Source organism: Lissotriton vulgaris, chromosome 1_1 (genome assembly GCF_964263255.1).
Source record: "Lissotriton vulgaris chromosome 1_1, aLisVul1.2, whole genome shotgun sequence".
Classification (NCBI taxonomy): Eukaryota; Metazoa; Chordata; class Amphibia; order Caudata; family Salamandridae; genus Lissotriton; species Lissotriton vulgaris.
This window is the reverse complement of record NC_141685.1, coordinates 1,380,165,340-1,380,453,697: the sequence shown is the minus strand read 5'-3', so window position 1 is coordinate 1,380,453,697 and position 288,358 is coordinate 1,380,165,340. Positions and strand designations below refer to the sequence as shown.

General features: G+C 43.2%; 1 protein-coding gene across 1 annotated transcript; it reads left to right on the top strand.

Annotated features, from left to right (window-relative positions):
• The first annotated feature begins 51,565 nt into the window (after positions 1 to 51,565).
• LOC147750541 (hyaluronidase-like) lies at positions 51,566 to 286,378 on the top strand. The gene is made up of 3 exons (XM_086936554.1): positions 51,566 to 52,516; positions 236,487 to 236,576; positions 286,001 to 286,378. The coding sequence occupies exons 1-3, from the start codon at positions 51,566 to 51,568 to the stop codon at positions 286,376 to 286,378; spliced, it is 1,419 nt and encodes a 472-aa protein (XP_086792680.1).
• The last annotated feature ends 1,980 nt before the right edge of the window (positions 286,379 to 288,358 follow it).

Sequence of the window (288,358 nt, the reverse complement as noted above, 5' to 3'; positions counted from 1 at the left end):
TCATGTATTGACTACAACTCCCATGGTGCAACACAGTGGTGAGGGTATGTGTTTAGGGCAACGCTACATGTGCACTGGGTCTGGCATGGGGGATTGGGCAGGGACTTAGTACACGCTGCATTGTTACGCTGCCATGCTTCTTACCTTGTCCTCCTTCCGCAGCACCAGAGGTGTCCAGACGTGTGACCCCCACAACAGCTTCCGGTTCTATTGTGGACTCCACTAGATCCTCCAGGGCTGTGTTAGGCGTCACATTGGCTGTGCCCCCTCCTGTGCCAGCAGAATTCTTGACCCTCTGCACAATCTTCTCCTTGGCCCTCTTACGCAGGTCATACCAGCGTTTTTTTAAGTCGTCGCTGCTGCGGTGGGTGACTCCGCAGGCATTTACCTTGTCCTTGATGCGCAGCCACAACTTTCGTTTTTCTGCCTCTGGCACCTTCAGCGAAAACTTCCCAAACAGTCGGTCATTGTTGCTGCTCACTCTCTCTATTAGGATTTCCAGCTCCTTATCAGAAAACTTGCGTTTTCGCTTTCGGTGTGTGTACTTTCCCTGCTGGGGGGCCTCCTTCTCCATCTTGTCCTGCTTGCCTAGTCCTGGTTGCTACTGGTTTGTCTGGGTCCTCAGATCCTGTGCTCTGCCTCCTCCTCTGTGCTACTCCGACCACTGAATGCAGTGTGGCTGTCCTACTTCCTGGTTGTGATGTCATCGGCCTGCTTCCGAAGCATCGCGTAATTTTCTCGTTTTCGCTAATACCGAAATCGCAAATACCAGATTCACTAATACCGAATCGGTATTTGCTAACTCGGTATTTGCTACTCTCGCTGATGTACTTTCGCTATTTAATAGCGATTTTTACCGATTCGGTAATGTTTACCGAATAGTTTGATGCATCGCGGTTTGCATGTCCTTAATAGCGATTCCGTATTTTTCGCTATTACCGACATGTATTACCGATTGTTGATGCATATGCCCCATTGATTTTTAATGATTACAATTTTGTTATTACCTTTCGACCAGGGAAAAAAAACAATAAAGCTGATGCTTTGTCACGTATAGGGATAGACGCAAATGTTACCAAACATCAAGAGGAATTTAAACCTATTTTACCTACACAATGCCTTCAAGCCGTCATTACCAATTCAGATGTTATGTTACAAATACAAGAAGAACTAAAAATAAAAACATTTTGGAATGGCAACAATTGTACCCATTGCTACAATGGAAAGATGAAGTATTATTTTTGAATGATGAAATATTTGTACCATCTACTACTTCCCAAAAACAAGTAATACAGTTACATCATGACACCTCTTTATCTGCTCATCCTGGGATTACCAAGACTTATCATTTAATAAAAAGAAGGTTTTGGTGGCCTTCCATGTTTGAGGATATTAAAGAGTATGTCGAAACATGTGCCATTTGCCATATGTATTCAAAATAAATGAGAGCATCATACCTCAAGTGGTTTGTTACAACCTTTACCAATACCTCCTCAACCGTGGCATACAGTTTTCGTTGACTTTATAGTTGAACTCCCTCCTACAAAAACTGGTTTCACTACTATTTTAACAGTGATCGATCACTTCACACGTACGGCTCATTTGATACCATTGAAAAAAATCCTTCCACAGTTGATTTGGCTCATGTCTTTTTACAAGACATAGTACGTCTTCATGGACTACCATCCATGATAATCTCAGACAGAGACCCTAGATTTATTTCTCATTACTGGCACGATTTAAGTAAATCGTTAAATATGGAAGTGCTTAATTCTTCAAGTTATCATCCTCAAACAGATGGATTAACAGAACACACCAATCAGACTATAGAACAATATTTACATGTATGTTAGGGAATTGTGATCTAGAATGGTCCGAAATTATATGGGTTCTAAAATTTGCTCACAATAACGCAGAACATTCCTCTATTGACATGTCACCATTCTTTTGTGCATATGGGTTTCATGCCAAGGATATTCCTGGAAAATTACCATCTCCTTTACCTGTTCCATGTATTCATGAATATGTAGCTAATTTAGTATCTGTTCAACAAAAAGCCCTGTTTACTTTAGCAAAGGCAAAAGAAAGTCAAAAAGAAAGAGCAGATACACATTGCTGTACGCAGCCTTTATATTCTATTGATGCCCTTGGGCTAAGTTAGCGCTCTATAAATCTTATATTCATTTATTCATTCATTCTATTGGAGACAAAACTTGGTTGTCTACCAAACATCTGCGTATAAAAATTAATAGAACGTTTTTCCCTTGGTTCATTGGTCCATTCCCAGTAGAAAATATTATTAACCCAGTTAGACTCAAAATAACACTTCCACCAAAGTACAGTTTTCATCCTGTCTTTCACGTATCCCTTCTTAAACCATACAATCCCATGACTCGCAAAAAGATACCACCTCTTCCTATAGATAGTGAAGGTGTTCCAGAATTTGAAGTTAAAGCAGTACTCGATTCAAAAAGAGTAAGAGGAACATTTTATTATTTAGTAAATTGGAAAGGATATGGTCCTGATGAACGGTCTTGGCAACATCTTGAATATTTGAAAAATGCTCCGCGTCTAGTCAAGGCTTTTCATCTTCGATATCCTGATGAATCAAAACCAATCCCTATGGTTTTAGGGGGGATTTTGAGGGGGGAGTACTGTCATGATTCCTCTGTCTCTCTGACAGGCAGAATCCATCTTCTGTAAAAGAAATACACCCCTTTCCTGTGCATTCCAGCACCACTGTTATGTAGGGAATGAGTGTGGTAATGATAAATGAAAGTATGTAATAATGATTATACTGTGGAATTGCATTAATATTATTAGTCTGTGGCTTTAATGATGAAAGGTATAGCTCCAGACTGTACTGTGGGGTTGAACTAAGTAAACATGAGGACACTGTGATTTTAAACTGAAGAAAATCACTCATTTGAACTTTTGTGCTCAACTGTTCTTTGCCTCTGTTCCATCTGTGCTCAAGCGCTCTCAGGAAACCTGAAACCTGAACGCGCAGAAAACATGGTGGCCATTTTGAGTGTGGCAATCCTATTTAAGGCCACACCCAAATTCTAGAATTTGCTTAGCCTTCCTCCTGTCGCTATGAAAGGTTGATCACAGCGCTCCTTACCTGTAATGCGACGAGACATGCCTTCAGTCCTTAATCTTCCCGAGCAACATCTTTACGGCATCAGGAGAATTTTCCACGTGTTCTACGCAGCTTTAAATCTGAAATAACAAAGGAAAAGCTAAGTTATTTTTTAATTTTTTATTTAAGGCGCCCATCGCAAGACAGTTTCTTGAATAGATGGGAATTCTGAAGAACAATTTATGGACAGTTTTTTCCTCTGGAGGAAACGTTTTGAACATTGGAGAAGATTATTAGAGACAATGGCAACAAAACATTATGAACTAAACCTCATTGTTAAAAGACTTTAGGGAAAGCTCTGTGATAGTAGTTTGTTTGTTTTGTGTTTTTTATTTTCTTCTATTGATGGAACAGAGTGGGGAAAATACTGAAATGTAAGTAGAAAAGACCTCCTTCAAAACGTTATAGTATTGTTTTTTAAAATGTATAACCAAGAGGTAACCAAGAACTTATTTAATACAATATTCTTTTCTTAAAGACCAGAAGAGTTTCTGACAAGAAAAGCAAGAAGCCTTTTCTACAGAGTAAGCATGTTTTGCCTTCCCCAACAAAGAATCCTTCTGGTGAACAACTCATTCATCACACGAACAACTAGGATGCTTGTCCCGTTACTTGAGTTCGCAGGTAGAAAAGTTAAGGACATTTATATTCCCAAACAAGTGAAAATGACGATATGTTTATTATCCTACATGACTATAGTTATTAAGTACGTTTCATATTGGTGCCTCGCTGGTCTACAACAAGAGCACATCAGCGTCCAGAATCCGGCCCTCCTTCCTAAGCCCTATTGAATAACTTAAGTGATCGTATAACCACTGGTTATCAGGTAGGGTTAAGGAAAGTTGGTCCATAGCATCCCTGTGAAAACCTACTGTGCACATAAAGGTAAGAGTGCATGGTTACCTTGACAGAGGAGGTCCTACGAGCCATCAGGGACTGTCGACCGGGACAGTCCCAGGTGAGAATGGCTTTCCGGCTGACTTCTATAAAGTCTTTGCTTCAGATCTTGCCCACCTTGCCTGTGTAACTCCTTTAGCACGACTGGGAGGGTAGCCCCATTGACGCCAATGGCCGAGGTGGTAGTTATCGCCAAGCCAGGGAAGGACCCCCAAGAATGTGCATCATACTGCCCTATATCTCTGCTCATTGTCGACCTGAAGATATTTACAAGCATCTTAAGATCGAGGCCCGCCCCCGATATGCAGGGCCTGGTTGATCCAGATCAGTCGGGCTTTATCCCGCAGCATAATTGCAGTGACGGGACCCGGCGATTATGTCACCTCTTGGATAAGACGCAATGCACCCAGACCCCAGCTATACTTCTGTCGGTGGATGCCGAGAATGCATCTGACCGGGTCCACTGGCCCTACCTATGCCAGGTCTTATGCAGGTTTGGTACAGGGGAGAGAATCATGAAGTGGGTGAATTGTATATACCATAGCCAGCAAGCTTGCATCAGAGTGAATAGTGTTGCCTCTCGTCCCTTTCATATCGTGTAGGTAACGAGGCAGGGGTACCCACTTTCCCCTCTCCTATTCACGCTTTATAAGGAGCCTCTCACTGAACGAGTTCGACAACTCCCCACTGTCACCGGGATCCGGATGGGAGATAGAGAGCTCAAGATCTTGATCTACGCTTATCACATGGTGCTCTTTTTGACTCGTCCGTTACTCTCTCTCCCACCCTGCTTGCAGAGATCGGTGCATTTAGCGTGTCGTCTGGATTTAACATCAACCTGAGAAAGACTCAGGCCCTTAGCCTTACATTGCCTAATACAGATAAACAACAGAGAGTGGTGCAATTCCCGTTCTCATGGGCCTCTAGCGACATCACTTATCTGGGGCAGCGGTTGTTTCCGACAACTGTGAAGATTTCCCAGGTGAATTACTCGGAGATCTTGGCCAAGGTTCTACAAGAGCTGCACAGTTAGAAGAAACACTTACTCTCATGGCTGGGCAAAGTGGCTGCAATCAAGATGACGATTTTGCCCCGTCTTCTTTACATAATGTCAGCCTAAAATATTGGTCCAACTACATCAGCTAGTCAATGGCTTCACATGGGGTGGGAAGAAGGCTCACATTGCTCGCCACCTAACGTATTTGAGGCAAGACGATGGGGGACTCAGGGTCCCGCATTTGGGGTGTTATTATGAGGCAGTGCAATTACGCAGTATGTTAGAGTGGTACCAACTGAAATCTGAAAAACATTGGTGTTTCATAGACCAAGGGGTAGCTGATATCCACATCCAGAAGGTCCCCCGGCTTCCCAACGACACTGTCCACCTGGTGTGCCCATCTCCCTGGTTTTGAGATACACCATGAAGGTATGGGACAGGGTGCAGGAGAGATGTAAGCTGTTGACTGCTGTGTCTCCCTTAACCCCCTTTGTAGCGAACCAGGACTTCCTTCCTGCTCATGTAGGGAACGCATATTTGAAATCGCAGGAAGCAAACTGTAAACGCATAGGTAACCTTTTTGATACTCAGGGAGTTATGGACTTCCCTCAACTAGTGAAGGGCTATGGGATTCCCAAGGAGGTGTACTGGCAGTACCTGGCGCTACGTCACTGAGTCACACAACCACAGGTGCATGCACATGCTGGTCGCCCTCTTACCAAATTCGAGCTTTGCTTTCCCACCCACAGCTCAAACAAACGTCTCTTATCAGATATCTATAACTTTCTCAACAAGGCCAAGAACCCAGTTAAGTCTCCGGCACTGCGCAGGTGGGAATTGAAACTGGAACGGGAATTCTCCCTGAAGGAGTGTGCAGACATTATTCGCAGGGCCCGGGCTTCCTCATGCAGTACCTAGGGTAAGGCAATGCTACTTAAAATGTTGCATTTTTGGTACTATACCCCAGCACGCATTGCCCAGCGTAGATCCCGTAGCGATGACCTCTGCTGGTGCAGATGCGAGCAGGTAGGCACACTGTCCCACATACTATGGCAATGTCCAAAAATACAAGCCTTCTGGAACACTATCTTATCTGTTGTTGACCATATATTCCAGACGTAGCTTCCTAGATTCCCAAGCTACATTTTGTTGGGACTTCCCAACCCTCTTACATATCCTCTTAAGTCCTGAGGGGGAGAGCGACTAACTTGGCACTTTGGGGGCTAAACAGTTGCTACTAGCAAGGTGGGGCACAGACGACATCCCAACAAAATCTAGATTGACTTCATGGAGTTTGGGAGGTAGTGGGAATGGAAAGGATTGCAACGAGCTACCCTCCTGAGACGAGGCAATGCCACACGATGACTAGAACTGTACTATGTCGAGCCACTGGTAATGGGTAGGCCCTTGTATTTATTCTCCCTCTCTATCCTTGAGTTTGACTCCCTATCTTTCTCTTTTCTATCCCTCTCTTTAACAATCTGAGTATAAGGCATGCTATTCCCCACCGGCCAGTGGTTGTAGGTGGGTGTTGTGTTTACTGTTTGCTACCAAAAATACAATAAAATGATTTAAACCATAAATCCTAATCAAACAGTTTGTATGCCTCAGTATCTAATGAAAGTGAGGAAGATGGTTGTGGCATTTTAATGTTTACCTAGGAGAAAGGAGCGCATGTTGGACTGGCCGCATGTGAGCAAAAATGTCAAAGCATTAAAGTCATACAAACATTTTCCGAAAATAACATTAAAAAGAAATTACTGCTCGATACCTTTCATCATTGGCATTGGTGCATCAATAAATATAATGCCTGAAGAGAAATATCATGAATTGTCTCCATTACCTCAACTTACACAATCGAAAACCAAAGTGTGCACGTGGGCAACACAAGGCGTTCTAGCCATTTTGAAGTCTAATAATGGCCAGTGGTGCAACACTAAAAAATTCAAGGATTTTATGAAGAATATGAACGTAAAGCATCAGAAAAGTGCACCTTCGTGGCCGCAAGCCAACAGTCTTGCTGTGCGTTTAATGAGTATGCTATTGAAAAAAGTACAGCGTGCAAGTCTTGAGAGACTCAAATTGCAAACCATGTTGAGTTCTACCTATTGTTCTTACCTCACATGATCACGGGCAAAAGTCTTGTAACTTTGATGTTTGTGAGAGCAATGACTACCAAGTTATCTCGATGGACCAACCAAAGAGAAGGAAGTGATAATTAGACCAGGGCGGAGAACTCAGCTCCATCCGTGATTTGGAGCATACAGAGTTCAAAAAGCTCTGCTCCGTGTAGAGTCAAGTTGGCAAGCAAGGACAATCAACCTCCAAGCAAGATTTCTCAACGCGGGCCGTCATGGATGGTCACGACTGCTCACATTGAGAAACCTTCCATTTGCATTGAGAAAGCTGTAGGTCAAGTAGAAAATCGACTTGAGTGGCAGAAAAGAAGTAGCACCCTCTTGCGCTGAACATGATGCTGTTTATGCTGAGTTTACAGCATGGGACAAATACCTGGTGATGAAAATTAACACAAACAGCTTGACCAAATGCACTTCACCGTTAACTGACCTCTGCATAGCGGGGCAGAGCGTTTTGGTCACCTGGTGGAGTTCTGCATAGCAGAACTCCGCCCCCCTACAACTTGAATTACGTTCTTGCTTAAACAAGAAAAGATGAAAGCTTGTGCTGAAAAAAGGTGACATGCAAAGGATATTGAATTCAAGACAGAAGATCTGGTTATTGCACTCCAACTGCGAAGGAGAAAATCTGATTCTAAATATGATGCTGCACCTTTCCACATTGTGTCCACAAGAGACATATGGCAATTGCCCAACGTCCTGGGAAGTCTGTTACAGAGACTCTTCTCACTTTTGTCATTTAACTGATTGGCTTTCTGATCCAGATGGTGAAAGAGAGACTGAACCTGGGAACCTAGCGATTGCTGTTACTACTTCACTGTCCTTTGATGATATCTGACAGTGAAGATGACAGCTTCTAGTTTCCAGTAACCAGATCAGCCCAAGTGATTAGAGCGCTAAAAAGGTTGATCGAAGAAATGTGAGTGTATATTTGATGATTTTTTGTAAATGGTAATTTTTTTTTTACCACAGGGGGTGATGTAGTAACTTGGGATATTTTATAACAGAACCGTTTTGGCTCGTAGAGAACTCCGGAGAGCTGTGAATTAGGTGTCGGAGCACAATGCCATGACTGTTGAGTTTGCTAGAATAAAGATGTGGAATACTAAGCTCCATGTGTGGCGTTGTTATTGGCAGGTACCATCACTGGGAAGACGCTACAGGAGGGATAATAAGAGCACTTTTGCAATGCATTAACACTCCCCTTCTCTGTACTTCACAAAACAACAGACAAGACACCAAATGGTGGACCGCTCATATCCTCCTGCCCACCTCTCCATAACGGCAAGTTTATTTTGACATCAAAATATGCTATAGAAAAACATAAACAAATGTAAACTTCTAATACCCTTTCTAAACATTGTTTTGATGGGTCATTACACAGCCTCTATGCCTCAATGTGGGATAACAACCACTTTTATTACCCTTCCCTAAGGAGCTTGTGGTGGAAGAGGAGGAACAGCTCTAAACAAACACTTCAAGGTTTCGTGGGTGTGGAGGTACACTAATAAGAAAGCACCCATGTTGACTACCAAGTGGAGAAGAAATTTAGGTGTGATGCCGCATAGTACTTCCCTGCCTTCACATATTTCTCTACTTTTACTCATTTTTTTTAATATTCCTCTATCACCAGAAGCGTCTGCAACTTTCAGAAGACCACCCAATATATCTGTCCAACCTGCGGTCACTGCATTCACCCGGAGTTCTGACAGCAAGCAGTACCTTCATCTCTGTCGGTGCCTTGGTGTAATCATTGGAATGTGTGACCAATTCCCAAGGATCTGCAACAAATTGAAAAGTCAGTCCATATAACAGGTGGGTGGCTCGTTTCTGAGCCCAGATCTGACCTCTATACTCAAACAGCAGCCCTTGCCCAAACTTCTACTTTCCAGGGTAAGGGGTCTCTCCACATCTTGCAGATTTTGATTCTTGCAATTAGCATCAGATAGAAAAGCAGCCCTCTCTGTTGCTGCCTCAGAAGGTTGCTTGTTACCTCATCCACTCCAAAGAGAACAAGCGTAGCATTCATACCAATCTCCACACCAAACATATCTTTCAAAGAAAGTTCTATCCCTCCCCAGTAGTTGCATGACATGGGAAATTGAAAAAAGATCTGTATGACTTTGGTTTCCATGCAGCCACACCTTTTACACTTGGAAGGATTTTGAGTGGTGTCCAGTAAAGCAGGTTGATGGTAAAAAAGTAATTTCTTTTCAAGTTGGCTAGTTTGACGGTAGCGTACAGGAGCGTCAGGGAGTTATCCCAAACAAGTTGGAGATCTGACTCCTGAAATGCTCCTCGCCAGACTTAGGGGTCTATTACATTGGCAGGCAGGCAAAGTGCCCCCCCTACCGCAACAGCAAAAGGGACCGCCCGCCATTAAAATTTGGATGCGCCCACCACACTGCGGGGCGCATCCCGCATCTTTTACATTGCGGCGGGTGGTGCTGTAAGCAGCACCCGCCGCAATGTAAAAAATGCATGTCGATGAGTCGACCGGCGAAAAAGATGGCAGACGGTCTTTCTGTCCACCGCGGACCCCCAAGCCATACTGGTGGTCAATCAGGCATTGATGGCGGGAGGATTGCCCCTGCTGGGATGGCGGCGGCTACTGCCGGGCTGGCGGGGGCGATCCTTCCGCCATCATAATAGACCCCTTAGTGAGGAGGTGATAGTTTTTTCGCTTCAGCCTCCCAAAATTTTCCATACAATCTTGCCACCTCCCTACTCTTAGCTCTTGTGTCCTGGAGGAGAAGCTCTAGCTCCCAGTTGCCCCCTACCTCCTATTTTGAGGCCACAGACCAAGAGGACAAATAGATCAATTTGAACCTAGACAGGTTATTTCCAGATTCAATACATAAATACAATATCCAAGGGTGCATGCAAGCAGGTGGAATGACAATGAGACCTCTAAAACCATAAACAATAATCTATACAGCCCTTGCAGATTATAATAGGAAATATCCTATATTAGGACGGATTCCCATCACTCACCAGTGGTGACATGCTTCATCATCTGGGTCTCCTCTTAATGTCACACTAGTGGCACTAAGGACTACAACCCTTTCAAAAGGAAAGGGGAACTTGCAGATGTTTTTATACGGATTTGTTTTGCTATATGCATATAGCTATACTATTTATAGCAATACTTTGTGCTATTTATAGACCTACAGATGTGTATAATAGATTCAAGTGGGAATACTAAGGGCAGTGCAAAATGTGAATTAAAATTGACCAATGAGAGGATTTTTTATTTATATCTTTCAGAGATCAAAACTAAAAACAGTGCAAACGACTGTTTTCAACTAATGACTGTCTAGATATAAAGGGTCAACATGTTTCAGCAAGATCGAACTTTTTTTCCTATGCCTTCTTCAGGACCACAATATTATTGCTACTGCAAAAACATGAAATGTGTATTAAACAAAAAGAAATATAGAGTATAAAAGGTTGGAACAAATACAACCTCTTCACCTGTATTGAAGAGTGAAAGAACAATTCCTCTGTAAATGACGGACGGTTGGTAAATTCTGCAAGAGAGTAAAATACAACTGTCTAAAATGTAAGAGTTGGTATAATCTCTGTGAAAGGACTCAAGGGTCCACAACATAAACTATATTTTGATTCCATGACCAACCGTATCAATTAATTGTGCCATTACTTCATTGAGTATAATGCATGCTTACCCGTCTGTTATGAGGATAAGACCTCACCTCACCTGGCAGCAGCTCATGAGAAAAGAGGTACCACTCTGTGAGAAAAATGTAGGGAAATAACAACAATTGTCCATGATACCTACTTTCCTTTTAATCTCTATTAAGCTCAAGTACAGTGAGAACAACATGTACACAGATTAACAATGGAACAACGATCTAACCGGCTAATGGGAGGTATGTATTTAAAAGTATGTATTAAAATTAGAAAGTATAACCGAAATATCTGGTTAAAAGCAACATCAGTACTACACCCATAAAGTCCATGGTTATACCTTATTCTAAACCAGAGATTCAGCAAACCTTCATCCCAGCCTGAGTGATATTCTAGCTTGAGATGGCAACTAAAAGCATTTTCTAATCCTTCCCTGCTAGTGGTGTCATGTATAGGGATTATCAATATATTACTCAGAGTTAACCGGCGTTTAACTTAACGCCTTCTGTACGCAGAGGGTACTTAGAGTTTGATTACCTACTGTCTCGTATAATCTGAATGTGTCGTATATAGCATTTATTTAAGTGGTGCTTCCAATAACTCTTGGTTGCATCCCCCTATGGGCACTCTCCATCTGACCTCCGATGGGGTTCTTAAGTAAATGATCACATTAAATTTGATTATTTTTCAGCTTCATTGGTTTTATTGAAATTCACTCCATTTCAATTTTCCTCTTTCTGCATTATAAATCATTTCATGTATTCATGATAGTCCAATGCATTTTGAGTCAGATCGCTCTTCATCAGGGAGGAGGTCCATAATAGAATCATTACACACTGTTTGTATACACAATCATATTTGTCAATAAAGTTATTCACATTTTGATTAATGCTCTAAGCATGCATTAATTTGTGCTGTTTATATTTATTGGTGATATGTATGTAAGCATGGGCGAATTTTGCGAATCTGGGGTTCGTGAATTTTGCGAATTTGCGAACTCGCAATCCGCAAAATCCGCAAATTCTCTTGAATTTGCGGATTTTTTTTTTTGTGTTCGCAAGGATTTCTGCCAGTTCGCAAGGATTTCTGCCAGTTCGCGAGGGTTTTGTACCAGTTCGCAATTGCGAACTTACATGTCGGCTCCCAACGGTCGCGATTATGTTGTTTCTACGTCTGGTTCATCATCACAGGTTCCCAGCACCCTCTGTTTCACCCCTGTCACCCTCTGTTTCACCCATGCCACCCTCTGGTACATCAATGCCACCCTCTGGTTCATCATCACTGTAGATTATGGGGGGAAAAAGCAAGCACACCCGCCTGCTTCAACTGACATGAATTAATTTGGGGTTGATTTATTAATGTGTCACTGTTTTAAAATTCCAGTCTGGCACCTGCTTCCTTATCTGTAATTTGCTTTCTGTTGCAGTGCAAGTTTTTTTTCCAGGACCTTTGTGCCCTACTTGTAGCTATTCTATGAGCCTGCTGTGAGGGTCAGAGCAGGGTCATACAATTGTTGCAACTAGCAACTGAACTCTGGAGGGGCCCTTGTCAGGAAGCACTACAGGGAATGGTTACTAATGATGAGTTTGAACTTTTGAACCTGCTGAATGCTTTCACTTTTGCAAAACTCGTTTTTCTGCAGAACAGCATTACAGCAACTGTAATGCCCCAAACAAGCTTATATTAGAAAGTTGATTTCTAATCCAAAAGTTATCCAAAGAAAATCAAAAGGCCTCAAATCCAAAAAAGTGCAGGCAAATGTCAACCTGAGGAGTTATTCTGATAAAAATCATCATTTTCAGAAGGTCTATGCTGCTTGCTAGTAGATTTCTTGTGCAGAATTGCAATTTTTGTAATTTCGCGAGTGCGAGATTGTTGCTGCCCGCCGCACCTACATGTTCGCAATTGCAAACTTACACCGCGCGCCGCAAAATTGTATCACCAAGAAAAAAAAATCCGCTGTGTGCGAATTTGCGGATTTTCGGTAAATTCACGAGCGTTCGCGGATTGCGAATTTACCGAAAATCCGCAAAATCCGCGAGCGGAACGGATTTTCCGCCCATGCTTATATGTATGGTGATGCTCTCTATCGGTAAGTGATTAACACGGTTTTTGAGACAGGTGATGTGACTCCTTGTGTGACTATGTTTAACACAACGTGGGTTGGTTTGTGTTGAATGTGTTCGAACTTTAACGTTTTACTCACAAGTATGACGACCTCGAATCTTTCAAACGCTAAAAAAGTAACCGGGAAACGCTAATGTTTAACAACTGCCATTAAATTTGCGTTGTTTCAAAAAGCATGTTATTAAATTCTATCACCCGCGCTTGCGCACGCTTGGAAACACTTACTTGAATTTAGTCTTCAGTGTTTACGAGTGAGTTTTCTTCCGGCTGCGTCACGGTATGACACGCTTACGGCCTAAAATGTAACTGTTACTCGAGTGGTATTACTAGAAAAAGGACTACAGATGTGTGGTAAACGGCAGCCATATAGGGTGTAGGTGCTCGCTCCGATATAATACCGGCATATAATCAAACTTTCATAATACTACTCCTTGTGCAGTTTGTGAATATAAGGGAATAAATAACTTGTAAACAACACATATAAAAAATGTGAAACATAACAATATAATTCTTTTCCGCAACTATACAGTTCCTTGGAACAGAACAGTCCCATTGTTACTCATAGGTAACATGCATATTACAAGCGTTCATTAAGACCATTGGGTCTGCATGACTGCATTCTGATCATCCAGTAGTTTTCTCTTCTTAAAAGATGTTTAATATTGTGTCTTCCTTCAATCTTTTTCTTTTCGATTACCTCTAGTACTAGAAATCTTAACTGGGATATGTTGTGTTTTGCCTCCATGAAGTGGGTTGCAATAGTAGATTTAGCGTTTTTGGTTCTAATATTAGATTTGTGTTCATTGATTCTTATTTTAAATTTTCTTTCTGTTTTTCCCACGTATACTTTGCCGCATGGGCACTTTAATAGATAAATTAAATTTTCTGTATAACACATGGCTGTCACATAAAGCTTGATATTGTTTCCTTTCATTGGATGATTTATTTTGGTTCCTCATATGATACCATTGCAGTTCATACACGGTATTGTGCCTTTAGGATTTTTTTCCTCTCTAGGTTGCTGTTTGAGTATTTCACCTATATTTCTGTTTCTGGTGTATGCAAAAATCGGTGGCTGTGCAAATGAATTCTTAAAATCAGGTTCCATGGTTAACATGGGCCAATGTTTGATGATGATCTTTTTGAAGGTTTTACTCGATGTTGTAAATCTTGAAATTATCACTGTTCTGGTGTTTTCCGGTTTTTCTCTGGTTATCAAAAGTTCATTCCGAGTCATTGATTCACATCTCTTTTTGGCATTCTCTAAGATTGTCGGAGGGTACCCTCTTTGTTTGAATCTTTCTGCCATTTCAATGATTCTCTGTCTGAAGTGAATTTCAATAAAAACCAATGAAGTAGAAAAATAATCACATTTAATGTGATCATTTACTTAAGAACCCCATTGAAGGTCAGATGGAGATTGCCCATAGGGGGATGCAACCAAGAGTTATTGGAAGCACCACTTAAATAGTTACATTAGACATGTTCTCAGGATGGAAAAGTCAACCCAGGAGCACCCTGAAAATTAAAAAAAAAAGTTACTCAAAAAGCATCTAACGTACTAGGTTGTGCGCAAGCTATCATTTAGTATGTATCATTTACCAATGTGTTGCTCAAAATCATACAGCATCTATTGTGCTGCCTTCAGCCTGAGTTGCCTGCCACTCTCTGGGACCTTATGTCCGCCTGAGTTGCCTGCCAATCGCTGGGACCATATGTATGAACAGTACCAACGTACTCGTTCTCCATGAAAAATATGTCAGCCGCCCCAGACTTGTGTTTAAACGGTGCATATCTTACTCATTCTCCGCTAACAAAAACATACATAGCAATTCCTCTAGGGGCAATCAGTCACTGACCAGTAATCTGGTTGTCGGGATTTATGTTAAAATACTACCCCTCTCCCAATAGCTTATTGCTCTGCGAGGAGTGTGGGTCGGTATTTGTAAGGGTACGTACGACTACGCGTGCCAACCAAACTCATTTCTCTTAAATATGAAAAAGCCGGCAACAACACCTATTGGAAAGGGATACTAAGGAGAGAAACCCGCACAGCTTTTACTCACGCTTACCTATCCGTCAGTACCTCTTGACGGTACATAGAGACGTCTGGGGAGGTAAAGACCAATGTGAAGCACCATGTTTAAACGAGGAATTATGTGGCACGCATTGTTCACCAGGACGCCCTCCCACGTGTTCCATTTCATGTGAGGAGCATGGGAACTGTAGTTTATAGAGCGAATTTTTTTTTTGTATGCCTTCAAATGGTGACGATATTAGAACAGAAACAAAAATTTGACCGAGGCATGGAGTATGATTGTCTATTGCCTTGTGTAAAGATACAAGGACTCGTAGGAAGTGGCATAATTTCAACAACCAAAAAACCCACGTATTATGTGCCATAAGGGATCATGGGGATTGTAGTTTCTCGGACAGTCAATGTGTCTCAAAGCGACGATGGAAACAAGCAAAAGACTATGCTTAGCCATAACCATGTCTAACCTATTTACAAGCCACAACCCACTATATCTATTATTTATACAAGAGTATTACAAATTCTCAAATCTCAAGACCACATATTTCGATCAAATGATAATAAGGCTCTTGGACATTTCAAATATTTTCGTGTTCCTCAAACACCAAAATTAAATAAAGAATATGATTTGTGAACTGCATGTGTCTCTAGAGGTGCTGATACCCAATCTATGTCTCATCCTATGTATATCTTCAAATGGCCGAGCCTCGAGTATCTCCCTACTCTCCATCGCCAAGCTTGGCAATTGTACCTTGCTTCACCAGGCTTAGGGGAGCTCTTATTGGGATGAATCTCCTCCTTATATAATTCAGAGAATAAGGATAGGAGACAGGCTTGCATTTCTTCTGTTTTGTCTGAAACATCTCCCCAAGAATTTACTACCAATTGTCTAATGACGTTCCTTGATCTGTCTGCTCTAGCTTTCCATGCTAGTAATGCACCTGCCTTCTCCCCATATTCAAAGTTCTGCATACAGCTTGCTTGCCTCTGCGCTCTACACTTTGGTCCATTTTAATCCTGCCTTGCCTCTTCTAAGAGTCTCTGTGTCTTCTCCCTTGCAGCATCTGACCAAGAGCCAATCCGAAGGAGGTCAGCCTCCAGTGATCCCACTCTATATACAATTTTCTTTAGACTTGCTCTCAGCGTTTCTTTTAAGATATGTTAGGTTTCGCGGCACCCCTCTAATATGTGCCTTAAAGGCACCCCACACAACATCTAACGAGGTGAACCCTATATTGACGTTAAAATAAGCCACACGTGCTTGCTTTAGTGCCTCGCAAATCTCTGGGTCAGTAAAAATGGGCCTTTTTAATGTCCATCTTGGCCTAGACACTCTACCAAGTCCCACTAGGGACAAGCTAATGGCAGCATGATCCGAGATATGACCAGGGAGAATGCTCGTTGTTGTATTGCATCTACAATAGCCCTGTCCGCAAAGAGGTAGTCTAACCTGGAGAAACAGCTGTACTTTTTACTATGGAACGTGAAGCCTTGTCTGGCTCCTATTCTATGCCTCCACACACCTAATAGGGCCAAATCATCCAACATATTTTTCAGGGCCTGATGCACACAGGGCATAATTATGGTGCCTTATGTTAGACCAATCCTGTGTTGGATCCAATAGAACATTAAAATCCCCCCGATTACTATTGGAGATGTTACCTCCATTAGATTCCATTCTAGATTAGATAATAGGGATGGATCATCATTGTTAGGCCCATAGAAAACGGTGCTTACTAGTTCAGCCCCTCCACAGCCCAGGGTTGCAATTATCCACCTCCCGGACTTAACAGTTTTGATGAGACAGCCAGCCACCCTGTCTAATTACAATAGCAATACCCTTGAGGTGCTCAGTCTGCTCTGAGACGAAAAAACTAACCGCGGGCAGAGAACTCCGCTCCGCCCGCGGAGTATGCAGAGATTTGCCTTCTCCATGTTCCGCGGAGAACGCGGGGTAGGCAAATCTCCCCACACTACGTGGTGGAGCGGAGTTGACCAGCCCCCGCCTCCCACCCCCCAAGTAAGAATTAAATAAATATACATTATAAGTACAATAATAAACACTGCCGTCCTCCTCTTCCTTGGCGTTTCACGTGATCTGTGCATGTGCATATGCCCGCGCACTCCTTGTGAGAAATGTGCGGGCGTGCGCGCATTTTCAGATCACTGTGAAATGCTGAGGAAGAGGAGGACGGCAGCCCGGGGATGCCACAGGCAAGGTAAGTGTTTATTATTTTATTTATAAAGCATATTTGTTTATTTCTTACTGGAGGGGGTGGAGGCGGGCCGCGGATCGGAGACGAGTTGGTCCCCAACTCTGTGAACCTCCACGAAGTGCCGCTCCACCAGCAACACCCGGGTTAGAAAAACTCTTAAAACCAGTGGTGTATTAAAAGTAAGGCTCCGCTTTCATTAGCTTTTAACTAAGTGGGTTTCCTGGAGTAAACTTACATGTGCTTTACTCCCCTCAATATTTCATTACCAGCCTCTGCCTACGCGTACACTGTAGCCCATTGACATTTCAAGACAGGAATGTTAACTCATTAGCTCCCCTCAGCTTAATGGTTCAATGTTGACACTACACAGAGGTGGCACTGTGGTGCCATAGATTCCGGTGATATAGAGGATTTTTTTCCCCACTGCTCTCCACCTTGTGCCCTGTTACCCTTCCACCCCCAACCCTGAACTCATGCCCTCCACTCCCCCCACCCCTAGGGAATCCTCCCTGACTTTATAGTTTAAAACCCAGTGGTCTTCTCTCATTGGTAGAATGCAATACGTGATATTTTGGACCTACCCTCACCCCCTCACACTTTTTAAAGGCCTTCTCCTTTCCGAATTTCATCAATCAAGGCGTCCACTTCCTCCACTGAATGATGATTATACATGTGATTATTCTACATTATTCGGAGCGAGGCCGAAATTTTAACTGAGCTTTGGTTCTGAGCTTATTCAGCTACTCCATGCTCTTTCCCAGTTCCCAGTCATTCTGAACAGTAGCATGGCAGACATCCAATCTTATGGAGAACGAGTAAGCATCACAGGAGTACGGGCCTTCCTTTAATGCCATGGTCAGAATTGCCTCCTTGGTTGTATATGTAAGGAAGTTGATTAATATCTCCCTTGGTTTCTGCCTTCCGGGGTTTCTCTTAAAGGGATCTCGATGTACCCATTGGATCTCGGATGTAAGGTTGATATCTGGTCTATTTTTCAAAACCGTTTCCTGCAACAGCGAGACAACAAAGGCCTTGATATCCAAAACTTCTGAAAACTCAGGGACATTAAGAAGCCCAAGATTGTTCCTACATGAGTGGTTTAACGTCTTTCTAGATCTTCTTTCATCTCCTTATTTTGTCTGGTTAGCCGACTCACAACTGCAGTATTTATATCAATGGCCTGCTTCATTTTTGGGATCTCCTGCTTCAAGATTTCAGAGGCTTATTCGAGCTTCTGTGCAAAGGCTGCATAGGAAGCTTGTATAAACGCCTGATTCTGCTCGGATATCCTAAACCTACTCGTCATCTCTTCCTTAACCTCTTCGCCGCTAATGACAAGGGTAACTCGTCATGGACTTTCCATTGATTTCAATGGAAATTACATTAAAGCAGTGAAATAGCCTTAGCAGTAAAGGGGTTAAAGGTCTAAAAGAATAGAAGCCAAAGAAACCACTGGGACTGTCTGGGGGGAGCGCCCAATAGTCGGCTCCAGTTGTGGAGGCTTCTCCTGCTTACCCTACTTATCCACTTCGTGAGTCTCCAAAACTTCAAACCTATTTGAGGTTAGAAGTGTCACTCAAGGGCTGCTTCCATCAACTGATGGGAATTCTTGTCCACCGTAGGGGGGCATCATGTTGACCTCTAAAGCTGAGCTAGCATTTTGCTCATATTAGTAGGGTTGATAGCCCCCCTTGCGTTGCCTTCTGTAGCTGGGGCTGGGGTTGTATTATGACTTCAATGACGGGGTAACTTTCACTTTGAGCTGTGGTAGCTTCCTCCCCCTACCCCTGCTCCGGGGGCTCTTCCCTGTGCCTGCCAGCCTAGCTTCCTCCATTTTTCCACCAGACCCCCCTCACGCCACCTATCCGTCCATTCTATTTACTCTAAGTCTTGGCAGTGTTAGCCGTGATATTTTCAGGTGACAGCCCAGTAGGTGGTTGAGTCGGTGCTAGCCCTATGAAACCTAATGCTGGCATGATTAGGACCCCCCTATCAACAGACTTTCCCTGCAGGGATGGTGCATCTAGTCTGGGAGCTTAAGTCCTTCTCCATAAAGAGAGGAGCCTCCCACTCCGGTACTTTCCTGGAGCAATCCTCAGGTACCCCACTGTCCTTCTTGTAGAAAAGCTTGCCCACTACTACCTCTTGGGGAAAAGGACTTGTCTGCCCCCTACAGTGGTTCGCAGCTGGAAAAATCACCATTGTTTCGATATGGCTGGAGGTCACGGCGGCATCTCAACCTATGCTGGCTCTGCCTCTGCTGACCCGGAACAACACCGTGGTCCCAAGGCAGTGATGCAGCTCCTTCACCACACCTTCCCAGCACTGAGTCCACAATGGGGAAAAGCTGCCATTCGACTCAGGCTCGGAGTGGCAAGGCGAAATCAGCTCGAGATCCGGTAAGTTTAAGCGGGGGGAGATGCCCCTCTCTGCTCAAGTTTATCACTGACAGATGGGAGCACCTGCAGCCGGTTAGCTGGCAGCCGCCATGTTCCCTCCCTCTCTTGGAGATTTTTTCTCATTTAAATTATTTTCACACCAACTTGAGCAAATCATTAGTTGGCCAGCACATTTGTCAGTTTGGTAGAACTATCTTGTCCAGTATATTTCAAAAAGTGAATTGTAGAACAATGTAGACGATGCTTGAATTTGGCACAGTTCCTTCATTGAGAGTGGTCGGTTGTTAGACCTGGCACCATTGGCATGGGTCTCCCATCCATTTTTGCTGTTGCTTCATGTATTTTTGCTGTTGTTAGATTCTTTGGGCACTGTGGCACTGCTGTCCAGTGCCACAGTGCAAGTGCTCCCTATTGTAAATTGATGTATTAATCAGTGGTTCCATGTTTGGCTATTTGGTTTACTTGTCAGACCCTAATCTAGTGCACTGAGTGTGCCCAGGGCAGGTAAAGTCAAATGCTGCTGGTGGGTCTGCTGCACTGGTTGTACCACCTACAGAAGCAGCCTTGTCAAATGTTTCTAAGGTCTGCCATTGCAGAGCCTGTGTGCAGTCTGGTACTGTTGTGCTGACTGGGCAAGTGCACCCACTTGCCAGTCCATAAACCTTTCCTTTTCTTCATATCAGTCACCCCTATAGACAGCCCATGGGCAGGGTGCATTTTAACGATAAGGTAGGACAAGCCATGGTATGTGTGGCATGTCCTAATAGTGAATTACAACCATTTTCGTTTTTCACTATTGCAAGGCTACCTGTTCTCCATAGGCCAGAATGGGCTGTTAGAATTGTTACTTTTTATAATCCTAACAGGCTCAGAGAACATGGTAGAAATTCAAGTTTAGTAGGCCTGAACTCAGAATAATAAAATACATCTTTTAGCGAAGTTGGTTTTTAATATTCTGTGTTTGCAAATACCACTTTTAGAAAGTAGGTATTTGATTGTCTAACCATTCAAACCTGCCTCTGCTAGGATGTGTATTCCTATGTCTGGTTTCATGAAGTGACAGGGCTGGGGAATTCCAAGAGACAGGCTGAGTCACCCCGTTTTGAATAGAGAGATCTGCATCTAGATGGGAGGGTGGAGTTGCACCTGAACTCTGAATAGGGCTGTGCCTGCCTTCCACAATGCTGGCTCTACATCCTGGGGAGCGGCTGATATCTCTGCACTGCACACTGAAAGAAGAGAAGGAGTCCTGTCAACAAGGTGCTCCAGGACTGTACTTGCCTTCCACAATGCTGGCTCCACCTCCTGTGGGGCATCTGATTTTTCTTCCCTGCACTGTGAAAGGAAAGGAAAAGTCTGGTAAACAAAGTGCTCAGGATCTGGTTTGGACTAGGCACCGGCCCCTCTCCCCTCAGAGAACAAAGGATTTTGGAGTATAAATATTGGGACCCTGATCCCAAGAAATTAGATCACTTAGGACTACAAGAAGAAACCTTTACTGAGGAGAGGAACCTGAAGAGACTGAGGAGAGACTATTCCCAAGCTGAAGTGCTGCTTGGGGGATTGGCCTGCATCTGTTGCCTTACTGCCAAAGGAAGGAGAAAGGAACATTGTGTACTTTGCTTTCAACTTTTGAAGGATCTCCTAAGGATTGGAAAAGAGCTTGCCTCCTGCTGAAGTCTCAGGGATATCAGACTTCACCCCCCCTCCACCCCAGAGTTCTTGTGGAAGTGCCTGCGGCTGTTTTGGGCCTTCTGAGGAACTGCGTGTCGCAAGGAGCTGGAAGCGCGACTCAACGAGAAGAAGCGTGTCGCTGTGTCTGCCGTCGCAACTCCGAAGGAGGGTGTCGCCACTGGAACTGTCACACTGCACCGCATTGGAGAGAAGCGTGCCACAATGAAGAGGAAGCGTGTCGCCATCACTGCTGCTGCCGTCGCAAATCCGAAGGGGGGTGTCGCCGCTGTAGATGTCGCACTGAACCGCATCAGGAGAAGACTCTCACAACGAGGTCGGAGCGTGTCACCGTCGCTTTGCCTGCTGTCGCAACTCCGAAGGAGGGTGTCGCCGCTGGAACTGTCGCATTGCACCGCATCAACCAAGAGCACCTCGCATCCCCGAGAGAAGCGCGCCACCGTCGGAGCTGCTGCCGTCGCATCTTGGATGTCGCCGCTGTAGTTGTCGCATCAAGTGGAAGCTTCACGCATCGTGGGAGAAGAACGTTGCCGCTGGAGCTGCTGCCGTCGCATCATGGATGTCGCTGCTGTAGTCCACGCATCAGACCGAGAACTTCTCTCATCCCCGAGAAGTGTGCCACATCTGGAAGATCTTCACATCTTTTTTTCTTTGCACCTGAACTTTGCCGCATTCCCATCGCTGCGACATTGCTTGTTGGGGAACCGCAACACAACCTAAGGTACATTGACGCATCTAAGAACTGAACTGAACTGAACTAAGCTTAAATCTAAAAAAGAGGTTTGGGGAAACCCCAAGCCTACGTGATGCACAGCTTGTGACCCTCTGGTCTAGTGTACACTTATCCAATCTTAGTCAACAATTACTTACTCTATGTAATTTGATACCAACTCAATGTTTCAACTATATGTATTTTATAACTTTGTATGTTCATAATGATACATCCATCAACATATGCATTTTGCCATATACACATTCCTTTATGGCAACGTCATTTCAATTTTTAATAAGCATCATGCTATTTACAATTTCAACAGAACATATTTAACTTAAAACACAATAAATTTCATAAATCCCAATGCATTTCGGGTTTTATAAACCCTTCCTCAGGCGTGTCCTATGGAGTGCATTTTGAAACTTGAAACTTATGTCTTTGTAGCTTCGTGGAGATCCTCCGTGTGGAGCTACAACAAGAATGTAAAGAGTATGTATTTTTTTGACAACCGAAAAACATTACTAATAAATAAAAATAGGAGGATTTGCACTCCAAATGTTACGCGTAAGGTCTTTAGTGTCACATGCAATAAGCAGACCTATGACAGATGTTAAAACGTCAGGTCTACTAGTTTCTGAAAACAACAGAATTTACATGCAAAGTCAACAGGTTTCATTAATATTTAAAATTGAAAAACTGAAAGCAACATTCTAAAGTGCTGAGAAAGGCAAACCGAGAACCTGTCACCAACGTCGCCCAATCCATGTGTTTCAGAGAAAGTGCTCTAGAATTGCAAACTCACCGACGTGTTCCAAAATGTTTGTACAACCTCAATCTGTTCCAGTAGCAGTCATAAGAACCCATAGCTGAAATACATTTAGCCAAGTGTTTATTCGAAGGGCTCACCTATGAGTGTCAAATTCTTTCCGCAGTAAAAGTAGCACTTGTCTATCTCCAATAGTTGCCACTGCTAAAAAATATCAACCAAATGCTTTAACCAAGTGTCCTCAGCAATATCTGAGCCATTCCTCCTCTTCAAAACTAGCCTCTACTGGTCTCACCTAAGTTCCTCTTGTATAAATGAAGTTGGGGTTTCCTGTCTAACTGGTATCTTCGTGTGTGTGTTTGTAGTGAGTTCATTAGACCACGTTCGATGTCTGTAACTTTTCCCTACGAATACATAAAGCATACGATGCGCATTGGTTATGCGAAAATAGTTACTGTTACCCTGTTTGAAATTCTTAGTTCGCGCCATCTAAAACGCTGTGACTCACCCAGACGTGTGTCTTTTGGCTCCAACAATTCTGGACTCCCGACTCCTCGAAGTCTTGCGAGTGTGAGCTTCGTTACCCGATATCCCTCTTAAAGGGGCTGTTTTAAAATAGTGTTGTCACTCAACTTTATTGTACTCTCCGGCAGACTACCATGATTTGTTAGTGAAACCCGATTGAGACGCAACAATAGTTTTAATGATATAATGATATTGACTCCAAAGACTCCTCAACATTCAAATGTATGTAATTTCCCATGTGAGTGTTAAAACGGCAAAAAATGAAAGAATCGAATAGAAAAAAGAATGTTTTTCTGTGTGAGATGTGCATGTTGTAACGTATAGTAAATGAGTGCAAATCCTGTACATTAGATTATTTACAAAGTTATGCTTCCTCAACTGTTAGGGACATGTCAACTAGTTCAACAGTACTGTGTGGAATAATATTTACATTTGTTACAAATTGAGAGAACATGTATACTGTGTATATACCATACATCTCAATTTCATAAATAACAAAGTAATTCATAATGATCATTCAACCTTCCCGGAACAACTGTACCAAGCAATTTAATCCAAGCAGTTTCTCTTCTGGATTATGTTGTCTGAAGGTTAATGCCCTTTATCAATTTTACCTTTTCCAATATGGTGAATCTCAAATGTGGGATGGTGTGTGCTGCATTAACCCAATGGGTGGCCAAACTGGAATGTACATTTTTATTTCTGATGGTGCTTTTATGTTCTATCATCCGTGTTTTAACCTTCCTCATTGTTCGACCTACATAAACTAATCCGCATGGGCATCTAATTGCATAGATTACCCCTTCTGTGTTACAGTCGGAGGTGTGATTTAAAGATATCTGTTTGCCCGTATGGGGATGTGAAAATGTTTGTCCCAGTATTACATTGCTGCATTGTCCACAATTCCAACATTTTTGCATCCCTTTAAATTGTTGTCTAATTGGTGTGAAACGTGGTTTTAAAAGTTCTCTGAGATTCTTAGTCCTGTTGTGTGTGAACAGAGGTTTGTTTGGAAATATATTGGTAAAGTCCACTTATTGATCAATCACTTCCCATCTTTTGGTGATTATAGTTTCGATTTGTGTTGATTGTACTGACTGTTTTAATACAAATGCTTCTCGTTTTGAAGATGTTTTTTTAGTCTGGATCAACAAGTCTTCACGCTTTTTGTTGGTTACTATGTGCACTGCTTCTGCAAGTATGTTATCCGGGTAACCTATCTCTTTGTATCGCTGGCATTGTTCTTCAATTAATCTTGTGTTTTGTTCAGAATTGGAAGTTATTCTCTTAATCCTAATTAGTTGCGATACTGGTAGGTGTTTTTTAAGAGAATATAGATGTGCACTCGTGAAGGGGAGTGCATTATTCAGATCCCTAGGCTTCTTGTACACAGAAGTTTCCAATCCTGTGTTATTTTTCTTGATCTCTATATCCAAGAAGTGAATCCGAGCTGCATCAATTTCATGTGTGAATTTGATCCTTGGGTTACAATGGTTTAATTGTGGATGCTATCCTGGCTGAAGACGGCCAATAGCCAGAAACCGGTCCTAGGATGCTTGATTCCAGTCCAGGGAAGTCATGGCTTGGCAGTTCAGTCTGGACTGTTCCCATGAGGCACAGGGTCAAGACTGATTTGCATATGGCCATGTCTGAACTGGGGTGGCTTGGTGAGCAAAATACCAATGGATTAAACCCAGATTTGTGACTGGGGGTGAATGTTTTGCCATTGTGCAACATTCCGTGCATCATCTTGTGTGTTTTGCTGTTCGCCCTATGTGGGAAGGGTATGTCCAAACGTAGGTCCCGTGCTCACTACGCCACTGGAGTCAAGCTATCCTGGCTGAAGACAGCTGATAGACAGAAACCGGTCCTAGGATGCTTGATTCCAGTCCAGGGAAGACATCGCTTGGCAGTTCGGTCTGGACTGTTCCCATGAGGCACAGGGTCAAGACTGATTTGCATATGGCCATGTCTGAACTGGGGTGTCTTGGTGAGCAAAATAACAATGGATTAAACACAGATCTGTGACTGGGGGTGAACGTTTTGCCATTGTGCAACATTCCGTCCATCATCTTGTGTGTTTTGCTGTTCGCCCTATGTGGGAAGGGTATGCCCAGATGTGGGTCCCGTGCTCACTACGCCACTGGAGTCAAGCTATCCTGGCTGAAGATGGCTGATAGCCAGAAACTGGTCCTAGGACGCTTGCTTCCAGTCCAGGGAAGACATGGCTTGGCAGTTCAGTCTGGACTGTTCCCATGAGGCACATAGTAAAGCCTGATTTGCATATGGCCATGTCTGAAATGGGGTGGCTTGGTGAGCAAAATAATTAAACCCAGATCTGTGACTGGGGGTATACCCAGACATGGGTCCCGTGCTCACTACGCCACTGGAGTCAAGCTATCCTGGCTGAAGACGGCTGATAGCCAGAAACCGGTCCTAGGATGCTTGATTCCGGTCCAGGGAAGACATGGCTTGGCAGTTCGGGCTGGACTGTTCCCAAGAGGCACAGGGTCAAGACTGATTTGCATATGGCCATGTCTGAACTGGGGTGGCCTGGTGAGCAAAATAACGATGGATTAAACCCAGATCTGTGACTGGGGTGAATGTTTTGCCATTGTGCAACATTCCGTCCATCATCTTGTGTGTTTTGCTGTTCGCCCTATGTGGGAAGGGTATGCCCAGACGTGGGTACCGTACTCACTACGCCACTGGAGTCAAGCTATCCTGGCTGAAGACGGCTGATAGCCAGAAACCGGTCCTAGGATGCTTGATTCCGGTCCAGGGAAGACATGGCTTGGTAGTTCGGGCTGGACTGTTCCCAAGAGGCACAGGATCAAGACTGATTTGCATATGGCCATGTCTGAACTGGGGTGGCTTGGTGAGCAAAATAACGATGGATTAAACACAGATCTGTGACTGGGGGTGAATGTTTTGCCATTGTGCAACATTCCGTCCATCATCTTGTGTGTTTTGCTGTTCGCCCTATGTGGGAAGGATATGCCCAGACGTGGGTCCCGTACTCACTACGCCACTGGAGTCAAGCTATCCTGGCTGAAGACGGCTGATAGCCAGAAACCGGTCCTAGGATGCTTGATTCCGGTCCAGGGAAGACATGGCTTGGCAGTTCGGGCTGGACTGTTGCCATGAAGCACAGGGTCAAGACTGATTTGCATATGGCCATATCTGAACTGGGGTGGCTTGGTGAGCAAAATACGATGGATTAAACCCAGATCTGTGACTGGGGCTGAATGTTTTGCCATTGTGTAACATTCTGTCCATCATCTTGTGTGTTTTGCTGTTCACCCTATGTGGGAAGGGTATGCCCAGACGTGGGACCCGTGCTCACTATGCCACTGGAGTAAAGCTATCCTGGCTGAAGACGGCTGATAGCCAGGAACCGGTCCTAGGATGCTTGATTCCGGTCCAGGGAAGACATGGCTTGGTAGTTCGGGCTGGACTGTTCCCATAAGGCACAGGGTCAAGACTGATTTGCATATGGCCATGTCTGAACTGGGGGGCTTGGTGAGCAAAATATCAATGGATTAAACCCAGATCTGTGACTGGGGGTGAATGTTTTGCCATTGTGCAACATTCCGTCCATCATCTTGTGTCTTTTGCTGGTTTTAACATCTCTCACACATCTGCTTATTGCATGTCACACTAAAGACCTTACACATAACACTTGGAGTGCAAATCCTCCGATTTTTATTTATTAGTAATGTTTTTTGGTTGTCAAAAAAATATATACTCTTTACATTCTTGTTGTAGCTCCACAGGGAGGATCTCCACAAAGCGGCAAAGACATAAGTTTCAAGTTTCAAAATGCACTCCATTGGACACCCCTGAGGAAGGGTTTATAAAACCCAAAATGTATAAGGATTCATGAAATTTATTGTGTTTTAAGTTAAATATGTTCTGTTGAAATTGTAAATAGCACGATGCTTATCAAAAATTGAAATGACATTGCCATAAAGGAATGTGTATATGGCAAAATGCATATGTTGATGGATGTAAAATTATGAACACACAAAGTTATAAAATACATATAGTTGAAACATTGAGTGTATTTCAAATTACATAGAGTAAGTAATTGTTGACTAAGATTGGATAAGTGTACACTAGACCAGAGGGTCACAAGCTGTTTCATCACGTAGGCTTGGGTTTCCCCAAACCTCTTTTTTGGATTATTACAAGCATAGAGGTTAGGGCTTAACCTCTTAACGCAACAGCATGCACATATAGAAGCTGATACTTCTACACTTTTGGATTTACAAGATTTAAATAAGTATTTAGCCAGATGTGCAGGTCTACTCATTTTTCAGTTCTTCCAAGCTTAAATCTACCATCTTAAAGCAATCATTGTGTGTATTTTTGTCGTTTATGGTCTTGTGGTAACTATATGTAGTCTACTTATTTTTTTATGTAAAACCTGTGTGGTGTCCATTTGTAGTGTTGTCACTGGGTTACTGTATGTGGTCACAACTGCTTAACTTACAATGCCTCTGACCTAAGCCTTGACTGCTCTCGCCACGCTATCTAGAGGGTGAGCAGGGGATGTTTTAGGAGTGTAATCCCCCTTATCCTGACTAGAGGAGAGGGTCCCTATTAGTCAAAAGTACCTACCTGTGCCAACTAGAGACCCCCAAATCTAACATTGGCAGTCAGCGGTGAGGATTCTGGATTTGCATTTGTGACTCATGTACAGTGACTGGTGAACACTACTTAGTGAGTGCAGACCATAACGATACCACATACTTTTTGGTAGAATCCTTTTTGAATTTTTGGATTGCCTATTTTTGAAAGATGCCTTATCCAGTTGTAGTAAAGAGACCAGAATCTGTAGCCTCCCTTAATTGTGAATGGGAAGAAGATAGGCTGGAATGCTACACAGTAAAGCATCGGAAGTACTTTTGCAAGAAATTTAAGGTTTCCACTGTTGGGTGCAGCAAGAAAGAAGAATTCTACAAGGCGCTGAGGGCCTGGGTAGAAGCAAGGAAAACACCTGAGATTGAGGAGGATGACCTTGCAATTGTGCAACAGGAAGGGCCAGTGGGCCCAGGAGGAAGGAAGTCACCTTCCCCTGCAGGTAGCATTGCTTCTAATAAAGGTCTGTCTCCAGAGGAGTTGGAGGACAGAGAGAGATCAAGAAGGCATGGAATGGAGATGACCAATGTCAATAGGCAACTGGAATTAGAAAATAGAAGGTTAGATCTTGAGGAAAAGAAAATACAGTTTGAGCATAAAAAAGTTTTGAGGGAGTTGGAGTTTAAAACCAAAAGTTTAGAAGCTACTCTCTCTGGAAGTAGCATACCGTCAGTACATACAGAAAGTAGAGTGTATATTCCCAAGGATGTGGTGAAAGAGTTTTACTAAAATGATACTATTGGTCAGTGGTTCAGAGCCTATGAGGTAGCCATGTCTTCCCACCGGGTCCCTGAGAGAGATTGGGGGGTGGGGTTGTGGGGAAGGTTCCTTAGTGAGGGGCGGGATACATTGTTAGACCTGCCTTCTGATGTCCACAATTCATACAGCCACAAGAAAGAAGCATTGATGTTTTGATATGGTTTGACACCTGAGCTCTATATGCAGAGGTTCAGGAAATGCAAAATGTTAGAAAACAGTACTTGGGTTGAATATGTCCCTTTCTTATGCAGAGCATTGGATGGTTGCGTAAAGGGCAACAAGATTAATGATTTTCAAGGTCTCTTTGATTTGATTGTGTGGGAGCACTTGTCTGATAATTGTTTCCAGAGCTGCGCCAGCATCTTATAGATAGCAAGCTGACTAACCTAGGAAGCTTGCTAAGGAAGCAGACCGCTGGGTGAGCCCCCGGGTCCTCAAGAGTCACATGGGAGACTCAGGCAAAGGTGGGCAGGGTCCCCATCAGAAGAGTGGGGGGACAAGTGTAAACAGAAGGAGTTCCGCAAAGGTCCCCAAAGTAGTCCCCAAGGGAACCCCGTGAAAGGTTCCCAACCTCACCCTGAGAGAAAGCAAGGGGCCCGACAGGTAGTCCTGTTCCCCAGGGGCCCCTGAAATGTTACAAGTGTGGTGATCTGGGTCACAAGGCAAGTGATCCCAGGTGCCGCCTGTTTGGTAAACAAGCACCCACTGGTGCTCCGCTCCGGCAGATGGCTAGTGTAGCCTTGGGGGAGGAAATTGATGTCTAAGGTGGGTGGGGTCTAGCACAGATGACCCTTGTCTCTTTAGGAGACTGTGAGACAGTCTCAGAAGCTCAGCTACCCAGGAACACTAAGAAATATGGGCAGCGAGTGACCAAAAGGTGGAGGCTCTTAGAGACATAGGAGCCAGTGTGACAGCTGTCAGGTGTCACCTGGTGTCTCAAGAGCAGATTGTCCCTCATGCATTTTGCCGAGTTGTTAACGCCGACAACACAGAGAGTCATTGTCCAATGGCTCAAGTTCCCTTTGAGTGGGGAGGGGGGTCTCTGGTACTCTTCAGGTAGCTGTGAGGCCCGCCATGCCTGTTGACTGTTTGTTGGGAAATGATTTGGAGAGCTCCCCTTGGGAAAAGGTGGAGAAAACAACTCACTTGAAGATGGTTTGACTGCCTGACTGGGCGTGCATGACCACCCGGTCAATCTCAGCCAGTAGAGGTTCTCAAGAGGACCTGGAGCCTGAGAGGGAGGCCCAGGAACCTGCCGAAGAGAGAAGTGGCGGGGGCGCGGGAAACCAGTCCCCGAAGTTCCCACTGCACAGGAGGAGGTAGACCCTGAGGGGGATGCCCTGGAGCCTACCGGGGAACAGATAGCTGAACTGGGGGACCTGCCTGAGCTGACCCATTGGCAGCAAGAAGGAGGCCCCTCCAGGGAGGGATTTTGCAAGGAGAAGAAAGAGTGCCCTGCTCTTGTGGGCGTGCAGCAACAGGCTGCAAGCCAGGCAGCAGGGTCACACTTGATTTACTGGGAGAATGGTCTTTTGTATAGTGAGCCTAAGGTTGCTGAACCTGGGTCAGCCTGTGTGCTGGTGGTACCCCAGAAGTTCAGAGCCTTCCTACTGGGGCTGGCACATGATGTGCCTTTTGCTGGACATTTGGGGCAGGACAAGACCTTTGAGAGGCTTGTCACCCACTTTCATTGGCCCTGAATGTGCAAGAGTTCAGATACTCATTGCAGGCCTTGTCATACTTGCCAGGCAAGTGGAAAGAGTGGGAGGAAGCACAAGGCTCCTCTCCAGCCATTCCCTGTGGTCAGTACCCCCTTTGAGCGGGTGGGGATTGACATTGTGGGGCCACTGGACCCCAAGACAGCCTTGGGCAACAGATTCATCCTGATCTTGGTGGACCATGCTACCCGGTACTCAGAAGCCATACCTCTGAGGACAGTGACGGCCCCGTGGTGGGACGAGCACTGATGGGAATTTTCTCCCGAGTGGGATTCCCTCACGAGGTAGTGTCTGACCTGGGGACCAACTTCATTTCTAAGTATATGAAGTCTCTGTGGCAGGAGTGCGGTGTAACTTACAAGTTCACCACTCCTTACCACCCCCAAGGAAATGGGTTGGTTGAAAGGTTCAACCGGACCCTGAAGGGCATGATAATGGGTGTTAAGGAACCTGTCGTAATTTGACGATGGCTGAGTTAGCGCTTAGCTTTGCTACACGTTATTACCCTTATCTTGGCCTTACTTGAAAACGCCATTTTGAATGTTACGGCGGCCATTTTAGAGAATGAGCGGCCTCGTGGTCAGCGTGCCCTTTAGTCCTTTGTCCGTGCCACTGACCACTCGAGTTTGCCCAGCAACAGGCTATTTTTAGTAACGGTCAAGCTCGCACATGCGCAGTTCCGACTGACCAGTCACCCCTTAGGAATGTTCCGCCAAACTGACCAGTGGTGTTGTAACCCCTCCCATGAGTTGGCTGTGTTCCAAAAATGACCATATATGTACCTAAAACTCTGTAACCATGTACCGCCTACCTTTCTTATGTTTGAAAACTGTATAAAAGAAGGACTCGCACCGATGTTCGGTGTGATACTTCTTGCATTACTGAAGGGTGCTGTAGGAATGTACCACCACCCCATGGGGTCTTAATAAACTTGTCTTTTGCATTTTCTAGGGTATACACCTGTTACAACGCATTCGTTACTCCGCACTACCATTACAACGCGACTTTTACAACGCATACCATTACAACGCATTGCGCTGGGGGGCGCTCTAGGATAGGGAATAAGTATAATTTACTATCCAACACCTTCCCTAGGGTCCACGGGGACTGGAGTTAGAATAGTAAATTATACTTACCACTATCCAGCACCTCAAAGCGCTATGCGTTGTAATGGTATGCGTTGTAATGGTCGCGTTGTAACGGTAGGTAGTTGTAACGGTATGCGTTGTAACATGATACATCCATTTTCTAGTTTCCGTGCCAACAGTTCTTACGGTGTAGTGGGTATTCTGCGGAGTATGTAGGCCTGGAGAACCCATTACCACAAATTGGCGACCACGAAGGGACTCATCGGCGACTCGGATGCCCGAAGGAGAGGTCGTGACGAAGGATTGGAAACTCGCCATGGACGCGTACGCTGCCACTGAGTGACCCGAGTCTTGGCAACCACGGTGTTTTCTTCCCTTCCTTCTGATCTGACCTTCCAGGTGGCGCCGGTCTCCGACTGAGATCCTGCTCGTCTGCGTTGCTGTACAGTGCCTGTTTGGCTGATTCGATCAAAGACCTTGGCAGTTGGAACCTGGATATTTGAGATTTGGGTAAGAATTGTGATCGGTAAGGTAGTCTGCGGACGCTTACTGAAGTTCTATGAATGTGACTATGATTTGAGTTAGCTAACATTTGAGTTTGTGAATTTGAATACATATGTGCAGTGCACTTCACATAGGCAGGCATGTAGAGATGTTTCTCTAACTTTGTTTGTATTCTGAGCGGCACATTTGTGTGAAGTATCGTAAGTGCCATTTTTACAGTATCACGTTTTCGTGGTACTTTTTGAACATGCCTGTTTTAAGCACACTCCGAGGGATGTGCTGTCTTGGAAATGGTACTACCTATAGGTTAAATGAATCTTAGGGGTCCCCAGAGGGGACCCCTAATCGCGAAATGTATGTGAAATTTGGCCTTCCACCTATACTGTACAGTAAATTATGGAACAAATATACCAAATCTGATCCCGAGTTGCAATGGCCACTACATGGGTCGTTCGATTTACGAAAGGTTCAGTTTGTGGAGCAATGTTTGTTTCAGCGCAGGTCTAGACAGGACATGTTTGACTGTGTGCGAATGTGGGAGAAAGTAGTGACTGAACGTATGAACCGTGAGATTGCTTTTGCGGACAAAGAGCAGCGCAAGGCTGCTCGAGATAAAGCTTTACAGCTGGAGGAGAAGGAGTCGCAGGAGAAGAAAGAGAGGGAGGCACGGGAACATAATTTGCAAACGACCGGTCAATTTCCTATTCGACGTCCGCTTTATCCTGTCCTTACTAATGAAATTGATGATTTTTAATTACTAGATCGATCTCCGCCTCCGTATGTTCAGCCTACGGCCCCGTCCGAGGATTCCGGTGATGGCAGTCAGGATAATACGAGTACGAGGTTAACTGCTGAGAGAGCTTCGGAATTACGACGGTTTGCTAGAAAATTGAATTTGAATAGAATTACTATGTCAGAACTTAATGCTGAAAGGAAAAAGTGGTCGGAACGAGAACAGATGTGTTTTTTAAATACCTTTGCGGATGAAGTTATTGAGCGATTTCGTAAGAATTCGGAGGACTTAGAACCTAAGGATGTATCTGTCCACCATGAGCATATGCGTAAAGGTTTATTTGCTATTTCAGATGCGGATGCTTTTTTCCTACGATTGGTCCAGCTACGGGATGAGGCGTCCAGATTGCGGGAAGCACGAAAGGCAGCAGAGAAGCCCGCGCCGGGGTCGACGGAGTTCACCAAAGAGTGTTCTATCTTTGGAGCAGATAAGAGTTCTAAAGTGCATGTTATGCCTATGCGTGAAGCTGCACCTTTATATGTTCCCCCTAAAGGGCAAGGTACAGACGAGGATAAAACGTCCGTAAATGCAAAAGGGTATTTTATATATAATTGGGTGTATACGCCTTGGAATAGGGCGGATGTTATGGCATTGAAAAATGCTTTACCCGATTCACGTAAAAATCCGGCAGCTTTTTATGAAGGGGTGGAAGGGGCTATTTCTTCTTGTGTCATGACTCTCGTTGATATAGATCTTTTCTTTGGACTAATTCTACCCCCTGATATGTGGAGAGCGATTCGTAAGTTTGATGATCAAACAATGTTTGGGGCAACTTGGAGAGATATAGGCCAGGCCGATTTAGACAGGGAGCCTGCATGCAAACCATGTCAGTTAATTTTAGATCTTCCAACAGCTATTTTGAATAAATTAAAAACGCTTGTTCCCCCTAAAAAGATTGATTGGACTATGCTAGCTTCGTGTAAACAGAAGCAAGATGAGTCGGTATCTGATTTCTTCACACGTTTCGAAGAAGCGTTCCATGATTACAGTGGGCAATCGTTAACAGATGATACGGGTAGGGATCTGTTTGTAGATAAGTACGTGTCTAATCTCCTACCGGAGATTGCAAAAAGATTGAAAACAAGTGAAAGTTCCTGGACCACAGCGACCCCTGCGTCTTTGTTAACTATGGCTCAGTATTATGAGCGGCAGGAAATAGAGGCTAAAGAAAGTGTTGATAAGAAAGCGAAGGAATTGAAAACGAAGGTGATGTTGGCACAGGTTTGCGGCGCGCAATCCAGAGGGAATGATAGAGGCAGGCGAGGAGGGGGTAATGCGTTGTATGGTCGTACTGATATAGCTGAGGACCAATGTGCATATTGTAAAGAGTTTGGGCATTGGGCTGACGATTGTCCGGTACTTTGTGAGCAGCATAGTCAGCGTGGTTGAGGAGGTGGAAGGTCGCGGAATAGTTAATTGGGAGCGAGAGGTGGCGGAGGTGATCGTGGTAGGTTTGAAGCGAGGGGTCGTGGTCAGGATGAATGAAACGCCTTTGATCGGCGGAATCAGTATCAGATATCGGAGGGTGAGAACGTGGAGAATCAGGATTATGTGCATGCATAGGATTGCGTAGGATGGGGTGTGGAATCGGTTGAAGTGCCAGTCGATCAAAGAGGTCCATATGTATCAGCAGGCATTTTGGGTTCTACTGATCAGTTCTTAGTTGACACAGGAGCTACTCGTAGTGCTTTGTCTAAAAACTTGGTTCCAAGGGCTCCCCTGTCTGACGAAACGATAACATGTATAGGGTTCGATGGCACACCCTCTCCAAGCCCATTATCACAACCTCTTGCATTTTGCATTGACAAATTTTTTAGTTTTTGCCCATTTTTGTTGTCGCCCCACACTCCAGACAACGTTATGGGCATTGATTTGCTCAAATATTTTCGAGCAACTATACGCTGCGCTCCTGAAGGAGTGCGGGTTATTTTGAATGACAATTACCCAGACTCAGGCAGATTTTGTACCATGAAGGAAATTGAAGCATTAGCCTCTCTCCCACACACGTTATGGGCGACCTCAGATACGGATGTGGGACAGATGCTTATCCCGCCTATTCGAATTACTGTCAAGGTGGGAGTCTCTTTGCCACGTGTACCGCAGTACAAGATATCTAGGGAAGGTGAAATTGCTCTGACGCACATCGTTCAGGATTTGATTATTGCAGGAGTAGTGGAGGAAGTTCCTTACAATGTCTGTAACAGCCCTATTCTTCCGATCCTTAAAAAAGACACTGACGACAAAGTCTATCGATTTATTATTGATTTGAGAGAAATTAACAAAATTGTCATTCCCCTGTACCCGGTGGTGTCTGATATCACGACATTGCTTACCCTGGTCCCCCCAACTGCAACGACCTTCTCTGTTATCGACCTTAAAAACGCGTTCTTTTCCATTCCCATTCATCCTGATAGCAGATACCTATTTGGCTTCACGTTAAATAATAAATTGTAAAGATTTTGTCGTGTTCCTCAAGGTTATACAGAGAGTCCTAGCATTTATAGCCAGGCTTTAAAAAGACAGCTCGACGCCTTTGAATTGCAATCTGGAGTGGCACTTATCCAATATGTTGATGACCTCCTGTTGGCTGCAGATACCTATGCACAATGTGAGGAAAGTACACTTGCCTTGCTCTCCTTTTTGGCTCAGAATAATCATAAAGTTTCTAAGAAAAAGCTACAATACTGTAGACCAAAGGTGACCTACCTCGGTCATCTTTTGTCTAAGGAGGGACGTGCATTAACATCTGATCGAATTCAAGCGATTTTAGATACACCAGTCCCCCGCACTCAGAGAGATGTACGCGCCTTCATAGGATTAACGTCCTTTTGTAGACAGTGGATCATGGGGTTTTCGCACATTATCAAACCTTTGTTAGCGTGAGGGAATAGTTTTGTCGCACAAACTATTGGTGCTAGTTCCCCATGCAGTAGATGCCCTGTTAAATCAAACGAAAACACAGTATCTTACGAGCGCACGTTTAACAGGATATGAGCTCACACTTCTGGCGCCACATATCACACTGAAAAGATGCGCTACCCTGAACCCTGCCACTTTATTGCCATATCCGGTTGCTGAGGGCCAGGAGGAAGAACACCATGATTGTGTTTTCCTGACTGAAGAACAAACAAAGGGTTGTGTCGACTTACAGGATATAATGCCACTTCCAGATGTGGATGGGGAACTGTGGGTTGATGGATCGTGTTTGAGGCTGCCAGATGGCACAACTTCTGCAGCATATGCGATCACGACACTTAAGACGGTGGTAGAAACAGCACGAATACCACAGAAATCGGCCCAAGCAGCGGAGCTGATAGCTTTGACAAGAGCCTGCGAACTGAGTGCTGGCTTATGTGTGAACATCTACACAGACAGCCGGTACGTCTTGGGAGTAGCGCATGACTTTGGCCTACTCTGGAGAGAGCGTGGGTTTTTGACTTCGCATGGAGTACACATTATGCACGGAGAGCTAGTGCGTGACCTCCTAAACGCGTTACTTTGTCCAAAGAAAGTGGCGATATTTAAATGCAGTGCACATAAGAAGGTCACTGACAAAGTGGGACAAGGTAATGCCTTTGCAGACAGTATAGCAAGACAAACAGCTATGTCACGAAATGACTCCCCCATGTATGTAGTGAAGTCGCAGGCTGAGCGATGGCATGATGCTAGAGCGGAGATACTAGACATCCAGAAATCAGCGACTGAAGCAGAACTTGGAACATGGGCAGCAGAGGGAGTGCTGGATGATGAGGGTTGTTGGAGAAGCAAGGACATGGAACGATGGAAATTGCCTGCAGCTTACTTGCAAGCGATGGTCCAGATGACACATGGGTTGGCACATGTTGGAGCTCTTGCAATTACTCGATTGCTAACACGAGTTTGGGAGCATCCTGAGATTGCCAACACGGCCAAGAGTGTAGTGCAGACCTGTTTGATATGTTTACAGCACAATCCTGCAAAAGGGACGCATACTCCGAAAGGAGGGTTTGTTCCACCTTCTGCACCATTCGAGGTACTACAAATGGATTACATCCAGCTTGAGCGTTGCAATAACCTTAAGTATGTCTTAGTGGTGGTATGCGCTTTTAGCAAATGGGTTGAGGCCTTCCCCACGAAGGATAATACAGCTTTGACAACGGCTAAGGTTTTGCTCAAAGAGTACTTCCCTCGATATGGCGTTTGCAAATTTTTGTGGAGCGATAATGGTCCTCATTTTGTTGGGAAAATTGTGGAATATGTGTTGAAGGGATTGGGGATTCAGCAAAAGTTTCATGCTGTGTTCCACCCTCAGTCAGCAGGTCTTGTCGAACGGTACAATGCCACTTTGAAATTAAAGTTGGCTAAGATTGTGGCATCTACGTCTTTGAAGTGGCCGGATGCTTTGCCGTTAGCGTTACTCTCTATTAGATCAGTGCCCCATTCCCGAACTGGCCTCACACCTTATGAAGTGGTGTTTGGAAGGCCGATGAACATATGGGGAGTTCCTAAGCCGCGATTGTTGCATGATGTGCCTTGTATAATGATGAACGATTATTTGGCACGATTAACAAATGATTTACTTTCTATTCACCAACAGGTTCGAGAAGCGCTCCCTGACAATTCCATTGGAGAGGCTCATAATCTTCGTCCTGGTGATTTTGTAATGGTTAAATCCTTCGAGAGGACAAACAGCTTGGAACCGAGGTGGCGTGGCCCCGAGCAAGTCCTGCTTGCAACTCGAACGGCTGTGCGAGTAACCAACAGGAAGTGGTGGGTGCATTCAACTCACTGCCGCCGTGTCTCTCCGGACCTGGTGAATCCTACTGTGCTATCTGACTACAGAGATATCTTGGACGAGGAAAAGAGCCCAGCTGTGACGTCGGCCGAATCGGAGGGAGCCTTCCCAGACCACACTGTTTCTGGACGACAACGGTACAATCTGCGGCCACGATAGGAGGAGGTTTTTTTTTTGGTGCGAGACTGGTTGAGTTACCGCTCTGGGGTTTGTGAAACAGAAGCCAGGAATCTCAAGGGGGGGGGATCAGTTCTGCCAAGAGTAGCGACACCCGTCTTGACCCCGGAGAAGAAAACAGCGGCTACCTCGGAGCTCAGCACTCACATTTTTTTTGTTTTTTTTGTTGTATATTTGAGACATTGTGAACTCTTTTGAACTATGGCGTCTTCAGCATCACGAGACAAAAGAATTCTTGGTGCTATATTGTTTGTATTGACAATTGTGGTGATAGCTGTGATAGCCTGGGTAGTAGAACTTGTGGTACCTGCACGAGAACATTTGCTGCCGACTACCCCGGCTCCATCTGAACATTTTCATTTCACCTTACCCTATCATGAAGAACGACACCGACAGACTTACTTGAACAATAGCTTCATTCAAATCTTGCATCATACTCACAATATGACGAACACTTCTAACTGTTCGGTATGTGGGATGTTGCCTGGACATCAGAAGAAAGGAGGCACACCGCTTATCCCGCTCCCTTTTTCCCACAATGGTTCTTGCAATGCCTGGTATACTCTTCTGTTCACTTTGCGCTAGCCAACAAAAGGGGGGGTGCTTTTCCGTTTGAATGCGATATGCTACCATGATCGGGATGGCTATCCACAAGCTGAGGGTACTCGGTTCGAATGGGAGGAGTACCGCCCTGATAACGTGTCTGCACCTCGAATTTACAGTAACCAACGGAACATTAACATGTCTAACTCTCATGTTATTAATGTCATAGATACTAAGGCTGATCTCTGTATACGTAATAAAGGTACAATCCCAGTTGGCAAAAGTGAATGTAACACCACACTTACCTTTGACAGTCCGAATGGCATCTCGTTTGTAGCATCCCGAAATACATACTTCATATGTGGCAACAAAGGTTATCATCGTCTCCCATTAGGATGGTTAGGCACATGTTATATCTCTTTTGTATTGCCCCCTGTATTCATTGCCCCACCAATGTACCATAATGATTATGTTTTATATCACGACTTTGTGCTAAACAGAGTCAAAAGAGCCGTAGTCCTTGAAGATATTGACCAAACTGATACTGCACTGCAACAATATGTAGATTTTAACTTGGGTTTGTTTTCATTTGTGGGAGCTGCTCTAAACAGTCGGAAAATACGACGATTAACTCGTGTTGTTGAAGCTGTTGCTAATGATACTGCTTTTGCATTGGGGAATATAACTGAAGAACTTCAAATATCTAGAATTGTAACGCTCCAGAACCGGATGGTTCTAGATGTAGTTCTAGCCGATCGAGGGGGGGCATGCCGAATTATCGGAAGTAGCTGCTGCGTTTACGTGCCAGACAATTCACCATCTGTATATGATGCCATATCCAAATTACATAAAATTGCTGCTGAGATACATCCGGACAATGGTACATGGACCTTTTCGGGGTGGTTCTGGCCAATGCTTAGTACATGGGGCTGGAAGCTACTGACAATCTTATGTATCATAGTTGGGATATTATTCTTCTTATGTTTATGTATACAATGTGGCCCTGCATTATGTTCTATGTGTTTATCAGCTTGTATTCCATCTAGGCGAGCTTTTGCCCAAAATGAATTAATGCTTCATAAAGAAGTGGCCCAGATTATGTCGATTGATACAGAAGATGAGTATCCTGACTATGTTCACTATGAGGTAGCTTCAGCTAAACGCTAAAAGGGTCGTCTGTCGTAATTTGACGATGGCTGAGTTAGCGCTTAGCTTTGCTACACGTTATTACCCTTATCTTGGCCTTACTTGAAAACGCCATTTTGAATGTTACGGCGGCCATTTTAGAGAATGAGCGGCCTCGTGGTCAGCGTGCCCTTTAGTCCTTTGTCCGTGCCACTGACCACTCGAGTTTGCCCAGCAACAGGCTATTTTTAGTAACGGTCAAGCTCGCACATGCGCAGTTCCGACTGACCAGTCACCCCTTAGGAATGTTCCGCCAAACTGACCAGTGGTGTTGTAACCCCTCCCATGAGTTGGCTGTGTTCCAAAAATGACCATATATGTACCTAAAACTCTGTAACCATGTACCGCCTACCTTTCTTATGTTTGAAAACTGTATAAAAGAAGGACTCGCACCGATGTTCGGTGTGATACTTCTTGCATTACCGAAGGGTGCTGTAGGAATGTACCACCACCCCATGGGGTCTTAATAAACTTGTCTTTTGCATTTTCTAGTTTCCGTGCCAACAGTTCTTACGGTGTAGTGGGTATTCTGCGGAGTATGTAGGCCTGGAGAACCCAATACCACAAATCCATGAGGCGTAAGTGGGACGTCCTCTTACCATGCCTACTCTTTGCATACCGGGAGGTGCCACCAAAATCTCTATGGTTCAGTCCCTTTGAGCTTCTCTATGGGCACCTGGTCAGAGGACCTCTGAGTCTGGTTAAAGAAGGCTGGGAGCAATCTCCCAGAAAACCTCCAGAGGATGTATATAGCTACTACTGGCCTTCAGGAATCAGACCAGGCGCTTTAGTCAACTTGCTCAGACGAATCTGGAGGTCAGCCAGGAGGAGATGAAGCGCTGGTATGACTAGTATGCCACTCTGGTAGAGCTTCAACCTGGACAGAAGGTGTGGGTCATGGCCCAAGTGGAGCCTCGTGCGCTCCAAGATAAGTGGACCAGACCTTTTGAGGTTGTGGAGCGCAAGAGTCCAGTTACCTACTTGGTGGACTTGCGGTCTCCTAGGCCTTCAGGGTCCTACATGTCAACCGCCTTAAGCCCCACTTAGAGAGGCTCGAAGTGAGCATGCTCTTGGTAGCAGATGCTGGAATGGAGGAGGAGACTGAGCCTGACTTCCTGTCAGCCAGTGGATGGTGTTAACCTCTCTTCCACCCTGACCCCTGAGCAACACAATGACTGCTGCCAGTTGCTGTGACAGTTCTCTGATCTGTTCTACCTGGTTCCTAGTGTCACAGATAGGTGCGTCCATGATGTGGACACAGGAGACAGCTTACCTGTGAAGCACAAGTCTTACAGGGTAACTGACAGGGTGAAGGCTTGCATCAAAGAGGAGGTCTCAAAGATGCTTGTGCTAGGGGTGATTGAGTCCTCCAGCAGTCCTTGGGCCAGCCCAGTGGTCTTGGTCCCGAAGGATGCAGCGCCGGGTGCCATAACCGAACTCCGGTTCTGTGTGGACTATAGAGGGCTCAATTCTGTCACGAAGACTGGCACGCACCCCATCCCCAGAGCTGATGAGCTCATTGATAAGCTATGGGCTGCTAGTACCTCAGCACGTTTGATTTTATGTCTGGGTACTGGCAGATCGCCTTGACTGATGGGGCAAAGGAAAGGTCAGCATTCTCCACACCAGATGGGCATTTCCAGTTCCGGGTTATGCCCTTTGGGATGAAGAATGCCCCTACCACCTTTCAGAGGTTAGTCAACCAGGTGTTGGTTGGACTGGATGAGTTCAGTGCCGCCTATCTGGATGGCATCACAGTGTTCAGTGCCAGTTGGGAGGAACATCTCCGCCACTCTGGCAAGTGTTGTTGGCACTGCGGAGGGCAGCCTCACGAGCAAGGTAAGTAAGTGACAGATTGGGCAGGGTTCTGTGGTGTACTTGGGACACCAAGTTGGGAGCTGCCAAGTGGCGCCCCTACAACCCAAGATTGAACCCATCCTGGCTTGGGAGCAACCCAAAACCCAGACACAGGTGAGAGCCTTCCTAGGTCTCACAGGGTATTACAGGAGGTTTGTCAAGGGATATGGCAACATTGTTGCACCCTTGACAGAGCTGACTTCAAGGAAGCAGCCCAAGAAGGTGATCTGGACTGACACCTGTCAGAAAGCTTTTGAGGCCCTGAAAGCTGCCATATGCACGGCGCCCGTGCTCCTGGCACCCGACTTCTCAAGAGAGTTCATCGTCCAGACAGATGCTTCAGAGCATGGTGTGGGGGCTGTTTTGTCACAGATGAATGAGGAGGGCCTAGATCAACCTGTAGCCTTTATTATTATTATGTTTCTTATATAGCGCCTGAGTCGACCCCCGAAGGGGTATCTCCGCACTTGCCTTGGGAACCTGTCCTGGCTTTTCCCTGTGAGATAGCCCCTACAGGGCATCCCCAAGGTGAAAGCCAGGCATCCCGCCGTGGGGGGTGGGCCGTTGTGGAGATTAAGCAAGCTTAATGCCCAGAGTTGCAGAATGTGAACCCATGATTAGGTCAGGCACCGAAGCGAGAGTTATCGAGTCCATGGACATTTGAGCTCAAGACCCTGCCGCGTCGGGAATTGAACCCTGGTCCCGGGTCTGACCTCTGCTTCAGGGGCTGCCTGCTCTAACCAGTGAGCCACGCTTCTCCACGGGAACAGAGGTGGAGTGCTATTGAGCGTGAGGCATTTGCTGTGGTCTGGGCACTGAAGAAGCTGAGACCATACCTGTTTGGGACTCACTTCCGGGTTCAGACAGACCACAGGTCCCTCCGATGGTTGATGCAGATGAGGGGTGAGAATCCAAAGCTGTTGAGGTGGTCCATTTCCCTACAGGGTATGGACTTTACAGTGGAACACCGCACTGGTACAGAACACGCCAACTCTGATGGTCTGTCCAGATTTTTCCGCCTTAGTGAAGAGAACTCCCAGGAGTTAGGGTAGTTCTCCCCACTTTTCAGCTGGAGGGGACACGTTTTAGACCTGGCACCATTGGCATGGGTCTCCCTTCCGTTTTTGCTGTTGCCTCGTGTATTTTTGCTGGTGTTACATGCTTTGGGCACTGTGCCACTGCTGTCCAGTGCCACAGTGCAAGTGCTCCCTATTGTAAATTGATGTATTAATCAGTGGTTCCATGTTTGGCTATTTGGTTTTCTTGTCAGACCCTAGTCTAGTGCACTGAGTGTGCCCAGGACATGTAAAGTCAAATGCTACTGGTGGGCCTGCAGCACTGGTTGTGCCACCCACAGAAGCAGCCTTGTAAAATGTGTCTAAGGTCTGCAATTGCAGAGCATGTGCACAGTCTGGTACTGTCATGCTGACTGGGCAAGAGCACCCACTTGCCAGTCCCTAAACCTTCCCTTTTCTTCATATCAGTCACCCCTATTGTAGGCCCATGGGCAGGGTGCATTGTAAGGATAAGGTAGGACAAGCCCTGGTGTGTGTGGCATGTCCTAATAGTGAATTACAGGCATTTTCGTTTTTCACTTTTGCAAGGCTACCTGTTCTCCATAGGCCAGAATAGGCTGTTAGAATTGTTACTTTTTATAATCCTAACAGGCTCAGAGAACATGGTAGAAATTCGAGTTTAGTAGGCCTGAACTCAGAATAATAAAATACATCTTTTAGCGAAGTTGGTTTTTAATATTCTGTGTTTGCAAATACCACTTTTAGAAAGTAGGTATTTGATTGTCTAACCATTCAAACCTGCCTCTGCTAGGATGTGTATTCCTATGTCTGGTTTCATGAAGTGACAGGGCTGGGGAATTCCAAGAGACAGGCTGAGTCACCCCGTTTTGAATAGAGAGATCTGCATCTAGATGGGAGGGAGGAGTTGCACCTGAACTCTGAAAAGGGCTGTGCCTGCCTTCCACAAGGAGCAGGAAGAGTGACTCAATGAGACGAAGTGTGTTGAAGTCGCTGTGCCTGCCGTCACAACTCCGAAGGAGGGTGTCGCTGCTGGAACTGCTCGCACTGCACCGCATGGGAGAGAAGCGTGCCGCAACGAAGAGGAAGCGTGTCTCCGTCACTGCTGCTGCCGTCGCAACTCCGAAGTAGGGTGTCGCCACTGTAGTTGTCGCACTGCACCGCATCAGGTGAAGACTCTTGCAATGAGGTCGAAGCGAGTCGCCGTCGCTGTGCCTGCCGTCGCAACTCCGAAGCAGGGTGTCGCCGCTGGAACTGTCGCATTGCACCGCATCGACCAAGAGCACCTTGCATCACTTAGAAGCGCGCCGTTGGAGCTGCTGCAGTCGCATCTTGGATGTCGCTGCTGTAGTTGCCGCATCGAGCGGAAGCTTCACGCATCATGGGAGAAGAGCGTCGCCGCTGGAGCTACTGCCGTCGCATCTGGGATGTCCACGCATCAAACCGAGAACTTCTTGCCTCCCCGAGAAGCGTGCCGCATCTGGAAGATCTTCACGTCTTTATTTCTTTGCACCTGAACTTTGCCGTATTCCCATTGCTGCGACATTGCTTGTCGTGAAAGCGCAATGCAACCTAAGGTACATTGACGCAGAGTGTCACATCTAAGAACTGAACTGAACTAAGCTTAAATCTACCATCTTAAAGTAATCATAGTGTGTATTTTTGTTGTTTTTGGTCTTGTGGTAACTCTATATAAAGTCTACTTATTTTTTATATAAAACCTGTGCGGTGTCCATTTGTAGTGTTGTCACTGGGTTACTGTATGTGGTCACAACTACTTAACTTACAACGCCTCTGAATTAAGCCTTGACTGCTCTCACCACGCTACCTAGGGGGTGAGCAGGTGTTGTTTTAGGAGTGTAATACCCCTTATCCTGACTAGAGGAGAGGGTCCCTATTTGTCACAAGTACCTACCTGTGCCAACTAGAGACCCCCAAATCTAACATCGGGCTTTTGCTTTAGAAATTCCTGCAATCTTCCTGTAAGGTTAGCAAGGTTGGACCTCATATCAACTACAATGGGATTCTGGCCAAACCTTTTTCTACTAAATAAAAAGGGCATTACATTCTGTAATGATACGTGAATCTCAGCAAAGGAGAAAGAGAAAGTTTTGAAACCTCTAAATGTACAAAGGGAGCTCCGGGGAGTAGCATTTCAATTTGTGACCACAACAGCTATAAATTTGGTTCTCATCCCAGCATCAAAACGTAAGCAATAAATTGTGTCATGTCATGTCAAGTACCCTAACTCCACTGTACTGTGAAACTGTAACTAAGTGGTATATTTACTAATGTTTGCATGGGTGCTCTTACAGTGTAACACAATTTTGCGCTGGACCTTTTTTGGGGGTGGGAATACTTTTATTGATTTTTGGTTTCATGAAAACACAGCAGTTGTTTCACATACAATGGACAGTAACATTCAAGACCTCATGGTACGTTGATTTATACACAAGTATGATATGCATTGTAATATACCACATCTGTACACAGCTATTACCCAATTTAATGACCCCACTCCCATCCACATATTTAAAGTGTCATTGTAGCCCCTGATTAGCAGGGGGAGGGGAGTCCTATCGATTTTCCTCAACTAGCGATCTGCCTAACTGTGTCCAGCAGGACCAGCCCAAAGTGTTTCATCCAACTGCTCCATAACTCACGAAACTTTCCAGGGCAGCCTCTGCTCTTGTACATAACACTTTCTGCTGCCATGCATTTGTCCATTTCTCTCTTCCATTTGTGTAGTGTCGGTGAAGCCGGAGCACTCCAGTGTTGTGCTATATCCTTCTTTGCGAACACTAGACCCAGGGCACTGAATATTAACTGCGGTCTGGGGCTATCCACTTCGCTCAGGTTCCCTTATAGAATATATTAACTATGGGCGGAGAACTTCGCTCCGCCTGGGGAGTATGCAGAGATTTGTCTACTCTGCGGTCCGTGGAGAACATGGAGTAGGCAAATCTCTGCACACTCCGTGGTGGAGATCAGTTGACAAGCCCCGCCTCCAGCCCCCAAATAAGAATTAAATAAATATACATTATATGTAAAATATTAAAAAAATTCCTTGCCTGCGGCGTCTCTGGGCTGCCGTCCTTGAGAGAAATGCGCATGCGCAGGCGGATGGCATGTGTAGATCACCGTGAAACGCAGAGGAAGAGGAGGATGGCAGCCCGGGGCACCGCAGGCAAGATAAGTATTTATTATTTTACTTATAATGCATATTTATTTAATTCCTACTAGCGGGGGTGGAGTCGGGCGGCGGAGCTGAGTTGGTCCCCAACTCTGTGGACCACCACGTAGTGCCGCTCAGCTAGCTCCGCCCAGGGTTAGAATACATTTTGGGTCCAGGGGAGGGAGATCTGTAACATTGCATTTAGTTCCCAGACAATCTCTTCCCAGTAAGCCTGTATGATGGGGCAGCCCCAAATTCATGTCTACATCTCAGCCAGCTTGGATTTTCAGCCGGCCCAATTTTGTATAGTCTTTGCCGGGTCATAACACACCTGATGTAGGATCTTGAATTGAATAAGGCGCAGGAGTGCCTTGATTGCCACCTCCCTGGCATCAGAGCAGCCTCCTAATCAATGTCCTTCATCTCTCTCAAGTCACCATCCCACGTTACCAGGAGCTTGCCAAGGTTATCAGGCACATCATTATTCAAAGTTTTGTATGTAAGTGATACTGCTTTAAGTGTGAGTTGTTCCTGCAATAGTCTCCCCTCTAATGTTGCGTATTCAGGCAGGTCTTTCCCACTCAGGCCCTCCACTAGCCATCGGGCTTTTGCTTTAGAAATTCCTGCAATCTTCCTGTAAGGTTAGCAAGGTTGGACCTCATATCAACTACAATGGGATTCTGGCCAAACCTTTTTCTACTAAATAAAAAGGGCATTACATTCTGTAATGATAAGTGAATCTCAGCAAAGGAGAAAGAGAAAGTTTTGAAACCTCTAAATGTACAAAGGGAGCTCCGGGGAGTAGCATTTCAATTTGTGACCACAACAGCTATAAATTTGGTTCTCATCCCAGCATCAAAACGTAAGCAATAAATTGTGTCATGTCATGTCAAGTACCCTAACTCCACTGTACTGTGAAACTGTAACTAAGTGGTATATTTACTAATGTTTGCATGGGTGCTCTTACAGTGTAACACAATTTTGCGCTGGACCTTTTTTGGGGGTGGGAATACTTTTATTGATTTTTGGTTTCATGAAAACACAGCAGTTGTTTCACATACAATGGACAGTAACATTCAAGACCTCATGGTACGTTGATTTATACACAAGTATGATATGCATTGTAATATACCACATCTGTACACAGCTATTACCCAATTTAATGACCCCACTCCCATCCACATATTTAAAGTGTCATTGTAGCCCCTGATTAGCAGGGGGAGGGGAGTCCTATCGATTTTCCTCAACTAGCGATCTGCCTAACTGTGTCCAGCAGGACCAGCCCAAATGCCCCATGCCTAGTGGCGTGGGCGGGCATATTTGAGAAATTGGGATGCATGAAGCGTAAAATCAGCACATAGGCAGAAAAGGATTTAAGAGTGCTCTTGTCTATAATATCTCCAATGGTCGAGATCCCAGGTGTGTCCCACCATCCAAATCCATGCAGTTCACCCAGTTCCCTGAGTCAATTCCCTTTCCACAATTCCCTTTCCATAACACCCCAGTGTTCTAGACACACTCTCCCATGCCTCAATAGTGATCTGTGCGGCTGGATGCAGCCCACGGAACCCCTTGTCCCCATAGAGATAACGGAGAAATGTGCAAGGTGCAACATTTTCCACTCCAGCCTGTAAGTGGGGTGGCCCCCTCTATGTGTAGCCAGTCATTGACGGAGGTTAAATGCTCTGCCTAGTAGAGGCTTCTACATCCAGCAATGCTTACCATCCATTATATGGATTATGCTGCAGTGTGCGCAGCTCAATCCGTGGGTGTCTCCAGAGCCACAACAGCGAACACAGCTCGGCCTCTATCTCTCGAAATATTGTTCATGCAAGAGGGTGGTAGGTGTTCCTTTGGTGTGTATAGGAACTGGGGGAAGGTAATCATTTTGAACATGGCTGCACAGCCCATTATCGTAAGCGGCCTCCATCTCTCAGCATCGTCTTTCAATTTATTCAATATTCGTTGGATATTGTGTCAGTGACACAGTCTCTTATGTTTCGTGAGGAATATGCCCAAGTACATAAATCCATTTACCACCACTCTCAGGTCTCTAGCTTCGAACCGAGGCTGTACATCATCAATTAGTGCCAATTAACCTTGTATCCTGAGTGTCGTCCATATGTATCGATCTTATGGAAAAGAGTGGGGATTGTGGTGTTGGGTATCGTTACAAACAGGAGAATGTCATTTGCATAGAGGGATATTTTCTCCTCAAAAGTGTCCCCTGTGGTGACCCTGAAGGCCTGTATTTAAGGATGTTGTCCGATCTGGCAGGCCAAGGTCTCCAAAGTCAGCACAAGGAGCAGTGGGGACAGGGGGCATCCTGTCTAGTCCCACAACCAATAGGAAATTCTCTGGAGGTTCTTCCATTCACTCGCACAGTCCCCCAAGGTAAGTGGATAGCAATGCCACCCATCTTCTGTACTTTGATGCAAGACCAAATTTGATCAAAGTGGAGTCCAGGAAGGGCCAATGTACTCCATCAAATGCTTTCTCTGCGTCTAGGGATAGAAATACATGTGGAGTTTCTTGGTCTTTGACCACCATCATCCAGTTATGGCTTCTGTGAAGATTGCATTGGGTCGTCTATCCGGGCATGAATCCTAATTGGCTGCATTGTTATGATGCGCCAAAGTCTTGTGGCCAGGATGGTCGCCAGGATATTCACTTCCATATTCAGGAGGGAGATCAGGTGGTAGGATTCACACCTGTCCCTTGGCTTACCCCCTTTATGTATTGTTACTATCGTGGCCAGGTGTAGATCTAACAGGCACTCTTCTTTGTAGGCATCCTGGAAAAGATTCAGCGAGTGGGGGGGTCTGTATATCAGTGCACCATTTATGGAACTCGTCTGGTAGTTACTAAGGGGTCTGGCCTCTTAGAACTCCTTGTAGTATGTGGCTATCTGCTCGTTGATGGAGTGTGTCAGACCCTGAGCATCTGTTATGATTGTCAGACCCTGAGCATCTTTTATGGATTGTACCTATCTAGCTCCTATATTTTTTTTGCTCAGACAAGCTAACAGCTTCCCAGCTTGTCGTCGACTTCATATAGCCGGCGAAGAGTGGCTAGGGTTTGAGCATTTGCGGTATCTAGCACCAGGTTTTTATTATATTCCTGTTATATTGCATCCATCTTTTGGGAGAGTAGGGGATCAGGATTCAAAGCGGCCTGTTCCTTGACCGTCAGTATTCAGTATTCCAATTGCTCCAGGCTTCTTTTTCTCTCATGCTAGAGGGTTTTGGACCATATATCTCAGCACTGTTTTATATGCCCACTTCAGCATGAGCCCTGATGCAACCATACCCTCATTCTCTTTGAAAATACCTTGGTGTTTGTACTGATGCCTCATATAATGGCTCCCGTTTGCAGGTCCCAATCGTTGAGTCTCCATTGTGGCTGAGATTCTGGTGTCCTACAACCCACCTGTATCCATAATGGTGAGTGGTCAGACAATGTCCTGGCGTGGCACTCGGCCCTGCCAACCTCTCCCAACTCCCCCACTAGGACAAAAATATAATTCAGTGCAGATGTGTTTCCTGAAACATCACTACATCCTGGTATAAGCGTTTGATGTGGCATGAGACCAACTCTTCTTTAATCCTGTCACCGAGACCGTTCACATTCCATGTCAGGAACATAAGGGCCTGATTAGCTATGAGAGCCAACATGGGTGAGGATTGTAAATGTTGTGTGTATTGCTGCTCTGAGACCCTTCTACAATCTCCATGTCAACTGTCTATCAAGACTTGTGCGATGGGCCTGAACCTGCAAAACCACAATCCCATTTCCTTCACAACCAACCCCTCACAACCTTCTCAAAACACTTAACCTTAGAGCTGTTTAACTACTGTGTGTAAGAGGGGAAGGAGAGGTCTGTCAGCCCCCCCCAGTTTTTAAATGTAATTCTATGAGTTCAAACTCTCACAACATGGACACAGTTCAGAAGAATCAACTTACCCCCTCAAGGGACCTGTCACCTTCGTAGTCCAATCAGGGAACAGAAGACATCCGGGGCGCAGCTTGCGTGTTCATCGCTCTTGTGGGCAGAGCATTGATGACAGGTCAGATGTTCATATGGATTGAGTCAGTGACTTCCTCCTGTGGCGGTGACTGGTCTGGCTCCATAGGGTGTTCAAGAGACAGTATTTCGGCAACTAGTTGGTTTTGAGCTTCATTCCATGAGAACATCCCGACTCTCTGATTCTGTATGAGGATAAACCATCGGCTTGAGTCATCCGTGGCTCTGGATTTCCTCAAAGTGAACGGCACGTGGGTCCAAGGTATTTCCTCCATTTCACCCAGTCCCTTGCAGCGCATATGGTGTTCCCTCAGCAGTGCGTCTTCGACTGTGCTCCTCCCTCATCCTTCCACATGGCAAGGCCCTGGACCTGGTCTCCGTTCTGCCTGTCGAGCATGTCTCCGTGCATGTCAGGAGACTGGAAAAAGTGTATTTTGCCCATAAAGATGACTTTGAGCTTTGCCAGGAACAGAGCATCTATTGAATTTAATAAGTCCTGCGCCTTGCCTTTACAGACTCAAAAGTTAATCTCTGGCTCTAGTCCAGGAAGATTATAGTTTTAGAGCTGGGGTGTCTAGTCTCATGGGCCGATGAGGTGCGCCCAGTGGAGGCCTGGGGCCTCATTTATGAAGGCTTTGCGCCACTGGTGCGTCACTTTTTCCCATTTTAAAAGTTACGCACCAGCGGCGCAAGACCTTCATAAATAAGGCCCTTGGTGTTTAGCGCCCGATGTGCCCGTTCAATCACAAGCGGGAGGAGAATTTGTCTGGTAAGATGATTATTTTCAGACATGAGGTCACGAAACCTGGGCCTGTCTCCTCAACTCCTTCTGGAAAATCCACAAAGCGCTGATTGTTTCTGCACACCCTGTTTTCGGCATCTTAAATATGCCAAAGGACATTCCTGCTGGTGGTCAGCAGCTACGAGACCCCAGTTTGAAGTTCTTTGATTACCTCCTCAACTTCCTAGACACAAGTTTCAGTTCCTGTCACCCTTTCGGAGATGTTCCACAGGTCCTGGCGGAGCAATGTGACTTCGGAGCGAACTTTCCAGATCCTGTCTTATGATGTCACCCTGGAGGATTGTATCGCCTGCAGCAAAATTGCTGTGTTCAGCAGTGGGGTTCTACAGTCTCATGGGGGGGGTGACCACCTTGGTGTAGAGATCCACTTTCCCTTGTTTGGGGGGTTTGGGGTCTTTGTCCTTCACCAACATACTGGGTGTTTACAAGTCCCAGGAGGGCCAATCTCAGGCTCCAGAGGTGCTCCTGTTCCCCCTCCGGATACCGCTCCCCATTTCACTGAGCCCCGGAACTCAAAGTACCACCTCACTCCTCATCCAGTAGGCAGTTATCCTCCTTGCTACCCTCTAGAATCAGGACAGCAGGGGCTTGATGTCACTCCCCTGCGGTGAGGGCAGGGCTTGAGGTCCTCTTTCCAGGTAAGGCCTTAAACGTTGCAAAAGTCTCCCCCTCTGGATCATCAGCTTCCTCTACCGCAGTGGGTGGTGGGGGGGGGGGGGTCCTCAGGCTCTTTGCGCGTGGGTCTCATCTCCTCAGGTGAGCAATCAGGGCGTGGCACAGAGAAGACCACTTATGGACCTTTCTAACATATATTAAATAGACACTACACTTTGAGCTGCGTGATGCGATCACATCACAAAACATTTGTAAATTTTTTAATATAAAAGCTTGCAATAAAAAAATTCAAATGCATACACTGCAGGTGTCAGAGTTGAAGACCACATTGAACCGTTCACTATAAATGCACCCACCCTAAAACATTATTACTGGAGGGATGGATATTCAATGATTGGCTAGAATGGGAGCACAATGACAGATCTTTGAGACATTATGATTATTTATACTGTAAGCGGACTCAGATTGTACCTGCCCCATTTCCATAACTGTATCAATTTTATTGTTCTTCACCAGGTGAAACAGCATATTTCCCTTGATGTGACGAGAAGTATTTATTCTACAGAGAAGTCCACCATGAAACTCTTCGCCATTATGCCAAATGACATCTTACACAGAGTAATCTGGGTCTCCCTGTGTTTTGTCAATCTGTTTTCATCTACCAAGTCATCAACTCCGAGAGCTCCTCCCGTGGTAGACAAGTATCCCTTCATTACCATCTGGAATGCCCCAACAGAACGATGCATTACACACCACAAAACCAACCTGAGTCTCCAATTGTTCCAGTTCGTGGCCAGTCCAATGAAAGGCGCCATCAACCAGCCATTGGCCATGTTCTACAAAGACCGGCTGGGCTCCTATCCGTATATTCATGAGACCACTGGTGAATCTTTCAATGGAGGCCTACCTCAGCTAAACCACTTGTCTAACCATCTGAAGAAAACTACTGATGACATCACATTTTCTATGCCAGACAAAAAACAGAGCGGATTTGCAGTGATTGACTGGGAAGAATGGCGGCCATTATGGGTTCGGAACTGGGGACTCAAGCGTGTGTACCAAAAGAAATCAATTGAGCTTGTCCTTAAAGAAAATCGCAAACTTACATCCCTAAAAGCAAATCCAATTGCTCAAAAGGCATTTGAGAATGCAGCACAGAGTATTATGCAGGGAACGTTATCTCTGGGGAAGTCACAAAGGCCAGCCAGGGCCTGGGGATTTTACTTGTTTCCTGAATGTTACAACTTTAACTATAAACAATACCCCAACAATTATACAGGAAGTTGCTCGGATGTCGAAAAAAAAAGAAATGATGAACTTTCCTGGCTCTGGAAGGAAAGCACTGCACTCTACCCCAGCATTTACCTGGAAACAGCTCTAAAATCTTCACCAAATGGAGCTCTTTATTCACGGCACAAAGTTCAGGAAGCAATAAGGGTTTCCACTGTCCACAGCAGAAATCCATTACCGATTTATGTATACACACGTCCAGTGTTTACAGACAGGTCAGAGGAGTTTCTCTCGCAGGTGAAAAGGTGTTATTTTCTGATCTAGTTTTTGGTTTCAATGCCTTAAATATGTATTTATTTGGGTATTCTCTAGAGCGCGGGTAATGCTGGAGGCCATTTTGTAAAGACAGATTCGATAACTGAGGAGGCATCTAACCAGAAAGCAGTTCACATTATTACTAACCCAAAGTCATTTAAAATAAATATGGCTTGTGTAAAGATGCAGAAATGTCATTAGGGAATTGGAATGCCAATGAAAGAGCAAGGAATCATAAATGGTTAGTGCTAAATCGAAAAACAAAATAGAGCTAAGGCTAACTAGCCTCATAAATGTACCTGCAAACTTCTGTTAAAGAATAAGATCTTTGGGGCATATTATCAAGAACGGCGTTAAAATTATCGCCGTTTTAGCGGCAGTAAACTGCAGCTAAAGCGGCGATAATGGGCTTGATAATATGCACTGGAGAATTCCAATAAAAGCCCAAGTTTACACCAGAACATGGACTTCTATTGGAATTCTCAAGGGCATATTATCAAGTCCATTATCGCTGCTTTAGCTGCAGTATTCTGCCGTTAAAGCGGCGAGAATTTTTACCGCCGTTCTTGATAATATGCCCGTATATAAGTAACAATTAGGTTATCACTGCTTTACTAAATATAACAGTTAATGTCCCAGATGTACTAAGGTGTAGAGCTGACACAGAGCGATGCAAAGTCTCACAAGGGTATTCACTATCAAGCACAAGACATATTTTGCGCTCGAGAATTTGCCCTTTTGTCCATGTAAAAACACCTATGCACTGCGTTGCGTCACTCTAAGTCAAGGGGTGTTTTTGAGGCAGATCAACTCAAACACCCACAGGTTTTAACAGAAAGACCAGTTTATTATAAGATGACCAGTGTCCTTTGCATCAAAAATAAACACTTCCATTAACACGGTGTTAACAAGGGCAAATGTCTATTTCTAAAAAACAAAAAAAACTGGAATTGCTCGTGTGCTGAAGTGCACCTCACACATTCGATACATGGGGTACTTCTGAGTTTGTCTAGGCACAGGAATTTGTACAGAAAGGGTAAGCCTCTAGTACAAATCCTATGCGAAAGTGTGCACGCATGTCTCAGCACCATTGTGCAAAGCTGTGCATTGTGCAAAGCTGACTGTTTGTGCACCAGTGGAGGGAATGACCACAGCAACAAACCAATCTTAGTGGCTATGGCACTGCAATGCCTTTTCTCTCTTGACAACGCAGCACAGCAACTGCGGTTGCTTTGCTGCATGAAAAAAATTGTAAATATGACCTCAGGTTTTGCATTACCCCCGTTGGGTGCGGAACACTCCCTCCCCAGTGCTGCGAGCGGCCAACGGCCGTCACAGCCCTGCCCACCCATTAGAACGCCCGCACCACGGCGGAATTCCCACATAGGTTAAGGCGTTAAACAGCCTTCCATTCTTACAACAATATGTAATTCGAGCCTCTACTATGAGGCTCCTATACAGATGATAATCCGTGTTGAAAGAAGATGAGGGATTACTCTTGTGTAGGGTATAGTGGTCACAGCTGAGGTACTTCCACAATTCATAGACTTTACTCGGTTCTATCTACTGCTAGGATAAAATTGAAAGTGTCAACGTGATACCCAAAGTACTGTGAGAAGAAACATTAAGTATCCATAAGTAAAGTATCTGACTAGCATTGGGCTGCACTGGGCAGGACAACTGCTATGTCCCCGGGACATGGCTTGCGAGCCAGCCCCGGAAGATGGGGTCCGCGGTGCCATATTTGGCTCTGGGAGGGGGGACCGCGTGGCCCCCTCCCTTAAAGTAATCAGCCCCAGGTGAGGGCTACCCAGTGCCTTTTGAGGCTTGGGGAGGGGGGTCACACATCCCCCTCCCATTATTTATTAAATTATGGCCTGGGGGGCCTCAGGAGGCCCAGGGAGGGGGGCGTGCAATCCGCCTCCCCAAATAAACTATTTTCGTCCATGGGGTGAATTCCCCAGGGCCTCTGCAGGCTTGAGGGAAGCCACACAGCCTTTTCCCCTTTATGAACACAGCCCCAGGGGGGGGCTCATACGGCATAAATTTAGCCCTGCTGCCATTTTGTTTTGGTATTTTCAGCAGATTGAGGGTGTAGGGGGTCAGAATATCCCTACCCAGCCTTTTTATATTATTTTTTCTTAACTTCAGGACATGGAACTAAATGCCCAAGTCCTGTGATGGCCCCCAGGACAACTTTTGCCTATGTTGCTGGCAGCCAATCAGAGCACTCACACCTGCTAGAGTCTGACCCCGTGGTAGTGAGATAGGCCAAGTGAAATAAAGCTCCCTGGTCCAATCAGAAAACTCTACATCATACAAGTTTCGTTTTCCGAGGTATTGCTGTGTAAACTGCTATGGGTTTACGCGTAGCATAGTTCACATTAACAATCAACCAAAGATATATGGGAAACCCTCATGGAGTATGGTATTAAATTGGTATAAAGCCAAAATAGTGTATACCAATTCCATAACAAATGTCCTACTCCGACAGCTTTTGGCTGTATCAACCCCCTGACACACACCGAATCTACATTAAGAAATGAAGTTGATATCAGTAGAAAATTAAGTACTGTAAACAGTGCTTACTCTATAGAGAGAGTTTACCTTATACTACACTGCTTGCAAACACTGAAACAGTCATAAGAAATACACAACAGACTTTTATAAAAATCTGCTAAAAACAGTGCACATTCTCTGCAACAGCTGTCAAAAAATATACTATTTGCCAGAAATAACCAAGATCTGAAGGTGCTCAATATTCTACTGTCAGAAGTGTTCATACTATGGTGAAAACTTTGCAGATAGCAAAAAAGGAAAACGTACTTAGGTTGGTGCCCGGTGCACACCATCTTCTATGTTAAGTAGAAATTATCATGCTAAGACAATTCTCTTCAATAACTCAAGGGTGCTTACAATACTTAGGGGCATATCTATAAGAGGCCTGCGCCGGTGTTGCGTCACTAATTTTGACCTACAGGCAGCACTCGATATCTACAAGTTGACGCATTTGGCCATATGTGCCTGTTCTTGTAGACCTGTGTGGGAATATACCTGCGCCAGAGACGACTCGTAACACAAAGACTAGAATATTCAAGGTAGGTGCTCCCCAGTAAAATCCAGCATATAACTCATGCAGTGATATTTTTGGTTTTGTCAATGTGTGACGCATCGCCGGCAAGCTTTATCCAGAGCCTGAAATACATCAAAAGTCCTGAGCATCGCCAACAGAGCCATAAGTAATGACACATTGGATGTGGTAGATGAAGACAACAAAACACACAAGATGATGGACGGAATGTTGCACAATGGCAAAACATTCACATGCTCAGACTTGAGTCCCGTGCTCTCCATGCCACTGGAATCAAGTTATCCAGGCTGATGAGGGCTGAAAGCCCGCAACCGGTCCTTAGATGCTTGTTTCCAGTCCAGGGAGGACCTGGCTTGGCAGTTCGGGCTGGACTGTTCCCATGGGGCACAGGGTCAAGACTGATTTGCATATGGCTGGGTTCAAACTGGAATGGCATGGTGAGCAAAAAAACAATGGATTTAGGCCCAGATCTCTGTACTGGGGTGGATGTATGACATTGTTCTGCATTCTGTCCATCAACTGTTGTTTTTGTAAACGAAGACAAGCCACATAAAATAGTTTGGGGAGGCAGGTCATGTATCCCCACCAGGTAAACCTCAAATGTGACAAATCAATTGGTCTCCCCAGGTGATGTGTAACAAGGAAAAACAACTGAAGTGATCCAAATCACTCCTGTTACCTATGTGTGCTTTGTTCTGTGGCAGACATACATAGATGGTCAGAGCTCTGAGGGTTCATAATATGCAGGTAGGTGCCCCTTCTTTACAAAGACAACTCCATATGCAAAGCAGGCATTCGAGCACCATGGTGCAAATGTGCCTGTGTTTGTGCTAAGCAGCACATTATGTGCCAGCATAGCTGGAAATATGAGGAAAGTGCATTATGTCCTAAATACTGTGCACTACTGCCCTATCTCAGTCATACAGTGTAGTTAAGACATATGACTTGCTGCACTGTAGTGCCACTTTCCCAAATATGTGCATATAGTGGGAACAACTCACTGCAAGTGTAGGCTATGATGTCCCAAACTGACATCCGCTCACTAATCTGTCTATGGCAGTAGCGGCAGAACGTCAGTGAGTAGCAATGCATCATTTCGCTATGTGTGGATGGATGAAACCACATCAACTGCACTAGGTAACGAATCACTAACGAAACTATGTGGTATGACAGACAAGTCCACATGAGTACAAAGGCAACACGAGAAAAGTCTGAGATCGGTGTCTAATCAATGGCTTACCTACTCTTTGTTATCAGTCAAAGGTCAACAAGGTCAATGTTGTAAGAAAAAGTATTGCGGAAATGAGCAAGTGTGTCACACATAGCAGTATACTTGTATGTGGATTAAAGTTACTGGACCAACACAGGAAGAAGTATGTGGAAAGGCCATTTGTTGCATGTCAGTGTAGTCCTCAGACATGTGTAAATGTCAATACTGGACAACATTGGACCACCAACAGTACAAAAGATGCATATGTCTCAGCAATACCAACAGTCTGTGTACACATATACAGATAGGTTGAAGGCTGCATTGACTGATGTAACCAATGTGGTGGCTTACCTGTGCTGTGGAGTAAGTAGCACAAATGAAAAGCATATAAATCTAGCAGTGTGAAACTCATTAAGACAAACACAATGCAGCCAAACATGTCATACATCAGTCACCAACATAGAATAACTTCCAGCTTGGATAAAGCACCACAGCTTACTTTAGATACCAATCTGAACATACATTAGCGACAGCAATTAGTAAAATTAAAGGCATAGTAAACAATCCCCTAAAAATTAGAGTCATACGTATACATGTGAAAAACTAAAGTGTTGTGTCTACTTTTAAAGTAGAAAGATCCTTGTAAGAACTTCAGTGTCTCCCACATAAATATGGCCCACATTGCAATACATAAGCATAATTCAAAGTGCACTGTCACAAGCGTTTCTGGCAAAAACAGTACTTGAATGCTGACAATAAATAACATGGCATTGCATGTGACATTTTTGAACTGCACCTAGTGTATGCACCAAAATCACATGGTCAAGTAATTGAACTATGAAACGGCTGTGCCAATGTCATGTAGGCCACAAACACAACCTACTGTTCAACATGGACATTTGTATGTGAGTGTTAAACATGTTGGCAATGTCACAAACTACCTAATGAGGACCAACAAAAATAGATATCAGATTAATAATCTGTCACTTCACACATATAATGAGTGCACATAACACAGATTGATCAAGTATATCTCAAAATACCCATCACAGTAAACTACTGGATGAACATGAAAGTCAGGATGTAGAAGTGTATAATGTTTCAGGCCTTGCTCATCATTTGCAATCTCACAGGGAACTGGAAGACATATATGAAAACCTATGTCCTACTGTATAAGTAACACATATTTTGAAATACAGTAATACATGTGTTTGAGTCATTCAGTACACATATAAATCACACAGACATGATAGTAGCTGTAATGGAGAGCAAAAGCATATCTAACTTTCAGCTGATCAAGGATATGGTCTCCAGCATGGTTCATGACTCCTGAAGTGCATCCCCACACTGAGCCGGAGGGATACTACAACCATGCACTGGGCATGACCTGCTACATTGTGGAGAGAATCTTTGGTGTGCTGAAACCCCAGTTCAGATGCCTGGATATGCCCGGGGGTAGATTGCTATACTCACCCCTCTTTAGTCTGCAAAATCATCCTAATTTGTGCCATTCTTCATAACATCTGTTTCCGAACAAATGCCCTGTGGGACCTGGACCATGATGCTCAGGACCCAATGGAGGAGCAAGAGGATGGAGGAGTGATCCAAAATACAGTGACTGGTAGTCGGTGACGCACCCACCTTATGCAGAATTTCTTCTCTTAAAGTACATGTACTTTTAAGGTGAGAATGTCCGAACATAATAGGAAGGTCCAACATGGAAATAAATGTTTAAATACATTATGTGTGTTGGTGTTTATGTCACAGTCCCAATAAACATCAACTCACCCACATCTGGTCAAATAGAAATTGGCCCCAAATGTAATAATCATGTCATCAGACCCATTAAGCCACATGGGGCCATGTGTCTCCCCTATCAATTGCACATATATCGAAATGAAATGTGAAGCAGTGTACTGCAATAAAGGTACAAGCCAGGCATGCCATATTTGCTATTCCAATTTGATCATTACGCTCCCCTTGCACGTCAACAGTGCCGACCTGCACTGCTAGCAGTCTTGCAGTGTTGTGCAGCAGCAAAGTGTCCAACAGCTGGGACTCAGTGAAGTTAGGAACACAAATCACTAACTACCAAACCTGAGAATAACCTCACATTGTAGTGTATATCCACAATGTGTTACCACGCAAAATGATAGCATTTGGCTGTAAGTAACATATTTGCAGATACCATCAGAGATAGTAAGTGACATTTGTCATGGACAAAGGCCTAGGGTCATGCAAACATTTAAAAGCTGTCATTTGTAAAGAAAGCATACATAAATGTTTTGTGCATCACAAAACACAGCACATGTGAACTATTTCCTGGCTACATTGACACATATACCACATATTGCTACAGTACCGAGAAGGACCGCAGTAGGTTTCGCAGGCGGATGGATATCCTTGATGTCTGTGTGTCTACATGAGTCCGCCCCCTCTGGGATCGATAACAGCTGCATGCTATCTGTAGCTCTTATACTCTTTTTTGACGGTGAGAACCGTAAGCACAGTAAAATCACTGCATCACAGCACACCTTAACGTGTGTGCTGCAATACACTCACTTAGTCACCTTCTTTGGTCCTGAAGAAAGCCTCAGCACCTCTTGTTGAGGCTGAAACATGTCGACCAGGTAAGGGGGATAATGAAAATCAATCATATCTTCACAGTTATCCCCTCTCCATTTTTAACCGTGCCCTCGAACTCAAGAATAAAGGTATCCATTGAGTATCTCTTAGTTACTTTTATAACCACAGCTTGAGCGCTCCTCCCTCACTCAAACAAAATCAAAAAACCTGCTCCGATGTAATTCAGGTGTCGTAGCACGGCTGGGTTGCATTCAGCAACTCGGCTGGGAACCTAATGAAGAAGCATGCCACCAACTAGGTTGGTGGGTGAGGGTTCTTCATAAAAACCCTAAGGTTATTCCTATTCCAGTGTATGACAGTGCGTCAGCCTAACATTTGGATCCCTTTCAGGGTCCGTCCACTTTTTTGTTTACTGATAAAGTAAATAAAGGACACATTTGCAATGCATTGCTCAGCAATGAAATGAGAAACAAAGGCCTGAAAAAATCCAATATGAGCAGATGCCATTGTACAGTGAGTAAATAGCCAGAGCAGTATAACACTGGATAGGTTATATACAAACATCTGACACCTGAAGAATACTAAAATGTCAAGAGTGCGATTTCACTTGGATTAAAGAGCAGATACAACTATAAGGGCATACACATTACCCATTGCACGTGGTAGTATGACGAGATTGTGATATGAACTTTCATTTGCATGGCAAGAGTTGTGCAACTCTGACCTGAGTGTACAAGTGCATTGTTGCGTGCATCAAAAATCTTGTATTCACCGAGGGATGAAATGTAAGTTGAGCGTGTGCCCTTACCTGTGTCAGGGAATGCAATATCCTTGGACCACAAGGTACGCACAAGAGTAAGACAAATATCACGTGTGAATGGCAGCATCATGTTAATTGAACATCACAAGTTAATTTGACTATTTAACCATGTTTTACTGCAGTGATGACTAATGGCTCACTCATCTATTCCAAGGTCTGTTACTGTGTGACATACACACCCCAGACCTCCATCATGTGATCTGATATATGTGTACATGATAACATCATGTGCCAAACATGTGTTCCTGTGCAAGCCATATACAACAGAAAGTCCCCAATGTACAGCAGTGTGCACATGCAGCGATTGTGTGTGCTGCTACAGTTTGAATAGCTACCGACCCTCTGCCACATTCCAAAGTGAGTGTAGAACCAAACAAATTAAACAGTGTACCATGACTGAGTATGTGTCCTGCACTTCATAATGTTGGTTTCTGTCTAACATATGTGGATCACATTATAGTGTACATGATGTCCTGTGAGTGTCAACCGAGAGGCATATAATGGGCATGTCCACAGGTGCAGCACAAATAATATCCCTTTGCACAAATATGTTTACAAGCACATTGCAAGAAATTTAAGGTGTATACCATAACACATTCCAATTTTGCTTCTTTCCTTGTGTGGTTGCTGGTTTGGCTACCTAGGCCCAACACAGGCACCTTTGCACTATTGTGCCAGGGTGCCTGCATTGTAGCTAGGCTGCCAGAAAATGCACCAGTGCAGGGTGAATGGACAGGAATGCACCCTATAGGATGAATAGGGTGAATTTCTGCCCTTTAACTTCAACATGGGGCAGTGCAGCAAGGTGATTTGCTGCCCTGCCCGGTGCCAACTCCCCATGAATTGGGCCCTATGAACACTGAAAATTCACACATCAGAAAATATGAAACCTGTCACTTAGGAAAAGAGGAGCAAGAGACGTGAGACCAAGGAGTGTTTTCCTGCATTTCATAATTCCTTATAGTGTATCCCAGACAATATGCCACTTCTGTGGGTCAGAAATCATGCATCAACCCATTTGCGTGTTTCATTACCCCTAATGTGCTGGTCATAAGCCAATGTGTTGAAAAAACAGTGTGGCTAATGCGTTGTGCGTATATCACGCATTGACAATTTCTGTACAACTGCGTCAGAAAAAAAATGCATTTGTAAAAAACGGGCGGGATACACCCAGGAAAGGACTCATTGGGTATGGGAGGCTGCAAACTAGGAATTGTGAAGTTACTTTCATTTTCTTTTAGTCTCTGTCAGTCGGTGCTTGGTGTTGGAGGTGTTTGGAGTGTGTGTCAGTGAGAAAAATGCATTTTAGTTGTGTCAGTGTGGGTTTGGAGTATATTTTGTTTCTGTCTGTCATATATTTGGTGCAGTGCCATTGTGGTTTTGTGATAATTGTCTTTGTATTGTTGAGAGTTTGTTTTCTGGGTATTTCTTGTTGGGGTAAGTAGGTTTGATTGGGGTATTAGTTTTGGGCAGTAGTGTTTCTAGTATGGTGGCCATAATGTCTGGGAAGGATAGGAACTTTAGTGTGGCGGATTTGGGCAGTTTGATATGGTTGATAGTCCCTTACCTCCCAAGGATGTTTGCAGCTGTTGGCAGGGCGAGCCAGGCTATCCTGCCAAATGGGCCATACTACCTAACAAATGAAACATAACTGGATAGATGTAATCTCCTGTGAAGCAGATGCCGTAAGCTACCTTTGACTGGTGATCGGTGGACCAGTAGGTTTGTATGTCTGTTTTATCTGCCTTTTGTGATGTACCTTTATCAGTAATGCCCATTATAACCATGGAATGTTCATCATTTGTGTTTTATGCAATATGAGGACATGCATGATTTATAGCATGAGGAATATATATATAAGCAGATAAAGTAAGGTTACTGTGCCTCAGAACGCCTACATCATTGAAATGTCAAACAAGCACCAGTTATGTTGCACAATTCCCATACCCTGCCACACGTGCCAATTCAATGGTTAAAGGGTTGCACTTACAGCTGAAATACCAAAATGTAGGTGCATTCCCATGCTTGACTTACAAAAATGTCCAAGGGATGCAAACACATTTCCCGAACACACAGTGTTGAAGGCTAAGCAGCAGATCTCTTTTGTCAGTGCTTGTATGTGTACTCCTCAATGTGTGCTGCATTGTGCTGCACATGTATACAGATTGCCATGTCTCATGAATATTTACATGTGCAGATCTGTGTTCTTCAGACAAAACTAAAAACATTTTACATACTGAGAAGCCTTGCAGCCTTACAAAAGGTTTGAAAGCACAACAGCTCATTACTACTCTGCACTCAATTCACCAGTAGCAATACAAACTCAGATGCTTTCTATGTCAGTATCTAAGGTGTATGTCTGTCCTTTTCCATCATAACAACACTTAGGTAACCCTAGGGTCAAAGATGTCACCCTGTTTCGTTGTACACTGGAGTCTGACTTTATGCTTGCCAGCATGACTACAAAGATCACATCATTGAGTCATGCTTCAGGCATGTATTGATGTGTACATCGAAACGTCTGCATCTAGCCAGGTCAGACCTGCAAGAGGGCTAGATGTGTTGAAGAACCTGGGAATATATAGACATGTGTGTAGGAGCTGCTGTGTCCATCTGATATGCTGGGATAGAATAGTTATTTGGGTAAAAATTTAAACATTCTGGGAAGCAATTTTTACAATGTGTCCTCATTCATGTCTCCTAGGTGGATATCTTCCTTTCACCAGAAGTGAGGTCGATACATTCTTGGACCCTAATCCCACCAGTAATTGTTATCAATCAATCAATCAATCAATCAGGAGTTTGTTAAAGCGCAACTATTCACCCGTAAGGGTCCCAAGGCGCTAGGGGTGGTGGGGGGGGGGGGATGGGGGGCAGGTTCCATTCTATCAAGGAGGGGGTCTGTCGAAGAGCCAGGTTTTGAGCTTTCTTGCGAAGATGGGGAGCGATGTTGTCTGTCTGAGGTGGAGCGGAAGGGCATTCCATGCTTTGGCCACGAGGAAGGAGAAGGAGCGGCCTCCCTTATAAGTGCACGTATGTACCATTTTGATGTCTTTGCGTGATCTTTGTGATATGTTACTTTGTGATATGTGCTGGGAGGTAACACTCAGCCACCACCAATTACCTGGAAGTCTGAGAATCAGAATGGACCCTGCCCACAGATCCTTTTAGTGATGATACCAGAGTAAAATTCTGATACTGTAATGTGTGTGTAATGTCTATTTAAGCAGGCCGACACAAACTAAATGTCTCTATATTTCTGGATATCGGTGCATCTCTAGTCATGTGCTTTGCGCACATTGCTCATTATGTGGCTCAAAGTCTGCATGTGTTCCACAGAAACACTTGAAATCGTACAAGAAATGGCAAATTCCTAGATGTTTTGGAGTCGATGTATGTGGTAGCACAGTGATTTTTGTTTTGAAAAGCAAGTGTGGACAGGAATCTTTTGAGGTGTCCAAATTTATGAATGGCAGTTGGGCAGATAGTGTGCTAAATTTCTACACAGGCACTGTTCCCAAACATGGACAGAATAGGTATCATGGAATCTGATGCATACACTATATGATTAGACAACGTATGTAGTATCAACATGTAGTATAATGGCTTCAGACATGCTGCATTTATTTGGGCTCTCCAGATAAGACATTTCAGTTTTACAGACTATAAGGATGGACTAACACACCTGCTGTTTTATACATCGTATTTAAAACCAACATAACTGTCCCTGTAGTTGTATGAAAAAAACGAAAATCTGAAAATATAAATACACATGACAATGTCATCAGGGTTGCCATCAAGTCTAAGCAAATTTGGAGATGGTAGTTGAAGCATATGTTTTTGCTGAGGAGCAACATATAGTTAAGTAATGTCTTTGCCCCATTACAGACAACACATGACAGGCCTACATATGTGTCTGTTAATGTGTTTGTTCATTATTGTATTGACATATAGTTATTCAATCTGTTAGCCTAACTCCAAGGTATGTGTGTTCTAATCCAGCCTCAGTGGTCCTTGATCCTCCCACAGAGTTATGATGCAAGGGTCCATGCATCATATATAAGCTCTTTTTTATACCAGATGAGTGGTAAGACAAGCATACAGACACTACTTAGATGCTAGGCAGAATTAATGATGTACGCATCTGAATGCAGCCTTGGGATGATGTGTGTACATAGTGGCGGCTCGCAGAGGTAACGCTGTGGGGTAGTGGGGCGGGACGGGACTGGGTGGGGGGGTAGTGGAGTCCCACATGCAATGGCAGATATTTATTTACGTTCACCTTTGCCGTCGTATGTTGGACTCCACTATCCCCTACCCAGTCCCACCCCACCCCGCCTCACTGTCCTACAGCGTTACCTCTACGAGCCGCCAATATGTGTACATAGGCTTCTTTCCGTAGGACACCTAATGATTTTCCCCAAAAATTCCGAAGCTGGAGATACTTTTTACATTTCTGTTTAATTGCCTGACCCTCAATGTTAATAAGGTTACACAATCATGGTCTACTGGAGGTGCATGACAACCCCCTATCCATGTATTAACTATCGGACATAGAAAAAGGGAAGTCAGCAATGTGTGCAATCTTATGATACTCAACATGGGGTCTTCAAGGTCAAGCCAGATTGCCTGGACTGTGTCTCCGTATCCACTTACACTTATGTGGATGATCAATGATCAGCAGATTAGTGTGATGCCACTCTGTATCCCATGTGTGGTGAAGCATGCCAAAGTATCCAAACTTAAATATGGGCATCATCATGAGTATGAATTTTAGTACTGTATGATATGGTATTTGTGTCATTGTGACTATTGTTACATTTTGTGCACTCACACAGATGGCGTCTGACTCAGTTTTCCTGGCTCATGTAGTGGATGTCTGTGTAGCCATTTATTCATATCTATTGCTGGTATAGGTTTGCTCAGAGACATATGATTGTGTTACAATGTCAGACTATTTCTCACACTCATCATGTACTGCAGGCACTAACTATTTTGAAATGATTTCACCCTAGACAACATGACAGCTGATGCCGAACGAGATGAGGCGTGAGCGTTTCTGAAGTGCGCGCAATATTGCTAAGGCATATCGGAAGATGCACAGATTGAAAGAATGTTCGAATGCTGGGCGGTCCTGGTATGTTCTGAGACCAATCACAAAATCAACATCTGCCAGTGGCCAGGACAGACCAGGGCTGAGCCACCAACCTACACCCCAGCCACCTATTCCACCGGCTACCCCTGCTGCCACACAGCTGAGGCACTCACAGGCCAGGAGGCCTCACAAGAGGGAATTGATGTTCAACTACACCATTATTCATAAACGGAGGAAATTAAACCGTAAACAGGACAGTATTTGGGAGGAGCAGGCCAGTCAGCACATGAGCATGAGAAAGCTAGAGGAGGCAATGGGGCAGATGTCTCAATTGCTGTGGACATTTTTATTTCTAATGTTTTGTCCAATGTATGTTGTAGTGTTTTAGTTTGTAAGATGTAAATCAGTTAGCTGATAGTATAGGTTTAGATAAGGTAGGTTTTAGATCTTTAAGATATTTTATAGGTACTTGTTTTATATATTTGTAAGGTTTTAGTTAGGGTGGGCGGAGTCCATGGGGTTACACTACACTGAATTCCGCGGAGTTGCATAAAAACTTCATGGAATACGGAGGAGGTCCTCTTTGCCCTAGTCGTCATGTGCATGAATAGATAGCGTAAATGGACTACAAATCCCAGGACTTCAACAAGCCAATGTGAGGGAGCACACTGGATGCCAAAAGTTGTGGTGCAGGACAAATATGCCACTTCATCTCTCAGCGACACACAGGATAAAAATGACTTTAATAGGATCACAGTTAAAGGCATCTGAGATGCAGGCGGTAGCTGCACAGATCCAGGATGTGACTCCAAAAGAGTACTACATATTCTGGTAAAGAGTAAGGCGCAAGGAAGACCATGGTGGGGCAGCTGGGAGGGATGGTTTGAAAGAAAGAGAGATCCATTTATTTTTATATAGCGCGGACGTTAATAAAAGGTGCTAGAGCATCTTAGAAATGAGTTGTGAAGCGCTACATAAAAAAGGTGTTACTGGCAGGCAGAAGACACCTCCGATTAACCTGTAGAACTCTCTGTGGACCAACAGAGAATGGAGAGGCTGAGGATTACTGAGACTACTAGAATATTTGTGGAGAACTGGGCCACATTGATTAAGCATTCAGTTTCCCTACTTCTGGTTCTGCCTGCCTTCACATCGCTTACTTCCTCTACCCCAGTCATCTGTCCATGTAGCAGGAGGCCCTGGACTACTAGGACCCTTGGCGGTTTGGGGCTGGGAAGCCCGCTCCATGTCTCAGGGTATTGAGACCACTCCTCCTCCACAGAGCAGTGGCATGGCTGTTGCCAGGCTAGGTCACCGGTCCAGACAGCGCCCAGAGGCTGCAACACTTGAAGCTGGGTGGAAACGGAAAACGGTAAGAGCCAATAGAATATGTAAGGGACTTTTGTCTCCAAGGTGGATTTTGTCTCTGTAAAATTTCATTAATGATAGGCGGTGTGGGCAAACTCCGCTGCACTGCAAAATCAGCGTTTTTTGCTGAACTTCGCACTCCCAGCAGAGTACAGAATTGCAACATTCTGCAAACTCGGTCTGCTGAGCGGAATAACTACCCACCCTAGTTTTAGTGAGTGTGGAGATAATATTTAGGCTTTCTGAAAATACATTTTAAGGAAACAATAACATAAAAATATAAAAATACGCATACAAATATATATTTGTTTAGATTGTATTGTGTAGTAAGTTTATGTATAGGAGTAGTTAAAGTTTGTATTATGCGACTATGTGTGTTAAGGGGGATGAGGGGTTGATATTTAACATGTAATTTGTGTCAGATGTATAACATAGCAAAAGCTAAGTTTACCTATGTTAAGGTATTGGTAACATACGTTACTGTGGGATAGGTAGGTTAAGTTAGTTTAGCCTTAGTTTGTATAGTGTAAGTTAGTGAGTATTATATTTTTATAGATGAAAATGTTTTCTATCATCAGACCGCATAATAATTTCCTGTGTACAAATTATCATAATTGCTTAGGTTGAGTTGAGTAGATGATGTAGAAATGTCCTGCAGTGATTGTAGATATGTGTAACTTTGTGAGACACCTAAAGATAACAGTCAGTCTATGTTGCACTTGAGTCACTTAAGGAATCTTCAACATTCTTTGGTCCTCTTTGTGTGAATTGATGCACAGCAAAACAAAGATAGTCACCTACTGGAGAAATGTATGTGTAAGTTATGCTACGTGTTTTGGAGGAATGGATCTGTCCACCCATAGTACCAGTTAATGACTGTGCTGGGACACACACTGGTGCCTGCCACTTAAGCCCTTACTCTTGCACCATTGTACTAGGAGGTCATTTTTGTTTGCTGGTTAGTAGCCATGTTAGTGGCCCCCACTTGCCTAAAAATGTCAACCAACAGTGCCATTAAGTACTGGCTAATTGTGGCATTTCCTGAATGTGAATTTGTGCAACTCCTTGCTAACTTAGAAAAACATTAGTCTGATGTTTCCTCTTGACCTAGGATGTATAGCTTGGTTCCAGGCTCTTAGCTCTGGATCCTATTTGTTGTTATGTGTGTATATAGTACAATTGATTTTTTGTGTGGTTACACTCACACTCAATGCATATGAGGGCTCTCAGGAATAGAGAAGCACATTGTCCCTACGTATCCCAGTGTGCCTTACTACACCATTTATCATTTGACACAGGACCTCAAATGCATAGTAGTTGCAGGTCAGGCTTACGGACATCCAAGGTGTAGCAATGAGCTTATACATCCATGAGTGGCATAGGTATGGTGCTAAATCGAAAGGAGTCTGGCCAATACTGTCTGCATATTGTCAGTGAATGAATTATGAAAGAACGTATAGGATATCTTCAATGTAAGCATAATTGCTGACATATGTGCATGATGACTTTGTCATGACAACTTTGCGCAGTATCTGTGGATGTGTGAAATCTGTTAGTTGCTTGCATGCCTTATAGGATCCAATTTGTGCAGGTATACAATTGTGTGATTAGTTGGGCTTTTTCACTGGGTGCCAATCAAGGTACTGATATTCAATAGTTCAATGAGATTTTCCACATTATGCCATGACAGTGGAGGTACATTATGCTCGGCCATTTCCAACCAGATAATTTGATAGGGACTGTGGCCCAATTACCTTGAGATGCTAAGAAGTGTATTTTATATGTACACAGCCACAATGGTCTACTTAGTCCTATCTGCAACAGACAACACGCGGTTTCACAATAGTGCATTTATTTACAGATGTGTACATAGGCAATTTTAAAGAAGCAGTTTTTGGGACAATAACCCCAACATTGAATGAGTCCAAACGATGTCCAGACTGAGTCAATAGAGGATACATATAATGTGGCATGTCGAGGTGAGGAGTATTCCAGTGAGGAGGAGGTCCAAATTGCCATTAGGGAAGGTAGCCCTCATCAACAGTCCACAAATGGATCAGATTAACAGGTGGGCATACTAAAAGGGGTTCACTGAAAACATTTGAATGTAAAATATATAGAAGTAGAAAATATCTATAAAAAAATATAGAATGCAAAAATATTGACTACCTATACTTAAAAAAGGTAAGTACCAAAATATTGGGGGGAAAATATTAATGTAAAAAATATAGTTGTACAAAATGTCAAATGTATGTATATAACAAAATAGTTTTACATAATAAATATGTTAAATAATAAAAGTAATATAAAAAATAAAGTAGATTTAATATAAACTAAAAAAATATAATAAATAAACTTAATTAAAAAAGGTAAACACAGATTCATAATAATTCATATATTTACTTTTAATAAACTATTATTTTTAATTTATTGTATATATATGTATCAATAACTTAAAATCTAATTAAAAAATATTCTATTATATATTAAAACATTCAACTATTTAAAAATCTTCAAACTTGAATTTCCCACTCCAATGAGTGCAACAGTAGAGAAAGTGTTGGATGGCAGATGGATAAATATTACTATTCCCACACCAGTCAGTGCAACAAAAGGGAAAGTGTTGGATAGCGGAGGGATAACATTATTATTCCCACTCAAGTGAATGCAACAGTAGGGAAAGTGTTGGATAGCGGAGGCGTCAAAATTACTATCCTCACACCAGTCAGTTCAACAGTAGGGAAAGTGTTGGATACTGGCGGGATACAATTTACTATTCCCACTCTAATCAGTGCAACAGTAGGGAAAGTGTTGGATAGCGGAGGGGTAAAAATGGCTATTCCCACACTAGTCAGTGCTACAGTAGGGACAATGTTAGATTGCAGAGGGGTAAATATTACTATTCACATGCCAATAGTTGTAAAAGTAGGGAAAGTGTTGAATAGCGATGGGGTAGAAATTGCTATTCCCACTCCAGTGAGTGCAACAGTAGGGACAATGTTAGATTGCAGAGGAGTAAAAATTAATATTCTCACTCCAGTAAGTTAAAATTAAAAACAAACAAAATTGTAACTACAAAAATATTTAAAAAACAAAACAAATTAAACGATATATATAAGTAAAATATTAAAATACAAATATATTTAATATTGAAAAATAAAAAAATAAATATATTATAATGTTAAATACATATGCCAAATGGCTACAAATATTATATTAATCTAAACATTTTTTTTATTGGAAATTATTTAGGAACAAAACATTAATTATTACATAAATTTACTTTTTTCATTTCCTGCCCTATAACACCAAACAATTCACAACCCACATCTAAATCTAAATTTAACAAAATGTATTACCTTAATTAACATAATTAATTATCAATTAAATAAATATTATTAATTAGAAAACAAATTAAAACTCATAACAATTATTTAACTACCCACACATTACCCCAATAATGCCCACAACCCACAGTTAAAATTAAACTGTTAAAAAATATTTAAACAATTAAAACTTATTTTCAATTAAAAAACGAATAATATTTAACAACAAAATATAAAGTAAGTAAAATTAATTTACTCCCCCACTGTACCCCATAATAATAAAACCCACACACAAAAACTATAAACAAAAACCCGAATCAAATATAAATTAAATAATTAATATTATTGATCAACTCATTTTTAATTGATTAAACATAAATGACTTCCTACCCTTTACCCCTATAAACCCCACAACCCACACCTACAATTATTTACACAAATTAATATTAATTGAGAACTGATTATTAATTAATTGAAAATAAATTACTTCACACCTTTTACTCCATAAACCCCACAACCCACACCTAAAAACAATCACACAATTACCATAATTAATTACCAACTAATTAGTTAATATTCATTTTTAATTAATATTAATTAATTAAACATGAATTACTAACCTTCCTGTACACCTATAAACCCCACAACCCACCCCTAAAATTAATTACACAATTTCCACAATTAATTAATATAAATTAACAAATAATTATTAATCAGTCAACATTTTTTTTATTATAATTAAATTACTACCCACCCTATTCCCCTATAAACCCACAATCCGCTAGGGATATAAAAAATGCAACATTTAATTAAAATAAAATTCATAACTACTAAAAATGTTACTGATAGATTAAAAAATATAAAGAATACTTATACAACAAAAAACATCACATACATTTAAAATATGAACTAAAATATATGACACTAATTAAAAAGTCCACATTTTAAATTTTTTTATTTTTGCAAACATTAATAATTAGTTCTATATTTAAAAAAATGAAATTTCCCACCCTAAGTTCGATATTCTTGACCACGATATTCTTGCTGTCGATATTTATGAATCACAATATTTCCAACTCGATATTTGTGTAAGTCGACATTTCCAACTTGATATTCTATCTCAACACCCTAAAAGGGGACAATACCAGGTGACAAGGGTGGTGGCATGATAATAAACGCAGGTCTAATGAGAAACTGGCCAAGAGGCACAGACAAATGTTACTGGGCTTTTTTCTGACAGAAATTGGTGTTGTCCACACCTTCGTCCTACGATGTGTGATGTGCCTCCCTGTGGGTGGTGGTGTTTGTGTGGGAGGCCTCTGAGGCACACACATACATCAGTGGCAGAAGATGTGCCAGCAAGGAAGGCAGCTCAGCGCTGACAAGGACCTAATGACTTCTCAACAAGGCAACAACGTCGCTGTGAAGGCACTCATTGTTGCACGCCACATATTTGAGGATGGAGATGATTACCCCCAGCTGGGTGGCTACCTCACTGGTGTCACTTTGGCAGGGCTGTTGTTGTTGCCTCTGCCTCATGACACCAGAAAAGACAGCCAGGAACTGTTCCATTCTAAAGAGCAATAGGTAGGTGCCTTTGATTGCTTCAGAGGGTCCTTATTGGGAATGATGCACCTACAGACTTCCTCTTGGGTACCTGCAATGGTGTCCATCCCCGCCCACACCTCATCCACCAGCTGCTGCTGAACTCCTACCGCTCGCCGTTGAAAGTCAACTCTGGGGTCCTCTGAGTCCAGAGCTGGTCATGGGCAGGCAGCTGGGCATGTCTTGCAGTAGGCAGTTCCTCTGGGGATCCATCAGCACTGGCATCCCTTTCTGTGACCGGAGAAGGTGTTCCAATGGAGTCCAGGAGTTGAGGAAGGAGGTGTTATCCATGAGGAAGAATGTCATTGCCAACATGCTTGTCATGCAGGACAGGCTGGTGGTCGGGGGTGTTGTTTCTCCCTCTCCAATGAAATTGTAATGTGTTAATGGTGATCCATGCTAGATGTTGACATGAGTAGTTTTTGCTGACATTCAGACTTTATTAAGATTCACTTTCAGTTCTACATTGATGTCTATGATATATGTTACTGGTAGGAGTTGTAGGCAAGTTGAGCTGTTGTAGACTGTCAGATGGCAATATCTCTAAATTGTTCACACGGCAATGTGTGACAAGGGTGACTTTTTGTGTCATACTACAAATTGCAAATATGTTACACAGCTTGCTGACTTGCACTGCCTATAATGATAAGTTGAGGTAAGGTCCACATCTGCCTTGGTTGTTGACTTTCTTTTTCATGATGAATATATTGAATAAAGTTTCACTTATTGGTACCTCTACTGTGCAAATTGCACCAAATCACCAGATTGCCTGCATTCCCTCTGGCCACTACTCAGCCCACAGCTCCTGTGGAAAATTTTATGGTTTTGGTCATTTACTAGGATTAATCCTGCATTATGCCTCTCACACAGTACACTACCCCAGTCTGTATTGTTGTAGCGTCTTGCATGCACATTGTACTATCAGGTGGCCAAGGGCTCATATTTCACATGCATCCACACAACTCAACCTTGATACATTGCAGTAATGTCCAAGGCCATGTACTTACCATGGTTTTCCTACTTGTGTATACCAACTCTGAGGTGATAGGGCCAGTAAAACATGTAAGATAGCTAGCACTGATGCTCACCTCATTTCGTCATTGCCACAGTTTATTATGTGCAGAATTTAACACATTGCGTATCTCAGCCCGCTCACTTATACCTGTACATGACTCCTCTAGCAGTCCTCCAGTGGACTCTGGGACTTAACTTTCTGGAGTACACTGAAGGCACATAGATTAAACATTGACTCTCATGTGGCGCCAACACCCCCAATGTGAGTCACCATTTGCAAATGACCAACATGGTTGCTTGTATCTGACGGCTATGGCTCAAGCTGTGGCCCACATGCTAGTAGTAATGATATAATGTGACATTTACCTACCCAGGTTGGCTACACAAGTAGGCCCATACCCGTCACCCTCCAAACATCACTGCCCATCATCATCAAAATATATCTCATCCTGTCAATTCACAATTCCCTGTTTGACATCCTCCTACTTTGACACATGTGGCATAGCCAGACGTTTCTCTTTCCAAAACCCTCCTGACACATTCTTCATCTTCACCAAGGTCCACTTTACATGTAGAATGCAGTACACCAATGCCCTCTTCTATGGCATCCCTTCCCGGCTGCATCTCAAGTGTGATACTATCAGGCACAGCAGTGCATGAATGTCACTCAGGCTACCTTACAGTGCACATGTCACTTCTCACTTCCTTGCTATGTAATGTCTCCCTATTCAGACATAGTACCAGTTCAATGTGATCAGTCACACCTACATTGCAATACACTACCACAGGCCCACCAGGCTCACAAACCATCTATTCTTCCCAAAAACACTTATGGTACTCTGTGGACGTCACTTGCATTCACCCCCACCTCTAGTATAAATTTGTACATGACAGGAGGTAGTGTGGTCTCTACCATGGAAGCTGGCACTTTTGTGCTCTCAACCCTCACGTCGGGGCAGGTGCGTGCAATGTAGTTTCATGCGAGTTATTATGCATGAAGCTATTTGCATGTTCCTATGTGCTGATAGTTTACATGCACCCCACCTGAACCCCTGCTCAGGCGAGGAGTTAATCCTCTGGTAACTCCATTCCATTTCCTTGCTTTAAAGTCCAGATTTGTCTGCATGGCCCCAAGACAGACACACCAACCTCATGGTGCAAGGGGGCCTTCATTCGCACAGTCAGGGTGGGTAGAGTTCAAGTGTCCATGCATGATGTGGTGTTCCAGTCCAGGTATTTTGCTTTGTATTGTGGGTCTTGTAATCCTGGTCACTCATGTTTTACATTCCACTACAGGTCCCAGTATACAAAGGTGAACCTGGACTTGTGCTGCACATCACACATGGACTTGACAAATTTGCCGAAGTTAGACAGGACTGTGCAACATGTAACTGGGCAGTATGACTTATATTTCAATGATATATGACTGGACAAGTGAGAAATTCCAGCCCTTTCTCTTGCATTCAGCACTATGCAGCCCAGGAACATAGGTGGCTGCGCTGCAGAGCATGACATTTGTGTACATATTGGGCCTCATTTATGAAAAGTGACGCATCGCTGCGTGAAAACAGCGATGAGTCACTTTTCATTGCGCCCTCCTTGCGGCACCAATGATGCGTCATATTTACAGTATGACGCATCATTGCGCAAGGAGTTACAGATACGCCAGTATTTCTGACATACCTGTATGGCGCAAAAGTGACGCATTGCTGGAGTGTGTCACAAAAGTGACGCAACTCCCGCAATGTGTCCTTTCACGTGGGACAAGCCCCATCTGAAAGGGCCTGCGTCAGTCTTACGCCTGCTGTGAGGCAGGCCTTGGAAATTGACGCATTTACGTCCTAGAAGTGGCGCAGTGAAATCATATAGATTTCACTGTGTCACTTCCATGACCCTTTCTTGTGTCAAAATGCCCCCCTTGCATACATTATACCTGGCACAGGTATAATGTGGCGCAGGGGTTTACAAAGTGACACATCTACCTAGATGCTTCACTTTGTAAATATGGCGCAACAAGGCGCATTTTTTACGCCACTGGTGCCTTACAAAAAGTGGCACACCGGTGGCGTAAAATGTGACACACAGCCTCATAAATGAGGCCAATTGTCCCTTATTACCACTTACCCTGTAGGTGTTTTTGGTCCCCAAGGCCAGCACTATCCTGTCTGGGAACTCCTGCCATCAATTCTACGGGGATGACCAGTGCACCTGCTCCTCCAAGGAGTCCAGCTCCGCCTGGTGCTCAGGTCCTCAGGTCCTCCTCCTTCGGTCAGCACGGCTGCCCTCAGGCTGTTGTCCAGTTCCCACTTGGTCAGACGCTTATAATCATGCCTGTCCTTTCTTGCACTTTGGCACTGGACTTTTAGTTTACCCTGAACTGTTCATCTTCTCTAATAGGGACTGCCAAATTGCCCCTTTCTTCCCAACTGGCAATATTGAGGTGAAAAAGAGTTGATCCTCATGGTTTGTCACCTCTATTATTAGAATCTGGTTCTCCTCCTCACTGAAATTACTCTTCATCTTCCATCTTTCCCTTTTGATGTGTAGGAAGTATTTTGTTTTCCAATTGTGTCACTTTTTGAGGGATTTTTGATGCATGATGCACTCCAATGTGACGCTAAGGTGAATTGCGGCATGTAGGCATTGTTTTATGTGCCTCAAAATCAGCCTAGTGTCACATACGCTGCACATGCGTCACTTTTATCTGTGGAAGCCATCCCTTAGATCATAACTTTTTGGGACCCTCCATGGGACCTCACGCCATGGTGTGCTATACCATAAATATGGCGCATCCATGGTGTTTGAAACTGTTGATCAGCAGCACACTTTTTCTGATGCATCGCTGCCTTACCACAGTGATGTTTCAGTCTCATAAATAAGGGCCTTAGTATGTAGTACTTACAATCTTTGCCCTGCTGGTAACTTTTTCTGCAGTTACAAATACTTATGTGGAACATAATGAACACAAGTCTACTGTCACTTGTACACAGAGTTACTCTTCAATACAAAGATGTATAACGTTTAATACCTCTACACAGCTGTGGTGCATTATGAAGACACGAGTTTCCAAATACTTTCACCCATTAGTTAGATGCAAACTATACAAAATTAATTGGAAAAGTAATACAGTAGTTATCCGCCACAATCTAACTTATGAAACAAACATGTCCACTCATTGGATGATGTCATCAGCGGTGTCATCAATAATTTTATTTGAAATGTCCTCAGTGATGTCATACATGATTTCATAAAACATGTCATGAGTGATGTCATATATGAGGTCATAAGAAGTGTATGGCGGAGACCTACGTTATAAATAGTGCTGCTAACTATAACTGGTGAATTTCTGTGTTTTGTTTAGTTCAAAACGTTAATGTTCACATTGGCAAATTCACCTATGTTACTTTAATCTTTGTTTTTTCCATGGAATTTCTATGTTTTTTTGTTTTTAAACGAAAACAGATATTTTTATAACCCTAACTATGAAATTACTTTAACCTTTGTTTTTTTCATATATGAATATAAAGGTTTCACACAAATTGTAGTTAAAAATTAGCATTTAAAAAACCTTAGAAATTCTGTACTGTAGATTAAGATTTTTGATCGCCCTTAGATGTTGTAGGACTCGTTCTTTCGCTCTCAAGATAGTACTACCTACATACCAGAGGTTGCATGGACAGATGAGTACATAAACACAGTAGGTTGTATTACAAGAAAGAGTCTTTTTGATCAAGAAAGTATTGCCTGTAGTTGGAACTATAAGTTCCTTGCAGTTAGTGCTGTTCCGACAGGCCTTACAGGATCTGCAACATCTGAATCCTGGAATGTCTTTTGGCTCTATTTTATCCACAACAACATTTTTACTCAACTCATCTTTCAAGGATCTGCATTTCCTGAAAGTGATCCGGGGGTTGTGGCTCAGATAGGGTTTCAAATGATGGTCCGTTAACAGAATACTCCAGTGTCTATTCAGGATTTTTCGGAGATCCTGTGACTGTCCAGAATAGGTGGTAATGAACCTTACTTTTTAATCATTTTCCTTGATCTTATTAGGATTGAGAAGTTCATTTCTGGTGTTGGCATCTACTCTTTTACAGGCTTGAGTGATCGTTTTATTTCTGTAACCCCTTTCTCGGAATCTGTTGCACATGACTTCCTTCTCCAGTTCGTATGCTGCAGCCGTGCTGCAGTTCCTCTTCGCCCGTAGGAGCTCACCATACGGGATGCTATCTACTAGGTTTCGAGGGTGGGCACTTCTGGCATTCAACAGGCTGTTGCCCGCTGTAGGCTTACGAAAGAGGCTGGTAGTTATAGCATCACCCAGTACCTCAACTTTGATGTCTAAGAATTCGATCGAGTCTTTCTGGATGTTTTCTGAGAAAATCAGATTGTAGGTATTTTTGTTTAAGGTCTTGACAAAGTCCCTAGCTGAATCAATGCTTCCATTCCAAATCATAAAAATATCATCGATGTACCTAAGCCACAGGGCCACTTCGTTGTTAAATTTGGCTAATTCATTGGACACCTGCTCCTCCCACCAACCCATAAATAGGTTGGCATAGCTGGGGCAAAGCAGGTGCCCATAGCCGTGCCCTGTGACTGTCGGTACATCTTGTCATCAAACATAAAAAAATTGTTGGTCAAACAAAATTCAATGAGAGTGACTAACATTTGGGAATGGCCAGTGTAGGAAATGGATCTGGACTTTAAAAAGTGTTGGACAGCCTTAAGTCCTAGATCGTGCCTAATGCAGGTATATAGGCTACTTACGTCTAAAGTAACCAAAACAAAGGTTGGTTCCCAATGTATACCTTCAATGATTTTAAGGAAGTGGGTGGTGTCTTTCAGATAGGCTGGGAGAGCAACAACAAAGGGTCTCAAATAGTGGTCAATGTATTGGGATGTGTTCTCCAACAACGATCCCATGGCAGACACAATGGGTCTTCCGGGGGGATCCGTGGCGTTTTTGTGGAGTTTAGGGAGCAGGTATAGGATGGGGGTCTTAGGATTGTCACATTTCAAGTATCTGTACTCTTCCCATTCTAATAGTCCTCTGTCCCTAAAATCCTGTAAGAGGTCATCGAAGCAGTTTTTTGATGTTCTGAGATCTAAATGACTGCACAGCTGATAACATGTTGTGTCACTTAATTGTCTGTAACCTTCAGCAAGATACTTATTCTTATCAAGAACCACAACATTCCCCCTTTGTCTGCATTACGTATCAATATTGTATGGTCAGATTTGAGATTGTTGATTGCCAGTTTCTGTTCACAAGAAAGATTTTTCTTATTGTTAGGTATCCGCTTAGATCTTAGTTTTTTAATGTCATCCAAAACACATTTTTCAAAAACCTCGACTGACTCACAGGCAATCTGAGGGAGGAACTTAGATTTGGTCTGAAAGTTACTTCCTGGGTTTACGTTTGTATCAATTTCAACATCACTCAGAAACTGATCAGTTGCAATATTCCCCGAGGAGATCAATTCCATCAGTTCTACATCATTCAAGTTCAAATCGTTTAAATTACTTATGCCATTTTCGGAGGGAGGTCTAGTTGGATGCGTTTCAAACCATTTTTAGAGTTTTAATTTTCTTGAAAAATAAAACAAGTCTATCCTGGTTTGCGCATAATTAAAATTAGTTGAGGGGCAAAAAGAAAGTCCTAAAGATAGTACCTCGCTTTCATGCACAGTTAACGGTCTTAAAGAAAGATTAATTACCGTCATACTCGAGCCTTGCTGCCCCTTGTCATTACTCCCACAGGCGATTTTTCTGCGCTTTTGTCAAATTTTGGCTTGTTTGTTCCTCTGGGTCTTCCGCGGTTTCCTCTGCCTCTTCTTCGTTGGCTTCCCTGATCCAGTTGAGACTTTGTTCGTCCTTGATTCAGGACTTGAAATTGCAATAAAAAAGTTTTCTTTATTTTTTGTGCGTCTTCGGAGATTTTTTGATTTAGGCCAGACGGGGAGATATCTGGTAAGCTGCCATCAGATACATCGCTTTCCACCACTTCTCCCGGGCTTGCCGGAACACGATTGGTGGTTTTAGATGGGTTCGGTTTATCGAACAAGTGATCATATTTACGATGGAAGGTGAGTGTGCGACCAGATTGATAGTCTTTGTAATCACGTAAGAATTTGTGCAGCTTTTTCATCGTGATTTCCTCCTCCAGTTTGACCATTTTTGTTTCCAATTGTTTCAAATGAACATCCAGTGCCTCCTTGCTCATAAGTGCGCTTATTTCCACTAGTAAAAGATCAATCTGTTCCAGTAGTTTGCTTCTATCCTTTAATGCATATTTCACGAGGATGCGCATCATAGTGGTGGAGCAGGATGCAGAGTTGTTAGCCCACTCCTCCAGCATGTCTGAATCAGGATCCTCAAAGGTGGGAATGGTAAAGATCCTCAGACCTCGGGGTACTCTTCCAACTTCAATGTAGCGTTGTAGAGACTCCGCCTCCCACCACTTAGAGAGTTCATTCTTTTGCAGTTTCTCAAGTTTAATCAAAAGCGTTTGTAATTGCACTTCATTACTTATGTTGCTTGAGGCTTGAGTAGTTGAGGTAGATAGATTTCCACTTTGCATGAAGAATAGTTTGTCTGCTGTAGCCTTACGTTTGGCATCCAAACCCGCCATGGTATCGTGCTTGTTATTTTCTTGTTGTCAGCAATTTCCGCCGATAGTAGGAGACGTCTCTCCTTAGTCGTACTCGGCTCCCAACCTTTAGCAGCTGTGGTCATGTAGTCTTTTCCGGCGTCATCCGCCCCAACACAATCCTTCGAGTTGAACCGCACACACGCCTCACCTCTCAGGTGCGTCGGTTAGAAAGTTCGCTCGGAGCATACTACAGGTGCCACAATTCTTAGCGCCTTGCCGTCTTGTCTCAATCTGCAATAAGACTACATGACCACAGCTGCTAAAGGTTGGGAGCCGAGTACGACTAAGGAGAGACGTCTCCTACTATCGGCGGAAATTGCTGACAACAAGAAAATAACAAGCACGATACCATGGCGGGTTTGGATGCCAAACGTAAGGCTACAGCAGACAAACTATTCTTCATGCAAAGTGGAAATCTATCTACCTCAACTGCGCAAGCCTCAAGCAACATAAGTAATGAAGTGCAATTACAAACGCTTTTGATTAAACTTGAGAAACTGCAAAAGAAAGAACTCTCTAAGTGGTGGGAGGCGGAGTCTCTACAACGCTACATTGAAGTTGGAAGAGTACCCCGAGGTCTGAGGATCTTTACCATTCCCACCTTTGAGGATCCTGATCCAGACATACTGGAGGAGTGGGCTAACAACTCTGCATCCTGCTCCACCACTATGATGCGCATCCTCGTGAAATATGCATTAAAGGATAGAAGCAAACTACTGGAACAGATTGATCTTTTACTAGTGGAAATAAGCGCACTTATGAGCAAGGAGGCACTGGATGTTCATTTGAAAAAATTGGAAACAAAAATGGTTAAACTGGAGGAGGAAATCACGATGAAAAAGCAGCGCAAATTCTTACGTGATTACAAAGACTATCAATCTGGTCGCACACTCACCTTTCATCGTAAATATGATCACTTGTTCGTTAAACCGAACCCATCTAAAACCACCAATCCTGTTCCCGCAAGCCCGGGAGAAGTGGTGGAAAGCGATGTATCCGATGGCAGCTTACCAGATATCTCCCCGTCTGGCCTAAATCAAAAAATCTCCGAAGACGCACAAAAAATAAAGAATTTTTTTTATTGCAATTTCAATCCTGAATCAAGGACGAACGGAGTCTCAACTGGATCAGGGAAGCCAACGAGGAAGAGGCAGAGGAAACCGCGGAAGACCCAGAGGAACAAACAAGCCAAAATTCGACAAAAGCGCAGAAAAATCGCCCGTGGGAGTAATGACAAGGTGCAGCAAGGCTCGAGTATGACGGTAATTAATCTTTCTTTAAGACCGTTAACTGTGCATGAAAGCGAGGTACTATCTTTAGGACTTTCTTTTTGCCCCTCAACTAATTTTAATTATGCGCAAACCAGGATAGACTTGTTTTATTTTTCAAGAAAATTAAAACTCAAAAAATGGTTTGAAAAGAATCCAACTAGACCTCCCTCTGAAAATGGCATAAGTAATTTAAACGATTTGAACTTGAATGATGTAGAACTGATGGAATTGATCTCCTCGGGGAATATTGCAACTGATCAGTTTCTGAGTGATGTTGAAATTGATACAAAAGTAAACCCAGGAAGTAACTCTAAGACCAAATCTAGGTTCCTCCCTCAGATTGCCTGTGAGTCAGTCGAGGTTTTTGAAAAATGTGTTTTGAATGACATTAAAAAACTAAGATCTAAGCGGATACCTAACAATAAGAAAAATCTTTCTTGTGAACAGAAACTGGCAATCAACAATCTCAAATCTGATCATACAATAGTGATACGTAATGAAGACAAAGGGGGGAATGTTGTGGTTCTTGATAAGAATAAGTATTTTGCTGAAGGTTACAGACAATTAAGTGACACAACATGTTATCAGCTGTGCAGTCATTTAGATCTCAGAACATCAAAAAACTGCTTCGATGGCCTCTTACAGGATTTTAGGGACAGAGGACTATTAGAATGGTAAGAGTACAAATACTTGAAATGTGACCATCCTAAGACCCCCATCCTATACCTGCTCCCTAAACTCCACAAAAACGCCACGGATCCCCCCGGAAGACCCATTGTGCCTGCCATGGGATCGTTGTTGGAGAACACGTCCCAATACATTGACCACTATTTGAGACCCTTTGTTGTTGCTCTCCCAGCCTATCTGAAAGACACCACCCACTTCCTTAAAATCATTGAAGGTATACATTGGGAACCAACCTTTGTTTTGGTTACTTTAGACGTAAGTAGCCTATATACCTGCATTAGGCACGATCTAGGACTTAAGGCTGTCCAACACTTTTTAAAGTCCAGATCCATTTCCTACACTGGCCATTCCCAAATGTTAGTCACTCTCATTGAATTTTGTTTGATCAACAATTTTTTTATGTTTGATGACAAGATGTACCGACAGTCACAAGGCACGGCTATGGGCACCTGCTTTGCCCCCAGCTATGCCAACCTATTTATGGGTTGGTGGGAGGAGCAGGTGTCCAATGAATTAGCCGAATTTAACAACGAAGTGGCCCTGTGGCTTAGGTACATCGATCGTATCGTATCGTAAGGGGTGCTTATAAAGCGCACTGACACCATGGGTTTCCTGGCGCTGGTTGGAAGTAAGGAGGACAGAGAGACTAGGCAGATTGGGGGAAGAGCCAAGTTTTTAAAGACTTACGAAAAAGGGTTAAAGAGTTAGAGGTTTTGAGAGGGAGGGGGAAAGAGTTCCAAAGCTTGGGGGCCAGGTAAGCAAATCTCCGGCCACCAGATCTACAGAGCTTGAAGGAAGGGACAGTCATGGAAAAAAAGTGTTACTGATTATGCTAGACCTGTCGGCGGCTTTCGACACCGTTCCCCACGCACTTCTTCTTTCCAGACTCTGGGATTTTGGTCTGCGGGGAACGGTGTGGAATTGGCTTAAATCCTTCTTAGCCGACCGCCGGCAGACAATCTGGGCGCCTCCCTACTCCGCCGAAATGTCACAGCTAGAAGTGGGGGTTCCCCAAGGTTCCATTCTGAGCCCCCTCCTCTTTAACATCTTTATGGCCCCCCTGGCGGTGACGGCGGAGTCTTTCGGCGCCCAGATTGTCACTTACGCTGACGACACCCAGCTCCTTTTTGCAAGCAACAAGGATGGCCTGTTTGACGATGCCCAGGTCAGGGGCTGTCTGAGCGCTGTTTTTGAGTGGTTTGGACGTCATGGGCTGAAGTGCAACTCCGACAAGTCGGAGTTGCTCTTCTTTGGTTGTACCTCTAAGCCTGATTGGAAACCTTGGTGGCCGCAAGATATGTTTCCTCCCACTAGTTCGTCTTTGAAAGCCAAAAACTTGGGAGTTTTGATTGACAATGAGCTATCTTTCGGACCGCATATCTCATCTCTTACTGGGAAATGTTTCGGCATCCTTCGGATGCTTCGTAAATTCCTCCCTCTAGTCTCCATCCAGCACAGAAAAATCATTGTCCAGGCACTGATTGGCTCTAGGCTTGATTATGCTAATGTTTTGTTCCTGGGACTTCCCAAATATTTGGTCAGGCGTCTGCAAATCGCCCAGAATTCTGCAGCCCGAGCCATCTTTGGTCTTCCGAGAAAAGCCAGAGCCACTGATCTTCTCTCAACACTACACTGGCTTCCTATTGCTAAAAGGATTCTGTTTAAAACTTTGACCACCACTTTCAAGGCCCTACATGGCATAGGCCTCAAATATATTTCTAAACGATTGTCCTGGTATAACCCCCCCAGATCTCTTAAATCTTCGTCCCTATCTAAAATGAGTGTTCCCATTATCAAGCGTGCTAGAGCAGGAGGACGGTCTTTTCGCTACTTAGCTCCTCATGCTTGGAACGACCTCCCAATCTCTTTGAGACAGACCTCTAGCCTTCTGTCCTTCCGAAAGGCCCTTAAGACATGGCTTTTCCCTTAATTTGATGCTGCTTCCTGTTGTCTTCACGTCCTCTCAGTGTTATGTTCTCCCTTCTTCGGTTGGGTTTCCTTCAATAAAGCGCCGGGATACTCCGTGGAGTGGCCGTGCGCTATAGAAGTATAAAAATAACATAACATAACAAGAAATGGAGGTGAGAGGATCTCAGGTTGCGGGATGGGCGGTAGGGGCTGATGAGGGATTTGACGAAAGCAGGACAGGGGCCAGCTAATGACTTAAAAACAAGGCAGCCGATCTTAAAGGCTGCCCTGGAGACGACAGGGAGCCAGTGGAGTTTGACAAGAAGGGGCCTGGCGGATTGCCACTTCGGAATCCCTAAGGCCAGTCTCGCCGCCTGATTTTGGACCACTTGCAGCCTAGCCATCGATGTTTTGGACAGGCCGTGGTAGATCGAATTAGAAAAATCTAGGCGGGAGAGGACGAGGGCCATGATAACATGCAGGAGGGCATCGGGTGTGAAGAGGTATGCCACTTTCCTGATCCTGCGCAGTTGGTAAAAGCAGGACGAGACCACGGTCCCTACCTGCGGCCCTAGGGATAAGGCGGAGTCGATAGTGACCCCCAGGCTCTTCACCGAGGCTACAGGAGTGGGAGAGGGGCCCAGGTCCGCCGGCCAGAATTGAGGCCCTCAGAAGGTGGCGCTCTTGCCGGGGAGGAGGAGCTCCGTCTTTCCGGGGTTCAGCTTTAACTGATTATGGCCCATCCACTGGAGAATGTGGGACATAACTGCTTGAACGTTGGGGATAGCAGAGGGGGAGTTAAGAGAAAAGATGAGTTGCAGGTCGTCCGCGTAATTGAACACGGTGACGTCCCACTGCCTCAAGGAAAAAAGAAGGGGGCGAAGATAGAGATTGAAAAGCAGAGGGGACAGAGAGGAACCCTGGGGGACCCCACAGAGCGAGTACTCTCTGGGAGCCCTGAAGGAGCCCAGGCTGAGGGTCTGGGACCTGCCTGTCAGAAAAGATCTGACCCAGGCCAGCGCCAGGCCCTGGATGCCAGCCTGTTGGACACGGTGGAGAAGGATGTTGTGGTCCACCGTGTCGAAGGCGGCTGACAGATCTAGTAATACCAGGGCCTGGGGAACGGCCTTGTCAACACCGTCTCTCAGGGCGTCCAGCACGGCCAAGATCACTGTCTCCGTAGAGTGGCCGGGTCTGAAGCCTGCCTGGTTGGTCTCGTGGAAGTTGGAACTCTCCATGAACTGAGAGAGACAGGTGGTGACGTGGGCTTCCAGGATCTTTGAGAAGAAAGGTAAGAGAGAGATAGGGCGGTAGTTTGCCGGGACAGCGAGGTCGGCCCCCTATTTCTTCAGGAGGGGCACCAGCACGGCCTCCTTGAAGGAGCCCGCCACCATACCAGAAGAAAGAGAGGAGTTTAACAGAGGGAGAATGCAGTCGGGTAGAGAATGGCAGATGTCCCGGAGTATAGAGGGGGGACAACAGTCGTCTGGAGATCCCGACTTGATGCGGGTAGCAAGAGTGGCCAGAGATGTAGAATATAGAAGGGGAAATTGAGTGATAGAGGAAGAGTTGTGAGGAGGGGAAACAGATCCAGCGCCAGGAGACATGACGGGTATGGTGTCCTTAATTGATACGATTTTTTCGATAAAGAATGATGATATTTTTATGATTTGGAATGGAAGCATTGATTCAGCTAGGGACTTTATCAAGACCTTAAACAAAAATACCTACAATCTGATTTTCTCAGAAAACATCCAGAAAGACTCGATCGAATTCTTAGACATCAAAGTTGAGGTACAGGGTGATACTATAACTACCAGCCTCTTTCATAAGCCTACAGCGGGCAACAGCCTGTTGAATGCCCGAAGTGCCCACCCTTGAAACCTAGTAGATAGCATCCCATATGGTGAGCTCCTACGGGCGAAGAGGAACTGCAGCACGGCTGCAGCATACGAACTGGAAAAGGAAGTCATGTGCAACAGATTCCGAGAAAGGGGTTACAGAAATAAAATGATCACTCAAGCCTGTAAAAGAGTAGATGCCAACACCAAAAAAGAACTTCTCAATCCTAATAAGATCAAGGAAAATGATGAAAAAGTAAGGTTCATTATCACCTATTCTGGACAGTCACAGGATCTCCGAAAAATCCTGAATAGACACTGGAGTATTCTGTTAACGGACCATCATTTGAAACCCTATCTGAGCCACAACCCCCAGATCACTTTCAGGAAATGCAGATCCTTGAAAGATGAGTTGAGTAAAAATATTGTTGTGGATAAAATAGAGCCAAAAGACATTCTAGGATTCAGATGTTGCAGATCCTGTAAGGCCTGTTGGAACAGCACTAACTGCAAGGAACTTATAGTTCCAACTACAGGCAATACTTTCTTGATCAAAAAGACTCTTTCTTGTAATACAACCTACTGTGTTTATGTACTCATCTGTCCATGCAACCTCTGGTATGTAGGTAGTACTATCTTGAGAGCAAAAGAACGAGTCCTACAACATCTAAGGGTGATGAAAAATCTTAATCTACAGTACCCAGTGGCTCGCCATTTCGCTAGCTATCATTTTCAGAACGAAATCTAGTGAGGATGGTAGTCATAGACAAAGTTACCCTTGGCACACGTGGTGGTAATAAGAAACTTGCACTACGACAACTCGAATCATGTTATATCATTGACTTTGAGAGTATGACCCCCAATGGATTGAATTTGCATGAAGAATTTGCAGTACATCTTGCTGAATGAATTTTTAAATATGAAATGATTGTATTGTCTGCATAGCATTCTAGTTAAAATGTTTTTAACTTCCCCTCCCCTTTTTGATACTTTCTGTTTAGGTACTTCATGATCTGATGTGACTGAATTTGGAGCGTGTAAACTTAGCCAAGCAAACTCCTTTGAAAACTAAGGAAGCGTTGGTTGTGAAACACTCTTTTGACGGTTATATATCTAACAAACTGTTATACATAAGGCTTGCCCACCGGGGCATGGACTTTGCACAGAACTTTATTACACTTATAACAGACGTTTACAAACATTGTGTAAATTTGCCCACTGGGGCTTGGACTTTTCCATACCAGAGCGAATATCGTGTTCTGATGTGACGGGGTTATTTGCCCACTTGGGCGTGGCTTCCTATGATTTACTCGCTGAGATTAATATTACTAGCTAAATGTTCTGTGTATTTTATAATGTTTTGAGATTTTTTGTTACATAATCAAGTGGCTGAATGCTGAAACGTAATTGCCATTCATGAAATCAACCATTATATTTCCGTGCTTTTCTTGGCTTTTTCTGTCATTTACATATATTTTGTTCATGACGATAACCTTATGTAACATAACTTACATCGTGAATGCAATATGCGCATAACCCTTTTTTGCTCCTTAAAACATGTCTGCCATGAAGTTACTTATGTTTTTATACACTTGGTGGTTTGTCCTCTCTCTAGATTCAGAGAAAGCGTAAAAGAGCAATTGTTTGGTGATTCACTTTGTAAACGTGATCAAGATGTAAAGCGAAACGCGTTGCTTTCCTGCCTTATTAAAATCTATTGTGCACAGCAACTTTCTGAGTGTTGGCGATGTTTTATTCTAACGGATAAAGGTACCTTGTGGATGTATTGGGTGACCGGTAGCCCTACGCCGACCCACCCGTGAACGTGACTGAGTGTGAACCGGAACTCTGGTGTTGTTCTATAATTTTGGAAACCAGTCCGTTCCCTGAACGCAGCACAGCCGGCCAATCTTGAGGAGCGAGTTGAGGTGCGAACTCGCCAAATCCATAAATCTACATCTGGTGATTATCGGAGATTGAGACAAGACGGCAAGGCGCTAAGAATTGTGGGACCTGTAGTATGCTCCGAGCGAACTTCCTAACCGACGCACCTGAGAGGTGAGGCGTGTGTGCGGTTCAACTCGAAGGATTGTGTTGGGGCGGATGACGGCGGAAAAGACTACATGACCACAGCTGCTTAAGGTTGGGAGCCGAGTACGACTAAGGAGAGACGTCTCCTACTATCGGCCGAAATTGCTGACAACAAGAAAATAACAAGCACGATACCATGGCGGGTTTGGATGCCAAACGTAGGGCTACAGCAGACAAACTATTCTCCATGCAAAGTGGAAATCTATCTACCTCAACTGCTCAAGCCTCAAGCAACATAAGTAATGAAGTGCAATTACAAACGCTTTTGATTAAACTTGAGAAACTGCAAAAGAAAGAACTCTCTAAGTGGTGGGAGGCGGAGTCTCCACAACGCTACATTGAAGTTGGAAGAGTACCCCGAGGTCTGAGGATCTTTACCATTCCCACCTTTGAGGATCCTGATCCAGACATGCTGGAGGAGTGGGCTAACAACTCTGCATCCTGCTCCACCACTATGATGCGCATCCTCGTGAAATATGCATTAAAGGATAGAAGCAAACTACTGGAACAGATTGATCTTTTACTAGTGGAAATAAGCGCACTTATGAGCAAGGAGGCACTGGATGTTCATTTGAAACAATTGGAAACAAAAATGGTCAAACTGGAGGAGGAAATCACGATGAAAAAGCAGCGCAAATTCTTACGTGATTACAAAGACTATCAATCTGGTCGCACACTCACCTTCCATCGTAAATATGATCACTTGTTCGATAAACCGAACCCATCTAAAACCACCAATCCTGTTCCGGCAAGCCCGGGAGAAGTGGTGGAAAGCGATGTATCCGATGGCAGCTTACCAGATATCTCCCCGTCTGGCCTAAATCAAAAAATCTCCGAAGACGCACAAAAAATAAAGAAACATTTTTTATTGCAATTTCAATCCTGAATCAAGGACGAACGGAGTCTCAACTGGATCAGGGAAGCCAACGAGGAAGAGGCAGAGGAAACCGCGGAAGACCCAGAGGAACAAACAAGCCAAAATTCGACAAAAGCGCAGAAAAATCGCCCGTGGGAGTGATGACATGGGGCAGCAAGGCTCGAGTATGACGGTAATTAATCTTTCTTTAAGACCGTTAACTGTGCATGAAAGCGAGGTACTATCTTTAGGACTTTATTTTTGCCTCTCAACTAATTTTAATTATGCGCAAACCAGGATAGACTTGTTTATTTTTCAAGAAAATTAAAACTCAACAAATGGGTTGAAACGCATCCAACTAGACCTCCCTCCGAAAATGGCATAAGTAATTTAAACGATTTGAACTTGAATGATGTAGAACTGATGGAATTGATCTCCTCGGGGAATATTGCAACTGATCAGTTTCTGAGTGATGTTGAAATTGATACAAATGTAAACCCAGGAAGTAACTTTAAGACCAAATCTAGGTTCCTCCCTCAGATTGCCTGTGAGTCAGTCGAGGTTTTTGAAAAATGTGTTTTGAATGACATTAAAAAACTAAGATCTAAGCGGATACCTAACAATAAGAAAAATCTTTCTTGTGAACAGAAACTGGCAATCAACTATCTCAAATCTGACCATACAACAGTGATACGTAATGCAGACAAAGGGGGAAATGTTGTGGTTCTCGATAAGAATAAGTATCTTGCTGAAGGTTACAGACAATTAAGTGACACAACATGTTATCAGCTGTGCAGTCATTTAGATCTCAGAACATCAAAAAAACTGCTTCGATGACCTCTTACAGGATTTTAGGGACAGAGGACTATTAGAATGGGAAGAGTACAAATACTTGAAATGTGACCATCCTAAGACCCCCATCCTATACTTGCTCCCTAAACTCCACAAAAACGCCACGGATCCCCCCGGAAGACCCATTGTGTCTGCCATGGGATCGTTGTTGGAGAACACATCCCAATACATTGACCACTATTTGAGACCCTTTGTTGTTGCTCTCCCAGCCTATCTGAAAGAAACCACCCACTTCCTTAAAATCATTGAAGGTATACATTGGGAACCAACCTTTGTTTTGGTTACTTTAGACATAAGTAGCCTATATACCTGCATTAGGCACGATCTAGGACTTAAGGCTGTCCAACACTTTTTAAAGTCCAGATCCATTTCCTACACTGGCCATTCCCAAATGTTAGTCACTCTCATTGAATTTTGTTTGACCAACAATTATTTTATGTTTGATGACAAGATGTACCGACAGTCACAGGGCACGGCTATGGGCACCTGCTTTGCCCCCAGCTATGCCAACATATTTATGGGTTGGTGGGAGGAGCAGGTGTCCAATGAATTAGCCGAATTTAACAACGAAGTGGCCCTGTGGCTTAGGTACATCGATGATATTTTTATGATTTGGAATGGAAGCATTGATTCAGCTAGGGACTTTGTCAAGACCTTAAACAAAAATACCTACAATCTGATTTTCTCAGAAAACATCCAGAAAGACTCGATCGAATTCTTAGACATCAAAGTTGAGGTACAGGGTGATACTATAACTACCAGCCTCTTTCGTAAGCCTACAGCGGGCAACAGCCTGTTGAATGCCAGAAGTGCCACCCTCGAAACCTAGTAGATAGCATCCCGTATGGTGAGCTCCTACGGGCGAAGAGGAACTGCAGCACGGCTGCAGCATACGAACTGGAAAAGGAAGTCATGTGCAACAGATTCCGAGAAAGGGGTTACAGAAATAAAACAATCACTCAAGCCTGTAAAAGAGTAGATGCCAACACCAGAAATGAACTTCTCAATCCTAATAAGATCAAGGAAAATGATGAAAAAGTAAGGTTCATTACCACCTATTCTGGACAGTCACAGGATCTCCGAAAAATCCTGAATAGACACTGGAGTATTCTGTTAACGGACCATCATTTGAAACCCTATCTGAGCCACAACCCCCAGATCACTTTCAGGAAATGCAGATCCTTGAAAGATGAGTTGAGTAAAAATGTTGTTGTGGATAAAATAGAACCAAAAGACATTCCAGGATTCAGATGTTGCAGATCCTGTAAGGCCTGTCGGAACAGCACTAACTGCAAGGAACTTATAGTTCCAACTACAGGCAATACTTTCTTGATCAAAAAGACTCTTTCTTGTAATACAACCTACTGTGTTTATGTACTCATCTGTCCATGCAACCTCTGGTATGTAGGTAGTACTATCTTGAGAGCAAAAGAACGAGTCCTACAACATCTAAGGGCGATCAAAAATCTTAATCTACAGTACCCAGTGGCTCGCCATTTTGCTAGCCATCATTTTCAGAACGAAAATCTAGTGAGGATGGTAGTCATAGACAAAGTTACCCTTGGCACACGTGGTGGTAATAAGAAACTTGCACTACGACAACTCGAATCACGTTATATCATTGACTTTGAGAGTATGACCCCCAATGGATTGAATTTGCATGAAGAATTAGCAGTACATCTTGCTGAATGAATTTTTAAATATGAAATGATTGTATTGTCTGCATAGCATTCTAGTTAAAATGTTTTTAGCTTCCCCTCCCCTTTTTGATACTTTCTGTTTAGGTACTTCATGATCTGATGTGACTGAATTTGGAGCGTGTAAACTTAGCCAAGCAAACTGCTTTGAAAACTAAGGAAGCGTTGGTTGTGAAACACTCTTTTGACGGTTATATATCTAACGAACTGTTATACATAAGGCTTGCCCACCGGGGCATGGACTTTGCACAGAACTTTATTACACTTATAACAGACGTTTACAAACATTGTGTAAATTTGCCCACTGGGGCTTGGACTTTTCCATACCAGAATGAATATTGTGTTCTGATGTGACGGGGTTATTTGCCCACTTGGGCGTGGCTTCCTATGATTTACTCGCTGAGATTAATATTACTAGCTAAATGTTCTGTGTATTTGATAATGTTTTGAGATTTTTTGTTACATAATCAAGTGGCTGAACGCTGAAACGTAATTGCCATACATGAAATCAACCATTATATTTCTGTGCTTTTCTTGGCTTTTTCTGTCATTTACATATATTTCGTTCATGACGATAACCTTATGTAACATAACTTACATCGTGAATGCAATATGCGCATAACCCTTTTTTGCTCCTTAAACATGTCTGCCATGAAGTTACTTATGTTTTTATACACTTGGTGGTTTGTCCTCTCTCTAGATTCAGAGAAAGCGTAAAAGGACAATTGTTTGGTGATTCACTTTGTAAACGTGATCAAGCTGTAAAGCGAAACGCGTTGTTTTCCTGCCTTATTAAAATCTATCGTGCACAGCAACTTTCTGAGTGTCGGCGACGTTTTATTCTAACGGACAAAGGTACCTTGTGGATGTATTGGGTGACCGGTAGCCCTACGCTGACCCACCCGTGAACGTGACTGAGTGTGAACCGGAACTCTGGTGTTGTTATATATATATATATATATATATATATATATATATATATATATATATATATATATATATATATATATATATATATATACATATATATATATATATATATTAGGTATATATAGTTAGGATTTTTTCTCTATGGAACTTTTGAAAATTCTATGTCTAATGACTTTGGCGTTTGTGGACGGAATCGGCTGAAATTTTCAGGAAAATGGCACATTTTGTTTTTGAGCAGCCCTTAAAAATTTGGGGGGGTTTCGTCAAGGGGGGGCCGAGAAAAAAGGGGGGTCCCAAAACATGTTTTTCCCATGTTAATTTCCATAGGGCGGTTGGCCTCACTTTTAGCTCGAACGGCTGAATGGATTTGCACGAAACTTGGAAAAATTGTAGGGACTGTTAGCCCGATGTGCCTTTGCTAGGTCTCAATATATGTGCTTCAGTGGATTTTGAGAAATTAACGTTAAAAAAAAGATATATATCTGTAACAGCGCTCCGGGCTGCGCTCCGGTCCGCTTACTTTTCGCGTAACGGAGCTTTGCGAAGCGAAGCTGATTGGCTTTCCGGTGTCTGTCAACATTGTAAACAGTCCGTAGCAGCCGCCATCTTGTCTCTCGGTAGGATCGAGAGACAGGAAGAGGAGAAAAACGAAGGGGGAATTTAATGAAAGGGGGCAAGGTAGACCCCTCTTGACCCCCTAGGAATGATGTTGGGGTTATTAAAGGGTCCCGTGGGGAAAATAAAAAAAATTTGATTTTTCACGGTAGAAGCGCTTCCCGGGCCGCGAACTGGGCCGCAAACTGGTAGCGAAACGGGAATTTGCCATTTTGTGTTTCGTTTTAATTAAATTACTAGGTATAAGGGGGTACGGGAGACGTATCCTGATCCCTTATGTTTTCTGAGGGTGGCTGAGGAGGCTCATATATGTTGATACATGTCTTCCAGCGGCTGTGAGTGAGCGTTTTTTTTTTTTTGCTGCGTGACGTCTGTTAACGTTCGATTCGATGGAAATCAGGAAGTGTTGACCGCCAATTTGTCACTGCGATAAAATATTTTGTTATAAATGAATCCTTATTGATAAACATTGTCTGCGCCATCTTGCCTTTTTTCCAATGCCACAATTTTGTTGTGCACGGCAGCCATTTTAGATGCCTTGACCAGACCCACTCTCTGCACGCCGTCGATTCTCAGCACGGCTCCCCACCCTCGCAAGCATCTCCACCACGCACTGGTCACCCCCGCTCTCTCTCTCATGCATGGGCCATAAACCTCCCCCCTTCTGCGCTGCTCTTCCCTGAGAATCACACCCCGTGCCCGCCCGACACCTCCCTTTCACCCTATTCACTACAGCACCCTCTGACACTCCTCTTCCTCTGTGTCCGATTGTCCAGGCCGGTCCCAGGCTATCACCTAGCCCTGCGGATGTAGTTTATGGCCCCAGCTGTAGAGAATCCAGACATGCCAACCCTCCCGATTCAGGCGTGAGACTACCGATTTCAGTGCTAGTCTCCCGCCTCCCGATTCCTGCAAGCAAAAACCCGATTCCTCGGGGGTTTCAGCTGACAGGGCTTGGTATTGTGTTACGTGCTAATTCTTCCAGGAAACGTCAGAGGGCCGATGCAGGGGCTCTAGAAGGGGTGATAAACCATTTAAGCCTCATTAACAAGCGCATGGTCTTTTAAAGATCTGTGAAGTATTTGGGGCGGCGGTGTGTGTGCCCTGTTTCAGGAGCGGGCGGGGGGGGCACTACCAGCAACTTGCCAGGCCAGGCAGTGTTCAACACTTGCATCACCGTTTCTCTGCCTGCTATTGCGCTCCATGCTTCGGAAAGGTAAGAAAAAGAACGTGCATTTGAGTTTGAAATGTCCGATCCTGCAGCAGCACACTTCTAAAGGCCACACATGACAATAACTCGATTCAAGGCCCCATTCTCCCGATTTTTTAAAAAAAAATCCCCCACTTTGCTCTTCTGAAATGTTGGCATGTATGAGAATCATCCCTCTTCAAAGGAGTTACAGTAGATGAAGGCCCCCACCCCATGAGATCCGTCACACCATACGGGTTCCTACTATCTGATAACCATCCTGTATTGTGCTTGGGGAGGGGATTCTCACTGTGAGGGTGTGTGGGTCCGAGCCTGAAGTGGAAGATTCCAGGGATGCCTCTTTGTACATCAAAGTTTTTACAATTATGTGTCACATTAAAAATATACTCCAACAAAGTAGTAGGATTATAACACTTTAATAACTTATAAATATATAGAACACAACAAAAACAGTAAATACATTTAAACTTTTTTTAGAAAAAAGAAGCAACAATGGTCAGTAGCTGTGTTTTGTGCGAATAGTCCCAAGGCAGCACAACGTGCTGAGTTCTGGACGGCACCCAGGTGATGTTACCTGGGTGCCGCACTGGTTTTTGGTATCCTACAATGCAGCTCCGAAAAACAGCGTGGGGCGTCCCGGGGGGTGCGCGGGGAGGCCTCGTCAGTAGCGGTCTGTTGTGCGAATAGTCCCAAGGCAGCAGAACGCGCTGAGATGTGGATGGCACCCAGGTGATGTCCTTTACTTGCCGCACTGGTCTTGGCATCCTACAATGCTGCACCGAAAAATGGCGTGGGGCGACATAGGCGGCCGGCTCCCGGGGTCCGGCGGAACTTTTTGCCTTTTGATGACTCTTCCATTCTGGACCTTGTCCCACAATCCGTTTGACCTGAAGACACGCTGCAGTGGGGCGCCCCTTTACCGTTTCAGTTGCCATTCCGCCCGCTTTTGGTACACTGTGCCAAAATCCGCCATTCAGCTGAGTTGCGCCTACTCTTGCGGTTCAGTGATAGGCGGCTGCCACAGGACTCTCAAAATGGCGGCAGGCTCTTTCCCTTTTGGGCCTGGTCCACTAAAATGGCCCTGGGACACCTTGGAACTTGGACGCTTGCCTGATAGGGCTTGGGTCCCATTCTCGAAAGCGTCCCCTCAGCCGTGAAGATTCTACAAAAGTCTTGGGGGCCCTCGACTCCTGCAGGCTTCCGGTGGGGAGCGGCTGCCATGATTGCTCGCGGAATGACCACGACGGAGCCACGAGATGGTGGTGCTTTCATGCTGACGCCAGCTTCAGTCTGAAACATCCAGAAACAAGGTGGGGCTTTCATCGTTTGGGAAAAAAAATGTTCTAAACCAATGAAAAGTGTTATTTTCAGGTCATATGACCAAGCCTTCCATCATTAGGAAACCAAAAGTAAAATGAACCAATGAAAAGTTTTATAAACAAGTCACATGACCTGTTATGCGGCATAGGGCTATAAAAAGCGTAGAAAATCCGTTGGCACGTGAGGCGGCGTCAGTAGCGGACCGATGTGCGAATAGGCCGAAGGCAGCACAACGCGCCGAGATCCGGATGGCACCGAGGTGGTGTCCAGCAAGTTGTTGCACTGGTATGGCTATCCTACAATGCTGCGCCGAAAGTCGGCGTGGGGCGCCCCGTTGGCCTGTGAGGTCGCGTCAGTCAGTGGGGGCTGTGCGTCTCCCCCAAGATGGAGGCTCCTCGGCTGCAGTGGGGCGCCCCTTAGCGTTTCACTCGCCGTCCAACTCGGTTGCGTCCGCACTTGCGGCTACAGTAGGCCGAAGGCAGCACAGCGCGCCGAGATCTGGATGGCACCGAGGTGGTGTCCAGCAAGTTGCCGCACTGGTGTGGCCATCCTACAATGCTGCGCCGAAAGACGGCGTGTCCAGCTGAGTTGCGGTCACTCTTGCGGTACAGTGATTGGAACGCGCCGAGATCCAGATGGCACCAAGTGGTGTCCAGCAAGTTGCCGCACTGGTGTGGCCATCCTACAATGCTGCGCCGAAAGTCGGCGTGGGGCGCCCCGTTGGTCTGTGAGGTGGTGTCAGTAGCGGACCGATGTGTGAATAGGCCGGAACCAGCACAAGGCGCCAAGATCCGGATGGCACCGAGGTGGTGTCATAGTTGAGAGTTCTGAGCAGTGCTTGTAACACTGTCTGAAGTTTATTTGCACCTGCTGCAGCTTCACTATTGCTCTGGTGGGGCCAAAGATCGCCCATGACATAGGCGGCCGGCTCCCGAGGTCCGGCGGGACTTTTTTCCTTTTCCTTTCTGCATCTTGTCTCACAATCCGTTTGACCTAATGACACGACCAGGTCCCTGAATGTGTGCAGGGGGACGTTATTGATTGAATAAAAATGGCGGCTTCACACAAAGCTGAGTCAAGCGTTGCTGTTGATGCTATACAGACAAAAATTGGTTTTCAGTTTGTACATTCTTCAGGATTTTTTTTCCATCCAAGGCTGGTTGAGAGTTTGTAGAACAATGGCTTTAGATTTTCAACATACTACTCTTCAACATTCTTCCTAAATGTAACAATGTGAGACTCACTAGGAGAACGGCTGTTTATCTTTCCTTTCAAAATGCTGCCAACAATATTTTCTGAATGGAAGACACCATCTTGTATCATAAAGGGCCGAAAGGAGTTCTGGTCTGGCCGATGGTTGGTGGAGACATTTTGACTATATCTTGGACCTGCCCGGCCTCGCCCAAAATGGCGCCGGTATAAATGGGACTCGTAACTCCTTGTTGTGTACTGGTTGAACAACCTTGATATCACGAGATATGAATGCAGGTTTGATGCTCATGGCGGGCGGGGACGAGAATTGATTGAATATTTCGACATCCCTATTGATATTAAGTTCTGATGTGTTATTGATTACTGTACTATTGAAAGTTCGAATTAACGTCACCCATGGTACTTGCCCGCAAATGTATATCTAGATAATTTTTTTGTAAGTGGCCCTGTCGTATTTTAATTACAAAATGTACGTCCACCGATTCCGCAACTGTTAGACACCTTAGTTCTTGCAACCTAATGGCCCGCTCGTTACGTTCCTCTACAATGTAAATGCCTCCTCATCATATACGATTTCAGTTTGCTCCGTGGCCGGCCCACGTGGTTATAGGCCCGTATTTGTATACTGACATTTTCACAATAAAGGTTTTTAAAACAAAACATGGTAGTAGCATTTACATTGGTAAAGTTTTTAATTTTAGTCACTGTTTTCGAATCAGTAAAAGGCAAGTGAAATAAAGCAGTCCAATTACATGACGGATAAAAGGTATAATACGCAGGAACACAGTAAAAATAAATGGTCAAGGGCAGTTGTGTTTTCCACTCCTGCAACATAAAGTGATCGATAAGAATCTGATAATCAGGCGTATCGGCGACTAAGACAGCAGGCCGAGCCTCTTTTACTCAACGGCTCCGTCATGGGACGAAGAAGCGCCCTTTTTCTCGAAAAAGGAATATATTTTACTTGCAGGACAGTTGTAAATTTTCCGGCAAAGTACATTAGCCTGGAACATTATAACATATATGTTTAAGAAAAAATAATGTTCGAAACCAATAAAAAGCGTAATTTTTAGGTCATATGACCAAGCTTTTCATCATTAAAATAACAAAAGTAAAATGAACCAATGAAAAGTTTTATTAACAAGTCACATGACCTGTTATGCTTACGTTACGTGCTGCGCGCCGCGCCCCGGATCGCTTCCGGGAAGCTGCGCTTCGCGCACCGAAGCACTTCCGGGTGCGCTAACGCGGCGTGTCATATAACGCATTACGCGACAACGTAGGTCCAGAATATAGTCAAAATGTCTCCACCAACCAGCGTTCGGAACACAACCCCTTTCAGCAGTCTAAAAAGTTCTGTTAAATGACAACAGAAGGGACAGGCAACAAGAACCATCAGTCAAAGAGGGGAGGGCAAGTTCTTCTCTACCGGGTCATGTTGGGGCGCTACCGGAACTGATCGAATTGGTAGTCTACAGTGTTTCTGGATGTTTCAGACTGAAGCTGGCGTCAGCATGAGAGCACCACCATCTCGTAGCTCAGTCGTGGCCATTCCACGAGCAATCATGGCAGCCGCTCCCCACCAGAAGCCTGCGGGAGTCGGGGGCCCCCAAGACTTTTGTAGAATCTTCAAGGCTGAGGGGACGCTTTCGAGAATGGGACCCAAGCCCTATCAGGCAAGCGTCCGAGTTCCAAGGTGTCCCAGGGCCATTTTAGTGGACCACGCCCAAATCTGAAGAGCCGGCCGCCATTTTGAGAGTCCTGTGGCAGCCGCCTATCGTTGCATCGCAAGAGCGGGAGCAACTCAACTACATGGTGAGCGAGACGCTGTAGTCGCAAGAGCGGGCGGTAAACAGCTGAATGGCGGAAGAGGCACAGTGTAGCAAAAGCGTGCGGAATGGCAACTGAAACGGTAAAGGGGCGCCCCACTACAGCGCGTCTTCAGGTCAAACGGATAGTGGGACAAGGTCCAGAATGGAAGAGTCTTCAAAAGGCAAAAAGTTCCGCCGGACCCCGGGAGCCGGCCGCCTATGTTGGGGGCGATCTCAGGCTACACCAGTGCTATAAGACTTGGGGAGGGAGTCGGAGCCAAGCGTCTTCTCCGAGTCCGTGCCATCACACCGCCCCTCGGGGGCCTCCGTCAAGCGGTTTAGGGAGGTACCATATCACATTGTTTTCAAATGCAGTCAGGTCCACAAACGGCCCTCACTTACTTTGAGAATAGTGAAGCTGCAGTAGGTGCAAATAAGCTTCAGACAGTGTTACAAGCGCTGCTCAGAACTCTGAACTATGGCACCCAACATCCAGAACTTATGCCATTTGAGCATGGCAGTGACATCGAAGCAACTCAGGGACCAAAACCATGAACGTACACTCACGTATGAAAATCTTACTTGGGGAGGGGGCAGGAGCCAAGCGCCCCCTCCCAGTCCGCGCCACCACACCGTATGTTGAAAATCTGAAGCCATCGTTCTACAAACTCAACCAGCCTTGGATGGAAAAATCTAGAAGAATGTACAAACTGAAAACTAGTTTTGGTCTGCATAGCATCAGCAGCAACGCTTGCTATCAGAGTGCATGAGTTTCATGCTCGATCGATTGAGCTAGCCGGATCGGGCAACAAAAAGTATAAAATAGTTATGTAAATAGTTATTTAATAAAATGTTTTACCCTGTTACTTTGCTGGTGTGTTGTATATATTTATAATATTTGCATAGTGTTTGTCGTTATTTTGGGCGGGGTGGGTGACGGAGCCGAGCTGTCTTGCAGCCCTCATGGTGTGGAGCTCAGTTCATCTCACTATTTTCGTATTTCTCATGAAGGGTTGTTTCTAATGTTTCTATTTTAGCGAGGTCAAAAAGAGATCCCATTAGTGGCCTACTGATGTTGCTCGATTACTTTTATTTTTTTACACGATTTTTCACTATCTGCAAAGACTAAACAGAGTATTGCGACTTTGTGCTTGTTTGTAAATAGAGAATGAACCAAAGAGAATCAATTGTAAAACAGTAAATGCTTGGATAACAATCAATCAAATGGAGAGACAAGCAGGCACGACGGATTACAACGGGGGTAAAGGCCTGCGTTAACTACCCTTCACTATCTGCAAAGAGAGAGTACTACTAAGAGAAAAGAGGGGAGGGGGGGGGGCAGCGTTCAAAGCACATCAGCGTGCATAAACACGAAAAAGTTTTTACCTATCACGTACTTGACATTTGACAGCTTTTGATATTTGCTATTAAAAAACCATTGAAATTCACAGAAAAAACCATAGGTTTTAGGCCATATATAGTTAGGAATTTGCATTTACAAAACCTTGAAAATTCACTGAAAAAAACCATTGGTTATAGACCATATATAGTTAGGGATTAGCCTTTTCAAAACCTTATTTTACTCACACAAAACCATTGAAATTTCATATATAGTTAGTTGCGCTAACTATATATCGCGCACCCACAATCCAATGCTGATGATGTCACATATTACATCATTCATGACATGGTTAGTGACATCACTGATGACATCACTGATGACATCTCAAATGACATCACTGATGACATCACTGATGACATCTCAAATGACATCACTGATAAAATCACTGATAACATCTCATTTGACATTACTGATCACATCACTGATGATATCATTCATGTGATAATACCATGAACCTCTTCAGACTCTAATATAACCTTAGATACAATCAGTGTAAACAGACACTCACAGACTGTCACTCATCCATGGAGTTACTCAAACACCTAGTCAGTCATGCAAAGAATCAATCACACCTCCATTTTCTCAACTATACAGTTATACACACCTTACTTATTCAAATATATACTAACACATATTTACTCTCTTATACAATCCCTGATACATGTTCACAATGATCCATACAGCCACTCACACATTCACTGGCTTTTATGCACAGTTATTTATATATGTCAACTCTCACATGTACTGTGTTTTACATATGTACTTACTTTGACATGTAGCACTGAGATATCCATTCACTCACCAATACACTCATGCACAGTCAACCGCCCATACAGCTGTTTCCACATGCACTTTTGAACCCATACATATAGTGAATCAACTACTCACACATCTATGCACAGAGTCACACACCTCCCAGCCACCCATACACACACACTCAGTCTCCCATACAAATACTTGGACAACCAATCAATAATCCATACAGTTACTCATATAGCTACTGATCAACACATGCAGCAGTTTGTAGAACAACAGATATAATGATGCACAAATTAAGACAGTTTAGTCACTAACCCATGCACTCAGTAAGACACATTTAATCACTCTCTCATACAGTCAGTCATGCACCTACTAAATCCTTCATCCAGACACTTATACATCCACTCATTCTTCAATATGTAAGACATATTTTAACTTTACAGAAACAGACAGTCACTGGATGTTGTCATCAGTGATGTCATCAGTGATGTCATTTGAGATGTCATCAGTGATGTCATCAGTGATGTCATTTGAGATGTCATCAGTGATGTCATTTGAGATTTCATCAGTGATGTCATCAGTGATGTCACTAACCGTGTCATGAATGATGTAATATGTGACATCATCAGCAGTGGATTGCGGGTGCGCGATATATAGTTAGTGCAACTAACTATATATGAAATTTCAATGGTTTTGTGTGAGTAAAATAAGGTTTTGAAAAGGCTAATCCCTAACTATATATGGTCTATAACCAATGGTTTTTTCAGTGAATATATATATATATATATATATATATATATATATATATATATATATATATATATATATATATATATATATATATATATATATATATATTCCAAGGGTAATCCGGCAGCAACGCAGGCTTCGCTCCTCTTGAAAACACGGACACGGACCCAGATTTTGTGCAAGGTGGTTTATTCGGTGTTTGTGCTCCCAGCCATCATGACGCGTTTCACGCTACACAGAGCGCTTGATCACATGACACAGATGGGTTTTCGGCATTGGTTTATATATGTTGATGACGTTACAGGTTTTGGCCTACATGTTGCATAGACATAAAAAAAATCTTGGTTTGTGAACTACAATAGCATTTTGTTTTTCAGTGCATTATTTTTAAATACAAGTAGTACCATAAATATGCGGTTGGCCAATTAAAATCGAATTCAACCCTGCGTATCAGCAAAAAAACATACAATGCCTAATTTTTTGTGAAGGTGAGAAAAAGAAAATAAACGTGATTTAAATAAATAAATTCATTATTATTAAGTCTCAGTGCAGCATGAATCCTGATGTCTGTGCTAAATACATAATATCAAAATGTAGCAGCATATTTTCTTTGCATCCCTGGAAGTATTTCTAGGTGGTACGGTATGGAGCCCCATACATTTGAAATGTCCAATATATTCAAATCCCAAAGGGATGGAGATAAAGTGCAAACGGACAGATAATATAGTCACACAAGGAGCCACTTGTATGGGGATTAAAAATGATATCATTGAAATACCATAGTGGTAAAAACTGGCCATGATTCCTGTGCAAAGCAACGCATGTCATATATGGATTTAGAAATTCATGTCAATAAATAAATTTCAATCTGTAAACTACCAACCATCATCAGCAATAAATAAATATACATTAGAAAATCAATTAATTATTACACCTATAAAAACCTTAAAATGGTATATAAAGGCTAAAATTAATTTATAAATTAAGTATATCTAAAAATGACCATCACAGTGAATTTCATTGCTAAAAGATGGCATAGCATAACAGACTAAAAAATGTCATCAAAATAAATATGTATCTAAAATCCATAAAACATGCTAATTGATTGTGCAAATAAGATAGATCATGTGCCATTCGTACCTCAGGTGAACCAACTATAAACATGTATAAAGATCTTCGGTAATATTAAGACCTGATGGATGCTTAGTATTCAGTGCAAGTATATAATGGGTCTTAAGGTGGCGAAGTTTGACCTCTCTGTTGCAGCCTCGTCTACTTGCTGGTACGGTCTATTGCATAGTACCTGAGTTTGTTGCTCTTAGAGTCATGCTTGGCTTTGAAATGTCTCGCGACATGGTAGGTGTTGTCTTGATTGTCACTTGGTCTTAGATGTTGGAGAATACTTTTATGTACGGGATGTTTAGTACTCCCGACATAGAGCAGTTCGCAAGGACATATCAGAACATAGACGGCATATTCAGTTTTGCATGTTAACACCTTGTCTATTTTATGTTCCCTCCTGTCAAATGGCGAGAGGTAGCAGGATTTGTTGACTGCTTATTGACAGGCCTTGCATACCTTACAATTAAAAAAGCCTGTGTGTGTTTGGTACCAGACTGTCGACTCTAAGACCTCTGGGCTAGTTTTTACTAGCTCGTCCCTCATAGACTGCCCCCTGCTGTAAGTGATAGATGGTCTTTTTTGGAAGATCACTCCCTATCACTGGGTCACTGAGGACTAGTGGCCAATTCTTGCTGATGATAGACTGGATTTGTTTAAATTGTGCGCTGTACTGCACAATTATCCTGAATTCTGGTGGCCTAGTAGCTATGGATTACCCTTCCAGTGGCAACTTGTTATGTCCTGACAACAGTTCGGATCTATCTTTTTGTGCAGTTTTTTGTATAGCTGCATCTATGATTTTGTTAGAGTAGCCCCTCTGTAAAAATATGTTCTTACTCTCTCTTTGGGCGTCTTTCAGGTCACTCTCCCTGCAATGGATCCTCTTGAGCCTTAGCATCTCCCCATACGGGATGCTATTCACTAGATGTTTGATATGTGAACTTCTAGCATGCAGGGTAGAGTTCCCAGCGGTGGATTTACGGTGCAGTCTTGTCTCTAGTTTGTCCTGTTCAACAAAGACTTCTGTGTCTAGGAATGTGATAGATGTATTACTTATAGTGGCAGTGAATTGGAGGTTCAGATTATTATTATTAATGTTTGTTATGAATGATTCTGCTGATATTACATCCCCCCTCCAAACAACAAACAGGTCATCAATGATATATATATATATATATGTGTATGTGTATATATATATTCACTGAAAAAAACATAGATTTCATGAGTGTTATAGTTAGCTGGACATTTCACTCTTACAAAACCATAGAAATTCCTTCGTTATAGTTAGTTGTGCAAACTATAACTCGGGCACCTGCAATGCACTGCTGAAGATGTCACATATTACATCATTCATGACATGGTCAGTGACATCACTGATGACATCTCAAATGACATCACTGATGACATCAACCAATGAATGTGGTTTTGTTTGAAATATAAATATCTAATATTTATATACTAATCTGTATTGAAGATTGAGTGAATATATAACTGTCTGGATGGAGGATTTAGTAGCTGTCTGACTGTTTAAGTGAGTAATTAAATGTGTCTCACCAAACTATGTGAATGTGTGTATCACTGATTCTGTTGTTGTATTGAAGTACTACAAAAAATAACATAAAGGGCTATACCTTCCAATAGCCCTAATACATTACCAAATAATCAGTCAGTTGGCAGTGAAGAAGGGTCAATCATTTATTAAACAAAATACTCTATAGAGGAGCCTCTCTGACCCTCTCCCATCGGGTCCACAGAGAAGACTGCTGGCTTACAGTCAGAACCAGGCAGATATACTTTCAGTTCAACACATGAAGTCACTGTACATGGAAAAATACTACTTGGCCCTCGGGCCTCAAGGAATGACCATATATGGCACACATGGTTAGTTCAAAGCTTAGCTATTCATTAATGGGGAGGTCAGGAAGGGTGACTCCCTTTCGTCTTGGTGCTTGGGAGTCTAGGCACGGAGCCTCCAGGAATGTGATTATTGCACCCTAAAGCCAGATGCGACTTTGAGTCCAAAGAGAAGGGAAAGACAGTCTACTTTCAGCTGCTCTCTGTAACCAAAATGAATCAGGTCCTGACAACAGCTCAGAGGTAACACGTGGCTACAGCTGGTGCCTGATGCAGAGAAAACCAAGTGACGTTTGCATTGTTCTTGGCCTACTTTACTAATACAGAACAAAATGAAAGAAACAACACTTATTCTACTAGCAGAATAATGTAAATGGCTACAATATATGCATCCTGAATAACAGAGGATATGTAGATGCATCATGTTAACAATATTTATGTACCCTATAATCCTTATATATGGAAAACCGGATTTTTATCCCTCAGAACCTCCCTTTTAGCATGATGTAGCTAACTAAAGGATTCAGTCTTAAAATATTCTCTCTATCAGTTCCATTGAAACTAACAAGTTGACATTCCATTGCCTGTAGAGTGGTGAGATCACCACTACCTTGCACAAAACCATTATTCATTTAATTAATCAGTTCACTGAAAGCCAAGGAGATTTCATGAGGAAAATACACATTGAGGCATAAGGCCCAGGTCCACTTATACTTCTGGATGACATATATGAAATAATATTGTTCTGCTTGATTATATGCAGATATCCAGATACATATTCAAATAATGACATTTCACATTATATACGTCTGATTGATTCAACTGAATACACATGTTATTACACAAAAACACTGACTTGCTCATTGGAAACATTCTGCTAATGGAAAGAACTGGAGTACTCAGTGATGTTGAACCATTGGAAACCCTACACTTCATTTTCTTATCTAGCCAGAAACATTCATGCTTCCCTCATTACATTCAGGCAAGCACTTAGATGCATGATACCTTTTTCTCTGTCCTCTCAGGATCTACCTCTAATGCAATGCACTGTACTCCAAGACATCTTCATAACCTAATTTACTTAACTTAGAGTGTAATAAATATATATATACCACCATAATTAGGCTCTCAACCTACACACAAATAGCAAGAATAGGGACAAAACCTGATCATCTTTTGCTAGTCAGAATGGGAAGCAATCCATGGGCCCTACAACTAGTAGATACTATCATCACTCCATCTGTGTCAGTCCTTGTATGGAATCAAACGGGCCATAGATATACTCAATGCTCTCAGGTGAAATGGGGATACTCTTTGTCTGAGTACGGGCTTGATGCTGCTCTACTAAACAGTCTTGTAAAAGATAACAGGAGTGTAAACCCGTCAACCTTTTTGGGATTGGGGTAGAGAATTATATACAAGAAACAATATCCCAACCAGTATTGTTTGCAGACAGTTATTGAGGATATCTATACAGTATTATCCAAACAGAGACAGGAGACTCAGTTCAATTTTCATATGTGCTCAAGGTATCATTTTTATAAGCATTCTGAGAAGTATAGGGCAATTGTAATTAACAGTTAATATCAACACAGCAATTTTTAAATAGTAAGTAACAGCCCAAGGTTGTACAAGGTGCACGAGTGCAAAAGTGAGTGACACTACGGTGACACAAGTGACAGTGAGAGCAGCGTGGACGGCGCAAGGTGTATGGTGAACAGTTATACACAGTGAATAAAAACAACAGAGTGGTTTCAGAATAATTCAAGAGGATTGTTATTCATTTTCCGTTTTTTTGCGAAAACCACTGTGTGAGAGGCGCCTAGAATCTCGCTGGAGAGTCGACGGCATTTCGGTCCGTAGGATTTAGGATCATCATCAGGACATATGAGGGCTGTTAGCAGTACGTTTAGGCAACAGGTGGGTAAAGCAAGGGTTGGCAGGTAAAAATCCCGCGTCTGTAGGGCTGCCTCGATGGACGTCCCAAGACAGAGGAGGGGTCCAAACTCCAGACTGAAGTGATCAGTTCTACTAGGGCATATGAGCAATTCATGGTTTGAAGGGGTTGCTGGAGCTGCGAGGTCAGTCAATGGGTCTGCGCTGGTGACAGCGTGATCCACGAGGGAAAAGGACCCAATCAAATTAGGAGTCATAGGTTTACAGAGCCTCGTGGTCCAAGGGTGGATCTTCGTGGTCCAAGGTTGAAAACCGCACTGATCTCGGCGTGATCGGCGGAAGGGGGGCGGGGGAGAATCAATCTCTCCTCGGGTGAATCGGGCGAATGAAGCGCTGTCCGGGTGTTGGATAATACTGTATAGATATCCTCAATACCTGCCTGCAAACAATACCGGTTGGGATATTGTTCCTTGTATATAATGCTCTACTAAACAGAACACTACGTTAAAACAATGCCAGCAGAACAGTAAGAACAGTCACAAACATTCACTTCTGTTGGACCATTTTAGACTGCAAGCAGGTGGCCTGCAATCTTCAAGGGAGTGGCCCGACACCATGGGACAACTGTGGATGCACTGTCACTCTCATAGGATACAAAGGCAAAGGCAGTGCCTCTAGACTCTTCAATTGGGTACTCTTCATCATCCTCACTAGCTTCAATGTGAGAGCATTATCCTCTGCCATCTAAGGGTAGATAGCTACATGGGAATTCTATCTGAATGCATGTCCTCACACATAATGGCGTTGTCTAAAGGGGTAAACATCTTTTGAATTACTACATCTGTGTGTTCCTACATTCCTTATCTAGAACACCTCGAAAGGCAAAATGCATGATACAACTTATCAGAGGCATGCAGATACCTCCCTTTAATAATGGTGCATCAGGTGCACTATGCAATACACAGATTAATGATCAAAATGTGGAAACAAAATACAAGGACTAGAGAGTCCTGATCCCACCGAAAGGGACAAAAGGGTAAAAACCAAACTAAAATAGGCAATGAAAATATGTCATGTTCAAAAAATAAACGTAAGGTATTCCCTAATGCGGTGGAAAACTTGTCTACTATATTAAAAGATCTTATGGAGTCATTTACCTAGTCCATCACTACCCTGACAATCAGACTGAAAAAACATCGAAGTGGGCATGAAGAAAATTCTTGAAACCCAGTCTGGTCATACAAAAGGGAATTATACATAACATGGGGGTCTCTAGTACATCACTTCAGTCTGGGAGTGTGCACCAACACCAACAATAATAAAAGGGCTGACTGGTGAAAGGAATACGGGAAAGGGAATGGGACTAGGACACAGCTGCCTCGGAAGCAGCAATATCATGAGAAAAGTTAGGTCACCTTTAGCAAGAGCCACAGATTTGTAGTTCATCCATAGGGTCCAATCAAGGAAAATCAATCTAGACTGCTCGTTCCTTAAAGGAAGGGGCAGTTACGTGACTAACTGCAAGTGACACACTTTTAATCCTGTATAACTCTTTTATTTGTCTTCAATACCATTATAGCCAAATAGAAATGCACTGGTGAAGTGTTGTCTGTCATGTTCACAGTGTGAAATATCATATCTGTGAAATTTAGTAACTAGAACAAGTCCACCCAACTGTTATGTAGCAATGGGCATCGTCATGACCACCCCCTCACAACACAGAGGAGCTTGCAATATTATTAAAAAACAACACATAAAACCAAAGAAAATGCATAAGAGAAAAACGCACATGCCAAGCCATCAGGTATACTTGCTGTATACCAAGCACAGAAAGCATAGACAAGTTACAATAGCATATGTAAATGAGCGGTGACACACAACACTATGTCATGCACTTTATGCACAGTGAACCTGCAGCCCAAAACCCAATATTCTGGCCTGCTTAATTTGTCAGGCTTAAAATCAATATTTAATTTCCCTACTTTCCTCACCCCCCTCTGACAGCAGGTCACCTTAGTGGTGATCAGCTGTCATTACAACTTACTGTGTCACTTCTGACACACAGGACCAGCAGGATCAATTCATACCCGAACAATCCATGAATGATCTGTGGGCAGAAGCGAAAATACGCTACACAAAAAAGAGAGACACTTCAAATAACACATAAAAATATCAACTGGAACTTTTAATCAGGAGACAAAACATAATACACATTAACGAAACACAAAATAGAAAATATATACTTAACTGTAAACATCTTGTCAACTTTGCAATGACTAAAACATGTAAGCATGTTAAGCCACCTTAATTTTGACTGTCTAAAAGTAAAACTGTTTCACAGACACTTTGTGTTTCCCTTGCGCCACAATTCCTCCTGTGAAAAATAAATCTGAATTTGCTAATCGTTTTACCTAGGCATGTAGCCCACAAAATTCTAGGAAGGAACTTTATCTTATTTCTTGTCTAAGACTAGTGCAACACATTTCTTTTTTATTAAGGAAGGCAACTACGTGGACAATATTTTTCAAAAGCAAAAATACGAATGTATAATTTTCTTCACAGCATATAGCATGGTGTTGGGATTTTCAGAGAAAAACCCATTATCATAAATTTTTCCTTTGTGAAGGCGAGGATGAAAAAACGTCATGAAGTCCTTTAATGTATTTATGCTCTAATGGATAAAATAGCAACCCTCTTTGAGGCCCTGTTTAGCAAGGCCGTTCAGGAATGCACTTCTCGGAGACAAGGCCCTAATTTATGAGGCCGCATATGTCGACATGAAGGCCTTGCACAGTGTTCCATTGCTTTCAGCAAAGCTCAAACTAGCACCTCAGCGCGGACCTTTTTGGGGTGTCAGCCAGCCACAGTGAGCATTCCTGGGCCCCACTACTTTCCAAGGTTCCTACAATGTGCAAGCATTACACATCTTCATGTCAGAGAAGCTTTTTAAGCACTCATTTCACTCACTCCTATTTCTAGCCACCATTTTACAGACTTCAAGGTCAAAATCTGCCTTCAGTTTCTGCATCGCATTCTGCGCTTTCTAGCCCCCACCTTCTCCTTACTCTGAAGCTGTCAAAGACAGTAATTCTTTCTAACCTGCAATAATTAACCCTATCTAAAAATACATGTGATATATATATATATATATATATATATATATATATATATATATATATATATATATATTCACTGAAAAAACCATTGGTTATAGACCATATATAGTTAGGAATTAGCATTTACAAAACCTTAATTTACTCGCACAAAACCATAGAAATTCGCATATATAGTTATTTGCAATAACTATATATCGCGCACCCGCAATCCACTGCTGATGATGTCACATATTACATCATTCATGACATGGTCAGTGACATCACTGATGACATCACTGATGACATCTCAAATGACATCACTGATGACAACTCAAATGACATCACTGATGACATCACTGACATCTCAAATGTCATCAGTGATATCTCAAATGACATCACAGACAACATCACTGATGACATCAATCATGTGATAATACGATTAACCTCTTCAGACTCTAATATAACCTTAGATACACTCATAGTGAACAGACATTCACAGATTGTCACTCATCCATGGAGTTACTCACACACCTAGTCAGTCATGCAAAGAATCAATCACACCTCCATTTCCTCAACTATACAGTTATACACACCTTACTTATTCAAACATATTCTAACACATATTTACTGTCTTATACAATCACTGATGCAAGTTTACCATGATCCATACAGCCACTCACACATTCACTGGCTCTTATGCACAGTTATTTATATATGTCAACTCTCACATGTACTGTGTTTTACATATGTACTTACTTTGACATGTAGCACTGAGATACCCATTCACTCACCAATACACTCATGCACACAGTCAACCGCCCATACAGCTGTTTCCACATGCACTTTTGAACCCATACATCTAGTGAATCAACTGCTCACACATCTATGCACAGAGTGACACACCTCCCAACCACCCCCACACACACACTCACTCTCCCATACAAATACTTGGGCAACCAATCAATAACCCATATAGTTACTCATATAGCTACTGATCAACACATGCAGCAGTTTACAGAACAACAGATATAATGATGTACAAATTAAGACAGTTTAGTCACTAACCCATGCACTCAGTGAGACACATTTAATCTTTCTCTCATACAGTCAGTCATGCACCTACTAAATCCTTCATCCAGACACTTATACATCCACTCATTCTTCAATATGTAAGACATATTTTAACTTTACAGAAACATACAGTCACTGGATGATGTCATCAGTGATGTCATCAGTGATGTCACTGACCATGTCATGAATGATGTAATATGTGACATCATCAGCAGTGGATTGCGGGTGCGCGATATATAGTTATTGCAAATAACTATATATGCGAATTTCTATGGTTTTGTGCGAGTAAATTAAGGTTTTGTAAATGCTAATTCCTAACTATATATGGTCTATAACCAATGGTTTTTTCAGTGAATTTTCAAGGTTTTGTAAATGCTAATTCCTAACTATATATGGTCTATAACCTATGGTTTTTTCAGTGAATTTCAATGTTTTTTTAATAGCAAATATCAAAAGCTGTCAAATGTGAAGTACGTGGTAGGTAAAAACATTTTCGTGTTTATGCACGCTGATGTGCTTTGAACGCTGCCCCCCCCCCCTCTTTTCTCTTAGGAGTACTCTCTCTTTGCAGATAGTGAAGGGTAGTTAACGCAGGCCTTTGCCCCCGTTGTAATCCGTCGTGCCTGCTTCTCTCTCTATTTGATTGATTGTTATCCAAGCATTTACTGTTTTAGAATTGGTTCTCTTTGGTTCATTCTCTATTTACAAACAAGCACAGAGTCGCAATACTCTGTTTAGTCTTTGCAGATAGTGAAAAATCGTTTAAAAAAACAAAAGGAATAGAGCAAAATCAGTAGGCCACTAATGGGATCTCTTTTTGACCTCGCTAAAATAGAAACATTAAGAACAACCCCTCATGAGAAATACTAAACTAGTGAGATGAACTGAGCTCCACACCATGATGGCTGCAAGAAAGCTCGGCTCCGCCACCCACCCCACCCAAAATAACGACAAACCCTATGCAAATATTATAAATATATACAACACACCAGCAAAGTAACAGGGTAAAACATTTTATTAAATAACTATTTACATAACTATTTTATACTTTTTGTTGCCTGATCCGGCTAGCGCAATTGATCGAGCATGAGACTCATGCACTCTGATCTCCTTGGCCTCAGTCAAGCATTAATAGTAAGATTTTCATACATGAGTGTACTTTTTTCCTTTTGGTGACTCTTCCATTCTGAACATTTTTCCACAATCCGTTTGACCTGAAACGATTACACAAATAAAACATTTGTGAGTTTTAAATTTCCGGAGAAGTATAATTCACCAATAGCTTTCTCTGTAGATATTTTTCCATTAACAATCCCAGTTCCATCACCCGCCCAGGATATCACTACTGTTAGTTGTCATTGTTGCTTCTGTTTTAATAAAAAATGTTTTAAGGTGTTTACTGTTTTTGTTGCGATGTATATATTTATAAGTTATTAAAGTGTTATAATCCTACTAATTTTTTATCGATTATTGCTCTTGAGATATTCCCTGTCTACAAACAGAGAAGAATAGGAATATTCTGTCTACCTTTGCAGATAGTGAAGGATAGGTAATGCAGACTTTTGTCCCCCGTTGTAATCCGTCATGCCTGTTTTTCTCCCCACTGATTGATTGATTGGCTGGACATTTATTGTTCAAGGAATAGTTCTTTCGAGGTATTCTCTGTTTGCAAATAACGTGGAATATAAATATTCTGTCTAGTCTTTGCAAGTAGTGAAGGGTGGGTAATGCGGACCTTTGTCCCCCGTTGTAATCTGTCATGCCCATCTACTCCCCACGGATTGAGAAACTAGTTCCACCCGGACCATTTATTAGAGGTACATCATCTGGCTCAACCGGAGGGTACCCCTAATAAAGAAGACATATGTAAAATACGAAGTAATCACTGTATCCTGTTAAACAGAAACTTTAGCATGAAACACACTTGCAAAGGAAGGGAAAGAAATCGAACAAAATCAGTAGGCCACTGATGAGTTTTTGACTTCGCTAGAAATAAGAAACATGGAAGTGGTGAAAGAAGCCAAGCTTGACGTTACGGCAGCCACGAGGTAGCTAGGCTCCACCACCCCCCCACTGCTCCAAGCATGTCTGTCCCACCGCCCGCCACGCCCAATAACGGTAACATGAAATAGATACAAATCAGCAGATACCTACCCCCATTCCGGAAACTCCCGAAGTGCAACAGGTTCGCGGCTACGCCCATCCGGAAGACGAGGCCTTCGGCACGTGTAGGGCGAGTCCTGCTGGCAGCCGTCGGCCGGGGAGGTCATCGCCTAAGGTGGGCCAGGAGAGGAGCCGAGGGATCCCTCATAATGGCTGCGACAACGGGGGGGGGATGTCTTGCACATGCCACCGACCCCCCCCCCCTGGGCCAGGAGAGGAGCCGAGGCCGACGGGATCTTCTTCTTTCTTCAATAATGGCTGCGACAACACGGGGGGGATGTCTTGCACATGCCACCGACCCCCCCCCCCCCGGGCCAGGAGAGGAGCCGAGGCCGACGGGATCCCTCTTCTTTCTTCAATAATGTCTGCAACAACGGGGGGGGATGTCTTGCACATGCCACCGACCCCCCCCCCCCCGGGCCAGGAGAGGAGCCGAGGCCAACTGGATCCCTCTTCTTTCTTTATTAATGGCTGCGACAACAAGGGAGGGGATGTCCTGCACATGCCACCGACCCCCCCTCCTATCTCCTGGTCTGGCTTCCCCGTTCGGTCCTGAAGCGGCGCCCTGCAGGCCACGGGGGGGATGTCTTGCCTCTGCCTCTGACCCCCCCCTCTTATCGCCTGGTCCGGACATCACGGATATCAACGCCAGGTGTCGGCGTGGGGTGCGCTGGGAGGGAGAGGCGGCGCAAACGAGCCTCTCCCACCCCCCCAGGTGGGGGCCCCTCAGCTGCACCCCTAACGCTCCACTCACCCAACAAAAGGTCTCGTCCACTATTGCGAGGCAATGATGCTCCGCTCACCCAGCGGGGGTCTCGTCCACTGTTGCGGTGCAACGACGCTTCTAGTTTCCTGCGTCCAGAAACGTTCTCCTCAACTTTGAAGATTCTATAAGAGCCACGGGGGCCCCCGACCCCCGATGGGGAATGACTGCCATGATCACCCACGGAACGACCACGACGTAGCCGAGGGACGTCGGCACGCTCATGTCGGCGCCGGCCTCAGTCTTGAAATGACCAAAATCCTGCAAGACTACCAACTTGATCAGTTCCGGTGGGACACCAGTATGACCCAGTAGGAGAGATTGTTGCCTCCCACCCCACTTTGACTGATGGTTCATGTCGCCAGTCCCCTCTGCTACCCTTCAACAAAAATTTTTGGACTGCCGAAAGAGGTCCCGGTCCAACCACGAGTTGGTGGAGACATTTTGACTATACTTGGACCTTCCTGACCTCACCCAAAATGGCGCTGGTACAAATGAAACTCTCAACTCCTTGTTGTGCCCCGATTGCTCAGCCTTGATATCATGAGATATGTATGCAGTTTTTAGCACATGAACTGATATGGGATAAGACTGATTATATGTTCGGACAATGAATTGATCCAGGATGGATATTGATTATACGTTCGAACAATGAATTGACATGGGACGGGTACTGATTACATGTTCGGACAATGAAATGATATTACGTTCTAATGCATCATTGATTACTGTATTTATTGAAAGTTCGAATTGTCGACACTTTTGGTACTTGCTCACAATGAATTATCGATATGATTTTGTTGCACTTGTCGCACTTTTTACTGATTATATGTTCGGACAATGAATTGATCCGGGATGGTTATTGATTATACGTTCGAACAATGAATTGACATGGGACGGGTACTGATTACACGTTCGGACAATGAATTGATATTAAGTTCTAATGCATCATTGATTACTGTATTTATTATTGAAGGTTCGAATTGTCGACATTTTTGGTACTTGCTCACAATGAATTATCGATATGATTTTGTTACACTTGTCGCACTTTTTACAATACCAGAAACATATAAGGAGAGTAAGGGATTGCGTCCGTGGATATTGGACGGGGAATACTCCTGATCCCCTGATCAAGAATTGCAAAGAACAAATGAAGGAGTATTACCCGATGAGAGGGATGAAGGCTTTCCAAACGTGGAGTCAGTGTTCCTTGTTAGTAAACCCCTCACTCACCACCTAGTGGTGACTTGCTTCATCATCGGGGTCCACCCAAGTGGCCTGGCGTCACTTGGGTATGCTTCGACACCTGAGTTGCAGTGGAGCAGGTTGTGAATACAACCTGCTCCACTGCAACTCAGGTGTCGAAGCACAATACATGTGATATATATATATATATATATATATACATATATATATATATATATATATATATATATATATATATATATATTACCTACTGGCGGTCGCCAGTAGGTATATATAGTTAGGATTTTTTCCCTATGGGATTTCTGAAAATTCTATGCCTAATAACTTTGGCGTTTGTGGACGGAATTGGCTGAAATTTTCGGGAAAATGGCACATTTTGTTTCTGAGCAGCTCTAGGAAATTTGGGGGGGGGTCGTCAAGGGGGGGTTGAGAAAAAAGGGGGGTCCCAAAACGCGTTTTTAACATTGAGTTTTCCATAGGGCGGTTGGACTCACTTTTAGCTCGAACGGCTGAATGGATTTGCACGAAACTTGGCAAAATTGTAGGGACTGTTAGGCCGATGTGCCTTTGCTAGGTCTCAATATATGTGCTCCAGTGTATTTTGAGAAATTAACGTTTAAATCAAGATATATATCTGTAACAGCGCTCCGGGCAGCGATCTGGTTCGCGTACTTTTCGCGTAACGGAACTTTGCGCACGGAAAGCTGATTGGCTCTTCGGTGTCTGTCAACATTCTAAACAGTCCGGTGCGGCCGCCATCTTGTCTCTCGGTAGGATCGAGAGATAAGAGGAGGCCAAAACAAAGGGGGAAATTTCCATAAGGGGGCATAGTAGATCCTCCCTGACCCCCTAGGTTTTATGTGGAGGTTTTAAAAGGGCCCAGCAGGGTTCAAAAAAAATTTTTCTTTTTTTTTTTTCGCGATGAGCGCCTAGTACGCGAACCGGAAAGCGTTCTAGGCAGCGTACTTTAAGGATAATAGAATGATATACTTTTCAAAGACTAAATGTTAATTGTTTGTTGTTTTGTTTGTTGTTTTTTTTTTTTGTTTGTTTTCTTTTTTTTTTATTTTTTTTTTAATTTTTATTGTTTTTCATAATTTATTAAACTTTCTAACATTTCAGTGTCTGAAATGTCATTATTTTCTTGAAATATTGTTTGCAATCTGTGAGGTTGTAAAATGTCCTCATTTGCAAGGAGGGCATCTACTGCTTGGACACATTGCAGCAGTTCATTATCCAAGCTTTCATCCATAAATTCCATGTCAATTTGTTCAATCAATTCCTGGCTGCTCTCTTGCAGGTCCATTTCAAAAGAAACTTGGTTTTCGCCTTCCATTTTGCCTGAAATTTGGATTAAAACAATATATATTAGTAGAGATAGGGCACTGTTGGGATTAATTTTAGATAGTCATTTTTTATCAGTGAATTTTTCTTTTGGCAGTGTATAGTATCAGAGTGGAAATAGGACTATAAAAAAGTGTATGTTATTTAACCAAGACAAGTCAACTCCATTCATAACTATAACAGAGAAGTCTATCTAAATACATTACTGGTACAGAGGGATAGTGTATATCTAGCAGAAAAAGTCTACTATATTAAGTTATAGTGTACAATATACTTCAGTTTTAAAAATAACAACTTACCTTTACAAACAAGTTGAAGAGTTTAGTGATAATTCAATTGTAATGTACAACAAGAAGTAGCAGTCAAAATGGCTGTGTTTCCTTCTCTTCCTTTATATATATTCAAGTATATAACCAATCAAATGTCAGGTAATAAAAGTAGAAAATGAAAGTAACATTTTCATTGGTTGTCAATTCCAACACTTCAGATGTGTTTTGTGAAGTAATTTACCTCACGGTACTTGGAGAGGTCTACAGGCTAAATGGCTAAATTAAATTTCAATCAAATTTGTGAAAATGAAAGGGATTGTTATGTAGTATGAGCTAATTTATATTTGGTGAGAGTGTCTTTAGTCGTTTTTCTGTGAATCACTTTCCCACCTTTTTTTTAGACCGCTTCCCGGAAAGGAGTCCACCATTTTGTGTTTCGGTCGCATCAAGGTATAAAATGGAGGGTAAATAATGTTCTGAATGGGTAGAAGGGGGCATGGTACAAGTAGTTTGCCCCCCTACGTTTTCTGAGGGTGGCTGAGGAGGACTATATGTGCGAAGAAAAAACATTTTTTTAAAAAATTTTGCGCGGTTAGCTTCCAGTTCGCGTACCGGATAGCGCTCTTTGAGCGTAGTTTGTTGAAAATTACAGAAAAAAGTTAGAAAAAAAATAATAAAAGTGTGTGATCAGATGAAGGGTAGCTCTGAGAAGAGCTTTTGGGTTTATGGTACATTTAGGTACTTATAAGTAGGTACCAATGCACAGTCTTAAATTCAGAATGAAAATTCTATTGCCCTCATCTGAGAAGTGAACTCCATCTCCTCTGTAGATATCTTGCATGTAGTAACGCAAGTTATTGTTGTAGAGAGAGCCCATTCCATGGTCTCTCATGAAAGCTGAAACAGATTTGTTTACATGCTTCCTCGCTTTCTCAATTTGTGGAGAAAATTGGTTGGACCACCTCCATTTCTGTCTTTGGCATATATTGGAATATACCAAAGCAGTTTGAGGAAAAAGTGCCATTAATTGCTCCAAGGTGTCCTTTAAAAGCATTTCCAGACCTACCCCTGTCAAAGTGCCCAAATCATTACCTCCACAGTGCACTATTAACAGGTCAGGTTTTGGCAAATGCATAAAGGTTTTCACCAATGGTATCAATTGGTGACATTTTAATCCTCTTTGGCCCAACCACTTAATTTCCACATCCTGTAAATTGAGGTTGTGTAAATTTCTGTTCTCAGCATACCTTTGAGCCCAGTGGATATAACTATGTCCAACAATCCAGACCTTAAACATGGTGGGAGAAGGTTGTTCTGCAGTCAGATGAAGTGTGGTAATGAAAGGGCAGTTGAAACAGTAGGAGTTTGTAAAGAAAAAAAACTGTGGATTTCCAATGCTAATGAATCATTAGCAGTGATTGGTGCATTTCCATTTCTGAAAACAGAAAGTTAGGGTGCATGGATGTGTTCTTTGAAAGATGTAATTTGAATGGTCAAGGAAGAAACATTTAATGAAAGATTGCACTGGATACGCAGGTGCACTGAGAGTTCAGAGTTCAATTGAAACATTGTTGTGTGAATTTGCAAACATGAGAGGTCTTCCAGGAGGTGGTTGCTATGGAAAAAAGGCAGAGAGGGCAGAGGGGGGAAGGGTTTTGATTTGAAAAAAGTGAGGGAAGAGTTATGATTGGCTAATATGAGAGATATGTGAAATGAATATCTGTTTTTCTGTGCTTTCAATAGCTGCAGCCTCTGGAGTGCATCGTTTTTCTTCTGCAAAAGACAATTTGGGGTATTTCTGAGACTGTTTTCAAAACTTAAAAAATATTTGCTAAGGTGAGAAAAGATTTATTTATTTTAGAGAGAGAATAGTATGAATTAAGGAGAAAATGATGAAGAAAGCTGTGTTTTTAAACTGTGGCTTTGTCTGTAGTGATATAGAAATAGATTTTGTTACTTTGAGAAATTGTAATTGCATATTCGGTGTAGCATTCTGGCATGCAGTAACACAAGTTATTGTGCTACATGGAGCCCATTCCATGGTCTGTTATGTAAGCTGAAACAGATATGTTGTTTTTAAAAACGAATTTAGAAATCAATTACATTTCTGGAAATGTACTGCTAGAGCTTCATAGGTTGTTTTGGGTCATATTTACAAGGCATTTGAGTGTCTGTTATGCTATTTTACGTTCTTCATGGTGCAAATTTCTTGTAAATACGCTGCCACTTGTGCTTTGCAAATTTAGATTTTGATTATGGGAGTTACATAGCCATGTTAATAATGTCCAAACAATGGTGGTAGGGCATTCAAGAAAACGCTTTCCTGTGTCTCTAGGACATTTTCAGTCCTTTCCTCTTGAAAACAGGTATACAATTGATTTAAATGCTGTGTTTAAAAACGAATTTTGAAATCAATTACATTTCTGGATATGTACTGTTAGAGCTTCATAGGTTGTTTGGGGTCATATTTAGAATGCATTTTAGTGTCTTTGATGTTATGTTTACCTTTTTAAATGGAAAGTGTTCTTCATGGGGCAAGTGTCTTGTAAATACGCTCCCACTTGCGCTTGGCAAATTTTGATTTTGATTATGGGAGTTACCTAGCCATGTTAATAGTGTCCCAAAAATGGTGCTAGGGCATTCCAGAAAACACTTTCATGTGTCTGAAGGACATTTTCAGTCATTTCTTCATGAATGCAGGTATACAATTAATTTATATGCTGTGTTTAAAAACGAATTTTGAAATCAATTACATTTCTGGATATGTACTGTTAGAGCTTCATAGGTTGTTTTGGGCCATATTTATAAGGCATTTGAGTGTCTTTGATGTTATGTTTTCCTTTTAAAATGGATAGGGTTCCTCATGGGGCCCTGAGCAGTTCATAGCCATGTTATTTAATGGGAAGTGGATAACATGGCTAAGAGCATTTGCTGGAAAATGCATGAATATCGCTGACTGTTCAGCGATATTCATGCATTGTGGCCGTTTTTTATTGCATTTGCGAGCAGTTCTTAGCCATGTTATCCAATGGAAGGTGGATAACATGGCTAAGAGCATTTGCTGGAAAATGCTTGAATATCGCTGACTGTTCAGCGATATTCATGCATTGCGGCCGTTTTTTTTTGCATTTGCAAGCAGTTCTTAGCCATGTTATCCAATGGAAGGTGGATAACATGGCTAAGAGCATTTGCTGGAAAATGCATGAATATCGCTGACTTTTCAGCGATATTCTTGCATTGTGGTTTACCTTTTTAAATGGAAAGTGTTCTTCATGGGGCAAGTGTCTTTTAAATACGCTCCCAATTGCGCTGGGCAAATTTAGATTTTAATTATGGGAGTTACCTAGCCATGTTAATAGTGTCCCAAAAATGGTGCTAGGGCATTCCAGAAAACCCTTTCATGTGTCTCAAGGACATTTTCAGTCATTTCTTCATGAATTCAGGTATACAATTGATTTATATGCTGTGTTTAAAAACGAATTTTGAAATCAATTACATTTCTGGATATGTACTGTTAGAGCTTCATAGGTTGTTTGGGGTCATATTTATAAGGCATTTGAGTGTCTTTGATGTTATGTTTTCCTTTTAAAATGGATAGGGTTCCTCATGGGGCCCTGAGCAGTTCATAGCCATGTTATTTAATGGGAAGTGGATAACATGGCTAAGAGCATTTGCTGGAAAATGCATGAATATCGCTGACTGTTCAGCGATATTCATGCATTGCGGCCGTTTTTTTTTGCATTTGCGAGCAGTTCTTAGCCATGTTATCCAATGGAAGGTGGATAACATGGCTAAGAGCATTTGCTGGAAAATGCATGAATATCGCTGACTGTTCAGCGATATTCATGCATTGCGGCCGTTTTTTTTTTGCATTTGCGAGCAGTTCTTAGCCATGTTATCCAATGGAAGGTGGATAACATGGCTAAGAGCATTTGCTGGAAAATGCATGAATATCGCTGACTTTTCAGCGATATTCTTGCATTGTGGCCGTTTTTTTTTGCATTTGCGAGCAGTTCTTAGCCATGTTATTCAATGGAAGGTGGTTAACATGGCTAAGAGCATTTGCTGGATAATGCATGAATATCGTTGACTTTTCAGCGATATTCATGCATTGCGGCCGTTTTTTATCGCATTTGCGATAAACCTTGCTAATAGCAAGGTTTATCTGGGCCTAAACAAACCTTTAGATAAGCTACATCTTATCGTCATCCTGAATTAATCATTAAAAATATTAGGGAGAGATTTATGATTGTTCTATGCCTGTTTTGTACCATTGAGTGTCATTTTTGTGATGCAGTGCTGGTGCAAAAGATTTGCTATGTTAAATAATTAGTAGGGCATTAAGTTTTAGATGACTGTTATTCATTTACTGTTTGGTAATAGTGGTTAATAACATTTTTTAATACATTTTTCCACAGATTCAACTGTAGATTCTTTCATAGTTTGGAAAATGCCTACAAAAAACAGAATGAGAAAGGCGAGAAAACGTCAAAGACAGCAGGATGATGTTTTATTGCAGCAGTCCTCTTCCCCAAATACTTGTCAAAACACCAAGAAAGGTCCGGGTAAGAGCACGAAATCATTCTTAAGAAATATTTGTCATAAAAAAAGTATTTTTACAAAAAATGTTTCAGTCCTCAAAAAGAAAAGCAATTTAAATGGAAAGGAGAGACCCATCAAAAATGTTACTGGTAGAGGAAGAGATAACTCTGTGCATGATAGTAGAAGGAAACAACAGTTTAGGGACATTCGACATCAAATGTTCCGTAATAGGATAATAGTTAATTTATTGAAAAATATTTAAAAAAAAGGCCAACAGAAAGCGGCATTTTATAAGAAGAAGAAAAATGTAGAGAAAATTATTGATCATGCTTTTGAAATTAAGCGAAAGTTGTTTATTTTGGTAATCAATAGAATTAGGAAACTAAGCAAGGTAATTTTTGATTTCAAAACTAAAAGTAGATGGAAGAGAGTAGTAAATCGTACTAACTTTTGTGAAGTTTTTTCCGGAGAATGGATGCATAGTTCTAGTTGTGAGGCTTTTTTTAATGAGGAGAGTTATTTTCAGGATAATGATTTGGTGTTTGCAGTTGACACCAGTGGTCGAGCTTATGAAGTGAAGGATGGTTGTCCAGTTGAAAAAGAACAACTTGTGACAACAGAGACAGAAGAGGCGCTAAGTGATGAGGTTTTAGGAAGACGTCCTAAGGGTCCTGTGTACATTTGGAAGTGTAGTTCTATTTGCAGTGTGCGACAGGTTTCCATCAATTTGCTTTGTGATTTTATACGGACATTTAATAAGAAAAGTTTGAAGCAGAAAATGAAGTTGCTGCAAGATTTAGATCCTTGCAGAGTGAGACAAATGACAGGTTTGCGTGGTCATTCACTGGCTTGTCTTTCCAGGAGAGTATGCCAGAGTGTTTTTCATCATTTCAGGATGCTAGCAGTGCATCATAATAAAGTGAGAAAATTAGTGAGAATGTTGTATTATGCTAAGAGTCCAGCAATTATGCTTAAACAATTATGTGCTGCTCTTTTGCATGGTTCTGAAATAGATGTGAAGAATATTTGTGAAGAAATTGACTTTTGTTACTTTGGTAGTAGAGATGAGAATGTTCAAATTGACCCAGAAGTAGAGGGTTATGTTGAAGATAATATACAGGTTTCTAGTTCAGATAATTTTCAGAAGGAAATTGCCACGTTTCAGATGAAATCAAGTGAGAGGCCTAATTTCACTTGTGTATGTTGTCGACGCACTTATTATAAGAATCAGACTAAGTTAGTGGATTTATATGCAAAAACTGAAAGGGAAAATAATAGTGAATGGAAGGATTTTGCCACATACTTGATGGTAGAAAATTGTTTTGATTTGGGAGTGGATCAACGTGTGTGTACTTATTGTTGTAATAAATTAAATCAAAACCAGATGCCTGCTAGGGCAGTTCATAATAATCTGGAATTGGTTGAGATACCTTCAGAATTGAAGGATTTAAATACTTATGAATCTATTTTGATTCAAAGTATCCATCCCTTTCAGGCTATTGTAAGAATGGAGCCCAAGACAGGGAAGTTGCCTCCAGCAGATTTACAGAGAGGATTAAAGGGAAGAGTTGTTTATTTGCCTCTAGATTTGAACAAAAACATTAACACAATTGGAGTTGAGAAAGTGGAAGAGGAACCTCTGGTTATCTTGGTTAATGGGGTTCCGACAAAGAATAAGAAAATATGGCAAGATTTAGTGGATGTTAGGAAAGTGAAAAATGCAACTTTGTATTTGAAGAAAAATAATAAGTACTATAAGAATGTATATGTTGCAGAAGAGGAAGTAAGTGATGAAGAGGATAGCGTTTTGTGTGCTGGCCAAATTGAGAAAGTAGAGGTGTCTAATAGTGAAGAAATATATGAACATTATAGTGTTCATCCTTTGCATTCCAAGGAAGTCATGGGGAATGCTATTGAGTTGTTTCAAATGAAACAAGCCAAAGGGAGTCCCATTAGTGTTTGGGAGGAAAGTTTGGAAGCTCGGTGTTTCCCACAGCTATTTCCCACAGGTCAAGGAGGAAGATATGATGAGCGACCTCGTCAAATTCCTGCGTCTGAATACCGGACTTTACGATTGTATGCAGAAGATGCTAGGTTTCGTCAATGCATTCCCTATTTGTTTCATCTCCTGTTTGAAAGCGATCTGTCTGGACTGTCATATGCAGTGAACCACATCTTAAAAAGTGGTATACAGATGCGAAACATCTCGGCAAGTGACTTTATGCATAAAGTCAATGTCCAAGACAGTATTTTGGATTCTCACTTAATTAATCTCATGGCGTGTCAGCGTGGTACTAATGAGTACTGGTACCGTCGTCATGGTGATTTAAAATGTATGCTGAGGAACTTAGGAACTCCGACATGGTTCCTCACTCTGAGCTGTGCCGAGTATGGCTGGGAAGACTTACTTGAATTTCTACGAGAGGCAAATGGAAATATTGAAAACATTGAATTCAAGACACCTGGAGAACTGTGTTCTTTGGATCCAGTGAATGTATGCAGGTACTTCAATCATAGATTTGAAGCTATGATGTCTTTCATCACAAATAAAAAGAATCCACCTCTTGGAGAGGTGTTGGATTTCTTCTGGAGAAAGGAGTACCAAGCAAGAGGTGCCCCTCATATACATATGTTGTTGTGGATCAAGGATGCACCTAAATTTGGAACAGATCCGGATGACTTAGTGATGAGTTTCATAGAACAGTATTCTACGTGTGCTGTTCCAAACGCAACGGAGAAGAAAAGCCTAAGAGAACAAGTTCTACGTTTCCAAAGCCATCGTTGTGGAAAGTACTGTCGCCGTAAATTCAGAAACAAGGACAAGTTCTACACCAAATGTCGTTTCAACTTTCCACGACCGGTGATTTCTAAAGGAAGAGTGAACAGTTTGATGTCCTCGCTGCGACATAATGTGACGAGGAAATCACCCAAGAATACATACAATTTGAAAAGGAACGAAGAGTCCAAGTACATCAATGACTACAACCCAGTGATTTTGTCCATGTGGAATGCTAACATGGATATACAGTTTGTCGCTGACAATTGTATGGCTGTGGCTCGGTATGTGACATCTTACATCACCAAAAAAGAAAAGACAGAACTGAAGGATATGTGGAAGGACATTTCCCATGAAAAGAGCCTCAGCAAGAAGTTGTACAGTTTCAGTCTGAAGATGTTGTCGCATCGAGAAATCGGAGCTTACGAATGTTCTGACCGCTTATCTTCAGCAAGTCTCTATGCCAAATCCAGGAGTATCGTTTGGGCAAGTCTTGGTCTTGCTGCAACACGAAATTGAGTTCTAAAACCTGTCCGGGAAATTGAGTATTTGGCGGAAAAGGAGCCAAACAGTACCAACATTTTGAAGACCAACATGTTGGATACATATTATCCAAATCGAAGCAGTCACCTTGAGAATGTTTGTCTATATGAGGTTCTACAAAATTATATATTCAAGAGGAACATCAAAGAAGATATTGAGAAAGGAGTGTATGCTGTAATTGGAAGTGAGGGATGTCTGGTCAAGCAAAGAAAATGCCAATTAGTAAACCATCGAAAATTGAGTGGCGAATCTCCAGAAAAAAAGGAGTTTTTCTATTTAGCACTTTTGCAACTTTTCAAGCCTTGGCGTGCAGAAGAGGAACTGCTTGGAGATTTCCTCTGTTACGAAGACTCTTTCAATGCAGCCAAGGAGTCCATAGAATGTCCTGCTTTTCCTAAATATCAAGAAATGCTTACTTTGGAAATTGAGCAGGAAGCAACGATTGCAGCCGAGATTGCCAGAGACAGTTCTCAGGACAGTCAGAGTTCTGTTTCATTGAGTCAAGATCCACTTGGAGGACCTATTATCGAAAATGAAGCTGCCACTGCTATGAATGAAGTAGAAAGAGCCATGGCACATGCTCAGGAGGATTCAGTTAACTTAGAAGACTTGGAAAAACAACTCAACGTTGAGCAGAGGAAAATATATGATGAAGTTACCAAGGAAATTGAGCACGGATTAAGTCATGAGAAGAACGAGTGCTCATGTACATTGTTGAAGCCTGTCCGACTGTATGTGAGTGGAGAAGCGGGAACTGGCAAAAGTTTCCTCATTAAAGCAATTTCTTGTTATTTGCAGGAAAGGACTGAGTCATCGTTGTCTTGTGTTGTCACCGCTCCTACTGGACTGGCAGCACATAACATTAAAGGTATTACTTTGCATCGTCTACTGATGCTGCCGGTGGAGCATGACAACAAATTACAATACAACAAGTTATCTGGGGATGCTTGCTGTGAAGTTTCAAGAGTCTTGAGGAAAATGAAACTACTTATCATTGACGAAGTAAGCATGGTTTCCAATGTCATGCTTGCCTTTGTGCATTTGAGAATGCAAGAAGTACTTAAAACTGAATATGATGTGTTATTTGGTGGCAAACACATCATTGTTTTCGGAGATCTTCTGCAGCTGACACCAGTAAAAGGTCAACCTGTGTTCAAAATACTCACGCATGAAGATACCAGGAAGTGACTAGGGAGCATTGGCAACGTCAATATATGGTTAAACTTCAATTATGCTGAACTGCATGAAAATATGCGTCAGGCAAAGGATGAAGATTACAAGAATATTCTACAAGATATTAGAATTGGAAAAGTGACCGAGCATGGGAAAGAAGCTTTAAATGCACGATTACTGACAAATTTATATCCCAAACAAGAGATTGTGCCTGAGAATATTTTTCAGAAAATTACTGAGAAGAAATCCGGGATATGTTTGATGCCAACTCTTGCAGAATGTGCCATTTTCAACAACAAAATGTTGAATTTAGAAAAGCAAGAGATTGTGAAACTTGAAGCTATCGACAAATTAGAGCATATGGGATCAACAATTATTTTATCAGACAATTTGAAATCAAAATTGGATTCATTAGAGAAGACTATATCCAAATCAGCGGGTTTTGAAAAGACTTTGAATGTGTGTGTAAATTGCCGAATCATTTTGAGAAGGAATTTACATGTAGAAAGAGGTCTGGTAAATGGATCAATGGGTAATGTTGTTGATTTTGAGAAATACAGAAATAGAGATGGAATAGAATTTTTAAGAATTAAATTTGATGGCATTGAGGAAGTACAGCAAATTGGTCGTTGTTCTGCTAGGTTTTTGCTTGTTAAAGACTTATATGTTCGCCGTAAACAGTTTCCTGTTTGCTTGGCATATGCGGTGACAATCCATAAATCGCAAGGTTTAAGTGTAGACTGTGCATTGGTGAATATTGGCAGTTCTGTGTTCAAGGAGGGTATGGCATATGTGGCATTGTCACGAGTTAGAACTTTATCGGGATTGTACTTGATTGACTGTGATGTCACAAACATTTGTGCGGATCTAGATTGTGTTAAGGAATACAATAGGTTAAGAAGAGAGTATGCGCCACATTTGCCTCAATATCCTTTGTTTGAGAAACGTGTGGTAGGCCGGAAACGTAGAAATATCAGTAATAGTAGGGAGGTTGTTGCAAAAAGACTAAAAGTCAATGAACCGAAAATTGTTAGCAGAAAAAAAGTGGATTCTGTTGAAGATGTTGTCGGTTTTCAATTTGAAAACAGTTCTGGTGTCAACTGCTATGCAAATGTAGTGGTTAATGTTCTCTTTTCACTAGAGAGTTTAAGAGAACAGATTCTGTTGAATTCAGAACAAATTTTATGCTGTTTGTTGAATTCTGTTTTCGAGAAATGTAGCAGTGATCGAACAAAAGTAGAAAGTGTGTCTGAAGTTCGTTATCTGTTAGATGAATGTTCAGGTCAAACAGACTTCTCTGAAAATAATCAGCAAGATTGTCAGGAGTTTTTAATGTATATGCTTGATGTATTGCAAGATGAGGGTGTAGATGTAGATCACCTGTTTGGGCTTTCTTATCAATGGCAGCATGACTGCGAGAACTGTTTGGTATCAAGTACTACTAGTGTAGACTCAGAAAGATTTATATATTTAACTTTGCCAGACAGTAAATCAGTGTCCTTTAATAAGCTAGTAAATGCAGCGGATCACAACATGGAGTGTAGCCAATGTAAATGTGATATGATGTCAACATTATTTATACGTAGATATGGCCAGTATGTCATTTTAATGATCCAACGATGTAGGCCTGATGGATCAAAATTGTCAACTTTAATAAAAAATTTTGTGGCTTCTCAGCTGTCAATATCAGGGAGGACTTTTGTAACTGTAGCAATTATCTATCACAATGGTCCATCAACAACATCAGGACATTATACAGTTTACTTAAAGTCTGGAAACGGCTGGTCATTCTGTAATGATTCCGCTGTAACTTTCAAAAAAAAATTGCCGTTTGACCTTAAAAATTCTTACCTGGTGTTTTTAAAACCAAAATTTTAAGTAGAGGGAATGTAAGTCTGCAATGCTGTCTAGATTAAAAATCCAACTATATAAACTTGCTGCAAGTAAGTCTGCTTCATAGTAAGCAGTATCAGTGTCATAGGAAAAGGAGAACATGAGTGACAAAGAAGAGTAAGTTATTAGTAGTCCAGGATTGTGAAAATAATCTCTAATGTTTTCTTTTTGAAAGTTGCAAAAATAGAAAATTTTGGGATTTGATTGGAAGAATAACAAGACTTGCGTATTGCGGCAACATGATTTGGCCTAGTGGAAACATGTGATAGAATGAGAGAAGTCTTTTTTTCTATGTAACATATTTTTCGTATCGATGGAGGTTTTCTTTCAGAAAGTGGCGGGCTGAAAATATTTATAGCACAACAGAGTGGACGCTGTACATAGGAGATCCTTCGACTTTATTGAAAGTAAGTTAATTTTAAGGAGTTTTGAAATCAGATTTCTTAGCTTGTATGGGTTTTTTAAACACAGTCATTTTGATTGTGTTTTTTTTTCCCCGCTGTTACATGATGAATACCTTCAAGTCACTGATTTAAGTGAAATTTGATACATTCTGAGAACAGCAAAAATAAACAATTTAACATGTATAATTAATGTTATGCTTTTTGTACTTATGATATACATTTAGAAATGTGAGGTAGATATGGAGAAGCTGAGTCTTCTGTAAGTGTCAATTTTAATGCTTACAGTGCTGTACTTCTGGGTACTGTTTTTTTTAAAAAAAAAGAAATAGGCCTCACCTCAAAGAAAGCTCTTGAAAGCACACATCTTATTTGCATCCTATAACAATCATTTAAAATGTTTGACACAATTTTATGATGGTTTTACATCTCTTTTGCGCTGTTATTGCATCACTATTGTGAGACATAAGCAATGCAAAAGAAGCATCATGTTTCAAAATAGGCCTCATTTGTGAGCAGTTCTTAGCCATGTTCTCTTGTAATTACTCCTTTTTTTAAAAAAAAAAAAATTTGGGGTTAGCTCCCGGTTCGCGTACCGGAGAGCTATCCGGAAAGCGAACTAAAAAAAACCAGCTTGCCAGAGTGTTACACTTTCTAGCAATTTTTGTAAAAAGGGGAGGTAGTTCTGAAAAGAACTTTTTTTTTTTTTTTTTTTTTTTACTTTTTTGAACATTATTTCATTTTTTTGGATATTTTGAACACTTTTTTGTTTTTTTTGTTGTTTTTTTAAAGGGAATGAACAGAAAGAGGTATTGAAATTGGCTCAACAGGAGCAAAAAAAAAATTAAAAATTCTTGCGTTTGGCACACTGGTGTTTTTCAAAAGCAAGATTAATCAATTTCACGCTCATGTTAGCGCATGAAATTAGTGTTCCACAATACAAGCATGTGAGCTTTAGGTGCACAAAATTTTTCTGTATGTTGGGCACTGTTTCATTCGCCTCGGCCACTGACAGAGACAGATCAGAAGATGTTGAAGGCACCGAAGTTGGGGGGTTTTGTTGCAGGTCACGCATCTCTCCACGACTGTAGTTCATTGGATGCCACCTCTGCATATGTCGATGCATTGTGTGATTTCCAAAGCTGTACTTTTTGTTTGTTCCTCGGGATAATTTTTTTTGCAGATAAGGCACTTAGCATATCGTGCATTGACTTTTTTTCGTCAGAAGGAATGCTAAAAAATTGCCATATGAAGCTTTCTTTCCGATGAGATACCCGGGGTAACTCTTCGACAAATTGTGGTCCCTCTTCTTCCTTCCCGTCTTCTTCTTCCTCTTCCTCCTCTATGTTTCCAAGAAATTGTGGAGGGGGTCCTCTCTTCCTATTAGGAGATGGGGGTGGTGGTGGTGGGGGTGCAGAAGCTGAAGCTACTATTGAAGCCATCACAGAAAAAAATCAGGTCTTCCTTTCACAAAGTTGAAAGTCAGAGTGAGAAAAAAGGTGGGGGCTTTCATCATTTGGGAAAAGAAATAGTTCTAAACCAATGAAAAGTGTTATTTTTAGGTCACATGACCTAGTTTTACATCATTAGGAAACCGAAAGTGAAATGAACCAATGAAAACTTTAATAAACAAGTCACATGACCTGTTCCGCTCACGTTACGCGGAGCGCGCCGCGCCTCGGATAGCTTCCGGTTCGCGGTCCGGAGCACTTCCGGGAGCGCTAACGCGGCGCGTCATAAGACGCATTACGCGACAACGTGATACGTCGCGCTTCCGCGACGCGTCACAGTTGCGCTAACGAAACGTTTACCGGTTCGCGTACTAGATCGCGGCATCAAGATGAGCTAACGGAAAGCTTCCCGGTTCGCTTACCGGAAGCGGAGAAAAAAAATATAAAAAAAAAAATTATCAATAGACATCTAAAATATATTTTTGGATTTAAAGAAGAATACATTTTACAGCTACAAATGTTAGCTTTTAAAAAACCAATGAAATTCACAGAAAAAACCATAGGTTATAGACCATATATAGTTAGGAATTTGCATTTACAAAACCTTGAAAATTCACTGAAAAAACCATAGGTTATAAACCATATATAGTTAGGGATTAGCATTTACAAAACCTTATTTTACTCGCATAAAACCATTGAAATTCCATATATAGTTAGATGCGCTAACTATATATCGCGCACCCGCAATCCACTGCTGATGATGTCACATATTACATCATTCATGACATGGTTAGTGACATCACTGATGACATCACTGATGACATCTCAAATGACATCACTGATGACATCACTGATGACAACATCCAGTGACTGTATGTTTCTGTAAAGTTAAAATATGTCTTACATATTGAAGAATGAGTGGATGTATAAGTGTCTGGATGAAGGATTTAGTAGGTGCATGACTGACTGTATGAGTGAGTGATTAAATGTGTCTCACTGAGTGCATGGGTTAGTGACTAAACTGTCTTAATTTGTGCATCATTATGTCTGTTGTTCTGTAAACTGTTGCATGTGTTGATAAGTAGCTATATGAGTAACTATATGGGTTATTGATTGGTTGCCCAAGTATTTGTATGGGAGACTGAGTTTGTGTGTGGGTGGCTGGGAGGTGTATGACTCTGTGCATAGATGTGTGAGCAGTTGATTCACTAGATGTATGGTTTCAAAAGTGCATGTGGAAACAGCTGTATGGGCGGTTGACTGTGTGCATGAGTGTATTGGTGAGTGAATGGATATCTCAGTGCTACATGTCAAAGTAAGTACATATGTAAAACACAGTACATGTGAGAGTTGACATATATAAATAACTGTGCATAAGAGCCAGTGAATGTGTGAGTGGCTGTATGGATCATTATGAACTTGTATCAGGGATTGTATAAGAGAGTAAATATGTGTTAGTATATGTTTGAATAAGTAAAGTTTGTATAACTGTGTTTTTGAGGAAAAGGAGGTGTGATTGATTCTTTGCATGACTGACTAGGTGTGTGAGTAACTCCATGGATGAGTGACAGTCTGTGAGTGTCTGTTTACACTGATTGTATCTAAGGTTATATTAGAGTCTGAAGAGGTTCATGGTATTATCACATGAATGATATCATCAGTGATGTGATCAGTCATGTCAAATGAGATGTTATCAGTGATGTCATCAGTGATGTCATTTGAGATGTCATCAGTGATGTCATCAGTGATGTCACTAACCATGTCATGAATGATGTAATATGTGACATCATCAGCAGTGGATTGCGGGTGCGCGATATATAGTTAGCGCATCTAACTATATATGGAATTTCAATGGTTTTATGCGAGTAAAATAAGGTTTTGTAAATGCTAATCCCTAACTATATATGGTTTATAACCTATGGTTTTTTCAGTGAATATATATATATATATATATATATATATATATATATATATATATATATATATATATATATATATATATATATATATATATATATATATATATATATATATATATATATTACCTACTGGCGGTCGCCAGTAGGTAGTTATAGTTAGGATTTTTTTCAATGTTAAATCTCAAAATTCTATTTGGAATAACTTTGGCACCGGTTGACGAATCTGCCTGAAAATTTCCTGAAAATGGCCTCGTCGAGCTCCGGTCCTTCCCTGAAAGTTTGGGGGGGATACGTCAAGCGGGGGCCGAGATAAAAGGGGGGTCCCAAAACGCATTTTCCCCATGTTAATTTCCATAGGGCGGTCAATTTCACTTTTAGCCCGAACGGCTGAATGGATTTACACCAAACTTGGCAAAATTGTAGGGACTGGTAGCCCGATGTGCCTTTGCTATGTCTCAAGATATGTGCTGCAGTGGATTTTGAGTAATTTAGGTTAAAAAAAATATATATATCTATAGGCGCTCTCCGGTGCGCGCACCGGAGTGCGCTCCAGGCGCGACACGCGACTTGCGCGCAGAAAGCTGATTGGCTCTTGGGTGTCTGTAAACATTCTAAACAGTCTGGAGCGGCCGCCATCTTGTGTCTCGGTAAAATCGAGACACAAGGGGTTTGAAAAAAAAAGGGGCAAATGACCATAAGGGGGAAGAGTAGACCCCCTCTGACCCCCTAGGTTTGATGTAGGGACTAAAACAGGGTCCTGCAGGGCATTAAAAAAAAATTTTCGTTTTGCGCGGGGGAAGCGCATGGTACGCGCACCGGCGAAGCACGGGGAAAATCCAGGACCATATTTATGAAGGCCTTGCGCTGTTAGTTTTGCGCCTCCTGTGCGTCAATTTTTGTGACGCACCAGCGGTGTAAAAAAATGCGCATTGTTATGCAATATTTAAAAAGTGACGCATCTATCTAGATGCGTCACTTTTTAAATATAGTGCAACGAGGCACATTTTATTACACTGCTGGTGTTATGCGTCACTTTTCTGTGCGCACTCCTTATGACATTCCAGATGTGTCATATTTAATGTATGACGAATCATGTTGCAAGGAGTTACAGATACGTCAGTATTTCTGACATATCTGTAAACATAAAAGTGATGCGAGGCAGGTGCAAGATTTTGACGCAACAGCATCCTAAAAGTGACGCAGAGAAATCTTATAGATTTCAGTACGTCGTTATTACCAAGCTTTTTGCGGGGGAATGCCCCCTTTGCATACATTATACCTGACGCAGATATAATGTGGCGCAGAGTTTTAAAAAGTGACCCATGTACCTAGATGCGTCACTTTTTAAAAATAGCGTCAGGTATAATGCATGCAGAGGGGGTGTTCTCCCGCAAAAAGCTTTGTAATAGCGACGCAGTGAAATCTTTGAGATTTCACTGCGACAGTTTTAGGATGCTGTTGCGTCAAAATCTTGTGCCTGCTTTACAGCAGGTGTTAGACTGAGGCAAGACCTTTCACATGCTGCTTTCCCCATTTGAAAGGACACATTACTGGAGTTGCGTCACTTTTGTGACGCACTCCAGCAATGCGTTACTTGGAATGTCATAAGGAGTGCGCACAGAAAAGTGACGCATCGCACCAGTGGTGTAAAAAAATGTGCCTCGTTGCGTTATATTTAAAAAGTGACGTATCTAGGTAGATGGGTCACTTTTTAAAATCAAGCGCCACATTATATCTGCGTGAGGTATAATGCATGCAGAGGGGGTGTTCCCCCACAAAAAGCTTTGTAATAGCGACGCAGTGAAATGTTTGAGATTTCACTGCGTCACTTTTAGGATGCTGTTGCATCCTTTAAATATAGTGCAACAAGGCACATTTTATTACACTGCTGGTGTGATGCGTCACTTTTCTGTCCACAGTCCTTATGACATTCCAGATGTGTCATATTTAATGTATGACGAATCATGTTGCAAGGAGTTACAGATACGTCAGTATTTCTCACATATCTGTAAACATGAAAGTGACGCGAGGCAGGCGCAAAATTTTGACGCAACAGCATCCTAAAAGTGACGCAGAGAAATCTCATAGATTTCAGTACGTCGTTATTACCAAGCTTTTTGCGAGGGATTGCCCCCTCTGCATACATTATACCTGATGCAGATACAATGTGGCGCAGAGTTTTAAAAAGTGACCCATGTACCTAGATGCGTCACTTTTTAAAAAATAGTGTCAGGTATAATGCATGCAGAGGGGGTGTTCCTTGCAAAAAGCTTGGTAATAATGACGCAGTGCGTCCCTTTTAGGATGCTGTTGCGCCAAAATCTTGCGCCTGCTTCACAGCAAACCTTTCACATGGTGCTTTTTCCATGTGAAAGGACACATTACTGGAGTTGCGTCACTTTTGTGACGCACTCCTGCAATGCGTTACTTTTGTGTTTACAGATATGTCAGAAATACTGACATATCTGTAACTCCTTGCGAATTGATTAGTCATATATTAAATATGACATATCTGGAATGTCATAAGGAGTGCGTCCAGAAAAGTGACGCATCGCTGTTTTCACGTAGCGATGCGTCACTTTTCAGAAATGAGGCCTCCAGTTTATTCACTGTGTCATAACTTTCTTTTCTAACACTCACCTTCTTTCATTCCTCCTACTTCACTTCCTTTCACCTCTCATACCTTTCTGTTCTTTCTTACTCATTCTCCTTTCAATTATCAATGCACTATATTTCACTTACTCTTCATTTTTTAAGAATATAGCTCTTTGATGAGAATTGGAGGTAGTTCTGAAAAGAACTTTTGGTTTTCTTCTTTTAACTGAACAGGAACAAAAACAGGGAATGGAAACTGCTCAACAGGAGCAAAAAGAAAAGAAAAAAATTAGGGGTGGGAAGGGCAGTGATGGTTCTCCAATGCTCGAACCATGAGCAGGACACTTTGCTCCCCATAGGTGAGGAGTTGATTGCAGTATCTGCATTTGACGACCCCATGGTTAAATGCAGGTTGTATGTTTGCTACCTGCTCCTGTGATTGTTCTCTTCCAGAAGAAGTTGCTCCTCCTGTTGATGTAGAGGCCCCATCTCTGGGAACCTCTTGTGCCAGAGCCCTGACACTTTCCCGGGCAAAATTCTGGGGGTGCCTCCTCTCCACATGGCGAATCATGGTGAAGTTGCCAAAAGAGTATTTTTTTGGGGGGTTACCCCGTGACAGGACCTGTTTGCAGATCCTGCACTCTACTTTTGGTGCATTCACCTTCTTCTGGTCTGCTGGAAACTTAAAAAATTTCCAGATGAAATGTTCTTTGACCTTCGGCTGAGGAGGCTCTTCATCAATGAAATCATTGGAGTCATCTTCACTGCTGGATGGTCTGGCAGCCATGATTAATCGAAGAATATGGAACAGCAAAAAAGGCAGGTCTTTCAGTCACAAAAGTGAAAGAAGAAGTGAAGGAAATGGGTGGGGATTTCATTCATTGTAAAAAAAAACTGTTAGCAACCAATGAAAAGTGTTATTTTAGGGTCACATGACCCGACGCGTTTACGCTGCGCGCTCCGGAGCACTTCCGGTGCGTTTACGCAGCGCGATCGTAGGCGCTTCCGGGGCGCAAACGTGGCGCGATCGTAGGCGCTTTTGCGTGCGTTTATGCGCCGCGAACGTAGGCGCTTCCGAGGGCACTTACGTTGCGCGCCGAAGTGACGTCATCAATCTTTTATAGAAATGCATAATCATTTTCCTTATTAAAAAAAACTAATTTTATTTGTATGGTACGAAATGTTTTGCATTATTATTAACTTTTCATTCATATTTTTTTTCACGAACGACAGTTGCGCTCTGGGTGCGCTTTCAGATGAGCTCTCGGAAAAGCTTACCCGAGAGCTTAGCTGAAAGCTTCCCGGAGCGCGCACCCAGAGCGCAAAAGAAAAAAATTATATAAAAAAAATGAATACTTAAAAAAAAACAGCAAATTGTAAATAAAAAAAAGGTTAGAAACTCGATATACAAAGGAATTAGCATTTAAAAAACCTATGAAATTCACTGAAAAAACCATAGGTTTCACACCAGTTATAGTTAGGAATTAGCATTTAAAAAACCTATTAAATTCACTGAAAAAACCATAGGTTTCACACCAGTTATAGTTAGCTGGAAATTTTACTGATATAAAACCATTGAAATTCCCACGTTATAGTTAGATGGACTCACTATAACTTGCGCGTGCAATGCACTGCTGATGATGTCTTATTAAGCCAGTTAACCAATCAATTTTTAAAAACCATCCATTTAGACACTTATTTAAACAGTTATTCTTCCATCAACTTTTACATATACATATATAAAATATATTTATTTTTCAGAAAGACACACATTGACTGGATGGTGTCATCAGTGATGTCATGAGTGATGTCACTGACCATGTCATGAGTGATGTAATATGTGATGTCATCAGCAGTGCATTGCACGCGCAAGTTATAGTGAGTCCATCTAACTATAACGTGGGAATTTCAATGGTTTTATATCAGTAAAATTTCCAGCTAACTATAACTGGTGTGAAACCTATGGTTTTTTCAGTGAATTTAATAGGTTTTTTAAATGCTAATTCCTAACTATAACTGGTGTGAAACCTATGGTTTTTTCAGTGAATATATATATATATATATATATATATATATATATATATATATATATATATATATATTCACTGAAAAAACCATTGGTTATAGACCATATATAGTTAGGAATTAGCATTTACAAAACCTTAATTTACTCGCACAAAACCATAGAAATTCGCATATATAGTTATTTGCAATAACTATATATCGCGCACCCGCAATCCACTGCTGATGATGTCACATATTACATCATTCATGACATGGTCAGTGACATCACTGATGACATCACTGATGACATCTCAAATGACATCACTGATGACAACTCAAATGACATCACTGATGACATCACTGACATCTCAATTGTCATCAGTGATATCTCAAATGACATCACAGACAACATCACTGATGACATCAATCATGTGATAATACGATAAACCTCTTCAGACTCTAATATAACCTTAGATACACTCATAGTGAACAGACATTCACAGATTGTCACTCATCCATGGAGTTACTCACACACCTAGTCAGTCATGCAAAGAATCAATCACACCTCCATTTCCTCAACTATACAGTTATACACACCTTACTTATTCAAACATATTCTAATACATATTTACTGTCTTATACAATCACTGATACAAGTTTACAATGATCCATACAGCCACTCACACATTCACTGGCTCTTATGCACAGTTATTTATATATGTCAACTCTCACATGTACTGTGTTTTACATATGTACTTACTTTGACATGTAGCACTGAGATACCCATTCACTCACCAATACACTCATGCACACAGTCAACCGCCCATACAGCTGTTTCCACATGCACTTTTGAACCCATACATCTAGTGAATCAACTGCTCACACATCTATGCACAGAGTGACACACCTCCCAACCACCCCCACACACACACTCACTCTCCCATACAAATACTTGGGCAACCAATCAATAACCCATATAGTTACTCATATAGCTACTGATCAACACATGCAGCAGTTTACAGAACAACAGATATAATGATGTACAAATTAAGACAGTTTAGTCACTAACCCATGCACTCAGTGAGACACATTTAATCTTTCTCTCATACAGTCAGTCATGCACCTACTAAATCCTTCATCCAGACACTTATACATCCACTCATTCTTCAATATGTAAGACATATTTTAACTTTACAGAAACATACAGTCACTGGATGATGTCATCAGTGATGTCATCAGTGATGTCACTGACCAGGTCATGAATGATGTAATATGTGACATCATCAGCAGTGGATTGCGGGTGCGCGATATATAGTTATTGCAAATAACTATATATGCGAATTTCTATGGTTTTGTGCGAGTAAATTAAGGTTTTGTAAATGCTAATTCCTAACTATATATGGTCTATAACCAATGGTTTTTTCAGTGAATTTTCAAGGTTTTGTAAATGCTAATTCCTAACTATATATGGTCTATAACCTATGGTTTTTTCAGTGAATTTCAATGTTTTTTTAATAGCAAATATCAAAAGCTGTCAAATGTGAAGTACGTGGTAGGTAAAAACATTTTCGTGTTTATGTACGCTGATGTGCTTTGAACGCTGCCCCCCCCTCTTTTCTCTTAGGAGTACTCTCTCTTTGCAGATAGTGAAGGGTAGTTAACGCAGGCCTTTGCCCCCGTTGTAATCCGTCGTGCCTGCTTCTCTCTCTATTTGATTGATTGTTATCCAAGCATTTACTGTTTTAGAATTGGTTCTCTTTGGTTCATTCTCTATTTACAAACAAGCACAGAGTCGCAATACTCTGTTTAGTCTTTGCAGATAGTGAAAAATCGTTTAAAAAAACAAAAGGAATAGAGAAAAATCAGTAGGCCACTAATGGGATCTCTTTTTGACCTCGCTAAAATAGAAACATTAAGAACAACCACTCATGAGAAATACTAAACTAGTGAGATGAACTGAGCTCCACACCATGATGGCTGCAAGAAAGCTCGGCTCCGCCACCCACCCCACCCAAAATAACGACAAACCCTATGCAAATATTATAAATATATACAACACACCAGCAAAGTAACAGGGTAAAACATTTTATTAAATAACTATTTACATAACTATTTTATACTTTTTGTTGCCTGATCCGGCTAGCGCAATTGATCGAGCATGACACTCATGCACTCTGATCTCCTTGGCCTCACTCAAGCATTAATAGTAAGATTTTCATACATGAGTGTACTTTTTTCCTTTTGGTGACTCTTCCATTCTGAACATTTTTCCACAATCCGTTTGACCTGAAACGATTACACAAATAAAACATTTGTGAGTTTTAAATTTCCGGAGAAGTATAATTCACCAATAGCTTTCTCTGTAGATCTTTTTCCATTAACAATCCCAGTTCCATCACCCGCCCAGGATATCACTACTGTTAGTTGTCATTGTTGCTTCTGTTTTAATAAAAAATGTTTTAAGGTGTTTACTGTTTTTGTTGCGATGTATATATTTATAAGTTATTAAAGTGTTATAATCCTACTAATTTTTTATCGATTATTGCTCTTTGAGATATTCCCTGTCTACAAACAGAGAAGAATAGGAATATTCTGTCTACCTTTGCAGATAGTGAAGGATAGGTAATGCGGACTTTTGTCCCCCGTTGTAATCCGTCATGCCTGTTTTTCTCCCCACTGATTTATTGATTGGCTGGACATTTATTGTTCAAGGAATAGTTCTTTCGAGGTATTCTCTGTTTGCAAATAACGTGGAATATAAATATTCTGTCTAGTCTTTGCAAGTAGTGAAGGTGGGTAATGCGAACCTTTGTCCCCCATTGTAATCTGTCATGCCCATCTACTCCCCACGGATTGAGAAACTAGTTCCACCCGGACCATTTATTAGAGGTACATCATCTGGCTCAACCGGAGGGTACCCCTAATAAAGAAGACATATGTAAAATACGAAGTAATCACTGTATCCTGTTAAACAGAAACTTTAGCATGAAACACACTTGCAAAGGAAGGGAAAGAAATCGAACAAAATCAGTAGGCCACTGATGAGTTTTTGACTTCGCTAGAAATAAGAAACATGGAAGTGGTGAAAGAAGCCAAGCTTGACGTTACGGCAGCCACGAGGTAGCTAGGCTCCACCACCCCCCCACTGCTCCAAGCATGTCTGTCCCACCGCCCGCCACGCCCAATAACGATAACATGAAATAGATACAAATCAGCAGATACCTACCCCCATTCCGGAAACTCCCGAAGTGCAACAGGTTCGCGGCTACGCCCATCCGGAAGACGAGGCCTTCGGCACGTGTAGGGCGAGTCCTGCTGGCAGCCGTCGGCCGGGGAGGTCATCGCCTAAGGTGGGCCAGGAGAGGAGCCGAGGGATCCCTCATAATGGCTGCGACAACGGGGGGGGATGTCTTGCACATGCCACCGACACCCCCCCTGGGCCAGGAGAGGAGCCGAGGCCGACGGGATCTTCTTCTTTCTTCAATAATGGCTGCGACAACACGGGGGGGATGTCTTGCACATGCCACCGACCCCCCCCCGGGCCAGGAGAGGAGCCGAGGCCGACGGGATCCCTCTTCTTTCTTCAATAATGTCTGCAACAACGGGGGGGATGTCTTGCACATGCCACCGACCCCCCCCCCCCCCGGGCCAGGAGAGGAGCCGAGGCCGACGGGATCCCTCTTCTTTCTTTATTAATGGCTGCGACAACAAGGGAGGGGATGTCCTGCACATGCCACCGACCCCCCCCTCCTATCTCCTGGTCTGGCCTCCCCGCTCGGTCCTGAAGCGGCGCCCTGCAGGCCACGGGGGGATGTCTTGCCTCTGCCTCTGACCCCCCCCCTCTTATCGCCTGGTCCGGACATCACGGATATCAACGCCAGGTGTCGGCGTGGGGTGTGCTGGGAGGGAGAGGCGGCGCGAACGAGCCTCTCCCACCCCCCCAGGTGGGGGCCCCTCAGCTGCACCCCTAACGCTCCACTCACCCAACAAAAGGTCTCGTCCACTATTGCGAGGCAATGATGCTCCGCTCACCCAGCGGGGGTCTCGTCCACTGTTGCGGTGCAACGACGCTTCTAGTTTCCTGCGTCCAGAAACGTTCTCCTCAACTTTGAAGATTCTATAAGAGCCACGGGGGCCCCCGACCCCCGATGGGGAATGACTGCCATGATCACCCACGGAACGACCACGACGTAGCCGAGGGACGTCGGCACGCTCATGCCGGCGCCGGCCTCAGTCTTGAAATGACCAAAATCCTGCATGACTACCAACTTGATCAGTTCCGGTGGGACACCAGTATGACCCAGTAGGAGAGATTGTTGCCTCCCACCCCACTTTGACTGATGGTTCATGTCGCCAGTCCCCTCTGTTACCCTTCAACAAAAACTTTTGGACTGCCGAAAGAGGTCCCGGTCCAACCACGAGTTGGTGGAGACATTTTGACTATACTTGGACCTTCCTGACCTCACCCAAAATGGCGCCGGTACAAATGAAACTCTCAACTCCTTGTTGTGCCCCGATTGCTCAGCCTTGATATCATGAGATATGTATGCAGTTTTTAGCATATGAATTGATATGGGATAAGACTGATTATATGTTCGGACAATGAATTGATCCAGGATGTATATTGATTATACGTTCGAACAATGAATTGACATGGGACGGGTACTGATTACATGTTCGGACAATGAAATGATATTAAGTTCTAATGCATCATTGATTACTGTATTTATTGAAAGTTCGAATTGTCGACACTTTTGGTACTTGCTCACAATGAATTATCGATATGATTTTGTTGCACTTGTCGCACTTTTTACTGATTATATGTTCGGACAATGAATTGATCCGGGATGGTTATTGATTATACGTTCGAACAATGAATTGACATGGGACGGGTACTGATTACACGTTCGGACAATGAATTGATATTAAGTTCTAATGCATCATTGATTACTGTATTTATTATTGAAGGTTCGAATTGTCGACATTTTTGGTACTTGCTCACAATGAATTATCGATATGATTTTGTTACACTTGTCGCACTTTTTACAATACCAGAAACATATAAGGAGAGTAAGGGATTGCGTCCGTGGATATTGGACGGGGAATACTCCTGATCCCCTGATCAAGAATTGCAAAGAACAAATGAAGGAGTATTACCCGATGAGAGGGATGAAGGCTTTCCAAACGTGGAGTCAGTGTTCCTTGTTAGTAAACCCCTCACTCACCACCTAGTGGTGACTTGCTTCATCATCGGGGTCCACCCAAGTGGCCTGGCGTCACTTGGGTATGCTTCGACACCTGAGTTGCAGTGGAGCAGGTTGTGATACAACCTGCTCCACTGCAACTCAGGTGTCGAAGCACACCCAAGTGACGCCAGGCCACTTGGGTGGACCCCGATGATGAAGCAAGTCACCACTAGGTGGTGAGTGAGGGGTTTACTAACAAGGAACACTGACTCCACGTTTGGAAAGCCTTCATCCCTCTCATCGGGTAATATTCCTTCATTTGTTCTTTGCACTTTTTACTATGAAATCAACGACCACTGACTCTGTTATGTTTTCCACAAATAAATACCCCCCCCCCCCCATTTACTGTTCCAGCCTGCTCCGTGGCCGGCCCACAGGGTTGTAGGCCCGTATTTGTGCACCAACATTTTTATTAAAGGTTTTTGAAAAAGCAAACGTAGTTGTAACGCGTAGATTGGTAAGTTTCGAATAAATGTCCACTGTTTCCGATTTAAAAAAAAAAAAAAAAAAATAAAGCAGCTGAAATGAAGCAGCTCGATTAGTTAAGGGTTAAAAAGTATAGTACGCAGAAACATTGCAAATATGAATGGTCCAGGTTTGTTGTATGTGTTTTTCATTTTTGTACAGCATAAAGCAATCAATAAAGATTCTGGTATTTAGCCTCTACTTTATATGCTACCTGTATCAGGGAAGTTCTTTTGAATGCCCCTAAGCCACCCTGAAGGAATGTCACCTGGCCCCCCTAGTACGAACGAAAACGACCCCGTACCACTGTAGGTTATCTCTCTTCCTCAAAGGAGAGCACGAGCTCGCCCCCACTTTACACCGACTGCCCTTTGTTTTGACCCTCCCCTGCACACGATCCGTAATGCCACACTTGGGCGACCTATGCTATCCACAGGCCTCCGATAATTATATCTCCCACATTACCGGTCCCCCCTGGGCTTAAACGCCGAGATGGTGGGGACTGCATCCCGTGGAGATAGGCCGAGTATGTAGTAAGTAAAAGCCTTTTCAGGTTTATGCGCGCTGATGTGTTTTAAACGCTGCCCCCGCCCCTTCTTTTTCCCTCTTTTCTGCAGGTCACTTCGGAACGTCGATTAAAGTACGGAAAAATGGTGACTTAACGGCCGATGGGATGAGAAAAAGAGTTTGAATATGGTGCCTATACACGACGAGCAAACAATGACTATGTCTCTCTCTGAACCCAGCGCTTGGGAGGGCAGCCTGAAGCAGAAACTTGACGGGTTATTACAGGATGACAAAATATGACTTTGCTTGGCACCCCCAATAATACAACCAAGAATGACGTGCACCAATGAATAAATTCCTATGTTTAACTAAATAGGGAAAGTTTAAGGAATATTCCGAGGTAAGGTTTACCCAAGTACCCTCCGTCTGGAGGACTAGGAATGTTGCCAATGTTTAAGATTTATAATGAATGGTTGGTGGTATTGCACTCTACTAATTCAGTTAAATAAAACACTTTTACGGTATGTGTGCTGCACTAAATTGGTGCCTGCCTACACCCATGAACACTTGTATATAGCCAAGGATCGCAAGATCACAAGGACTCTAGTGCGCACCAACTAAAGAATGAGTATTTCAAATTTTTTCAATTGCCTTGTATTTAATTCAAACATATTCTATAGCTTATTTCATTTTAAATTCAAACGAATATAGCGTGATTCATTACAATATATACATATAAACGACATGCAATTAGTGCCTTTGATAATACATTTTTGCTCAGCAATTTAAACACAACACAGTTTTAGTTTACAACCCAATGCATTTCGGGGTTTGCACCCCTTCGTCAGGGGTCTGTAAGAGAAGAAAGAAAAGAAGAGAAAAAGAAAAGCCTAATTAATTTCGATACTGGAGAGAAAGTTAATCACTATTAAATTGGTAGGTGCTTTATTCTTACCTAACTAACTGGTTGGTATGCGAATCATGTGTGGTAAAAACTTCTTTGTTGACTCTGAAAAGATTTGTGATAGTGGCATAAAGTTTATGAACTTATCAGCTTGTGAAAAGCAATATGAGGTGGTATGCTTAACACCACTTTACCTTTATTTCTGGATGACGAAAGTTACTCCCTGTGGGAAATTATATAAATGAAATTTAGAACGTTGTCCTTTTATATCTGTCTACAGCAAACCAACAAGGTTTGATTTGTGTTAAAATGGACGCTCACCTGTAAGTCATGAGCGTTAAACTGTGACGTTGAATGAATCTAGTAAAAGAAATAATACAAAACGGAAGGTCAAGGCCATATACGCACACTATTATACAGTGTACAATTCAGCGGTTGAGATATGCAAGTGAACGCAAAAGATTTCGATTTACCTGCGAGCCTTTTGTTAATTTTCAGGATCTCGCCAGAAGTTCGCGTTTTACCACTCTATACGGGATAACAAAGAAATACAATGCCCGTTTAGTACTCGGTAGTTTAAAAAAACAACAACTATCTTCATGAACAGGTCTCCTTCGTGGTTGTGCTTACCGATAAATGAGAAGAGAGTCGCGTTGTAACGGCGTCTACCCTCGTGATGTGCGTATGGTTGTCTAGTCCATTATTTATTTTGATGCGTCGCGTCGGACTCGATATTAACACAAAGGACGGACTTGATTTTGTATTGGAAACCCGATTGTGGGAATATAAACCGAACTGGGACTCATGTTTGTCGGCGCCATGTTAAAGGACCCGATACTAACACAAAGAACAGGCTTGAATTTATATGAAGAGTCAAAGCCGGACCAGGATTCATGCTTTTCTGCGCCATATTGAAGGAGGCGTTTTATTTTACGTTGTGTTGGTGTGCATATAAATATATTCGGTCACATTAAAGCCACTGATTTGAAGGTAGTGGATGCTTTATCAAGTTTCTTAGCGACTCAATAGTAGACAGAAGGAAAGAGTGAAGCATAAGAAAAGTATCGAAAATCAGTACAATGAATTACATAATTATGTATTCTTAAAAAAATATAACAGTGCATCAATAGTCAATTTAGCATATGCAAATGGGTATGCCTATTGTAAATAATTTCGCCACATATGTATGAATATACCACATATAAACTCTCTGGTACCAGGTGCCATTATGTGGACGACAACCCACAGGTAATCTGATGCTAGTTCCAAACTGTGCTTAAAGAAAACATATCATATCAAGTTTGTCATTAAGCCCATCCGGGACTACTGTCTGTTGTTTACGAATCCAATATATCTCTCTCCTAAGCAGAATTTTGGCATTGTCCAACCCTAGACGCTGTGGAATTTGTTCTATGATCTGAAAACGAACTTGTGCTATAGTGTGGTTCTTCTCGATCCAATGCCTGGCTAATGGTGAGGTTATATTTTTGTTACGAATCCTACTCTTGTGCTCTGCCAAGCGTATTTTCATTTTCCTGTCAGTTTTTCCGACATATAGTAGTCCACAAGGACATTTTATGGAGTAAACTACATGTTCTGCATTGCAGTTTGCTGAATGTCTAAGCCCTATTTGTTCACCTGTTTTAGGATGAGATAATTTACTGCCAGTAATTACATTATTGCAGTTCTTGCAGTTGTAGCATTTAGTTGTGCCTTTAGGACTAGTTGTTTCAAGTATCATGTCATCTGGTCTATTCAATAGTTCCTTAATGTTTCTTGACCTTGAATATGCGAAAAGCGGTTTCTGCTCATAAAGATGGTTGAAATCACTTTCCATTTGTAGGATATCCCATCTTTTAAGAATTGTTTTTTTGATTTCTCTTGTTGATGTTGAGTATTTTGAGACAAATACCATTCTCTGTTTTGAAGCTTTAGTCTTTTTTTGTAGCAATTCCGTTCTTGGAATCATTTTTACCTTGTCCATTTGCATGTCAATTAATTTTTCAGGATAACCTCTTTTAAGATAACATTGTTTCTGTCTTTCAAGACTCATGGCACATTGAGCATCATCCGATGATATCCGTTTTATTCTCATGAACTGAGATACTGGAAGGTTATTCTTCAAAGTAGTTGGATGGAAGCTTCCGTATTGAAGTGCTGTATTTTTATCAGTTGGTTTCTTGTAGAGTTCTGTTTTTATCTCATTCCCTTCAATTTTTACTTGCACATCCAAAAAAGGAAGCGAGGTGGTACTGGTCTGGCTTGTGAATTTGATTCTTGGGTTAATGAGATTTAAACTTTGTATGTTGCGCTCAAGGTCTCTCATAGGTTTCTTCCAAATAAGAAAGATATCATCAATGTATCTTTTGTAATACAGAATACCAGTTTGCCACGTTATGTCTTCTAAGATGTATTCCAGTTCGAATTTTGCCATAAAGATGTTTGCGTAGACACACGCTCCGGGAAAACCCATGGCAGTTCCGCTTAGTTGTGTGAAAAAGTCAGTTTGCCATACAAAGTAACTGTGGTGTAAGCAGAATTCTAGTAGTTGCATAATCAGATACTTTGTTTCTGGTGGTTTATCCATTCGCAATAGCGCCCATTCTATGGCTTCTAGGCCCATTTGGTGCGGAATCGATGTGTAAAGTGACACAACGTCTATTGTACACAGTATCAGTTGCTCCTCAGTTTGTAAATCCATTGAAGTGACACTCCTTAGAAAGTGTGAAGTATCCTCTAAGTATGTTGGCCATTCCTGCATGAAAGCTTGCATATGAGCGTCAATATATATGCCCAAATTTTCAAAGATTGAGGAACAACCTGAAACGATTGGTCTTATTGGCGGATCATTCAAACTTTTGTGTATTTTGGGCAAAAAGTATATTTTCGGTCTTCTTGGATATAGTTGCCTTAAGTATCTTTTGGTTGCAGTAGTGATCCACCCTAATTCTTCTGCTTTATCCAGGATATTATCCAGGATATTTGCAATCTCATTTGTAGGGTCTCTTGGTAGTTTTGAATAAACTTCAGTGTCGAAAACATGTTCATTACCTTTCTTTTTGTAGAACTCTGAGTCCATAATAACCAGACCTCCTCCTTTATCCGCCTTCTGTACAATTATATCCTCGTTATTACGGAGAGTGCGTAAAGCGCTTAGTTCAGCTCTTGTCAAATTTTGTAGCTTGCTCTTATATTTGATTTTTGTCATATCCGCTTTTACAAGGGTTTCAAATAAATCCAAGCTTTTATGGGATACTGGTGCCATAAAGCTACTTTTCGGTTTAAATTGTTGTTCTGTGCTTTCGGGTGTCTCAACTGGATTCAGGATGGTGAAAAAGTATTTTAAGCGTAGAATTCTCATGAACTTAAAGAATGATACCTCTGTCTCCAGTTCATTGGTGCGGTACGTACTGACAAAAGTCGGGCCTTTATTCAATAATTGAATTTCGAATTTAGATGGAGAATATTTCGAAATATTAATTACTAAATTCTGCTCTGGCTCCGTAGGCCCTGTTTTTTCGCTTGCTCCTTCTCTTTTTCTTTCTCCTTTGCCTTTTCCTCTTCTTGTCTTTTGTCGCCAGGGTGTGATGGAATTTGATCCGGAGGCTTGGCCAGGTTCAAATCCTTCTCTAAAAAAGGATCAGTAGTTGATGTAGAGGCTGAATCAATTGTTACTGTTTTGCCAAGATCCTTTTTTCGTGGTTGCTCCTGGATAAGTGGTTGTCTGGTGGTGCTGGCTTCACTATCTGAAACCACGCTTTCTTGAGAAGAGGTTGTTTGCTGTTTCTTGCCTGTAAATCGTCTTTTAGCATAGACTTCTGCCCATGTATAGGCTTCATTTAATTTATAGTCTATGGTATCTCTTTTAAACTTTCGTAATTTGGTCTCCTCTAGTTCTTTTCCATATTTTTCTAGTTTGATATCCATATCCTCAAGAAATTTGCCCCATGGTTCTTCCTCCATTCTTTTGGATAATTCTGATTTCAAGTTGTATATATCTCTTCCTCCAGTTCAGTGATTGTTTTTGCCAGTTCCTCTATCAATAACAATATTAAATCCAAAGAGCACTTATTTAAGATTTCAAACCATTTTTCCATGAACTTAGGGTTGTTGTTCAATCGGTATAGCATGGGTCTGATTGCAAGCCTCAGACCACGGGGGATTCTCTTCACACGGTGGTACTGGACCAGAGTGGTTGCATGTAACCGTTGGTTCAATTCGCGTCTAGTCAGGTATTCTAATTGTCTTAGTTGTTGAGTGATTGAACTTCCTTGGGCATCGAAAGTTTTGGCCTCCTTTATTAGTTTATATATTTGTGTTGCTTCATCTGAAGTGTAAACTTTGGTGTTAGCACGATTGTCTGTGATTGATGCTATAGATTCAAACGACATTTTATCTACGGTGCTAATACCACAAGTGTGCAGTACGAGACTAATAATGAATGGTTGGTGGTATTGCACTCTACTAATTCAGTTAAATAAAACACTTTTACGGTATGTGTGCTGCACTAAATTGGTGCCAGCACCACCAGACAACCACTTATCCAGGAGCAACCACGAAAAAAGGATCTTGGCAAAACAGTAACAATTGATTCAGCCTCTACATCAACTACTGATCCTTTTTTAGAGAAGGATTTGAACCTGGCCAAGCCTCCGGATCAAATTCCATCACACCCTGGCGACAAAAGACAAGAAGAGGAAAAGGCAAAGGAGAAAGAAAAAGAGAAGGAGCAAGCGAAAAAACAGGGCCTACGGAGCCAGAGCAGAATTTAGTAATTAATATTTCGAAATATTCTCCATCTAAATTCGAAATTCAATTATTGAATAAAGGCCCGACTTTTGTCAGTACGTACCGCACCAATGAACTGGAGACAGAGGTATCATTCTTTAAGTTCATGAGAATTCTACGCTTAAAATACTTTTTCACCATCCTGAATCCAGTTGAGACACCCGAAAGCACAGAACAACAATTTAAACCGAAAAGTAGCTTTATGGCACCAGTATCCCATAAAAGCTTGGATTTATTTGAAACCCTTGTAAAAGCGGATATGACAAAAATCAAATATAAGAGCAAGCTACAAAATTTGACAAGAGCTGAACTAAGCGCTTTACGCACTCTCCGTAATAACAAGGATATAATTGTACAGAAGGCGGATATAGGCGGAGGTCTGGTTATTATGGACTCAGAGTTCTACAAAAAGAAAGGTAATGAACATGTTTTCAACACTGAAGTTTATTCAAAACTACCAAGAGACCCTACAAATGAGATTGCAAATATCCTGGATAATATCCTGGATAAAGCGGAAGAATTAGGGTGGATCACTACTGCAACCAAAAGATACTTAAGGCAACTATATCCAAGAAGACCGAAAATATACTTTTTGCCCAAAATACACAAAAGTTTGAATGATCCGCCAATAAGACCAATCGTTTCAGGTTGTTCCTCAATCTTTGAAAATTTGGGCATATATATTGATGCTCATTTGCAAGCTTTCATGCAGGAATGGCCAACATACTTAGAGGATACTTCACACTTTCTAAGGAGTGTCACTTCAATGGATTTACAAACTGAGGAGCAACTGATACTGTGTACAATAGACGTTGTGTCACTTTACACATCGATTCCGCACCAAATGGGCCTAGAAGCCATAGAATGGGCGCTATTGCGAATGGATAAACCACCAGAAACAAAGTATCTGATTATGCAACTACTAGAATTCTGCTTACACCACAGTTACTTTGTATGGCAAACTGACTTTTTCACACAACTAAGCGGAACTGCCATGGGTTTTCCCGGAGCGTGTGTCTACGCAAACATCTTTATGGCAAAATTCGAACTGGAATACATCTTAGAAGACATAACGTGGCAAACTGGTATTCTGTATTACAAAAGATACATTGATGATATCTTTCTTATTTGGAAGAAACCTATGAGAGACCTTGAGCGCAACATACAAAGTTTAAATCTCATTAACCCAAGAATCAAATTCACAAGCCAGACCAGTACCACCTCGCTTCCTTTTTTGGATGTGCAAGTAAAAATTGAAGGGAATGAGATAAAAACAGAACTCTACAAGAAACCAACTGATAAAAATACAGCACTTCAATACGGAAGCTTCCATCCAACTACTTTGAAGAATAACCTTCCAGTATCTCAGTTCATGAGAATAAAACGGATATCATCGGATGATGCTCAATGTGCCATGAGTCTTGAAAGACAGAAACAATGCTATCTTAAAAGAGGTTATCCTGAAAAATTAATTGACATGCAAATGGACAAGGTAAAAATGATTCCAAGAACGGAATTGCTACAAAAAAAGACTAAAGCTTCAAAACAGAGAATGGTATTTGTCTCAAAATACTCAACATCAACAAGAGAAATCAAAAAAACAATTCTTAAAAGATGGGATATCCTACAAATGGAAAGTGATTTCAACCATCTTTATGAGCAGAAACCGCTTTTCGCATATTCAAGGTCAAGAAACATTAAGGAACTATTGAATAGACCAGATGACATGATACTTGAAACAACTAGTCCTAAAGGCACAACTAAATGCTACAACTGCAAGAACTGCAATAATGTAATTACTGGCAGTAAATTATCTCATCCTAAAACAGGTGAACAAATAGGGCTTAGACATTCAGCAAACTGCAATGCAGAACATGTAGTTTACTCCATAAAATGTCCTTGTGGACTACTATATGTCGGAAAAACTGACAGGAAAATGAAAATACGCTTGGCAGAGCACAAGAGTAGGATTCGTAACAAAAATATAACCTCACCATTAGCCAGGCATTGGATCGAGAAGAACCACACTATAGCACAAGTTCGTTTTCAGATCATAGAACAAATTCCACAGCGTCTAGGGTTGGACAATGCCAAAATTCTGCTTAGGAGAGAGATATATTGGATTCGTAAACTACAGACAGTAGTCCCGGATGGGCTTAATGACAAACTTGATATGATATGTTTTCTTTAAGCACAGTTTGGAACTAGCATCAGATTACCTGTGGGTTGTCGTCCACATAATGGCACCTGGTACCAGAGAGTTTATATGTGGTATATTCATACATATGTGGCGAAATTATTTACAATAGGCATACCCATTTGCATATGCTAAATTGACTATTGATGCACTGTTATATTTTTTTAAGAATACATAATTATGTAATTCATTGTACTGATTTTCGATACTTTTCTTATGCTTCACTCTTTCCTTCTGTCTACTATTGAGTCGCTAAGAAACTTGATAAAGCATCCACTACCTTCAAATCAATGGCTTTAATGTGACCGAATATATTTATATGCACACCAACACAACGTAAAATAAAACGCCTCCTTCAATATGGCGCAGAAAAGCATGAATCCTGGTCCGGCTTTGACTCTTCATATAAATTCAAGCCTGTTCTTTGTGTTAGTATCGGGTCCTTTAACATGGCGCCGACAAACATGAGTCCCAGTTCGGTTTATATTCCCACAATCGGGTTTCCAATACAAAATCAAGTCCGTCCTTTGTGTTAATATCGAGTCCGACGCGACGCATCAAAATAAATAATGGACTAGACAACCCTACGCACATCACGAGGGTAGACGCCGTTACAACGCGACTCTCTTCTCATTTATCGGTAAGCACAACCACGAAGGAGACCTGTTCATGAAGATAGTTGTTGTTTTTTTAAACTACAGAGTACTAAACGGGCATTGTATTTCTTTGTTATCCCATATAGAGTGGTAAAACGCGAACTTCTGGCGAGATCCTGAAAATTAACAAAAGGCTCGCAGGTAAATCGAAATCTTTTGCGTTCACTTGCATATCTCAACCGCTGAATTGTACACTGTATAATAGTGTGCGTATATGGCCTTGACCTTCCGTTTTGTATTATTTCTTTTACTAGATTCATTCAACGTCACAGTTTAACGCTCATGACTTACAGGTGAGCGTCCATTTTAACACAAATCAAACCTTGTTGGTTTGCTGTAGACAGATATAAAAGGACAACGTTCTAAATTTCATTTATATAATTTCCCACAGGGAGTAACTTTCGTCATCCAGAAATAAAGGTAAAGTGGTGTTAAGCATACCACCTCATATTGCTTTTCACAAGCTGATAAGTTCATAAACTTTATGCCACTATCACAAATCTTTTCAGAGTCAACAAAGAAGTTTTTACCACACATGATTCGCATACCAACCAGTTAGTTAGGTAAGAATAAAGCACCTACCAATTTAATAGTGATTAACTTTCTCTCCAGTATCGAAATTAATTAGGCTTTTCTTTTTCTCTTCTTTTCTTTCTTCTCTTACAGACCCCTGACGAAGGGGTGCAAACCCCGAAATGCATTGGGTTGTGAACTAAAACTGTGTTGTGTTTAAATTGCTGAGCAAAAATGTATTATCAAAGGCACTAATTGCATGTCGTTTATATGTATATATTGTAATGAATCACGCTATATTCGTTTGAATTTAAAATGAAATAAGCTATAGAATATGTTTGAATTAAATACAAGGCAATTGAAAAAATTTGAAATACTCATTCTTTAGTTGGTGCGCACTAGAGTCCTTGTGATCTTGCGATCCTTGGCTATATACAAATGTTTAAGATTTACCACCTCCCTCTCGCACCCTCATAGACATGAAACTCAAAGCTGCCCCATTGTTCTCCCGACTGACACCTACCGTTGCTTCAGCCTGGAAACCCATTCGCTAAAAATGATTCGAAGATCCCCCCTCAGTATTAGCCCGACCAGGTTAGTTCCCGACCAATTTGCAAAGGTGTAAGTAGTTGCAACCAAAGCCACCAGCGAAGGCAGCCGACGATAAGAGAGAAGAAAAAGGTAAAAAGAGCTCAGCCCCCAGATGAATTAAGTAGGATGCTAAGGATGCGCAGCATACAGGAAGAGATCTTTTTGGCCAGCAACTGTTCTATTTTTTGTCTTGGATTTTTGTATATAATACATGTACTGTCTCCCCCGCCCGAGTTTGTGTGTATGTATGTATGTTTTGAAATGACAGGCTATCCTCATGAGAAATAAAACTCTGTTCTTGTGTTCCTGCTTCCAGCGCCCGTCTCTTTATTTGGTGACCGTTCAAGATGGGAACTAAGTGGCGTCTTGTGCCAGCAGCCTGGGCATCGGTTGTAATCTGGGCTGAAATTTCCTCAGCACGGGGTGTGATTCTCAGGGAAGAGCAGCGCATATGGGAGGAGGTTTATGGCCCATGCATGAGAGAGAGAGCGTGGGTGACCAGTGCATGGGGGAGATGCTTGCGAAGGTGGGGAGCCATGCTGAGGATCGGCGGCGTGCAGAGAGTGGGTCTGGTCAAGGCATCTAAAATGGCTGCTGTGCACGACAAAAGTGTGGCATTGTTAAAAAAGCAAGATGGCGCAGACAATGTTTATCAATACGGATTAATTTATAACTATTATTTTTAACAATATATTTACTCGCACTGTCAAAATGGCGGTCAACACTTCCTGATTTCCTTCTAATCGAACGTTAACAGACGTCACGATCGGCGGGAAGCGCTTCTACGGCGAAAAATTAAATTTTTTTATTTGCCCCACGGGACCCTTTAATAACCCCAACATCATTTCTAGGGGGTCAAGAGGGGTCAACCTTGCCCCCTTTCATTAAATTCCCCCTTCGTTTTTCTCCTCCTCTTGTCTCTCGATCCTACCGAGAGACAAGATGGCAGCCGCACCGGACTGTTTAGAATGTTGACAGACAACGGAGAGCCAATCAGCTTCGCTTCGCAAAGCTCCGTTACGCGAAAAGTACGCGATCTGGAGCGCTATCCCGGACGCTGTCACAGATATATCTGTTTTTTTAAACGTTAATTTCTCGAAATCCACTGGAGCACATATATTGAGACCCAGCAAAGGCACATCGGGCTAACAGTCCCTACAATTTTGCCAAGTTTCGTGTAAATCCATTCAGCCGTTCGAGCTAAAAGTGAGGCCAAACGCCCTATGGAAAAATGAATGGGAAAAACGTGTTTTGGGACCCCCCTTTTTTCTCGGCCCCCCTTGACGAAACCCCTCCAAATTTTCAGGGGCTGCTCAGTAACAAACTGTGCCATTTTCCTGAAAATTTCAGCCGATTCCGTCCACAAACGCCAAAGTTATTAGACATAGAATTTTCAAAAGTTCCATAGAGAAAAAATCCTAACTATATATACCTACTGGCGACCGCCAGTAGGTAATAAATATATATATATATATATATATAAATATATATATATATATATATATATATATATATATATATATATATATATATATATATATTACCTACTGGCGATAGCCAGTAGGTATATATAGTTAGGATTTTTTCTCTATGGAACTTTTGAAAATTCTATGTCTAATAACTTTGGCGTTTGTGGACGGAATCGGCTGAAATTTTCAGGAAAATGGCACATTTTGTTTCTGAGCAGCCCCTGAAAATTTGGGGGGGGTCGTCAAGGGGGGGCCGAGAAAAAAGGGGGGTCCCAAAACGCGTTTTTCCCATGTTAATTTCCATAGGGCGCTGGACTCACTTTTAGCCCGAACGGCTGAATGGATTTCCACGAAACTTGGCAAAATTGTAGGGACTGTTAGCCCGATGTGCCTTTGCTAGGTCTCAATATATGTGCTTCAGTGGATTTTGAGAAATTAACGTTTAAATCAAGATATATATCTGTAACAGCGCTCCGGGCAGCGCTCCGGTTCGCGTACTTTTCGCTTATCGGAACTTTGCGAAGCGAAGCTGATTGGCTCTCCGGTGTCTGTCAACATTCTAAACAGTCCGGTGCGGCCGCCATCTTGTCTCTCGGTAGGATCGAGAGACAAGAGGAGGCCAAAACAAAGGGGGAAATGAAGGAAAGGGGGCAAGGTAGACCCCTTCTGACCCCCTAGGATTGATGAGGGGATATTATAGAGCCACGCTGGGCCCAAAAAAAAAAAAAAAAAATTCTGATTTTTTCGCCGTTGAGACGCGTCTTGGTACGCGAACCGGGCAGCTAACCGGGAAGCTAACCGGCAGTGTAACGAGAGTCTGACGAGTAGCTGATTGGCTGTCAACATTGTAAACAGTCCGGAGCGGCCGCCATCTTGTCTCTCGGTAGGATCGAGAGACAAGAGGAGGCCAAAACAAAGGGGGAAATGAAGGAAAGGGGCAAGGTAGACCCCTTCTGACCCCCTAGGATTGATGAGGGGATATTATAGAGCCACGCTGGGCCCAAAAAAAAAAAAAAAATTCCGATTTTTTCGCCGTAGAGACGCGTCTTGGTACGCGAACCGGGCAGCTAACCGGACAGCTAACCAGCAGTGTAACGGGAGTCTGAGGAGAAGCTGATTGGCTGTTATCATTGTAAACAGTCTGGAGCGGCCGCCATCTTGTCCCTCTGTGGGATCGAGAGACAAGAGGTGGAAAAAAAAAAAGGTGTAAATGAATGAAAGGGGTGAGGCAAACCCCTCCTGAACCCCTAGGATTGATGAGGGGGCTATTAAAGTTCCCTGGGGGGTGAAAAAAAAAATTGCGATTTTTCGCGGTAAAGGTGCTTCCTGGTACGTTAACCGGGCAGCTAACCGGCAGCGTAACGGGAGTCCGACATATTGTGTTTTTTGAACGTTTGTGATATGTGCACGTGTGGATTTTGTCTAATTAAGGTTAAAAAAATATATATATATCTTTAAGCGTGTTCTGGCGCGCTTACGTTTTGGGTTTGGTTTGAGCTGCAGAGACGATACGTCACGGTTATGCGATGCATCATGAGGCGTCTCACGGGCTACGTGATACGTCACTTAATAAAGAATATATTTTACAGCTATAGATATTAGCTTTTAAAAAACCAATGAAATTCACAGAAAAAACCATAGGTTATAGACCATATATAGTTAGGAATTTGCATTTACAAAACCTTGAAAATTCACTGAAAAAACCATAGGTTATAGACCATATATAGTTAGGGATTAGCATTTAAAAAACCTTATTTTACTCGCACAAAACCATTGAAATTCCATATATAGTTAGATGCACTAACTATATATCGCGGACCCGCAATCCACTGCTAATGATGTCACATATTACATCATTCATGACATGGTCAGTGACATCACTGATGACATCACTGATGACATCTCAAATGACATCACTGATGACATCTCAAATGACATCACTGATGACATCACTGACATCTCATTTGACATTACTGATTACATCACTGATGATATCATTTATGTGATAATACATCTTCAGACTCTAATATAACCTTAGATACACTCAGTGTAAACAGGCACTCACAGACTGTCACACATCCATGGAGTTACCCACACACCTAGTCAGTCATGCAAAGAATCAATCACACCTCCATTTCCTCAACTATACAGTTATACACACTTTACTTATTCAAACATATACTAACACATATTTACTCTCTTATACAATCCTTGATACAAGTTCACAATGATTCATACAGCCACTCTCACATTCACTGGCTCTTATGTTCAGTTATTTATATATGTCAACTCTCACATGGAGTGTGTTTTACATATGTACTTACTTTGACATGTAGAACTTAGATATCCATTCACTCACCAATATACTCATGCACACAGTCAACTGTCCATACAGCTGTTTCTACATGCACTTCTGAACCCATACACCTAGGGAATCAACTGCTCACACATCTATGCACAGAGTTATACACCTCCCAGCCACCTACACACATACTCAGTCTCTCATACAAATACTTGGGCAACCATTCAATAACCCATATAGTTACTGATATAGCTACTGATTTAAACATGCAGCAGTTTACAGAAGAACATAAATAATGATTGCCAAATTAAGACACTTTAATCACTAACCCATGCACTCCGTGAGACACATTTAATCATTCTCTCATACAGTCAGTCATGCACCTACTAAATCCTTCATCCAGACACTTATACATCCACTCATTCTTCAATATGTAAGACATATTTTAACTTTACAGAAACATACAGTCACTGGGTGTTGTCATCAGTGATGTAATCAGTGATGTCATTTGAGATGTCATCAGTGATGTCATCAGTGATGTCACTGACCATGTCATGAATGATGTAATATGTGACATCATTAGCAGTGGATTGCGGGTCCGCGATATATAGTTAGTGCATCTAACTATATATGGAATTTCAATGGTTTTGTGCGAGTAAAATAAGGTTTTTTAAATGCTAATCCCTAACTATATATGGTCTATAACCTATGGTTTTTTCAGTGAATTTTCAAGGTTTTGTAAATGCAAATTCCTAACTATATAAGGTCTATAACCTATGGTTTTTTCTGTGAATATATATATATATATATATATTATTACCTACTGGCGGTCGCCAGTAGGTAGTTATAGTTAGGATTTTTTTCAATGTTAAATCTCAAAATTCTATTTGGAATAACTTTGGCGCCGGTTGACGAATCTGCCTGAAAATTTCCTGAAAATGGCCTCGCGGGGTTCCGGTCCTTCCCTGAAAGTTTGGGGGGGATACGTTAAGCGGGGGCCGAGATAAAAGGGGGGTCCCAAAACGCGTTTTCCCCATGTTAATTTCCATAGGGCGGTCGATTTCACTTTTAGCCCGAACGGCTGAATGGATTTCCACCAAACTTGGCAAAATTGTAGGGACTGGTAGCCCGATGTGCCTTTGCTATGTCTCAAGATATGTGCTTCAGTGGATTTTGAGAAATTAACGTTCAAAAAAATATATATATCTGTAGCCGCGCTCCGGTACGCGCACCAGTGAGCGCTCCAGGCGCGACACGCGACTTGCGCGCAGAAAGCTGATTGGCTCTCAGTTGTCTGTAAACATTCTAAACAGTCCGGAGTGGCCGCCATCTTGTCTATCGGTAAAATCTAGTCATAAGAGGTGGCAAAAACAAAGGGTGGAATTGACCATAAGGGGGCAGGGTAGACCCCCCCTGACCCCCTAGGTTTGATATGGGGGCCATTAAAGGGCCCCGCGGGGCCTCAAAAAAAATTTTTTTTTTGCGTTTTTCGCGGGGGAAGCGCCCGGTGCGCGCACCGGGAAGCGCTCCAAGGAGGGTACTATGGAAAAATAATCACTTCAAAAAATTGTATGTTTATTAATTGTTTTTTTTTATTTTATGTAAGTACCTACATGTAGGTACCAATGCAGAGACTTTCATTTAATGTACACCATCTCCTCTGTAGATATCTTGCATGTTGTTATTGTATGTTTTTGTGGTATATGGAATTCATAACATAGTCTGTCTGGAAAGGAGAAACAGATCTTTTAAGCACTCCCTGAGAATTTCTAGGGGATCATGAGTAGTCTATCCTGCTCACTTATGAAAATGAGGTGTAAAATATTCATATGAGATAATATAGTGGGAGAAAGGTAGTAACTATGAGTAAACTTACTATGTAACAGAAAAATAGTTGAACAGTATACTATAAGTCTCACTCTATATTTTAAACATTTTTGGTAATACTTTATGAATTACATATAAAAAAGAATATTGTCTGAAACAATTTGAAATTATTAAAGATAAATTTATTCCTCTGATTCTTTTTCATAATTTAATAAAATTTCTAACATAATATTGTCCGGAATTTCCTCATAATTATATGTACATGATTCCATTTCTTCCAAACATTCTATAAACTGTTCATCCAAAGAGTCATCCATGAAATCAACTTCTTTTTTTTGATCTTCTGGTTTTTCCACCTTTACTTTGATAGAAGTATCATTTGCCTGATTTTCTCCTTCCATTTTCTTTCTGAAAATTGCATACAAATTAACTATATTAGTAGAGTTAGGGTACTGTATACCAGAGAAGCCTAACTCAATCCATAACTATTACAGAGAAGTTTATCTCTATCTCTAACTATTAAAGAGGGATAGCATATCACTAACAGAATATTTTTTCAGAAATTAACTTAAAGTGTACAATATACTTCCATAATTAGAACTTACCTTAGAGAAATCAGTTGAAGTTGTCAGTGAAATTTGTTTTCAAGTGTACTTCTGGAAGCAGTAGTCAAAATGGCTGTGTTTCCCTCTCTTCTTTTATATATATTCTTGTACTTAACCAATCAAACGTCAGGAAATAATCGTAGAAAATGAAAGATACTTTTTAATTGGTTGTAAATTCTAACATTACAAGTGTGTTTTTGTCATGTAATTTACCTCAGGATATTTAGACAGGCCTGTAGCCTAAATGTCTCAATGGAATTTCACCAAATTTGGGCAAATGGTAGGGACTGCTATGTAGTAGGGCCTATTCTATATTTGATAAAAGTGTCTCCAGTGGTTTTTTTGTAAATTGCTTTCCCACCTTTTTTTATCGAGCGCTTACCGGTGCGCGCTCCTTTACGCGCACCGGCAGCGTTACGGGAGTCCTCCATTTTGTGTTTCGGTACAATCGAGACACAAGATGGAGGGTAAACAATGTTCGGTATGGGTAGAAGGGGGCACTGTAGAGACTTCTTGACCCTCTAGGTTTTCTGAGGGGGGCTTAGGAGGCTCATAAACGTAAAAAAAAAAAAAAAAATTAATTTTCCACGGGGGGAGCGCCCGGTGCGCGCACCGTCAAGCGCACCCAAAAGCGTACTTTAGTGAAAAATAGTGAAAAAAGTTAGAAAAAAATAAACGCTTTGAATGATCAGAGGTAGGGTAGCTCTGAGAAGAGCTTTTGGGTTCTGTGGTTGATTTAGGTACCTACAAGTAGGTTCCAATACACATTCTTAAAATCAGGAGGAATATTCTATTCCCCTCATCTGAGAAGTGCACTCCATCTCCTCTGTAGATGTCTTGCATGTTGTAACGCAAGTTATTATTGTATATTGAACCCATTCCATAGTCTCTCATGTAAGCAGAAACAGATTTATTTACATGTTTCCGTGCTTTCTCAAATTGTGGACCAAATTGGTTGGACCAGTTCCATTTCTGTCTTTGGCATATATTGGAATATACCAAGGCAGTGTGGGGAAAAAGTATCATCAATTGATGAAAGGTGTCCTTTAAAAGCATTTCCAGACCTACCCCAGTTAATGTGCCTAGATCGTTTCCACCACAGTGCACAATTATAAGGTCAGGTTCTGGCAGATGCAAAAAGGTTTTCACCAATGGTATCAATTGGTGACATTTTAATCCTCTGTGGCCAATCCACTTGATTTCCACATTTGATAAATCAAGGTTATGAAAATTTCTGCTAGCTGCATACCTTTGAGCCCAGTGGATGTAGCTATGTCCAATAATCCAAACAGAGTACATGATGTGAGAAGGTTCTGGTCCAGTCAGATGAAGTGTGGGAATGAAATGGCAGTTGGAACAGTAGGAGTTTACAAAAAAATAATTGTGGAGTTTCTCTGCTCTTGAATCACAAGCAATGATTGGTGGATTCAGATAGTTGAAAACTGAAAGTTAGGGTGCATGGTTATGTGAAAGAAGCAATTTGAATGGTTTAAAAAAAGTCACCAAAAGCAAAAATACCCTGTATAGGCTGCTGTATTGAGAGGTCAAACATCCTTGCTGAGTTAATTTGCAACATTGTAAGATAAACTTTTGAACCTTACAGTTCAGTTAGGAGGGAGTTGCTATGGTAACAGATAGAAAGGTTTGAGAGGGGGATGGGTGTTGGTTTGAAAATAGTGAGGGAAGAGTTTTCATTGGTTGAATTAAGGCATATGTGTACAAAGATAGAGATTTTCTATGCCAGTCTTGGTTTCAGTGTATTGAGAGCACACCTTTTCCTCTGCTAAAGAAAAATTGGTGTGTGTGTCTGACACTGTTTTCAATCTCCAAAAGCATTTGTAAAGGTAAGTAATGATTCATTTAATTTAGATAGAGATTTATTTGCTCTATGGAGAATATTTGGAAGCAGATAGTTATGTTTTAGAAGTGAAATTGTATGTTAGTATATAAGTCCTGCGCAGTGTTTCTTACATGTTATTTAAAAATCGATTTTGGGTGCAAATGAATGGTATTTTTATTTGGCCTTTTTTTATGATTGCCATGTGCAGTTGATGCATCACTTTAAACATGGGTAATAAGTGATGGAGTGGTGGCGCAAGGCTTTCATAAATAAGGCTCTGACTTTGTTTTATGATATTGAGTGGTTGTACATAGGTTCTGCGCAGTGTTTCTTACATGTTATTCAAAAATCGATTTTTGGGTGCAATTGATTGGTATTTGCATTTGGCCCTTATTTATGAATGCCATGTGCAGCTGATGCATCACTTTAAACATGGGTAATATGTGATGCATTGGTGGCGCACGGCCTTTATAAATCAGACCCTGACTTTGTTTGATGAAATTGAGTGGTTGTACTTAGGTTCTGCGCAGTGTTTCTTACATGTTATTCAAAAATCGATTTTTGGGTGCAATTGATTGGTATATGTATTTGGCCCTTATTTATGATTGCCATGTGCAGCTGATGCATGACTTTAAACATGGGTAATAAGTGACGCACTGGTGGCGCAAGGCTTTCATAAATAAGGCCCTGACTTTGTTTGATGATATTGAGTGGTTGTACTTAGGTTCTGCGCAGTGTTTCTTACATGTTATTCAAAAATCGATTTTTGGGTGCAATTGATTGGTATTTTCATTTGGCCCTTTTTTATGATTGCCTTGTGCAGCTGATGCATGACTTTAAACATGGGTAATAAGTGACACACTGGTGGCGCAAGGCTTTTATAAATAAGGCCCTGACTTTGTTTGATGATATTGAGTGGTTGTACATAGGTTCTGCGCAGTGTTTCTTACATGTTATTCAAAAATCGATTTTTGGGTGCAATTGATTGGTATTTGCATTTGTCCCTTATTTATGAATGCCATGTGCAGCTGATGCATCACTTTAAACATGGGTAATAAGTGATGCACTGGTGGCGCAAGGTCTTTATAAATGAGGCCCTGACTTTGTTTGATGATATTGATTGGTTGTACATAGGTTCTGCGCAGTGTTTCTTACATGTTATTCAAAAATCGATTTTTGGGTGTAATTGATTGGTATTTGCATTTGGCCCTTAGTTATGAATGCCATGTGCAGTTGATGCATCACTTTAAACATGGGTAATAAGTGATGCACTGGTGGCGCAAGGCCTTTATAAATGAGACCCTGACTTTGTTTGATGATATTGAGTGGTTGTACATAGGTTCTGCGCAGTGTTTCTTACATGTTATTGAAAAATCGATTTTTGGGTGCAATTGATTGGTATATGTATTTGGCCCTTATTTATGATTGCCATGTGCAGCTGATGCATGACTTTAAACATGGGTAATAAGTGACGCACTGGTGGCGCAAGGCTTTCATAAATAAGTCCCTGACTTTGTTTGATGATATTGAGTGGTTGTACTTAGGTTCTGCGCAGTGTTTCTTACATGTTATTCAAAAATCGATTTTTGGGTGCAATTGATTGGTATATGTATTTGGCCCTTATTTATGATTGCCATGTGCAGCTGATGCATGACTTTAAACATGGGTAATAAGTGATGCACTGGTGGCGCAAGGCCTTTATAAATCAGACCCTGACTTTGTTTGATGATATTGAGTGGTTGTACTTAGGTTCTGCGCAGTGTTTCTTACATGTTATTCAAAAATCGATTTTTGGGTGCAATTGATTGGTATATGTATTTGGCCCTTATTTATGATTGCCATGTGCAGCTGATGCATGACTTTAAACATGGGTAATAAGTGACGCACTGGTGGCGCAAGGCTTTCATAAATAAGGCCCTGACTTTGTTTGATGATATTGAGTGGTTGTTACATGTTATTCAAAAATCGATTTTTGGGTGCAATTTATTGGTATTTGCATTTGGCCTTATTTATGAATGCCATGTGCAGCTGATGCATCACTTTAAACATGGGTAATAAGTGATGCACTGGTGGCGCAAGGCCTTTATAAATGAGACCCTGACTTTGTTTGATGATATTGAGTGGTTGTACTTAGGTTCTGCGCAGTGTTTCTTACATGTTATTCAAAAATCGATTTTTGGATGCAATTGATTGGTATATGTATTTGGCCCTTATTTATGATTGCCATGTGCAGCTGATGCATGACTTTAAACATGGGTAATAAGTAACGCACTGGTGGCGCAAGGCTTTCATAAATAAGGCCGTGACTTTGTTTGATGATATTGAGTGGTTGTACATAGGTTCTGCGCAGTGTTTCTTACATGTTATTCAAAAATCGATTTTGGGGTGTAATTGATTGGTATTTGCATTTGGCCCTTAGTTATGAATGCCATGTGCAGCTGATGCATCACTTTAAACATGGGTAATAAGTGATGCACTGGTGGCGCAAGGCCTTTATAAATGAGACCCTGACTTTGTTTGATGATATTGAGTGGTTGTACTTAGGTTCTGTGCAGTGTTTCTTACATGTTATTCAAAAATCGATTTTTGGATGCAATTGATTGGTATATGTATTTGGCCCTTATTTATGATTGCCATGTGCAGCTGATGCTTCACTTTAAACATGGGTAATAAGTGATGCACTGGTGGCGCAAGGCCTTTATAAATGAGGCCCTGACTTTGTTTGATGATATTGAGTGGTTGTACTTAGGTTCTACGCAGTGTTTCTTACATGTTATTCAAAAATCGATTTGTGGGTGCAAATGATTGGTATTTGCATTTGGCCCTTATTTATGATTGCCATGTGCAGCTGGTGCATTACTTTAAACATGGGTAAAAAGTAACGCACTGGTGGCGCAAGGCCTTTATAAATAAAGCCATGAGTTGCTATTGTATAAACTTAAATATGTTGCAATTTATTGTATATATTGTTTGCTTTTTAACATTACTTTGTTGTTTGCTAATAGTGGTCTTTCATGTGTTTTTTTAACAGAACAACAGATTCAAATCAACTTCTGAAAAGGAAGCAAAAATGCCTTCAAAGCAAAGAAATATCAAAAATAACATACGGAAAAGGAGAACATCAACAACAGAGTTTATGGAATCCTCTTCAACAAGTACTTCAAAAAACACCAGAAAAGCTTCTGGTAAGCCAATTAAGTCTTTTCTTCGCAACATATGTCGTAGAAAAAAAAATGATATTGCTAATGTGAATATACAGAAAAAGTCAACAAATCTAAAAAGGAAAGAGAAGCCCACAAAAAATGTTTCCATTGGAGCAGGAGAGAAGAGAATGGATAGCAATAGAAGGGTAAATGTTTTTAGGGACATTCGTAGGCGAATGTTTCGCAATAGGGTAGTTTTAAATTTACTAAAAAATGATAAGAAAAGTAAACTAAAAGCTGCTTTTTACAAGAAAAAGAAAAGTGTAGAAAAGATTGTTGATCAGGCTTTTGAAGTTAAGAAAAAATTATTTATTTTAATAATCAATAGAATTAGGATACTTAATAAGGCAATTGATGTTTTCAAATCGAACAGTAGATGGAAAAGAATTATTAATCGGAGTAATTTTTGTGAAGTATTTTCTGGTGAATGGATGCATAGTTCAAGTTCTGAGCCTTTTTTCAATGAGGAGAGTTACTTTCAGGAAAATGATTTGGTGCATGCAGTTGACACCAGTGGTCGTGCATATGAGGTGAAAGATAGTTGTGTGATGGAAAAAGAGAAACTTGTATCTAGAGATGCAGAAGAGGTGTTAGCTGATGAAGTTTTAGGGAGACGTACTAAGGGTCCAGTGTACACATGGAAATGCAGTAGTATTTGTAGTGTGCGACAGGAATCAAAGCACAGGTTTGCAAGGGCATTCACTAGCTTGTCTTTCTAGAAAAGTTTGTCGGAGTGTTTTTCATCATTTTAGGATGTTAGCAGTGCATCATAATAACGTAAGGAAATTAGTGAGGAAGTTGTATTATGCAAAAAGTCCTGCACTTAAGCTTAAACAGTTAAATAGTGCTCTTTTGCATGGATCTGAAGTGGATGTGAAGACTATTTGTGAAGAAATTGAGTTTTGTTATTTTGGGAACAAAGAGGACAGTGTAGAAATAGATATAGTAATGGATGGTAATGCAGAAGATAATGGACAAATTTCAAGTATTGAAAAGTTTGATGAGGAAATTATCAAGTTTAAGGTGAAATCAAGTGAGAGGCCTAATTTAACTTGTGTGTGTTGTCGACGGACTCATTATAAAATTCAGACCAGGTTAGTTGATTTATATGCAAAAAGTGAATTGGAAAATAATAGTCAATGGGAGGATTTTGTAAGTTATTTGTTGGTGGAGAATTCTTTTGATTTGAGTTTGGATCAGCGTATTTGTAATTATTGTTTGAAAAAATTAAATGAAAATAGAATGCCTGCTAGAGCAGTTTATAATAATCTTCAGTTGATAGATATTCCTTCTGAATTGATGGATCTAAATACTTATGAATCTATTTTGATTCAATGTGTCCATCCTTTTCAGGCTATTGTACGCATGGAGCCTAAGACAGGGAAATTGCCTCCATCAGATTTACTGAGAGGATTAAAGGGAAGAGTTGTTTATTTGCCTCTAGATGTAAAGAAAAATATTAATACAATTGGTGTAGAAAGAGTAGAAGAAGATCCTTTAGTTATTCTAGTAAATGGGTGTAGGAGAGTAGGGTCTGCTATCCTATGGTCACCCCAAATTTTTGCTTTTTGCTTCACTGGTTTCTGACTTAATGTGGCTGTGGGCCTGCTAATCAGACCCACAGCCTGCTGTTCTCTCTCTAAATTGATGTCAATGCACTTTAGGTGCATTACGAATTGGAACTGGTTCACCTTATGAGCCCCTGTAATAGTGCACCCTAGGTGCCCAGGGCATAGGTGTATCCAAGGCCTACCAGGGGCTGCAGCACGTATTGTGCCACCCCTGGCCTGGCCTCCATATTTGACACAACTGGCTGATCACTCAGCTGGGGTAAGTCGGTGTAACCACCTCTTACTTAGGTACAGTATGTCTGTGCCTAACCCTAAACTGGACACATATGTTCCTATCAGCCACTCCTATGGAAGGCCTCATCAATCCTGGAGGCAGAGTGCTTGGAAATATGTGAGATGGTGCTCTGGCATGAGCTGAGCCTGTCTGCAGCTGTCGGGAACAACTCCCTAAGCTGTTCCGGGATATTGCCATACCATATACTCTTAAGTGCATTATAATCCTCGCGGTTAAATGCTATCTTTGGTTTGGCTTTATCAAAACATGTCGAGTAAGGTGTCATACGAATTGGAATACTATCCCCTTGCCAATTCTGGCGACGGGGATAGCATTCCACCCTTCTAGAGGGACACGACATGTGTGTAGCCTTAACCCCGGTTAAAGTTAAACAGAGCCTCAGCTTCACAAAATGGACGCTGCCACCACAGACACAAGTCTGGCCTCCTGCTGCTGACCGAAACTCGGCAGATGGTGGCCTGGACAAAGGGTTTCCTGCCTTGGGAGGTGCGAGCACCACCCCAGACAGGATTTTGTGTATTGGGTAGGACAGGGCTGAATAGAATCAGACATGCCCGGGGCACACAAGGTGTCCCCGTGCATAGGCCAGTCCAAACCGGTTCTGGGGCTGTCCAGCCCCAGTCCTGGCGCGGAGCTGGACAAAGGAAAGGGGGTGTAACCGCCCCCCTTCCTGGTTCCTCCCAGAGGAGGGACCTAGTAGGTGATCCACCCCCAGTTTGGGAATAAGAGGGGGAGCAGTGCCATTGCACAGCAGATCATCCCGAAATCAACTTTAAACAAGAAGAAGACTGGACTTCGACATTCTGCTGCACAGAAGACTGAAGAGAATCTCCCTTGTGGCCTAGGAGTGGCCACCCTGTGAACACAGGTACCAACCAGCAACTCGACGTCTGCTTTGCCGCCGCCTCCCGCCGGAGACCGAGCCCAGAGCCCGACAAGAACCAGACTCCCAGACTTCTCAGAGCCCGATCCACAGTCCCTGCAAAGAAGGGACCCGTGGAGGCACCGAGCGACGTGGGACCGGACCTCTTGGAAGACACTCGAAAAGCTGACTGCGCAGCTTCTGAGGCATCCTCGATGTTGTGCTTTGGGTATTGAGAACCCCCACCACCGAGCAGCCCTTGCACCAAAGATCAGCCCTCCAGCATCTCCACAATCTGCGTGGGGCCCTTTTGCATTGTGCCACTCGACGCGCCATCCCGGCCACTAGCCACGTGGTCAGCGGCCATCTTGGCGACGAACCCGAAGATTTAAACAGCAGGTCTGGTTGCTCCAGACCTACCCAAGCTCCTGTGAAAAGGAGCACCCGCTCTGACCTTGCTGGTCCGAGTGAACAGCATCTTTCCACTTCTGCGTGGCTTGCATTTGCCAAGGCCTGTTTGCTCCGATCAGGTCGCCGACACCGCCAACAGCGAGAAGCCTACGTGGGACAGCTCGTGACCGACTCCTGGACGTCCTCGACCCCGGGTATCCACGTGGCTGCAGAAAGAAGCTACCCGACAACGCCTGTTTGCACCCGACATCGCGTGGTTCCAATCTGGTTCCACGGAAGTCACTGGCTAGTGACTTTGAACACTGTCCCCTCTGCTTTCAGGTCTTCACATCTTCAGATCCACCCTTGGATCCACCAGAACTCTTCTCATCGAGCCGCCTGCAGCATCTTCAGCTCCAAGCACCATCGACCAGCGTGACGAAACCCGACCCAACTTCGACCCTGTGCACCCGCTTCCTGTGGGTGAGGTAACTCAGCTCCGCCGGTGCTCCTGCACTGGTACACATCCCAAGGGCCTGTGTTTTAAGTTTCAGCTCCGTAGGTCACTCGGAAGGTTCCTAACTTTCTAACTTTGTGCTTTTTACGCACCATAGACTTTGTATTGAGAAGTGCGTGCACTTTGAACACTGCACCCGAGTCCCGTGGGCCTTTCCCGACTTAGTTAACTCCAGTCTCGAATAGCTCCAGCGATTCCCAAGGCCCTAGGCCTCTTCACTTTCCTCTAGGTATCTCTTATACCACTTTCTTAGTATATGGTTTAGGTGGCCCCTAGGGCTCATCCATATTGTGCAACTTTTGTGTATTTTAAACTGTCTTGTGATTTAACGCTTGTGCTTCTGTGCTCATAAAGAGTCCAGGGGATTTTAATAGTTAATAAATCAATATATATTTTCAATATATATCTGTGTGGTGTCCCTTTCATTTGGTATTCAAGGGGGTTGTGTATGGTATAACAGCTGGCTTCACATGCCTTTCAGAGTTTAGCCTAAGACTGCTTTGTCCACGTTACCACTAGGATAACTGGTCTACAAGGTTGAATTACAACCATCATCATAAGGGTTGTTTGGCATGGTACAAAGTGATCACTAGAATTAGTGAGCATTATATACCAGGCCAACTCCTCACATTGGTGAGCAGCGGATTGGGATCTGAGCTTGCTGTTGTTTTACCATTACAATCTTTGAGATTATCATTTGAAAGATCATACAGGTACCTGCTAGGTACATATAAAACAAGACTAGTATACTTAAGTTCTACTGAACTTAGTTGTTGTAGAGTAAAGGGAGTAGCACACCCTAGCTACAACTACTAGATAGGTTTAGTAGGTAAACACCAGTGTAGGTAGATTGCAACACATCCACCCACACAAGAGCAATGTCGGGAACAGAGGGGTCCAGTGGACTTACTCCTGTTGAGAGTGACCCTCCAAGGGCACCATCCCAATTTGCTATTTTTCCCTTTAAGGAATTAAGACAGCTTTGTGTCTTAAGGGGTCTGAAGACAGGGCCTTCCCCTACTACAGACCACCTAAGAGAGCTCTTGGATCAGTCTGAGGCTCTAAAGACCTCTAAAGCAAACCCCACAGGGAATGCTGAAGGAGGCCATCCTTCAGAGGATGACACTGTAGACACCCCTACCCCTATCATCCTAGTAGATGAGGAAGCCTCCACCACTGGAGCTCCTCAAGTAGATGTAGAGGAAGAGGCAGAAGAAGAGGAGGAGGAGGTGGAAAGCAGTGAGTCAGATGATGACAGAGATAGTCAGGTGCTGGTCAGTAGACTGAACCAGGCTAACTTAAGTCAACTTGGGAATGAATCAGGTAACAACCCATTCAGACCCCCAGGTGGACTTAACCAGGGCCATAGGAGGAGAAGGCATCACTCAGGTGAATCCAATACCTCCCATGTCTCTAGAGGCTCTCATGGTCACTCCAGAAAGGAGATGACTAGCCCTCAGAGAAGGGAACATGAGGCCAAGATGAGAGAGGCTGAGCTTAGGATCCAGAGGCAAGAGTTAGAGGTTGCCCTGACTAAGGAGAAACTTGCTAGAGCAAGACAGCCTAGAGAGAGTGGGATAATAGAACCCACTGGTGGCAGCAATATCCACAAGGATAAAGACAGGTCTTTTGATAATAGAAACCTGAGTAAGATTGTGCCCCCCTACAAAGCTGGGGATGACATCCATAAATGGATTACTGCAATGGAGAGAGCCTGCAGAGTACAGCAGATCCCTCAGGAGCAGTGGGCAGCAATCTTGTGGCTCTCCTTTGAAGGTAGAGGCCGAGACAGACTCCTCACAGTTAGTGATGGGGATTCTAGAAACTACCTGGTCCTGAAGAGTGCTCTGATTGATGGGTTAGGCTTAACCACTGAACAGTACAGGTTAATGTTCAGAGATACCCAGAAGACACAGACTCAGGACTGGTCTGAATTTGTTGAGTGTGCCACTAAGGCTCTGGAGGGATGGTTGCTGGGAAGCAAGGTTACAGACTATGAAGGATTGTATAATTTGCTGATGAGAGAACAAATTTTAAATAATTGTCAGAACCAGCAGTTGCATCAACATTTGGTTGACTCAGATTTGACCTCTCCCCAAGAATTGGGAAAGAGGGCAGATAAATGGGTAAGAACCAGAGTTAAGCAAAAGAACCAGAACCAGAACCAGGGTGGTGACCAGAAGAAAACAGACCAGAAGGGTGGGGAGCAGAAAGCTAAAGACCAGAAGTCTTCAACAGGGCCCCAAACTGAGACAGAGGGTGGGTCCCAAACTTCCAAGAAGAAGAAGAAAGAAGGTCAGAAGAAACCCTGGTGTAAAACTTGTAAGAACACCTCTCACTGGACAAGTGAGTGTAAAAAGGGTGGAGCCCCCAGCACTGCAGCCCTAAGGCACCTGCACCCACTAGTACAGTTAGCAGTGTTGGTCCTCAAGCCAAGGGATTAGTGGGAATCACTTTGGGAACTGAAGGAGATTCTGACCTAGTCAGAACCCTTACACAGGCTGTTCTGGTTTGTGAAGGGGACATAGATTTGACCCCTGACATAAGTCCCAGTAACCTGGGCAAATACAGACAGACACCTTTGATTAACAACAAAGTGGCTCAAGCTTACAGGGACACATGTGCCAGTGTCACTATGGTGACACCTAACTTTGTGGACCCTGGACAATACATGCCAGGCGATGATTACCTGGTGACCAATGCCAGCAATGTCACTACTACACATAGTGTGGCACTTGTTAACTTTTCCTGGGGAGGGGTAACTGGCCTAAAGAAAGTTGTGGTTAGTGCTGATCTCCCAGTAGAATGTTTGTTGGGCAATGACCTGGAGAACTCTCTATAGTCAGAAGTTGAGTACAGGACTCATGCAGAGATGTTAGGGATATCATCACATGTCCTTGCTGTGACCAGGTCACAGGCCAAAAAGTGCCTCTCTGAACCTCAGGTCTTGGATCCTGGAACAATGGACCAAGTACCTCCCAAGAAGAAGAACAGGAGGGTTAAGGCTGCGCCTTCCCAACTGCCTACAAGTGAGGATCAGGCTTCACAGGAAGCTGATCTTGAGACCCCTGAAGGAACTGTCTCTGAAGAACTTGAACCTGATCAGGTTGAGTTTCTGGGGACAGGGGGACCTTCTAGGGCAGACTTGGGGCAGGCTCAGTTAACCTGTCCTTCTCTTGAACCCCTCAGACAGCAGGCTGCTGTTGAGGCTGCTGGGAATGCTCAAGGTGCCCATAAAGTATATTGGGACGATGGACTCCTTTATTCAGAGGCTAGAGACCCCAAGCCTGGTGCTACCAGGAGGTTGGTTATACCTCTGCAATTTAGGGGCTTCCTACTCACCTTGGCCCATGATATTCCTTTAGCAGGACACCTAGGCCAGAACAAGACTTGGGACAGGCTTGTCCCTCACTTTCACTGGCCTCACATGTCTGAAGACACCAAGGAGTTTTGTCGCTCCTGTGAAACCTGCCAAGCCAGTGGTAAAGCAGGTGGAACAACAAAGGCCCCCCTGATACCACTACCTGTGGTGGGGGTTCCCTTTGAGAGAGTGGGGATTGATATTGTTGGTCCAATGGATCCCCCTACAGCATCTGGGCACAGATTCATACTGGTGGTAGTGGATCATGCCACCAGGTACCCAGAGGCAATTCCCCTTAGGACCACAACAGCTCCTGTTGTGGCCAGGGCCTTACTTGGAGTTTTCTCCAGAGTGGGGTTTCCTAAGGAGGTAATATCCGATAGAGGTACCAACTTCATGTCTGGATATTTGACAGCTATGTGGAAGGAATGTGGTGTAAACTACAAGTTCACCACTCCTTATCACCCACAATGCAATGGGCTTGTTGAGAGATTTAACAAGACCCTAAAGGGCATGATTAAAGGATTACCTGAAAAGCTCAGGCGAAGATGGGACATCCTTCTGCCCTGCCTTTTGTTCGCTTACAGAGAGGTCCCTCAAAAGGGGGTTGGCTTCAGCCCCTTTGAATTGTTGTTTGGGCACCCTGTAAGAGGACCCCTGTGTCTTGTGAAGGAAGGATGGGAGTTACCTCTCAAAAAGCCTAAACAGGACATAGTGGACTATGTACTTGGTCTCCGCTCCAGGATGGCAGAGTACATGGAAAAGGCATCCAAAAACCTTGAGGCTAGCCAAGAATTACAAAAAGCTTGGCATGACCAAAAGGCTGTCCTTGTTGAATTTCAGCCTGGACAGAAGGTATGGGTGTTGGAGCCAGTGGCCCCAGCAGCACTCCAAGACAAATGGTCTGGACCCCATACAATTCTGGAAAAGAAGGGAGAGGTTACCTACTTGGTGGACCTAGGAACTCCCAGGAGCCCCCACAGGGTGCTCCATGTGAACAGATTGAAGGCATATGTCAGCAGGGCAGACATGGGCTTGCTCATGGCTACAGATGTGGGACAGGAGGAAGAGAGTGACCCTCTCCCAGACCTGCTTACTCAGAACCCTGAGGATGGCTCAGTTGATGGTGTGGCCTTAGGTGGCAGCCTCACTGAACATCAGCAACATGACTGCAGACAAGTTCTACAGGCATACAGGCATATGTTCTCATTGACACCCAGTCAGACTAACTGGTGTACACATGTGGTGGACACTGGTGACAGTCTTCCTGTAAAGAGCAAAATTTACAGGCAACCTGACCACGTCAGGGACTGTATAAAGACTGAGGTGCAAAAGATGCTGGAATTAGGTGTCATTGAGCCTTCAGAGAGCCCCTGGGCTAGCCCAGTGGTTCTGGTCCCCAAACCTCACACCAAAGATGGCAAGAGAGAGATGAGGTTCTGTGTGGATTACAGAGGACTCAATGCTGTCACCAGGACAGATGCACACCCTATTCCAAGGGCAGATGAGCTCATTGACAAGTTGGCTTCTGCCAAATATTTGAGCACATTTGACTTGACAGCTGGCTACTGGCAAATCAGGTTAGCTGAGGAGTCTAAAGCCAAGACAGCATTTTCTACCCCTAGTGGGCATTATCAGTTTGTGGTGATGCCCTTTGGTTTGAAAAATGCACCTGCCACCTTCCAAAGGTTGGTGAACCAAGTCCTCACTGGGTTGGATGACTTTTGTGCAGCTTATCTGGACGATATTGCTGTCTTTAGCTCCACCTGGGAGGATCACCTGATCCACCTGAAGGAAGTGCTTGAGGCTCTGCAGAAGGCAGGCCTCACTATCAAGGCAACAAAGTGCCAGATAGGGCAGAGCAAGGTTGTATACCTGGGCCACCTTGTAGGTGGAGACCAAGTTCAACCACTGGAGAGTAAGATCCAGACCATCAAGGACTGGTCCCCTCCAACTACCCAGACTCAGGTCAGAGCTTTCTTGGGCCTGACTGGGTACTACAGGAAGTTTGTTAAGAACTATGGGTCCATTGTGACGCCTCTTAATGATCTGACATCCAAGAAGATGCCCAAAAAGGTTCAGTGGACAGAAATCTGTCAAAAGGCATTTGATGACCTGAAGAAGGCCATGTGCTCTGCACCTATCCTGAAGAGTCCTGACTACTCAAGAGAGTTCATTGTCCAAACAGATGCTTCTGAGTTGGGAGTGGGAGCAGTGCTTTCACAGCTTAATGTAGATGGCCAGGACCAGCCCATTGCTTTCATTAGCAGAAGGCTGACCCCCAGAGAGAAACGTTGGTCAGCTATAGAGAGGGAGGCCTTTGCTGTGGTGTGGGCCCTGAAGAAGTTGAGACCATACTTATTTGGCACTCACTTCAAGATTCAGACCGACCATAAGCCCCTCCTATGGCTTAATCAGATGAAGGGTGAAAACCCCAAACTACTCAGGTGGTCCATTTCCCTACAGGGGATGGACTTTACAGTGGAGCACCGCCCAGGGACTGACCATGGCAACGCAGATGGTCTCTCCAGGTACTTCCACTTAGAACATGAAGACACAACTGGTCAAGGTTAGTCTAATGTCCCTGCGTTTGGGGGGGGTTATGTAGGAGAGTAGGGTCTGCTATCCTATGGTCACCCCAAATTTTTGCTTTTTGCTTCACTGGTTTCTGACTTAATGTGGCTGTGGGCCTGCTAATCAGACCCACAGCCTGCTGTTCTCTCTCTAAATTGATGCCAATGCACTTTAGGTGCATTACGAATTGGAACTGGTTCACCTTATGAGCCCCTGTAATAGTGCACCCTAGGTGCCCAGGGCATAGGTGTATCCAAGGCCTACCAGGGGCTGCAGCACGTATTGTGCCACCCCTGGCCTGGCCTCCATATTTGACACAACTGGCTGATCACTCAGCTGGGGTAAGTCGGTGTAACCACCTCTTACTTAGGTACAGTATGTCTGTGCCTAACCCTAAACTGGACACATATGTTCCTATCAGCCACTCCTATGGAAGGCCTCATCAATCCTGGAGGCAGAGTGCTTGGAAATATGTGAGATGGTGCTCTGGCATGAGCTGAGCCTGTCTGCAGCTGTCGGGAACAACTCCCTAAGCTGTTCCGGGATATTGCCATACCATATACTCTTAAGTGCATTATAATCCTCGCGGTTAAATGCTATCTTTGGTTTGGCTTTATCAAAACATGTCGAGTAAGGTGTCATACGAATTGGAATACTATCCCCTCGCCAATTCTGGCAACGGGGATAGCATTCCACCCTTCTAGAGGGACACGACATGTGTGTAGCCTTAACCCCGGTTAAAGTTAAACAGAGCCTCAGCTTCACAAAATGGACGCTGCCACCACAGACACAAGTCTGGCCTCCTGCTGCTGACCGAAACTCGGCAGATGGTGGCCTGGACAAAGGGTTTCCTGCCTTGGGAGGTGCGAGCACCACCCCAGACAGGATTTTGTGTATTGGGTAGGACAGGGCTGAATAGAATCAGACATGCCCGGGGCACACAAGGTGTCCCCGTGCATAGGCCAGTCCAAACCGGTTCTGGGGCCGTCCAGCCCCAGTCCTGGCGCGGAGCTGGACAAAGGAAAGGGGGTGTAACCGCCCCCCTTCCTGGTTCCTCCCAGAGGAGGGACCTAGTAGGTGATCCACCCCCAGTTTGGGAATAAGAGGGGGAGCAGTGCCATTGCACAGCAGATCATCCCGAAATCAACTTTAAACAAGAAGAAGACTGGACTTCGACATTCTGCTGCACAGAAGACTGAAGAGAATCTCCCTTGTGGCCTAGGAGTGGCCACCCTGTGAACACAGGTACCAACCAGCAACTCGACGTCTGCTTTGCCGCCGCCTCCCGCCGGAGACCGAGCCCAGAGCCCGACAAGAACCAGACTCCCAGACTTCTCAGAGCCCGATCCACAGTCCCTGCAAAGAAGGGACCCGTGGAGGCACCGAGCGATGTGGGACCGGACCTCTTGGAAGACACTCGAAAAGCTGACTGCGCAGCTTCTGAGGCATCCTCGATGTTGTGCTTTGGGGATTGAGAACCCCCACCACCGAGCAGCCCTTGCACCAAAGATCAGCCCTCCAGCATCTCCACGATCTGCGTGGGGCCCTTTTGCATTGTGCCACTCGACGCGCCATCCTGGCCACTAGCCACGTGGTCAGCGGCCATCTTGGCGACGAACCCGAAGATTTAAACAGCAGGTCTGGTTGCTCCAGACCTACCCAAGCTCCTGTGAAAAGGAGCACCCGCTCTGACCTTGCTGGTCCGAGTGAACAGCATCTTTCCACTTCTGCGTGGCTTGCATTTGCCAAGGCCTGTTTGCTCCGATCAGGTCGCCGACACCGCCAACAGCGAGAAGCCTACGTGGGACAGCTCGTGACCGACTCCTGGACGTCCTCGACCCCGGGTATCCACGTGGCTGCAGAAAGAAGCTACCCGACAATGCCTGTTTGCACCCGACATCGCCTGGTTCCAATCTGGTTCCACGGAAGTCACTGGCTAGTGACTTTGAACACTGTCCCCTCTGCTTTCAGGTCTTCACATCTTCAGATCCACCCTTGGATCCACCGGAACTCTTCTCATCGAGCCGCCTGCAGCATCTTCAGCTCCAAGCACCATCGACCAGCGTGACGAAACCCGACCCAACTTCGACCCTGTGCACCCGCTTCCTGTGGGTGAGGTAACTCAGCTCCGCCGGTGCTCCTGCACTGGTACACATCCCAAGGGCCTGTGTTTTAAGTTTCAGCTCCGTAGGTCACTCGGAAGGTTCCTAACTTTCTAACTTTGTGCTTTTTACGCACCATAGACTTTGTATTGAGAAGTGCGTGCACTTTGAACACTGCACCCGAGTCCCGTGGGCCTTTCCCGACTTAGTTAACTCCAGTCTCGAATAGCTCCAGCGATTCCCAAGGCCCTAGGCCTCTTCACTTTCCTCTAGGTATCTCTTATACCACTTTCTTAGTATATGGTTTAGGTGGCCCCTAGGGCTCATCCATATTGTGCAACTTTTGTGTATTTTAAACTGTCTTGTGATTTAACGCTTGTGCTTCTGTGCTCATAAAGAGTCCAGGGGATTTTAATAGTTAATAAATCAATATATATTTTCAATATATATCTGTGTGGTGTCCCTTTCATTTGGTATTCAAGGGGGTTGTGTATGGTATAACAGCTGGCTTCACATGCCTTTCAGAGTTTAGCCTAAGACTGCTTTGTCCACGTTACCACTAGGATAACTGGTCTACAAGGTTGAATTACAACCATCATCATAAGGGTTGTTTGGCATGGTACAAAGTGATCACTAGAATTAGTGAGCATTATATACCAGGCCAACTCCTCACAATGGGGTTCCAACAAAGAGTAAGAAAATTTGGCAAGATTTAGTGGATGTTAAAAAAGTCAAGAAGGCAACGTTGTATTTGGTCAAAAACAATGAGTACTACAAAGATGTAAGTGTTGGAGCAGAGGAAACAGCTATAGAAGAAGATAGTGATTCTTCAGTTGGTCAAATTGAAAAAGTTGATGTGTCTAGAACTGAAGAAATATATGAACATTATACTGTTCATCCTTTGCATTCCAAAGAAGTAATGGGAAATGCAATTGACTTGTTTCAAATGAAAGCAGCAAAAGGAAGTCCCATTAGTGTATGGGAAGAAAGTTTGGAAGCTCGTTGTTTTCCACAATTATTTCCAACAGGTTGTGGTGGACGATATGATGATCGACCAGTTCAAATTCCTGCAGCTGAATACCGGACTCTAAGATTATATGCAGAAGATCCAAGGTTTCGTCAATGCATTCCATATTTATTTCATCTACTATTTGAAAGTGATTTGTCTGGGCTTTCTTATGCAGTTAATCATATATTAAAAAGTGGACCTCATTTGCAGAATGTTTGTGCAAGGGACTTTATGGAGAAAGTTAATCTGCAAGACAGTATTTTGGAATCTCAGCTAATCAATCTCATGGCATGTCAACGTGGAACCAACGAGTATTGGTTTCGTCGTCATGGAGAATTGAAATGTATGCTAAGAAACTTAGGAACTCCTACATGGTTCCTCACTCTTAGCTGTGCTGAGTATGCATGGGACGATTTACTTCAATTTCTACGAGAGGCAAATGAAAACATACCAAATATAGAATTGAAAACACCAGGAGAACTGTGTTCTTTAGATCCAGTGAATGTTTGCAGATATTTTAATCATAGATTTGAAGCTATGATGTCTTTTATTACCAACAAAAAAAATCCTCCCCTTGGAGAGGTTTTGGATTTCTTTTGGAGGAAGGAATATCAAGCGAGAGGTGCTCCTCATATACATATGTTGTTGTGGATTAAAGATGCACCCAAATTTGGATCAGATTCAGATGAAACAGTGATGAGTTTCATTGAAGAGTATTCAACATGTGCTGTTCCAAAATCTAGTGAAGAAAACAATTTAAGGCAACAAGTTTTACGTTTTCAATCTCATCGTTGTGGAAAGTACTGTCGTCGAAAATTTAAAAACAAGGAAAAGTACTACACGAAATGTCGTTTTGCATTTCCTCGACCAGTGATTTCTAAGGGAAGAGTAAATAATTTGATGTCATCTCTACGACATACTGTGACGAGGAAATCTCCCAAAAATACATATAATTTGAAAAGAAATGAAGAATCTAAGTACATCAACGATTACAACCCAGTGATTTTGTCCATGTGGAATGCTAACATGGATATTCAGTTCGTTGCTGACAACTCTATTGCTGTGGCTCGATATGTGACATCTTACATCACCAAAAAAGAAAAGACAGAACTGAAGGAAATGTGGGAGGACATTTCACATGAAAAGAGTCTAAGCAAGAAATTATACAGTTTCAGTCTGAAGATGTTGTCGCATCGAGAAATTGGAGCATATGAATGTTCTGAACGGTTATCATCAGCAAGTCTCTATGCCAAATGAAGAACAATCATTTGGGTGAGTCTTGGTCTTGCTGTAACACGAAACCGAGTTTTGAAATCTGTACAAGAAATTGAATATTTGGCGGAAAAAGACCCAAACAGTACAGATATTTTGAAGACTAATATGTTGGATACATACTATCCAAATAGAAGTACTCACCTTGAGAACACATGTTTGTATGAAGTTCTTCAAAACTACAGTTATAAGAGGAACATCACAGAAGATATCAATAATGGAAAATATGCACTCATTGGCTATGAAGGATGTCTAGTGAAGCAGAAAAAAGGCCATTTGATTAATCATCGAAAATTGAGTTGTGAAGTTCCAGACAAAAGAGAATTTTACTATTTAGCTCTTTTGCAACTCTTTAAGCCATGGCGTACAGAAGAGGAACTACTTGGAGATTTTGTCTGTTATGAAGACTCTTTTAATGCAACTAAGGATACCATAGAATGTCCTATTTTTCTAAATTATCTGCAAATGTTGAATGAAGAAATGGAGCAAGAAACTACAATTGCTGAAGAGATAGCTAGAAACAGTTCTCAAGATAGTCAGAGTTCTACTTCATTGAGCCAGGATCCACTAGGAGGACCAATTATCCAAAATGAAGCTGCCACTGCCATGGATGAGGTGGAAAGAGCTATGGAACAAGCTCAAGAGGATGGAGTTAACTTAGAAGATTTGGTAAAGCAACTAAACATTGAGCAGAAAAAGATATATGATGAAGTCACAGAGCAGATTGAACATGGATTCAGACATGAGAAAAAAGAGTGCTCATGTATATTATTTGACCCTGTCCGATTGTACGTAAGTGGAGAAGCGGGGACAGGAAAAAGTTTTCTAATTAAAGTCGTTGCAAGTTATCTGCAGAAAAGGACTGATTCACCACTGTCTTGTGTTGTAACTGCTCCAACTGGTCTGGCAGCACATAACATTAAAGGGATTACTGTACATCGTTTATTGATGCTGCCAGTTGAACATGATAATAAATTGCATTACAACAAGCTATCTGGAGATGCGTGTTCTGAAGTTTCAAGAGTCTTGAAGAAAATGAAACTTCTTATCATAGATGAAGTAAGCATGGTCTCAAATCTAATGCTTGCTTTTGTGCATTTGAGAATGCAAGAAATTCTTAAAACAGACTATGATGTGTTATTTGGAGGAAAACACATTATTGTTTTTGGAGATCTATTGCAGTTGACTCCAGTAAAAGGACAACCAGTGTTTAAAATGCTCACGCATGAAGATACCAGGAAGTCCCTTGGAAGCATTGGAAATGTTAATATATGGCTAAATTTTAAATATGCTGAACTGCTTCAAAATATGCGACAGGCCAAGGATGAAGATTATAAAAATATTCTACAAGATGTAAGAATTGGAAAAATGACTGAGAAAGGGAAAAAAGCTTTGCATAGTCGATTAATTTCAAATTTGTATCCAAATGAAAACATTCTTCCAGAGAATATTTTTTAAAAAATGACTGAGAAGAAATCTGGGATATGTTTGATGCCAACTCTGCAAGAATTCGGCACTGCTCTGCCGAGCGGACGTGTTCTGATTCCCGATCTGACGACAGGAAACCACAAAAATTTAAAAATCCTGCCCTGTAAGCAAGTGGGCCTAATTGATTTCGGATAGCTATATGGATATCTACATATGCAAATGATTGTTGGAAATAATGCACAACGATCGTGGTGACTAGAGACAACAGTCAACCTACAAATAGAAACATCTTTAAATATGGCCATAAGATACACTGAATAGAATCAAGATTGCTGAAGACACCCACACAAAGTAAAATATATGGATGTCTGCTCGGTGAAGACCTGGCGCAATAATCCTTTCCCAGTCCCCGTCCTGAAGAAGACCCGCCAGTGACCCACAAATTAGGTGTCCACAGGGTCGAAACGTCGACAGAACTTTCAAAGGACCAACCTACCGAGTCCAACACATTACAGCTAAATTGAAATAGCTTGTTGGTCCCTGAGTACTATTGAGATAATAGTTGGCCTTCTCTAACCTCTCCCCCAGTCTTTATAATCACTTTTTCACTTGTATATAGATTTTTACTTTTATATGTCACAATGTCACTATATGTCACACTCAGTCACTTCTTATATTGAATTGAATTGTTGCGCCGTATTTTGTATTTTAAGAAAAAGTAAAAATTTCTGCTCTTGTTGTTCTAACGGAAGGTGTCAGTTGAAAAACTAAAAAGCAGAAGAATAATTGTTTCATTAAAAATCATGTTGACCCTTCTTATATTGTTTGGTGTTGCACTTTAAAGATGACTAATGTAGCATACTTTTGAAATTATATCTTGTTTATTGCGGAAAGCATACGGATGATTTAAAGCAATTTTTCAGAAACCCGAAAGAACCACTGTTGATATTACAACTCTGCAAGAATGTTCCATCTTCAACCAAAAAATGTTAGACTTAGAAAATGAAGAGATTGTGAAACTGGAAGCAATAGATAAAATAGAGCATATGGGTGCAACAATTGTTTTGTCAGAAAATTTGAAAACTAAATTGCATTCATTGGAGAAAAGTATTTCAAAAACAGCTGGTTTTGAAAAGACTTTGAATGTGTGTTTAAATTGTCGTATCATTTTGAGAAGGAATTTAAATGTTGAAAGCGGTCTGGTAAATGGAGCAATGGGTTATGTTGTTGATTTTGTGAATTACAGAAATAGAGATGGAATTGAATTTATAAAAATAAAATTTGATGGCATTGAACAAGTACAACAAATAAGTCGTTGTTCTGCTAGATTTTTACTTGTAAAAGACTTATATGTTCGCCGAAAACAGTTTCCTGTTTGTTTGGCGTATGCGGTGACAATTCATAAATCTCAAGGTTTAAGTGTAGATAGTGCTTTGGTGAACATTGGAAGATCTGTGTTTAAAGAGGGTATGGCATATGTGGCATTATCTCGAGTCAGAACTTTATCAGGATTGTACTTGATTGCGTGTGATGAGACAAAGATTTGTGCAGATCTAGATTGTGTTAAAGAATACAATAGGTTAAGAAGAGAGTATGCTCCACATTTGCCTCAATATCCTCTGTTTGAAAAACGTGTGGTAGGCCGAAAAAGAAGAAATGAGGATAATTGTAGTGAGGTAGTTGCAAAAAGCCAAAAAGTAGAGAAAACTGTAATTGAAAACAGGAAGAAAAAGAATTGTGGAGAAAATGTTGTTGGATTTCAGTTTGAAAATAGTTCTGGTGTCAACTGCTATGCTAATGTAGTGGTTAATGTTGTTTTTTTTCTTAAAAGTTTACAAGAACAGATTGTTGAAAATCGGGATCAAAGATTGTGTGGTTTATTGAATTCTGTGTTTCAGAAATGTAGCAGTGGTACACCACAAATAGAAAGTGTAACAGAAATTCGAAATGTTTTAGATTTGTGTTCTGGTCAAGATAAATTTTCACAGAACATTCAGCAGGATTGTCAGGAATTTTTAATGTATATGTTTGGTGTTTTGGAAGATGAAGGTGTAGATGTAGATAATCTTTTCAGTCTTTCTTATCAATGGCAGCATGACTGCCACAATTGTAGTTTATCAAGTACTACTAGAATAGACACTGAAAGATTTATATATTTGACTTTACCAGACTGTAAATCAGTGTCATTTAAAAATCTAGTTAAAGCAGCAGATCATAATATGGTGTGTACCCAATGTAACTGTACAATGCTGTCCACATTATTTATACAAAGGTATGGGAAGTATATCATTTTAGTTTTCCAACGATGTAGACCTGATGGAACTAAATTGACAACTTCTATCAAAAATGTTGTGGCTTCTCAGTTATCAATTTCTGGAAGGACCTTTACAACTGAAGCTATTATTTATCATGATGGATCTTCGACCACCTCAGGACATTATACATGCTACTTAAAATCTGAAAATGGATGGAGTTACTGCAATGATTCTCATTTAACTTATAAACAACGTTTGCCTTATGACTCTACAAATTCTTATCTAGTGTTTTTAAAACCAAAGTTTTAGTAAAGGGAATTGGCCTTTGAAGACGGGAATAGTTAATAAAAGTTAGTTAGTTAGTTAGTTAATATAATTTTTTAAATTATTTATCTCATGTAGATACTTTAAGTGGATCTCAAAGTAAAAAATACCGATATATCAGACACAAATTGGCCGTGAGGATTGTGTATGGTATGATGTTTTTAGATCTTTTTTCATAGGAAGTCGATGAAATGGAACTTATAAGGAACAGCAGACTTTTTTTCCACCAAAAGGACCTTCACTATCTTCTATTTGGCCTCATGGAAAAGTAAGTGAATCAAAGATTAGTGTACATATATGAGATGTATGTTTGAATGGGTTTTTTTAAACACAATCTTTTAGATTGTGTTTTTTTTTCCCGCTGTTATATGATGAAGACTTTGAACTCACTAATTTAAGTGGAATTCAATATATTCTGAGAACAGCAAAAATAAATAATGTAACATATTGTAGAAGTTATTGTGTAGTTTGCATTGTGTAATTTATATTGTGTTCACATTGTTATACACTCATTTTCTTTTTCACCCTTATTTACCTCTCTTTACTAATTTACACTCTTTTTTCATTGCTGTTTCTTTACTGCACTTCATTCACAACTTCTTAATCTAATAGGAACTATCTGCATTTCCTCTGTTCCTTCCACCACTTTTTATCTTTTTCATATTCTCTTAGTACCACTGCTTTAGTTTCCTAACCCTCTTTCTCTTTCTCCATTTTTTTTTCTTTCACACTCATTGTACTGTAGTTCAGTTAGTTCTTCCTTTTGTCTTTCTTTTACTCTCTCTCTTCTTTCTCTCTATTACTCCCCATGTGTTTCCCTTATTCACTTACATGTACCCTCTTTCACCCCTCTTTACTTATATTCACTGATATTTACTTTCCCTCAATCACTGCTATTCTTTTCCTCTGATTCCGTCACTACCTGTCATTCTCATACTTAACTGTCCTTCTTTTTACTTTCAACATCCATTTACATTCTCCCTTAACCTCTGCTTTAGTCTTCTTCCTATTTCTTCTTTCTTTTGCTCCCTTATTCATTTTTCTTTTCTCAGTTACTTCCTTTTACACTTTTTATTTGTCTTACTATCTATTACACAGTCCCTCCTTCATTATTTTTTTTTTCTTTTTTTTGTAAGTGCGCTGACGGTACGCGCACCGGTGCGCGCACCGAAAGCGCACCAGAGTGAAATATAAAAAAAAAATATTTTAAATTAAAAATATTATCTCAATATACATTATAGTGTTCATTTTTACAAAAACATACTTTAGCAATTCACTAAAAAACACATAGGTATGAGTCTGTATAAAAAGTTAGGAATAAGCATTAAAAAAACCTATGAAATTCACTGAAAAAACCATAGGTTTCACACCAGTTATAGTTAGGAATTAGCATTTAAAAAACCTATGAAATTCACTGAAAAAACCATAGGTTTCACACCGGTTATAGTTAGGAATTAGCATTTAAAAAACCTATTAAATTCACTGAAAAAACCATAGGTTTCACACCAGTTATAGTTAGCTGGAAATTTTACTGATATAAAACCATTGAAATTCCCACGTTATAGTTAGTCGGACTCACTATAACTTGCGCGTGCAATGCACTGCTGATGACATCACATATTACATCACTCATGACATGGTCAGTGACATCACTCATGACATCACTGATGACACCATCCTTGTGACACAGTCACAGACCTCCTCTCAGTGTAAAGTAACCCTTGAGACACATATTCAAAAATAGAAACTGAAATTTTTAAAAAATGGACATACCTATATCAGTTACAACAAGCAATTCTGTACTTCCACTATCTATATACACATCCACTCATTCACCAACAGTTCTATATAGTCAATCATACATATACTCACTCATCATATGAAGAGATACACCTTTACATCCTGTTACACACCGACATTCATCCAAAAGTTACTCACACACATATTCACACGTGCAAATAAACTATTGAACAACCATTTATTTGAATATAGAGTTATACACACACTTCCACCTTACTTCTACTGAAAATTACACATATTTATTCTCTTAAACAATCACTTATAGAAACACATACTTATTTAAACAGGAAATCTTACAATCTCTTACTCTCACATATACTCACTTATATACATCAATATTCATATATACTAGATTAAAACATATGTAGTTACTGATAAAGACACTAGTGAGACAGTCATTCACTCACTAACAAACACATATAGACACTCATCCACCCATACAGTCCTGTACATATGCTGTCTTCAAAACACATACAAACAAAGAGTCAGTCACTCATGCATCTATGTGCTAAGTAACACCTCCACCAAACCATATAGACACTCATACTGATACTACTAAAAATATCAAATAACCCATATACATACACATGTAGCTACTTATCAACACATGTAGCCACTTATACACAAAGTGAAACACTAATATATGTATTTAAATATTTAAACATAACTCACTAATATTTATTTTTCAGAAAGACACATATTCACTGGATGGTGTCATCAGTGATGTCATGAGTGATGTCACTGACCATGTCATGAGTGATGTAATATGTGATGTCATCAGCAGTGCATTGCACGCGCAAGTTATAGTGAGTCCGACTAACTATAACGTGGGAATTTCAATGGTTTTATATCAGTAAAATTTCCAGCTAACTATAACTGGTGTGAAACCTATGGTTTTTTCAGTGAATTTAATAGGTTTTTTAAATGCTAATTCCTAACTATAACCGGTGTGAAACCTATGGTTTTTTCAGTGAATTTCATAGGTTTTTTAAATGCTAATTCCTAACTATAACTGGTGTGAAACCTATGGTTTTTTCAGTGAATATATATATATATATAGATATATATATAGATATATTACCTACTGGCGGTCGCCAGTAGGTATATATAGTTAGGATTTTTTCTCTATGGGATTTTTGAAAATTCTATGTCTAATAACTTTGGCGTTTGTGGACGGAATTGGCTGAAATTTTCAGGAAAATGGAACATTTTGTTTCTGAGCAGCCCCTGACAATTTGGGGGGGTTTCATCAAGGGGGGGCCGAGAAAAAAGGGGGGTCCCAAAACGCATTTTTCCCATGTTAATTTCCATAGGGCGGTTGGCCTCACTTTTAGCTCGAACGGCTGAATGGATTTGCACGAAACTTGGCAAAATTGTAGGGACTGTTAGCCTGATGTGCCTTTGCTAGGTCTCAATATATGTGCTCCAGTGGATTTTGAGTAATTTAGGTTCAAAAAAATATATATATCTGGGCGGAGCCTAACCACACATCTGATCTGATTGGCTGTCAGCACTTCATCCAAGAAGTGTTGGCAGCCATCTTGGGACCAATATACATGATAGCACCTCATTAAAAAGCATTGTAGTTAATAGAGGGTTTTAGGACTTTAGTTACATTATAAATCATTTGTTGATGGTACCATACTCGTTTTAGGAATTGTGGTGGGTTCTAAGGTGATTTTACCATGTGAAAAAACCTTCTGCTGTGATATCATGAATATTGTTTGAAAGAAAACTAATATCTCATGATTTTCCCACAGTGGTTTGGAAGGGGATCTATAAGCTAAACTGAAAGCATATTTTCTGTAAATTCACATTATCTTTCTCAGTCATGTGAAAATGAAGTCTGACATTCTCAGTAAAACATGTACATCCAACAAGGACAGAGACTGTCAGTTGATTCCTTTGTGTTCTACTGCAGCCTCCTAGAGTGTTCTAAAGAACAACTAGAGCGCTAACAGTCCTACTTATTACAAAGGTATGGCACACCTGAAGCCATCTTGATTGGAATAAAGTGGTAACTCTTAAAACATTTAATTTAAAAAGAAACAACATGAAGGGGTATATTTTGCCATAGAAAGTATGATTAGTGCTGCAGAATGAAAAATTAGGGCACATTTTGAGTGACTTCTCAAATCCTTTTCTATTTCATTAAAACATTCTGACATGCAGTCTCCCAAAATGGCCACCAGAGACAAAAGAGCCCAAATGTAGCCCAAATATCACCCAGATGTAGCCCAAGTATAGCCCAATGACAGAATGTCCCAGAGTGTTCTAAAGAACAACTAGAGCGCTAACAGTCCTACTTATTACAAAGGTATGGCACACCTGAAGCCATCTTGATTGGAATAAAGTGGTAACTCTTAAAACATTTAATTTAAAAAGAAACAACATGAGGGGGTATATTTTGCCATAGAAAGTATGATTAGTGCTGCAGAATGAAAAATTAGGGCACATTTTGAGTGACTTCTCAAATCCTTTTCTATTTCATTAAAACATTCTGACATGCAGTCTCCCAAAATGGCCACCAGAGACAAAAGAGCCCAAATGTAGCCCAAATATCACCCAGATGTAGCCCAAGTATAGCCCAATGACAGAATGTCCCAGAGTGTTCTAAAGAACAACTAGAGCGCTAACAGTACTACTTATTACAAAGGTATAGCACACCTGGAGCCATCGTGATGGGAATAAAGTGGTAACTCTTAAGACATTTAATTTAAAAAGGAACAAAATGAGGGGGTATATTATGCAATAGAAGGTATTATTAGTGCTGCAGAAAGAAAAATTAGGGCACATTTTGAGTGACTTTTCAAATCCTCTTCTATTTCATTAAAAAATTCTGACATGCAGTCTCCCAAAATGGCCACCAGAGACAAAAGAGCCCAAATGTAGCCCAAATATCACCCAGATGTAGCCCAAGTATAGCCCAATGACAGAATGTCCCAGAGTGTTCTAAAGAACAACTAGAGCGCTAACAGTCCTACTTATTACAAAGGTATGGCACACCTGAAGCCATCTTGATTGGAATAAAGTGGTAACTCTTAAAACATTTAATTTAAAAAGGAACAAAATGAGGGGGTATATTTTGCCATATGAATTATGATTAGTGCTGCAGAAAGAAAAATTAGGGCACATTTTGAGTGACTTCTCAAACCCTCTTCAATTTCATTAAAAACTTCTGACATAGTCTCGCAAGATGGCCACCAGAGACAAAAGAGCCTAAATGTAGCCCAAATATCACCCAGATGTACCCCAAGTATAGCCCAATGACAGAATGTCCCAGAGTGTTCTAAAGAACAACTAGAGCGCTAACAGTCTTACTTATGACAAAAGTATGGCACACCAGAAGCCATCTTGATTGGAATGAAGTGGTAAGTCTGAAAACACTCAATTTAAAAAGGAACAACATGAGGGGGTTAATTTTGCCATAGAAAGTATGATTAGTGCTTCAGAAAGAAAAATTAGGGATCATTTTGAGTGACTTCTCAAATCCTCTTCTATTTCATAAAAAAAATTCTGACATGCAGACTGAAACATGCACTTTGAATACCAGCAGCAGACGTCCCTGGTGAGCAGTAGCTTTACTACAGTGATCTAATGTGCAACTAGAGTGCTAACATTCAGAATTTATGGCAAATGTGTGACACATCTGAATGCCTTCTTGATGGAACCAAAGTAAACAAGCATTGAAAATGCAATAGATCTCGCCCTCATTTAAGTTAAAGCCATTCTGTTTGTAATGAGGTGGCTTTTTAGCTTTGCTTTTATTAGTGTTTTTTCAACTTTCATGTAAATAACGCACCGTTTTCACCAAATCGACTTTGCCCAAGCACACCCTTCCCTTCAGCCAACAAATCCCAAAAATTCGGCACACCTGCCGATCCACTCTCCCTACAGCTCACCCAAGCCCCGTCCCTCTAGCGCAACTGGAACATCCCAAATTCACCTTCTCCATGCGCACCAAAAACTCCCATTGAATAACATGACAATTCGCTACTCTGCACAAAAATTGCTCTTTAAAGCACTTCCACTGCTCCGATCCGCTTCAAACTTGGCTGGACACTAGTTCCAGCGATTCCCTAACATCTCACCAAAAATCAGCTCAATCCATCCACTGGAACGGGGACGAATTTCAACCCGAATACGTGCCCCCCGCAAACACAAAAAAAAGCCATAAAACGGCCAAATCTCGACCAAAAACCGCCAAAATCCCTCAAAACCTTGCCAACACCAATACGCACGAAACTGAACCGGCCCCTCAGCCCTAGGCTCCGGGAACCCTACTTAATTGACCCAAAAGCCCTAAAAAAGCAACATAATACACACGAAAACGCCCTAACAACCCTAAAATGCATATAAGTATATGTATGCATGCATTTATGTTTGTATTTATATGTAGATATACAGATGATATATGTTTATATATGTATGTATATATATATATTCACTGAAAAAACCATAGGCTATAGACCATATATAGTTAGGAATTAGCATTTACAAAACCTTGAAAATTCACTGAAAAAACCGTAGGTTATAGACCATATATAGTTAGGAATTAGCATTTACAAAACCTTGAAAATTCACTGAAAAAACCATAGGTTATAGACCATATATAGTTAGGAATTCGCATTTACAAAACCTTATTTTACTCACACAAAACCATTGAAATTCCATATATAGTTAGTTGCACTAACTATATATCGCGCACCCGCAATCCACTGCTGATGATGTCACATATTACATCATTCATGACATGGTCAGTGACATCACTGATGACATCACTGATGACATCTCAAATGACATCACTGATGACATCACTGATGACAACATCCAGTGACTGTATGTTTCTGTAAAGTTAAAATATGTCTTACATATTGAAGAATGAGTGGATGTATAAGTGTCTGGATGAAGGATTTAGTAGGTGCATGACTGACTGTATGAGTGAGTGATTAAATGTGTCTCACTGAGCGCATGGGTTAGTGACTAAACTGTCTTAATTTGTGCATCATTATGTCTGTTGTTCTGTAAACTGTTGCATGTGTTGATAAGTAGCTATATGAGTAACTATATGGGTTATTGATTGGTTGCCCAAGTATTTGTATGGGATACTGAGTGTGTGTGTGGCTGGCTGGGAGGTGTATGACTCTGTGCATAGATGTGTGAGCAGTTGATTCACTAGATATATGGTTTCAAAAGTGCATGTGGAAACAGCTGTATGGGCGGTTGACTGTGTGCATGAGTGTATTGGTGAGTGAATGGATATCTCAGTGCTACATGTCAAAGTAAGTACATATGTAAAACACAGTACATGTGAGAGTTGACATATATAAATAACTGTGCATAAGAGCCAGTGAATGTGTGAGTGGCTGTATGGATCATTGTGAACTTGTATCAGGGATTGTATAAGAGAGTTAATATGTGTTAGTATATGTTTGAATAAGTAAAGTTTGTATAACTGTATAGTTGAGGAAATGGAGGTGTGATTGATTCTTTGATTGACTGACTAGGTGTGTGAGTAACTCCATGGATGAGTGACAGTCTGTGAGTGTCTGTTTACACTGATTGTATCTAAGGTTATATTAGAGTCTGAAGAGGTTCATCGTATTATCACATGAATGATATCATCAGTGATGTGATCAGTAATGTCAAATGAGATGTCATCAGTGATGTCATCAGTGATGTCATTTGAGATGTCATCAGTGATGTCATCAGTGATGTCACTGACCATGTCATGAATGATGTAATATGTGACATCATCAGCAGTGGATTGCGGGTGCGCGATATATAGTTAGTGCAACTAACTATATATGGAATTTCAATGGTTTTGTGTGAGTAAAATAAGGTTTTGTAAATGCGAATTCCTAACTATATATGGTCTATAACCTATGGTTTTTTCAGTGAATATATATATATATATATCTATCTATATCTATCTATCTATATATATATATATATTCCCTCCACGATTTGTCTCCAAAATGACGAGGCTGCACACAGCGTGTAAAGTCTGTTTAATGCCAAAGATTGCCTCTTCCACAGCTCAACACATGAATAAGGCCAAACGCGTTTCGGGCGTGGGACGCCCTTGTTCACTGGCAACTGAGACCCCTAGGAATGAGCAAACCACCTGGCACAATAAATGTCCCGCCCATGTTGGCGTGCGCCGCATGGAATTCTGGTCTTGGTGGTCCGCTCACAAATAACACCCCAGTGGGCTCCAAGGAATCTCAAAGTACAAAGTTTTACCCCAGTGGGTATGCGTTGTTGCGATGGATAGGAAAGTAGTACCCTCCTTGGCACGGACACGCTGCTCCAGAAGTGCCTCCAAAATCTGCTGCACTCCGGACCCGCTGTTTCTGCAGTGGAGCCCCATCCCGGCCAAGCCAGCCGTTTATGTTCCCTCCACGATTTGTCTCCAAAATGACGAGGCTGCACACAGCGTGTAAAGTCTGTTTAATGCCAAAGATTGCCTCTTCCACAGCTCAACACATGAATAAGGCCAAACGCGTTTCAGGCGTGGGACGCCCTTGTTCACTGGCAACTGAGACCCCTAGGAATGAGCAAACCACCTGGCACAATAAATGTCCCGCCCATGTGGGCGTGCGCCGCATGGAATTCTGGTCTTGGTGGTCCGCTCACAAATAACACCCCAGTGGGCTCCAAGGGATCTCAAAGTACAAAGTCTTACCCCAGTGGGTATGCGTTGTTGCGATGGATAGGAAAGTAGTACCCTCCTTGGCACAGACACGCTGCTCCAGAAGTGCCTCCAAAATCTGCTGCACTCCGGACCCGCTGTTTCTGCAGTGGAGCCCCATCCCGGCCGAGCCAGCCGTTTATGTTCCCTCCACGATTTGTCTCCAAAATGACGAGGCCGCACACAGCGTGTAAAGTCTGTTTAATGCCAAAGATTGCCTCTTCCACAGCTCAACACATGAATAAGGCCAAACGCGTTTCGGGCGTGGGACGCCCTTGTTCACTGGCAACTGAGACCCCTAGGAATGAGCAAACCACCTGGCACAATAAATGTCCCGCCCATGTGGGCGTGCGCCGCATGGAATTCTGGTCTTGGTGGTCCGCTCACAAATAACACCCCAGTGGGCTCCAAGGGATCTCAAAGTACAAAGTCTTACCCCAGTGGGTATGCGTTGTTGCGATGGATAGGAAAGTAGTACCCTCCTTGGCACGGACGCGCTGCTCCAGAAGTGCCTCCAAAATCTGCTGCACTCCGGACCCGCTGTTTCTGCAGTGGAGACCCATCCCGGCCGAGCCAGCCGTTTATGTTCCCTCCACGATTTGTCTCTAAAATGACGAGGCTGCACACAGCGTGTAAAGTCTGTTTAATGCCAAAGATTGCCTCTTCCACAGCTCAACACATGAATAAGGCCAAACGCGTTTCCGGCGTGGGACGCCCTTGTTCACTGGCAACTGAGACCCCTAGGAGTGAGCAAACCACCTGGCACAATAAATGTCCCGCCCATGTGGGCGTGCGCCGCATGGAATTCTGGTCTTGGTGGTCTGCTCACAAATAACACCCCAGTGGGCTCCAAGGGATCTCAAAGTACAAAGTGGCGTGGCGTGCTGAGCGGTAACCCTTACCTGTGTTACAATTCCACAAGGGCAACTTGGTGGAAAGAATTAATTGCGGCCGGTCCGGTCGCGGAATGGTCCCACCGCGGAAGTGCGGATCCTGGGTGTTCGGCATTTGGACACTAATAGGAAGGTGGGGGGCCTGAGCCACGAGGAGATATTGGCAGGCGGCTGGCAAAGCTGACATCACCTTTTCCCAACCGGGATGAACATTTAATGATGGAGGCAGCAAGGCACTTGCGTACAAAAACTACGGAGTCTTTCTACCCAGGAACTAACAAGACCAGAATGCCTGTGCGGTAACGCCCACTGGGGCGGGACTTCTATTGAAATAAATCAGATGTTCAAACACACGCTTGCTTCCTCCGTCATTTGCCAGTGAACAAGAGCTCTTAAGCTCGAAACGCGTATGGCTTCAAAAGGGATTGCAGTTTGCTGACTTCCTGCTGCTTGTGGCGTGCTGAGCGGTAACCCTTACCTGTGTGACCATTCCACAAGGGCAACTTGGTGGAAAGAATTAATTGCGGCCGGTCCGGTCGTGGAATGGTCCCACCGCGGAAGTGCGGATCCTGGGTGTTCGGCATTTGGACACTAATAGGAAGGTGGGGGGCCTGAGCCACGAGGAGATATTGGCAGGCGGCTGGCAAAGCTGACATCACCTTTTCCCAACCGGGATGAACATTTAATGATGGAGGCAGCAAGGCACTTGCGTACACGAACTACGGAGTCTTTCTACCCAGGAACTAACAAGACCAGAATGCCTGTGCGGTAACGCCCACTGGGGCGGGACTTCTATTGAAATAAATCAGATGTTCAAACACACGCTTGCTTCCTCCGTCATTTGCCAGTGAACAAGAGCTCTTAAGCTCAAAACGCGTATGGCTTCAAAAGGGATTACAGTTTGCTGACTTCCTGTTGCTTGTGGCGTGCTGAGCGGTAACCCTTACCTGTGTGACCATTCCACAAGGGCAACTTGGTGGAAAGAATTAATTGCGGGCGGTCCGGTCGCGGAATGGTCCCACCGCGGAAGTGCGGATCCTGGGTGTTCGGCATTTGGACACTAATAGGAAGGTGGGGGGCCTGAGCCACGAGGAGATATTGGCAGGCGGCTGGCAAAGCTGACATCACCTTTTCCCAACCGGGATGAACATTTAATGATGGAGGCAGCAAGGCACTTGCGTACACGAACTACGGAGTCTTTCTACCCAGGAACTAACAAGACCAGAATGCCTGTGCGGTAACGCCCACTGGGGCGGGACTTCTATTGAAATAAATCAGATGTTCAAACACACGCTTGCTTCCTCCGTCATTTGCCAGTGAACAAGAGCTCTTAAGCTCGAAACGCGTATGGCTTCAAAAGGGATTACAGTTTGCTGACTTCCTGCTGCTTGTGGCGTGCTGAGCGGTAGCCCTTACCTGTGTGACCATTCCACAAGGGCAACTTGGTGGAAAGAATTAATTGCGGCCGGTCCGGTCGCGGAATGGTCCCACCGCGGAAGTGCGGATCCTGGGTGTTCGGCATTTGGACACTAATAGGAAGGTGGGGGGCCTGAGCCACGAGGAGATATTGGCAGGCGGCTGGCAAAGCTGACATCACCTTTTCCCAACCGGGATGAACATTTAATGATGGAGGCAGCAAGGCACTTGCGTACACGAACTACGGAGTCTTTCTACCCAGGAACTAACAAGACCAGAATGCCTGTGCGGTAACGCCCACTGGGGCGGGACTTCTATTGAAATAAATCAGATGTTCAAACACACGCTTGCTTCCTCCGTCATTTGCCAGTGAACAAGTGCTCTTAAGCTCGAAACGCGTATCGCTTCAAAAGGGATTACAGTTTGCTGACTTCCTGCTGCTTGTGGCGTGCTGAGCGGTAACCCTTACCTGTGTGACCATTCCACAAGGGCAACTTGGTGGAAAGATTTATTTGCGGCCGGTCCGGTCGCGGAATGGTCCCACCGCGGAAGTGCGGATCCTGGGTGTTCGGCATTTGGACACTAATAGGAAGGTGGGGGGTCTGAGCCACGTGGAGATATTGGCAGGCGGCTGGCAAAGCTGACATCACCTTTTCCCAACCGGGATGAACATTTAATGATGGAGGCAGCAAGGCACTTGCGTACACGAACTACGGAGTCTTTCTACCCAGGAACTAACAAGACCAGAATGCCTGTGCGGTAACGCCCACTGGGGCGGGACTTCTATTGAAATAAATCAGATGTTCAAACACACGCTTGCTTCCTCCGTCATTTGCCAGTGAACAAGAGCTCTTAAGCTCGAAACGCGTATGGCTTCAAAAGGGATTACAGTTTGCTGACTTCCTGCTGCTTGTGGCGTGCTGAGCGGTAACCCTTACCTGTGTGACCATTCCACAAGGGCAACTTGGTGGAAAGAATTAATTGCGGCCGGTCCGGTCGCGGAATGGTCCCACCGCGCAAGTGCGGATCCTGGGTGTTCGGCATTTGGACACTAATAGGAAGGTGGGGGGCCTGAGCCACGAGGAGATATTGGCAGGCGGCTGGCAAAGCTGACATCACCTTTTCCCAACCGGGATGAACATTTAATGATGGAGGCAGCAAGGCACTTGCGTACACGAACTACGGAGTCTTTCTACCCAGGAACTAACAAGACCAGAATGCCTGTGCGGTAACACCCACTGGGGCGGGACTTCTATTGAAATAAATCAGATGTTCAAACACACGCTTGCTTCCTCCGTCATTTGCCAGTAAACAAGAGCTCTTAAGCTCGAAACGCGTATGGCTTCAAAAGGGATTACAGTTTGCTGACTTCCTGCTGCTTGTGGCGTGCTGTGCGGTAACCCTTACCTGTGTGACCATTCCACAAGGGCAACTTGGTGGAAAGAATTAATTGCGGCCGGTCCGGTCGCGGAATGGTCCCACCGCGGAAGTGCGGATCCTGGGTGTTCGGCATTTGGACACTAATAGGAAGGTGGGGGGCCTGAGCCACGAGGAGATATTGGCAGGCGGCTGGCAAAGCTGACATCACCTTTTCCCAACCGGGATGAACATTTAATGATGGAGGCAGCAAGGCACTTGCGTACACGAACTACGGAGTCTTTCTACCCAGGAACTAACAAGACCAGAATGCCTGTGCGGTAACGCCCACTGGGGCGGGACTTCTATTGAAATAAATCAGATGTTCAAACACACGCTTGCTTCCTCCATCATTTGCCAGTGAACAAGTGCTCTTAAGCTCGAAACGCGTATGGCTTCAAAAGGGATTACAGTTTGCTGACTTCCTGCTGCTTGTGGCGTGCTGAGCGGTAACCCTTACCTGTGTGACCATTCCACAAGGGCAACTTGGTGGAAAGAATTAATTGCGGCCACTCCGGTCGCGGAATGGTCCCACCGCGGAAGTGCGGATCCTGGGTGTTCGGCATTTGGACACTAATAGGAAGGTGGGGGGTCTGAGCCACGAGGAGATATTGGCAGGCCGCTGGCAAAGCTGACATCACCTTTTCCCAACCGGGATGAACATTTAATGATGGAGGCAGCAAGGCACTTGCGTACACGAACTACGGAGTCTTTCTACCCAGGAACTAACAAGACCAGAATGCCTGTGCGGTAACGCCCACTGGGGCGGGACTTCTATTGAAATAAATCAGATGTTCAAACACACGCTTGCTTCCTCCGTCATTTGCCAGTGAACAAGAGCTCTTAAGCTCGAAACGCGTATGGCTTCAAGAGGGATTACAGTTTGCTGACTTCCTGCTGCTTGTGGCATGCTGAGCGGTAACCCTTACCTGTGTGACCATTCCACAAGGGCAACTTGGTGGAAAGAATTAATTGCGGCCGGTCCGGTCGCCGAATGGTCCCACCGCGGAAGTGCGGATCCTGGGTGTTTGGCATTTGGACACTAATAGGAAGGTGGGGGGCCTGAGCCACGAGGAGATATTGGCAGGCGGCTGGCAAAGCTGACATCACCTTTTCCCAACCGGGATGAACATTTAATGATGGAGGCAGCAAGGCACTTGCGTACACGAACTACGGAGTCTTTCTACCCAGGAACTAACAAGACCAGAATGCCTGTGCGGTAACGCCCACTGGGGCGGGACTTTTATTGAAATAAATCAGATGTTCAAACACACGCTTGCTTCCTCCGTCATTTGCCAGTGAACAAGTGCTCTTAAGCTCGAAACGCGTATGGCTTCAAAAGGGATTACAGTTTGCTGACTTCCTGCTGCTTGTGGCGTGCTGAGCGGTAACCCTTACCTGTGTGACCATTCCACAAGGGCAACTTGGTGGAAAGAATTAATTGCGGCCGGTCCGGTCGCGGAATGGTCCCACCGCGGAAGTGCGGATCCTGGGTGTTCGGCATTTGGACACTAATAGGAAGGTGGGGGGTCTGAACCACGAGGAGATATTGGCAGGCGGCTGGCAAAGCTGACATCACCTTTTCCCAACCGGGATGAACATTTAATGATGGAGGCAGCAAGGCACTTGCGTACACGAACTACGGAGTCTTTCTACCCAGGAACTAACAAGACCAGAATGCCTGTGCGGTAACGCCCACTGGGGCGGGACTTCTATTGAAATAAATCAGATGTTCAAACACACGCTTGCTTCCTCCGTCATTTGCCAGTGAACAAGAGCTCTTAAGCTCGAAACGCGTATGGCTTCAAAAGGGATTACAGTTTGCTGACTTCCTGCTGCTTGTGGCGTGCTGAGCGGTAACCCTTACCTGTGTGACCATTCCACAAGGGCAACTTGGTGGAAAGAATTAATTGCGTCCGGTCCGGTCGCGGAATGGTCCCACCGCAGAAGTGCGGATCCTGGGTGTTCGGCATTTGGACACTAATAGGAAGGTGGGGGGCCTGAGCCACGAGGAGATATTGGCAGGCGGCTGGCAAAGCTGACATCACCTTTTCCCAACCGGGATGAACATTTAATGATGGAGGCAGCAAGGCACTTGCGTACACGAACTACGGAGTCTTTCTACCCAGGAACTAACAAGACCAGAATGCCTGTGCGGTAACGCCCACTGGGGCGGGACTTCTATTGAAATAAATCAGATGTTCAAACACACGCTTGCTTCCTCCGTCATTTGCCAGTGAACAAGAGCTCTTAAGCTCGAAACGCGTATGGCTTCAAAAGGGATTACAGTTTGCTGACTTCCTGCTGCTTGTGGCGTGCTGAGCGGTAACCCTTACCTGTGTGACCATTCCACAAGGGCAACTTGGTGGAAAGAATTAATTGCGGCCGGTCCGGTCGCGGAATGGTCCCACCGCGGAAGTGCGGATCCTGGGTGTTCGGCATTTGGACACTAATAGGAAGGTGGGGGGCCTGAGCCACGAGGAGATATTGGCAGGCGGCTGGCAAAGCTGACATCACCTTTTCCCAACCGGGATGAACATTTAATGATGGAGGCAGCAAGGCACTTGCGTACACGAACTACGGAGTCTTTCTACCCAGGAACTAACAAGACCAGAATGCCTGTGCGGTAACGCCCACTGGGGCGGGACTTCTATTGAAATAAATCAGATGTTCAAACACACGCTTGCTTCCTCCGTCATTTGCCAGTGAACAAGAGCTCTTAAGCTCGAAACGCGTATGGCTTCAAAAGGGATTACAGTTTGCTGACTTCCTGCTGCTTGTGGCGTGCTGAGCGGTAGCCCTTACCTGTGTGACCATTCCACAAGGGCAACTTGGTGGAAAGAATTAATAGCGGCCGGTCCGGGTGCGGAATGGTCCCACCGCGGAAGTGCGGATCCTGGGTGTTCGGCATTTGGACACTAATATGAATGGGGGGCCTGAGCCACGAGGAGATATTGGCAGGCGGCTGGCAAAGCTGACATCACTTTTTCCCAACCGGGATGAACATTTAATGATGGAGGCAGCAAGGCACTTGCGTACACGAACTACGGAGTCTTTCTACCCAGGAACTAACAAGACCAGAATGCCTGTGCGGTAACGCCCACTGGGGCGGGACTTCTATTGAAATAAATCAGATGTTCAAACACACGCTTGCTTCCTCCGTCATTTGCCAGTGAACAAGTGCTCTTAAGCTCGAAACGCATATCGCTTCAAAAGGGATTACAGTTTGCTGACTTCCTGCTGCTTGTGGCGTGCTGAGCGGTAACCCTTACCTGTGTGACCATTCCACAAGGGCAACTTGGTGGAAAGAATTAATTGCGGCCGGTCCGGTCGCGGAATGGTCCCACCGCGGAAGTGCGGATCCTGGGTGTTCGGCATTTGGACACTAATAGGAAGGTGGGGGGTCTGAGCCACGTGGAGATATTGGCAGGCGGCTGGCAAAGCTGACATCACCTTTTCCCAACCGGGATGAACATTTAATGATGGAGGCAGCAAGGCACTTGCGTACACGAACTACGGAGTCTTTCTACCCAGGAACTAACAAGACCAGAATGCCTGTGCGGTAACGCCCACTGGGGCGGGACTTCTATTGAAATAAATCAGATGTTCAAACACACGCTTGCTTCCTCCGTCATTTGCCAGTGAACAAGAGCTCTTAAGCTCGAAACGCGTATGGCTTCAAAAGGGATTACAGTTTGCTGACTTCCTGCTGCTTGTGGCGTGCTGAGCGGTAACCCTTACCTGTGTGACCATTCCACAAGGGCAACTTGGTGGAAAGAATTAATTGCGGCCGGTCCGGTCGCGGAATGGTCCCACCGCGGAAGTGCGGATCCTGGGTGTTCGGCATTTGGACACTAATAGGAAGGTGGGGGGCCTGAGCCACGAGGAGATATTGGCAGGCGGCTGGCAAAGCTGACATCACCTTTTCCCAACCGGGATGAACATTTAATGATGGAGGCAACAAGGCACTTGCGTACACGAACTACGGAGTCTTTCTACCCAGGAACTAACAAGACCAGAATGCCTGTGCGGTAACGCCCACTGGGGCGGGACTTCTATTGAAATAAATCAGATGTTCAAACGCACGCTTGCTTCCTCCGTCATTTGCCAGTGAACAAGAGCTCTTAAGCTCGAAACGCGTATGGCTTCAAAAGGGATTACAGTTTGCTGACTTCCTGCTGCTTGTGGCGTGCTGAGCGGTAACCCTTACCTGTGTGACCATTCCACATGGGCAACTTGGTGGAAAGAATTAATTGCGGCCGGTCCGGTCGCGGAATGGTCCCACCGCGGAAGTGCGGATCCTGGGTGTTCGGCATTTGGACACTAATAGGAAGGTGGGGGGCCTGAGCCACGAGGAGATATTGGCAGGCGGCTGGCAAAGCTGACATCACCTTTTCCCAACCGGGATGAACATTTAATGATGGAGGCAGCAAGGCACTTGCGTACACGAACTACGGAGTCTTTCTACCCAGGAACTAACAAGACCAGAATGCCTGTGCGGTAACGCCCACTGGGGCGGGACTTCTATTGAAATAAATCAGATGTTCAAACACACGCTTGCTTCCTCCGTCATTTGCCAGTGAACAAGTGCTCTTAAGCTCGAAACGCGTATGGCTTCAAAAGGGATTACAGTTTGCTGACTTCCTGCTGCTTGTGGCGTGCTGAGCGGTAAGCCTTACCTGTGTGACCATTCCACAAGGGCAACTTGGTGGAAAGAATTAATTGCGGCCGGTCCGGTCGCGGAATGGTCCCACCGCGGAAGTGCGGATCCTGGGTGTTCGGCATTTGGACACTAATAGGAAGGTGGGGGGTCTGAGCCACGAGGAGATATTGGCAGGCGGCTGGCAAAGCTGACATCACCTTTTCCCAACCGGGATGAACATTTAATGATGGAGGCAGCAAGGCACTTGCGTACACGAACTACGGAGTCTTTCTACCCAGGAACTAACAAGACCAGAATGCCTGTGCGGTAACGCCCACTGGGGCAAGACTTCTATTGAAATAAATCAGATGTTCAAACACACGCTTGCTTCCTCCGTCATTTGCCAGTGAACAAGAGCTCTTAAGCTCGAAACGCGTATGGCTTCAAAAGGGATTACAGTTTGCTGACTTCCTGCTGCTTGTGGCGTGCTGAGCGGTAACCCTTACCTGTGTGACCATTCCACAAGGGCAACTTGGTGGAAAGAATTAATTGCGGCCGGTCCGGTCGCGGAATGGTCCCACCGGAGAAGTGCGGATCCTGGGTGTTCGGCATTTGGACACTAATAGGAAGGTGGGGGGCCTGAGCCACGAGGAGATATTGGCAGGTGGCTGGCAAAGCTGACATCACCTTTTCCCAACCGGGATGAACATTTAATGATGGAGGCAGCAAGGCACTTGCGTACACGAACTACGGAGTCTTTCTACCCAGGAACTAACAAGACCAGAATGCCTGTGCGGTAACGCCCACTGGGGCGGGACTTCTATTGAAATAAATCAGATGTTCAAACACACGCTTGCTTCCTCCGTCATTTGCCAGTGAACAAGAGCTCTTAAGCTCGAAACGCGTATGGCTTCAAAAGGGATTACAGTTTGCTGACTTCCTGCTGCTTGTGGCGTGCTGAGCGGTAACCCTTACCTGTGTGACCATTCCACAAGGGCAACTTGGTGGAAAGAATTAATTGCGGCCGGTCCGGTCGCGGAATGGTCCCACCGCGGAAGTGCGGATCCTGGGTGTTCGGCATTTTGACACTAATAGGAAGGTGGGGGGCCTGAGCCACGAGGAGATATTGGCAGGCGGCTGGCAAAGCTGACATCACCTTTTCCCAACCGGGATGAACATTTAATGATGGAGGCAGCAAGGCACTTGCGTACACGAACTACGGAGTCTTTCTACCCAGGAACTAACCAGACCAGAATGCCTGTGCGGTAACGCCCACGGGGGCGGGACTTCTATTGAAATAAATCAGATGTTCAAACACACGCTTGCTTCCTCCGTCATTTGCCAGTGAACAAGAGCTCTTAAGCTCGAAACGCGTATGGCTTCAAAAGGGATTACAGTTTGCTGACTTCCTGCTGCTTGTGGCATGCTGAGCGGTAACCCTTACCTGTGTGACCGTTCCACAAGGGCAACTTGGTGGAAAGAAATATATATATATATATATATATATATATCGCTACACAAAGTGATCCTTAAGCCAGTCGAGAACGCTCTGCAGTGTGTGCTCTGCCCAGGGGTCGGATCCTGACCCAGGGAAATTTGAGTATACAAAGGAGGCGGCACAACCAGGATACTTTACAAGCCTTGTTTATTTCACTTCACCCCACCAACGCGTTTCAGCCACAACTGGCCTTGCTCACAGTCGGTTAGTCCCTCCACAGTGTTGCTTTTTGTACTATCCCATGTTAGCTGGTTATGAAGCATTATGGGAATTGTGGTTACAATTTAGTGAGAAAAATAAAAATAACAGAAAAAGGACATTGTGTGCGTCTCAGTTACTGCACTTTTGTGACTGAAAGTTCTCTGTGGCATATCCATTGTGATTTATCAATTACTGGATATAGTACCCAAGTCTTTTGTTATAGTTCATCGATAATTGTTTTGATTTATTGGGTATAGTACCCTGGTCATTTCAGGAACATGTTATTCCAGATGAATGTGCAGATCCTCTCTAAAGTTCATCCCTTTCGGATGTTTTGTTCTTAGTCTGATTATCATCCGCAACTCAATTTGACTTAGTTTGCAAACTAGGTCTCCACCTCTTTCCATTTTGTCCAGCAACTTTATTCCATAGAATTGCATTTGTCTCCAGTCTCCATTTTGGCAGGAACTCATGTGTTTGGCTGTGGCGTATTGCATGTTCAAATTTTTCACCGCTCTAATGTGCTCCATATATATATATATATTACCTACTGGCGGTCGCCAGTTGGTAGTTATAGTTAGGATTTTTTGTTTTGTTTGTTTTTTTTGTTAAATCTCAAAATTCTATTTGGAATAACTTTGGCGCCGGTTGACGAATCTGCCTGAAAATTGCCTCAAAATGGCCTCGCGGCGCCCCGGTCCTTCCCTAAAAGTTTTGGAGGGGATTTGTCAAGCGGGGGCTGAGATAAAAGGGGGGGCCCAAAACGTGTTTTCCCCATGTTAATTTCCATAGGGCGGTCAACCTCACTTTTAGCCCGAACGGCTGAATGGATTTCTACCAAAATTGGCAAAATTGTAGAGACTGGTAGCCCGATGTGCCTTTGCTATGTCTCAAGATATGTGCTTCAGTGGATTTTGAGTAATTTAGGTTAAAAAATATATATATATATCTATGGCAGCGCTCCAGTACGCACACCGGGGCGCGCACAGGGCGCGCTACCTGACTTGCGAGCGGAAAGCTGATTGGCTCTCGGGTGTCTGTAAACATTCCAAACAGTCCGGAGCGGCCGCCATCTTGTGTCTCGGTAGGATCGAGACACAAGAGGTGGCAAAAACAAAGGGGGAATTGATCATAAGGGGGCAGAGTAGACCCTCCCTGACCCCCTATGTTTGATGTGGGGGCTTTAAAAGGACCCCGCGGGGGGAAAAAAAAGTAATTTTTTTTTCAATTTTTGCGGGTGGGAGCGCCCGGTACGCGCACAGGGGAGCGGACCGGGGAGCGTACTATGGAGAAAAAAGAATGACAGACTTTTGAAAAATTTGTATGTTTATTAATTGTTCTTTTTGTTGTTTATTTTTTAAATTGTTTTTTATTTAAGTACCAACATGTAGGTACCAATGCAGAGTCTAAAATGTAATATACACCGTCTCCTTTGAGATATTTTGCATGTTGTTACAGTAGTTATTGTGGTATATGGAATTCATACCATAGTCTGTCAGGAAAGCTGAAACAATATGGAGGCAGGAGATGATAAAGAGATGTTAAATACACATTGGAGATAATATAGTGGGAGAAAGGAAGTAACCATGAGCAAACTTACTATGTAACACAAAAAAGTTGCACAGTATATTTTAAGTCTCACTTTATATTATATCTATTTTGGTACTATTTCATAATTTACATATAAAAAAGAATAATGTCAAACAATTTTTAATTTTGAAATAAAAATGTATTGCTGTGTTTTCTCAAAATCTAAAAGAATTTCCAACATTAATTCATCTGGTATGTCTTCATTTGGATTCCATTTCTTCTACACAATTAACTAAGTCTTGGACAAGAGAGTGATCCAAAAAGTCTAATTCATTAATGTCTTCTTTAGGATTGTTTTCCATACGAATTTCAAATGAAATATTAATTTCATTTTGTTGTCCTTCCATTTTCTTGCTGTAAATTGCATAAAAAATAAATATATCAGTAGAGATAGGGCACTGTTGGGTTTAAGTTTAGACAGGTACTTGTGAGTTTTTAACAGTGAAGTTATCTTTGGGCAGTGTATGGTATCTCAGGTAGTATCAGTGAAAATGGCTGTGTTTCCCTCTCATTTTTCATATATATTCATGTACTTAACCAATCAAATGTCAGAACATAAAAGTACAAAATGTAAGTAACATTTTAATTGGTTGAAAATTCAAACAGTTTCATATGTATTTTTGTCATGTAATTTACCTCAGGATATTTAGACAGGGCTACAGCCCAAATGGCTCAATGGAATACCACCAAATTTGGGTAAATGTTAGGGACCGCTATGTAGTAGGGGGTATTCTATATTTGGTGTAAGTGTCTCCAGTGGTTTTTCTGTAAATTACTTTCCCACCTTTTTTTTGGGAGCGCTTACTGGTGCGCGCCCTGGTACGCGCACTGGCAGCGTTACGGGAGTCCTCCATTTCGTGTTTCGGTAGAATTGAGACACAAGATGGAGGACAAACAACGTAGGAAATGGGTAGAAGGGGGCACGGTAGACACTTCTTGACCCTCTACGTTTTCTGAGGGGGGTTTAGAAGGCCCATTTATGTCCCCCCCCAAAAAACATTTTTAAATTTTTCGCGGGGGGAGCGCCCTTACGCGCACCGGGGAGCGTACCGGGGAGCGTACTTTGGTGAAAAATAGTGAAAAAAGTTTGAAAAAGAAAATCATTATGAGTGATCAGAGGTAGGGTAGCTCTGAAAAGAGCTTTTGGGTTCTGTGGCTGATTTAAGTACCTACAAGTAGGTTCCAATGCACAGTCTTAAATTCAGGAGGAATATTCTATTAACCTCATTTGAGAAGTGCACACCATCTCCTCTGTAGATGTCTTGCATGTTGTAATGCAAGTTGTTGTTGTATATTGAACCCATTCCATAGTCTCTCATGTAAGCAGAAACAGATTTATTCACATGTTTCCGTGCTTTCTCAAATTGTGGACAAAATTGGTTGGACCAGTTCCATTTCTGTCTTTTTGAATCTTTTGGTGCATGGAGTGATCCTTTTCTCGACGAGGCCCGGATGAGCACACAGGATAACGTGAAACAAAACAAAATGCACTTATCATTGTAGGTGGATTAAAACAGAAAAATGGACAAACGGATGAAAAATCGTGAAAAAAAACATGGATTATATAAATCATAAACAGGACTAATCTTGTGATACATATTTGTGATATAATAATAGGATCTACGATCCTATCAGCAGTGTGGCCGGGAGCGGGGCGTGGTTCAGCGCTCCCCACTTCATTTACCCATTTCTGTCTTTGGCATATATTGGAATATACAAAGGCAATTTTAGGGAACAGTGTCATCAATTGTGCAAATGTGTCCTTCATTCTTTTTTTTTTCTTTTTTTTGTTGGTGCGCTGATGGAACACGCCCCGGTACGCGCACGGGGGCGCTCACCGGTACGCGCACCGGGAGCACTCCAAAGTGAAATATAAAAAAAAAGAATATACTTTAAAAAAATATATATTATATTAATATAGAATATAGGATTCATTTTTAGAAAAACATACCCTTCTAAGCTATAGATATTTGCGAAAAAATAACCTTAGAAATTCACTAAAAAACACATAGGTATGAGGCCCTATAAAAAGTTAGGATTAGCAGTTAAAAAACCTATGAAATTCACAGAAAAAACCATAGGTTTCACACCAGATATAGTTAGGAATTAGCATTTAAAAAACCTATGAAATTCACTGAAAAAACCATAGGTTTCACACCAGTTATCTGGAAATTTTACTGACATAAAACCATTGAAATTCCCACGTTATAGTTAGTTGGACTCACTATAACTTGCGCGTGTAATGCACTGCTGATGACATCACATATTACATCACTCATGACATGGTCAGTGACATCACTCATGACATCACTGATGACACTATCCTTGTGTCAGAGTGACTGACCTCCTTTCACTGTAAAGTAACCCTTGACACACATATTCAAAAAAAGAAACTAACATTTACAAAAACGTGGAGATACCTATACCAGTTACAACAACCAATTCATTGATTCCACCATTTATATACACATCCACTCATTCACCAACAGTTCTATATAGTCATTCATACATATACTCACTTACCATATGTAGTGAGACACCTTTACATCCGTTAACACACTGACAGTCTTCTAAAAGTTGCTCACACACATACTCACACATGCAAATAAACTATTAACATCTATTTTTTTGCATATACAGCTATACACACACTACCACCTTACTTCTAAGGAAACTTACACATACTCTCTTAAACAATCACTTATAGAAACACATACTTATTTATACAGGAACTCTTACAATCTCTCGCTCTCACATATACTAACTTATATACATCAATACTCACATATACTAGATTAAAACATATGTAGTTACTGATAAAGACACTAGTGAGACAGTCATTCACTTACTAACACATACATATACACACTCATTCACCCATACAGTCCAGCACATATGCTGTCTTCAAAACACATACAAACAGTGAGTCAGTCATTGATGCATCTATGTGCTAAGTAACACCCCGACCAAATCAAACAGACAATTATAAAGATACAAAAAAAACATCTAATAACCCATATACACACACATGTAGCTACTCACCAACCCATGCAGCCACTTATACACAAAGTGAAACACTGATACATATATTTAAATATTTAAACATTACTCGCTAATATATGTATTCACTAAGATACACTTAATAAGCTAGTTAACCAATCATTTTTTTTAAAAAAACATCAATTTAGACACGTATTTAAACATTTATTCTTCCATTGACCTTTACATATACATTTTCAATAATAATGTTATCATTTGTGTTGGGTAAATCTCCATTACCAACTTGTAGTAGAAGATCAGCAAAAAGATTATCTCCACCTCCTAAATGTGTTCTCATGTTAATGCGTAAGGTAAGAGTTTGTACAGAGTCCCAAAGGTGTGATGCTTTTAAGCATGCTTTTAGTATATCAGCACGTGTTCCTCTTGGGACAACAGGAAGAGTCTGACGGAAGTCACCTGCAAAGACAAAAGTGACCCCACCCATGATTTTAGGACAATTTCTAATGTCTTGTAGAGTTCTGTGTATGGCGTCTATATGTGCGCGGTGCATCATAGTACATTCGTCCCACATAATAAGAGACACTTTTTGAAGCAGGGTGCCTAAGGGTCCGTTTTTGCGTACCGAGCAAGTGGATTCATTTTCAATGGAAACAGTTAAAGGTAGTTTAAACGTGGAGTGCGCTGTTTTACCTCCAGTTAGCAAAGTGGCAGCTATTCAAGAAGATGCAACTGCCAGAGCCAATAATCCTAAAGAGTGTATTTTTGCAAGTATTAGTTTGATTAAGTACGTTTTTCCAGTCCCTCCTGGTGTGTCTAAGAAGAATATTTTTCCATCTTTTGTTTGCACACTTTCAACAATGCGTTGTATGCTATTGTTTGATGGGGCACTAAGTTTGGCAAATGTTGTGCAACGTATTGCAGTAGGTTCTCTGTAGAGTTTTCAAAATCAGTATGGTTGTACGGTGTATGTATAGTTCTATTTGTTTGCGGCAGTTTGCAATCTTTCAAAAAATTTTCACTTAGTACATACACCGAGTCTTCAATTAGTATGAGACCCTGGTTAAATATGTCATTACTCATTGGTATTGATTCATCATTTGTTTCTTGATGCCTATTGTGTAGTATATATTCACACAAATTTTCTTTGTATTGGTCCCATAAAGTGAGAGGATCAGATGGGTTACAAAACAGCAGAATAGTAACAAACAATTCACGTCGCTTTGATGGGGAATGTGAAAGTGCAGCATCACCTAACGTATGTTTCAAATGTTGGTCGTCTTCAATGAGTCCAAGTTCTTTGCATGCTGCTTGATAGGTAGGCATTAGCTGTTCGTTAACTGTTAAAAGACTGTGAAACCCTGATGGTCCGCGAACATGTTGTAAAAGAATGCGTAAGTGGAAACACTCCGATTGGTTTGGATGAATAGTGTACATTCTCCCAAGAGCTGAGTCTTTTTTTACACCAGGTTGTCCTAATACTTGCTGGCCACATTTTCTACGTGTGAAATTAAATTTGCACCATGTATAGTATTGTGGAACTTCTTGGTATAGCAATGTTTTTGCAAAGTCGTCGGTGGCACACAATTTAAAGAAGGCAGTAAGCGTTGTGTGGGTTGGGTTCTGTGCTACATGCATAATGTTTTTGTCATTGAAATATACTCTTTGACCATTTTCAAGCTGCACTGCTAGATGTGTGACAGTGGGATGACGTTCATGAATGTGAAACTCTAGAATGGGCCAGACCGCTTCCGAAGTGCTAATGTACCATCTATTTAGATATGTGTCTATCTAATTGTGTTTGTTTTCAATCGCAGCAGTTGCTTGATCAGAGCCTTTGTTAATATATTTGCAAATATATTTGATAGCTTTAACAGATTGGCAGTATTCAATATTAATGTGAGCTTTGAAAGTGCGACACAGTACTGGTGGATATGGAACGACCCACTGATTATTGACAGTGACTTCCTGTCCTCTAACCCTCATTGTGAAAGTATGTCCACCATGTTCGGTGTTTCCCCTACGGTAAATGGGGTAGCCGTTAACCTCAGTTTCTGTTTCATTAATGAGAGGGCGTGGGTATTTTTTTGTGCAAACCCCGTTTTTTATACACGGTGAAAGAATGTTGTGTTCACCACATGTACCATGTATCATGTTTTTCTTGACAATAAGAAATAGTTTTGGATTGTTAATAGGATCAGGCGGCTCAGCGGAGATAATGAAATCAACGTCATCTGCATGAATTTTTGGTTCAAGCCATAATAGTATGTGGACATGAGGTAGTCCTCTCTTTTGCCATTCAATAGTAAATATGTAAACTTTAGCAGATCCAAAGATACCTTGTTGTGTTAATAGTTTCATTAGTGTTTTTACTTTCAAATTGAATACCCGTGCAACAATGTCATGTCTATGGCATGCTTTTTGTTTGGGGAACAATTGATCTTGAATTTCTTGCCAGTCTGGATTGCAAGTGAAATTAATGAATAAATCTGGTCTGCCATAGTGCCAGACGTATGTCATAGCATCTTGTGTTTTTTCGTGCATGTACCTTGGTGATCCAGTGAAGGTAGCTGGTAAAATAACGTGCTATCCAATGTCTTGAGATTGTAAGTTGTGATCTTGATTGACTGCATCTTTTAAATGGATGTAGTTGTCTGCGCGTAGTTGTTTTTGATTGTGTCTGATAAAGTCTAGTCTTTCTGTGTTCATTTTGGCCATCATATCTACAATGTATTGATTGAAGAGATTGCGGAACCAATGCAAGGTGTTGAAAGTTGTATTTCTAACCATAAGAGTATAGGCATAGTACTGCATGCATGTAACTGTTTTGTTTGTTGCAGAGTTTCTTTGTGGTATATTGAGACAATAACCATCTTCACCTTTAGGGAATAGGATGGGGTATTGCAAAGGATCATAGGATCTATGTAATTCAGATACTTTGCGTAGTACTCCCTCTCGGCTATGTAAAACAATGTCGCGTGGCCCCTTGTTCTCGTTCACTAAAAGAACTGCAACTTCATCGGTAGTTGGTGCATTGAATCTTCCTGCATGTGTATTTGGTGGGGGTTTATCAGCGTGTATAATAATGCGCAAATCTTCCTCTTGTGAATTCATTTCATAGTTGTACTTTAGTGAACGAATGTATGTGTTATGATGGTGCAATGTGTCTTGTAGTAGTTGAATAAGGTCTGTGTTCAAATTTGGCACCATGTGTGAGCGTGGGTATATTTGTTGCTGTTGAGATTGGAAATATAGTTGTAGGAACTGTGGCGCTTTTCCTTCCATTGGAAGCATACTTCCAATCAAGTGGTATAACTGTCCCTGTATTTTAAATGTTGGCATGAAATTTTCTTCCCTAACTTCATTCGCACCAAAGGATGTCATTTGGAATAGAGTATTATAACGGCGTGTGTTTGTTAAGAAATGATTTGAAAGTGTGTGAGTGCCATCCAGTAGTTGTCTAATGAGTGGCGGTGGATCTTTAATGTTGTTAAGAATTACTTTTCCTGATGAGCAGCAAAGGCCTTTAGTTTCTGCCTTCCATTTAAGTGTGTTGCACTGAGCACAGACATTGTCCATGTCTCCAAGTTTTACATGTGGATTGTTGCAGTAGTCATGAAGTGGTTTGTAGTTGAATGCAGACCTGAGAGTGTGTGTGTTGTACTGTATGTTGTTCTTGATGTGATTGCATAGTTGGTGAGACACTTTAAATTAGTCAAGTAAACAGTCAATCACATTGCTACTAAATGCTCCATCCAGATATTTATATTTATATATCCACTCATTCTTCAATGCAAATTGCTATTTATATCATACATTTTTAAATAATGAATCAAACCGCATTCACTGAATGATGTAATTTGAGATGTCATCAGTGATGTCCTGGATCCAGCACTGGTGCATCTCCTGTAAACAGTTAAAGAATGCGTTTAAGGATTTTTAAGGACGATTTTTTGTTTGTGAAAATAGACACTTAGAAACTTTTCTGGTGAAAACCAGACAATGGATTCTTATGGAAGGAAATGCAAGTTACTGGTAAGTACTGTTAGAATTACTTTTCAGGGTCAGTGCTTGGCTAAAAGATGCAGCACTGGGTTCTCTCCTGATAACAGGTGAGTAAATCGGAATTCATTGTTCGGATGATTTTAGGTGAGTATTTAAAAGTTCCAAACTCCACACACAGAAGAATTTCCAAATGAAAACATTCAATGTTAGCCTATGGAAGGAAATTCAAGTTACTGGTAAGTATGGTTAGAATTACTTTTGAGGATCAGTACTGGGCTCAAAGATGCAGCACTGAGGTCTCTCCTGATAACAGGTGAGTAAATCGGAATTCGTAGTACATCCAGTAAGCCCCACAGACACGGCATGCACCACCTCTTTGCAACGCAGTGCAGTGTCGCTTCCTGGAAGCACCTGGTGGACTACTTGGCCCCCATGGTCCCTCAGGTTTGAAGTTTAATTTTTTCCCCAACGTAAAACGCACCACAGGGCGTGTTTGGACACATCACGTTAGGCCCCGTCCCCTCCTTCACCACTGTGTAAACGCGCCCTGTAACTGTTCTAAGGTAAGACATTAAGTCCCCTTCAATCCTAAGGATCCCTATGGTCAAGCTAGCCCACTAGGTACCTCCAGTAAGCACCACAGAGCTGCGTTGCAGAGAGGTGTAAAAAGGGGCGTGGCCTCTGAACACCTGTCTGCAACGCAGCTCCCTGGCGCATACTGGCGATTCCTGTTAGGCTATTTGGCCCTCAGGGACCCTCAGTATTGAAAGAGAATCAATTCCCCAACTTAAAACACACCACGGGGCGCGTTTTCACACTGATGAAGGAAGGGAGCATGGCCTGAGGTGACATGTCTGCAAACACACCCTGTTGCGCGTTTTAAATTAAAGAATGAATTCCTCCTCAATCCTGTGGGTCCCTGGGGGCCAACTAGCCCACCAGATACCTCCAGTATGCACCAGTGGGCTGCGTTGCAGAGAGGTGTTCAGAGACCACGCCCCTTTTTACAACACTCTGCAACGCAGCTCTGTGGTGATTACTGAAGGTACCTGGTGGGCTAGTTGGCCGCCAGGGACCCTCAGGATTGACAAGGAATTCATTTCCCAACTTAAACCGCAGCACAGGGCGTGTTTGCACACATGTGAACTCAGGCCCCGCCCCCTACCTTAACCACTGTGCAAACGTGCCCCGTTGCATGTTTTAATATGGGGGATTAACTCCCTTTGAATCCTGAGGGCACCTGGGGCAAGACTAACCCACCAGCTACCTCTACTTAGAGCCACAGAGCTGTGTTGCAGAGACGTGTAAAAAGGGGCATGGCCTCAGAACACCATTCTGCAACGCAGCCCCCTGGCGCATTCTGGAGGTACCTGGTGGGCTAGTTAGCCCCCAGGGACCCCCACTGTTCAAGGGTAATTCGTGCTGCATGAAGGGGGCGTGGCCTCCAGCGCGATGCCGGTACTTTTCTTTTTTTGTTTTTTTTAAGAAGGGGAGGTGTGTAGCCCCCATTCTTTTTCTATTTTTTTTGCCCTGGGGACCCCATTTCCCAGGGCTTGCCCCCTAATTTTTAATTTTATTTTTAAATGTGGAGTGGTGCTGCGTGTAAGCATGGGCGAATTTTGCGGATCTCGCGTTCGCGAATTTTGCGGATTTGCGAACTCGCAATCCGCAAAATCCGCGAATTCCCGCGAATTTGCGGATTTTTTTTTTGTGTTCGCCCGTGTTTCTGCCAGTTCGCGAGGGTTTTTACAATTTCGCAATTTGCGAACTTACCTGTCGGGTCGCAAGTTTTGCGAACTTGTTGTTTCTACGTGTCCAGCCTGTTTGGGACACTCTTCTTCATCACTGCCACTCTCTGTCACCACTGCCACTCTCTGACTACTCATGCCACCCTCTGGCCCACCCATGCCACCCTCTGTTTCATCACCACACCCTCTGGTTGTCCAGTGTACATTATTTTCGGCAAAGCAAAGCACACCTTCCCTGCCTCAAGTGACCTGAATTAATTTGGGGCTGATTAATGTGTCACAGAATATTTTTTTAGCTGGCACCTGCTTCCTTAGTGCGCCCTGATTAGTGATCTTTTGCACTTGCTAAGTGCTTTCATTGTTGCAAAATTAGTTACAACACCTGCCCTGCCCCAACTGACAATAATGAATTAGGGGCTGATTAATGGATTTTAACTTCCAGCCTGGCTCCTGCTTGTCTCCCTTAGCTGTAATTCAGGACCTTTGTGGCATATGTGTAACTATTCTGAGGTTCAGAGCAGGGTCACATAATAGTTGCAACTGGCAACTGAACTCTGGAGGGGCCCCTCAGGAAGCACTACAGGAAATGGCTACTAATGATGAGCCTGAACTTTTGAACCTGGCAAGTAGTTTCAGTTTTGCTAAGATCGTATTTCTGCAATTTAGCACTTATTTGCAGGGCGCGAAGTTGTACTGGGAAGCCGCGAACTCACGCGAACAGTGCGAGCAGTGCGAGCAAAATCCGCTGCTCGCGGATTTGCGGATTTTGCGGGAGATTCGCGAATCTCGCGGATTTCCCGAAAATCCGCAAAATCCGCGAGCGGAACGGATTTTCCGCCCATACCTAGCTGCGTGGCCCCCCTCCCAGGCCAGTTCTAGCCCCAGGGACCCCATGCCCCAGGGCTGGCCCTCTTCGTTGGGGACCGTTGGGGCTCCCCAATCTCCCCATGGTCCCTGCCGGCTCCCCGCGTCCTGCGGGAGCCAGCATTGCTTTTCTACATGGGGAGCAGCTAACATGCTGCTCCCCAAGCAATAGTCTTTGGTTTTTGGAAGAGAGAGCAGGTTTCCTGCTCTCTCTTCCAAAAACCAAAGCAGTTTGTTATGGTGGGGCGGGAGCCACAAGACTCATGCCCTACCATAGCAAACTACAGTGTCCCGGGGGTAGGTTCCCCTAGGACGCTGCTGGAGCCGGCCCTGGGGGTGGCGGTCCCCAGGGCTACCACTAGGCTCCAGGAGGGGGGCCACATGGCCCCCCTCCCAACATTTAAAAGCCCCGGGGGTTTGGTCCCCGGGGCAGGGGCTTCGGCTATGGTTGTCTAGGGGGTCAGGGTGCTTCTACCCTGCCCCCGTTTTGAGTTCTACACGTTTGTTTTTCTGCTTTCTTGTGCCTCAGTCTACCAAGGCACAAGATGACTGCCAACAATTTCTGGTTTGGAGTGTTGACAGACAGTTGACAGCCAATCAGCATGCTGCTCGTGTACGGGAGGGTACGCATATGGTGCACTTACGGTGCACTTACGGTGCGCGCTTATAGATATATATATTTTTTTCTTTTGATTTTCTCAGGATCTACGTGAGGGATTTACACCATTTAAGCAAAAGCGTGATCTGCAAATCAGACTCTACAATTTTGCCAAATTTTTTTTAATTCTGTTTAGCCGTTCGGGCTGTAGCCGTGTAGCCGTGTCTAATCGTCCTATGGAAAATAACATGGGGAAAACAAGTTTTGGGACCCCCTTTTTTCTCAGCCCCCACTTGACGAATCCCCCCAAAACTTTCAGGGAAGGTGCGGAGCGGAGCAGGCCATCTTCTTTAAGAAATTCGCATAGATTCATCAACCGGCCCCAAAGTTATTCCCAATAGAATGTTGAGGATTTCCTATCTATATATATATTCACTGAAAAAAACATAGGTTTCACACCAGTTATAGTTAGTTGGAAATTTTACTGACATAAAACCATTAAAATTCCACGTTATAGTTAGTTGGACTCACTATAACTTGCACGTGTAATGCTCTGCTGATGACGTCACATATTACATCACTCATGACATGGTCAGTGACATCACTCATGACATCACTGATGACACCATCCTTATGACAGGGTGACAGACCTCCTTTCACTGTAAAGTACCCCTTGAAAAAAACATCCATTGAAATACTTATTTAAACATTTATTCTTCCATCGACCTTTACATATACATATATAAAACATATTTATTTATCAGAAAGATACACATTCACTGGATGGTGTCATCAGTGATGTCATGAGTGATGTCACTGACCATGTCATGAGTGATGTAATATGTGACGTCATCAGCAGTGCATCACACGCGCAAGTTATAGTGAGTCCAACTAACTATAACGTGGAATTTCAATGGTTTTATGTCAGTAAAATTTCCAGCTAACTATAACTGGTGTGAAACCTATGGTTTTTTCAGTGAATTTAATAGGTTTTTTAAATGCTAATTCCTAACTATAACTGGTGTGAAACCTATGGTTTTTTCAGTGAATTTCATAGGTTTTTTAACTCCTAATTCCTAACTATAACTGGTGTGAAACCTTTGGTTTTTTCAGTGAATTTTCAAGGTTTTGTAAATGCAAATTCATAACTATATGTGGTCTCTAACCTATGGTTTTTTAGTGAATTTCAATGGTTTTTTAATAGCAAATATCTATAGCTGTAAAATATACTATACTTTCTATGCAGATTTCAATGGTTTTGTGTGAGTAAAATATCAACTTTAAAGGTTTTTTAAATGCTAATTCCAATCTATATATGGTCTAAAACCTATCGTTTTTTCATTGAATATATATATATATATATATATATATATATATATATATATATATATATATATATATATATATATATATATATATATATATAGCAATCCGCATTGAGGAATAAGTGGATGTATAAGTGTCTGGATGGAGGATTTAGTAGCAGTGTGATTGACTGTTTACTTGACTAATTTGTAGTGTGTCACTTAATATATTGGATAGTAACTAAACTGTGTGAATACTATTTTTTCTATATATTTAATATTTTTTTGGGATGTATGAAAGTTTTTTTTTTTTTTTAATTTTTGCTTCGGTACGCTTCCGGTGCGTGCCCCGGGGAGCGCCCCGTTAGCGTAACTTTTGATCGCGCCCCAATTCGCGCCCCGGGAAACGTTCCGTTAGCGCAACTGAAGCAATTGAAAACAACATCGTGACGTGTCGCGTAAGTGTGACCTATCGCGGAGACGCGTGATGCGTCTTATGATGCGCTGCGTTAGCGCACCCTGAAGCGCTCCGGGGCGCTACAGAGCGCGACGCGCAGCGCCCCGGAAGCGCTCCAGGGCGCGGTGCGGGGCGCGTAACGTAAGCGTAACAGGTCATGTGACCTGAAAATAACACTTTTATTTGGTTCAGAACATTTTTTTTTTCAAAATGATGAAAGCCCCCACCTTTTTACCTCATTCTTACTTTCTACTTCCAGAGAGCAAGACCTGTTTTTGACAATGGCTTCTGTAATAGCTGCAGATGGTGCTTCTCAGCAACCACCACCACCACCACCAAAAGGACCACCTCCAACACTGGACTTTGGTAGAGAGGAAGATAATGAGGACGAAGAGGAGGAGGAGGAAGAGCAAGTAAGGCAGCAGTTCCTGCCAGAATCACCAAGGCAGAGCCATATTAAAGAGCACTACATATGGCAAATTTTTAAAATTCCACCTGGACAAAAGAAGGTCAATGCACCCAAGGTGTCTTGTTTGATATGTAAACATGTACTTTCTCGTGGCAACCCCAACAAGAAATACAGCTTTGGGAAGCATACAATGATTCGCCACATGGAGCGGTGGCATCCTAATAATCTTTCCCAAGCACAAGTAAGGGATCTTCCTGCCAACCCCCCAAATGTCATCCCCCGCACCTCCAGTGGACAAACATCATTTTCCGGACCAGAAGGCCGAGAAATGGTCCCCAATATTCAAAGTCCTTTTGAAAACTACAAAATAGTTTGTATATTTTGTGGAGGAACTATTTCTTTTGGAGAAAAGAGTATTACTTTGATTAACCGAGCTGGAGAAAATCATAAATGCAACAAGAAGAGAAAACAATGAATCCTTTTTATTTTTTTTTTTGCTCCTGGTGAGACATGTTCAAACCCTGCTTTTTTGTTATTTCCCCTAAAAAAACACAAAGAAAACTCAAAATAATTTTCAAAAATCCAAAAAAATCAAAAAATTGTTCAGAAAATAATTAAAAAATAAAAAAGAAGAAAAAGAATAAAAAAACAGTTCTTTTCAGAACTACCTTCCATTTATAACAAAATTGCTTACATTTTTACACCCTGTCTTTCTATTTTTCTCTTTGTTCCGCTTCCCGGAGCGCTGCCCGGTTCGCGTACAGGGCGCGAAACCCGCGAAAATTAAAAATTAATATTATTTTTATTTTTTTGCTTTATATGGGCCTTTTCAGCCACCCACTTCAAATCAAGGGGGTCAGGGGGTGTCTACCCTGCTCCCTTTTATTCATTTCCCCTTTCGGTATTGCCACCTCTTGTCTCTCGATCTTACCGAGAGACAAGATGGCGGCCGCTCCGGACTGTTTCGAATGTTTACAGATACCCAAGAACCAATCAGCTTTCTGCGCGCAAGTCGCGTGGCGCGCCCGGAGCGCTCCCCGGTGCACGTACCGGGGCGCTGCCATAGATATATATATTTTTTTTAACCTAAATTACTCAAAATCCACTGAAGCACATATCTTGAGACATAGCAAAGGCACATCGGGCTACCAGTCCCTACAATTTTGCCAAGTTTGGTGAAAATCCATTCAGCCGTTCGGGCTAAAAGTGAAGTCGACCGCCCTATGGAAATTAACATGGGGAAAACACATTTTGGGACCCCCCTTTTACCTCGGCCCCCGCTTGACACATCCCCCCCAAACTTTCCGGGAAGGACCGGAGCTTGACGAGGCCATTTTGAGGAAATTTTCAGGCAGATTCGTCAACCGGCGCCAAAGTTATTCCAAATAGAATTTTGAGATTTAACATTGAAAAAAATCCTAACTATAACTACCTACTGGCGACCGCCAGTAGGTAATATATAGATATATATATTATATATGCAAGGCGAAATCCCTCAGTAAGCCCTCACCGGGTCCAACAGAAGGGCACAGGCTCCAATCGTGGTGCTGAAGATCGTTCTTAATTTGGCAAACATGGCAAGAAGACGCGTTTCGACCGCAAGCCTGAGGTCTTGTTCACTTAACATGCTGCTGTAAATGACAGGCTATATATAGAGGAGCGACCCTTGACCCTTCCAGGTAAGTCGCTCCCCCTCTGCACAGCACCGCCTTTGCCCGTTCTCTCCCTCGCTGCCCCTGTGTCTCTCTGCCCGGTTTCCCTTCTGCTCCCCTCGCTGTCCCTGTGTCTCTGCCCGGTTTTTCCTTCCGCTCTTCTCGCTGCCCCATGTCTCTCGGCCCATTTTTGCCTTCTGTTGCTTAGCTGCCCTTGCATTTCTGTGACCTTTCTGCCTTCTGTGTCATTTGTTTCCCCCCATTTTTTTGACCTTTCTGCCCTTTCTTGTGACCTTTGTGCCTCTGTGCCACTCGTTTCCCCCCACTTTTTGTTACCTTTCTGCCCTTTCTTGGGACCTTCGTCCCTCTGTGCCACTCGTTTACCCCTGTTTTTTGTGACCTTTTCTGCCCTTTCTTGGGACCTTTCTGCCTCTGTGCTACTTGTTTCCCCTCTTTTTCTGTGACCTTTTCTGCCCTTTCTTGGGACCTTTCTGCCTCTGTGTCACTCATTTCCCCCCATTTTTTGTGACCTTTTCTGCTCTTTCCTGTGACCTTTGTGCCTCTGTGCCACTCATTTCCTCCGTTTTTGTGACCTTTTCTGCCCTTTCTTGGGATCTTTCTGCCTCTGTGCCACTCTTTTCCCCACATATTTTGTGACCTTTTCTGCCCTTTCTTGGGACCTTTCTGCCTTTGTGCCACTCGTTTCCCCCTCAATTGTTGTGCCCTTTTGCCTTCTGTTTTCTTTGTCGCCCCTCGATGCTGCTTCCCCGCCCTCCTGACTGCCCATTCGCTGCCCCCACCTCCCGCCTCCCAGCTGCTCCTCCCTCCCACCTCCCCATATAGCTGGCCACTGCGTGGTGAGGGGAGCGACCCTTGACCCTTCCAGGTAGCTCGCTCCCCTTCCACACAGCACCGCCTGTGCCCGTTCTCTCTCTCGCTGCCCCCATGTCTCTCTGCCCGCTTTCCCTTGTGCTCCCTTCTCTGCCCCCGTGTCTCTCTGCCTGGTTTATCCTTCTGCTCCCGTCACGGCCCCTGAGTCTCTCTGCCCATTTTTGCCTTCTGTTGCTTAGCTGCCCCTGCATTTCTGTGACCTTTCTGCCTTCTGTGTCACTCATTTTCCCCTTTTTTGTGACCTTTATGCCCTTTTTTGTGCACTTTTGCCCTCTGTGCCACTCGTTTCCCCCATTTTCTGTGACCTTTTTGCCCTTCCTGTGACCTTTTTGCCTTCTGTGCCACTCGTTTCTCCCTGTATTCTTGTGACCTTCTTGCCCTTTTTGTGAACTTTCTGCCCTCTGTGCCACTTGTTTCCCCCTCAATTGTTGTGCCCTTTTGCCTTCTGTTTCCTTTGTCCCCCCTCACAGCCCCCGCATCTGCGTCCCCTGCGGCTCCGCCCACCTGACTGCCCATTCGCTGCCCCCACCTCCCGCCTCCCAGCTGCTCCTCACTCCCACCTCCCTACACATGCCGCCCGCTGGGCGGTCACGCATCTGGAGAGCAGTAAGCCCCGTCTGTGCCCGCCCGCACTTGGACAGCGCAAGAGCCCCTGGCCCCCGCACCCACCACCGCTACAATGCCAGCACTCTGCACGCTCTCAACCCCAGATGGGCCCACAACTGCTTCAAGGCTGCCCTGAAATGAACACACGGTCGTTTCACCTGCCGGAACTGCACCTACACCAGCCACAGAGCCACAAACCACCCGTCAAGAAAGACCTCAACCACCTCCGGTGCATACTACTGAACACCCGCTCTGCACGCAAACATGCAGTCGAGCTCTGGGACCTGCTAAACACAACCTCCCCAGATATCGCCTTCCTGAGACTTGGTTAAACAACTCCTCAGCACCCGACATCGCCTTAGCCATCCCAGACGGCTACAAGATCACCCACAGAGACCGCACCAACGGAGTCGGAGGAGGAATCACCATCGTCCACAAGAACAGCATCGGGGTCTCGACTAGCACGGACGACGCGCTCAGCACCGCCGAACACATGCATTTCCAGATCCACACAGACCCCCAACTCTACCCTCAGATGCACCCTCGTCTACCGACCCCCCGGACCCCGCCCCCAGTTCAGCGACTCCATCGCTGACTTCATCAGCATGCACGCCCTGACCTCCACTGACTACATCCTCCTCAGAGACCAGAACTTTCACCTTGAGAACAACAACAACAACACCTCCACAACCCTGATCGATAACCTCCACAACCTCGGACCTAGACAACTCGTCACAATGCCCGCCCACTCCGCCAGCCACACGCTCGACCCTGTCTTCTCCTCAAGCCCACACGTCTCCATCAGCCACACCACCAAACTCCTCTGGACCGACCACGGCTGCATCCACTTCACCTTCCAGAAACCCACCACACACCACCACACCCAACACATCCCCCGCCGCTGCTGGAGCAAAATCACTGAAGACCAACTACATGCAAACCTTGCTCTCAGACCACCCACCAAACCCTCCAACATAGACGTCGCTACCCACAACCTCAGATGCTGGATCGAGGACTCCGCCAACACCCTCGCCCCGCTGAAGAAACCCCCCCCACAGAGACACCAGCAAGAGGGCCAGCTGGTTCACCCCAGAACTCCTAGATTCCAAGCAAGCCTGTCGGAACCTAGAGAAGAAATGGCACAGTGAACAAACTCCGGACAGCCACTCAGCAAACAAGGACGCCGTCCGCAACCACCATCACCTCATCAAGGCTGCCAAGAAGACCTCTTTCAAAGACCGCCTCAACAACAATGCACACGCAAGCAAGGAGCTCTTCAACATTGTGAAGGAACTCTCCAACCCCAGCTCCAACACCAACGGCATCCCGACGTCGCAAGCCCTGTGCGACTCCCTCACGACCTTCTTCAACCGCAACATAGCAGACATTCACAACAGCTTCAACACCCAGACAGACCCAACCAACAGCAACACAACAGACCCTCCGCACACCATCGACCACATCCCCTTGCTAGCCTGGACCAGCGTGAGCGTCGATTAAGTATGGGCGGAAAATCCGTTCCGCTCGCGGATTTTGCGGATTTTCGGTAAATTCGCAATCCGCGAGATTCGCGAATTTCCCGCAAAATCCGCAAATCCGCCAGCAGCGGATTTTATGGCTTGCTCGCACTGTTCGCGTGAGTTCGCGGCTTCCCAGTTCAACTTCGCACCCCGCGAATAAGCGCTAAATTGCAGAAATACGATCTTAGCAAAACTGAAACTACTTACCAGGTTCAAAAGTTCAAGCTCATCATTAGTAGCCATTTCCTGTAGTGCTTCCTGAGGGGCCCCTCCAGAGTTCAGTTGCCTACTTGCAACTATTATGTGACCCTGCTCTGACCCTCAGAATAGTTACACATATGCCACAAAGGTCCTGAATTACAGCTAAGGGAGACAAGCAGGAGCCAGGCTGGAAGTTCAAATCCAGTGACACATTAATCAGCCCCTAATTCATTATTGTCAGTTGGGGCAGGGCAGGTGTTGTAACTAATTTTGCAACAATGAAAGCACTTAGCAAGTGCAAAAGATCACTAATCAGGAAGCACTAAGGAAGCAGGTGCCAGCTAAAAAAATATTCTGTGACACATTAATCAGCCCCAAATTAATTCAGGTCACTTGAGGCAGGGAAGGTGTGCTTTGCTTTGCCACAATATTGTACACTGGACAACCAGAGGGTGCTGTGATGAAACAGAGGGTGGCATGGGTGGGCCAGAGGGTGGCATGAGTAGTCAGAGAGTGGCAGTGGTGACAGAGAGTGGCAGTGATGAAGAAGAGTGTCCCAAACAGGCTGGACACGTAGAAACAACAAGTTCGCAAAACTTGCTATCCGACAGGTAAGTTCGCGTTTGCAAAATTGTACAAAACCCTCGCGAACTGGCAGAAACCCACGCGAACACAAAAAAAAATCCGCAAATTCGCGAGAATTCGCGGATTTTGCAGATTGCGAGTTCGCAAATCCGCAAAATTCGCGAACGCGAGATTCGCAAAATTCGCCCATGCTTAGCGTCGATGACACCAACAAGACCATGAGCACAATCCACTCCGGCTCTCCATCAGACCCATTCCCGCACCACGTCCTCAACAAAGAAAGCAGCTCCATTGCACCCCACCTACGCAATGTCATTAATCTCTCCCTTGAGACCGCAACCTTCCCAGAGAGCTGGAAACATGATGAGATTGACGCCCTACTCAAAAAAACCAAGGCAGACCCAAGAGACCTCAAGGACTTCCGACCCATCTCTCTACTTCCCTTCCTGGCCATTGTTAACAGACAGCTAACCCGATACCTCGAAGAGAACAGAATCCTGGACCCTTCCAAGTCAGGGTCCCGCAGCAACCACAGCACCGAGACCTCCCTTATCGCCACCACCGACGACATCAGGACCCTGCTAGACTGCAGCACTCATCCTTCTAGACCGATTCACCGCCTTCGACACCATCTGCCACCGCACACTACGTACACGCCTCCACGCCGCAGGGATATGAGTTAAGGCTCTGGAAAGGCCCGCGGGACTCAGGTGCAGCGCTTAAAGCACACGCATGCACCAATGCAAAGTCAATGGTGCGTACAAGTTACAAAGTTACTGAAAAGGGAACCTTCCGGATGACCTAGAACCTAGAAACTTGGAACATAAAAACTAGAGGTGTATTGCTACACAGGAGCACCGGAGTGCCAGGGTTACCTCACCCACAGGAAGCGGGTGCATATGTCTCAAAGTGTGTCGGGTTTCGTCGCGCTGGTCTATGGAGCCTATAGATGAAGATGCTGCAGGTGGGTCGTCGTGGAGAGTTCCGGTGGATCCAAGGGTGGATCTGAAGAGGTGAAGACCTGAAAGCAGAGGGGACAATGTTCAAAGTCACTAGCCAGTGACTACTGTGGAACCAGGATGGAACCAGGCGATGTCGGGTGCAAACAGGCGAAGAAGTGAAGATTGTCTCTGCAGCCACGTGGACACGAAGAGGTCGAGGACGTCCAAGCATCGGTCATGAGCTGTCCCACAAAGGCTCTAGCTGATGGCGGTGTCGGCTTCTTGATCGGAGCAAACATGCCTTGGCTAGTGCAAGCCACGCAGGAAATGATGCAAGCTTCTCACTCGGACCAGCAAGGTCAGAGGGGCCGCTCCTTTTTTTACAGGAGCAAGGGCCAGTCTGGAGCAACCAGACCAGCGGTGTTGATTTGGATTTCGTCGCCAAGATGGCCACTAGCCAACGGGCCAGTAACCGGGATGGTGCGTCGAGTGGCAAAATGCAAAAGGGCCCCACGCAGATCGTGGAGATGCTGGGGGGCTGATCTTCACTGATTGTCTATCCGTTGTCCCGATTCCTGACTTTGTTACAGAACAATATTGGTGTACCTTGATGCCTCTGCCTTTGATCTCACGTCCTGGTTAATTCTTGGACGTTGTGCATCTGGAAAGCTGTCTGACCCAGACCTGCATTTTTTCAGCCTGTTATTATAAGCCCAGAGTAATTCTTTGGTGCAGCCATCTTTATATCTGTATTGTCGCCTGGTCCTGGAGATCGTGGATCCCCCGGCCCACATATTGCCTATGAGCTTTGAGCAGACTATTTCGAAAAATATTGGATATGCTCTTTTTGCCGTTATGTACTTCCTGGGACCTGTCCTACATCATGCTGCTGTAGGATCTCCATTGAGACCTAAAGAAACTGTGTCTCTGATGTCATGCGCCCTGATGAAGGAATTCCCCATATTGGCACTGTTCCGAAACGCGCGTCGGCGCTTTTCAGTGTTTGTTTGATGATATGTGGTTGTTGATTGAGTAGAGTATGAATGTTTATGGTTTGGGAATGAGTCCGTTTTTGATAGAATGAGTGTGTGATCTGTGTGCCAATTTTTAGTGTTCTCTGTGTCCCTTGGGCGGATGTTATACCTCTCTTTTTGATCCCTATTTATTAAACAATGTATGTCCTATTGAAGTAACTATAATGTGTTATTTTTCTATGAATATTAATAAATGATCTAATTCTTGAGAATTTTGAGCAGTTCTGTGAGCGTCCCTTATTCTTTGCTGGAACCCCTTGGGTCCTTTTTAATATTGGAAACTCCCCTTTACATGTTGTTTTTGAGTTTAACTTTAACCAGGGTTCAGGTTATTTACATGTCGTGTCCCTCTAGAAGGGTGGAATGCTACCCCCGTTGCCAGAATTGACGAGGGGGTAGTATCCCAATTCGTATGACACCTTACTCGACATGTTTTGATAAAGCCAAACCAAAGTTAGCAAGTAACCGCGAGGATTATAATGCACTTAAGAGTATATGGTATGGCAATATCCCGGAACAGCTAAGGGAGTTATTCCCGATAGCTGCAGATGGGCTCAGCTTTTGCCAGAGCACCATCTCACATGAAACCAAGCACTCTGCCTCCAGGATTGTCGAGGCCTTCCATAGGAGTGGCTTATAGGTTAACATATGCCCAGATAGGTTAGATATAGGTATACTGTATCTAAGTAAGAGGTGATTACACCAACTTATCCCAGTTGATGGATCAGCCAGTTGTGTAAAATATGGAGGCTAGGCCAGGGGTGGCACAATACATGCTGCAGCCCCTGGTAGGCCTTGGCTACACCTATGCCCTGGGTACCTAGGGTACACTGTTACAGGGGCCTATAAGGTGAACCAGATCTACTAAGCAATCCCTCCCCCTAAGGGTATCTGAGGGTCTCCACCATAGGGAATCTCTACCTGTGGTGTGTTTTGGCAAAGTTAAAGGCTGATGTTGAGATGGAGTACTGAAGTGAGATTCCTCTGTAGGGCTCAGCTTCCTCCAATCACTCTCCACCATGTAGGCCGTTCTTTCTTTGACTGAGTTGCACTGTGCTCTCAGGGTCAACCTCTGGTTACCTAAAGCTGGAGGCTGGGTCCCTTTTGTTGGCTTACTGGAGGGACAGTTCAGGTTTGGGCCCTTTGGGTACCAGGTTTGGCTGTGCCCAACAGTATCCATCAGTGGGAGGTCCCTAACTAATTTTAAGGGGGATCCATCAAGAGTTTTTAAAGTTTTCACCTGGCTAGGGCTGCTAGCTTCGGTGCCCCTAATCTGCTGATGGGGGTGCTTTATTTGACAGGGGGCCCTTTGGGGCTCACTGTCCTTCTTGTCCTCTGCAGCCCTGGGCTGAGTAAGGCAAGGTAGAGAGGAGCAGGTTACCTGCTCCAGACTGGGTCCCACCTGTGAAGGGTCCACTGCCATCAGGGGCTCCGTCAGGCTAGGCCTAACAACCTCTGGGACAGTTCCTTCATCAGGGGTAAGATCAGTTCCCTGAGGAGGCTGATCCTTTCCTAAAGTCTGGTGGGAGGGAGATTTCTCTTCCTCCTCAGTGCTCTCTGTTTGTGTGGAGTGATCCATCATTTCAGGCTTCACAATACATAATCAGTTTGAGTTTGGGCTGTGGCCATCACAGCCCCACAAACGTTTTCAGGAGGAGACTCAGTTTGGGTATGGGCTGTTACCATTACAGCCCTGCTATTCTGTCTAGGAAGGGAGTTAGCTAATGATGGGGCTGAGACTTGCACAGCCCTACCAACCTTTTCAGGAAGGACATCTTGGATTGGGGTTGTAGCCATCACAGCCCCACTAACCTTTCCATAGAGATTTACCATTCTAGAATGAGTTTGTTGTTCAACCTCAGCCCAGGCTGAGATTTCTAAATCATTCCCCAGTAGACAATCTACAGGCAAGTTTGGGGACACTGCCACTCTCTTGGGGCTTGTGACACCTCCCCAGCTGAGATTTACCACTGCTATGGGCTGATTTTTCTGAACTCCATCAATGTTTGTCACCTGGTATGTGGCACCAGGTAAAAGTTGCCTTGAGGGGACTAGGCTCTCAGTCACCATGGTGATGCTAGCCCCTGTGTCTCTAAAGGCCTCAAATTTCAGACAATTGATGAGGGGTTCCTGTCTATACTTGCTCAAAGTGTTTGGGCAATCAGTGAAATTGGCAAACCCCATGCCAGTTTCATAGACAAGATCAGTTGGGGACCTGGTTAGGCCAGAGACCACCTGTGTTCCAAATGTAAACCCACCCAAATTCTTGGGGGTGCTCCCACCACCTGGGGGACCACTGCTAACAGTGACCGGAGGTGTCAGAGCTTTACTTGGAGGTATATTCTCCTTATTGTTGGCCTTTGGGCAACTGCTGTCAGTTTTCCAATGGCCTACCTGTTTGCAGGTATGACAATAAGGTTTCTTCTGGTTAGAGGAAGTGTTCTGGGACCCACCCCCCTCATTGGAGTTTTGGGGCCCTGGGGAAGTCTTCTCTTTGGATTTATCCCCACCTTTCTCTTGAGGCTTGGTAGTCTCTTTCTTTTGGTCACCACCCTGGTTCTTAGGCCTGATCCTGGTTCTGACCCATATGTCTGCCCTCTTACCCAATTCTTGTAGAGAGGTCAGACCAGAGTCTACCAGGTGCTGATGTAGAAGCTGGTTTTGACAATTATTTAAGATTTGCTCTCTCATCATCAAATTATACAATCATGTATAGTCTGTAACCTTACTTCCCAGCAACCAGCCCTCCAGAGCCTTAGTGGCACATTCAACAAATTCAGACCAGTCTTGAGTCTGTGTCTTCTGGGTTTCTCTGAACATTAACCTGTACTGTTCAGTGGTTAAGTCTAACCCATCAATCAGAGCACTCTTCAGGACAAGGTAGTTTCTAGAATCCCCATCACTAACTGTGAGGAGTCTGTCTCGGCCTCTACCTTCAAAGGAGAGCCACAAGATTGCTGCCCACTGCTCAGGAGGGATCTGCTGTACTCTGCAGGCTCTCTCAAGTGCAGTCATCCATTTGTGGATGCCATCCCCAGCTTTGTTGGGGGGCACAATCTTACTCAGGTGTCTATTGTCATAGGACCTGTCTTTATCCTTAGGGGTAGTGCTGCCACCAGTGGATACTAATCCACTCTCTCTAGGCTGTCTTGCTCTAGCAAGTTTCTCTTGGGCCAGGGCAACTTCTAATTCTCGCTTCTGGATCCTAAGCTCAGCCTCTCTCATGTTGGCCTCATGTTCCCTTCTCTGAGGGCTTGTCATCCTCCTTCTGGAGTGACAATGAGAGCCTCCAGAAGCTTGGGAGGTATTGGATTCACCTGAGTGATTCCTCCTCCTCCTTTGCTCCTGGTTAAGTCCACTTGGGGGTCTGAGTGGGTTTACCCCTGACACAGTCCCAAATAGGCTTAAGTTAGCCATGCTAAGCCCTCTGGCTAGCACCTGACTATTTCTTCCATCATCAGAATCACTGCTCTCCCCTTCTGTCTCTTCCTCCTCCTCTTCTTCCTCAGGCTGAGTATCCCCAGTGACTTGGTCTTCCTCATCTATCTGGACAACAGGGACAGGGGTGTCAGTATTATCATCTACAGTGGGAGAGCCTCCTTCAACATTCCCTGTGGGGTCTGCTATAGAGGTCTTCAGAGCTTCAGACTGGTCTAAAAGCTCTCTGAGGTGGTCTGTGGTAGGGGTTGGACCCGTCTTGAGACCTCTTAAGGTACAGAGCTGCCTCAGTTCTTTAAAGTTTAACATAGCAAATTTGTATGGTGCCTTTGGAGGGTCACTCTCAACAGGGGTAGGTCCAGTGGACCCCTCTGCTCCAGACATTGCTCTAGTGCGGGTGGATATGTTGCAATCTACCTACACTGGTGTTTACCTACTAAACCTATCTAGTAGTTGTAGTCAGGGTGTGCTACTCTCTATCCTCTACAACAACTAAGTTCAGTAGAACTTAAGTATACTAGTCTTGTTTTATATGTACCTATCAGGTACCTGTATGATCTTTCAAATGATACTTTCAAATATTGGAATGGTAAAACAACAGCAAGCTCAAATCCCACCGCTGCTCACCAATGTGAGAAGTTGGCCTGGTATATGATGCTCACTAGTTCTAGTGATCACCTTGTACCATGCCAAGCAACCCTTATAATGATTGGTTGTAAGTCAACCTTATAGACCAGCTATCCTATTAGCGTGGACAAAGCAGTCTTAGGCTAAACTCTGTAAAGGCATGTGAAGCCAGCTGTTTTACCATATACATTCCCCTTGAATACCAAATGAAAGGACACCACACAGATATATATTGAAAATATATATATATTTATTTACTACAAATATCCCCTATACTCTTTATGAGCACAGAAGCAAATGCGTTAAAACAAAACAGTTTAAATATACAAAAGTTGCACAATATGGATGAGCCCTAGGGGCCACCTAAACCATATACTAAAATAGTGGTATAAGTACCATGAATTGAAAAGGAAGTAGGCCAAGGGCCTGGGGAATCGCTGGAGCTGTTCGGGACTAGCAGTGACTAAGTCGGGAAAGGCCCGCGGGACTCGGTGCAGCGCTTAAAGCTCACGCATGCACCAATGCAAAGTCAATGGTGTGTAAAAGTTACAAAGTTACAGAAAAGGGAACCTTCCGAATGACCTAGAACCTAGCAACTTGGAACATAGACACTAGAGGTGTATTGCTACACAGGAGCACCGGAGTGCCAGGGTTACCTCACCCACAGGAAGCGGGTGCATATGTTTCAAAGTGTGTCGGGTTTCGTCGCGCTGGTCTATGGAGCCTGTAGATGAAGATGCTGCAGGCGGTTCGTCGTGGAGAGTTCCGGTGGATCCAAGGGTGGATCTGAAGAGGTGAAGACCTGAAAGAAGAGGGGACAATGTTCCAAGTCACTAGCCAGTGACTACCGTGGAGCCAGGATGGAACCAGGCGATGTCGGGTGCAAACAGGCGAAGAAGTGAAGATAGTCTCTGCAGCCACGTGGACACGAAGAGGTCGAGGACGTCCAGGCGTCGGTCACGAGCTGTCCCACGAAGGCTCTAGCTGATGGCGGTGTCGGCTTCTTGATCGGAGCAAACAGGCCTTGGCTAATGCATGCCACGCAGGAAATGATGCAAGCTTCTTACTCGGACCAGCAAGGTCAGAGGGGCCGCTCCTTTGTTACAGGAGCAAGGGCCAGTCTGGAGCAACCAGACCAGCGTTGTTGATTTCGGATTTCGTCGCCAAGATGGCCACTAGCCAATGGGCCAGTAACCGGGATAGTGCATTGAGTGGCAAAATGCAAAAGGGCCCCACGCAGATCGTGGAGATGCTGGGGTGCTGATCTTCACTGATTGTCTATCCGTTGGCCCGATTCCTGACTTCGTTATAGAACAATATTGGTGTACCTTGATGCCTCTGCCTTTGATCTCACGTCCTGGTTAATTCTTGGACGTTGTGCATCTGGAAAGCTGTCTGACCCAGACCCGTATTTTTTCAGCCTGTTATTATAAGCCCAGAGTAATTCTTTGGTGCAGCCATCTTTATATCTGTATTGTCGCCTGGTCCTGGAGATCGTGGATCCCCGGGTCCACATATTGCCTACGAGCTTTGAGCAGACTATTTTGAAAAATATTTGATATGCTCTTTTTGACCTTATGTACTTTGTGGGACCTGTCCTACATCATGCTGCTGTAGGATCTCCATTGAGACCTGAAGAAACTGTGTCTCTTATGTCATGCGCCCTGATGAAGGAATTCCCCATATTGGCACTGTTCCGAAACGCTCGTCGGCACTTTTCAGTGTTTGTTTGATGATATGTGGTTGTTGATTGAGTAGAGTATGAATGTTTATGGTTTAGGAATGAGTCAGTTTTTAATAGAATGAGTGTGTGATCTATGTGCCAATTTTTAGTGTTCTCTGTGTCCCTTGGCCTGATGTTATACCTCTCTTTTTGATCCCTATTTATTAAACAATGTATGTCCTATTGAATTAACTATAATGTGTTATTTTTCTATGAATATTAATACATGATCTAATTCTTGAGAATTTTGAGCAGTTCTGTGAGTGTCCCTTATTCTTTGCTGGAACCCCTTGGGTCCTTTTTAATATTGGAAACTCCCCTTTGCATGTTGTTTTCGAGTTTAACTTTAACCGGGGTTCAGGTTATGTACCTGTCGTGTCCCTCTAGAAGGGTGGAATGCTACCCCCGTTGCCAGAATTGGCGAGGGGATAGTATCCCAATTCGTATGACACCTTACTCGACATGTTTTGATAAAGCCAAACCAAAGTTAGCAAGTAACCGCGAGGATTATAATGCACATAAGAGTATATGGTATGGCAATATCCCGGAACAGCTAAGGGAGTTGTTCCTGACATCTGCAGACGGGCTCAGCTCGTGCAAGAGCACCATCTCACATGAAACCAAGCCCTCTGCCTCCAGGATTGTCGAGGCCTTCCATAGGAGTAGCTTATAGGTTAACATGTGTCCAGATAGGTTAGATATAGGTATACTATATTTAAGTAAGAGGTGATTACACCAACTTACCCCAGCTGATGGATCAGCCAGTTGTGTCAAATATTGAGGCCAGTCCAGGAGTTGCATAATACATGCTGCAGCCCCTGGTAGGCCTTGGATGCACCTATGCCCTGGGCACCTGGGGTACACTGTTACAGGGGCCTATAAGGTGAACCAGTTCCAATTGTGTATGTACCTAAGGTACATGGAGTCCATTGTAAGGAGAGAGCAATTAGCCTGGGACCCTGAATAGCAGGATCCCAAGCCAACTAAGTCAAAAACCAGCTAAACACCAGGCAAAAAGTTTGGGGGTAACCATAGTCAGATATCCAGCTTCCTACATGTCTACATGTAGTAGCATAATTAGGCTAAAATATTATTAAGAAGTCACAAAATGAATACAATACACATGGTGCAAAAGTAGCACAAGTATGGGCAAATTCAATAGTACGCCAAAGAGACGTCCGTGTTTTAAAACATGTCTAAGGTGTGTATGAAGAGGCCCTACAATGATGTGCTGGTGCCACCTAGTGTCCTGCTAAGGAATAGGCAAAGTCCAGTCGACCTTCCAGGAGGTATATGTGCTTGAATGAATGACGGTGAGCTGTGGTGCAGATGGCTCGGAGTAAGTGAGAGCGAGTCAGAGGTGCAACTAGAGCCACATTTCGGGGGGGGGGCTATGTAAAAATTTCGGGGGTGGATGAAACTTTAAGCAATAGGCAGAGTGGAGCTGCAGGGGCTGTTAGAAGGGGTGAAACAACAACAAAGCCTCATTAACATGCAAATGGTCTTTTAAAGACCTGTGAAGTGCTCAGGTGCATCTGTGTGTGTGCCCGGGAAGCTGTCTCATCCCAGCTGCCACACATGACGGGGGAGGCTTAAGCCCCTTTAGTCCAATGGGTAGTGCACGCCTGGCCTGAGTGGGTTATTGCGAGAGATCAGCGGAGTGCTGTCTGAATGAAAGTCACGAGAGGTCCTAGATCTATCGTATGGCGAAGATGAAGGAGTGAGGGACGGTGCACTGGGTGTGTGCGTGATAGTAAAAGGTTCAAATTGATCGTTGGTGGTAGTGCTCTCATATTGGGGATTGGAGCTATAATGTAGCTTCAGGTATGGGTGGTGTCTAGTGATCTGTGTGGGTGTGATTTAAACCCACCAACAGTAAGACATATAGCCCTGAATATGTCAAAAGCTGACACTTACTGAGGTGCCAAAAATGCTGCAAAAGTGAGGGGGTGTGCGGGACTCAGATAACTGCAGGTTGCGTGTAAGGCACAGCAAATACAGTATATACAATATATACAATACATGTAGTGAGGGTTAAAACCACATATATCAAACCCCACAAAGAAGTGTACTTGAAGTGTGACTTCAGATCATCCTGAACTTGACTTGAAGTGTATCTTGCGCCCCATCATTAATTGCTTATGATCTCACATATAACCTTGGGGATCGTGGTACTCATCAGTTCTTTGAAGAATATCGTTCTTTAAATGTAATGATTCATGTCAACAATGATGTAATTTAACATTTCATGATATATTTATCAATTAAAATAAATGGACCGTAATTGAATTGGGTAATAGGTTCATGGTTGTGGGAAGGTGTCTGTATTGCAAAGGGAGGGGCCTTCTTTAGTTCTTAAAACTGATCCCAGCACGGGGCCACAACCAACATATTTTGCCTCATCCCTTTAGTTTGTGCCTTACATACCGCCTTCTCTAAGGGCATGAGCATAATCCCAGTTTCTAAATACACCTGAATTTATCACACCCTGGAGGATAGAAGTTATGAACTGCACAAACAATTAAGGAAGTACTTGATTTCCAGCATGAGGTCACCATGAAGCCTTGTAATCTCTATGCAGCAGACCAGAAACTGTGGCAGGGTCCTTTGAAATCACTGTGAGGGAAAGGATTAAGGGAAGAAACTAACTGGGACATATCATCAAGGGCTGAAGATATCATTATCGCCGCTTTAGTGTCCATTTTCGGGTGAAAAGCGGCGATCATTATGTTGCATTATTTGCAAAGACACTCTAGCACCTGTTTCCTTGATTCAGCTCCCGTTTTGTTCATGCCTCGCTCTGAATCTGATGCAAAGGAGGCGTACCTGAGAAAACAGCATGGGAAAACATCGCTACCCCAGCTTCGTGATATCATCAACGAGGGGTAGCGATATTTTAAATCCCACTAACTATGCCTTAACGCAGGAATTTAACGTGTGTTAAATTCCTGACTAAGGCATAGCTAACATGGGAGTTGCATTATGGTGATACGACCACAAGGTCGTATCACCAAGGCTATATCCGTTTTGGGTGCAATATTGCTGGTTTTCCAGCGATGTTGGCCCATTTCCCTGGAATATCGCCCTAGAGTAACCCGATAACGTGTTACTAGGGCGATAAATTCCACCAATAGACAGAGATAAATAAACAAGCGCTAAGCCCGCTTTGTGTTTATTTATCGCTACCCTAGTAAATATGCCCCTGACTGTCTTGCAGACCTCTTAGTACTCTCAGTCTGTGATGCATTTAAAATCGCTACTGACATGTTTACAATCCAGTCAAGTAACATCAGAGATGACTCTTGTGTCTGTGCTCCAGTAATGCCCCTTTCCTAACACCCTCTTGCTTCTATTCCTTTCTCTTGTAGTCTTTCTATCTGCCTCCTTATCAATCCATTCTTAGCCATCCAACCTAGAATGCACTGAACAGCTGCATGCCACTTTGGTTTAGCTGTAGCTCCCAATGAATAAGGAAACAGTTATATTGGGTTTTATGTTAGGGTCTTTCAATTCTAGTGGTACCATCATGATGTTGTTTATCTGCTCTATAAAGTTCAAAGAACGAGTGTTTGTTCTGGAATTTTGTCCCAAAAGCTGCTACCCTCGCGTTAGGGTTCATGTTGGATTTTTGTTCAAGATGGCAACAGCATTGTGACACCTGCGGCCTGCCTCCTATTGCTGACTCTACGAGCCTGGAAGACCCGCTAGAGAGACTGGTGAGGCTTTGATTCCCTTGACCTACAGGAGGTCTGGCACTGCCGGCCGGCCGGTCAGCCACGTTAAGGCGCTTGCCGAATATACAGCCGCAGGTGCCCTCGGGAGACTGAGTTGCCCCTAGGCTGGCCGTCCCATAAATCTGATGCGGCCCGCTTTTATCTGCATGGGCCATCTTCGACTTGTACCATCCTTTACTGGGGCAGCCTTATTTGAGTTGCTGGCACCGGACTCTGCAGTGGCGGTATGCGATGGAGCTAATGTAACACGGCCTCAATGGCATTCAACTACCAGCACCTCAGAAGATTTAGGCCGTGTGGAACAGGGCTTTCAGCTGCACCATTGTTAAGGGATCACCGAAATTCGAAGGGGTCAGGAGTCCACAGCACCTTTAATGTGGCAATGCTCTTGACCAAATCTTGGTTTGCCTGGGCCCAAGATGGCAGACACAAATACATTGTGTACAAAAAGGGGTGGTGATGGACGAAGCATCTGAATCAATCAAACACTCACACCCAGTCAAAAGGTCTGGGTTTAATCCATTACCGTTCTTTAGCCCACTCTGCCACCCCAGTTCAGACATGGCAATATGCAAATCAGTCTGACCGTGTGGCATTCCAGCCGTCTTCAGCCCGGCTTGCTTGAATCCAGTGGCAAAGTGAGCAAGGGACTCACGTCTGAGCATACCCTGCCACAATTATGGCGGCCAAAAGCTGTACAAAAGGGGGTGGTGATGGACTGAGCATCCATCACCACCCCCTTTTGTACTACAAATACATTGTGAGCACAAAGCTGCTACGCCGAGGAGCCTCCAGCGTCCATCCTCAAAAGAAACAGATATCACTGTCCAGCTGGCTTCTGTTGCATGGTAGGTGCCTCATTCCAATGCATTTAGTGTGCCTGGTGCTGAATCTGGCATATAGACCATCCACTATGCGCCTGGCCTCAAAATGGCCTCTCTTAGATGTCCATGCTAAATGGATGGTAAATGGATGGTAAATAGAGCTTTTGTCTCGCGTCATCCTCGAACTTCCAGACTTTAATGCCGCGTAAGGGACGTTTCGCCCTGAAGTTTGATTGAAGCACACAGAAGATCTTCTCTCCGAACCCTTGGCTAATTTTGCTAAAGTAATATATGCAGCCATTGGGGAGATGCTTTTTGCAACATAAGCTATGTGCGCCACAACATTTTTATTGAAAATTCTAACTTTTTTAGCATTGGCGTGGTGCAATTTCATAACACAAGTTGTGTATGTCACAACTTTGCATCTTGTATCTTGAATTTTTTTGGTCGTTCAGTATGATTGCAGTATACCATCTAAATCTGTGAAATCATCTGGGGTTGCAGTATCCCCTTTGAATAAATTGTTTGGATGCTCAGTTGAAAAAAAGTCTTTGTCCTGATGATGACCATGTAATTATACAAAGGTTGAAACGCCATTGACGCATATGTGGCCATAACCAACGAAGTAAACAACAACACACTGGGACCCATTACGCTCCCCTATCAAGCTGCACAACCTGGTCCGTCACTAAATAGATCCAATAAATCAAATTGGTACATGTGCGGCTTGTTAGGGGAGCGTAATGGGTCCCCGTGTGTTGTTGTTTACTTGCGAGCGCAATTGGACGGAGCGCGAATTCAGTATTGCACGCCAGAACGAGTCTGAAACTGTTGAACAGACATTTGAAATAAGCGCATAATAACAAAATTTAGAAAGGAGTACAATGGAGTGCATCTCACAACCCCAAATCTACTTTGCATAACTAACGAAGGACACATCATCTTGCTTGTTGTTGTTTGTGTTTGTCCAGAACCTCCCTTGCTATGTAATTCCTTCTGTCTGCCACTTGTCTGATTTTTTATTGTATATCAATTTTTTCATGTACCAGTGTATGTTTCTGTGTGCATTATCTTAAATTGTTTTTAAATTATATATTGAATAACATTTGTATACTTTCCTAATATTTCTTAAACAGGATTTTTATTGACTTTTCCCCCTTTTTTCTCCCCTCTCTTTTTTCTTTTTTTCTTAACAAATTCATTTTTATTGAATGTTTGTAAATTTGATATTGATAACTTGAACTGCTGTTAGGACCAAGTATTGTTTGAGTTTTTGGCACCGGACTCTGCAGTGGAGGTATGCAACAGAGCCAACGAAACACGGCCTCAATGGCATTCAAGTCCCAACACCTCAGAAGATTTAGACCGTGTGGGACAAGTCTTCCAGCGGCACCATTGTTAAGGAACCACCGAAATATGAAGGGGCCAGGCAGTCTACAACACAAATAATGTGGCACTGCTCCTGACCAAATCTCGGTTTGCCTGGGCCCAAGATGGCAGACATGAACACATTGTGAGCACAAAGCCTCCAGTGTCCCTTCCTCAAAAGAAACAGATATCACTGTCCCAGCTGGCTTCAGTTGCATGGTAGGGGCTTCATGCCAATGCATTTAGTGTGCCCTGCTCTCTTAGATATCCATGCTAAAAGGATGGGAAATAGAGCTTTTATCTTGCGTCATCCTCGGACTTTGCATCTTATGACCTTGGGACTCCAGAGAAGGCTCCTTCATTGCCACTGACAGCGTATCATGGGCCCAGGGGGAAGTGAACTGGACTGCTGATGTGCCCTTTCGTGCTACCCCTTCACTATACCCACAAGACTAATGTAAGGGAAATGGCACTGCTCCCATGACTCATTGGGCTGGATGAGCAACACAACGGGGAGTTCAGCTGGGGACACAAGGGCTTCAGTTAGTGCAGCAGAAGACCAAATCTAACTGAACCTACTAGGCCATGCCCAGCCCCTGATGGCTCTCTCTCCTTGCCTGCCTCAACTGTCTTGGGAGGAAATAGTTGCGTAAGCCTTCTTGGGGAGGCCTGGAGGAGAGCCTTCCCTCTTTTTGCCCCCACGCCCTACATCGGAGAGCACAGCTGGAGAAGCGGAGGTTCAGTTACTGATGAGGCAGCCCAAATCCTGCTAAACCTTCTAAGGGGCACCCAACACCCAACTGCAATCTCTCCCTGCCTGCCTCTGCCGTCATTTGGCCAAAACATGGGAGCACAGCTATAAATTGAGCATGGCAGGATCCTTCCTGGGAAGGCTGGGAGAGACAGCTACCCTCCACTTGCCTTACCGATTAATTGTCCCATCTTGGACCAGCAGGACTTGTTATCAAGGTACGATCCCAGGGAGGACAACAAAACCTTAGCAGTGGTTTTCTAAATCATTCCTTTTACGTTCCATCGCGTACCACCACCTAACATGGTGGAGATACCCTTGGCCCCCTGTTCCCCATTATCACGCTTGTCCACATCTGCCACCAATGCTTTCAAGACCAAATAGCCCCCTATTCTTTCCAAATACACAAGGAAAAACTGAAATATAGGACCCTGAGAGACCACCTACAATCCCTCTTTGTAGACCAATATCACTGCCAACGCAAAGGCCCCCTCAAAACCAACCTCCTTCACTTCACTCAAAAACTGACCTATGAATCATGATCCTGTGTAATTTTCTCCCATCCTCCTTTCTCTCTCAACCCTTTGATCAAAAACTGAAATACTTTTCCAACAACCCACATCTCTCCCAATCATAACTGATGAACATAACTGGCCTCTGCTCAACAAGCTCCTTTCCTCATTCTCTTACCTCTTTCGAAGAATCGACATCCTCTCATCGGCTCTTTCCCATCTAAGCATCTTCCTATTCTCCATTGCTGCCCCCTCCTTCACCCCCTCTGTCCCTCCACCCCACACCATTCTACATACCAAAAGACATTTGTCTACCCAGACCCAAAAAGACACAATCTCCTATAGATATCTCAGAACTATTCTATCTCCTAGAGAGTTATGCAGCTTCAAGTTCCATCCCCCATCCTCTATGTCCGCAGTGGCTGACCTGATCTCCACCATTATCTCAGACTGCAGGCAATCTAACACACACCATCCTGGTGTACGTTCACCCCCTCTTAACTTGACACAAATCCCAACCTTCCCCCGAACAGTCTAGCCAGAAAGTCAACAGCTATTCCCTGAACTGCATGCTACACAATTGTCAATCTGCAGTGTAACACTGTCCGGAGACATTGACCTCAATCCTGGTCCATAACCTTGATATCCTGACCTCACCCAAACATGTCTCAAAGACTTATCTAATCCCGCTTAAGACCTTCTACTTGCTCCCAAATACTTCATCTTACACAGAGACCGGGTCTCATCCTAATTCATAGAAACGCACTGAGATACAGGATCCTCCAAATGCCTCAGTTTCAGTCTTTGGAATGTATGTCATTGGAAATACCCACATCCACCACCTCCAATATCAGACTGAATGTTATTTACCATTCATCGGATAATAACAATTCCTTTATTGAGGAATGTATGGATCTCTTCACCTCTCAATTGATAGGCTCAAACAACAGGATCTTCCTTGGAGACTTCAACATCCACCGGCGAATTGAATGTAACAGCCTGGTGGACACCTTTACAGCCTTTCTCAAAGACATCGATCTCTGTCAACACTGCCTTAAATCCACATACCTCAAAGGTGCCATCCTTGATCTAATAATCTCCAATTCACTGAAACTACAGTCACATGGCCCCATTTCAGTCGACTGGTCTGATCACATGCAGATCCCATTCTCCATCTCCGGCTCTTATACCAAAACTGCCAGGCAACCCAAGAAAGAGAGAATATGGTTCAGGGATTGAAGCCATGGCCACCATGGCCTTTCCTTCCCTAATCTCGGTTACACCCCACCGTAATATTAAGGAGGCCACCGATCAACAAATTTTCACCACTATAGTGTTAACTATCTAGATCAAATCCCTCCAACCCCTGGTTCTCAAACGAACTCTATGAAGAAAAAAAGCTTATCAGAAAGAGCAACAAAGAATGGAGATTAGCTCCCTCTCATCTGATTATGAATAAGCTTCGCTTAGTGCGAATACAGTATAAAGACTGAATCTTTAGAGCCAAATCCTCTCCCTTCAGAGCACTTGTGAATTCTGCAAAGATCAGGCCAACGCACACATTCGAGGGTCTAGCACAAGCTACAAACCCCTCCACAACTTCAGCTCTTGAGCCATCAGGGACCTACTGCAGCACATTCGTGGATTTCTTTGACTGAAAAGTCAGAGACATCCATACCTCGTTACACACCAATGAACCTGTAGAAAAGGAGACTCTAAATTGCAAGGCAATTAGTCATGGTCTTCTTTCTCCCCCATTTCCGAATAAGCCCTTCAGCGAACTATCTGCAAAGTTGAACCCTCGAACCCCCTTCAGGACACCATTCCTGGGTCTATCAGCAAATCTCCTGCCACACACCTACTCCCCCTATGGACCAACATGGTCAACTCCTCTCTTCAACAGGGCCAATTTCCAGAAAGGCTAAAAGTGGGTGAAGTTTCTCCTCTCTTGACAAAACAATCTCTTGACTCGGAGAGCATGAACAACTACAGCCCAGTCTCCACACTCCATTTTTAGCCAAAGTGAATGAATATTGCATTTCTTCCCAGATCACTTCACACATTCAAACAAAGAGCCTCATAGAATCTCTCCAATCTGGTTTCTTTCAGGGCCTCAGTACATAACCTGCAATCCTAGAAATAGTCACCAACTCCCTCAGAAGTCTTGACTCTAGGAACTCCTGTCTCTTCGTCATCCTGGACCGGTCTGCTGCATTTGACACTGTCAACCTTTTGGACCTCCTTTGCACTCTTGAACAATGCATGGGCTGTGGAGGCGCAGTCCTCAATTGGTTCTCCTCTTACCTAACCAACTGCACCTAAATTATGAAAATGGGCAACAAGTTCTCAAGACCAGTCAATGTAAATTAGGTGTCATTCAAAGCCTGAGCCTGTCCCCACCCCTCTTTAATCTGTAACAAGAACCACTATGTATGATTTTCAGAAACCCTGGGATTCTTTTCCACCTCTATGCTGACGACACTCAAATATCCATGAAAAAAACCTCCCAGAAGACCTTGCCCTCCTTTCAATGCTGCTCCTAAAGATTCGGTTCTGGATGTCTAACCAGCACCTAAAACCCAACCCAACAAAACAAAAAAATATTTTGATGTTACCTCCTGAGAGCAAAAACTCCAGTTCAGAAATGAATTGCCAACTTTCTCATACGGGATGGCTGCCCTGACATTGTCCAGAGTGCTAGGTCCCTAGGTACCACCCTTGACAATCATCTAAATCTCCAAAACCACATCTCAGTCATGGCCAAAAACACATGACACCAAATCAGGCAGCTATGGGGCATCAGACAACTGATCCCGTAACAAGACCTCACAACAGTGGTGCAGTCTCTCGTCCTCTTCAGACTAGACCACTGAATCACCCTTACCGTAGGCGTTCCCAGAGTTCATCCAGGCCCACTGAGAGCAACTCTAAAAGCAGCAGCGCGCTTCTTACTGGGTCTCAAGAAATGTGACCATATTTTCCCTGCTCTGCTACCCTCCAATAGCTTCCCATTGAAACTCCTGCCCAATTCAAAACAGCCTGCATTAACCAGAGATCTCTGCACTCCTCTTCACCCTACTATCTCAGGAGCAAATAAGCATTCCAGAAATGCCCAATCCTTACTCCTGGAACCCCCTCTTCAGTTTGGAATGGTACATGAGCCAGTCATTCTCTGGTAGTGCTACAAGAATCTGAAACTCCTTACCTCCCTGCATTCGACTAACAACCTGCATAGTCACCTTCAAAAAGGATCTCAAGTTCCTCCTATTTGACAGACACAGGGTTAATCACACCCGACCATATCTAATACTCTATCCAAGAGCAGAACTACCTTCATTGTATGTCCCCACCATCCTAATCAATACTTGAACCATGTGCATCCCTATCCAACGACTTTGTTTGTCCTGGTCACAGTTACTGATGTATTATGTCTGAATGTAAATATTATTACTCTAACTAGCTGCACCCTCGTATCATGCTACTGTTAGAAAGTGCTCTTACGCCTTCAGGCCATGTCCGTGCTATATAAAATTGCAAAAATAAATAAATAATTAAAATTTTAAGAAAGGCTTTGCAACTGAAGGGAGTGTTTTTTATCCTTGCATCCTAGGCAACAACAGAAAGAACAGTCTGGTGTTTGCTCCCTAATTAGACTACCTAAACCAGCACATGCTACAGTAAAATCCTGAAATAAACAAAACATGTCTAGTAAACTATGATGCATCAAAACATCTGGTAGTGTGATGAATTAACATTATATCTCCTAAATTATAAAACACTAGACCTAACAGATGACAATATGATTCTGGAATAGATTGAATCTTTAATGATACATAGCCATTTACATTTTATGAAATGTCAGTGCATTTCCTTCCTAGGAGGACCTTGTGAATACTGTTGGCGAATGTGCTTCATTAGGAGTCCATGGAATTGCCATGTGGGGAGACCTTACTTTGAGCAAAAGCGTGGTAGGTCACATCTAATCTTATATTTTCTTCTGAAAATTGATTGGGAAGTTTATAATCATTATGTGTTTTGCCTTTGGGTGCAGTATTTAGAACACAGATGAAGGCTGAGAGATGTTAAATGTGCTGTCAGAAGTACTGAGGTCGATATGTATTTCATAAACTGAAAGTCACAAACACAGGTCTCACAGTTTATGTTTAGACTATTTGGGCCAGATTCACAAAGGTATACAATGATCTGAGGTTCAAGGTTAGACCTGAAGTTTAAGTTTAGATTTAAAGTCCTACATTTTAACCTGATATCTAAGTTTAGATTTAAAATCTATTTTTAGACCTGAAGTCTAAGTTTAGACCTGAAGTCTAACTTTAGAACTGAAGTCTAAACTTAGACTTCAGTTCTAAACTTAAACTTCAGGTCTAAACTTAAACTTCTATTCTAAAGTTAGACTTCAGATACAAACTTAGGACCTGATTCACAAAGGTAAACTTAGATCTGAAGTCAGAAGGCGCGGTTCACAAAGGTAAACTTACACCAAAAGTCTAAGTTTAGACCTGAATTCTAGGTTGAGACCTAAAGTCTAACTTTACTAATAGTAAAGTTAGACTTTTGGTCTAAGTTTAGTCCAAAAGTCTAACTTAGACCACATTTTTAACTAGTTTACCTTTGTGAATCAAGCCCTTAGACTTCAGGTCTAAAGTTAGACTTTAGGTCTAAGTTTACATTTGTGAAAAGGGCCTTTCGTTATATTAAAACGTGGGCAGAATAAAGAATTTCATTCCTAAATTCTCATCATCAGTAAATCATGATTACAGGCTTCTTTGATGTTAACAGGTATCATACATGGAAATGTGCTCTTTTCTCTGTGAATTCCTCCCCATACTTATCATTCTACAAACTATAAAGTTGTCTCTTGTGTATAAATTTGTACTTTTTTCATTTACATAAACCTTTTCGGAAAATGCATACAAAAAAGCATAATTCATGCCAAAAACAAGATCAGGCTTCAGTGCAGGACTAGTATTGTGTTTACAGTGTATACAGTATAATTAAAAATTGTAGAAATACAAATTATTGGACCACCCTCAAGTTCAAGTTCAAGTTTAAAATTTGTATAGCGCACTACTCACCCAGAGGGTCTCAAGGCGCTTGAGGGAGGGGGGTGCTTTACTTATCGAATATCCAAGTTTTTAGTTGTTTTCTGAAGGAGAGGTGGTTCTGTGTAAGGCGGAGGTGAGTGGGGAGAGAATTCCAGGTCTTGGCCGCTAAGTAGGAGAAGGATCTTCCCATGGTGGATCTTTGGATGCGTGGAATTGTGGCGAGGGCTTGATTGGACGATCGTAGTTGGCGGGTGGGGGTGTAAAAGAACAGGCGCGTGTTGAGGTATTCGGGTCCTAGGTCGTAGAGGGCTTTGTGTGCGTGGGTGAGGAGACGGAACGTTATTCTCTTGTTGACGGGGAGCCAGTGGAGGTCTTTCAGGTAACTGGGAATGTGAGCTTGGCGGGGGATGTCTAGGATGAGTCTGGCTGAAGCGTTTTGGATGCGTTGGAGTTTTTTTGTAGTTTGGCTGTGGTTCCGGTGTAAAGGGTGTTTCCGTAGTCCAGTCGGCTTGTGACCAGTGCATGGGTGACCGTCTTTCTTGTTTCTGTGGGGATCCAACGGAAGATTATTTTGAGCATACGTAGGATGTTGAAGCATGATGATGAGACAGCGTTGACTTGTCTGGTCATCGAGAGGGAGGAGTCCAGGATGAAGCCCAGGTTACGTGCGTGGTTCGTTGGTTTGGGTGCGTTTCCCAGGGCCGGTGGCCACCATGGGTCGTCCCAGGTGGAGGGGGATGATCCTAAGATGAAGACTTCTGTTTTGGCCGAGTTCAGTTTTAAACGGCTGTTCTTCATCCACTCGGCTACTTCTTTCATCCCTTCGTGTAGGTTGGTTTTGGCAGTGTTTGGGTCTTGGTGAGGGAGAGGATTAGCTGGGTGTCGTCTGCGTAGGAGATGATGTTGAGGTTGTGTTGGCGCGCGATGGATGCGAGGGGACTCATGTATACGTTAAAGAGGGTGGGACTGAGTGATGATCCTTGTGGTACGCCGCAGATGACTCCGGTGGCCTCTGAACTAAAAGGGGGGAGGCGGACTCTCTGGGTTCTTCCGGCGAGGAACGAGATGATCCAGTCCAATGCTTTTCCTTGTATTCCGACGTTGCTGAGGCATTGTATAAGGCTGCTATGACAGACTGTGTCGAAGGCTGCGGAGAGGTCAAGTAGGATGAGGGCAGCTGTTTCTCCGTTGTCCAGTAGAGTTCGAATGTCGTCTGTTGCTGCAATGAGGGCGGTCTTGGTGCTGTGTTTGGCTCGGAAGCCGGACTGTGAAGGGTCGAGGGATTTGTTGGATTCGAGGAAGGCGGCGAGCTGACTGTTGACGGCTTTCTCAATGACTTTGGCAGTGAATGGAAGGAGCGAAATGGGGCGGTAGTTCTTAAGTTCAGTGGGGTCTGCTGTGGGTTTCTTCAGGAGGGCGCTGAGTTTGGCATGTTTCCGGCTTTCCGGGAAGGTAGCGGAGTTGAGGGAGCAGTTGATGACGTCTCGGAGATGGGGTGCGATAATGTAGTCTGCTTTGTTGAAGATGTGGAGGGGACATGGGTCGATTGGCGATCCTGAGTGGATGGAGTTCATCAGGCGGATGGTGTCTTCAGTGGTGATTCGGTTCCAGGCGCAAAGGTTGTTGGAGGGGAGTTTTAGTTCAGAGGTGGGTGGGGTGGACTGGTCGCTAAAGCTGTTATGTATGTCAGCGATTTTGTTGTGGAAGAACGAGGCTAGAGAGTTGCAGAGGTCTTGGGAGGGAGTGATGTCATTGGTGCCGGCGGTGGGGTTGGTAAACTCTTTGATGATGTTGAATAGTTCCTTGCTGTTGTGGGCGTTGTTGTCGAGTCGATCCTTGAATGCTGATTTCTTGGTGGATCGGATCAGTTGGTGGTGTTTGCGAGTGGCGTTCTTGAAGGTGGCCAGGTTGTCAGTGGTTGGATTTTTTCACCAGGCTTTCTCGAGGGTGCAACAGATCTTTTTGGATTTCTTAAGGTCATCATTGAACCAGGGGGCTTTTTTGCTACCTTGCTTGATTTGATGGTTTTTCAAGGGTGCTAATTCATCAGCGCTGTGGGTGATCCATTGTGTGAGGTTGGTGGCCGCTTGGTTTGGGTCCGATGAATTGGCAGGGGGGTTTTGGTGAAGCGATGAGAAGAGCCAGTCGGTGGTAATTTTGTTCCAGTTTATGCGGGGAATTGGTTGTGGGTGGTTGTGGGTCGTAGTCTTTTTGTAGTTGAAGTGAACGCAGCTGTGGTCCGTCCAATGGAGAGCTGTGGTGTGATTGAAGGAGATGTGCTTGCTGGAGGTGAAGATTGGGTCGAGCATGTGTCCGGCATAGTGGGTGGGGGTGTCAACGAGTTGTTTGAGTCCGAGATTGGCGAGGTTGTCCAGAAGGGTGGTGGTGTTGCTGTCGTTGTTCTTTTCCAGGTGGAAGTTGAGGTCTCCCAGTAGAATGTAGTCCTCGGAGGGGAGGGCGTGTGGGCTGTTGAAGTCAGTGATGTCTTCGCTGAATTGTGTGCGGGGTCCTGGTGGCCTGTAGATGATGGTGCCTCTGAGTGTGGTCTTGGGGTCGGTGTGGATCTGGAAGTGAAGGTGTTCGGCGGCTGCGAGGTTATCGTCGGAACTGGTCGTGATGTGGATGGTGTTCTTATGGACGATGGCGATGCCTCCTCCTGTTTGGTTGATGCGGTCCCTTCGGATGATCTTGTAGCCGTCCGGGATGGCTATGGCGATGTCGGGCGTTGATGAGGCGTTCATCCAGGTTTCTGTAAGAAAGTCGACGTCCGACGATTTGGTGTCGAGTAGGTTCCAAAGTTCAATGGCGTGTCTGTGGACCGAGCGGGTGTTGAGCAGGATGCACTTCAGGCTGTTAGTGTCGGAGCTTTGTTTGGAGTTTGTGGATTTGGTGTGGGTCCTGATGCAGTCGAACTTGCAGGAGTGGCAGGTGAAGGGTCCATGGGTGTGTCCTGGGGCGGATTGGTAGCAGTCTGGGAGTCAGCCGGGATTAAGTGCTGAGAGGGTTGCAGCGTCGTACGTTATGCGGGTGGAGTGGATTTTGCAGGGGCCAGGGGGTTTGGCGCTGGGTGCGGTCCAGGCGCGGACGGGTGTAGACGGGCTTACCTTTGTCCGCCTTCGGCGTGCATGGGGCGCCTCCGCTGCGCATGAACGCTGCGCGCAAAAGTCTTCGTCATGTGTGGATAGTGGAGGGGGGCGGAGCGAGGGAGGAGCAGCTGGGATGCGGGAGCGGGGTGGAGAGACGGGCTATGAGGCACAACAACAACAAAATGGCAGCAAAAACAAAAGCAAAACAGGGCGAGACTGGGGCAAAGTCTGTGGTGTCTCCAAGATATGGGCAGAGGCACAATCGGGCACAAATGACTTAAAAAGCAATGAGAGCAGTGCAATACAATGTAGCTCCACGATACCAGGCAGCTCCAAATGACAATGCAGGCAGTGAGAGCAAATGCAAAAGCAATACAGCGCTACGATATCACAAACAATCACAAAAAATATCACAAATAATAATGCAGCAATGCGCAAATCAACTATCAGCAGCAGTGATCAGAATGAGCGTAATAGCGCTACGATACCAAGAGCCAGGGAGCGTGGTGAGCGACCGCTTCTGAGCGAGTCAGGAGGGTCACAGCGCAGGAACAGACGGGACGATCTAAAGCTATCTGTGGGAGGGAGGAGCAGCTGGGAGGCGGGAGCGGGTGGAGAGACGGGCTATGAGGCACAACAACAACAAAATGGCAGCAAAAACAAAAGCGAAACAGGGCGAGACTGGGGCACAGTCTGTGGTGTCTCCAAGATATGGGCAGAGGCACAATCGGGCACAAATGACTTAAAAAGCAATGCGAGCAGTGCAATACAATGTAGCTCCACGATACCAGGCAGCTCCAAATGACAATGCAGGCAGTGAGAGCAAATGCAAAAGCAATACAGCGCTATAATATCCCAAACAATCACAAAAAATATCACAAATAATAATGCAGCAATGCGAGCGATGCGCAAATCAACTATCAGCAGCAGTGATCAGAATGAGCGTAACGGCGCTACGATACCAAGAGCCAGGGAGCGTGGGGAGCGACCGCTTCTGAGACATACTAAGTCTGGGCAGTGAACTCTGCTCCTCTCACAGAGTTTGTGCCTGGAGCTGAGTTTTATTTCTCACTCGCGTTAGTCAACGTCAACTTGGCGAGTGCGAGCAAGGAAAATCCTCCTCCTGGCGAGATTTTTCCGCATTCCCAATCGTCAATGTCAAGTTGGAAAGTGCGAGCATCGATAATCAGCTTCCCGGCGAGATTTCTGAACTCGGGCGCTCAGATTTCTCATTGCGAGTGGTTGCATATGCTTGCGACCGCTTGTGTTCGGAAAAAGTCAGTTTGCGTTGAGAAAGCTGCCCCTCGAGTAAAAAATCTACTCAAGTGGCAAAAGGAAGCAGCGCCTGCTTGCTCTGTGCATGGTTCCGTTCAGGATGATGGCGCTAAGTGGACAAGCACCCGGCGCAGAAAATCACTGCAAACGGCATTCATCTAATGCACTCTGCCACTTGTGCAGCTCTGTGTAGCGAGGCAGAGTTTTTATTTGCACTTTGAGGAGTTCCACATAGCGAACTCCACCCAGGCTTAATTCATACATCAGAAATAGAGAGGAGAGAGGATGTGGTCTAACGGCTAGACTGCCGACCTTGGAGCTGGGAAACTAAGGTTTGAGCCTTGGGGTCGACTCCACATCCTGTGATTTTGAGCAAATCATTTAATCTCCCCGCGCCTAACAAAAATTGAATGTGTCCTTGTGTTACATGACTGGTGCTCATATAAAGCACTCCAATACCTTTGGGTCGAGTTTGCTCTATATAAAACTGCAAAACAAATTACAAATAAAGTAATTAATTATCTGGGTCTTATAGAGTTTTTGTGAATTTTCTCCCTCTGTATTAACAAGTCTCACTCCTAAGACTCACAGTCTTGCATGATATCAAATTAGTCAGACATCATTTTGGCCTTGTCTTTTATTTAGAGACCTGGGGCCAATTCACAGAACTAATCTGAGAGAAAATCCTAAACTTACTACTTTTGGTATTCACAGAAAGCATTTAGTAGTAGTAAAGTTAGGACTCCTAACTTTACTACTACTAAACTGAGACAAAATCCTAACTTTACAAATGTTGGTATTCACAAAAGGGGTTTAGTAGTAGTAAAACTGCAGCGATTGCAGAATGCAGCAGCCAGACTAGTACTGGATATCCCCCGGTTCAAGCCAGTCTCCCACAGATTAAGAGCCCTCCACTGGCTTCCAGTGAACAAAAGAATCAAATTTGAATCTCAATGCTTGGCCTGTAAAGCTCTTCGCGGCACAGGGCCCCAGTTTTTGAGGACTAACCTGAAATGGTATATCCGGCTAGAAGTTTAGGATCAGCTTACACAAAGCCTCTACAAACACCTAATTTCAAGAAGGTCCATGAGGTGGAAGGAGCTTCCTGTTAGGGACAGTTCAGACCTGGAACCTTATTCCAATCTCGATAAAGAGCAGCACATTGCCTATGTGTTTTAGAAGAGCACTGAAAACCTGGCTTTTTGCCATCTGATGTAGCTTGTATCCCATACCAACCTCACTCTGTCCTCCTGACTCTAGCACCAAGATGCTCTGGGCATTTGTGCGCTGTATAAATATACAAATCAAATCAAATAAAATTAATTGCCCAGTCTGGAGTCCCTCTAGCAGTGTTTAGTCAGAGAGGTTTGATCTGCAGCGCAAAGGTTTCTGATAATAATTTATACAACTTCATTTGTTACAATACTACCCCTAAACAAAGCTCATAGTTATGTCATGTGTTCAAAGGCTTAAATACTTTTTTACTAAAATACATAAAACCCTAATTACAGCTGTTCTGGGAATACTACATCAATATACCCATACCCAAAATTACTGGTGCCACAGGTATTGCTGGTACCAGGATTTTGGAATATAAGTGAGACATTGAGTGGCCCCTTAGAATAAGGGAGATATGGTGTCATTGAATGTAACTACATCCAATTACCGAAACTATTTCAAAGTTTCACCCCTTTTGCCAGCGGGAAACCTATTCAGCTTTCAGCTGGTGGAAATTCCATGTGGAAAATCTCAGAGGCCCTGCTAAAAATCATGCTCATATAACTATTATGACATACAATTTACTGAGTGCATACAGTGCACCCAATTACGACAAAATGCAATGTTCTCAGTACAAATGCAAACTAGCGCCTTCAATGGAATGCCCCTATATTTTCGGTCAGGTCAAAATGTGCACCCAAGTGATTAATGTTACAAAACAGGCCGTATCTGAACAGCCAGAGTAACTTTGGGCACAGAAATTGGGAGCAAATGTAGATGCAACCCAGATGCACAGGTATGCGGCATTGCCACATCCCTTGTGATATCCCCATTTGGCAACTAGTGTTGGTTATGGCCCACTTTTTAATGAAGATGTTAGTTTAAAATATTCAAAACTGAAACAAATAAACCTTTGAAAAGAAAGCCAGCTTGTCTGAGGGACCAGTGAGACCAGCCACACAGATCACTTGCCAGAGACAATCACAAATCAGTTGAGAGTGAGAGGGACATTCCTTGTATGGAAAGAGAATGGATACCAACAATTCCTTCAAGCTAAACAGAAGGGGGAGAGGTGGAGAAAGTATTCCCAGGAGCCTCAAAGGGGATGGGAGTGGAAAGGCCTACAAAGGCAACTGTAATATCAGCCCCTAATAGCATCAAAAAAGGATCCCCCATATTTGTAAAATTCTTTATTTGAGTAGGTGAAGTTGTTGCCAGCCTATCACCAGAAAGGAGACCGACTTCAACTCAGGTAGTTAGTGCTTCTAGAAGTAGAATTAAGAACCAACCCTAGATTATCCGTTTTTTATCCTGTAGTATATCAAATGTCGTAATACAGAATATGTCTTGCTCTATCTCAACTGATTACTTCCTTGTTATTTCTCTGTACTATCCCCATCACCTGCTAAAACTATTATTTGTAGCTACTGAATACTGCCTTCTTTTTGCCCCGACTGCTAATTGGGTCTGCTGTCTTCTGTTACTGCCAAAAAACAAACATCATCCTAATAGAATACAACACTAGGTATCCCAGCTAACATCTTCAACATGACCCCCTGAAAGACAGAAGCTGCTGAGACTAAATTAAAGGACATCCTTTTAAACTTGTATTCCCCCTGGATTCGTAAAAGAGGTCAGCTCTTGTGAATTTGGGTGTAAACTTATCTTGTGGTAAGCAGATGCGAAGTCTAGCGTTGAGGATACTTTAGCACCAGATAATACAGCCAACATTTATGAAATATTGGGAAGAGAAAATCTGACAACTATCACAACTCTATTTAATGCCCTTGAGTTTACAAACAAGTGTATCTTTCTGTTGGATTTGTGAGCAACAACTATAGGAGAAATCCACTCGGTAGCCTTTACTGGTTCTTTCATAACATGTGAAACTGCAAGTGCTGCCTCTTTTTTGAGCTTTATTCTGTGAATATGTTTTTTCATCAATTACTTGCACCTGAACATGTGGTTCAACATTTGGCTCTTACTCCCAAATCATTCTGTACAGTCCAATCTAAAATGTCTTCTTCTCTTACTGATACAAAAACCTCAGCCACAACATACCTTCCTTTGTACTCTATACTAGTGTGAAAATAACATATCATTTTAATCAGCTGACCACAATGCTCTGAATCGAATTTGTTAACCCATTTTATTTTCTGATAAAATATTCTAATGAAAACTAGAGTCGAACATTGGCTCAGCCTTAGCACCATTTAACTTTTTTGCTAGACTTTTGGGTTACTAGTTTTTTCCACTCAATTGCAGAACAATTACTACTACGTCTGTCTTTTCTTTTCACATATTTGTTGTTCCTGCATCAAACCATGAAATTACCCTTTTTTCCACATTTGTTGCATTTGGTCTTCACTGTTGGACAATATTTCGAAAATCTCTTATCTGGAGTGGCATTAATATGTTTTTTATTACCAGACTCCCATTTTATCTTCTTCACACAATACATCATGCATTCTATTTGTTTCCTCTATACTTTTATTACAGTTTTATAAAAAATTATCTTCGGTTCTCTCATCACAGAGTCCCCCAAACTTGCAAAAAGGAGCTATTTTTCCTAAATCAGATATATACTCTTCTACCGCCTCGCCCTCCCTTTATGTAATTTTGCCAAAATTATAGGCCAAGCTTAGTGCTTACTCTTGGTAGAAATTGAATACCCCCTAAGTGTTTAACCCTCTCTCCTCTACTTGATCTAATTCTGGTAGATGTTCTATAATTTGCTGCCATTCACACTCCAGACAATGGAAAAGTAACATTACCTTCCTTTTCCATTCCAATGAAAGGTTCCGTACAGCAGCATCATTTTGAAATGATTTTTTCCACTCCCCCCACTAGTACGCATGATTCTTCAAGTTGGGTCATAAAACATTGTTGAGAGAATGACGTTCTGCATGCTTGCTGTTAGACCAGACACTTTTTGCAGATTTATCACCAAACCTTTTGCCTCCCATTTTTCTGCCCCTGTTTTCGTTGGCTACATGATTCTGCGCACATTACCACTGCTGGTCAGTGCTAAAGTACATATCCTCTCTTTATAAATTGTAATATGATTGGTTATCCATGATTGGCATATTTGATATACTGGTAAGTGCCTAGTAAAGTGCCCTGAGTGTGCTAGGGCCTGTAAATCAAATGCTACTAGTGGGCTTGCAGCACTGGTTGTGCCACCCACACGAATAGTTCTGTAAATGTCTCTCAGACCTACCAATGCAGTGTCTGCTCGCGAAGTTGTAAACTGCCATATTGCCATGGCAAGTGCACCCACTTGCCAGGCACAACCCCTCCCCTTCCTTACATGTGAGGCACCACTAATGTAGGCCTAAGGTACCACCATGGGCAGGGTACAGTCTATGTGAAAGGTGTGACATGTACTGGAATGTGTGACATGTCCTGTGTATTTCATTTTTCACTATTGAAAATAAGCGTGTAGGCTTATCATTGGGGCTTCACTGTAACAATTTTACATATGTGACTTGAAATAGGGACACGATGGAAGAATGGAGTTTAGGCTCTCTGAACTCTGAATGTATTAATGTAACTTTGGTGAAGATGGTTTTTAAATTCTGTGTTTGAAAATGCTACTTTTGGGAAGCAAGACCCTCAGTCAAGTCATTATAATCTCTATTAGGTCTTGTACACTCAATCACTTTATGTTCACTTTTTTCTTCTTTAGAATCACACACCTCTTTATTGCTTCATGATATCATGTATTTTATGCATTATCAACTGTTTGGAACTGTTCTCTCCCATAACTTCATCTTTTTACAACCACCCAAATGGAGTTCTTTAAGTTTTATGCTGAATTGCGATGACAGATATGTTTACACTGCCTGTAAGCAAGTTAACAGCAACTAGAATTTATTGTTGCATGTCGAGTTCCTCAGGTTTTACATCAAAGTTATGCCAGGACTGTGATACTTCTCATGTAATTATTTTGATACTTGTTAACATTGTGACTATGACTTTAACATGTATGCCATCAGGTTACTTCACATCATTCTGATCCAACAGGGTCTATTGATTTATTCAACAGTTAATTTTATAATTTCATTAACAGACTTCTTCCACTGTGTACCCAGTTTCTCGAACTTTTTTTAATCACTTTCTTCACACGTAACTTTATTTATTCGGCCGGTTTCTCTCACGTTCATTTGAGGCACTTTGAGTTTAAGCCTCATTATCCCTATTTTTACTTCAGGGTCATGTATGCATGCGTTTCTCCATCACTCGCACCATTTTGGGCACGGACGAATTCAGGTAAAGAGCTGCAGTTCGTCTATCAGCAGGGTCTTGTAGCACGTCTCTGTAATTATCAGCATTCATTGGTTTATTTTCGGTTCACTTGCCGGTACAAGCTGTTTTTGTTTTATGACTGTGACTGTTAACAGTTAAATTCACATCCGACATTTTTATAATTTTGGTTTTCAAGTCCCACAGGACCTCGTGTCTTGATCTACGGCCCGGTAAGACTATCCAGAGACACTGGTTATCGTGTCTCAGGGTGGTGAGTTTCTGCATGTTTTGTACGTATTTATAATTCGTTCACTGCTCTTCATGTCAGTCATGACATTTAGCCTAATTTGTTGGTTCCCGTTCTACTTTGGCATTTAGGTTGTGTGGACGTAGTGTCTTCCCACGTGGCCTATATTTACCATTTCGAGATATTTGTTCTTGCTATTTATCCTTGGTGACTTTCTGCACATTTTTTAATGTACTCACTCGATATTCACATTTTCACGCCCCTCATGGCACTCTATATATAATTGACCCAGCGGGTCTTTTCTTAGTGTGACAGGAAATATTGTGGCCCAGCCATTCGGACTGCACTACCTAAGTTTATTCAGGTATTTAGTTGTTTTGTTAATGACACATTCCATGATCTTCATACACGTTCACACAGCATGATGCATGGGATCTTCTAGTACTTTAGGTTCACTTCATGTTCTTCTCACAGATCTGCTTGATGTTGTAGACTATCTCGTTTGCGGAATATGACTCAGTGTCATGTTGTTCACTTGTTGGATGCTGCTTCTCATTCCTTTCTTTCTTTTCTTTAGGTTTTTATTCATTTTTAACCTACGCCACTACAAGACCTTGCAGTTTCTCTCTTACCATTGCTATATCTAATGTTTTTATACACGCACTCTCAGGGGGCTCGTACTGTCTTTATTTATTAACCCCTTCGATGCTCATGACGAGCTCAGCTCGTCATGAGGCACGGTTGAGCTGTGCTCATGACGAGCTGAGCTCGTCATGAACAATGGTAAATCAGGGAATGCAGCACAGGAGGAAAATATCTCTAGCAGCCAAGGTGTTAATGATACCAATACCAATGCCATTATGTTTATTTACTTGTAGATTCCCTGAAGAAGGGCAGTTGTTTATGCCCAAAATGCATTGGGACTTACCTATAACCTGTGAAATACTGTCAACTTGTATTCCTCACAACTGATTGAAGTTCTCTTCTGGAGACTGATGATGGTTGCTCAATAAATGAAAAAGATATTTTTGAGCCATCAATTATACCTTTTGTATTACTTTATTGTTCACTGTTAAAAATATATGTTGTGGTCTTATGTCTATACTCTCACCTTTGTACCCACTTGTGATACATGTTACAAGCAGAGTAGTATGTAATACACTACATCAGAGTGCTTGATAGTAGCGCATTTGAAGGCTTTGACATTCGTCTTAGTTCTTTACTTTTAGAAAGTGGGCATTTTACCTCTTTCCCATTCTGTGTTTCTGACTGTTTGTTTATTCAGCAATTGGTGTTAGAGTGACAGGAGCTGGGGATGTGCATTCACTCTAGACAGTCACTATGGGGGCTAAGGTGAGCCCTGCTTGTATGGGGGACTCATTGCTTGACTGAATAGACCTGGTCTGCATTTAGAGTGGTGGGAGGACTTTTGCTTGCACCTGAATAGGCTGTGCTTATTTTTCACAGTGCTGTTTCCACCCCCTGTGGTTATGCAGCACTAGGGTGGACAGGACTGGTTCGAGAGACCCTTGCTACGAAGAGAACAATACCATAATGGGGTATAAGTATTGGACCTAAAATCTCAAGAGACTAGATTACTTCAAGAAACAAGAGGACCCTACCATGAAGAAGAGCGAACAACTGTGTGAGGACTGCTACCCTTTCTGTGTGAGAGGTGGATAAGCCTGCAGTTGCTGCTTCTGTCTGTGGTGGAGAAAAAGGACTGACTCTTTTTGCCCTGCTGTGGAATCCTGCTTGTGAAGAACTCTCTGAGGGCCTGTGTGTGCTGGCCTCTTGTTCTGGGAAACTCAGGGATATCAAACTTTCCATGTGCGGTGCCCTACAATTTTTACTTTGGGCAGAGCTCTGTGTGCTGTGCTCTACTAGCTTTACTTTCCTGTGCTCTACCATCTTTACTTTGGCAGAACTCTGTATGCTCTGCTCTGCAACCGTTACCTTCACAGAGCTTTGTGTGCTTTGCAGGTGTTCTGTGTGCTTTAGTGTTCCCAGCACGCTGTGTGGCTGGCTCTATTACAGCACTGTGTGCTTTACTGCCTGAGAGCTCGGTGGGCACCCTGATGTATGCCATCAGGCAGGAGCAGCTTGCCTGGGGCCCGGCCTGTAAACCGCCTGTGTCCCTAACCCGAGATCCCTGTGCGGCCGCAGCACCAATTCCTTAGGGAACTAGGTGCTGCCTAGCAACCTCCTGATGAGAGAAAGAGAAGCCATGACTCACCACAGCCCAGCCCAGCAGGTGGCTGGGCTGTCCGGACACCACAAGGATGTTCTCCAGTAACCAGGAGTTTTGCCACCTGCTCTCCAGGGAAGGAAATCCCTTGCAGCTCCCAGTCCATGTAGCAGGGGTGCTGACCTGAGGAATCTGCTGTTCCCGGCCAGGGGACCGGGTAAGTGCCCTTAACCCCCTCCTCCTGGCATCTTCCAGCCCTCACCATGGTGCCGCCTGAGCGTGAGCAGCCACTAGTAGGAAAGAAAGGGGGTACAGTCAAGCCACCTCACGGTAGTGCTAGCAACTGGTGGCAGACCTGAGATGCTCCAGCCTCAATCTAGGACGCATTGGGAGGGTCAGGCCGGTTGCCACCAGCCAGTAGTTTGGCCGCATGCCCAGCTGGGTTGCAGGTCCCTGAACTCATTTAATTATGAATTGATTTCTGTGAAAAGTGTGTGCACTGATTCCAACACACTGAAAGTGATTTTTGTTTGTCTAATTGACAAAAGTGCATTGTTATCAGTTTTGGGCACACTAAGGTCTGCCTGTTTTCTAATGGCCTAGAAGCATTCATGCAATATAAAAAACATGTTTACTCTGTGGAGGATATTTTATAACATGTGCAATCCTACCAGTAGTTACTTGATGCACTAACTGTGATGTTAGGCATTATGTTTTCAGTATGGTATTCAATTCTAGGTATTAAGTAGTGCACTAACTGGTATGTTTATGGCAAAGGAATGTATGACATAGGCAATGTATATGTCATTATGTTATTGTCCTACATGTGATATGATGACAATTGCCTGGTTGGCAAAGTGATCTATGATCTGTGTATTGTTATGACATTGCCTAGTGGCAAAGTGATGTATGTGATTGTGGTCTTACGTGTATATATTTATTACATAATTTATATTTTTATATACCCCTGTGAGGAGTCTCTTTTCGTGGTGTACCTAGTGTTTCACTGGTGTGTGTGTGTGTTGCGCATTTACACATTGCCTCTGGGATAAGCCTGACTGCTCTGCCATGCTACCATGGGGGTGAGCAGGGGTTATCTTGTGTTTGTAACTCTCTTACCCTGACTAGAGTAGTGGGTTCTGCCTGGCTTAGGTGCATACCCTAGCCAACCAGAAACCCCATTTCTAACACTTGCGGACTACACATAAAAGCAAAGATGATCTTTAAATCAGCAACATGGGTAATATTCACAATGAATAAAATGTAAATCCAAAATAGCATTCTAAATGCTACGACTCTGCAAAATATATGCCCCTGCACATAGTTCAGATATAATCAGCTGCAAAATGTTAGTTATATATAAAACAGATGTACTCCAACATGCAAGGCTACCATTTTCTTCTTTTACCTCACATGCTGTTAAAAGGTTCCTAATAATTTAGTAGGGATGTGTATTAGGTCAACAAAACTTCATAATACAGAGACTGAGTCTTCTTGTATCATGAGTAAATACCAGTTTGGCTAGCTCACAGTACTGCATCTAAACTACTAACCCTCCAGAGCTGTAGATGGTGTTGATAACCTCAAACATCACCACTCCCATTCCCAGGGACGTCATGGAAATAAATCTAACCCTTTTAGTTGTCACTTTTGCATGCCCAAATTTTCACAAACAAAAGAAACAATTATACATTTTCAAATGTTTATTGAAAAGATCTAGTCCTTGTAAATAAAACATGAACTATGATTATTAGAAAGATTAGACACATAATTGTTATAAGCATCATTAGTATGGTGAAAAACACACACAATTTAACCATATTAATTGTTTCTAATGTAACTCCTATATATCACTAATGTTTCTACACTAGCGATCGTATGATGGTAATATCCTTCTTCCAGACCCTTTTTGAATGATCTAACCCAAAACCTTGGTGTAGTGTCTCAGGAAGCCGTCCTCTGTGTAGTAACAAATGTATCCCATCTAAGTTTGCAGGCTTGCACAATTATGCTTGTGTGGCTATCTTCCAAGGTGAAGGTCAGGGCCTGCAGAACTGCATCTTAGTCACAGATCACAGCAGCTTCCATGATAACTGCGGTGTGAAGTGCCTCTCACCAAATTCAACACAACCGCTGTTTAAATAGTAAAACACCGGCCTTATCTAATTCTGCTAGAGAGGGAGAATAGCATTGTTAGTTAGTCTGGAGGTAAAGTGTAGCCTCCTATGAGTGAGCACATAACAAAGCAAGGACACTGCGTTCTAGTATGTGTCCCTGGAACAAACTGTGCAGACTACAAAACAACACCTACCAAAAGGAAATGTGTGTGACGTTTTCTAGTGTTAACGAAAAAGATGTTCAAATCACCATCTTACAAAATATGCTTCGTCAAAAAATGGACTCTAAGGGGCACATGCATCATTGTAGGAATTTGCATTTCCTAAATTGCGAAAATTAGGGAATCGCAATTTAGGAATTGCAAAATCCTATGCATCAAGAAATCCAATTTTTTTTTAGGATTTCTTAATTTTCGGAATTTGCGATTCCTTAATTGCTAATCGCAATTAAGGAATGGCATTACATTGATTCCTATGGGCCTAGAGGCCCATAGGAATCAATGCCGTTTGCATTTCTTTTTTTAGGAAATTGCAATTTGTTGATGCATTGCAAGGGTGCAGAGGGGGGTCCAAAGGACCCCCCCTGCACCCCTGAAATGTATTTTAAAGTGCATGTTTCACACACACATGTCCTAAAGACACGTGTGTCTGTAACATGACACTTTTCAAAATGCATTTTTGTGCTGTTATGAACAATTTCGCAAATTAACACGAGGGTCAACCTCGTGTTAATTTGCACTTCCTATTTCAAAATTCACATTTTTTTTTAAATGATGCATTGCATTTAAGGAATTGCACAAATACGATTCCTTAAATGCATTCGCATTTTTAGGAAATGCAAAAAAAAAATTTGAAAAAATGTTTCATGCATCCCAAAAACGTATAAAGGAAGCACAAACGGCCGAATTTACCCATTCGCACCGTTTGCACTTCCTAAATAGGTTGATGCATGTGCCCCTAAAAGTGGAAGCTAAATATAATCTCTATAAGATTGCAACTCTTCTTAAGCTCCAGCAAATAAAACAAGAGCTACTGCTTCTATCACTCCTGCTAATGTTCAATGACAACTTGCCACAATTATATGCTTTTCAGTGTTGCTCTTCCTTATGAGTCTTTGAGCGTTGCCCCACAAGCCCCAGAGCTGAAAAATAAAATAGCAATAAAGTTTATTTATTACCATTTTTTTTTCAGCAACCCATCCAGAACTAAGTGTCAGGACGGGATGGGGCCATTGCTGCTGAGTGGTAACAGCAGGGAGTTGTGCGCTTTAAAATGTGCATGTCTCTTTGGCCGGCCATCTTGCGACAGCCAGCCAGACATGTGCATTTTAAACTTCTCTAGCCTTGCTGTCTTAGAGAAAGTTCAGGCCTCCAATGTTCTTAGGAGCGCTGAGAGAGTCAATCAATCAATCAATCAATCAAGGACATTTATAGAGCGCACTAATTACCCGTAGGGTCTCAGGCGCTGGGGGGAGGGGGGTGCCGTTACTGCTCGAACAGCCAGGTCTTCAGCTTCTTCCTGAAGGAGAGGTGGTCTTGGGTCAGGCGCAGGTCGGTCGGGAGGGAGTTCCAGGTCTTGGCGGCCAGGTAGGAGAAGGACCTTCCTCCTGTTGTCGCTCTTCGGATGCGGGGGACGGCGGCGAGGGCGTGGTTGGCTGAACGGAGGTGGCGTTTGGGAGCGTAGAAGTTGATTCGGTTGTTGAGGTAGCTCGGGCCTTGGTCGTGTAGGGCTTTGTGTGCGTGGGTGAGGAGGCGGAAGGTGATTCTTTTGTTGACGGGGAGCCAATGCAGGTCTCTGAGATGTCCGGAGATGTGGCTGGTTCGTGGGATGTCGAGGATGAGTCTGGCTGAGGCGTTCTGGATCCGCTGGAGTCTCTTCTGGAGCTTGGCGGTGGTACCGGCGTAGAGGGCGTTGCCGTAGTCCAGTCGACTGGTGACGAGGGCCTGGGTGACGGTCTTCCTGGTCTCGGTGGGGATCCACCAGAAGATCTTCCGTAGCATGCGTAGGATGTTGAAGCACGCCGAGGAGACGGTGTTGACTTGCCTGGTCATGGAGAGGGAGGAGTCCAGGATGAAGCCCAGGTTGCGTGCGTGGTCTGTCGGCTTGGGTGCGGTGCCCAGGGCGGGAGGCCACCAGGAGTCGTCCCAGGCGGAGGGCGAAGAGCCTAGGATGAGGACCTCCGTCTTGTCTGAGTTCAGTTTCAGGCGGCTGGTCGTCATCCACTCGGCTACCTCTTTCATCCCTTGTGCAGATTGGCTCTGGCGGCGGCGGGGTCGTTGGTCAGGGAGAGGATCAGCTGGGTGTCGTTGGCGTAGGAGATTATGTTGAGGTTGTGATGGCGTGCGATGGCTGCGAGGGGGCTCATGTAGACGTTGAAGAGGGTGGGGCTCAGCGAGGATCCTTGCGGGACGCCGCAGATGACTTCGGTGGCCTCTGACTTGTACGGTGGTAGGCGGACTCTCTGTGTTCTTCCGTCGAGGAAGGAGATGATCCACTCCAGAGCCTTCTCCTGGATTCCGACGTTGCTGAGGCGCTGTACTAGTGTGCGGTGGCAGACAGTGTCGAATGCCGCGGAGAGGTCAAGGAGGATGAGGGCCGCTGTTTCTCCGTTGTCCATAAGGGCTCAGATGTCATCGGTGGCGGCGATGAGGGCGGTCTCGGTGCTGTGGTTGCCTCGGAAGCCAGACTGTGAGGGGTCGAGGGATCCTTTCGTCTCCAGGACGGCGGCCAGCTGCTTGTTGACGGTCTTCTCGATGACTTTGGCTGGAAACGGGAGGAGCGAGATGGGGCGGTAATTCTTGAGTTCGGTGGGGTCCGCTGTGGGTTTCTTGAGTAGAGCGCTGAGAGAGTCGGCTCTATCCAGTCCTGGCACTGCTCTCATGCTGTGAGAGCAGCACCAGTATTGGGTAGTGCAATTCCCAGCACCCAGAGCTGCTAGAAGACGATCAAGGAAGGACGGTGCGCTGCCTGAAAGTTAGGCGTTAGGAAGGTAAGTTTATTTTTAATAATTAATAATTTTTTGTTCCCCCGCCCACCACCAGTGGTACATGCCAGCTGCCACTGTTCTTTTCAAAAGTCTGATTGCGTGCTAAGTGCAATTCAAGTACACATCTGCTTCCTGTAGCCTCCTGCTGCATCTGACTCCATCCTTTCCTTACACTCAGTACCACAGACAAGCACCCTGTACCACTACATGGCCTCTCACATCCACAGACTCCCAGCGAAAACACAGGGTAGAAAACTGTAATGATCCAAGGGAGGCAGTTGAGTAGATGGAGATAGATTTATTAGATGGCATACAGAAACAGCCAACCAGTTCAGTTAAAGTCTAAGGTAGAGTAATTCCATAGTGGAATGCACCTAATGAACATAGCAAGATTCTTAGAATACATTGAATTCACATTTAAAGGGACAAGGTATCAATATGCAGTACAAGAAGAAATAAAACAAACCAAGAATATTACATCATCTCCTTTTCTTAAAATAATGAATTGTCATAAAAGAAAGAAAACACAAGAGAAAAGGAAAGAAAGGCAGAAGGAAATAACAGTCTGATTACAAAATTCATTTGTAAACTTACTCTCTAAATCTCAAAGGTCTATTTACAATGCGAGAGCTCTTCCTGGTACCAGTGTCAGCGGAGGAAGTATTATTGAGTACAGAAGTATTGGAGGAAATTTCAGAAACATGTGAGAAGGAATTAGCTTTAGAGGGAACACCAGAGTCACGGACAATTTTTGCAACTCTATTAAGATTCCACCAGAAACCTCCTTCAACTTGTATGGCATTACCTGTAACTTTAACAACTTTTACAGGAGGTCCAAACTTGCTTTCCCCTTTGCTGACATGCCCAGACTTCCTAATCCGCACACAATTGCCAACTTCCAAAACACTCTCTTTCGTTCCTTTCCTTACATCAAAATATTTCTTTTGTTTGGACTGGGCAAGCAAGACATTACTTTTAACAATGGACATGAGACTAGAAACATCTGAACTTGACTTAATCCATTTGGACATCCACCCAGGACAAAATGAAGTGTTAGGCTTCCGACCTCTCATTAACTCAAAAGGAGAGATCTTAGTGGAGGAGTGAGGAGTAGTTCTGTAAAACCAAATCATGCTCTTCAAAGCTTTACTGACCTCAACATTGCTGCTTCTAGCCCACTTCACACAATCGCCAACAAATCTGTTCATCCTCTCAACGAGGCCATTCCCTTGAGGATGATAAAGAGAACTCTTGACATGCTTGACCCCAGACTTGAAGAGAAATTCGACAAACTCATGGCTCACAAATTGCTTCCCATTGTCGGAAACCAACACTTCAGGAAAACCTTCCCTGCTCCACACATCACAAAGAAATTCAATTACACTTTTGGTATCAGCGTCTTTAGTTAGTTTAAACTCAGGCCATTTGGAAGCATAGTCAACTAAAACCAAAATGAACCTGCACCATCCACTGAGCATGGAGTAGGGGCCCATTATATCAATACCCAACTTAGCCCAAGGACGATCTGGACATTCAACTGGCATAAGAGGGGGAACCCAAGTCTTGAGACTCTTATCAGAAGATTTACATATACAACATTCCGCAACAAAAAAATCAATGTCTGAATCCATGGCAGGCCACCAGAACATCTCGCGAATCCTTCGTTTAGTGAGAGAACAACCTAAATGACCCTCATGAGCTTTGACAATGATGTCTTTTCTAAAAGCAAAAGGAGGGATAATTTTATCATTGTGTAATAAAATACCGTCCTCAATGGAAATCTCATGCCCAACTTTAGAAAAGGGTTGGAGAGAAGCAGACAACACTTTTTCACGTGGCCAACCCATTTTAACAAAGTTGCAAACATCTTGAAGAATACTATCCTTTTCAAAAGCCTTTCTCCACTCAACTTCAGAACAAACTTGTAACTCAGGAATGTCCACGCAAGCAACTAAGCAATCATCACAATCCTCATCAATAAGATTTGAAAATGGGATGTCGGCATCATCGTCACACACAGCAGGAGGAAAGCGGGACAAGAAATCAGCCCTTACGTTTTTTCCCCCGGCAATATGCACAACATCAAAATTGTATTGTAAGAGCCTGGTGACCATTCTTAAAATCCTGGGTGTACAACACTTGGTAAGGCCACCACCCAAGATGTTGACCAAAGGTTTGTGGTCGGTTTGAAGTAAAAAATGCCTACCCCAAATGAACGGTCTGAATTTCTCAATGGCCCAGGTGCAAGCCAAAAGCTCCTTCTCTATCACAGAGTATTGAATCTCAGCCGATCTCAACACTCTTGAAGCAAAACTGATGGTTCTTTCCACACCACCTTCGTTTTGTGTTAAAGTGGCACCAAGACCGACACAACTTGCATCAACGGTAAGGCAACAAGGTAAGGCAGGGTCAAAGGGCTTAAGTACAGAATCAGACGTTAGGGAAATTTTCACTTCTTCAAAAGCTTTGACACAATCTTCACACCAAACAAATTTGACCCCTTTTCTCAACAAATTACTAATAGGACGTACAATGGTCGCATAATGGGGAATAAACCTGGAGTAGTATTCACAAATACCCAGAAGAGACTTAACCCCAGTTTTATCAGACGGAGTAGGAGCTTTAGAGATGGCGTCCAAAAGTCCAGGTCTAGGCTTAATTCCGTCTTGTGTCAAAATGTGGCCGAGATACTCAACTTCCGTACACATAAATTTGCATTTTTCAAGTTTCAAAACAACACCATGATCTTGAAATAAACTAAGAACATTATCCAGAACACAATCATGAGAACCTACATCTTTGCCAAAGATCAAAACATCATCTTGGAAGACTGTTACACCCTTAACACCTTGCAAAATATTACCCATATCTCTCTGAAAGACCGAAGCGGCCGACGCTAGACCAAAAGGCATGCGTCTATACTGAAATGTACCCAAAGGGGAAATAAAAGCAGTAATGTGACGGGAATCGGGATGTAGCTCAACCTGGTGGTAGGCACTGGCTAAATCAAGTTTGGTGAAGAACTTTGCTCCTTTGGTAGCTGCAAAAAGATCGTTAATACGGGGAAGGGGATGAGAATCTACCCAAATCTCTTTGTTGACTGAGCGAAGGTCAACACAGACCCTAAGTTTGCCATCCCTCTTACGGGCTACGACCAAAGGCGAAAGCCAAAGAGAGGATTCAGTAGGTTCAATCACACCATTCTCACATAACATTTCCAGTTCTTTCTTCAAATCATCTCTGACGCTGAAAGGCACACCCCTACGTTTGTGTTTAACAGGTGTTGATCCTTCTTTTACAATGATCTTGTGCTTGAAGCCTTTTATTTTGCCCAATTTTGAACTAAAAACAGAGGGAAATTTGCATTTGAGCATTTCTAAATAATCAGAACATGTAGTAATAAAAACTTGTTCCCTCGCACCAGGTTTAAGTGTCATTCCGAAAAGACCCTGATGGAACCAACCCAATATATTGAGTCCTTTAATCGCAACATAAATTTTCCCTCTAATCTTCCTTCCCTGAAAACATAAGATGTCTTCAAAGAAGCCAAGGAGACTGATCCTCCTTCCTTCGTAAGACACAGGAGCACGGTCTGGAGGAAGAAGTGGACGAGTGTTATTCCATGTAATGTCAAATAAATCCTTATCAATCATGGTGATTTTAGCACCAGAATCTACAAGCAGTTTCAAAATTTTATCACCAACAGCCACATCAATAATGGGGTCAACACAGGAATCAGGATCACCTTCGATTATTGATTCATCAGGAAAATCAGAGACAACTCCAAAAGTTATCTCAGAATCTGAAGAAGAATCAGAATCTACAACACCCACAACAGGTTTATCGAAACTTTTCTTGTTTTTCAATTTTAAGCAGACCTTAGCAAAATGTCCCAACTTTTTACAATAGTTGCACACAACGTTGGAAGCAGGACAAGAAGAACCTTTAAGGTGTTGGGAGTTGCCACACCTTATGCACATTTGAGAGGAAACAGCTTTATTCCAAACTTTACCTTTAGTGATATTCGGTACGGATTTCTTTTTATTAAACCTAGAAGAGGGATTTAAACTTAAGGCATTTATAGGTTCAATAACTTTGTCCTCAAGTTCTTTGAGAGAAACCATGGATGTTTCTACACTTTTAGCTAATTTAATAGTGTCGTCAAGAGACGGATCGCTCAATGCTAACAACTTTTGTCTGATGTTCTTATCCTTGCAATGACACACAAACTGATCCCTTATAAGTTGTTCATTGAAGTTCTCAAATTTACATTCAGATGCTAATCTACGTAAGATAGAGATATAAGTATCAATATCTTCGGAATCAGCTTGTTTTCTCTTAAAGAAAGTGTGTCTACGAACCATAAGATCAGGTTGTTTATCGAAACGTATTTTAAGTTTCTGAATGGTGTCACTATATTCATCAGAAACAACACCTTCAGTAACAGGTAGGTCAGGGAGGTGTTTGTAGACTGACCTGCCCTCAAAGCCTAAGGAGTGTAACAGAAGACATTTTTTCCTTTCAGGGCGAAATCTAGATGCTCCAATAGCTCCTAGATAATTCTCAAAAGCATCATGCCAAATTTCCCACCTTATAGAAGGTTCGCCGGGAGTTTCCAGAAAAGCTGGAGGTGGATTAACTGACTGTAGAGTAGACATAACTTGAAAAATAATTGACCAATAAAATCCATATTATCAATAAAGCAATGTAAATACTATGAACAGAAATGTGAAATATTAGCCAAAAGTTGTGTATAATAAAAACTGTGTGCACAAGCGTTAAATATGGGAATTAGTATCAAATAAACAGAATAAAGGTAAAACAGTACTTTATGTTCGTAATTTAAACAAAAAGAGTTGTGCGCATCAGCGAGTGTTCAAGAAGAGCTGTGCACATAAATACGTTGAAAACGAGAGTTTGTGAATACACGAGAGGAGTTGTGCGCATAAATGACTTGAAAACGGGAGCTGTGCGCATCAGCGAAAAATTGGTTGCTAAGCAATGAACGCTGTGCGCATCAGCGGTGAATGCGCGAAAAATGTAGACAAGAGCTGTGCACATCAGCGGTGAATGCGCGAAGAATGTTTAGTACGTCATAAAGACGAATGGTAGGACCAATCCAGGCAGTCGAAGCATTCGTCCAATGAAAAGGAACAATAGAAGACGTAGGGTGATGACGTACGACGCTCTTCACAATGCTCTTCACAAACGTGATGACATGGAGGCTTGTATAGACGTCACAGGACTGCACATGGAAACAGAATGCAGAAGATCAGAACTCCAGTCACAGAAGGGCTCGAGGTATGAAATGAATTTTTTTTTGAATTGACAACGGTCAAAGCCAAGGCAGAGCAAAAGTATCAGGGAAAAGGAAAAAAAAAGTAGAAGTCCGAGTAACCACAAACGATGAGTAAGACAGATAAATAAGAATAAATAGTCTTACAGTTTTCGAGTCGTCTTTGTTTGAAGTCGGTTGGTTTAGTCCAACGAAGGATGTGGTTCTCGAAAATCCTTCCTGATATCTCCGTATTTGTAGAAATTCCGAAATGGTAGGAATATACCTCCGTAATTGCAGAGAGCCCGTTTGTGATGATTCCGTGTTGAAGTAGGAAATGCCGACTCGATCCTTAAAGTGACGGGTGGTCAACAATAAACAGGAACGAAGCTCTATCTCTTGATGGCCAGACCCAAGGGTATTACACAGCACGCATCGTCGCCAATAAATTTATGTAATGATCCAAGGGAGGCAGTTGAGTAGATGGAGATAGATTTATTAGATGGCATACAGAAACAGCCAACCAGTTCAGTTAAAGTCTAAGGTAGAGTAATTCCTTAGTGGAATGCACCTAATGAACATAGCAAGATTCTAAGAATACATTGAAGTCACATTTAAAGGGACAAGGTATCAATATGCAGTACAAGAAGAAATAAAACAAACCTAGAATATTACAAAAACAAACAGATCTCTTGCATTATTGTATTTTTTTTATGCTCCGAGGTACTCTTGTATACAGTGAAAATTGAGCTGAAAAGCTCTTTGAACACGCAGATAAAGTTATACTCTCTTTGGGTCACTAAGTCATCATGTGACAGATCCAAGAGAAACTTGTCTCAGCTCACTGCACTGCTCCACTTCTAAACTGCTTCCGAAGGCTTACAACCTTGAGCTTCTGCATAGGAAGACATTAGTTAAATGCAGAAGGAGCAAATTTGAGTCAAGACACCCACTGTTAACCAAACTGGGCCGCTCACTTGCAGTTTTGTTTAGAAATTGCAAAGACAAATGCTGGATGTAATATCCATTTTTATCCCCAAACACTAACCACACCAGCAGTACCTTAATGTGCACAGATTAAATGGGAAAAGTGATTACATACACTGTAAGGGTACAGCATGTTGAGCTGCCATTTTTTAAATGCCATTGCCAGTGTGAAATCAGTTGATCTCTAATAAATCTTGGAATCTAAAGAGTTGAAGTACAGACATAATGATGAAGTACCCCTACCAACTCAACTCCAACAACCTTATGATTCAAACAAACAAAGGCTTTACCCAAGTATAGAATACATACTTGAATAGAATTTACCAGCTGGCATTAAAGAACAGGACTGCTGGCCATACCTTTCTCAAAGTTAGTTATCAGCATGGCATACACACCAACTAGGTAAAACTGTGCTACATAAATTGGAAAAATGAATACATAAAATAATAAAGATTTATGAGCTCTCAAAAATACAGAACTGCAAATACAGAGGGTTCACTCTGGAAGCATTTAGCACAATCTTAAAAATGGATTCTCTAAATTGGTGTGCTGCATATCAAAGGATCAGAAAGTATGGAGCATTGTATGACAACAGAAGTATTTACAAGTACCAGGAACTGTCAAAGAACTTTAAATGTCTGAATGTTACAGGCATACAATTCAGTTGTTTTAATTTTAAATGTAACTTCTCTCTGAATTTTTTTCCCTTACCCTCTAGGACTAAGCCACCAAGGACAGCCCCCATTATTAATGTCCAGCGAGAATGAATGTTATGTTATACTACATTTCTAAAGCGCTCAGCTACTCAGAGTATCCCGGCGTTGCTACCCTAAACCCCCACCACCAGCTGAACAGAAGAATGGGCTTAAAATAGTAATGTTTTTAGGTTCTTTTTGAAGACAGCCGGATCCGCAATCCTCCTAAGAGCAAGAAGAAGCTCATTCCAAGCTAAACCAGCCTTACGGGTGAAAGAGCAGCCCCCTAGCCTCTGGCGTAAAAAGCGCGGGTTCTGAATAAGAAGTTGGTCCGAAGACCGCAAGGTCCTGGAAGGAATATAAAAGGAAAAGCGCTTCTGTAGATATAGTGGGCCCAAACCATACAAGGCCCGATGGACAATCACCAGCATTTTACATTTCAAACGGGCCTCGACAGGGAGCCAGTGAAGGTGGCGGAGAAGGACCCGCACGCTCTGCCTGGAAGAAAGACCACGTAGGAGACGCGCAGCCGCATTTTGAACTACCTGTAATTTTTTTATCAGATAGCCTGGACATCCCACTAAAAGCACGTTGAAGTAGTCCAGCAGGGAGAGAATCAATGCCCGGACTACAATTTCTTTAGCCTCATCCGGGAGAAGGAGGAGGAATTTGCGCAGGGTTTTAAGTATGCCAAAACAGGTCCCTGTAGGTTTTTTGACATGTGTCGCAAAATTCAAATTTTCCTAGAACCAGATACCCAAGTTTTTTGCAAGGCCCTTGTCTGATTGGGGAGGTGGAAAGTCAGTAGGCCACAGTCTGGATCGGAAACCCGCAGGAAAAGCTCAAAACAGGAGCACCTCCAACTTTTCCTCATTGCACTTAAGTTGTGCATTGGCCAACCAGCGAAACACTGCGGAGAGACAGCGTTGACCGATTCCTCGCCCCTTCTCCAGGTAAACAGTAACTGCGTGTCATCCGCATAGGCCATCACCCTAGCCCCCAGTGACTCCACCAGATAGAGCAGGGGAGTCACAAAGATGTTAAACAAAAGGGGGCTATGGGAGGAGCCCTGAGGGACACCAGTGGAGAGAGGGGAGGGGGACGAGGCAAACGGAGGGAGCCAGACTTGCTGTGACCTATCCTCCAAAAAGGATTGCAGCCAGCTCCATGCCGAACCCGCAATGCCGATGTCAGTAAGTCGATCCAGGAGGAGGGAGTGGGGAACCGTGTCGAATGCCGCCGAGAGATCCAGCATCACCAGAGATGCTCTCCCGCCGGCATCCAAACAGTCCCTGATAGACTCAGCCACCTGTACTGGGGCAGCCCGGAACCCTGATTGCGCAGGATGTAGCGCGCCCAACATCGTCACGTAGTTGGTTAGCTGCAAGGTGACCGCCTTTTCACAGACCTTGGCCAGACTAGGCAAAACCAAAATGGGTCTGTAATTACCGGGAAGCGAGGGGTCCAGGGTGGGCTTCTTAAGTAATGGAAGTAAAAGGGCCTGCTTCCAGGCAAGCGGGACGTATGCCTCGCGAAGTGACTGGTTGATCAGAATATTAACTTCCATATTAACCGTATCGGCTAGGTCAGCCAACAGCCAAGCCGCGCAAGGATCATTGGGGGAACCAGATTTAAATGCCCCAAGGATTTCGCGAGAGGCCAAGAGGTCAGTGGGGCAAAAGGCTGAGAAGGAATGATCTAGGTCCTTCCCCACACTAAGCCGCCGCTGGGGCCGGGGAGGCATCAGGTTTTTTGGAAAAGAGTCCTGGATATCCCTGATTTTCTCCCTAAAACGATTGGACAGAGTATTTGCCCATATGACTGAGGGCATGGCCCCTATCTCCTGTGCACACGGCGCCACAAAGCTCTGCACAATAGCAAAGATTTCCTTCACATTATTGTTAGCCCTGTCAATGCGCATAGCAAAATAGGTACTTTTTGCCACGGAGATGGCTGAATAGTATAGTTTCTGTTTGTCTCTAAGAGTCTGTTTGGCCCTAGGACAATAGCCACTGGCCCTCCATATTCTCTCCAAGACCTTACAAGAGTGTTTGAGATCCCTCAACTCTGCGTTGAACCAAGGCTTGGAGGGGGTTTCTCTCCCCAGCTTACGGGGGCCAGGGGCCGAAAGGCCCATGACGTCACTAATCCAATTCGAGAACCTAGTAACGTTCTCCGGAAGGGTGCTCCCAAGTGTCAGGCGCGAAGCCACCAACTGAGCACTCAAAAGGGCCGTATCAATCTTTCTGACCTTCGGAGCGCGGTGACGGGAAGGTACATGGTGACCTTGTAAGGCCGTCCATGAAAGGAATACTGGAAAGTGGTCTGACCATGTAACCGGGAGAGGATTTTGGACCAGAACCAGAAAGTTGGAGCAAATAAGGTCCAGCGTATGGCCCCCCTTATGGGTTGGAGCCCTCACTCACTGGGAGAGCAAGGCTGACTGGAGAATATCCCGGAAATCAGCGGCGTCCGACGACTCCGCCGAGTCCAGATGTAAATTAAGGTTGCCCAACAAAAGTAAGTTAGAAAACCTTAGGGCTCACTCTGCTATGGTGTCACCGCAGGTGTCCAAAAAGGCGCCCCCAGGACCTGGTGGGCGATAGAGTAGCGAGCCGCCCAAGGTGAAGTGGGGCGACAATTGCAGGCTAAAATCCAGAGCCTCACAACCCACCCAATTAGTGGGAGCTTCCCCCTGGAATACCCAGCAATCTCTATATAGTATGGCAACACCACCCCCTCTCCCCAGTGGGCGGTCAAAGCGATGTATTTTATACCCAGGGGGGGTGGCCAGAGTAACTATAGGATTGGAAAAAGCATCCAACCAGGTCTCTGCAATAGGAGATCAAGATTCAAGTCCAAGATCAAATCGGCGATGTCAGTATGGTGGCGTTTGAGAGATCTGGAGTTAATGAGGCAAGCTTTAAAGCTGGCCGGAGGGCAAGAATTTATGCACCTAGCCTCCGACCGAAGCTAAATAGTAGGAAGAAAGCCACAATCTGGACAAACCAGAGTACTCACCGGGTCAGCGGAAGACGTGAGATCGACAGCACAGCGTGGGCTTTGCAAGGACCTAAGTGCCGAACTGGAGTACTGAAAGCTCGAATCAATGTAGCGAATGGAATTCAAACCGTCAGCATGGCTCGCCCTGAGCCCTGCCTTAGCGCTGACGGGCGCAGACGGGCTTGCCTTATGCGCGCCCGCTGCGCCCGCCTGCTGCGCCTGCCGCCAAGGCACATTGAAATGGGGAGTGACCAGAGCCGGTGGAATCAAACAACAACTGGACCGCTGACCGCGAATAGCGTAAGTCAGGTCCAAGATGGCCGCTACCCGGCCGGAATTGGCGTCCGGAGTAGAGCGAGGGAGGCAAAAGGGAGCTGAGCCCCTAGCAGGAACACTACAGCGCAAGGTAAATGCAGTATAAAATATTAACAATAACCCTCACAGAGCCGCCGAAAAAGTAACAACAAAATTCAGGCACTCCCCCCCAAATTCCCTTCCAAGCGCTCCCCCCCAAATTCCATCAAGCACACAAAAAACGAAAATAAAACAAGAAGGGCAAGTTTAAAATAAATCGAGGCACTAGCGCTAGGAGTAGGAGCTTACAGTGATGTATCTTTGAAAGCTTATGTATCTTGGAAAGGAAGAAATGAACACCGAACATTTCAGAATGTTTCCCACCTTCTCCATTTTAGTGTGACACAAGTACTGCTGAGTCTTGATATCAATACACAAATCCAATGTTAGAAATGAAAAGGCACTGTGCTCCAAGCGCCTAGTACAAAACTGCCTAACATTCAAAATCCAATTAACATGTGACCATGACGTCACAGGGTTGGCTCATTCAAAGAAGTCATGAGCAACAAAACTACAAGCACCAAGACGCTCAGAAGTAATAATGAGGTGTTGAAATGCAACCTGTAATAGTTGAAACTTCAAGATAACGCTCTACTTGAGGAATTCTCGGAGATGCAACAGCAGCTAGAGATCAATTAACAGCAGAAATAGCACTTCCAAACACAGGCCTGACAGATGCATTTGTTGAGCCCATGTCCATACAATGATTTGGGGCCCTTGTAGGCCCCTCTCAGGTGCATGAGGACTCAGTTCAAAAGATAAACAATGTCTATGGGTACTGAGGCGGCTCTCCTGGTGGTAGTGGAAGAGGCTAGAAAATTTATAGATGCTGGAGGCTGTGCCGCCATTATTCTTTTGGACCTGAGTGTGGCCTTCGACACGGTCAACCACCAGTTGCTGATAAAAAGGCTAAGTGAGGTGGGAATTGCCGGGGCAATGCCTAACTGGCTGCAGTCTTTCTTAGAAGATCGATTCTTTGAAGTTTTTGAAGGCAGAATTTCCTCTAAGCCTATAACGCTTAACTGTGGGGGTTCCCAGGGGTCTTCCCTGAGCCCCACACTTTTTAAAATGTATCTGAGGCCTTTGGTAAAGGTGGTATTACCTTTTGGAATCCAGATCGTCACTTATGCGGATGACACCCAGTTGGTTGTTTCCTTCAACCAACGGGACTCCACCAGCGCTGGTCTCACCCTCTGCCTGATCAAAATATCAAGATGGATGAAAGGCAATTTTTTTAACTTAATGGGTCAAAAACTGAGCTAATGCTCTTAGGGAATAAAGAAATGGCAAATATTAGACCATTCTGGCCTAGCTTTCTTGGTCTTACCCCATTCCTAAAACCAAATCAAAAGTCTGGATGTTTGGCTTGACTGGAACCTGGATTTTAAAGAGCAAGGGAATAAAGTAGCAGCAAGCTGCTATGAGATCCTGTTTATGATCCGTAAAGTGCTCCCACAACTTCCTTTCCCTGCAAGAAGAGTTTTAGTCCAGGCCCTCATTCTGTCCCGTCTTGACTATGCTAATGTTCTATATCTTGGAGATGTGAATGACAGTCCTACTACTGAATACCCTACTAAAGGTATAGTTTAATATGAGGCACCCCACATGGTAACAAATTTACAAATGAGACTAACGTTGTAAACTATTGATACAGGCATCACAGTATTTTCCACAAAATTACAATAAAAGTTTTGTGCATGAAAAAATAATACATTTGATTAAAAAAAGCACTATCATTTTTTAAACAAATGTATTATTTTTTCATGTTTTAATAAATGGAATACAATGATGTGTTTTTATCAAATGTTAATGAATGTATGATTTCTTGTGAATACAGTTACAATAAATGTGACAATTTTAAGCAATAGTTATTCTAGTATATGGATTTTTTTGGACCTCTTAATTTCTCTGCACAAAACTTTTATTGTAATTTTGTGGAAAATACTGTGATACCTGTATCAATAATTTACAACATTAGTCTCATTTGTAAATTTGTTACCATGTGGGGTGCCTCATATTAAACTATACCTTAAGTAGGGTATTCGGTAGTAGGACTGTCATTTACAGTCCTTTCTATCTTCTACAACCAGGAAAAGGGAAACTTTTCTTTTTTGCACTGACCTTATACCCATTCCCTTTTCGACAATAAGGGTGTCTCCTAATTTTTTTTTATATCTATATCTTGGAGACCCCTGCACTTTGATAAGGAAGCTACAAATTGTTCAAAACTGCGCGGCGCACATGCTTATGAACATCCCAAAGCGTTCCTCGGCGAAGCCAGCTTTAGCATCTCTACACTGGCTTCCTATCCGGGAGCATATTCAGTTCAAAGCATTATGCATAGCAAACAGGGCTCGGTCAGGTAAGAGATCCTTGGCTATTCAGTCCCTTGTCCAACGGTACTGCCCAAATAGGGTTCTGAGGTCGGAAACCAATCACCTACTGTTAACATCAAGAGAACACACAGTGGTGGTCACCTCTTCACTTATAATGTGGCTAAAATCTGGAACAGTCTGCCCCTGCAGATCCGTGCCCAACCTAACTACCTTATTTTCCGGAAACAAATTAAAACATTACTCTTCTCCTAAACTACGGTTCATAGTTCAGTGTGTATGCAGGCAATAGTGCGGGGATGCCCACGGGTAACCAGGCCCTTTAGAGATACTGTTTCATTCATTCATTCATTGCAACAGTTTCTGCATATGGTGCCATTTAGTGGTGATTGGTATTACCTGCCTCATAATGAATGTATAACAAAAGAATGCTCTGCCTGCTTTTGTTATATGAAATACATTTAGCAATGGTGCTATGTGGCTCTGCAAATATTGGGGCCTATGACACGTGTTGCAGGCTTCTTCCTCCTTGTAACAACTCTGCCCCCCAAGAAGGATTCATAAATCAAGAATTGGCAACAAGTGGCTACCTGAAAGTTGATGAAAAGAGAACAATTCTTTAACCATAGGCCCTTTCCTCAAGAGCATGGCCTCTAGATCATGGAGTAAGACACACTTTTTCAGATTCCATTCTGCCAGCTGATATCCCCATGCATGTAAGGCTTGGGAGTCTACATTCTACCTAAAGGAAACTCACAGGTGGTGTGGGGTTACCACTGGGCTCTAAATGGTATGGTCAGAACCTTCCCGCACCTGAAACCTGCACCCTGGGGGAGTTCAACAGCGCCTTCTCATCAACCAAGACAGTGGCCACCGATTTGCTGCGGCAACACTGGGCTACAGCAAAGAGCAGACAGCAGAGGGGCACTTAAATCTTGGTATGCAACAGTGACAAAGAACACTGGGTCCAGAACCCTCTCCAGTACCTACAAGGGTTTTTTTGTGAGGCAGAGGTGTCCCTCTCCCTCAGCGCTGGTGATGACCCTACGCCTTACTTCTCATTTCAATTCAGACTCCTGAAGTGGCGGCACCGGGGTGCAGCAGTACCATAGTGAATGGATACCAGTTACCAGGATTGGAGTCCCCAAAAAGAACTGGATGATACAGTAAGATTTGTAGCTGCTATAAGCTTGAGATGCTGGGGGACTTGAGCCTTCCCGTGTTTCTCTTCTTGCTGCTGCCTTGATGGCTGAGGGGGTAAGACTGCCTCTGCTGGTGCTGGCCTATATTTCTGAACATGCTATTCTGGTGCCTGGAGGTGCAGTGACCCCTTTCCCACAACCCTAAACCCTTGAGCCCCTAGATGTTAGAGACTCTTGATTATAGCACCCTCTGCCTACTCGAGCAAGGAGCCTGCGAGGAGGTAGGGGATCTAATAGGGGCAGATGTTCAGCCTTCTACTTTATTTGATCTAAATTAGAAAAGTGTACATTTTAAAAACTGATCTTCTTTCTAATACAATAAAAAACTTATAAAAGCTAGTGCTTAAAAGAACAAATAACAACCCCAGCACAGTGGGGCTCTGGCTTAGTAGTTGGTTAATTTTCTTGCTATTATTAGAAGCTCTGTTAAGGAACTACTTGGAATTTACACAATTTTCAATTATAAGAAATGTCTCCTTCGCGTGCAGGCCCAGAGGAATGATGCTACACAGAAACATACATAAGGATCATGAAGCTTCTTCAGAAAACCAAGGCAATATGACATTGATTAAAATTATGCTGTCTTAAGAGAGAGGTCAAAATTCTTTGGATCACTGTTCTTTGTGAAAATAACAGAAGAAAAAAAGTGGAGGTCAGATTGGACAGATAAATTGGCAAATTGGCATGGTGTCAATTAGGCGTGGGCGGAAAATCCGTTCCGCTCGCGGATTTTGCGGATTTTCGGGAAATCCGCAATCCGCGAGATTTGCGAATTTCCCGCAAAATCCGCAAATCCGCGAGCAGCGGATTTTGCTCGCACTGCTCGCACTGTTCGCGTGAGTTCGCGCCCCGCGAATAAGTGCAAAATTGCAGAAATACGATCTTAGCAAAACTGAAAGTAACTACTTACCAGGTTCAAAAGTTCAGGCTCATCATTAGTAGCCATTTCCTGGAGTGCTTCCTGAGGGGCCCCTCCAGAGTTCAGTTGCCAGTTGAAACTAGTATGTGACCCTGCTCTGAACCTCAGAATAGTTACACATATGCCACAAAGGTCCTGAATTACAGCTAAGGGAGACAAGCAGGAGCCAGGCTGGAAGTTAAAATCCATTAATCAGCCCCTAATTCATTATTGTCAGTTGGGGCAGGGCAGGTGTTGTAACTAATTTTGCAACAATGAAAGCACTTAGCAAGTGCAAAAGATCACTAATCAGGGCGCACTAAGGAAGCAGGTGCCAGCTAAAAAAATATTCTGTGACACATGAATCAGCCCCAAATTAATTCAGGTCACTTGAGGCAGGGAAGGTGTGCTTTGCTTTGCCGAAAATAATGTACACTGGACAACCAGAGGGTGTGGTGATGAAACAGAGGGTGGCATGGGTGGGCCAGAGGGTGGCATGAGTAGTCAGAGAGTGGCAGTGGTGACAGAGAGTGGCAGTGATGAAGAAGAGTGTCCCAAACAGGCTGGACACGTAGAAACAACAAGTTCGCGAAACTTGCGACCCGACAGGTAAGTTCGCAATTTGCGAAAGTGTACAAAACCCTCGCGAACTGGCAGAAACACGGGCGAACACAAAAAAAAAAAAAATCCGCAAATTCGCGGGAATTCGCGGATTTTGCGGATTGCGAATCCGCAAATCCGCAAAATTCGCGAACGCGAGATCCGCAAAATTCGCTCATGCTTAGTGTCAATTCACTAAAGAAATACTTTTTCGCGGGGAAGGCCATCATCAAGGGAATTAGGTTGGAACGGAACCTTAGAAGGATAAACCTGTGCTGTAAGTTTCTCACAACTACCAAATACTAATATTAGCCCTCCGTTAAAGGTGAGATCACAAAGTAAAGTTTTACATTCCTACTTACACGATAGGAATCCTTCCTTTCATAGGCTGCCTTTGCCAAGAATAGAACTGTAAGCCTCTTTTGGGGAATTTAGAAGAAGAACTCGGATTTGTGCATAGTTCAGGTACACCTAGTGAGTGAAAAGTGGATTTAACATACTTTAGCCAGGAAATTGTATGTGCCTTGTCCAATGACAGGCAATTTTGTATAATATTCTGGTTGAGATCCACTGTATCTCTTTTCCATATTGAATGTCACAGCATAATCGGGGCTAGTCTCACATAGGACAAATCCAACTCTAAGTGGGAGACATAGTTAGAAAATGAGGTAGGGAGCAAAGCGACTCTCTTGAAGAAGCCATTCTCCATCTTCTGGAGGGAGTCTATTGGCGCTACACACCACACCCCTGCCCCATATGTTGTGGCTGAGATCAGTTTGGGACAGTAGATTTTTTTTAATCACTATAGGTTTTGAAGCCAGTTTCTTGGTAAAACCAGAGACTGCAGCCAAGGTTTGCTACATTGTTAGTGCCCTTCTAACCACCATGTGTGATCAGGTTTATTTGCTGTCAAAAACAACCCTAGATAAGAAAATGTCTCCACAACTGCCAATTTGTGTGTCCCAATCTGAAAAAAGGTGGCATCTTTTTTGGGGGGGAAAAAGTTACTTTAGGATCTCAAAGCAAATGGATCCTGTAAAACCTGCCTGAGATGGTGGGGCAACATTGCACCATGACAGCACATTTTCATTGTCCACTGTGCTACACTGGTCCGCGGGTCCTCAGTGAGAAGCACACAAAAGGGTTTTTCAATCCCCAGGCTGTTTGATGGTACATTGCCCTTTATCACACCAAATGTCTGCTCCAACAACCCATGATTACACAGAACTGTTTCCTGTTTATCACTGACTGACCTTGACCCTTCATTGCAAATGAGGCTCTGCCTCTGACTGCCCAACCCTTTCCATTAGATACTGTAAAGAGGAGATCCAGGCAAATTGTAGAAGTAAGTTATTTATTGAAGATTAATCACAGGGACCTCCAGCTCCATTCTCCATCTTTACATTCCAAGCTCCCCAGCAACATGTCTACATTCTAATTAAGAGAACTCTACTCATCTCCCCCTCTATACGATTCTTAACATAAAACACATTATAATTAATAAATGGCAAACATATAAAAAACACAAAATATTAAGCTGACAGAAAGGTACAATACAAATTTGATAAGAGTATTATAGATGAAAATGTCCTGGAAAATTAATCACTGAACATTGGCTGAGGAGCACAACATTTAGAAATGTTTCCATAACTCCAAATCAATCCATCATATAAAATTACAACACTCTTCCTCACATCCTTCACCTGAATAGGTTTGGAAAATTTGCTATCAACTTTTGCAACAGTACCACCATGCCTTACCACAACCCAGTCATCAGATTTAATACTGGTAAATTTGACTCCTTTCATTTGATTATAATGACTGGCAGCAGTTTGCTGACTAGTAACTTCTTTACTAGTCCTCTCACGATTCACCCACACGCAATCTTTATCCTTCAACCATCCTGGTACTTCTTTCAATCCTGTTTCTCTTCCCTTAAGAGATACGAAAGGTGATACACCTGTTACAGAATGTAGTGTTATTCTGTAGGACCACATTAACTTTTTTAACTCATCAGACCACGACAGCCCATTACACAATGAAAGTTGTATGTTATCCATAATCAAACGAATAATCCTTTCTACCAAACCATTGGCTTGAGGTCTGAACATGGCAACTTTCTAATGTTTTACCCCTTTTCCGCAAAGGAATTCTTGCATCCTCCTAGAAACTAGTTGAGGCCCATTATCCGACACCAACATTTTTGGAATTCCTTCATTCATAAAAACTTTCTCCAGAAAGTTGACCACTCTCTCTGTGACAATACTGTCAGCTGTTTCTATAACAAACCATTTGGAGTGGTAATCCACAAAGACCATTACAAATTTACAATTTGACCCTAATTTGGAAATAGGACCCAGAAAATATATTGCCACTCTTTCCCAAGGACGCTCAGGAAACTTTACACAAGCAAGAGGAGGTTGGATCACAATCTTGGTCTTATCGCTAGTGGCACAGACATAACAATCTTTGACAGCTCCCTCAAAATCTTTATCTAACCTGGGCCACCAAAATGACTGGCGAATATGTCGTTTAGTCATGTTTCTGCCTAGATGTCCTTCATGAGCAATATTAATAATCTCAGCTTTAAGTCCTTCATGTGGTACTAATTGATCTCTCCTCCACAACTTCCCTTCTCTTACACTCAATTCATCCTCCACATTGTTCTATCCTTTAAAACGCCAATCTTGGATTAACTCTCCACCCCAACCATCAGATATGCCTTGCTTGACCTTCTTCAACATCATCATCTAACATTGCTGCATTCCATTCCTTCCTTGCAAAAGCTTGTTCCTCAGTGTACCTTATTACATCAACCTCCACTTCTGATTCTTCCTCACTCACCATAATAGGCATTCTTGATAAACAATCCGCCAATATATTCTTTAAACCCTTCATTTACTCAACTTCAAAATTATATTCAAGTACAGCTAAAATCCATCTCGAGATCCTTGGAGTTACGCTCCCTTCAAGTCCTTTACCACCCTTAAATAAATGTACAAGCAGATTGTGATCAGTACGGAGTTTAAACGGTAAGCCTCAAACAAAATACTTAATAATGTTTAATTCCCCAACAATACGCCAGGGCTTCTTTCTCTATCACAGAGAATGACGTCTCCGCACCCTGAAATCTCCTGGATGCAAACCCTATGACTCTTTCTTCTTCACCACTCACTTGTATCAACACAGCTCTAATACCAACAGCACTGGCATCTGTTGTAACATAAGTCTTGGCCTTAACATCAAAATGCCCGAGGCTAGGTGCAGACAAAATTCCTTCTTTGACTTCCTTAAACCTTTCTCACAGATATCGCACCATACAAAATCCACGCCCGTTTTCATTAACACACGCAAAGGTTCAACCATGTCAGTAAACCTTCTCACAAATTTTGAGCAATAGTCTGCTAAACCCAAGAAACTCTTAAGTTGGTCTTTATTCTTTGGAGTTGGGGCATCTCTGATTGCAGATACAATGCTTTTCTTTGGTATGATTCCTTCTCTAGAGATTTCATGTCCTAGATAATTCGCTATATCTTTCCTTAATTGACATTTTTCTTTCTTGATAGTCAGACCATGGTCTTGCATGCGACACAAAACATTCTCCATCACTTGGTCGTGATGTCTAAAATCTCTTCCTACAATTAATACATCATCTTGAAAACAAAGAAAATCATTTATTCCTTGGAGAACTTTCTGCATAACTCTTTGGAACACCGCTGAGGCAGATGCTAGCCCAAAAGGCATTCTATGGTAACAGAATGCTCCCAGCGGTGTTACAAACAATGTTAGATACCTTGATTCTTCGTTGAGATGGTAGGCTGCTGACATATCAATTATGCTAAACACACTACCACCACCCATTGCAGTCAGCATCTCTGAGATATTAGGTAGAGGTTGAAGATCGACCCATATATTTCTTTTTAAATCTCGTAGGTCAATGCACAAACAAATTTTCTTACCACCATCCTTTGGTGCAACGACAATGGGTGCCAACCATTCAGAGGCCTCAATGGGTTCAATTATGCCCAACTTCAACAATTTGTCAAGTTCTTCTTGTAAAGGACATCTCATTAGAAGGGGTACAGACCTTACTTTGTGGACAATAGGTGTTTCATTTTTCTTAAGTATAATCTTATGAGAAAAATACTTGAGCTTTCCTAATTCATCACAAAAAACATCAGATTTATTCTCCATTATCAATGAATCATAATTGTCAATATTGTGTACAACCATAGATTGGACTGGTTCACTAGCATTTGGATTTAAAATTATTCCCAAATCTTTTTGATGACGCCATCCTAATTAATTTGACTCTTGTTTTGTTAAATACACACGCCCGTAACTTTTCTTGTTTTCAAACTCAATCACCATCCATTTCAAACCCAATATGTCAATTGTCTTACCACCATACCCTACCGCTTTAATATCAGGAGCATCCCAATCTTTTTCATTTCCTAACGCCCCCAAAGTTTGGAAATACATTTCCTTCGACATCAAAGTATACAAATTTCCAGAGTCAATTAACATTCTTACCCCTTTGGAATCTAGGTTGATGACATAATGCAGCTTTTCTAATTTGTCAGTACTTTCTGTGACAATGGTGCAAATATCTATGTTATCACTTGACATCACGTTGCAAGCATCTGCTTGAGAAACAACGACATCATCAACACATGGAATAAACTCATGGATATCTTCACAGGAATCATCAACTTCATGAACAAAAGGCATTTTTGTCCTACAAGCTTTAGCAAGATGACTCTTCATACCAGATGTTCTACAAATAGCATTCCTCCCCATACATTTAATGCTGGAAGCAATATGACCTGGTGCACCACAATGATAACATTTGATAGGTCGTGTTCCAAAAGGCTTGCTATTCTGGGAAAATACATTACTTTTGTCAGAAACATTATTAAAAGATTTTGATTACGGCTTACTAAGTGGTTTAACCTCCTTGGTTCCATCAATATCAGCATGTATCTCTGAATCTTTAGATAATGTAGTTTTAGAACCAGACTCTTTGTTTGCAATTGAATTAGTACATTTATCCATCTCCTTAATCCAAATATCAGTGTGTTCTAAACCTTTTGCTATTTGTATGGCTTCTTCAAAAGTCGAATCTTTAATAAGTAACTTTTTTCACGTACCCTTTTATTATTCGTGCATCTCACTATTTGGTCACGTATAAGTGAGTCTGCTAGCTTTTCGAACTGACACGTCAAGGATAAGCTTCTCAAAGCAGCAACATAAGACGCGATGTCTTCATACATTTTTTGGACCCTACTGAAAAACGTATGCCTCTCAAGTACCACATTAATTTTAGTAATAAATCTTGCATCCCAATCTGCATACTCATGTCATACACATTAGTAGGATGACCATCATCATTTCATAGCGAAACTTCAGGGAGGTTCTCGTACAACCGTCGTCCCGTCCCTCTACACCTAGGTTGTGCAATATTATAGCTTGCTTACACACTGGGCGATATTTATCTGCTCCAGTGGCAAGAATATATGCTAAAAATAATTGTTTCCATTTTTTCCACGGAATGGTTGGTTCTCCAGGGGTTGGGAGAAATGAAGGAGGAGTAGATAAGCCCTGATCACCCATTTCCCAAATGGTTAATGTCCAATGTTAAAACACAATCGTTAAAAATATTGCTTTAGATGTAAAATTGTTAATTATATATACAGTAATAGGTATCAGTTAACGTAAGCTTTTTCAGTTATTGTCAGTTCACCTGCAAAATAAGTGTTAGTTACAAAAAATAAACTAACATAACAAGTTCGTGTTTGCAGGACCGCAAATACAGGTAGAACAGTTTGTGTATTTGTTCTCCTTCAGTTAGTCTAAATCACTATGTACACGTCAGTTTTATTCTCATTTGCGCTGAATGTTGTAGGATGAAAGTTTTCCGAAATACTCAAAATGGCTGCCATGTTACGCCGTTCACAGAGAATTTCTAGGGGAAATAGATACCAACGTGACGTAATGACGGGTACTAGACGTTGCCAGAAGAAAGTATCTTGAAAGGAAACATGACGACGACCGCGTTCATTAAGCCACAGTGAGTCAGATGTTTACTTTTAATTAACAGTTAGTGAGCGCAAGCAAACGGTCACCAAGCATTTAATTCCAGATAATGCCGTTAAAGATGATTAGATGCCCAGGCAAAGATTCGTAGTGAAATTTAACACACCGCGAAGAAACAATGCAAGTCAAATAATTCCAGCAAGTCAAGTTTGTTTATTTTCTACATAGAAATATCAATCTAGTCGTAACGTATGTTCAGGCTAAAGCAACTGTTTCAGCAGTTGGCTTTGTTGACCTGCTTAACACAGCAATTACAACTTTCAGATTGATTGTTTGAACCGCTTCTAGGCTTATGTAATTTCCAGTCTTTTATATATCCAATAAATTAATCAAATCCAATCACTTTTCAATGAAGTTCATTCATATAACCAATAAGTTAATCAAATTCAATCACTTTCAAGAAGTTTTTAAAGGATGTAAATAATCCACTTTTCCAAGATCATATTTAAATAAATTAGCTGAAATAAATCTGTTTACTCACGACCTGGAGGATAGTACTTTATAAAATATGAATAGTCCAAGGGTGGAGGTACCAGCATCTGCCCCTTGCGCAGAAAAGTTCATAGGTTTCCCTCGTCGCCAATGTAAATATGAGATCCAGGCAAATTGTAGAAGTAAGTTATTTATTGAAGATTAATCACAGGGACCTCCAGCTCCACCATCCACCAGCTTCTCAGCTCAGTTTCTAGTGTTTCAATCATTACATTCCAAGCTCCGTAGCAACATGTCTACATTCTAATTAAGACAACTCTACACATACTATATATGACCAACTCCTTATGGCCTCTGAGGACAATGCCAAGATTTACTTAACAATTGGTTGAGGGAAGGAAATGTCAGATGGGATTCATGAGAGGGATCAAAGACTCAGAAACTATGGGGATGCCCCATGTACCAGACCAAAAGGCATCCAGAAACTCACTGGAAACCCTGAAACTGCACGTTTACAGAATGTGATATGACATTGTCAGATACATTGGATGACATATTGATGTCAATCTAGGCCACCCAGGAAAAGATGGAGGCCAGAATTAATGTAGTTGATGTTGACAAGGGTCTTTTGAGGGAGGACTATAGTAAGCTAGCTAAGAGAAAGAAAACCAGTAAGAAGGCTACATATCCCCAAATCATCAGCACACCCTGCTTCACTTTACATTTTTACATTGGGCATATGTCACCTCTATTTCACTTGCCAGAACTGACCCTGCCAGGTCCTCCTCCTGCCCAAATAGTAATAAACTTGATGCAGATTTTGCACAACTAAATTGGACTTGTCCACATATTGGTAAATACTGGGGTTAAATATTTCTCTTTAATGCCAGACATTGAGCTTCTTCTGGACCTCCTTGTGGTGCTTCTGGGCTTTGTGTCAGCCATTCCTAAATCACTGCATGGATACACTGCCATGGTATTATTACTGCTTTAAAGGGAGATAGCGCTGCCTATAGGGCAGTAGCATCCGAATAGCTACCAAGGATTGGCTAACCAGCTTGATTTCTTGTGACTCTACTAGTGAAGTGTATGCCACCCTACAACCACCCACCTCTAGTCCAAAATACATCTGCCAAACTCTTAGGGACTAGGTTTTAACAACTGAACCAGATACCCATTCCAAGTCTCCACTGTATAAGAATGTGAGCCTCACAATATTATGCTTTGTATGCTGGATTGTTCTCCCTCACAATTCTGCATTATTATATATGTTTGCTCCGCCCCCATATGTCATGCTTTGCTTGCTGTATCTGCAGGTATTGCCTTTACTTTTGACCCTTCTAACTGTGCTACTGGATACTGAAATATATACCCATGTATGGGCCTTTGTTTGAATTTCTCTTATTTTGAAAACTGTCCAAAAAATATAGAGGTAAATAAAGTTTTTAAAAAGTTTTTTTTAAATACAAATATTATCCTACATCCTTCCTGAGAGGTGCCACAGACTCAGATAAAGGTGCTCACTGAAAGAGTCTGGTTCCCGGAATGCAGAGTGGAGCACACTGAAGGATGCAGCTACAGAAACAACATTAGGGTGGAAGGACTCAAAGGTAAAAACATAGTGACATTGCTCAAGAAATGGATTATAGAAATGTATGTTCCCTCTGAAATATCTAGGTCTTTGTTCCTTAGAAGGTGGACGGTGGACAGACAGGACAGCTATGCGTTGAGGAACGTAGTATTGGGCAGTCTATATACCTCAAATACTGATCAGCCTCTTTTTTTCAAAAACATTTCCAGACACCTGCTTCCATGGGCACAGGTCCTCGTCATCTTGGAGGGGGTACAAGTAGATTTTTTAACATTGTGTTTGATAAATCTCTGACCCCACTGACTGGCGCAGCACCTGTGAAGGTGGCAAAGACATTGGGACTTGGCTTAGTAATTGGGGACTTTTCGACATTTGCAGGCAGATGCATGGATCATGCAAACAGTTTTAATTTTTTACACTGGCTGATGATCTCCATGTTCCCCTGGATAGGTTAATGTGCTCCACTGATGTGTTCTCCACGGTTTCCCTTATGGAATATCTGGGAAGTGTGCAGTATATGTGTAGGAGGGGAAATATTGTCACAGGTGCCCAGTGGCTCCATTTCTTCTAAACACAAACAACGTACAAACTGACTTGCAGATAGTACAAGTGTATTGTCCTCGTTTACTACACACTAGATTACCCCCTACCACTGATGGGCGGGCCGACATACTTTCGGAAGCACATCCTCAAAAACAATGCTTCCTGGACCTTTTTCAAAGAAATTGATCAACACACAATCCTCAAACTTCGAATAACTTTGAAACCCTGGAACCACTTCATTGATCCACTACTTCCATCCGCTTCAAAAAAATCATAATCTCCATCCTCCCACTCTGCACATAGGGCCATATGTATCAAGCCGTTTTTGAATCGCAAAGGCCGAAATTCGCAGAATTTCGGCCGTTGCGACTCGCAAACGGCCGTATTGTACGTTTTGGAATGTATGAAACATTCCCAAAATAAGGAATTGCAAACTTGTGCGATTCCTTATTTTTCCATAGCATTTAGGGAAACTCAAATTTGCGATCCCTTAAATGCTATGTATGTAGCAATTTTAGCTTGCGAATTTTGTTTAAGAATTCGCAAGTTACCACCAACTTTCAGTTGATGGTAACTTGCAAATTCTTCCAGAAATGCACAAATTGGCATTTTTAAAGGTGGCATATGATGCACACACATGCCCATAGGGCATGTATGTGCGCCATATGCACACACATGTTCTTTTCAGGGGTGCAGCAGGGTGTCTTTGAGACACCCCTGCACCCTTGCAATAATTCTCAAATTGCGATTAGCAAATTGCGAATTCGCAATTCGAGAATTATTTTTCATTCATTCCTATGGGCCTCCTGGCCCATATGAATGCATTGGAAATTATTCCTTAATTGCGAATTCGCAAAATGCTAATTCGCAAATAAGGAAGCTTAAGGAATCGCAAATAAAAAGCGATTTTGTTCATACATACCATTTTGCATTTCCTAAATAGCGATTCCTTAAAATTCGCTATTTAGGAAATGCAAAATATTTTGATAATACACATGGCCCTAAGAATGTAAATGCATCACTTCTACAGGGCAAACTCCCTGACAGCCTACAATTGGGGCAAGTCACCCCTATCCTGAAAAAAGCAATGGCCAATCCAACCAACCTTAACAGTTGTTGTCCTATTTTCAACATGCAGACTCTGGCAAAGCTTCTTGAAAAATGAGCTCACGTCCAGCTCTGTAACCCCATTGAGCAATTCCATCATTTCGACCAATTCCAATCTGGCTTCCGCACTGGGCATAGCATGAAATCGGACCTGACACATATAGTGGACAATGCTGTAAAAATGTTGGATAAAAATCAATCATGATTTTTTATTCTCTTGGACCTATCCTCAGCATTTGAAACAGTTAAGCATGACTATCTACTTGACTTACTAGAGCACAGGATGGGTATGTCAGGGTCTGTCCTAAACTGGTTCACCTCTTTTCTTTGAAATAGAACACAAAAATTCAAAGTAAATCAGCCCCTCTCTAAGACTGCCCAGGTCACACTTGGGGTCCCACAAGGCCCCTTCCTCTCACCCTCCATCTTTAATCTACTCATGGAGCCACTAAAATAAATCCTAAGTTCATACAACATTCACTACTATTTGTATGCTGATGATATCTAACTTTATATGAAGGTCTCCGCCCCTGAAGACATCCAATCCCTTAATCCTATTCTGCAAAATACCAAAAATTGGCTGTCATACAACCACCTCAAACTTAATACAAAATAAACTGAGTTACTTTTAATTGCCCCTCCTAATAAGTTACACATTGTCGATGAATGGATGAAGCAATTAACAGCATTCAATTGCAAACCACAATTTATCGATTCAGCAAGATCACTAGAAATTACACTCGACAAAACCTTTAATATGCAGAAGTACATTAGTTCCTGTTAGAAATGGGGGTCTATAGTTGGCAATGGTTTGCACTGTTGTCCAAGTAGGGGTCCTTCTTCCCAGTCAGGGTAAGTGGGATACATTTCTAAAATAACTCCTTCTTCCCCCCTTGGTAGTTTGGCATGTACAGACAGGCTTATCTCAGAGGCAGCGTGTAAGTAAAGCTTTTGTGCATACATACAGTAACACATTGAAAATAATACAAATGGACACCACACCAGTTTAGAAAAATAAGCAATTATTTATCTAAACCAAACAAGACCAAAAATGTCAAAAATCCAACATTCAATACTGTAAAAATAGTTACTTTGCAAGATAACCTTTAAATGGCAGAAATAGCTGAAAAACACAGTTCTTCCGAGTTGGTAGCTCTGTCCGGGGCTACCCCAATGCTGAAAAGAGCAGAGTCTAACAATTCCAGCTGACCACGTGGGTACACATCAGCTAAAACATCAACAGACTCAAAAACAGTAACCTTCTCGTTGCGGCTGACACATTGGTACGAGCCGGTTAAAGCAACCGTCGTGGTTGCATTTCAAAATGGAAGCAATGCAGGTTGCAGTGCCCTCACGATGCGGTGCAGGCAGAGGCTCGGTGATGATCATTCAGACAGCGTCGGTAAGACCAAGGCTTACAGTGCAGGGTGAGACCGTGCAGGATGTGGTGCTGGCAGGTTGTGGTACAGGCGATGGAGCCGGTCGATGTTTGAGTCGAAGAGCAACGGTGTCGGTGATGCGCAGGCAGGGTGAAGTAAGGCAGGCGGAATGTGTTGCCCACAGGGTGCTTTGCAAGCAAGAGCTCGTTGAAGATTGTCAAGACGGCATCAGTGAGACCAAGGAGGCGGTGCAAAGTGCGGCGACGCCTTCTGCGGGTACTTCCGGACATGTAATCCTTCGACAGACTTGGCGACAGAGTCGGTTGCCCTTTCCTTCTGTGGTGACTTTACCAGCAGGTCAGAAGTGACTGAAGTGGGAGCAATTATGGACTCCAGCCCTTACAAGCTCTGGAAATGATAGTGGAAACACGGCCAGTAGTACAGTGAGGTGCAGGTTCATTTGGAGGCACTAACTACATCAGCTCTACTAAACATTACCATAACAGTCATATTAAGAGTGGTTTAATAATCTACAAGTTGTCCTGTTTCTTTGTTGAACTGAGACAACAACTATCCCGCAATTCCATCGGTCCCATTTAGCTAAGACAGTTCAGAGTATCATGCAATAAAAATCTGTACTAGTTTCCGCGAGTGGTCATCTCTGGCATGGCTCCATTTAAGATTTGTGACCACTTATTAGGAATATAGCACCCATTTCTAACCACTGTTTGAGTCATGAATTGCAGTCTGACCATAGCATGTGTAGAGTCTAGCCAACACGTATGTAATTAACTGCTCATGCCTTTTCAGCACTACAAATGCTCTATACAGAAATGTATTGTACTTCTCTTACTAAGTCTTAGGCAAAGGAGAATCGAAATGTAAGTAAATAACCTCCATTAATTGATTCAATGAGAAATCTGATACGCACTGTACTATGACATATATATCGAAAGTGTTGAATCCAGCAAAACTGAGATGTGACCCAATGTGCCACTGTCATATGTATATGCATAATGTTCTAAATCCACCAGAAATGAAATGTAATTAAACACTTGAGTCAAATGCTCCGGTTCCTCTGCCCAACAGAGCAATGCCATTATTTCTAAATTAATAAACTGTATGCTAAGTAGATGCTTGAGTGACAGATAACATGGCTGCAGGCATGATTGCTTCTATGACAATTAGCATGACAGACTTTATGACCATCCACATGACAGCATCTCTTATTATGTGAAAGCATGACATCTCTCACTCCTTTGATTTCAACCCCATGCATAGGCACAGAGAAAGACATGATAAAAGAACATTTCTGGTCCTTATGCACAGCACCCCACTACCCATATGGGCCAAATAACCTACAATTTCCTTCATCTGCAACTCTTCCCTATGTATGCTACCCATCTGCAAAGCGCTTCAGAGATTCACCAGGCGTAGGAAGTGTTGTATGAATGCAACTATAATGCAAGAGACCGAGTTCTATGCAGTAAGAATGCATAGCCGCTATTATGCTTTATTTTTAAATTTAAGATCTATTTTGGCTGTCGAACTGTGGAACAAAACGTATGACTTGATTGCGCTTTACAACAAAACAAGTACTAAATTAACGTTGACTCAATAGGCCATATTAAGTGCTTTAAATGTGATGTGCACTCTTAAAAGAAACCAAGACAGACACTTGACAAAAAAAATCTTTACTACGAGGCAAATCATTGCATATCCCTGTTTTAAATTGTAAATATGTAAAAAAAAATCTCGAGTGTGCTGTTCCAATAATGTCCAAACCCCCCTGTTGTAACGTATTTTGGTTTCTACAATAAAGTCCCTACGCGACCCCAGCTGCCATACTGTTCTATGTACAGCACCTCGTGTTTGAGGTTTGCCTACTACAGTAAAAATGTTTTCTGCAATGTGCCCCCTGATTCCTATTGGAGTTAAATCTGTGGTGTATCAGAGGTCTAAGGCTTTGAAAATTTTCAGGAGTAAGAGCTAATTAATATATGTGATGACATCACAGGAAGAGATGCACATGAACTTTGGCACAATGACAGCACAGGAAGTAAGACTAGTGAAATGATCTAAACAATGATATACATCACAAATTGACAGAATAACACCATCAGGTTACTAAGGTGGACTTCAGGCTTACAAAAGTAGTGGAGCAGGACTGTGAAGTGCTCAAGGCATCTCTCTAGTAGGAGCCTTCTCTTAGGTGGAATTGCTTCTAGAAATCTCTACATCTCTCAGAAGCTGCTATAGATCAGTCCTCTTATCAGAGCCATATTTAGAAATCTGCTTCTTTCCCTTCTCACCAGGTGTGACATTTAAGGGGCTGATTCCGATCCTGGAAAAACTCTGTATAAACGTGGTATGGAGCGGTTTCTCCATACAACTCGTACTTGTAAGGAGGCCCCTACAACCTAGGAAGTACGATCCGTACAAATAGACGCACTCCATATAAATTGTAAAAAAGACCATACAACTCGTATATACAAGCGATTCCGATTTCGATTGCTTTGTACGCGACGTTCCCATGTATTCCCGGCAGCAGTTTACAACCCGGCAAGATCGATTCGTACAAACGGCATGCGGTACGGCTCTTTTTTTACAAGAGCCAAAAAGTGCGGGAAAAGCCTTGTACGCCGGTAAAACAGTACGAGACAGACCCCCCGTGTACGCGTCGTACACCCCATGAATACAGGGGTACGGTGCGTATGCACAGTGCGTACGGATGACACGGAAAGTGGGGTACGGTGCGTACATACGCGATGAAGGGGTACTGGTCGTGTACGCACCGTACAAGCAACGTACCCCAAAATCGCGTATGTACGCACCGTACCCCAAAATCGCGTATGTACGCACCGTACCCCAAAATCGCGTATGTACGCACCGTACCCCATAATCGCCCGTGTACGCACCGTACCCCAAAATCGCGTATGTATGGTGTGTACATGCGCGATGTTGGGGTACAGTGCGTACATAGGTGATTTTGGGGTACCGTGTGTACATAAGCGATTTTGAGGTACGGTGCGTACATACGCGATTTTGGGGTATGGTGCGTACATACGCGATTTGGGGTACGGTGCGTACATGGGTGATTTTGGGGTACGGTGCGTACATGGGCGATTTTGGGGTATGGTGCGTACATACGTGATTTTGGGGTACAGTGCGTACACGGGCGATTTTGGGGTATGGTGCGCACATATGTGATTTTGGTGTACGCACCATACACATGCCTCGCATGTGGGGGGACCCCTGTACGCCTCATACCTCTATAAGACCCGTACCCCGGTATGAGTCATACCCCGAGAACGAGTCATACCAGGGTATGAGGCGTATAGGGGTTCGCTTCGTTGCCCGGTACGAGTCATTCCCCCTATATAGGCCATTTTCCATACAAATCGTATGCTGACAAACTGGTACGAATCGTACTTGACGGGTTGGACAGCCTTTTTACAATTTGTATGGTCTTTTTTACAAGTCCGTGTCGTACAGCTTTTCCCGATCCGATTTGTAAGGATTGGGCCGATCTGTATGTATTTTTCCCGTACAAATCGTACTACACAGTTTGGGAGGGACTTGTACAATTTGTATGGAAAAAAACTACAAATCCTATTTGTATGGAAAAAAAAATCCAGGATCGGAATCAGGCCCTTAGTCTACTGTTAGACCTCGAACGACCTCAAATGTGTGAGTCTCACTCATAATTAGTGAGACTTAAGATCTCTGCTATATCGAACGCTTAAAGAAACATACAATGGTTTACATAATGTATCATGATACAGAAGAGCTGTGAAGTTATCAAAAGGTGGTTTGTAGCTTTACAAAAGGATGTACATAACACCTTCATTTATAAATATTTGCAGGGTTCTAAAGAGCTGAACTTACAATCTGTGCTTTATCACATATAGTTAGCACCTCGGCTACATGTTTGGGCTGACTGGTGTCTTAGGTACTTAAAGAGCTAGACCAGAAATATTGTACCACCTTAGAAAGTGGTAAATGAAAATGGGCTAAAAGATCTTTGAAAGCATGTAATGATTGTGGCTGGAAATGTGACAGCATTTGTTTTACAGATCAAAAAGAAATTACAAAATAACTTACACAAAAGCAACATCACAACATATTTAAAACAGAATAGGGCACAACTCTGCTAAACAGACTGAAAACAACAACACAATCACAATAAAACACATCACAGTGCATTAATGCAGCACAGAAACACAGCAGCACAAAACACATCACCACCACAACAAAATGCCACACAACAAATGTACACAAACGTTCGTCACACGTTATCACCTCCAGTCAAAAATGCTTTTTAATTCACTCCTCTGCATTTTACAATGACAAACATCCTAATGTGGAGCGTTTTTCAAAAATACATTACTCCTGCTCATCTAAAACCAGAATGAAACTGATGCACGTTCAATAGTTTGTGAATTGAGCCTATTGTTTCTGTTTTACAGGAGACATGCCAAAATCTTGACAAATATTTGAGGGATGTATTAAATCCTTATATCATAAATGTGACGCTGGCAACAAAAATGTGCAGCGAGCTGCTATGTGGGGGCAAAGGAGCCTGTGCCAGGAAGTCATGGAATAGCAACGATTACCTGCACCTGAATCCACTGGTCTTCGAAATAAAAACAGAGGAATCTGGGAGCTATTCCGTCATTGGCCAGCCAACCGCAGAAGAGGTCCAGACACTGGCCGAGCGATTCATGTGTAACTGCTACACGGGCAATGACTGTAAGCAGGAAGCCAACCTGCAAAGTTTGACAGGACTCCCCATCTGCACTACCCAAGACATCTGCATCACCATTGGTGCTACAGAAAATCCATGATCAAAGCGCATGCCAATAGTGGGCCGTCATGCATATTTTGCAATTTAAGGAATAATTTGAACTGCTGATAAACTACTTCTCATGGCTTAGGTTCATGTTTGCTGGTTTGCATAAACTGCACCATTGTTTTGGAAGGCTAGGGGGGGAGTCTGAAACATTGAGGCATATTTCCAAGCCCGTATCGCCAGCAGAGCATCACTTTTTCTGATGCTCTGGTGGCGTAGCGCAATTCTCCATATTTACAAAGTGGTGCTAAGCCACTTAGCGTGACTTCATCCCACCTTGTAAATATGCCCCTTTCCGACAGTTGTCTGCAGCAAAGGGGCATGCAATGGGTGTTGCTGTGGGTGTTACACCACGAAACCCATTGATTTTTTACACTGCCCCATATTTACAAGACATTAATATGGTGAAACAAGGCATTCTGCAGCACACATGGAAAGAGAAAATTGCCGTTGTTGATTGTTTATTAGCTGGAGGGTGTCCTTTCCTGCACATGAACAATTGTCTCTCCAGCACAGGCCCCCTTGCAACTTGGCGGTAGGGAGCCTGTGCTGGTGTTAGCTTTTTCTGACCCAGCTCTAGCAGAAACACAGGGGTGTACAGTGCTCTTGTGAATATGGCGCATCGCTGAGTTAAAAAAAATGTCAGAAAGTGGCACTGTCAAATTTGGCATAGCTCCGCACTCTAACATTCTTTGTAAATAGGCCCCTTATTGCGCTGGCTTGGCATCACAAAAGTGATGCTAACCAGCACGATTTTTTTTTCTGATTCACTTATCAGTGAAAAACTTGTTTTGCACTGAAAAGTACCAAATATAATGCAAAGCATCATGAAACGCTGCTTTGATCACTTTGCATTAAGGGGGTGTTACATGGGTGGTACATGGTCATTCCCATGCAGTCACCCATGCTTTTTGACACTAAACCCTATCTACTTCTATTAGTAGACAGGGATAGAGCCAGAAAATATTGCAGCTGAAAAGCTGGTTATTAAAAAGAGAAATGTTTCATTTCTCTGTTTTTGCCAACTTTGCATGCCTGCAGCACTGTGCAGCACATATACAAAGTAGGAAAAGCTTTAAGGGGTGTCTAGCCATAGTATTTTGTACATAGTATTCAGTACAGGAAGGTTACCATTCCTGTACAAAACCTATGCTATAATGAAATCAGAGCCTGCACTAGGGAGAGGGGAGGAGCGTGCCATATCTCTGTGAATACTGCGCTTTCCTGCTCCCTCCCTGTCATGGATCACAGGACAGCCTCTTTGGGTGCTGCGCTGTGTCCCGTAATTTGTTTCAGAATCTGAGCCCTATGCTTCAATTTCCTAACAATTCTTGTGGCTTTTTAGTGGGGTTTGCATCACAAAAGCAGCACGAACCCAGTGCAAAATGTTGTATTGGGATTCACTTTTTAACACAAATTGTGATTTACGTGGGAAAGTTGTGTAAAGTAGTATGATGCAGCATCAGTGTCAAGGGAGTGTCCCATAGATGTTGCAGTCAACCACCCATGGGTTTTGGTGCAAATCCCGATTTACTAATATGGGTAAGATGGGATTTGTGACAAAAACCTACTTCCACCTTGAGACAGTCACAGTGGAGCAAGTTTTAAAACTCTCCACATTTTCCAGCCTTGCATGTGTGCAGCACTGTACAGTACACCCACAAAATTAGAAAAGTATTAAAGCATTGTTTTTGTGCTATTCTTGACGGAAGGTGTGCGCCAGATGCAAGGGTGTGTGCCCTGGTGCAAAGCAGCGAAAAGATCACAAGAGCCAGGGGAACAGAAGACCAGCATCATATCTTAGTTGAAAAGGTGCTGTTTTCCACTCTGCTATTGATGCAACGCAGCACAGAAACTTTGGTTGCTGTATTGCTTTGCACCAAAGGTTTGTAAATCTGCCCCAAGAGACTAACGCACTATTCCCATTGGCAAACCAGGGATACAGAGTTGTTTAGACACAGATTTGTGAACCCCA

Coding starts and splice junctions, on each gene's coding strand:
- LOC147750541 (XM_086936554.1), top strand. CDS start 51,566: ATGAAACTCTTCGCCATTATGCCAAATGACATCTTACACAGAGTAATC. Junction 52,517..236,486: donor CAGAGGAGTTTCTCTCGCAG/GTGAAAAGGTGT, acceptor TTTCCTTCCTAG/GAGGACCTTGTGAATACTGT. Junction 236,577..286,000: donor TTACTTTGAGCAAAAGCGTG/GTAGGTCACATC, acceptor TCTGTTTTACAG/GAGACATGCCAAAATCTTGA.